Source organism: Anser anser (genome assembly GCF_964211835.1).
Source record: "Anser anser genome assembly, chromosome: 8".
In the NCBI taxonomy this organism is placed as follows: domain Eukaryota; kingdom Metazoa; phylum Chordata; class Aves; order Anseriformes; family Anatidae; genus Anser; species Anser anser.
The window spans coordinates 25,293,899-25,543,711 of record NC_139728.1 but is presented as its reverse complement, the minus strand read 5'-3'; the positions used below and the strand labels follow the sequence as shown (position 1 = coordinate 25,543,711).

At 40.5% G+C, this 249,813-nt stretch overlaps 4 protein-coding genes across 7 annotated transcripts in view; all 4 read left to right on the top strand.

Annotated features, from left to right (window-relative positions):
* The window catches only part of FAF1 (Fas associated factor 1), a 165,226-nt gene extending 91,093 nt beyond the window's left edge, over positions 1-74,133 (top strand). For all 3 annotated transcript variants that reach the window (XM_083845680.1, XM_083845679.1, XM_083845681.1), the window contains 11 exons: positions 14,470-14,565; positions 16,223-16,349; positions 17,293-17,356; positions 18,299-18,380; positions 28,108-28,262; positions 39,449-39,585; positions 42,115-42,203; positions 53,506-53,586; positions 54,240-54,317; positions 58,402-58,617; positions 71,632-74,133. In XM_083845680.1, the coding sequence (XP_083701806.1) occupies positions 14,470-14,565; positions 16,223-16,349; positions 17,293-17,356; positions 18,299-18,380; positions 28,108-28,262; positions 39,449-39,585; positions 42,115-42,203; positions 53,506-53,586; positions 54,240-54,317; positions 58,402-58,617; positions 71,632-71,715 (1,209 nt within the window). In that variant the 3' untranslated portion in view covers positions 71,716-74,133. The remainder of the gene's footprint in view (positions 1-14,469; positions 14,566-16,222; positions 16,350-17,292; positions 17,357-18,298; positions 18,381-28,107; positions 28,263-39,448; positions 39,586-42,114; positions 42,204-53,505; positions 53,587-54,239; positions 54,318-58,401; positions 58,618-71,631) is intronic.
* Positions 74,134-84,411: 10,278 nt separating this feature from the next.
* On the top strand, positions 84,412-87,245 carry LOC310903077 (uncharacterized protein). The gene is made up of 3 exons (XM_083845683.1): positions 84,412-84,961; positions 85,446-85,578; positions 85,706-87,245. The coding sequence occupies exons 1-3, from the start codon at positions 84,613-84,615 to the stop codon at positions 85,824-85,826; spliced, it is 603 nt and encodes a 200-aa protein (XP_083701809.1). The 5' UTR covers positions 84,412-84,612; the 3' UTR covers positions 85,827-87,245.
* A 1,195-nt stretch (positions 87,246-88,440) lies between these two features.
* Positions 88,441-91,001, top strand: DMRTA2 (DMRT like family A2). The gene is made up of 2 exons (XM_083845682.1): positions 88,441-89,078; positions 89,244-91,001. Exons 1-2 carry the CDS (start codon positions 88,586-88,588, stop codon positions 90,119-90,121), a joined length of 1,371 nt encoding a protein of 456 aa, XP_083701808.1. The 5' UTR covers positions 88,441-88,585; the 3' UTR covers positions 90,122-91,001.
* Positions 91,002-110,786: 19,785 nt separating this feature from the next.
* Positions 110,787-243,783, top strand: LOC310903026 (uncharacterized protein). Of its 2 annotated transcripts, XM_083845546.1 has the most exons (6): positions 110,787-111,146; positions 120,442-120,501; positions 134,884-135,019; positions 223,039-223,135; positions 224,277-224,370; positions 240,893-243,783. In XM_083845546.1, exons 3-6 carry the CDS (start codon positions 134,995-134,997, stop codon positions 241,001-241,003), a joined length of 327 nt encoding a protein of 108 aa, XP_083701672.1. In that variant the 5' UTR covers positions 110,787-111,146; positions 120,442-120,501; positions 134,884-134,994; the 3' UTR covers positions 241,004-243,783. The 2 variants fall into 2 exon arrangements, 1 of the variants encoding a protein (XP_083701672.1); XR_014587235.1 differs by lacking the exons at positions 223,039-223,135; positions 224,277-224,370; positions 240,893-243,783 and adding an exon at positions 189,070-189,502.
* Positions 243,784-249,813: the final 6,030 nt, after the last annotated feature.

The following is a 249,813-nucleotide window of genomic DNA, read 5'->3' as shown; positions in this document are numbered from 1 at the left end:
CATTTAATAGTAGCAGCTTCTCTTTTGTTCTGCACTCTCAGAGAGCAGAATAGGAAGTGATAATCTCCTTGGAATACAGCAGACACCTGTTTGATAAGTGGTAATTGCATTATTCCTGGAGGATTATCACAGTGGTGCTTATTTCTTTTGTAATGAAACTCCACTGTCTGAGCAGAGCCGAGCTTCGCTAGAAGATCTATGAAAATCCACTGCAATAGATCGAGGGTGTTTGGGACTCTGTAAGCAGAGTTTAAGTCAAATGGTGAGTGGGCTCAGCATATCATCATTTTTATCGTTTGGTATATAAGTGAGAATGTTATTGCTACAACTTGTTCTAGCTCTTTGCAGAGTCTGTTATAATAGCCTCAAACGTTTCCTTTAACAGAAATGATATTTAAATAATGTTAAATTATTACATAGATAACTTTTTAACGCATGAAATGGAGATAGCCTGGTCCTCTGTTGTGAATATATTTTTAAAGTCCAATAAATCATTGATAAAACTTGGAACCAAGAAGTGTTAGTTGGTAAACCTATTTTAAACAGAGGACTTTTCTACCAAGCAAGAGAAGAGCTGTTTCCAATGGCAGTTACAGGACTGAGTTCCTTTTCTAAACGTAGTTACTGCCCAATGGTCAAAGCATAGACCACAGAGAGATCTGTAGCTCTGCAGATTTCCTTACAACATTCAATAAACTGTTGTACTTGGGCAGCTCAAGTCTTCTCATTTCTAAGCGAAGGCCTGAGATTTAATGTTGGACTTTCATAAAAGTCAAAGAAAAGTAGAAAGCAGGCCTCAGCTGGATTTCGGTAGGAATTGGCCACTTTCATTTTGTTAGATGGCTAAGAAAATTAAATTTAAAATGTTGGGAATTATTCATGTTTGTTAAGTAAGTTCTAAGAGGTCTGTGAATAGAGATGCTTTATAAATGCTTAATTTAGTTATTTGTTCTTAATCTTTTGCTTGTCACACTTGAAACTATTAATACATCAACCAAGCACAATCACACAGTGAATGAATGAATTAAACTAATGCATTTTGCTTAGTTGCAACCACACCAACCCACAGACTTATCATTTATGAATACTACAATACTGTTTAAAATTAATACTACTTAATATGCTAGTATTGCTAGGTTTAAATCTTTTTTCTTTACTTGAGGAGGATATATACTTGGTGCTTTTGATTCTGCTGATTTAAGGAGTTAAATGCCTCATATATTCCAGGTAAAGGAAACAAAATAAGAAACAAACATCCTTTCAAAAGTTCATTTTTAGAAGTCAATAACACCATGTTTTCAAAAGGCTAACACTGCGAAAATCCAATTCCTTGAACAGTGATATCCAGGAAGAAGAGGTAGCATAAAAAGCTTGTCAGTGTTTGAACCATTGGTTGGAAGCAGTGTTGCTAGCACAACTGCTTCAGCTGTGCCAAGGAATTATATAGTGCTGGAAACATACCCAGGCACTCTTCTGTTTGCCATCCAAATCATTGTACAGTGCTGTGAAGTAAATGGCATCCCACCATAGACCAGAAACGTGCCAAGTATTTGGCTGATACCCTTGGTGAATGCAAAGCAGTTCCCAAGATGTATCCATGAGTATCTGTAGGCAAAATGTGATTTGGATGAATCAAATTGATTGTTTGTTTATACTGTTGCTTATTATTCCATTTTTACAATTTTTTTCTTACCTTAAAAATCTGTTTAGCGCTTTTGTATCTCTTTTGAATAGTAAAAAACAAAAAAAGCCATTTGTTATCAGTTAGGATGAACAGTACTGTTATTCTGTCTTCTATGGCAATTACCTAGCTACTTAAAGGAAATACCAGGAACCTAACAGGCACTTTGCTTCAACACAGAAGCAAATGAAGCAGGACAATGTTAGCACTTTGATTACTTTTCAGCCCCTACGATGTGAAGAACTTTGAGGAAAGGAAATACAAGAAGAGTGAGTTGGGGTTGTTCAGCCTCGAGAGGAGAAGGCTCTGGGGAGACCTTATAGAGGCCGTCCCGTACTTAAAGGAAAGATGGGGACAGACTCTTTTTGTCAGGATGTAGCGATAAGACAAGGGGTAACAGTTTTAAACTAAAAGAGGGTAGCTTTAGGTTAGATACAAGGAATAGATTCTTTACTCAGAGGGTGGTGAGGCACTGGATGAGGTTGCCCAGAGAAGCTGTGGATGCCCCATTCCTGGACGTGTTCAAGGCCAGGCTGGATGGGGCTTTGGGCAACCTGGGCTGGTGGGAGGTGTCCCTGCCCGTGGTGGTGGGGAACTGGATGATCTTTAAGGTCCCTTCCTACCCAAGCCATTCTATGAGTCTAAGGCAGGTTAACTCTGTTCAGTGTTTTGTTTTTTTTTGTTTTTGTTTTTTTTTGTTGTTGTTTTTTTTTCAGTTGTTTTCAGTCTACATCCATGTCAACTAAGTGTAGCTAAATTTTGCATGGTCAACATTAGGGTAGCAAAAGGAAGAGTAAGCAGTATCACTGAATACCATAACCAGAGTGCAGAGTATGTGATGGTCCTCAGAGAACTGATGGACCAGTGGATGCAGATGCTTTCCCACATTTTCAGTACTAGAGGGATTCTCATCCTTTTTCCTCAAAACTCCTCCTTTTGTATACTTTGATCCTCCTCTCATTTGGCTAGAGAGTCTCTCTCTAGCTTTGGAAAGATTTGAGAATCCCAATTTATCTATGAATAACACACTATTAGTTTTAATAGCTCTTGTTTTGGTGAAAGAATATTTAATTTTCGGTTCCCGAGGCATTTGGGGAATGTACAATGGGTTAGTTATGACTTGTTCCCGGGCGTGTGTTTTATACATCAATTCACACAGGTGTACTTATTAATAAACTCACTTAAGCAATTCATATGCATAAGTTTTAACCAGTGAGTAATTAGTGAAAGCATTGCCAAGAAACTGGAAATTTGGGAAATGTGTCATTATTTGCATATCAGTATAAAGCAATTACTAAATTAAAGAGTGCACGTTGTGACAAACATGAAGCTCCTTTACTGTTGCTTTGTCAGTGCACATTAACATCAACTTGATGTGAAAGCCTGGCTTTCTCTGCGTGAACTAAAAATCCTAAGGCAGAAGTACACAATGAATCACCCAGAGTTTGGAGGCTAGCACGCTGAATTGCCTTGGGGTTCAGAGTGAGGGAAGAAAAATCTGATGTAAAAGACCATTGAGAAAACGTATCAGTGGAAAGTAATTAACTCAAGATCCACAATTAGCCTCATGGTCCATACTTAACTGTGTTCCAGGTCTTTCAGCGTTTATTTAATTCTGTTACCCTGTGTTTCAAATAGCTGCAAATGGCTTGGCAGATTTTTCATCCTTTTTAATATTTACAGTTTTTGTCTAAGAAGAAGAATGAGCGCTGTAAGTGATCGTGGGTATTTATTTCAATCTCTCACGTATATCTCTTTCTTATTAGAATCTGTTGTTCAAGTAAATATTATTTCCCTTTTGTTTCCTTTAACCATATTTGTGGTTTGAACCAAAGTGAAGTACTACAGTATCTGTCCTTCTGCTTTAGTTCCTAACTTGCCTAACTAGGCTTAATGAAATGGGAAACAATCAAAACCAGGGATCGCTTTCTCATTCATTTGGCTGGCAAATGAGAGTGATAAACTTCACAGTAATTCAACTAATGATTAACCGTAGCAGAAATTGGCATGTGTGTTCAACCAGCATAACAGGGCTGGGTGTTCTCAGAGGACCAGACACAATTTTTTCTCAAGCTTGTACAGAAACTCTCAGTAGGGTTTTGTGAAGTTTGCTTTGTCCTGGTTGTTGCTGTGGATTCAGCATCCCTCATCTGGTGTCTCTCCTGAAAGACAAAACTGTCCCGTTCAGCGTGCCGTGGGTTCCTCGCCAGCCACGTCCGCACTCCCACCCCCGTGCTGTGTGTCCACAATTGATCCCAGAGCATCTTTACTGTGCTGCTGCCTTCAGCACATCTCACACGGATCACCCAGCATTGAGCCTACATGGTGTGGACTAAGGAATAAGAGATGTATTTTTAATATACAGCCCTTGGAATAAACTGCAGAATATGTTGGGAAAATTAATCATAGCAGTTTCTTAATACTCATCTAAGGAATTTGTTAAATCTTTTGAATTTATTACTTGGGACTCTGTTTTCAGTTCAGATCTTTTTTAACTTTTGGGCTCCGTGTTTTAACCCTACAGCATTCCTTTGTGATTTTAGTCTTCATTGGAGTTCAAATACACACCATGGGAATATCGCTGAAATCCTTGGAATGAGTTTCCTGCAACCTGTGTTGACAGGTTTAAATTACGTACTCTGACACTGTTCTTGTGGCTGGATTAGAAACTTTTTTTTAAAGTTAAACCTGCGATAAGTAATTGTCACAGCGCGCTGGTACAATGCTAATTTGAAGTGACATGTCCAAACTGGCCTCAGTAACATGAAGAAACCTAACAGGTGTGAGGGGTGGATCTTCCCATGGGCCCTGCTGAACTTCTAACAGGGGAAAAATAGTAGAAAAAGTGAAATGAACCTTGAATAAAGCTGTCAGCAGTAATTATCTCAACAACACTTTGTGAGGAGTTAAAATAAGCATTGCTGATTTATAACCTGAACACACTCCACCCTCGAGATTTTTTTCATCCAGTTAGTGTTTAAAATGAAACGTTGACTACCTGTCAAGAATTTTTTTTTTGTTGAAGATGCATAATGAAAATGAAGTTATTTTCCAGAGGAAGTTAATTTCAAGGGCTGTCAAATTTTTAAACACTTCATTTTAATATTTGTACAATAGTTTTGTAAAACAAACAAACCTAGAGCAAACTTGACTGTTTTTCCCAGCTAATGCTATTTGATGTCAAAAGATGAAGTGGCTAACCTAGGATTACACCCACTTCTTATTGTTGTTCAAGGAGGGATAAGGGTTTACCTGGTAGAAAGCTTTTGTTAGTTGATTTTTTTTTAATTATGTACTAAACCTGAATAGCAATGTCTTGGTGACCAGTATAGACCAGTCTGCTCTCTTCAGTTCTGTATCGTAAATCTCCAAGCCTTGTAATTAATCTCAAAGTACAAACGGGCCTTGTTTCTGCAGATTTCAAAAACAAAACTGAAAAAACACAATCACATTTGATAGACTTAATTGTAATGTGGCTTCATTTTAAATGAAGCATCGTTGGTGTGAGAACACTTGTTTTATGTATACAGTGTGTATTTCAGTTTGTACAAAAGTGATTTTACAGTCTGTTGTAACTAATGAAAGCATACTTACTTATAACTCTGAGAAAACTGCAAAGGAAAAGATAAACTTTAATTCATAGAAAACCTTTAATTCCTTGAAGTTTTAAATGTGGGTATGCATGAATTCTTAAATCGTATATCGATTCTGACTTTATGCACTGAAAACAGGATAGTTTATTTAATGTGTACTTAAGCAGTGCTAAGTGGTGGGTTGGGAAGTGTTGAGCACCTGTTTGTTCCCAAGGCATTTAGTGAGAGTTTGTTTGAGCATGGGCTGCCCACGCACTGGTAATAATGCTTGGAGAGCTAGATCCATGGCAAGAGCATGTGAAGGAGCTGTTGTGTCGTAGTGTCGTTTATCTTGAAATGATCAGATCCTGAGTATCCTTAGAAAAAGCACGAGTTGTTGTGAGTCTGCCACCTCCTTCCTGAACAGTATGGAACAGTTTTGAACAGCTTTGCCTCTGTATTTGGATCTCCAACAAGGGTTGGACCATGGAGCCGTCTAATGTTCCCTGGAGAAACCCAAGAAGTTGCCAAGGAGCTGCTACACTCCTATTTCCCCTGCCTTCAATATTCATATTCAGGGGCTGTGCTGGCTGTATTTAGAAACCATTATTTTCTTAAACTGTTTATGTAGTGGAAAAACTGCCAGCTCTTAGATTTCAAGCATCGAAGCACCACTTCCCCTGCCATCATTCACTTGTCTTTCCTCTGTTCCTTCTTCACTTTGATTTTCCAATATGCCACATTAAATACTATCTCCCTTTCACCACACAAATACTTCTTTCTTTAGGTATTGCTTGTACATCAAATTATTACTTTCTTTAATCTTAGAAAAGATAGGTTGCAAAAGAAAAATGAAAAATGGAAAAGCTAGTGAACTTGGAGCAGCAACCTCAACTGTAGAGCAGCCTGACCAGTCTTGCTCCAATGGTGAGCAAAAAGAAGAATAACTTATTTTCCAAGCATAGCAAATAGATTGTTTTGTAATTTGTTCCTGTGTCTTTCCAGGGAGTTAGGTCAGGTTGAAGATGTCTGCAATTCCCTGAGTCACTGTGAGATTCTGACTTAAAGACCTGAGGGCTGAGGCATAGGTCTCTGCCTTCATCTAGCCCTGCAGAGAAGGTATTTTCTTCTGATTTTCCTTTCTGCACAGTTAGTGTGGTAATCTTTTTGAACTGGGAACTTAATTTATCTGGTGAAGAGAGGTAGATGGCATCTTTTTTGGCTGGGAGGAATGAATTTGTTTGAATTCTTCTGAGATCTGCCAATCAAGACGAAGGGATTATCAATGATGAACATGCCTTGCAGACATCTAAACTGAAGTCTGTCTGTCTAGACCAAGAAGCAAGAGGATTTCTCACTTATTACAGTTTTACCTGCCCTGGCTGAAAGGACGGTGAATGAACTGAAACTGGAAGTGTGGGAAGGCTTCTTTATGGGAGCCATGCTATTCAGCCAAGAAAATCTAGCAAACTGATGAATTGTTTTGTCTTTTTTATCTAACTGCTCTTGGTATGCTTGGGCTATGAAAGTGATTGATCCTTACTGTGTTTAAGGTCCAAACCCAGCTAGTAGGACCATATGCATATAGTGTATAATAGAAAAACTAGCAGAGCTAGTTCCTCCTCAAGGTTTTTGTTCATATAGTTGTTTTCAGAAATGACCAGGCTTTTCCCTAGCTTTCAGAAAATGCGGAAGAAAATGTAGTGTCACTGACATTTATCATAGGGAATTAGCTTACACTATTAAAAAAAAAAAATCAGGTATAGTAAGCTTCATATGAGAACTGAATTGCTTGACAAAGATTCTTCCTCACCCCTCTATCCTTACCCCTTTACTTACCTGATTGGGGGGGCGGGGGGGAAGCATTATACTGATTATTCCAACAAGAAGAATCAAATTGTATGGTGGAAGTGAAATTTTCACAGTAGAGATTCCTGCCAGTCATTGAGAGTTGCTGTGGGCACCTGCTCTAGGTTATTTTGAGCGGCTGAGCATGGTGTGTTATGAAATGTACTTGTTCATATTTGTTTCTTTATACATTAGCTATGTATCAGTGAGTAAACCAGTAGATGAAAAAAAATAAGCAACTCACATTATAAGCACAGTGAAAGTGCTGTCACATGAAGTATTTGAATCAGGGTTAGGTTTCAGTTTACAGGCAACAGTGCATTCACTTCTGATTAAGAATTTCTTGTGTGATGTATATATTATACATCTCCACATGGGTACTACAGCCTGATATGCAGCTTCTAAAAAGAGCTCTTGTTCAGCTGATGACCTCTTGATTTATAAATATTCCTTTGGGATATCATTTCTGCATTTGTTTGTTTCTAACACAAAAACACAGCTAGCTATTACTGACAAGCTAGTTATGGCCAAAGCACTAAACAGTGGCCACAAATGTCTGTTAGGTTGCCAAGCTGGTATATAATTATCAAGGGTGATTAGAGGTTTGCAGCTGTCATAGAATTCCCCATGTTAAAACAGCTCTATTTCAAAGATCCTGACTGTTCAAGCTTAGCATGAGCTTCTTCTGTTCTTAATTAAAAAAATATAAAAATATATTGTAATGACTTCAGAATGCGTTTAATAATACTCTGACCGTTGCTGCATGCTGCTGCTGTTTTCAGAGCAAAAGAAATGCTTCTGGGTATCAAGATGTTTGTATAATATCTATCAAAATTTTCTTTCACAGAACGAATAACAATATTTTGGCATATTTTTCTGGAGATAATCTTTCACTTATTAAGCAATGTGCTGGTTGTACAATGGTAACAGTGAAGGCATACGATATTTTCCAATGGATACTTAGATAACAGCTCTACTGCATCCACTGACTTGTTGGTTATCCAGCAAGGGCTCCATAGTACAATGCATGCTAACAGATTTAGCTGCAGAACAAACAGATATTACGTGGGCCTGATTTTCCTCTTGCTCAACAAGGGGAAAACAGGCATTTCCAGTTTTCACTAGAATTAGTATCAGTACCAAGAACATTAGGTGAAATTCTGGAATCGAGTGGATGTGGTGCTCTGAAGGTATTGCCTTACAGGAAGGCAGATGGCTGGCTGGGGTGCCTCATCGTCCTGGGCTAATTATGAAAGTTACAGCAAACAGAAGTTAGAGATGCTAGACTGGAAGATTTGGGATTAGGTAATCTCAGTGTTCTTCAACTCCTTGAGGTTACCAAAAACAAAAGGTATAATTGTGTGCTTTGCATGCCAAAAAAAAAACAAACAAACACCCACGTTTCAATATAAGCAAGTTTTAATTCTACCTATTCCCATCATAGAGTTGGAAAGGATGCATTAGAAAGCATGCACCTTCTTGGCAGTCACGCATGGAGTGACACCTTTGGGAAGGTTTCTTTCTGTGGCTTCTTCCATCCAGCTGTGCTAGCGAGTGCAGCTGGAAAGCTGCAACTCTAATTTCACCAGGCCGTTTCAGGATGCTAGAACTGAATGGCAGTTTTTTAAGACTTTAATTCCTTTTGTCTAATATACTACAAGCTGACCTTAAGTAGGACTGAAAATTAGTCTTTTTATTTTCTGCAAGATTTATGAAGGAGAGTCAAGTATTGGAAAACATGCTTTTTTTGTACACCAGAATTTTGTTTGCTTTCCTTATCTCTGAGTATTAAAGGCCAAAAACATGGATTATTTTCCTTCACCTCAGGAGGAAACCATGCTTTCTTTGAAAATTCCCACATTTAGTTCTCTGTTGAAGCAGATCCTAGACAGGCAGAAATAATTCTGCATTTGAAGTATTGCTAGCTGAATAATTTGACTGATTCATAGCAGTCAAATAATACAGAAATAGCACTTCTTGTTATGACTTCTAAATTTATATTAAAATTCAGCAGAACTCAAAAAAATCAAAAAAAGCTCACTGTCACTGCTCTTGTAGCAATCAAATACTTAACAAAGAGCACAAAATAAATCAATGTTCCTACTTCCCTTAAACATTATCGCTTGCGCTTGCTTGTTTTCAGTGGTTCTTGCTAAAAGAACCTGCTAAAAATCCTGGACTCTTGGCAGAGATTTGGTTGGTCTTCATCCATGTTGTCCCTCTGGAGGTGATATTACAATGATAAGTACCAAGAGGACAATTATAGGCCTAATAGATACGTCTGTAAGCGCTGTGCTTCGGGGGCTTGTCTCTTTTCCTACCATAATTTATTTTTTTAAGTAAGTGCTGCTTTCATCCAGGCAGCAGACAAGAAGAGCCATTCTCAGGGCTTTATTCAGATTACTGGATTGCTAAAGAGACCTGTACGTGTATTCAAGTGGGAGAAAACAGGGTTTCCAAAATGACTGTAATAGCTGAGGATGAGGAAGAAGATCCAGTTCTTTACAGGTTGGTTTAAGCTGGCCACTTTGGATCTCTGCGTACGTTCTGCAAGGTATTAGAAAGCTCCTAGAGCTTGCCTTCTTCCTTTCTTCATTAGATACGGTTGCAATTAAAGCTTTTTTGAAGTGCCGTTTTTCTTGATCACTGTACGGCAGGGTTTGAGGAGGGTTTGAGGAGCAAATTTGTCAAATCCAATTACTACTTTCCTCATTCAGTAACAGAGCTTATAATTTTTGTGTCAGCAGTTCTCTGGTTTTTATTAGCTAAAAATCGTCAGCTTACTTTCAAGCTTAGCAGATTCAGTATGTGAGAACGTGGCGAAGATACCAAAGATTAACGAGTAGAAGCGGGTGCCTGGCAGCTGCAGTTCTCTGCTGGCGTCATTGCTTTGTGTTCGTGCTACTATTTATCTTTCTCAGACCTTAAATGTCTTTGTTAAATATCCCTGGAGTGGTACAAGGATCCGAGTTTGCTCCTTCCATTGTAATTTCAAAAATCTGCAAGAGTGGGAACTAAGTCATACCAGCAAGCTCTTTATAGAAGATTCCAAGCTTGTAAGATTATGGACTTGCAATTTTTCTCATTTTTTCTGAGCTTGTGAAGGCAGCACTCTGGATTTGCATGCTGTGAGTGATTTCTCTTCCTGATGCAGCTGCAGACATATTTGTATCATGAAATATTTGTTAAAAATGGTCTTTTGATTGTTTGAGAGCATATTTCTAGAATGAATTTTTTTCTACATAAAAATGATGCTTTCTAACAGGAGGAATAACCTGTTGTTTAAAGCACCCGGAGTTCAAACTCTCACTCTGGACTTGGCAAATACTCCTAGGTCTGGAAAGTTCTTGGCAAAGAATCCTCTGTGTCCAAATCAGAAAAGATGTCGTTTGACTTTATCCCCCAGTTATTGATGCTGGCAATTAAAATACAAATCACCTTACACTGAACGTTTACAAATAAATGTAATGTCTTAATGTTAGCATAAATTTTAAAATTTGGTAGCAGTCTTTCTTTTAATACTTAAAATATTGTTTCAGGTATCCTTGTGTGCCCGTTAGTCCAGGTTGTGCCATTACCTGTTTGTGTATCAGCAGCACACTGTTTAATATCTCTGCTGTCTTCCAAAAGGATTATCCTATTGCAAATGTCCCTGAAATGTTTTTGAGGCTCCAATCTTATTTCCTTCTCATTTAAAAACTACAGGAGGCCAAAAGGGAGACTTTTTAAACTTTCAGTGAGCATGAGCACTGTATACCCAGTGCCAGAGAAGAGATCTAGCTTTTCAGTGATCACCTGAGTGACTTCGTGCAAGTTGCTTTGCCACTCTGATTCTTTCTCCACCTCATGGACCTTTCAAATGGGAGATCTTTGGAGTAGGGCTTTGCGTATGTGTATATCTAGTGCCTAGAAAAATGGAACAACGGTATTTATTTCTGCTTTAATGTCTTATATATTCCATAATCTGTATCTACTAGTGCTAAGAGTCCTATATATGTATCTTCCAGTGTCTGTTCTTGTGCACACAAAAGCCATCCGGTTCAAGCTACCATGCTTGTATAAAGGTGGTTTTCATATGGAAAAAGAAAACACTCTGAAAAAAATGATCACTTTTAGAGTTTTATCACAAAACGGCTTCATGGGTTGAGAAGATTGGAGATCAGGTACTGAGACAACAAACCAGTATTTTCTGTTTTGAAATTGGTAGAAGATCATGTCCACCCTCCTGGGAAGACGAATGCGACACAGCAGTTCTTACATCTAACGTACTGCAACCTTGTCTGGGAGTAAGCAGATGCAGTATTTAGAAAGAAAAATCACTCCAAGAACAGCCTGATGCCTAAACATTTCTAGCCCCTGAGACACTTCAGCTGATGCTCCCAGGTGGCCTGCATTCAAATATTTGAGGTTTGCTATCTGTGGCACTGGACTGAGCTGCCTGAAAAGTAATCTTTTGCTTAATATTGATGTTTTTATAATTTCCAAAATAAAGATTAAACTTTCTGGTGCAAGAGTCTCTTGAGAGAGGACTGTCTCCTTTATCTTGGAATAAAGATAACTCAGTTCCGGAGAAATGTTCCTGCTGGTAGATTACTTTAGAAATGAAAGGCAGAGCTTCTCTTTTCCCTAGCCTTTGCTTTGCATAAACTTCTCAAAGTCAAAGGAGAGGGCAATTTCTCACACAAATGTTCACAAAAAAACAACAACAACATTCCAGCAACTGTCTGGGGAGTAGGATGAAATGTGCTCTGATGTTGAACCCCTTCTGCTGTTAGCTCATTTTTGAGAGACGCTTTGACACTATAATATAGGGTTGCAAATTAGAATTGCAACACCCTGCTATTGGGCCAAGTGATGAAGCAGCACAATAACTGCTTGCTTGATCTTACCACTCTTCCTTTAATGTGCATGTAAAAGATACCAGGAGCCTTTCCAGGCATCTGTCAGGCTGTTTGATGCTGTTAGGGAACTGCAGGCTGTGTGTGGTTAGTGTGCGTGCGTGTGTGTTTTACCAGGATTTCATACAGTGTGGGAACCGTAGGGCAAAGTTTCAAGTTTTATAACAGTCAGGTTTTGTTTATTATTTACGACTTATAAAAATGCTAATTAAACTGGGGGATTATTGCAGCGAATACAGTTCTTAGGCGCTTGTCACAGGAGTTTCGTAGGTAATTGGACTTGACCTGTATGTCATCTTCAATATTTCATTTGCTCCCGAGTATTATTACTCACTTCCTTTAAGATGATAGCTAGGCTTTTTATGCAGCTAAACTTCTGTTTAACCTTGCTATGAGAATGTGACAGTAGGCTAGTTCAGACAGGTTAACATTCATTTGGTAACCAGCCTGCTTAATCAGCCCGCTTCAACCTGCTGCAAATTAAATCTTTGTGAGTTCTAGCAGACAAGTGATAAAGTCGTTCTGAATTATGTATAAAAAATAAATGGGGTATCTTCAGTGCTCATGGCAGTAAATGAAATTTGAGGCTTATGATTTATTCTTGGGTTTTTGCTAAGGATGATTGAAATTTAATTTACCTTAAGGTTTTTACAGTCTAATTAGGAGGGTGCTGTAGTCCTGAGCCACTCTAAGTGGCTCATTCTGTCCCCCCTCAGTAGTAATCATTTTTGGACAATCTAGAGGATCTTTTCCTGTCCTCTAGGTGTTTCTTCTGAAGGACCCATAAGCTAGAAAAAATATTTTGAACACACAGCCCAAACTGTCTACAAGTCACTAACTGTACAGAATCGAATATTTTGTCGGGTTCAGATTCTGCAAATAATTGGATTTGTTGCCAAAATGAATGAGCTGTATTCATTTAAGAGCTATCAGTGCTGTAAATTTACCCCGCGTGCTATCAAGATAGGGCTTAGCAGCTTCTGAAGATTCGTTCTGGTCATCAGCTTCACTTGGAGAGAGGACGGATAGGCTTTCCAGGAGAGGGCAGCAGGCTGTGTACATGCGTGGGCTGCGTAAAGAGACGTGTGGAGGGTGCTCTAAATGACAAGAGTAGCACAGGCGGTTCTGTTGGTAGAAGAGTAGGCAATTCTTACTTGTAGTCATGTTAAGTACAGTTTTAAATGCAATGTACAGTTAGATCTTCCAACCTTATTGTGTGTTTGCAGGCATCTAATCATTTTGTCTTTCAAACGGTGCTAGCTTTTTTCTATTTGCTGTCTCCTTGATTTTAAAAAGTTTAGGTTTAGGCATACAGCAGTAGGTAAAAGTACTGTTTCTGTTGGCACTAATAAATGAACATTTATCGTGTCTGTGCTCACGGTAATTTTGCCAGTGTTCTTGGGTTTGTGGGTGCCCTTGTTTATATGACAAATATAATTATGATCAAGATGAAGTGTATTTTGAAGGAGCCATTGTGAGAGCCTCTTACAACTTCTGATAAAAATTGTTTATTTCCAGTTAATCTTTTATTTTTTTTTCAAGATGACTTAACTGTTTTTAATTAGTTGTGTCATTGCCTGTCATTTTTATGTTAACATTTGCTTATTGGTTAGGAAGGAAAAATGAACTACACATAGTTCCTCAAAGCATAATACTTTATTTTTTTATTTTATTTTTAGGCTAGGGGAGGAAGATTTAATAGAGTCTTAATATGAAAACAAAACAAGTAACTCTGATAATATAGCTAGTAATTATTACAAATTTAACAGCAATTTAGAAAGTTAGACTAAACAAAACAGAGTCAAATCAATACATCTTCTTATTCAACTTTGAAAGATACTGTTCTTGTCCATCTTAAAACAAGAGAAATTATTTGTAATGGTTCAGAGTTCAGTTCTGATTTAGGAAAAAATAACAGTTGAAGATGGTTTAGAGTTTGAAGTTTGTTTTGTTTTGAGTCTTTGTGCATACATACCTTTAAAACTATTCCGCTGTAAAATGTAAAAATATCTATAGTCATCTTTTTTTTTCTCTGAAAGCATCTTTATCTGCTGGTCATACAGCTGTTCCTGAAGATTGTATATAGCTAACATAAGAACAGCAACAAAATCCTCCAAATCCTAGAATTTGATATAGCAGCTTCACCTTCAGGTGAAAATAAGTCTTAGCACTCTGCACCTAACAGAAGATATTGTTATATATTTGCAGTCACTGTGCAATAATAGTTGTTGTTCCTTTGAATATTTTTACGTAAGGAATCATTTTAGTTTTCCAGGCTTCATACTTTATATTTGTATAATTAATTTGCACTTCTGCAATGAAGTTGTTAGTATGAATCTCAAAGCAACCTTAAAAAACAAAACAAACAAACAAACAAACCAAAAAAAAACATTTAAAAGAAATGAAGAAAAAAAAAAAAACTCTCAGTTGAGACTATGGCTTTAAAAAATGATCATTGCTTTTTTTGTAGATGACTCTAGCTGTATCGGGACTGACTTTTCCTTGCCATCGACTTACAGTCGGAAGAAGATCTTCACCTGTACAAACGAGGGAACAGTCAGAGGAGGTAAGAACATCTTCATTTAACAAGATATACTCTAGAAAGAAGCAAGGAAAGCTCATTTTGCCATGATTGCTGTTCTTTCTATTGTCAAATACATCAGTAGAATTGCACATTAATGAAAGAATCTGTTCACAATTCCTGTAACACATAATTGTGACAAAGTAAGGAACTGGGCTATCAAATCATTGAAGAAAAAGAGGAATAACAAAGTAAGCAAGCTACAGTAAGCACTGAAAAATACTCCAAATTAAACAGAAGGTTGAAACATTTTAAAATATTAACAGAAAGAGATGTTCGCAGACTGTAAATCACCTTTCGTTGTTTCTAACTATTAATTGTTTGCATTAAAATTTCCAGTGCCTTTGTCCTTCCTCAAAATTAATTCAATATAAAAGCAGTTTCTCACTTCCCACACACTTCTTACCATTTTATTTAGAGAACTGTAACACGTATGGTTTATCTTGCTGCACAAAAAGAACGTTTCAATTACTTAGATCGGTAGAGTTGGCAAGATGTAGCTGTGAGGTAAGGTCAGGGTGCAGGCGTGGATATATGCTGTTGGACAATTCTTTAAGGTTAGAGGATGGTCAGACAATGTAGTTCTAGCTACACCTAAACTATTTAGCAGGTTAAATAGGTAGTTATAGTTCTCTTCTGAGATCTGCCCCCATAGCTATTTAATTGTGCTTCTCTATTTTATTCTTTCAGAATGATATGATTGAGTTTGCCCACTTCATAGGATTTTGTTGTTGACTAGTTCATTCAGTAAATGTTCTTATTTGAAGCGTTTTGGTATGTGTAGCTATTGTAGGGAGAGATCCGCATGGCTTGAGCTCTTTGTTCCTGTCATGGTCATTTGGAGCCATGATACACTGTGTTGCACCTTCAGGGATTCGTGTATATTTTCTGTAGTGCACTGTCACCGTAAGTTGCAGGTCAAGTGGAGCTGGAAAAGTTGTTCTTGAAGACAAGTCAGTTTAAAGGCAAGTTAACACTGAATAGTTAAAAACAAGGCTTTCTGAGCTGTTACATATTTCAGAGGACATGCAGTCCAAAACACCCGAAAGTGGGAGTTTGGAGGCACAGATGGGACCTTAGTTTCTTGCGTAAAAATATTGATTTTTCTCCTTTATCGTATGCTAAAGAAATCAGCCTGTCATTCAACATGCAGTAGTCTGTTGTGCCAAGTTAGGACTATGTATTCTGAATTTGTATGGAAGGGATTGCAGTAAGATAGATAGGTAGCCTTCCAAGGACAGTTCCCCACTATAAAAGTATAGCTGAAGTAGATTGCATCTAGATATTGGAAATCAGTGGTAGATTTTGTGGCTTTTCTCACTCTTAATTCAGTTACACCACCTGTAGTACCCTTAGATGGAAAAGACTTTGCTCAACTCTGCGTATGCAGTTCCAAATCCTTAGTTATTTAAATAATGCTTTTTGTCACATAAGGCTCTGTCAGCAATAATTCTGGTAAAAATTAGATCTTATTTGTAAAAAGTAATCTGATGAAGCTGTATAAAATAGTAAAATAAAATGCAATATACCAAGTATTTTCATAAAAATGCACAAGTATTTTTCAGTATGTATTTTGTGTTTCACTGAAGATAATGGCTGTAATAGAGGCTTATGGTGGATTTTGTTTTTTGTTTCTAAATAGCAATGCACTGATGTTCATATGGTTAGTGACAGTGATGGAGATGATTTTGAAGATGCTACAGAGTTTGGAGTTGATGATGGAGAAATGTTTGGAGTAGCATCATCTGCCTTGAGGAAATCGCCAATGAGTAAGAGTTGAAAGCTAATTGACAATTAACTGGTAATAATAAAGCACTAGTGAATGCAGAGAGGTATGACGAGTTTGCACAGAAAAAAACAGGAAAGTATTTTTTGATAGGACCATTAGAATTGTTTGAGTCTCGTGTATGATGGGTGTGTTAAATAAAAGTACTGGAAACGTAATTGAGAATAATGAACACATCTTCCCATTGAGGAAGCTTCTTCTTAACCCCATGATTTTAGGTTATAGTTGAAGGAGGGTGATTTAATGCTGAGAAATGGTGATCTGTAACCAAACATACTTGTAGAAACCTAGATTTTCCTGTTTTGAAAATTCTACAGATTTTAGTTTTAGCATCTTGTGGTGACAAATATTTTTAAGTATATACATTTAACAGGTTTCTTAGTGATTATTTGTCCTTGAATTATGAAAAGAATCAAGCAGGAACAGTCAATTACTTCCTATGTGCTATTCTATATATAATCTATTTTTTTAGGCTTGCCTTGGTGTTATTATTACCTTAAAAGTTTTTGACAGCAAAGTTATGTCACCGTGATGGCATGTGAAACTTTTTAACATTATGTTTAGGAAGTTTAAAATAATAATAATAATAAAAAAGTTACTAGAAATATTGTGGGTCAAGCCTTTCAAGCCAGTCCTTTCATTTTAATATATTAATGTAAGTCCAGAGTGTTAACTCTGAACAAGTGATATATCACATTACACTGGACCTGAGGATTTTACTGTTTGGAAAGCCTGAATATATTCATGAGAGTGTCTGGAAATTCCATGTCTTTCCAAAGGTTCATAGTCTTTCATGAAATTTATATGGTCTCTTGGTAACCACTTCAGTAAGCTGTAAACATAAAAAATCCATGAAGCAAAGTGAATGCGCATATTAAAATCTGTTTCCATAAGGTTGTATTTAATCTATTATTTTTTTTTTTTAGTGCCAGAAAATGCTGAAAATGAAGGAGATGCCTTATTACAATTTACAGCAGAGTTTTCTTCAAGGTAAGCTTAGCCTTATAACTGTGTAATTCTTGTTAAAAACTAAGCTAAATTTAGTAAATAATTAAAATAAAAACAAACCAAATGTACATATTTTCTTTTATAAGGATACACATTTAGGCATCCATATCTAATTTATTTTAAGCTTAACTTTGTTGGATCTATTTCTGAAATAGCATATTTCTCAGTCCATTTTAGAGTGACAGATTCTTGCCTTATTTAATTTGCTACTAATTAATATCATTACCTAATTATGTAGGAGTCCAGAAGAATGATAAAGAATCTGATTATGTATACTAATTTTAATTTGATATGCAGGAACAAAAAGGCTGAAGTTGATTAATATTGAAGAATATATACAGAGTTGCAATAAGAGCTTTCACAAAAATGAAATGGTTGGATCAATCATTGCTTTTTAAAAATAAAATGCTGCTTTTTATTTAACTTCATTCACTGAAGCTTACACTGTTAAGTGCTTACCTCATTTAATCAGAAAGGTAGAAGCTGCATAATAATGTACTACAAACTAATGCAAAGTTTGTGCCTTCTGTTTTCACCCCTGTGTAAGGAAATCTTCTTTTTGTATATAAACGAAATGCATTCATGTGTAATACAAGAATACACTTCAGTTAACCTTTAAAAATATAGTAAAAGGAAGAAATAAGTTATTATTGAAAATATATATATATATATTTAGAAATTAAGGTGTCTATGTAAAAATTTTTTATGATAAAATTTGTAATGTAGCAATTAGTTACTTTAAGCTTTTGAATGCTAGGGGACAGATTTGCTTTAAAGGAGAGGGCAGAAATATTTAGAAATGTAGTACTTTATCTTTCTAAGTGTTTAGCCAATGTGTTTTATTCACAGCATACGTGAAGAGGTACAATATTGAAATTACTATTTTAATATTTTCTTATTAATTGAAAATTTTATCTCAAATAGATATGGTGACTGCCATCCTGTTTATTTTATTGGATCATTAGAGGCTGCTTTTCAAGAAGCCTTCTATGGGAAAGCTAGAGATGTAAGTGTGTATTAAAGTTACTTAATTTAATTTAGGGGAAAAATGGAAATCACTGCACATGTTTTATCACTGTTTTAAGAAGGTAAACTATATTTAGGAGTTGTCTCATTTATATTATTTGTGAATATCTGTATGGTTGGTTGACCAAAATACTTACTCCGATTGTTGTTGAAATTACAGTGAATAACTCATGCTTTCTAATTATTCAGGCTGTATTTTTACTGGAGTCCTGTAGTGATTGGTAACTATGGGGGCAGTTTTCTCTCTCTCTCTCTCTCTCTTTTTTTTTAAATTCTCCTCCCTTTTCTTCCTGAAATAATCATGTGTCCTAGCCCCACTTAACACTGGCTGGGAATCTTTTGGTTGACAAGTTCAACATTGCATGTTGGTAACTCTTTTGAAGGATGGCTAATGAAATTGTAAATTTATATTGAAAGGTGTCTGAAATACAGTCCTTTCTTTCTTCCTTTCTTTCTTTCGTTCTTTCTTTTTTTTCTTCATTTGTACAGCCTTTATCTGCCAAGTAAATTCCAGTACTAAAGTTTGGTTATTTAGGTTTTCTGTCCATCCAACCAGACATCTCAAGTTTCTGTTATTCCATGCACAGTTGTAAAATCAGTATTTTAATAAAATTAGAATGGGAATAGTTTATTTAAGTTCTGGTGACTTGAATTCACTAAGGAGAAACCCAAAGCCTTGCGTAATCAATCATAGACAAAGCTGAAACACAAACAAGAAAGTTATGCTGTTTAAATTTATTTTTTGTTGTCTTGATAGATATTTAATTTTAAAATGAAGAATTTTGTGGCTTCCTGTGGTTATTCATATTGGAAGAAATAGCTATGTTGTGCTAGAGGATGTTATGATCAGTATGTTATGAATCTACACTGTGTAGCTTAAGTGAATGCTAACTTGACATGTTGTGGACACAATTTTCTTACACTCTAAATTTAGTGAATATTTTCATGACTGTATATGGATTTCAGGGCATAAATGTACACAGAATAATTCACAGGCAAAGTGTAAATTTATAGCTCATTCAAGTGGAACAGTATATGTTTCAAAGAAATAAGATGATGAAGTCAACATGAAAAGTTTTTGAGTTAAAAAGTTCACTGTGTCATTTCATCAGAAATGGTTGACACCATCACCGTAATCATGGAAGAGAGCCCATTAGGAGCTTTCATAAATACTGTTTTATAACTCTAAGTCTGATATTAATGCAGTACAGTTGTTTAGTTTTTTTTTAATACTCCAGATACTTCGTATACTACTTGCATGGCACATCTGAAATCCACATGACCTTGCATTTCTAATATTTTTTGATGTATTTGGGCTAGATCCTCATCAGGATAAAGTAATACAATTAAGAAAGTGTTATTTTTGTGACTTCTTCCTTTAAATTTTTTTTGGAAAAATTGCCATAATTTTTAGAAGCCCTTGTGCCTCCCAGCTACCCTGAGAAATGTCATTGTTTTGATTATAACATTCGGATGTAAAGCAAAGGTATGATAAGGGCTAGAAGCCATTTATTTTTATTATGTTTTCCCTGTTACAAACAAGTTTTTTCAGAACCACCTCCTGGAATTCCTAAGTGAGGAAAGGGATATGTTATTTTATATTTTTATAACTGCATTTCATAAAATAATTGAATAAGAATATCAGTATAAGGAAAAAGCTTAAGAGAAAACTGCAACCTGTCTGTCTTCTAATTTATACTATGGAGGGCACTTAATTTTACCAGGGCAACAGATGAGCTTCAGGCACCAGCATTCTTCACTTGAAGTGAGAAATTGAGTTCCAAGAGTAAATAAAAACAAGATTGAAGGTTTAAATCCTCTGCTAGGCTTTTTGAACTTATATACTCATTAAATGTTTATTGGAGTGGTGGGATTACGAAGGATTTGGGTAGCTTCATCAACTGGTATATACTTAATCACTAAGTAAAACACTACATTTGATAGAGTGTTTCTCACGATGCCACACTCAATCCATCTTAATGAAAACCACTTCAAACTGATTTAATTTGAGAGCACTTGGCAGCAAGAGTGCTCAGAGATCTTAGCCTTTTCTTGACAAAATCTCAATGCCGTCCAGAGCAGAAGGTGCACTCTACAGTTCAGGTCCAGTTAGACAGCCATCAGCTGTGTTTTTAATCTGTGTAGTGGATACTTTCTCCCAAAATAGCCCATTATATATGAACTTGAAGCCTTTTTTCAGAAACACGTTAGTTTGGGTTATTTTAAGAAATTCAATTTATGTGAGAACATATATTTTAAACGCTGATTGTTATATCTCTTTTACAGAAAATAGATGTTCTTCTGTTAAATCTTATTTTTTTTTTTCATTCATTGGGAAGGATGTTAATTCGTAGCTGCGTAAGAACGTGTTATTTGAAAAAGAAACACCTTTTAGAAAGGTTAGATGTTTGTCTGTTTACCTGTATTTTGTTTAGGTTTTTATCATAGCTCTTCATTTTGAGTCATTAGAGCTAAGATCAACACAAGTGATGGGTGTCTTTTGCTTAAGAGCAAGTGCTACCATGACAATCTCAGGTCTAGGCAGAGAGATGGAGTGAAGACAAATATAGCTCTACTTTAAAACATGTATATACCTCTGACACAAAAATGCAGATATAGCCAAGCCAAGATACAGAGTTTCGCCTTTAACAACTGATGTCCTTGGTCCTTTGCATGAAGTCCCCAGTTACCTCTTGCAGCATGATGGTTCAGAGCATTCTGTGCTAATTTCTAAGGCTTACTGTGTATATGTAACACAAGAAAATATTTTCATTATTAATTTTTAATTGGGTCAGGAAGAGAAAGAGAGACAAAGATCTCTTAAAATAATTTATTTTGTGAAATTATTTCTCTACTTGTTGTGCCCATTTGAAAGAAACATTTCGCTGTCATACTAGTTTATGAAGAACAAGCTTACTCTTGCTCAAGTACCATTGTAAAAATAGCTAGAACAGATGCCAGAGATCTGAAATCTTATAATGCACATTTTTAAACAAAGTGTTTGCAGGAGGTTTCTTTCCAACTGAATGCAGTTTATGGGTGCCTTATGTTCTGAAACATCAGGGGGTTTATCCTAATTTAGGGTGGTATCGCTTAATCTCTATATTGAATTTCTCTATGTTATTTACTTGAATAATACTAGAGTATTTTCTTTTATTGGAGTTTGTTTACCTTTTTATCTTATAGGTGGTTGCTACTCTTTTATTACGAGAAATGATAAAGGAATCTGCTTTACCTTTTCAGTAGCTCTTATGTTTTTATACCTCTGTCAGATCACCTCCTGCTCCTCTCTCAACCTTTCTGTCCACTGACTTCTAATAAATATGTGAAACATCTCTCTTAGCACAGATTGGTATTGTCACCTCAATATATACTCCTGCATGCTGAAAATGAACCATGTTGTTCTTCTCTTTGAGTTCTGTCTTTTAGGTTCAATTTCCTGGCAGAACCATCACTTTCACGTATGGGTACTTAATTTCCTGAATACCTAGAAGAAAGTATGCTCTTTCCATGATTTAGCATGATCAAGAAAACCTTTTTTTTTTCTTTTCCTTTTTTTCTTTTCAGATGGTAGCTTTAGTATTCCTTCATACAGGGTTTTCTGTAGTATAATTTTTATCTGCATAATGCAGAAAACTGTCCCTCATTATTATTTCAGCTAATTCAGTTCATACTGACCTTTTGGGTCCTTGAAGTACCCTCTCCAGAGGTAGTCTATGCCAAGGATGCACCAGCCTGTAGGAAGATTGAACAATGCAATGGACTGTTAAAGACTACACTGAGAGCAGTGGCCGCAGGACAGCTTTTTGGTTTAGCCCCGTCATCTTTTTTGTTTCCTAGGTGAAAGATTCTCCCTGGCCAGTACACTGAAGTCATATACCCTCTTAGGCCCAATGAATGAGTTTCTGCAAAGTGTAGTAAGTTTGGCATATGGGTGAAGAAGGGACCTGTTCCAGAGCAATGGGTAATTACTGATTAGAGAAAAGTCTAGGCAGGTGGCCAGTGAGGGAAGGGAGTTCTGTCATGCAGGAGGTGGGATTGAATGTATTCTAGTGTATGTTCCCTAAATACTGTGGAGCAACATGGAGTACAGCTTCACCACCACCTTTTACTTTGACTCTGGGCACATTTCAAATCAAATCAAATCGCTCCTGCTACATTTTATGAGGGGCTTGAGTGTGTGGCATGTGGTAGGTGTGCTTTGAAAATGATTTTTCAGTTGAGCTGCCTGGAAGTCCTAGAGGTTAAGTGACTACTTAACAGATTATAATTTGGTGTCAATAACGTGAATGCCAGTCTACACAGTCTGGTTGTAGAGGACAGCTAGAGAAGTGTAAATCTAGGTACCCAGGAAGAGTAAGGCAGCTACAGTAACGTAGATGTCAGTACATAAATTCCAGTTAAGCCCCATGTTAGTCACCTACATTTACTTTCCAGTCTTGCCTGATGTATTTGTTAGCAGTTCTGTACTTTCATCCTTAAATTGATTTTGAAATAGATAATTACCATTTAGAAATTTTTGCTACAACGTATCAGCTTAGTAGTCTCATTGTGTCCCTACACACCCTTTATTCTGCTTCATCATTCATATGGGAAAGGTTAGTCTTGGGTATGGATGTATCTTCAACAGTCTCTGTACTTGATATTAAACACTGAAAGTTTATTGAAATTGTCTGCCACACTCAACATTTTCTCCTCTTTTGAAGCGTATGTTTTGTAGTTCTTATCTGAGTTTGGTTTTAATTACTGATTATTTGTTGCACTGTGTAAGATATCACTACAAGTTCAATTGATTGAAATAGAGATACAACAGTATAATAGGATCAAATAGTTGGAACATGAAAGTATTTTACATCAAACTTAAAGTAAAGCACACCTTCACATGGGAGAGTGGTTAACCATTTGAACAGCTTTTCCTGTTTCGTCTGGATTCTCTTTCACTGATGGTTTTACCAAAAGATGTAAAATAATTAAAGTTGGAACTAATTTAGAGATGTCCTATGCCATGTATAATACAAAAGACCAGATCAGGAGATTCATCTCCTGATGATCAGGGATCATCTCAGTCTCATTTAGGAACTTACAGGGTACAGTTTAATTCAGATCCTCTTCTACAGCACTAGAAGCTGGTTGCTGCCCCTTGTTTATGTCTTTGGTGTTTGTGTCTTTTCTTTTGACTGGTGCAAGGGGAATTCGATAATGCTTATCTTTAGCAGGTTCTGTTCTGTTATTTGTAATATACAGGGAAGGCTTCCTATGAATCTCTGTCTGCCCTATTCCTGCTTTGATCCTTTTTCAAAGTGTTATAAATTCTAATGCATATCACCTTGGTGTATTGCAGAGGGTTTACATTCTGCTTAGGAAAAAAGATTGCACATGGTGAAGTAGTTTTGCTCAAGAAAGCTGATCATATGATCTCCAGGATCACTTTAGATAGGTGGATCAGATTGTACACATCAAAAGCTTAAAGATGTGCAAAAGTGTCCCTCTGTTCCTTTAAATTAGATTTTACTACGTAAAACCTGGAGGAAGAATGAAGATCATTAGTCTACCAACTTGAAAGAACATTCAAGTCTCTAGCACATGTTACGTAGTGAACATTTTTGTCTCAATCATTACTTGAACTTGTAAATCTGAGATTCAGAAATAAACATTCAGGTCTGTGGTTTTGCTGACCCTTTAGACTTTATTGCTATTCATATTCATATTCTTCTGTGCTATCTGAAAGTTACTGGTGTTTTAGGAACTGGCTGAGAAACTTGGATATTGCATTACTCTATCAGTGATGATCCAATTAGTCTCTCAGTCTTATGAAGATACGTGTTTCATTCTGCCACAGGGACAACTTGGCCTTCATTTCAGTGTCCCTCTACAGCCTGTGTTTCTTTCCTGGGTGCCACATGCCAGGCATGTTCCATCAACAGATAAAAATCAGGCAGAAAGGGGCTGCAACACTTCACAGCAAATTACATGGTAGTGGGTGTGGGGCACATGAGCAGGGGCAAGGCCAACTGGGTCTTGTGCACAATCTGATTGCAACAGAAGTTGTAGAAAAAAATGCTTGAGATCTGGATTTTTTCTTTCTTTTAAAGTATTAAGATAAATAAGATGTAGAAAATGGTTAGTGTCTCTTCCTGATGTCCCTTTTTCCTTTAAATAAAATGGAACCCGGAGCTTAGAGCTAAAGCATTTAGGACCTTAAGTGTTGCTAACAATGAGGAGGCTTAGATTCATCGTGTTTGTAAATCCTGGCCCCTTCTGAAAATTCTAGTACATGACTGCGTGGTTTTCATCATCAACGTCCTCTGAAAAATACGTCTCTAGATGGCTTAAATTCTTAAAGCCCATCAGATAGATATTCAGTACTTAGAACCTTCTCAGTATGCCATACCTGGGGACTAACAAAAGTTCTTCCCCATTGGATTTTTTTCTTGGTTAAAATTTTGTGCTAAGTATATAACCCTGAAGTCATTATGTTTTTGAGACATCCAACACAGAACAGACTGGTGTTGCATTAATAGTCTTCTTTTATGAAAGTCAAGACCGTTCAAGAGTTTAGTAAGCCTATTTTATTTGTATTGACTAAAAAATTCCATGTATTAGTCATCCTAGAATCCTAGAATTTACTCTGATTTTTTTTCAAAAGTCTAGAAAAAAAAAAAAAGCTTCTTACAAATATATACTACCATAGGTTAATAATAATAATAATAATAAAACTCCCCTCACCCCCCAAAACAGCTTCAAGCCTTTTGCAATAACACATTTTTCCAAGTAAAAAATATTCTTGCCTTCTATAAAGATTTTTCAAAATGATGTTTCAGCACTTTGTCCTGTTACCACTTTTCATTGTTCTTGCAATACGCCTATGCCCAACCTTAATATTTTGGACAAATTGGCAGACACAAATATAGTCTGTATATATGGTGCTTAGTCTTTGCCTAGCAAGATTTGTTGATGCAACAAAAATTACATTCACTTGTAAAGTAGCTCAGTGTAAACATCTATTGTGTATGTGTCTGTTTTGTTTACTAAAATTTGTCTGTAAATCTTTAAGCCTAAAACTGTACATATTTTGAAACATTCAGTTGTATGGAATCTCATATTTAACAGTTTCATGGGGTTGTTTCTTTGGAACTAAAAGTGTTTCTCAAGAGCCTTTTTTTTCTACTCGCTCCCCGTGAAAAGAGGAGAGCAAAGCCATCCGCTTACCACAAAGCAGTGCCACCACAAAGGAAAGATTAAGGGTTTAGAGAGAGGTCAATGTGGGTTTTTCTCTAACTAAACACTTTCCTAAAGTTTCCTTGTGGAAAAAATAATGAAGTCATCTCAGAGTTTTTAAAGAATTTTTATTTCTTTTTCACCGTCTGCATTCGCTTGTCTTCTCAGCATGGATGTTTAATCTTTCTAGGCTTTGTGAATTGGTCCAAATGAATAAGTGGTGAGCTGTCTCTCTAGGAGCTAGAGGCTTATTCTAAGGCCCTAATCACTGAGTAAACACATCTTTGCCCTCCCTCTCTTACAAGTGCTATATAATAGTCGAGATTCTAGCACAGTAACCTGGATATTGCAGGGATCGACGCTTTGAAATGCAGAATGGCTGATCCTCAAAAACAGACAGTGCCTGATCTTCCCCTGCCTCTTTCTTCTTTTTAAATTAAATATCACCACAGAAATGCTGTTTTATTGCTTGATATTGTGCGTTAGTGCCCTGGATTTTCAAGTTTAGTTTCAGTCAACATTGTTGCCTGCACTTATATGGATCTCTGCATGTTGGGCTTATTAATGGCCCTTTCTGGCACATGTGTACTTGGTTCTGAAGAACATTTAAATTAAATTAGTCAAACATTAATGCAAATTACTAATCCCTTTCCCAAAGTCTAATGTTCAAATGTATTATTCTTTTTATAAAGAGTCATTAGGTTTTATCCAAAGCTAGTATTTGAGGTTATAGCCATACAGGTTTTTTAAAAAGCAAATTTGTCTCAAAATTGCATCCCATGTCTTGCTATATCAATGCACCTCAGTATCTAGCATTCAGTCTTACTTCTAATGAAGAGATTTTAAATGACTTTTACTTAAAAGTCTGAAAATACCACTTACTATATTGTCTAAGGAAACGCGTTCAAGTAAGATTTTAAAATGTAATGGTGGTGGTGAGTGGAACATTGTAAGTTTCTGAATGGTGTTTATAATTTCTTAAATATTTCATATAGGATCATGGTCCTTTAATAGCTTATAGTTTTCCTATGTTTTTCACAGTCTGCTCTCTTTGTGTACGTACAGACTCACTTTCCAGAATATGGTCTGAAACTGTCATGGGGACACACAGCAGAGCTGTATGCTGCTGACAGTGAACTTCAAATATCACTTGATAGGATTTCAGAAAAACACGGCAAAGATTATCTGGTTTCAAGAGACCATTAATACCATCTTCAGCATCTAGTCTTTGATAACAGGGCAGCTACAACGAAATGTATTAGAACTCACAAATGTAAAGTGGGATTCACAATTCACTCATTTGATCTGTTTACCATGTCTAGAGGGCAATATGTATGAGGAGCGGCTGAGGTCCCTTGGCTTGTTCAGCCCAGAGCAGAGCAGGCCGAGGGGAGGCCTCATGGCAGCCTGCAGCTCCCTCACGAGGGGAGCGGAGGGGCAGGCGCTGAGCTCTGCTCTCTGGGGACAGCGACAGGACCCAAGGGAACGGCATGGAGCTGGGACAGGGGAGGGTCAGGCTGGGTGCTAGGGAAAGGTTCTGCACCCAGAGAGTGGTCAGGAGCCTGTCAGAGCTCAAGAAGTGTTCGGACAACGCTCTCAGACAGATGGTTTTGGGGTGGTCCTGTGTGGAGCCAGGAGTTGGACTCCATGATCCTTGTGGGCCCAACTCCTTCCAATTTGGGATATTCTAATGATTCTGTGATTTCCATACCACATCCCTTGCACTTGTGTCTTACACATTTGCAGTGCTGGGACGGCCACCTTTCTTCTCAGCTCCACAAGAGATTCAGCCAGCTGGGCTGGCACATGGCCTTTTCATCAGCTGCACATTGACTTATGAAGTAGGTGAGAGGCTGATGTGCTGCGGGCCTCCCCACACCATACGACTGGATGGAGAGCTGCCAAAACATTCAGCGTGTAGCATCACAGGCTTTGGGACAGTGGGCAGCTGTACTCTTTCTTACTCAATTTTCTCTTTTGTTTGGCTACAGATGGGATGGTGATAATGCGCTGTCGTTTTTTAACGTTGCGTATAACTGTATTTGTTTGGAAATCTTAGACACTGTTGTATTAATTGGTGTGTTCCTTGCTCAGGGAATTGTTCTAAATGTTCGTTTCTAAACTTTGTTCTAAATTTTTGGGTTTTTTTTTGGCATGCTGCCCAATAAAGTTCACACATTTTTTTAAGCTAAATCTATTCATAAGGTTTTTGATTTTGCATTGAAATGTTACTATTTTCATGTTTTAAGGATATCATATCATATTTTGGTACCCAAAATAAAATTGCAAGGAAGAATTGAGATTTAGAGGGATAGACCCTTTGCCTTGAAGTCTATTGTTTTTTTTTTTCTGTGTGCACACTTTGAGGTAGTTGGCACCTTCGATAAACACCATTGGTGTACTAATGCACAAACCTGCAACCATAATTTAAAATTACTAAATAGACTGAGGAAATTTTCACTGGTCAATCTTTTTTCATGTCTTTTCAGAGAAAGCTTCTTGCTATCTACCTCCACCATGATGAAAGCGTACTAACCAACGTTTTCTGCTCACAAATGCTCTGTGCTGAATCTATTGTCTCATATCTGAGTCAGAACTTCATAACCTGGGCATGGGACATGACAAAAGAAGCAAACAGAGCAAGGTAAGACTCTTTGCACTGTGAGTGGAGCAGCTTTTCCTCCAAAGAAGAGCTTATCTCTGTGTATCAAATGTTTTGCTGCTTGATATTTATTTGAGTTAAAAACTTGGTTGTTCATAACTAATCAATGAAGCTGTGCTGGCAGATGCTCACTGGGAATGGAACCCTCCACATTTTCATTACAAATGGACTTCTTATTCCTGCATAGGAAAAACAGTTCAATAATTTAGTTCCTTTTTTCCTTTTAGAGTTTATTTTGCAAACATAGCTCTAGAACTACGTCTCCTCTTGATATTTCTTTACTGGAAGTGGACAAGAGAGAACAGAACAATCGCTTTGTCTAATAATACACTTTTAAAATGACACTTATGTTTCATAGGAATTCCTCACTCGACCTTCTGCATTTGTCATTGGATGAATCTGTGGTTGTGCATGTAATTCAAATTACTCTAGAGAACAGTTAAAGATTATGAAAAAAAGCAAAAGTGGGGGGGAGAGAGAAAGGAAAAAGAAACATCTAGGTTCTTTCATGGGACCAAATACATAGACGGGAAACTTGCTTAAGTCTTTTGGTATTGCCATTCATTGGCAGTAAGGAGCCTCCTCCTTTTCTTTTATCCCACAACTTGGTGTAGAAGGAAACACTATTTCTAAACCATCTGTAGTGGCTAAGTTCAGTTGACTACCTGCTGTTCTATTGTTTGGTTTTCTATTTAATTCTCTAGTTTCTTTTATTTTACAATGACAAAAAATTGCAGTGTAGTTTCTTTTGAAAAAGTGTGTTTGAGGGTTTTTTATGACTGACGATCAACAGCCATGTAATTGCTTTGTTGTGTTTTACTAAAGAAATCTATTAAGTAGCACAACTTTGATACACTAGTAATAAGAGTTTGCAGGTTACAGAGACACCTGTGGTGACCAAAGCGACAGAAGCTGCTTATTAGAAAGAGCCTGTACAGCTGTGTCCTATTAACTCCTTATGACACTTTTTAAAACACAAAATAAAGGGCTTGTTTAAGGCTTTATAGCTATTCTCAATGAACCTAGTCACTGATTGTGCAGTATGATAGGGTTTTTAAGCCTTCATTTTTTGCTTTCTATTAACAACAACAAAGAAACTGTCATATTAACAGTGAGGTCAAAAAATAGTAAGGGGTAAACAAGGCATGCTGGCTCAAATTAGAATAATTTCTCATTTGTCTTTAGTGTCACATCCTGCTCCTTAGACTGTGATTTCCTCAGAGGGGGCATGGTGCTTCCTTCCCTCTTTGGAAAGTGTCAATGCACTGTAGGCATTCCCATAAATAAATATGCAGTACCTCTGTTTAATTACTACACTTCTTTATATGACACAATGACAGTGGTCTTGGAGTATTCTGTTTTCCTACAAACGCAGTTGCGTGTAGCTTTTTGTTTGAATAGTGAGAACACAACAGAAGGAGCTGGTTTTTGCATTCTAGTGTGGCCCAAGAACAACTTATTTGCGCTGTTAGAGATGCATTAGTGAAAAAGGCGACATGGGAAGGTAGAACAATCCGGCACACTTTATTTACTTTAATCAATAGGGACACCTCAATTTCAGTAGTAAAAGACAGGTTTTCAGTACTGTAGATGACACGAGTAATTTAAAATAGATAGAAATACTTTGTCATATAAGCAAAAAAAGTAATAAATCTTGGATGTTCTGCTTTTTCTTACCCTTTGCTGTCCTCTTTTCTGAAATCTACGGGTGAAATGTATGTCTGTTGTGAAAGCAGTTTTATTGCTAGCTTCTGCTTTTCTCATTAACAAAATGGGGGTCTATCCTGAACACTGTAGAAACAGCTCCTAAATCTTTGTTTCCTCATTTCATGTCTGATACAAAATATGATTTCCTCATATCAGTGTCTGATAGTAGTGATGTTGACAGTTCTGGCCGTACCTTTTGGGCCAAGCGTACAGCTGGAGCAGCTCACCAGCTGTGTTGGGCCATTGCATGGGCTAAGCAGTTCCTCAAGTATCCAGAGAGATTCTGGGATAGGTAGGCAGGAGGGCCAGGCATGAACAGCTGTAGTTCTGGCATCTTTGTACTTCAAAAGTTGGCTTAATACCATTATTGTAATATAATGGTGTGTGTGTATATATATATGTACACAAGCACATGCATAGGTATTTTTATTAATTCATTAATATATATTAATGTAATTCATGTATTTACATCCAGGACGTATATAATGAATATACATAAATACATATATGCCTACACATGCACACGTACTCTTATGTTTGTACACACAGCATCTACAAACATAGATTACACGTAATATTAACAGATTTCCAAAGTACCTAATGTTTGCCAAGCAAAGCAATGCCAAAACCATAAAGCAGTGCCTCAGATGTCTGTAGCAGCTTTTCAGCTTTTGATATCTTTGCCCTTGGGTGCTGTATTTCAAGGTGTTGCCAACTTTTCTCAGCTATGATGACAGGTACTTGTTAGTTTTAATGTTCAAATGATAGTTTTTCATTTTGCTTAAGCTTAGGAAAGAGTTAATTGACCAAAGTGCTTCTCAGCAGCAGGTTGTCTTCACCTGCAATTTCCGTCACCAAGTAATTAGCCATATTCACAGTTGCTGACCCTTAATACTAACCTACTGAATGATGCATGCCTGGATGAAGACCAGTTGACCATATTACTCTAGCTCCCCAATCCTATTTGATCCTTCAGCAAATATATTGCAGGTGTGGGGCCTGTGAGTGCCGGACTTGGTGAGTTAATTTACCACTGCCTTCTAAGGAGTGACCATAGATTCTGTATATGTTGCTTGCAAAACTGCTGGACTTGTTCTTTGGGCATCAAATCCTTAGCAGGTTTCACAGAACAGTGTGAAAACCTTATCTATTGTATTTTGCAATATTTTGTTTAATTTACTTTAATAGCAATACAGTGCCAGTCCATAAAAACAGGTCAGAGGTCTAATTAATGTTTTAAAAATAAAGGCTCTCAAACACCAGGCGAGTTTGTCATTTTCTGTATGGTTTGTTTTGAGGAGGAAGAGGAAAGAAGGTGAGGAGGGAACCCTTCTGTTCCATGATTACATCCCACCCGCTCATTTTCTCCTTTTCTCCTTTGCTTTTGATTTTAGTGGCGGTCTTAACAGAATGTCAAGATCAATTTGCAGCATGGTTTAACTCAAGGTTTGCATTCTGCCAGCAGCAATTGTCCTAACGAACAATGCCGTGTGTTCTTGTAACTTCAGAAGCTTTTAGAAGGCTCATGGCAAGGGCAGCATCTAATGACTTTATTAGTGTAGGGTTTCAAAATGGGCTCAGTAATTGTTCACATCTCTTTGTCATCTAGTCATAATTACTGCATTGTATTGTTCAGGGTTGCACTTGTGAATAGTTTCCTAATAGCACTGAAATGAAGAAAAAAGGAAAAGGATAAAAGGTGATTGTCTCTTTAGACAGAGAACAAAACAGCCTGTATATAGATGATGGTTAAACTGTTTATTATACACCAACCAGAAAAGGTAAACTGTCCCTGTTTAAATATTTATATACTTCAAGGTAATGTTAGTAATCTAAAAATGTCCAAATTTGGAAATTAATCTGGAATAAAAACCAGTACAGAATGCATTTTAATTTGATTGTGTTTAATAAGATATGGATGTCTCTGTGATATTCAACTATAAATAGAAAGTAGTCTCTCTTGATCTGATGAAGGTTTTCAGTGTGTCATTTTATGTGCCTGTGAAAAAGCTTCAAGGTCGTCTGAAAAAAAAACTATTAAAACTTCAGGAATTAACTATGGATACGTTTGTAAGCATATATTTTAAGTTCCCGCTGTAAAAACAAATCCTAAAGCAAATTCTATTCCACTGTACTCACAGTACAGCATGGTTTATTATGCTTGTTGAACAGAAAACAGGAAGGAATAAAGCTCTGTAGTGTCCTGTGCAGAAGCGAAGGCAGAACAGGTAGTCCAGGCAGATTTGTTGGCCTGCTTTGAGGAAGGAGAAAGAAGTCATTCACAGGTCTGTTTAAATGGAGGAGTCCACAACTCTACCAGTGAGGTCTACTGCCAGGTAGAATTGAAGCTGGAGAGAAATTTAGCTGCACCTATGGGAGTGTTTAAAACAACCTTCAGAAGAAATCACTGAGCTGGCGGAGTCAGAATCGTTTGTACTAAAAATACAGCTGAAAGGCATGACTGAGTCTCCTTGGTACTGCAGGGTGCCCGATGGGGACAAAGCCTTTTGCAGAAGTGCAGGTGTCTGTCCTCTTTAGGGTAAGATGACTCTGCTTTGACCTTTCCACTCTCCTTTTTGTTACCATTCCGACTTTGGTCTTGGAGAGCTGCAGATTACAATGTTTAGTCCATATCTGGCTAGAAGGCTCAGCTCTACCTGCATCGTTCCTGGCTGATGGTTGTCAGATCTGACCTTTGGTGTGAGGGAGATTCTCAGCAACTCTCCATAACTAGTTCCAGTAGTTGGTTTTCACTGCCTTTAGGCCGTTCTCACTAATATTTAACTTAAGTTTCTCTTGCAGCAATCGATGACAATTACATCTTGATCTACCCAGTAGACAATAAGATATGCTCTTACTTTCTGCTGCTGTGTTCTTAGTACTTAAAAAGCCCCATTGTGTTTTTGTGCAATTTTCTTCTAACACTAGGCAATCCTGATTCCTTCAGCATTTCCTTGTATCTTGTCCTTTTTAGGTATTTGTTATTGCAAACAATATTTATATGGTCCTCTTGCAATAGGTCCATATCTTTACTGGAGTACTGTACCTAAAACTACCTTCTCAATACTAAGTACAGAAAGAGGATTACTTCATGTTGAGCAAACCGTGCTTCTGATTACTTACCCCAACATGTCATCGTCACGTCATGAATTTTCTTCTTCTCTTACTGCTTGATTCTTACCCTGCAGTTGTACAGTTGTTTCTTCTCCTCAGAGACTTTCACTGACTTTGTTTAATTGTCAGGTTGTTTCTCTGATTTGTGAAGATTATTCTGAATTCTTATACTGATTTCCAGTGTGCTTGTAGCTTCTTCCACTTTACTACCATCTGTAAACTACTTTAGTAGTTTATTAGTAAATCTAACTAGCAATTTTAGATATTCCTTAGCAAATCATGTTAGATGTCTGTCTTGTACGATAGACAATGATCAAAACTACCACCGAAAGGCAAGTGCATCTTTTGTTTTCCATTTTAAGCACAGTATTTGAGTAAGCGGTCCAGATATGTTTTATTTATACTTTTACCAGTAATTTTGTCTGGTGTCAGTGATATCTGAAAGGATGGATTAATGAGTTTCTAGATAGATGTATTTTAGACTGAATAGGGTTATAAAGTATTTACCTAATCTGTTTGAACCTGGAAGGATGAAATTAGATCTTCCATGTTTTATGAAGAGTTAGATAATCCACTCATCTAGGCTTTACTCTTGCATAAAGAACAAGTGGATAAAATCCTGTTTCTTACATCTGAATCCCTGGATATTTAGTGTGTAGATACTCAGGAAGATATCTACATCATTTGAGTCAAACTGCTTCATAGATTTTTAGACAATACCTTGTGTCTGTTGCTCATCATCCCTTGTATTTGAGTCGACAGATATGACCCTACTAATGTGGGTAATATATTAACTCTGTATTATGAAAACTATGGATAGCAAGCTTATTTAAATATACCATTTTGTGACCTCAACTTTACTTTTTTTTTAATGTAAATACCTAATATAAAAATGTTATTTTTACATTAACATTTTAATGAGCCTTATATTGACTTTGCACAGTATATAATTTTTATTAAAAATAATCGGGAACATTGCATGTTTAATATTCATCATTGTTTTCTTCATGCTCAAGAGAGAAGTCAAATTTTTCAAAGCCATTTCTGAAGTTTTGAAGCTTCTAAAAAGTAAGATTAACCTTGGGAAGTATCTGGCCATAAATAAATCACTCTTTTTCCACCCAGAGTCGTCCAGGTTGTGGACTGAACATCAGTTCAGACTGAAAGGGAATAAATATTTTAGAAGAGGTTATCAGATTTTGTCCTACTGCTTCTTTTTGAGCCAGACTTCAGGATGAGGTGATGGTAGCAAAAGACATCTCCAGGGCAATACTGTTAAAAAGCCCTTTGGAAGAAGCATAGTGGGTACCATGTGCCTAAGGGCCTCATTTTGGGAAGAACTTTTTCAAAGTTTTCCCAACAGTATGTTAAAATTAAAAGTAACTACAGGAATATTTGTGTGAGTAAGACTGTAACAAATAACCAGATTTCTGTTGGCACAAAAAATAAGGAAAATTGATCTAAATTCCTATGCAATTCTTTATATTTATTTGAATACTTTTAATGTATACAACTAAGATGAAAATTCTCTCTGTATGGAAGAGAATTTGACTTTTAATGCCCTAGGCAGATTTGCCAGTAGAATTACTAATTAACATTAGTTTAATTCTGCAAGTTTACACCCTGATAGTTTGAGAGCCAGCAAATGCCTCTCTCTTGTGCCCCGCTTAGGGACTGTGCACTGGGGATGTTCTTAGCCGTCTCAATTGTTTACACTGAAATATTAAGGAACATTTAAATTTTTCTATAGTATTTGTCATCATAGTTTTTTTGTTTGTATGTTCTTATTCATGGTTTGGTAAGGAGGGATCGTGTGTAATCGTGGATCCCAACTTGACTGCAGTAGATCCTGTCCATATGAATAACAGAGATGTGAAGGAATGTCATACATGAGCAGGATGTACATAAAGGAACAATGAGATAATACCAGTCATTTTAATGATTCCTATGAAACACTAAGCAATTTACACTACCAAAAAGCTCCATTATATTCATATGTTTTTATGTTTTCTAGATACGGACGTATTTTGTAGTGTAAATAGGTCTCATAGAGATCAAAAGCTTCCCAGAGACCAAAACATCTTGAGGTCTGAAATAACACTTTTCATGGTCAGCGCTTGGGCCAAAGGTGACCATTTCTATTGTTAAAAATTAAAAGCTGCATGTTCTTACAAAGAACATTATTGCTAAACACAAGCATTTGCAAAGTTCTGTACAACATATCCAAGACTGAGCTACTATAGACCATGGACTTCACATGTAGCAAGTATCCCCTTTGTTTTTGAGGCTCAATAATATTTTTATATTTTTTTCAGTAGATTTTTAAAGCAGTTATTTTTCCATAATTGTCACCTTAGAAGCTTTTTAAAAGAAATATTAAATAAATTGCATTTAATTATATAGTTACAAGAAAAAGCAGTGCCAGAAGTACATTTCAATATAATGTGTCGTATATTAGCTGTTAGGGTACGTTAGCATGATTTTCTTGTCTGGGAAAGTAGCTTGTGTAGAATGTGCAACAAACATGATAGCTCTTCTTACAGGTTATCATGGAGTGCACGTGGAGGGAAAACTGCTGTGCAGTTATCAGCAACCCCCAAAATGAACATCTTCATTTCACCAGAATAATTTTTCCTGTGTGTTGCTTTTAATTAAGGAGCAAGCTATATCTAAGAATTAATACCATGTTGATCTATGGTTAAAAAGTTAAGATAAGTTTGTAATATTTTTTAGGGTTTGCTTTTGTATTTGTATTTGTCAAGCCATGATCAGGGACTGTGTTTATTTTGTAGCTTTAATAACCGCGGATTTCATTGCTAGTGAGTCACGAAAGAAGTAAAGACATGATGCTGTCTGACAAAATTATTACTTCATGATGACTTACTCTGTAACTTTAAAAAAAAATCTAAGATTTTTTAAAATGGATTTTTCCTTTGTAAAATGCTTTTTGCCTTTCTCATACTTTTTTCTCCATGAATATTTTTATAATTTAAAAATAAAAGGACTAGTAGGGTGCCATTTGCCCTCCCTTTCTGGCAGTGTTCCTCTATTTCCACTTTTGGTTGGAGATCACAGTAATCCAGCGTGTTGTGGAAAACAGTTTTCCCCGGAGTGACATCTGGCTCTTTGATGAGCTCCACAGGCAGTTTTCTTGGCAGCTCTGGAGATGCCACTAAAGGATCTGGCACACTTTATTTAGATGGAAATAAGAAAATCCCTTGTAAGTGATGTACACATTTGGTTATGCCACCAAATTGTTTTGGTCCCATTCAGATACTTCTGGAGACAGTAAATACTAGCATGAAGATTTTTTTGTCAGATATGGAGGAAAGTAAAAAGGTCTGGAAATCCACAGTCGGGAAAGGCCCAAAAAGGAAGGAAAAAAAGGCAGAATTAGTTGCAAAATCTATTAAAAGGTATGAGGAAAAACTGAATGGGGATCATGAATGAAAATTCAATTCCTACCCATCTAGTAAAACGAAAGGAAGAGATGTTATGAGAAATTGCTAAGCACTCACATACCACTGCCCTGGCTAAGAGCACGTATGTGAGTGAGTGATTGCAGGTGAACAGGAGTTACGCGGTGCAGGTATTGGAGACTGCTGGCAGTATCTCTTTATTCAGTGTGACATCGTTGAACTACCTTCATATTTTTATTGGCTTTACTATAGTTCAACAGACACATGGGGTCTTACTCAATTGCAAAAGAACAGGATCTATTTTGATGAATCACGTTATTGAGGAGCTTTTTGAGGGCAATTGCTCATCTCTGAAGATGCACATTGTTGCCAGCTGATTATTCATCCCCCACGAACATCCTCACCGTGGCTGCCAGTGCTGTAATGTGGACATCCTTTATTCAAGGTTGGAAGAGCTGGGCGGGAACCAGCTCTTGTTCTTCCCCCCCACCCCCAAGACAGAGAAAGGCTGCCTGATGGCAGCGATGGCGAATCTGTGCCATTCAGATCAGGATTGGCTCCTGCTGCTCTTTTAACTGGTACAGGAGCGGGCTGGCCCTGTCCCTGCAAGCTGAGCAAATTGCAGCAGCAGTGGAGGAAGGGGGAGATTTGAACAAGCAGGGTGGATGGTGCCAGGGGCTTTGAGAAGCGGCCCCAAGAAAAAATCATGAGAGGAGTTCTTGGCATCTGGCATCTGTTCTGCTGTTACTCAACCCGGAAATGTGTGTATCCTTACAACAGTCTGGCACAAGATGTCATCTTCAGAAGCCAGTAAGTTGAAACCTATATGTTTCCCAGCCTTGATTTTTACAGGACCTCTAAGTATCGTAATTTGTTAGGTTAAGAGATTTTCCTAAGGCAGGAAGTTCCACATAAAAAAATAAAAATCATCTCCTGGGAAAAAAATATTTGGGAACCTTTTTAACATACTGAAATAACTGCTTCATTCAGAATTCTCTGCCTACTGAATCCATACCTATTAAAGCATATTTTGTGAATGAGCTGTGTCTTAATGAAATGCAGACAATTTAAAAACAAAAAAGACAAACACCTTTGACGAATACAACTATTATTGCTATTACATCTTAGTTTTGTTCCTTCTAGTACTCCTCTATAGTGTTTATTCACCTTCAGTTAGATATTTTGTTTTCCCATGAAACTTTAGTGCTTCTATACTGTGGCATGCCAAAGTCTCTTTGAACAGTTTTAACGTACACGTTTCAGGAATTCAGTTCTATTGACCATGCTCTTTTATTACTCCTAAGAGAAACCCTGGACTTACAGGAGTCAATTTGCCATTGAAGATCACCAATGACTTCTGTGAAGCTGAGACATCACTTATCTATTCCCATGTTGAAAACCAAAACTTGAAAGCATTATTTTTCTTAAAAGTTTGTATGTCCAGACTTTATGGACACTTCATTTTATCAGTTTGTCTTTACTTAGCTCTTTCTGATAGAGCAGTCCCTATTTGGCGTTTTGTCTTTCCATTTGACAGTTCTGAATTGCAAAAGATGGAGACACAAGGAGGCAAGGAAGGATGTTAGCCAGTGACATTTATGGCTCTGAAGTACTCACTAGCTATTCCTGCTTATTGCCTTCAATCCAACTACAGACATAATTAGGCTACAAAATGACTTTGAGTTGTAGGGTTTTCTTTCTATACTTCAGGTGCCCAATATTGTACTCATCAGGCTTTTCAGTTTTTAGTGATTTTATTAGATGTAATATATGCTGATTAAAAAAATCAAAACATTTTTGAATCTTTTCAGTATCTTTTGAGAAGAAATGACTTAGAGCGCTTGACATTTTAATGCAGTTTGTCTTTTCAAATAGATTTGGCTTCTAATGCATGTGACAACAGGACTTTGCTCTTCAGTTAGAGCATACATTTCAGAGTAGTTGTTACCTAAAATATTATCATAAGGCATAAGAAAACACACGATTTAAGTTGCCTTTCATGAACATAATTAAGAATTAATAAGCCTGTACCAGTGGCTAGTCCTCAGAATTTCCACTGTTTTGCCTTTTGTGACCCGTGTTATTAAAAGTCCATTATTTTTACAGACTTTATTAAATTGGATCTTATTAAAGCATTCTATATTTGCATTTGGTCTTTCATAATTCATTATTATTATGACATTTACTTTTTACCATCAGATCTGAAAACATATCATAAGCTACCCTTTTCTCTTGAAAGAAATGCTAATTTCAAACAGTCCTCTAATGGAAGAGAAAAGCTTTATCAGTTTTTTCATTTATTCAAGATCGTGTTAAGAATACTAATGCTAGACTTCTCTATGCTAATATCTGAGAGCTTTTTTTGGTCAAAAGCTTAGAATTATTGTTTTTAGACCACACTGCTAAGTATGTCACTGGCAGGGCACTAGTACAAAAGAAAAGACAATTCTGAAGTACCCTGTTTTAATTCTACGACTGATAAAAAGATTTGCTTGATATTTCATTATTAAATTATGCTTTCATATGAAACGATACTATTTTTATACTTCTCCATGTTTAGTAGGTAATGTCTTTACTTAGTTCCTTTAGAAGTTTTTAACAATCGATTTAGTGTGATTATTTGGGAGTGGGTGGGAACTGATTGTGAATTAAAGCTTCAATGTAACAAAAATGGGATTCTCCATCAAAATAAATGTTTTCTCTACCAGTTATTAATTGTCTCAGTGTAGACAATCTGGAGTCTATCATACTTGTAAATATTTTCATAATTTAATCATAAAAAGGGATAAAGAGCTCTAAAATTGAATGCAGAAGCCTAGATGTTAACCAGCAGATAGCAAGATAGCACTCAAACTGCGGAATTTTAATTTTTTAAATGCTATCTTCCAAAACAACTCCACTATGTTAACTGTTTTTTCCTCCACATAGGTTTCTGACGATGTGCACGAGGCACTTCGGGAGTGTTGTGGCCCAAACTATTCGAACTCAGAAGACGGATCAGTTTCCGCTTTTTCTTATTATTATGGGAAAACGATCATCTAATGAAGTATTGAATGTAATACAAGGTACGGTTCTTTAAAGTATTTCGTACGTGGCTTCTGAAATTGTTAGGAGACGTCCTTGCTAACTGTTTCTTTTTTAAGGTGTTCAGACTATGAATTTATTACACAGAAGAAACTTGTAATTGTCACGGTATAAATAGCTATTATTCATAAATGCGTTCTTTAGCATAGTGTTAGAGATTGAAGTTGCCATGACTGGAGTAGAATCCTAGTTTAGGTTTTTCAGCTTTTCTTTTTAAAAGTAGAAGCCGAATCTCCTGAAAAAGGAGTTGCATTTAGTTTTCCAAATTTATAACCAGATAAATCCCCAAAATTTCAAAATGTTTTCGCTGCATTTTTTTGTAGTGCCAGCATGCATTTAGTTCTCTGTGTAGCTCCTTGTTAATATGTGGACTCCTGTTGCACGTAGTGGGATAATATTTGAATATGAGTTGCTTTTTCAGGCCTGCCTGCGGTGTTGAGACCCCAAATTGAATCAGAATTTTAAGTAGCTAATATAATCTCATATAAATGAAGCTTTCTGTTGTACGTGAGCAGTTATTTCTAGCATAACCATCCATTCTTCTGATTCCACTGGCAGTAAGGTAACTCAGGTGTGGAATGCCCTTCAACCGCTGTTCTCAGTAACTCTTCAAATTAAAATGCATCACAGAATGGGTACCCCTCATTCTCCACAAGGTTGCCTTAATGACTTTGTTCTCATTTATTTATTGGTCATATCTGTCAGTTTTTATTCTAATATCCTTATTTTCCTGAGGAAATTAAGCCTCTGGAAATCCTGCCTTTTGCAGACAGTGTTACTATTTCTTTCTGCATAGGAGATTAATTATTTTCTTGAGGAATCTGCAATGCTTCTTCCTGTGGCCAAAACTGTTAATTTTGCATGGATTTTATCTCTTTAGTGTAAGGTACAGCACAACACTAATTCATGGTATGTCTATCGCTTATAAAACTTATTTCATACTAATAACCTCATAAATAGATTTTCTTGGTTTTATAACTCTACAGCATTATTAAGCATTTGTGTAACTTTTAGGCACCTATGTTATCCCACTGAAGTCAGTGGTGCTTACTGGCTCAGAGTCATCATGTAACACAGTTTTATACTATAAAATAATCCAAATGATTTAATTGAATTCACTGAGATTTAATTATGTATCAGGTTTTCTCCAAATAGTGTTTTGAACTAAAGTGATAATCTCTTGCAGTCTTACTTAAATATACCCTTGGATTCAAATTCTATCAAAACCCAAATGTGCTGTGCTTGTTATTTTCCCACGAATTGGGACATTGGTATCTTTTAACAATATATCCTCAAATGAATGGTAGTCTCTGAAGTCATGCATGTTGTAGCATGCGGGATAATATTTTCTGCTAAGGTAGCAAATGTTAGAAATGGGAACAATGAGGGCCTTTCAGGGCAGGGTGAGAAGGCAGTGTTTGCAGAAGAGATACAACAGTGTAGAAACTTAAGTCCTAAAGGCGTTTATTGAAATGCAGACTGTCTAAGTTTGCTTTTGCGTTTTATTTTTTGCTGGGGTTAGAAACTCTGGGTACATTTTTTGTTTTCTTTCTTGGTACTGTGGCTTATGGTTAGTTTATTCCTTTTAAAATTTTGACCAGCGTTACCAATATCAATCTAGCTCTTGATGTCATTGTTCTGTCAGTGTCCAAACATCATTTAGGTTGGCAGATGTTAACAGTTTATAGATTTAGCCTATTTCTCATGGAGAAATGGTCTTGCCTTTTAACTGCTATGAGTGGCTCTAACAGGTAATCTAGTCTTCAGTCTAAGAGAAACCAAAGACTGAGCATGTCTTGGTAGGAAATTAAACTCATCTTTCAGTCTTCCTGAAGGCTGGAGACACACTGCTAGAAAAATGAGGAATTATCTGTTTGATTATATACATGCTGTATTTCTTGAGATTTATGCACAGGTAATTTATTTTCCCCCTATTATTACCTTTACAAGTTTTATCAGAAGTAAATACACTGAAGAGAGCATATTATTACTATTTGAAATTTTACTACCCAAAATAGTTAAACCTGAATAAAAATGCATGTGCACACATGCATTTAATCGCTGTATTCCTTTAAAAAATAAAAAAAAAATAAAAATCTGTTTAGATGCTACTGGAAACCTCCTACCTTTTGTTACCTGACTAGCCAATTGCTTCAGTCTCCTTGATTATACCCAAGAATTCTAAACCTGTAAAAAAGAATTCATGTCAGGGAATCCCAGGTGTACTTTTCTCTAACATCAGTGTTTAAAAGAAAAATAGAATTATTACATGCAAGCACAAAAACAGTTTTTCAGATTTGAACTACCTAAAGTTTTAGCCTATGATCAACGTTTGCTTGCAGAAACAGTTTTGAATTTTCAATTAAAATCATTTTGCTAAGGTATTTGCATTTTCTACTCTGTCGCTTTTTTCTGAACTGCCTATTTTTTACAGGTTAATTCTAAGATGACTTTTTTTTTTTTTAATAACTTTAATGGTTTGAAGTTCAGCTATCTTCCTGTGTTGCTAGGTAACACAACAGTGGATGAGCTAATGATGAGGCTGATGGCTGCAATGGAGATCTTCAGTGCTCAGCAGCAGGAAGACATAAAGGATGAGGTGAGACTTGAAAGTTACTGCAGATACCTACTGTCTTCCACAAATCACTGGGGATGCAAAAATAACCAAATGTCTCTTTAGCCAATGAAGTTGGGTATGGCATGTTTTACCGTGCCTCTTCCATTATCTGTGATAAAAATATTAAGCCTTCTTTGTGTCTCCTATTGTTGGGTCTCTCAAAAAACGCCTTATTGGTTTACTGTCATTTTCAGAGTGTTTGTTTCCTTTTTCTAAATATTAGTCATGAGTAACCGTTTACATTTACAGTGGTATTATAGAGCTTAGTATACTCATACAAGGAAATGGCAACCAGATTTTTTCCCAATGACCAGCTCCAAGCTGTAGGTAGAAAGCAAAGATAGATTATGTGTCTGAAATGTATATGTTTAAAAGGAGTTTGAGAAGCAATCTTAAAGAACAGAACTATGCCAGTACAGAATCACCATTCAGAAGTGAGTAAGAGACGACACGACTTTACAAAAACAGTGTTTCAATTGCAAAGACGTAGACACAGTGAGGCATACAGCTGAGAGATGTTTATCTGTTACTCTATAAATTGAGAGTGACATTTGGAAGTAATGAAGTACTTACTCGGGAATTTATAATAATTGGTGTGTTGCCATTCAAGATTATTCTTATCCTGTTGCGTAGACATTGATTGACAATAATTCACTAAACATTCTTCACATTTAAATCTTGTATCTTATCTGTATGAGATTTACTGATTATGGTTATAATAATATGAAGGCATGCTATCTGCACAATATTTGTAGTTAATTTTTTTCTTTATGCTACCTGTAATTCATTGGTGAAGAAATTTGACTTTGATTTTGTTAATACTGAACACAACTTTTAATATGAGGATTACAACAAAAATCCAAGGCATGATATAATTGAATTTTTTATTGCATATTAACAGCAATATGTTGAGTATGGATTTTTTTTAATGCTTTAATAAGAAGTTAAAATTCACAATATGGATGAGTTCTGAAGAAGACAGTACTAGAAACTATAAAATCTGGCAGAAAGGAAGAAAACAGAAGGAAAGAAAGAAATATAAAGGCAGCAATATAAGAACAGATAAAGGGATAAGGAAAGGAACTAGAAGTAGGACTAAAGATGTGTAAGATGAAAAAAAAAAAGTAAAGAAAAAGTCGAAGAAAAGTAAAGAAACTGGAGTGGAGTATAGGGAGGAACAGGAGACCAGAACAGTTGTCCAGAGCGGGGGAGATCATTGTGGAGGAGAGATGGTGGAAGTCAGGTGAGACAGTGATAGACCTAGGAGGAGAAAACCAGGCAGGTTTGCAACTGAGAAGAATCTGGGCATGATGCTCAAAAGAAAAAGCTCAAAGCTCAAAGAAAGGGAAGGCATGGTAGCCTTGAGGCCATGATTGCAGAACCAGGAACTGGCTTCTGCATCCTGAGCTGCTGATGGTTCTTCACTGAATGCCCAAGAACAGTGACAGCCCTGTAATATATGTCCCCACTGTGATGATATAGATATCTCCAGGCTTTTTATTCTAAGTGCTCTACCTAGGTAGGGAGAATAGAAAATTAATTTTTATACATTTCTCTAAAATCTTTCATTGTCCAAGTCTTCTGCGTGTGTGTTTTTTTCACACTTCCTTTTGCTGTCCTGTCACCGAGAGCATCACTGACATTTCTTGCCCATTGGGAGCTTTTTTTCTAATACACTTTGACATTCAGAAAACTAATGGAAAATTTCATGAACTTAGGGGGCAGATTTTCAGACGCTATGGGTTCTATACACAAAGAGGGTATTTACTTATAACTTGGCTTCACTTGTTACAAGCACACAGGAAAGGTGATCTCAGACACTTTTGCCTTTGAAGCAGGAAGTATGAAAATGAAAAACAACCGTGCTTTATGAAATTGCTATTCCAGAGAGGGAGTATTTGGCAAGCAGACTGTACTCCATAGAAGGCTTTCACCTGAAAAAAAAATATTGTCTTTTTGTGGTTTGCTACATAACATGTAGCTTTCTTGTAAGTCTTGTACTTGACAACTTAGAGTGTTCAAATATCAACACCTTTTCTTTTTTAAGAACTTACTGCAGTGGGTGCATTTTTTTTTCCCAAATATCACAATAGCAAACAGGATACAGAGTCCGGTTTCTGTTACTGTTTTCTTAATAGCAACAGTAAGTCATCATAAAACCACAAGAAGATAAGCAGAAAATTCTTTTGTGCTTTAAAAAGACAAGTCATCTATATAGCCTTGCTGTGAGCAGAAGTGTGTGTGAGAGAGAGAAATGGAACTGGAAACACGTGTAAATAACAGCATGAAATCGTTAATGGGTCAGTTTATGCAGCTGAACTTCTCCACTTTGGATCTTTAACTTGCATGACCATGAAAGCTTCAAACACAGCTATTGCATAATTCTGTTTAGCACAGCATGTTTTGCAGTGCCCTCTGATGGTTATTTCAGTACAGGATGACTATTACCGCTGCCAGCTAATGGTACAGGTGTTCGCCGCGATGCTGGCTGTAGCTGTTGAGGCATCACCTTACAGTCAGTCCCCTGTCATGAATCATCGACTGATATTGCAGGCAGGATGCTCAGAACACCATCACCAATTTCTCTCTCCTGAGCAAAGTGAGTCATTTCATTAGCTGGTGGTAATAGTATAGTTAGCTAAATCCTGTGCTTTTGTATCCGGGTATTAGTAAAATTTACTGGTTTAGCCTCCTACAATTTTAATCAGACAAATTTGGGGCATATTTCTATAATGTCAATTACTAAAATACCATCATTTAGCCAGTGATTGGATTTAACTTAATTAAACACAATATATAAATCTTTAAGATTTTTCTTACTTAGCCTTCAAAGAAATACGTTAAAAAATACTGAGACGTGTATCTGTAGTCATGGTAATCCAGCATACCTGTCTTGAGGTACAAGTGGTGCCTAATTTAGGCATCCGTTCTCTCTCCCAAGCTTTCTTAAAAAGGGACAAATCTGGCTTCCCATTCTTCTTCCTTCTCTCTCCAAGGCTTCTGGGCCAGTCATGAACCCTTGGGCCTGTCCTTGCTGTGTGACAGCTGTGTTGACCAGGTGACATTTCAGAAACCTCGTCCTTCTTTTGGGCCACACTGTTGATGTGCCATTGTAGACACATGGCCTAGCTGTTACGCTGTCTCATTTTGTAAGTTTGGTACTCAAATTGCCTTTGTAGCAAGCCACAAAAAATAGCATATGGTCATCCAGGTGCTGATGTTGTACTCATGTGGCCCTTTTGGTAAGAACTGGCCAATGGTTAATTGAACGATGGTTCAATGGCCTCAACGGCAGCAAGGCTGGGTGGCCAGGATGCAGTCCCACACTTCTCAGCGTGGTCAGGTCTAGGGGCTGAGTCCAGCCTCAGGATGTGTATGCAGAATTATACATGCACCAGTAGAGACCACCATCTCCCGGGGGAATACTCAGTCCTGTGAGTTTCTTACCCTAGAAACAGCTTCAGGCTCCTTCTAATGGAATAAGAGGCTACAGTAATGATTTCATAGATCTAATGGACATGTTTTCCTTTTCTAACCATGTCTGCTCCTCTGGCCCACACTTCAGTTGTTTGTACCTCAACTACTGTTTGGGCAGTAGGGTTGGGGATTTTTGCAGAGAGGAAATAAATGCCACTAAAGAGTTTCTCCTGTAAGCAAAAGAGCAGTCATCTCAGAGCAGAGATGACTGGCCCCCCTGCCAGTGTTGATCAAGGTGTGAACTAAGATTTGTCAGGGATTGACTTTGAAAGGAGTGCGTGGTATCAGTTCCTCTTAAGTGTCAGTGCCTGCTGCTGGACTTTGACAAGAAAACAAATTATCATTGTAAAATAGTGTGTGCCCTGGAATGTCCATTTGCAAACGCTCTGTTAGTTTACTTGCTTTAATTTGATAGTTAAATAATCATCCCAGCATTGCATGATGGGCCCACACAGATCTGAGTTAGTTCCTTCGTGAGGCTGATGCGAAGAGATCCCTGATTAAATACTGGCATTACAGTGCAACACACCTGTTCTGGGCTGATCCTAAGCATTTTTCTCTGTTGCCTGAGGAGGAGGCTTCTCAAAGGATTACAGTAACACTTTTTGACAAGCTTATACAGGGTGGAGTTTCCATGTAATGACAGGGCTCATTTGATGATCTCTCAGTAATGCATTCTTTTTATTTTTGCTGTCAACATTTATTACTGTAAAAGCAATGACTGTTACACAGCTGGTCCAACTTGTCCACATTTAAGTAACAGTAGGTCTCTCGTCGTGTTTATTTTCGTAGTTATGCAACACTAGCACTCCTGCTCTCAGATGAGACTTCAAGGTGGAATTGAAATACTCACAATTTCTTGAAAAACTTTATTCCTACAAATCCAAATTAAAACCTTCAATTCACTTTAAACCATGCCTGCTGAAACACTATGTATAAGAGACATACTTAAGAATGTTTAAACTTGAAAAATTGTTGTAATCAGTCTCACTGAAGATAAGGTAGAAAAATGTAGACCTGCAAAGTCACCATCTTTGCTCTCTGATCTTAGATGACATCTCTTCTTCCTAGATGCAGCTACAGCATGAGAAAAAATTTTGTTTCCTAACTAATATCTGGATGGAGATTTTAAAAATATGTTTAAAAAAAGAAAAAGCCAAAAAAAAACCCACAACACTCCAAAACAGCAACATAAATTCACCTTCTTTTCACTGCCTCAGCTATTTGTAGAAATATGCTTGTATGTCTGTCCCAGAACTGTCTTGTACTAGGCAGAGATTTACTGGCCAAGTGTTATTTTTGTAACTTTGAAGTAAGGAAAATGTATTGCTGTGTCTTCCTCGTCTTCTGCCTCTCTGCTGTCAAATGTCAGGGATTTAGGGATTTCCTTTTTTTTTTTTTGCCATGATGATATAACAGTTCTAGCTTCCAACACCTTTTCTCTTTCCTCTTCCAAAGATGTACTTCACAGCCACAAAGGAAACTCGAGGAAGAGAACTCAGTCCTTGTGAATATTCTCCTAATCTGTGATGTTTGTCTTTTCCTCCTTCAGATCAGTTGCTTTTCTCCACTATTTACTTGCAGTTGTGCTTTCCAGTTAGAGGATGGCCTAAATATTTCTATCAGACGTGCAGTAGACCTCTGCGATTTCTGTTTAGGCACTGAATTAAAATCAGTAGAAGTTAGGCGTTTGAATACCTTTGATAATCTGCATTCCATGTAACACTGTCATGTGTATCATGGTATATAGAATTTGCACAACAGGAGGCTATGAGAATAAATACATGAAATTCATTAAATTCCAAAGCACAAAACATTACGGTGATGACAGCCATCTAACGGAGATTCTCATGTAACCTCTCAAAAATCCAATTAGCACGTTTACTAATTATTACTAGTTATAACTAATTAAACTACAGTAATCAAAATTTATTTGAATAAATTTTCCTATTTTGTATTTGTATTATGAGAGCACCCCAAAGCTTCGGTGATTGGTTTCCCATTGTGCACTTCACTGTACTAACACCCCAGCAAGTATGATTGCTGTCTTCAGGAGTTTACGGACTATTTTGAACTTAGACCAAACGTGAAGCAATGACAGTGCAAAGAAAGAAGATGAAATGAAAATATCTTCAGTTCAGATGGGTTTTCAGCCGTGTATGTTGATGGCTGCAGCCACTGACTATTAGCTTAGTTTCTCTTAAGAAACTTCAGCTTTCTCAGCGTGCAGCCCAGATTGGTAGAAGTTTTAGTAGGACTGTCTGGATGATTTTCCATGGCAAGTAACTGCAGAACTGCTTCTGGAAGGTTTTGGTTTTGCTTTCTTTCATATCATTTGAGGTAATTCCCAAAAATCAGTATCTGGAACTGGGCTTTGAGCCTTTGATATAAACTGGCAGGATTCTGCCCCTCTCCCCCTGTTCAGTCCTGCCTCCCCACCTCTGGTTCTGCTTCATATTCATCGTTCTTGTATGCCTAACACGTTTTGTGTACACTTTTTAATTCTACATATTCCTCATCATGTATGTTTAAGTTATACAATGTGCAAGTCTGTCATCTCTAGTGAATCAAATTAATGCTTTTATTGCACTGGTTTGTTTGGACAAAGGGGTGTTTCTCTTTAACGCTCCTATGAATAGCCTAAAGCACTTGCAGTTTTTAATTTCAGGAGTGGTTCGGTGAAATGAACCATCTTTCAGATAAGCATTCAGCAGTTGTAAATACACTTCTTTTTGTCTTTCTTGTAACAGCCATTTACTCATTGATGCTCTGAGAAATGTCTTCTGCTCATGATAATCTTATGTAGTTGTTTTATCTGGTTTTACTTCAGAGTAAAACTAATCCCAAAGAGCAATGGGGTGTAACACATCTCTCTGAGACAGATCAGGTACAAAACTGATACCTGGGGTTAAATCATTAAATCCTGTCTTCACAAGCAACAACAACAAAAAGCACAGAAGTTCCAAGGCTGACTTTTCCAGCTAAATATCCCATCCAAGAAGCCGACTTTTTGTGTCCTGTGTATTTTTTCCCCCCTATATAATCTGCAGGAAAAAAAGGAGATTGCTGTTCTAAGTGCAATCAGGAGTCCAACTTTTCCTTCATACCGATTCTGAAAATTCCTTCTATTTGGTGCTTCAAAGGTAGCTTTATGAAATTATGTAGGGAATAATTACTGGAGAGGGAACATACATACTTTTCGCTACATGCTGAGCTCTGATAGCATAGAGGAAGCATCCATGTAGGCTGACAAGACCCTTTTTCCTTTTAACTTTAAAGATTTAAATCCTTTCTGCTCCATCATGCACTTCAAGCTCTTTCCATTGTTTGCTTCCATTGTACCAACTCTCTTTACCTCACCTCTTTGCTCTTTGTTCCCCAATGTTCCTCTGCCATTGCACCCTTTCTCCCTTCCTTCCTGTTTCCTTCCACCTCACTTTCCTCATGGTACACTGTCAGAGGGATGGGCTTTTCTCTTCACCACTGATCTCTTGGCTTGCAGGGTGCATCCTTGCTATTTTTTTTGTCTTTGTCTGTTCAGATCTTACATTCATCAAGAAACAGTTGAGGCCTGCTGCCTTATTAGAATCAGATCGTATAATTTTATCCAAAGGTAGAATTTAGACATGCAAAAATACTTGTATGAGCAAAAAAAAATTTTAATTGTTGATTTCACTGGATTTGTTTGGTATCTAAATCATTCCCAATTGCCTGGATTTTCTTTTGTTGAACACCAAATAAAACTTTCATGGCTTGTGCAAGAGCAGCTAAAAGAATCTAGATCCAAATGAATGAAATTCATATCAAGGGTGAATTCTGTGTTTTATTCTATATTTTTTTATTATGTAAACTTGTTATATGTCTGCAGATTTCTCCTGCAGCAGACAAGTAGAATTTACTTTTACCATGATTCATTTTAACAAATAATACAGAGATGACACTGTTTGAACTAGAAGCCAAGCTCGTGTGACAAAGCCAAGTCTGATCTCTCATGCAATATTGCATTCATTTCAAAACAGATGTGACAAAAACACGAATTTGATCATGTTCCAATTCAGTACAAGTTCAAATATAAAGTTGTATTGTTCCTTTTCAGCCTTTGTTCTGGATTCATGTTATGTTTTTCATACTCTAGTAAGAAACAACCAGGTAGCTATTTCAACATTTAATTAATACATAAAATATTTTGTTCTATGGACATTTTCATTAAAATCTAAAATTAGTACTTAAAATTTCTTGAGGGAACTTTTTACCTTCAAGGAGCAAAACCCCTGTGATTCAGATGGTTTACGTTAACACCATCCTTTGGTCACTGCTGTGGATCTCAGAACTGCTGAGTGTAATTCCTCTTTCTGATGTAGGCTTTTTCAGTGAACTGGGGTAAGATGTCTGTTCACATCTTGGTTTCTTGAAAACGGAAGATGGCCATTTTGCATGCATTGCAAAAGTAACAGGGAGTTGCGTTTATAGATGCTCAGTAGATACAGCAATTTATGTAGGGTTTAAGAAGATAGTTGTCAGCTACCTCATGTTTTGTTAATGGACAACACATATGACGTTTTAAAATTAATTTTTAGTAGTATTGCTATTCTTTTTTTTCCTTCATGTCTTTGTTAGGTAGCAATGAAAGATTAATTGCAAAATATTTTGTTCTGCTTTTCCTATGAACATTGTCTCTTCTATTTTATTGCTTTCTAGTAGATTTGAGTCATCTTCATACTTTGTATGGTTCTCTAGAGGAAGTGAAGACTAAAATAATGAACTGCACTACAAAAAGAACTGCAGCATCTATTGTTAAAATTTGTCCAAGGCGTAACTCTGAACGAGAGAATATTATAAATTTGCCATAATCACCATAGATGTGGCTATTCCTATAGAGTGTGAGCAGTGTTAGCAAAACACAGAAATAGCACACACACAAAAAAAAAAAAAAAAAAAAACATATGATTGATTACATCTGCTTTTCAGCTGAAGAAATCTGGATTCCAGTGCTGTTTAGTTTAGCTACAGATTTTTTTTTTCTTAGATCTGTTTCACTAGGAACAGTATTATTTCTATGTGGTGTAAAGCTCGGTGGCATGGTCATTTACTTCTAGATGTGGCTTACATATTTCTTTGAAGACCAGGCAGTCATGCATAGCAATTCTTCGCATTCCTGACATCTTTTTCATAATCCAGTTGTAGGACGATGATAACTGTGATGAATGGGGAGGAAACAAATATATTTTTTTGAGATGCCCAGAATTCATATTTATATTCTTGTTGTAGAATCTATAGCGTCAGTATTTTTTGAAGGTGTCATCCAGATTATGTAATTTTAACCAATTTCAAAAATTGCTCAGTAAGGATCCTTGTAGGTAAATGAATCCTGCACTCATCACAAGTAACCTTTAATAACTTCCTTGAGTAGATCATTTGTATAATGTGAAGTAAAACTCAGTACTCAATTTCATACAAGTCTTGATTTAGTATATATTTTTGGAGTTATTTTTAACAATTTTTACATTTTTAATATTTAGTTTTATGTTTATTGCTAGCAATCTTTGGCAAAGGAAAGAGCCTGTAGTTGCATCTGATCTTTCAGTTGTCCCTCCAGCATCGATCCCACAGACTTGTGGGATCTTTGACATGAAGTTACGGTAATGTATGAAGCTGCAAAACATGAAAGCTAAACAGGTTCTCTCCAAAACAAGTCTTAATATTTTTTAAATGCTTGTCCTCTCACAGAATACCTGAAGTCATTGTCTTTCAAGAGGTTGGTTTGAGAAGTTAGTTTTGTTTCTTACCATTTTAAGATAAACTTACAGTATGGTTATGGAAAGTTTCAGTGTAGACAGTACAAAAGTTTTTTTTTTTTTTTTATGTTACATTCCATCTGTAAGAAGAGTTGGGAAAACTTCTGTGGGTTCAAGAAGCTTTCCTCACTTTTGGATATTGTAAAAATCAGAGCTGTTCGATTATTTCAACATCCCATCTTCCAGAAATTGAATATTGATGTAGGTAGTTTATGCTGGCGTGTTTAAGTTAATCCTTGAAGGCATTCCATGAACATAGCACATAAAGCTTATCAAAGTCCAGAGAAGCCAAAGGGGGATGGGTTATTGGTGGTTATTGTCCTTGTTACGTTTTGCAAGAATTACTTCTCATGTTTTAGCTCTGCTGAACAAAGTGATGGTTTCTCTATCTTCTGTGAATGAAATTTAGGAGACACTGATTGTAGAATAATCTTGGGTCCTGTTTCTATAAGGAAGAAGAGTTTCCTCTAAAAAGATCTTGTTACTTTCCAGCTGGAGGTTGTATACCTTTTCCTGCAATTTGTCCTTTCCTCTTGTGGTTGCATGCAACTTTAGAACTTTTTAACCACTAATATGCTAGAGTTTTGTTTGAGGAACATCTTGGCATGGTTGCATGACATGGCAGTAACAGTTAACATATGCTCCTTCCACTTACAATCGAGTTTTTGCCAAAGAGTGAGGTTTCTGGAATAAAATTGATCAGTTTGCAAAATGATTCCTTTAAGTGGAACAAGCCTTGCAGATCACTAGGAATATTATCATAATGCTTCAAAAAGCAGTAGGTAGTAGGTTTTCATTTCTATGAAACCCCAGCCTAAGCGCTGTGTTGCTGGTAACTCCGGGTGACAGCGCTGAGCCCACCAGCAGTCTCACAGCTAAATCTTATTGATTTTTGTAGGGACCACTGCAGCCTCTGCAGGGCTCTAGGAGGATTATAGGATGTGAGAAGAGTAAGCGCAGAGCAGCTGACGTTGTCTGTGGCTGCAGCAGCAGAGTATGGAGCTAAGGATTGTATACTTTGCTTTATCAGATAGTGCCCCGGTGCTTTTCAGCTTTCAGGGATATCCACTTCCTGATCCTCCACTGTACGGGTGACGCCTCACTTTGCCATTAGCATATTTTTCATAAACTCTTACTTTCTGTGCTGTGATCGTTAATAAGATACTTTGCTAGGTTTGCTGGCTTGAAGTTGGCATACTAACCTCATTTTTCTTGTTTGCCTGCATCTTTACATGTGAGACACTTCAGAGCAGGACTTGTTACTGTCCCATCCTCATAGAGTATTCAGTACGATATGAATTGAGACCTCTGGATGATGTTTAATAGTATTGGCCCTGGATGGGTCCTGCTGACTGTGTTTTTACCAGGGAAGGTCCTGGGAGCAGGCCTCCTCTCGCAGCATTACCTCCTGTCAGTTGAAGTAGATGATAAATTAAAATCCAGCCTTGTCCTCTAAACCGTGATCTGTCCTTCCACACTACAAGGCCATCCAAACGGTCAGCTGCAGGAGTGACGTCCCTGTGAGACGTCCCCTGTTCCCCGGTGCTGGGCCACACGTGCCACTCCAGTGTTCCCTGTCCTGCTCTGGCAGGTTGGATTCTCCGTGCGTGGCTGGTGCAGGAGAAGGCCTTCAGCTGCTCCCAGCCTCTGCCCAGGCCACGGTAAAGGTGGCAGGACAAAGAGCTTTGGTGCCAGGTCCAGCCCTTGGGCCGGGGCTTGGACACGCTGAACCATAGCATGGCAATTGAAATGTAGCCTTAGGTAAGTTGTAATTTTTTTTTCTTTTTTAAAGCTAAGGTTGCCCTTGAGGCATTTCTTCATTTTTTCTTGTAGCAATAGCTAGATAAGTAAGGCAGTCAAATATATTTTTTTATAGTTTTATTAAGTCATTGAGGGTAGAGAATGCTGGTGAACAGAGATGTAAGATATGCGTCATGATGGTCACCATGTACTGATAGTTTTCATTTTCTTTTCTCTTCCTTTCTTTTTTGTTTTTTCTTTTTTTTTTTTAGGATGAACGTGAAGCCAGAGAAAATGTGAAAAGAGAGCAGGATGAAGCATACCGCATATCACTTGAAGCTGACAGAGCGAAGGTGTGTGACTGGTGAATTGATTGCATGAATGTCAAGATGTGAATCTTTCTGTGACTGGTGAAATCTCCCTGGTGCATCACTTCAGTTCGGCTTTTTAAGATGAGACCATTGCAGAAGGAGCCATAAGTGGTTATCAAATGGCACTAGATACATTCACAAGATTTGACTACACCTTTTTGCTAAAGCAGTACTGACCCTACATAATAATAGAAACTGTCAATGGAATGATAGGAAAAGATCACTTAGTAAATATCTTATTTCTAATATTAGTTTCTAAGTCACAATTAGTGATCATTATCAGAAGTTTCTAGGCTGGGTGAACCGTGGGTCTAACCATATTTGGAATCTTTTACAAAATAGAAATTCAAGACATTTCAAAGTATATGTAACTAATTATGTTAATGTGGTAAATTCTTGAGGACAAAAGTTGAGTTCATATAAGTTTCCATTAACAAGCTTCATAAGAACTATGAAGGTTTTATTCACATGACTTTGTATTGTGCAAATTCGTCAGTCATCCATGAACCATTCCTGTTCCAACAGAAAAGTTGGGAAGTTAATTTGCTTTCATATAGCTTAATGCACACTATTAGACAGATCTGTGGAAAGTGAAGTGAGTACATGTGTATTTATTATTTGTTTCTGTTTATTAGAGAGAAGCACAAGAGAGAGAAATGGCAGAGCAGTTTCGCTTGGAACAGATTCGGAAAGAACAGGAGGAAGAACGTGAGGTGGGATGTTTTACCTTTTCTAACAACTTTTTGGATTCATGAGGCTTCTGCAGGTTGCAGCTTTCGTTCAACATACATTGTAACTTTAATTCAAAGTATACTTTTCATGTGAACACCAAATCAGTATTTTTATTAATTTATTACGATATATATATAACAATATAATGCATCTAAATAATTTTCATCTTCACTTAGTTTTTCTTTTCTATCATCTGGGTATGAATTACAGCCAGATATGAGATAGGCCTACCTACAAAATATCTGTGAAATAAGCTTCATAAATAGTGGAATCTTCGGGAGTCTCAAATCTTGTGTCTGAATGCACTGCTTTTGAAAATATAATGCCATGGAGCCCTTTCATTTTTCCAGGAAGTAGCACAAAGCCTAACTGCAATTCTGACCAAACAAGTTGTCAAGTCTTATTTGGGAGACAAAAGGCTTTTAAAAATTTTTTTGAAGAAATCAAAACAAACTAACAAAAAAAGTCTAGAAAATGGAATCAATGGTACATTTTAAAATGTCTAAACAATCTTCTACAGAATCTTCCTTAGATTGAAAATTGTGTTTAAACAAACTCTTGAGGTCTCTAGGCCTATATAAAAATATAGAAATCATATGCTGTTGAAGAGTGCTTGCTGTTCCTCAAACCCTGTTACTTTGTAGATTCTCTCATTTTTGTAGATTCTGCAGGCCCCAATGCCTGCCAGAGAGAGCTCCTGCAGCCTCTTGATGGATCTAGGCTGGCTCCTGTCCTAGCTGTGTATCACTGTAGGCGTAAATAATCATGTACATGAATTTACAGTGGCTTCCTGTTTTTCACCTCCTGACAAATACGTAATACGGTTTAAAAGAAAAGAAAAAAGGCTGTGTTACAGCCATGTTTCTTCCCCTGAAGCCCCACCACATTTCAAAGGATAGGTGAAACAGGCTAGTCATTAAAGTGTTTTCAGCTGTTCTGTGAAGTGATCTTGAAATAGATGTCCTTACAGAACTGCTATGAAACACACCTAGCTCATATTTGAAAGGGACTTTGAAACCCTTGAATAAAATGTTCAAAATAAGTGACGTACACATAAATGTATTGACTGAAATTAGAGTCGACTGAGTGTTGTCCTTTGACTTCTAGGCATATAAAATTTTGTGAGGAAGTTGCTAATGACTACAAACCTCCATTGACATCCCTATTGAATATGTATTTCCAGAGTATATTTCCAGTATTATCGCAAATGTAAATAAAATCTATTTTAAGTATTTATTCGTTTATATAAAATATCAGAGTTTCAATATTTTTAGTGGAGTTTATATAACTCTTTCGCTCTGACTCCCAGCGATGACGGAGATGTGAAATTTGGCGTTATATTCTCATTTAATTTTCCATTTAGTTAAAGTCCTTGGAACTCGTGGAATCCTGATAAATCACAGCCTTCCTCATCGCCCCCTGCCCCAGACTTAAATATATATTTGACATTTCAGTTTTGTGTACTTTGCTGATGTATGAAAAAATTGCATTACACAACTGCAAAAAGTTGGCTACCAATGCAGCTATTATTCCCAGAGATAAACCCAATAAACAAACTATATAAGCAATGCATTTGCATATATATTTTGACCAAGATAATTGCCTTAAAAAATCTGAACCATTTAAGCATTCAAGAACGTTTTAAACAGTGCTGTCTTGTAAATACTGCATTTCATCAGAGCAGTAGTATTCAATGATTTAGTAAAAATGCAGTCCAGTCTTCTGTATTGTTCTACAGTATCTGATGGCTTTCTTAGCTCCTGTTGTTACATATGCCAAGAACAGAGGATAAAAACACAACTGCATGAGCCATGCACAAAACTGGACTGTGAGCATTTTGTCAAGAGTAATTGAAAGATGACAATTCTGTAAGATCAATAGCAATTAAAAATAAATCAGTACTGTAGTAATAATAGACTATTGAGAAATCACTTATAATCAGATTCAAGTAATAAAAACATTTTTGTTATTTAAGTAATTTCGTATGCATAGAAACAATAATTCACTCTGCTTTAGTATACCTGCTCCTGAACCTTTTCTAACACCTTGGCCTTTTGAAAACTGTTTTCTTACACAAAGCCTGCAAAGCTAGTCCATGTTATCAAAATATATCTGGGCTTCCCTGTTTTACTGTAGACTGCAGTAATGAAAATAATAGGATCTGTTTGCTTAGTAGAACAAAAGGGATTTTAACAATAGTGTTTACTAACACTCCCATTTTCAAGTATACAGATTACTTATACTGAATTGTTCTGCAACAGTGTTTACTTACAGAAGTGCCTTTATGTTCAGTTCCTATATTTAAAATCGGGCTACTGAGCTATTCACATACTGAACATCTTTTTATCAACAAAACTGAAATTGCTTGTTCAGATCCAAGAGTTATTAATGTGATCCATCTCATCATTGTTTTCTGACTTGGTTTGCTGGGACAGAATATCCACTGTAAACTGCCGTTTTACACTGAAGCCTGGGAGACTAGTTACTTGAGGGAGCGACGCGTTCTTTGCACAAAGAAAAGAGCTCTAATGAGCTACTGTTGTTTATTTTTCTATAATATAATTGATTGGGTTCAGTAAATAATGTAGCATCTGTTGTTATACTGTGTGGGGAAATGTCAAAACAGAAAGACAGTAAGCAGGTGGTTGAGTATGGAGAGAGAGAAAATTAAAATAGAATCTATTTAAAATATAATCTCATAGTAGATGAGCAAAAATGAACTCAAGTTCTATGTATAAATATTTATACTGAGCTATAATTTGCTCGGAGGTTCGTGTGCAAGAAGTAGACTATTTAAAAGGCTTCATAATCTTGCTTCTGCCCATTCTTTTCTCTTTACTGCAATCATCCTCAATCAATATCTGTTACTAAATGACCTTGGGGAGATTTTCAAAGGCATAAATATCAACTGTGTATCGTGAAAGTTCCTTTAAATTCTAGGCAAAGCAGCGTGTGACTGCCCCTTCGTTTTGGAATACTGTCTTTTAGGTGTATTGTAGGGAAGGAATTGTTATTCTGCTTCTAGCACTCATTGAGATTCTCATTAACTGCTGCCTGAAGTAAGGTGATACGGTAACAAGGCTGCTTTCTAAACACGATCTAATTTTTAAAAGAAATCAGCCTCTGTCCAAGCATTCAATACCCTTGAAAATCAAGCCCACCTATGGCAGCAGTCTAATGTTAGGCTTTGTTGTTGTTGTTTGCTTGCTTTTAATTCTGATCAAAGTGTTAATGTTGTAGTTCCCGGAGGCAAAGGCCAGTGAACACAGACTTGGGTCCTGCTCTTAAAGTCTTAACGTCAGCAATATGCACAGTGTTAGCAGGAAGACAAGCGTATGCATTTCTAGCTGCATGGTGCAGCCTGGGCATTACAGTGCTGGCTGGCTGCATGCAAGTTGTTTCAGAAGATGTGCACACCTGTGCTTGGAGTAGTCTTACTGCAAGTAGTAATAATAATAATTGCTTTCTTTAAATCTTAAAGCTCCCATGTCTCTACTCCCAATCTCCTTCTTTGACTGTTCCCAATTTTGTACATACACTATATTTAATACACATTTGTGATATCTTTAATTATGTCTAACAGTGTTTTAGTTTATTTATAGTAGATCTCCTGCATATATTTCTTTTTATTCTGAACTGCCACTGAGGGTCTTGTCTTTGGTACAAATGGTCAATTACTCTGTATAAGAGGAAGGCAATTTGATAATAAGTGCATTTGAAGAAATACTTTTACTGCCTTCAATTTATACCCTTTAAGGAAGCAATTGGCCACTTGACAATTATTCTCTCTTTCAAATTTTTCAAGGCTTTCTGCCAAATGATTAAATTACTTATCCCCATCGTGCATTAACTGTAGACCTAATAATATGTGTTATAAAGAAGGATTTATTTTAATTAGTTGTCTGGTGAGCTGTTATTAAGGAGTGAATAAAAATGATTTTGTCGTTGAGATATAAAGCACAACTATGGTACATCTTGAAATTCTAGAAGACATGAACAGAAAAGCTCTTTCCTTTTCTTCTGTTGTTAGCATTGCAACCTAAATGGTTATTTTTCCATCCTCAGGCTATCAGGCTCTCTCTTGAGCAATCTTTGCCTCCAGAACCAAAAGAGGAGAGCACCGAGTCAGTCAGCAAACTGCGTATTCGGACACCCAGTGGAGAATTCTTTGAGCGACGTTTCCTGGCCAGCAGCAAGCTGCAGGTTGTCTTTGATTTTGTAGCTTCCAAGGGATATCCTTGGGAGGAATACAAGCTGCTGGGCACCTTTCCAAGGAGAGATGTGAGTAAATGCACCTTCCAGGAATAATATCACTACTTCTTAATTGTGTGTGTTTAGATGACCAGTATGTTATAGCATAGAAAATAAAAGCTGTGCCTGAATATGTTAGAGTGTGGCCCAAGCTCCGTGGCTATGAGCAAGCCAGGTGCTAGCCTAACAGTGCTATCATATGCTGCATACGAAATTGCACTGTGAAATCTGTTTCCAGTGACATTTTAAAAAATCCTTCATTTCTGATACAAACGAGTTGTGGATCATATTCAGTGAAAACTGTCCATGTGCTCTGACTGTGAGCCAGCATCGCTCGCGTCATGTTGCGAAGGAAAGAGCATCAATATTAGTATGCTGTTTAGGTCTGGTATAGACTGGTATTTCTCTGGTTGTTGTTTTTGCCATTTTATTCCAATTTTATGTTATGAGCAGGAAGGTTCAGTGTCAGATAATAAATGGTTACGAGCTAATCAGTTAACTGTAATGAATTATTCATCCACCTGTTACATCATACAACCAAGTAATCATTTATACCTTCTGCGTCCAAATTCTAATGATGTACTTGCTGTGACTGATTTTCAAAGTCATACCACTTACTGCTTACAAAAACAAATTCAGTTCTGTTGGTTTATCAACAGATATTTATGTGCTCGTTACCAGGTTTCCCTTAAGATATAACTGTGTGTTGTCTGCTCTATTGCAGTTTAACTTTCATTTTTTAACTAGTCATGGTTACAGCAAAGGTAAAAGTCAGTGGGTCCAACTGTGCAGCAATTATATGAGGGCACTGCGTAAAAGGGGAAGGTAATGGGGTGATGCAGAGGTGACAGTACAAACTGAGCCAAGCAGTGATGGGTGAAGTTCAGCAGTTTTTTGGCTGTGCTTCCTCCAGTACTGCAAATGAGTTGGGGCAGCTTTGGGCTGGAGCAGGGGTTTTGTTGTCCGGGGGAATCTCCAGGTGACTGGTTAAGCCATTTTTCGTCAAAGGAGCTCAGTATCTGGGTTGCTTTTCCATTTTCTTTCTTATCACTGCCTGTGGAGGAAGTTCACTAGGAGCAGAGCTCTGATTGGCGTGTTTACAGTACTGTTTTGTAACAGCAGCCTGTTGCTTTATCATCCTATTTGTAAGTTATGTTAAGTGACACAAGTACTCCAAAAGGGGAAGAAAATAATGTCTTTAACAAGCTATGACCTTGAGAGTGGATGTGATTTCTGAAGATTCTTGGCATAACTCTGTAAACAAGATTGTAGTGCTTACAGCTTTTCTTCCACCTTGTCTTATATTGAGAATCCTAATCAGTCAGACTGAAAAGAAGCATTTCAAGAATCTCATTAATCACTAATTAACTTTACTCCTTAAGCATGTGATACCATTTCCAGTGGAACCAAAGACTGGAAGTCATCTAAGTTTCCAGTATCATTCACTTTACTCAACAATCTTTCACAGTCTAAACAATGTTTTCATGTGTTTTAAATATTCTGCAAGTCATACCTTCCTGCCTGTAACGTATTTATGTCTTAGTACATAGTTATTACAAAAAAAAAAAATCAACCTATGAATATATTATTCTTTTTTTTTTCTACACTTTAAATTCTCTCTGTTTAGACTGGCTGTTTCTGTAAACAATCACATCGTCATCATCATTAATTTTAGTCCTCTGTAAACTCAAAAATTGATCAGATGGCTCAAATGAGAAGAAGCGAAAAAAGGAATGGAAAAGAAAAAAGACCATTAAATTAAAATGGGATGGTAGTGTCAGTAAATTTGTGAAACTTAAAGGCAGAAAATGCTGAGGCAAAGGAAGGCGAATTTTATGGCAGGATACAGAGCTGTTGGTCTGTTGCACTGGATGCAAGACCCTGTCATCCTTTTTCTATGATTCCAACCTAATAATGCCATGTATGAGGAGTCGCATAAATGATTCATGCTGATTTGACTCGGTGGCCGTGTATGAATCTGGTTGCCATTGTGACCACCAGAGCTACAACAGACAAAAAATAATCCCCAGGGGTTTGCTAACTATAAATGACATCTGCCATGTTCCACAGATTTGGAAAGATGGAATTGTGCAACTCCACAGAGAGAAGAGTTTTGTTTGTTCGTTTAAAAAAAAAGGAAAAAGAAAAAAAATCATACTGATGAATGCATTGGGAGTATGGTAAAAGTATATATTTGTTACCTTAGGCTTCATGCTATACAGCCTCTTAAAAATGCACTGTAAGTTGCATTCAAAACCCTTCTGCTATATGATATATATCACAGGCATCCAGTGAAATTTGTGAAAGAAGAACAAAATACTTGGAATGCTTGTGCTCCAGAAAAAATAGAATTTAAAAATGTCCTTTTGTATTTAACCTATAACACTTTTTGGGAAAAAAAATAGTTTTGAAAATGTCAGAATTTCTTTGCTGGAATTTTTGCTGCAGTAAGACGAAAACATTTCTTCTCAAGTTAATCATTTTTCTTCTATCCTAATCTATATTACAATAACATACACACCCCCAGAAGTGTTTGTCTTATCAAAACAAGGGGATTATCTTCAATCAAATGAGCATTTTCTTGTGGGAAACTTGTCAGAACATTTTTTACTTGCTTTTCAAAATCTGCTTTTCAAAGCCGTCAGTCCTGATACAATGTTGTTGAAGTATTTTTACTTCTTTGGTAAATAAAAATTCATTAGTTCTTGGTTCTATGTTCCAGTTGCTTACACAGATATCCTTAGCTAACTTGAAGTTGGTATCATAACCCTACTGTAAATACAAACTTCTACACATGAGTAAATACACAGATTAACCTTTTCTAGACACTACTTGTAGTTTTTAAAGCAGCAGTGACATTCCAAAGCATTTAAGCACATGCAGTGACTTGTTATTGGGTCTTTGTCACTGACTGTGTTCTTTCTACTAGCACGGAAATTAGATATTAACCACCTCCTTTCTCAGTACCTTAACCAAAGCAGAACTATGTACCGTACTGACAAGCATATTCCACACGAGTGAACCTGTGTCAGCAGGTAATTTCTGCCTCTAACTTTGGAAACATTTGGTAAGTACATCTTTCTGAGTAAAAAGCTGTATTACAAGTTCTTTGCCATATTCTTAAATGCACCTGCAAAGGCTTTATGGAAGCAAATGTATGTGCTGGTTAAATTTGTGTGCTGATTTTAGAATTGTAGTTCTTTTTCTTCTAACAGTCACCCTCATCTTCAAAATGCATTCAACTCTAACAAAAAAGAGCTTACACCAAGCATATTAGCATGCTCAGTCAACCTTCTCCCTTTCAAGTAAGTCCCTTTCTCCTAAAAACCTTCCCAAACACTAATTTCAGTAGTCCTCTCAATCTGCTTTCTGTAGGGTCTGTCTTCTCCCAGCACCCTGTAGACCTTCTGAATGATCAGTTCCTCGCTTCCTTCAGTGGAGGTCTGCAGAAGTCTTCCAAAAATTCTTTAACATCTTGTGGCCTAGGCATTTGACCACAAGTAGGAAAGAAGCCAAAGTGTACCATATCTAGTTGAAACTGTGGGAAGAATGTGCAGAACTAATTCACCCAAACTGGTGCTGCTAGGATTAATGATAGGTTTGTGGAAGTTTTATAGTACATGACAGAAAGTGAGGTGCTGGCATGCTCTCCTGAATCCATCTCATTTGAAAGTCTATTTTTGAAAGACTGAGCTTACTAATTTTGTCTGAAAATTCAGCTGCAGCCCACAATTTCTTCTGCTCATTTCTCCTTGAGGTGGAGCACTAGTTATGTATTTGAGATATGCCTTTTGCAGATGCTTTGTCAGAGACTTAAGCTTTTTATTTACTGTATCTGGAAGCCCTGGTAAGCCAAGACTTCTACAGTATTTCACATTTTATTTTTCTGAGCCACAGCTTAGGATCAGGTGGCAGTTAAGTCACTTAAGGTTATTTAAATGCATCTAAAATGTTGCTTAATAATTCAGAACCAGTTTGCTCTGTTTAGAGTATTAAGATTTTTTAAATCCTTTTAATTAACCAATTCCAACATCAGTTTAAATAAACAGAAACAAAATCTGTCTCCCTTGAAACCATAGAAAATGAATTTAACTCAACTTGCACATCAATTTAAATTAGGTACAATCAGGATTTCAGTAAATTCAATGCCAGACTATTCTTAATATTATACAGAAATACAGAGTAAGATATCCCTCCAAAACCAAATGTGATTGTTCATTTCCTGCGTTCTGGCAGGAGTAATCTTATTTTGACTCCCGCAGTGGTGGAAATAATGCCAGGGGATGGTGAGTTTAGCTGCAGTGCTCTGCACACATGATCATCCCAACAGGTGACTGTGCTCTGGTGTTGTAATGTTATGGTCGTGATCCCTGTACTGCTGAGTTAGGTAGGTTAGCAATTTTGTGCATCTCAGTCCATTCTAGCCTTTCTTTGTAAGGATTATTCTGCATTTCACCTAGTGCAAATAATGCATTCAGATAATCTACTTTTAAAGTCATAATGCGGCATTCAAACTCATTGAATAGGTTATGAAAGCAATACATGTTCAGGACCATGTCTGGTTCTTGACATTCTTTTCCCTAATCATCATCTTGATGGAAAGAAGGAAGAAAGATGTTCTCCTGAGAAAGGATTCACACAGTGTACCCAATAGCATTATTAGTAACTAGTCATTTACATAAATTGGGAAAGTAGCTTGAACAGCTGTCTGGTGGCCAAGGAGGATTTCAGAAAAATAAAGTATTTTTCTGATAAGTTCAGAAATTTGTATAATGTTTTTATAAGTTCAGGGAAAGTTTAACATAATTCACCAAATTTATCCAGTAATCTCAAATTACTGGTATTTGTATTTCCTACTCCACAAAATAGTATCCATCTGTTTAATTTCACAATCCTTTAGAATTATTCAAGGCAATAAGTCTGATGGTGTCCTGTAATTATCAACTATGATCTAGTTTACAGAAGGTCACAGCACAAAGGTAGGCATCCCTCTTCTTGTTGGCTGAAGCTGTCATTAAGTCAATACTACCCACCCTTGCCTTTCCTCCCTTTCAGGACATGTTATTTTATTTATTCCAGCATTTATGTTTAGTTTAGTTAAGACACGGAGAATTTGTCTAAGTAAATTGGCCATACCAGACTAGCATATTCCCGTGCCTCTTCTAGGAGCATGATTTCTGATCGTTCTTCTGTTGACTGGTAACAGTAGAACAATTAATTGGACTGGTTAATTTTGAATTCCAGAGGACTAGAGCACATATAATTGCAAGCAGAACACTGAAGAGTGTGCAACCCTTAGGTTTTGTTGCTTTTGACAAGTTTGTTGCTCACACAAAGTAGTGTCATGCTCTTTTGGTCAGCACCTACAAAGGGAGTAGTTGATACTCATTGAAGTTGATGGCAGTACTTGTGTGACATCAGAAAGTATATTTTCAACCTTGAAATGTAATGTCCATTTTTGTGCAAATACAATTTCTGTATATGTAGTAAAAAAAAAAAAAAAAAAAAAAGTATTGCAGAAAGATTTTTTCATAATATTTTCTTCCAAGAAAGAAAGACTTGATCTGCCTCTTCAGACCTGGTGTTTGCTTAACTGATATACAAAGAGAAAGATTAAATTCCTTCTTGTATAAAGTCACTGAAAGGATATGGAAGGGAATGAATGCCTTCCTCACCCCATGGATGTAAGTTTCCTCTAAAAAGATTTACATTCTATACCTGAACATAGTTTCTGATCTTGTATGACAACTCTGCTTGAATACAGGGAATGTTTAATTTCAGCAAATAGGTGTGTGTTTCGGATGAGCTGCCTTCCTTAAGACTCACTAAAGTTAGCATTCAACAGAGCACTGAATACTCAATGCTGTTTGTGAGCTCTTAGTTGAGTCATCCTCATTAGTTAACCCAGTGACTAATGCCAACCACGTGATTAATATATTCCACCCAAGCACATCCCTCTGACCAAAAGTGTTCTTTTATTCAGCACTGCACCATTTTACAAACATTTATTTCAGGGAAGGCATGTTACTATTCACAGGAAGATGCCTTAGTTAAGCAGCAGAGCGTTGCTGTTGGATATGGCATCATCCAGCATAAACTAGCCCTAAGACATTTTGTACTTTTTTTCCCAGAATTCATGCTTTATGTCAATTTTGTGTTTTTTTTTTCCCCTTGTAGGAAGAAAATGTAATGATAAAATACCAATAAAGAGCCTTTGTAGTAGTATGATACTAAGAAAGCTGTGTCTGGTTACCAGAAAATTTAATGATCTCCTGCTGTTTTGGTAATTGCATAAGTAATACATCAGACTCAATCACCAAAGCAGTCTTAGGCGCGCTTTTCATTCTATTTACCTATCTACCAATCACAATGTTATACTGTAGTTATCATTGTGGTATCTGAACATCTTAAGCCTTTGAACTTGATAAAAATCCTTTTGGATCGGTTTTCCATGCAGTTATAATTACGTGCACATGAATGCAATCATGGATCGCTCTCCGGTGAGTGGCTGTGTTCCTACCCATTCCCTTTGGGACCTACATATGCAAAGCAAAGTTCTTGCAGTACATTTGAGGCACTAAATGTATTTATATGTTTTCAGCCTTCCAGGAGGTGTGGCTGTCTTGCTTTCATTCAGCACATCATCAATATCCACAGTGAAAGCTACAGTGTTTCTGGGGCCAGGATCTGTCATCTCTGGAGCTAGCACGTTTTTAAAATAATTAAATGCATGAATTGTTTGATAAAAGCACATTGGCAGCAGTGCCCACAAATAACAGACTGTTTTGCTCCTTGGCACAGCAGAAGGGACGGTTAACATACAAATGCTCTGATCTGTAAATGCCAGTATTTAAATCTTTCCTCTGCTCAGCAAGAAAACTGAAAGTAAATAGTGTGAAGGTGATGGAGCTCCTCTGCCTGTGGGTCCTTTGTCAGAGAGAGAGGTGTGCCAGGGGGTTCCATCAGCTTCTCTTTTTTCTGAGAAAAAAAAGAAACAGAAAAAATTACTAAACAGATCATTGATTTCAAACTAAACAGAAGGAAGGGAGGAAAACAGAAAATCTGAGGAGAGCTTTACAGCATCTTCCTCTTCCCTCAAAGTCTGGAGCCCTGCGGTGCTGGTCTCGATGTTGTTGGGGCTGGCGACAGCAGCACGGGCTGTGCCCTGCTGGCAGCTCGCCTGACTCGGGCACTGACCCTACCACTACCTTCTTCCTCCACGCAGAAGGCAACTTTGGTGATATTTTCATGCCGCTAACACTACATCAGCAAAAGCCGTATTATTCAAAGAGAGTGTAATTAATTAAAATACCTGGATGTTTTCACTTCTCCTGCCAAGAAGAAAAAGCCCTGTATGTGTGTTTGTTACTTTGTCACTGAAAGTATGGCTAAAGGAAGATGCAGTCTTCTAGTTAGTGATTTTTTATAGACATTAGTTCTTAGAAATAAATACAGACAGACATTCAGTCAAGTTAGTACTCGGATGTATTCTGGACATAACAGGCTAGGCCAAAAAGGGGAAGGACTGAACACGAAGCAAGATTTCAGATTTTAGGACTAAGGAGAAGCACAGACACCACAGCTACCCAGGTGGGGTTGCTGTAGACAGCATTTCCTAGTGGCTTTTATTGGAAGGTAGATAATCTGTAATTACAGATCTCTTACACTCTCAACTGTTAAAAAGCAATAAGATTTTTGTAAAAAAAAATGATATTTTTTAAACATAATTAGCATCCAGGATTTTATTTGGTGTAATAATGATTTGTAGTTTGTGTTCTTATAAACTTTGCTCTACAAACAAAATAAAAATTAGTTTTCCCAATTAAAACAATCAAATTTTACACAGAATCATGAATTCATAATGTTGAACTTTTAAAAGCACCAAATAGTCCAGGCCTCGCTACAGAAATACAGCAACATCAGGCTTATTATTCACAATGCCCTGTCATTATGCTTGTTACTTTTTAAAACTAAGGAGAACACAGTTGCTATTTTTTCTTAATTTACTCTCTAGAAAGACAAGTAATGCAAGTCAGATTTATCATATAAGCCTTTACTGCTTAGAATCTACACAGCAAATTCTTTCCTTATATAAATTATGTTAAGTCACTGACAGTTTATGCTATGTAAAGATAGATGGTATCTCTGTACGGCTTTTCTAAGAGTGGAAAGCACGCTCAGAGTACAGGATACAAGATCACAGTTCTCTGTTTTATCAGTATCCGTTACTTTGCTTAGTAAATATACTTTTTAAATATGCTCAATCTGAAATACTGTTTTTCTCTTCAGTGAAATAGGATCAAGAGTGTGGTATATCTGGCTTAAAGCTTTGTACTTAGAATGAGACTCGAAGTCTTTTACTATGACATATTTTTCCTTATTTGTGACGGCTTTCTTCAATTCAGATGTAAATTATCTTGAAGTTTATTCAACTAAACCAGATCTAATTGCATATATTTCTGTGAAGTAACCCTACTTTTGTTTGTGGCACCAGTTGGGCATATTATCCCTATAACCCGTAGATATTTCAGTATGTGACAAGGGTTCACTGTATTTGTTTGTGTCATTCTGAAAATATAGTTTTTTAAACAGATCTGGTGCTTTACCAGGTGTGCCTTTAAGTAATTTCTATTGCATTTATACTTTAGGAGGATTAGGAAACAGAGTAAAAGAACTCTTTGTCCGTTAGATTCATTAAATGTATTCATGCGTGTGTAAGTGGTATAGAGGCTGTGCTACTCAGGAATCAGATCCTTGTCCTAGGGTGGAGAGAAAGGTGAAGGGTGTGATATTTACTGCTTGTGTAAGTGTCATAATAATTGTGTATTTGATTCTTTATTTTTAAATGACCTTCCTGGGCATTAAGCCATTTTTTTTGTCTTTATCTTCTCCCTGCAGAGTTGGGAAGGTAAAGGAAACACACCTTTGAAATGGTAAAAGTACAGCTGTGCGGGATGTGAGCATGTAGTAGAACAGATAGGTCAGCAAAGGTGAAGATAGAAATAATACAAAAATTATTCTGGAAGGAACAAGATGTTGCTACAAAGATGTATTAAAATGTTGTTTAAACTAGTAATGATTTTCACCATGTTTAAACTAGTAATAATTTTCACTATTGGGTCCTTAAAAAAAAGGGGGAATTTGTTGAAAAATAAAGTGTAAGTAGCTACCACATTCTTACAAGAGAAATACAAGAGGTAACATTGCTATCTTTTGATTCTGTGCAGCCGTAAATCATGCAAACTTCAAAGTGCTGCAGGAGTACTTTAAACCGACTGGCTAGTGCTTAGTTGTAATAATGATCACATAAGTCATTTAAACAAATACCTGTTACAGTAATACATTTACTGTGCACCAATCCAGCATAGGTTATGTAATGAAGCTCTTCAAATGAAAAGATTAAATTTTAGCTGCAAAAAAAGCAAGAGGCCCTGTAAAACTGTATATACGGTTGGTAGAAAAGTACCATTTTACCAACTGAAACATATTTCAATTAAACTGATTGCTCAATGGCAAGATAGAACGCCGACAGAAATAAGGGCCTGTTACCACTCACTGGTCACCTTGATAGAAAGTCTCTTTCCCTGAAGAGAGTGCCAAAGTTTGTGTAGAAAGTCATTTGCCCGGAGATACTATTAGCTTTGGCTTCGGGACAATCCTAAATGTGTTATTCTACAGAATCCTGTGAGCTTGAATATTTAGCAATTTTGTTGTCACTGAAATCATACTCTCTCAGCATCTGAACATTGTGTCTTTCCTCCCCCACGCTCCTCACTGTGTAAATTTGGAACAACTTAGAGTCCCTTTTGAAGGGCTAGTATTTTATATTTCATTATAATGCAAATATAATACAAGGTATTCACATTTACAAAACCACAAAATATATTTTTAAAATACATTCACCTCACCAGCTGTTATCACCATGGGATTTGTGAGCAGGCTCTGAGAATGTGTGTGTGACTGGTAAGAAGAGAGACATTGTAGGACTGGAAGACACAGAGCACCATTAGGCTTTCGGCTTTTGATTAACAAATGCTGAATGCCTAACTTGGTGAATTTTGCAGCCTTAATCAAGAAAGCGTGTAGCTGAGCACCACGGGTGAGTTCAGTAGGATCAAACCCGATTCAATACATAAACACATGCTTAAATGATTTCCTGCATAAGTGCCAATAATATGAAAAAAAATCTATAAATAATAAAGGTGTGGGGGTTTGGGGCAATGTAACATATAACATGCAGGGCTCTTTAGAAAAGACCCCCATGCAGTGACATCAGAGCAAGGCATCGTCAGCACCAAAATGGATTCCAGAATTTGTCCTAACGCTAGTGAAATGAAATAGACAAAATGTAAAGATACTTTAATACTTTGCTTTGTGAAACAACCCACACCAATTTACTGAGGTGAATACAGTCCATTAAAACACTACACTGGGCACACCTTTGTGGGTTACGGCTCTTCCCTGGTCCTTTGATCTCTATTATGTATCATTCTTAGGTTTCTACGTCTGTTCAAAAATACTGTAGATTACAAAGCATCTTAGGTCTTATATTTCGTACAAATACAAGAGAAACCATTTCTTTTGGTAGGAGGTGGATTCGCTAATAAGGCTGCAATTCTTTGTAGTAAACATCATATTTACAAACCACAAATAACAAAGTAGAAGCTGCAGAAGGGTTATGGTGTGATAATTAAGTACAATGGCGACCCATATGAACAGAAAATGCCAAGGAGCTAAAACAAAGCAACAACAGCTTTGTTTGTTGACAGATGCAGGAGCCATATTGTTAGTTAATTGGGTAATGGTGTAAACATTTGCAAACTCTGCTGTCCCTCAGTGAATTAAGCAGCACACTGAAATTATGGTGAAAAGCTGCACAGTCGTTTTGCTGCAGGTACTCCACAATGCTTTTAACTACCCTTCTAAGCTTAAAGACTTTGAGGAAAGGACAACATGCATTGTTATTAAAGTACTTGAAGTTTGTGAAGCTTAGAGTTCAGACTAGGATATGCATCTTGAATTACACTTAAGTGAGTAGTAGGTTTCCATATGGTTACAGTCTGGAAGTTTGTATTCGTTGCCTACATTTGTTTTTCACTTGTGTGTGTGTGTGTCAAATGTGGAGAAGACTTATTCTGGTTCTCTCTTGCCTTCCTTTTATTGTAAAAAGAGGTTGCAGGATTTTAAAGTACAGAGGTGTAATTAGATAATAGCTTTAACTGAAAAGAGGATGAGAATTGCTTCTCTCAGGTGCACAGTACCTCATGTGCTGTGAACTGCAGAGACCCCTGTTCACTTCCCTCCCAGTGCTGAAGTGCAATAGACTGTAGCAGAATACTAAAACATAAAAAAAATGCAACAAGATACTTAATTAGCATACTTCTGTAATCACAAACTTAAATGCACTACTTTGGCTGTTTTCTACATAACAGATTTGCTTTCTAAGATAATAACCTTTCAATAATTTAAGAAGCATCTGTGCAGGAATGCATAATTGGACTGTAGATAATAGGAATCTAAAATTGAGCCTGGCGTTTTTACAAATTATTTTTCTCTTCAGCCACCTAGCAATAGCTCACCATGGTACATGAAGTATAAGAAAATATGTTTCTGCTTTGGGAATCAAAGTAATGCATCTATTATTACTATTTAATTCTTTTGCAGAGGGGTGAAACTACTTTGATTTCAATGGCCTTAGGAAGCAATAAGCTCTTTATATTTGTTTAAATATTAAGTTATCTTGAATTATCCAATAAAACAATGGAAATAGAAATATGTTTTAAATTTGCCTGATTTAACTGGGGAGAAGAGAAAGGGATGCAGTACTTTTTTTGGTAATTGGTGACAGGATTAGTAAGTTATGCTTTTAAGAAAAAAATACATTTAACATTTTGTAATTCATAATGTTTGGTTTTCTTGACACATTTTTTTTCTAAAAAATAATTTTAGAAATCAGTGGCATTATATGATCATAGGTATAAACAAATTTAACTTCAGAAAAAATGTTTATCAGTACGGATTTGTGTTTTTTATACCCATAGTATGAGACTAATAATCTATTACTGACAAACAAGCTCCTGATAATTAGTGTGCTCACACAGTAAGGGAAATTAAACCAGAGTTACTAAGGAAAATAAGTTTAACAATGAAAGTGAAGTATTTCAGAAAATGGTAAGATTGAAAGAAACAACGTTCAGCTTTCTATGTGAAGCACTGTGGTAATCTTCTGAAAGGTGTCACAGTGCTGACGTGGAAACGTGAATGTCTGACGGACCCAAAGAAGACACTTGTCTTCATTATTTTGTATGTATAATCATATTGTGTGATATTTATTTTATTTTTTTCGTAGAAGAGACTTTTCCTATAGGCAGCAATCCAATTTCTAAATAGAATCCTCAACACAAATTTTTCTAACTATAAACTGGGAATTGCTTGTGTGCCTGAAATGAACGTCAGTAATAGTTAAGGACGACGAGCAGCTTGTTGGATTGGGTGCTAAGATCCAAATGCTGAGGAATTCTGGCTCTATTGGTGCAGATAGTGCCTGTATTAGTATTTTCCAAATTGTACAACACTTAACTCTCACTGGAATTCTGCTGTGTGCCCACCGGCACAATGATTGCCTGCATACCTTTACAAATCTGCCAAGGAGTCAAGACTCTAGTGAACAATGGAAATTTTAAGATAGTTATCTGGAACTACGGTTTGATTTTTCAGCTTAGTTTGTGATCCAGTTAACCTTCCAAATTAACTTTGACAAAAACAGATGTATTCACATGTTGGTTTGTGGGAGAAAACCAACTCTTCTTGGAATTAACATGATGGATTCTGCAAATATGCAATATGTAAAATAATATTAATAACATTAACATAGAAATACAAAATATAACACATTTCTTCACCACATTCTGGGAATTCGTGCTGACAATTCCCACGATCGCTGACGGGAGGGACTCACAATTCTCTCAGTGAAAACCCACGCTGTGAAGATAAGCAGCTCATAAAAGTCTACTTACACCTATCTTTTCATTCTTGTCTTTACAGGTGACCCAGCTGGATCCAAATAAATCATTACTGGAGGTAAAACTGTATCCTCAAGAAACCCTTTTCCTAGAGGCAAAAGAATAGATCAAACAAGATTGTAGGACTAATCATCCTTTGACAAGCCAGAGGCACAGCATTGAGAGGAACACATCTATCAACGCCATCTTGTACTATCATCCAACTCAACTCAATGTCACAACTTGGCCTCTCGCAAGAATCCTGAAAAAATTGAAAAAAACATAGCTACTTAAAGTTTCACATACATGAGTATATGTTTCCAACCTCGTTTAAATAAGCAGAGGATAAAATTCTGCTATGAACACTGAACGTTATGACTATGTTGCTCACTTATCATCCAGCTTTTGTTATAATTAATGCACTGTTAAAATGTGAGTGATTGTTAAGTAGAATTTTTACTCCTCAAATGCCCCTTTTTCACCAAGAAATCTTGGACATTTCTGCCTGTACTTTTGACACTAGAATGCTGTATATTTGATATCTCGCCGAGCCAGTGCTCTCATATATATGCATTTTATTTCTGTGTTTGAATTTCTACTTTGTCACCTAATTTAAAAAGGCAGAAAAAATTAACGGGACATTCTCAGCCATGGAAATTTAACAGTATTATAGTAGAAAGCATATAATTTTTGTTAGTACTTTCTGACTTCTTTGATAAGATGTAAGGTTTTGTTTGAAGAATATAGTTTGACATATATGCAAGGTATTTATTTACTGGTTCTGCTTTGGGTCTCAGTTCTGATTCAGTTTAGGAAGTATTTTCCATTACATTGCAGTGTGTGAAACTGCTTATTGCATGATGTGAATATTTAAATAACATTAGAAATGGCCAGTACCAGAAACCTGGTATCTCGCCAACACTTCAGGAATCAGCTGATATTGAATATCAGCTGTTAAAAACCTTTCAAATACCAGATACAAAAGTTCTTTATTTCTCATTGTGAAAGAAATGGCAGTTCCCATTTTAGCGGTTTTCCTTCATTCTGGCTCTTGTTTGTATCCTATTACTCTGCTGTTTTAAAGCACCTTGTTTGTTTCATCAAACAATGAGTATCTTAAAAGATGGTGTAATAAGAAATCTGCCTTATTATTGCACACTTCGGACATTTTAACAATAGATTACTGATCCCGTCTCAAATTAAAGAAATCCTAGTTCTGTTGTCTGAAATGTATGCACCAACTACCTACTATCTGATGTGGAAAAATCTGGTACTTTAAATATCGCAACCATAGAAAAGCATACTGAGGCTAAGATCTAAAATACACTTCATGCCAAACCTGCATCAAAAGTGGTAGGGTTTTTTGCCTCTCCCCCCCCCCCCCTTTTGTTAAACCTGGGCTTACAGGATAGTGCACAATAGCACTACAGAATCATCATCTGCTAATCAAACTTTCTTTTGTAGCGCCTGGCATATTGTTTTCCACATGTTTATATGTTGTAATTCACAGTGCTTATCGTAACAAAATGAGTTCTGATTTGAAAATTTTCTACTAAGCAAAAAGCAACTGCACACATCTTTTAGTCTTTATTTTTTTCTTTGTAAGGATGGTGATATAAAATTCAATGTATGCCTATTATTAGGGTGTTAGTGAAGCTGATATATTGTTACCTTTACCAAAAATGCAAATTTCTGAGCAGGGGAAAGCCTTATTCTACCTTTTGTAATTCTGTAATTAGTGAGTGCTACATCAGACACTTTTAGAAGTGAAGTATCTATGACAAACAAAAGGCTTGGAAGTGTAAGCAAATCCTAATCATTTGCAGCTCACAAATAAAAGAATTCATAGCCAATAGAACGATAAATGTATGCGTAATGGAAACCTGAATGCAGGTGCTTCATTCTCAACTTTTGTTTTCTTATTAAAAAGATCTACTATGTTTATTAAATACGAAATTAACATAGGTTGCAAATTGGGGTGACTCTGTTTCTACAAACAATCACAGTAACACATACAGCAGGATTTGAAAGTGATGCATATCTTTTTTTCAGATTAGCTCTTCCTTCTAAGCTGGCTGTAGAGGAAAGGAGTTGCTGAAACATTGCTACACAAGCAGAGCAACCTTTCAGTGAACTTGTTATATTAACTTGTTCTGTTTAACTTTTGTTTGGTCTCATCAGGCTGTTTTCTCTCGCTCGACTTTATTTCTGTATTTTGACTATATATTCTTTACTTTGATACTAGTTTCATAAAGTTATTAAATGTGGCTTGAATATTTGTTGAACTTGTTGAAGTCAGTGCTCCCAGGGTTTGTTTGGCCTTTTTGTTCTAAATTCTGGTTTAGGGCTCTTTTCCCCCGTTTTGTTCATATTGCAAAATACACTGTCTTTATCAAAATGTTCTGGTGAGAATTAAGTGGAAGTGTTTAAAGGGGTGGCATTACTGCCCCCTGATACAAAGATACCAAGATCTCTATATAAGGATCATTCTGCCACAAGTGTATCACTCAATTTAAATAAAGCTTTTATGGTTTTGGTCCTTAAATACTTTGGGCCTGATTTCAAGAAGCAACCATCTAGTCACCTTTCCAAATTACACCCACAGTGCAAACCAGTCCCTGTGTAGAAACGTTAATGTTCTGTGCCATCGTTTTCTGCTCTCCTAAACCGTGGTATTCACTTCGTGTGCTCTGCTGACATGGTTAATCCTCTCGTCATTCTACAGACTCATTTTGTAATTCATTATTACCCCAAAACTGTAACACTTACTACAGAGCATAGCATATCCCTGATTCTGCTTTTTTTTTTTTTTTTTTTTATCTCCAGGTTCCTCACATTAATGGATTATCATTAATGTGATTAACGCATTAGTTTTAAGTCTTAGGAATTACTGTTAATGAACGGAAGGAATCCTGTACGATGTGTTGGCTTTGGTATTGGCCTTCAGAGCATGGTGGTGAAGGTGGGGCTCTCTGGCTTTGGAAGAAACGTCCTGCCTGTAGGCATTGCTGTTCTAAGTCTTTATTGGAGAATGCGCAGAGCACTGGCGTTTGCTCTGTGTTCTCTGCATACGCGCTCTTAAACTTAGTGAGGGGGGTTTCTAATGGAGCTGTGTTGGGGGGTTGTTTATTCTTTTTAATGTAGCAGAAAAGGACTTTGGCTTTCATAAACTGTACGTACTCAGTGACATTAGAAATTTAAAATAAATTTTCAATTACAGTAATATTTCTACTAAAAAGTGATATGATTTCACTCTTCCATATGTGGGGAAAAACGAAACCACCGTGACCCAGGTTCACAGAAGGGCTGAAGCACTTCATTATCTGAGCCTCATGGTCAGACTCCTTAAACAATTCACAGGAAGATTTAGGTGTCTTAGAGTGGGATCCACAACAAACAAAAATTAAATAGGTTTCCAAACAAATCAAAGCGGCCCCCCCACAGAATACATGTGATGAGTCCCTGCCAGGCAGAACCAGGAACTGGTTACACTGGCAGATAGGAAGGCTCAGGATGGTGATGGCTTGTGGGCACCGTTCCTCCCTGGAGCTGAGGCTTCGGGCTCTGTGCTAGCCCAGGGGGCCTCCCACCACTCAGGCTCCACAGCACGGTGGTCTTGTGTCAAGGTAAGCACCATGTCCTTTCTTCCAGCGTCTGACAAGGCACACGATACATCTTTATTTCAAATCAGCGATGATGGTCTTTTCCTGGGTCTCCCCTGGGGAATTGAACTGAATTATACTTCACACGGAAGGTTTCCCACATGGTGGCTGGCATGGGCCTGAGGAGAAACAAGCCTGAGTCTCCAACATTTCAGAAGGCTTCTTCAAGACCCCCCTGTAGCACAGGCTGCTTTAAGTGTGTGCTCACTCCCTGCCGGCAGCGCTGTTTGACTGCCAAAGGATGGAATTATTTAAGCTTGTTCAGAGGGAACGTGCGAGCAGGGGCATGAATTTTCAGACAAGTGGTAGGGTGCTTGCCTGGGATGAGCTCTCCAGTCCCTTTCCAGGGACTGTTCAATGCAGTTGTTGGAATAGTGAATAGTCACTTGTTCACTCCCTCAACACCATCCATGGTTTTGAAGACGTCTGTCATACCCTCGTAATTGTCTCCTCTCCAAATATGAGGAGCTCTGGGCTAGAGGATATCTTCTTTAAATGAGTCCATTTTGTATATTTGAATGTTTTTTGCCTCCCCTTTTACCCTTTCCATTTCTAATATGCTCTATGTCAAGTGAACAGACTTCATGCCATCTTCCAGGAGAGAGAGGACTCATCAGGGGCTTGCACACTGTCCTTGTGACATCTTTTTCCTCTCAATTTCTTCTCCAGTAATTCCTTCTTCTATTGGCCCCTGATTACTACTGAGCCTCCTCACAGAAATATCCATGAAAACTGCAAGATCTCTTCCTCAGGTGGTAACAGCTGGTTTAGGAGAGCGGCCCACCTGTGGAGTCAAGGTTAGTTAGACTGGTTCCCAGACACACAGCATTTACGCAAGCGTGTTACATGATTACTGCACCTCAAAATATTTTTTGGATGCCTTGTTTTTACCTTTAAATTTAACATTTGCTTTTGAATTTTAAGCAAATTAGACAAGTTGCATAAAGGTTTTGCCACCTGAAGTTTCGGTAAGTTTTGTGAAGGTAGGCAGCCCCGCTGCTGAGAAGTAGGAAGCCAGACAGGAGATGCTGAGTGTCTCCAGCGAGGGCAAGGCTCACTGGATCTAACGCTTAGCAGTCATCGCAGACCTGAGAGAGCAGCCTGAGTGCCCTACCTGCAGAAAAAAGCTTCAGTGGCATTTGATGCCTCATTAGATACCAGAGAATTCGAACCTTAGCCAGGGTTTTTCTCTGTGGATTCTTTTATGTGTAATATAAAGATGGAAGTCACACTGCAGCCTTAATATAATTTAATTAAGATGTCATTCAACTGCTGGTTATAAAAGTAGGCTTCATTAGTTCCTGTGCTCAGAAAAAACTACTGGTTAACGCAATCATTATTTTGTACTTACTACCAATGAGTTGATTTACTTTTTTTCCAACTTTGTGTTGTGAGTTTTCCACAGTTTATTGCCATTCACTTTTGATCCAGCCATCTGAGTGAGCAACCCTCCATCAATAGCAGCACCTCACTGCTGGGAGCGTTTCCCGGGTATTGGATGAGCACCCCGAACAGCACAGGTTCCCACAGAAATCCACGGGGACATCACTGATAACCTTTCTCGCTATGAAATCTGTTGCCTACAGCTTCCAGCTATCCGTCTCTGAGTAATATTTCCTCTTCTCGCAAGAGAAGATGTTTCCACTGCAGTAAAACATTGCTGCAAATGACTGGCTTAGCTCGCCTGCAATTGCCCTACTTTCGTTAAGTACTCCTTTTACACCCTGAAAATATGTGAGCCCAATTATCTTTCTGGCAGGCTTCCTGTTTCTGATATTTTTTAATTATCTTTTACACCTTTGGCAATTGTTCCTCAAGGTGTGTGGGTTGTTTAGTTTTGCTTTTACATCTTCCAAAAGTTGACGGTCATGTTCTGTTCTCCTCATATCAGTCTGTCTTTCAGTGCATCCTTCAATGTGCTGGCTGACGTGGCTCGGGTACTTCTCGTGGGCCTTCTGGAGTATTTTTTAAAATAAGATATATGTGTACGCTGAGGATCTAAGCCAGTATCTTCATACAGGTTTGATGATGAGCTTATTCTTTCAATTGTGATTTAATTTCCCTTTGGTATCTTCTTCTTCACAGAGTTTTCTTCTACTGAAAAATTAAATGTGGTGATTTTTTAAAGTAAAATACTGTATGTTTTTCATTTACCATAAAATGTGTTTGCTATCATTTTGTTTGCCTCTGTGATTTATTTAAGCTATCGTCACAGTCTCTGAGCATGACTTACATGAGCATGATTCATAGGCATTTTATAACTTGTAACTACAACATCCTATTCATGATCTTGCCTTTCCAAAATTTACTGAGAGTGCAAATATATTGCTGTTTGAAGCCTCCCATTCTATTTAAGCCATTTTAAGACTTTTAAAATTGTTCTAACGTGTACATAGAAACACTTCGCATTTTGTCAGGTCTTTTCATACACCCTGATTAATTAGGACTTTCGCTTGTGTAAGGAAAAGCAAGCATTTCCAAAAAGAGATGGTTGCTGAGAAGGGATTTTTGCACCACAATTATAAACTCACACCTATGGAAGAAATTAAGTAAATTGTTTAGTGGATCTATTTCCAAAAATCTAGGGTTTGTTGAAAGTTGTTTTGTTTGTTTGTTTGCGTTTCATTTTGTTGTGGTTTTTTTTTCCTTTGTTACGTTTTAGAATTTAAGAAGTATAATCTGAGAGTTGCAGAGAGCATTTAGTTACTGAAAAATACTTCTAGATTTTTGTGGTTTAAACTAAAGTGAATACTAAGGCATTGTGTGGCTGTTGCAGTATCCTGTCAAGTAGTGGGGAAAAAATGAACTGAAAGTTTCAAGATTCCTGTTCCTTGTAAATTTTGTCCAATCCGTTTTGACTTTTAGTTTACCAGTATTCACTAGTCACCTGCAAAAAAAAATTTATGAATATGAACTGAAAGCATTCAAATACTCTCAACTGGAAAGTCTGAGTAGATACGAGGCATTCCTTTCACTGTACGAGCAATTTCAAGGCAAACATGCAGTTTACTCCTTTAGCAGTTGTACTTTGGTAGGCACAGAATTCCTTCCACATTCCTTGTGTTTTAGATGTTTTCAAGTGTATTTTTTTTTCCTTCAGCTAAAGCTTATTATCATATTTGCCTTCTTTTCATTCAGTAATCACTATGCGGTAGCAATATTTCTTATCAAGCAAAAAGCACCAGATTCAGTAGAACATACATTATACTAACCTGTTGAAAATTCCTAATTTTGCTTCAAAAACACCTTCCTGGTTTTATTAACATTTATCTAGCTCCCATTGTAGTCTACTTCTAGTATCAAACCAATTCCTTCTGCACAATTACCACAGCTTTTCAAAATTAATCAAAATCCAATAATGCTGTGTTTTATTGAAACAAAAAAGCTACTGGTAACAGAAATACCTGCTAAGCAAAGAGAAGATATGTTACCACCAATGGATTCCATAATCTAGTGGCCATTTGATGCCTGTCGCACTGAGAACATACCAAAAAATACACCAGGAGGTTCTCAGCTGCTCTAGAAATGGCATGGCAGCGCTGAGTGCCCTGCACTCAAGTCATGCTCTCTGTGCTGGAAAAGGTGATAGCACTAAGAGTTGCCTTTACACCATCCTGTAGTAAACTGATTTCCCATAAGCAGCCCCCTCTCCTTGGGAGACCAATTAAAATAACTTTATGGCAGCCACGCACTACTGGGTTGGTGAGAAGGGGCTGGTCACAGCAGGGTAAGAATCAAGCTCGTAAATGAAGAGCAGCCAAAGCAGAGTAGTACGGGAGAAGCACAATGGAAATTATACTGTCAAAAAAGCTGCTAAAGTGTTGTTACAGAAATATTGTTTGATCTTTCCCTTTAAAGTCTTCTGATGGGTTTCTTCTTTCACTGATTAAAAATGGTTAAAAACATAATAAAATTAAGATATCTTATAATTACTTGCTTACAAGAATCTTATCGTGAGGAATTTATCTTCCAAGAGAAAGTGGAATTGGTTGCCCTCAAAGAGTATGTGGATTTAAAAAAAAATGTTTCAGTTATCATAATCACGGATATTTTTAATTACAGCCAATTCACTTATTTCAAACAGAAAAATGGATTTTCAGCTTATTTATACGCCACTAAGAAAAATGACCAACACTTATTAATAAAGTTGGTAGGATTCATATGATTTTAAGCACAGAATAAGCTTGAAGACTTTACACACTATGACGTATTGCATCACTGCTTAAGCACTCTCAACTAAAGAGGGAATAAACGATTTTACATAGGAGAAATCGTTATTAATAATGAAAAAGAGGTCCCGTTCTTACAAATCAGACCTGGAATGGCATGAGACAGCTACATTTAAGGATAGACCTACTGTAACGTTATTTTCAACGAGGATGACAAATTCTTAGCCTGTTTCCTAAGGGGAATAACGTCGCTACTCAGCTCTAGTCCCACACACCCCAAAAAGCAAGCTCCCCGCCTGTGGATGGGGGCTTCTCGGCGGGCAGTTTGCCCCACCTCAACTGACAGAAATCTCCAGAGCCATGAGAAATAAGTTTTACACTTCTTCACCCAAAGGAAAATAACGAAAAAAACGGTTTGCAAGACTTCTTCAAGTTCACCGGACTTGGTTTGGTTTGTTTGGGTTTTCTGTGGTGATAGTATTGTTCAGAACCCCATAAATTCACCTTTGTTGAGCACCCCTGAGGTCGTATGGTGTGGGTGTGCTTAAGGGGAGTGCGCAGCTTGGCTGTGGCCGTTTCCTCTCTTTTCGTCTCACGGGTCCACGGCAAATGTCGCCCTGCCGTGTCTCCCAGCCTGCAGGAGCCAGCTCCAGTTCTTCCTCCTCTTAATTAATTAGTTAAGCTCCCCCTCGGCGGAGCCCCGCACACCCCGAGCCATCGCTGCCGCCTCCACTTCCACACCCCCAGAGCCTCCAGACCCAGCCGGGACCGTCCCAGGCTCCCTGAGGAGCGGGCGGGCAGGGGGCAGCCGCTGTGGGGGCAGCCCCCGGCGGTGTCTGGGCTCTGAAGGGGGCAGAGCGAGCAGGGAGCGGTTCTCAGCTGCCTTCCCCGTCGCTTGTTTGTCCGCCCCGGCCCCCTCAAGGCGGGCGGAGCCGCCATCGAGGCCTTCCCGCCCTCAGCCGGCGCGAGGCCCGGCTCCCGTGTGAGGAACTCGACGGCGGCGGGCACCGGGAAGGGGAAAACAGCCCGGGGAGCCCGCAGCGGGACGGGACGGGGTCGGCACCCGTGTGAGGGGGCACCGGGGTGGCCGCCGGCTCTCTGCCGGGAGCTCCCCGCGGGGGAAACGCCCGGGCGCTGAGCTGAGGAAATGGCGGCGGCGCCTCAGCCGGGCCCCTCGCCTCAGGAGCCCCGCGGGCGGCGGGCGCGGGACGGAGCCGGAGGGCGACACCGCGCTTCGCACCTCGCTGCCTCGTGACATGGCGGCGGGCAGGGAAACGGGACCCCGGGACCCCCGGGCAGGACCCAGCTGCCTCCCTGGAGCCCTCCCTGGGCCGGGAGGAGACCGGGGGAGCCTCGGGGGACGGCGGAGAGGCCGTGGGTGACTTCTGAGGGGGAGCCTGCGTGTGCATAGGGCCCCGTTAAACAGCGCGCGTTCACCGAAAAAAAAAAAGATTTTTTTTTGTCTTTTTCCCTAAGCGCCCGTGGTTGTTGATGTTAAAGCAGCCCTCTCCTCCCGCCCCTCCGCCGCCGCGCTCGATATGTCTCTTTAACGACATAGGTTGTATTTATCCATCGCATTCCGGCAGGGCTGTTAAGCTCCTGAGCTCCTAGGGCAACAAACATGGGGCGGGGGTGGGGGGGGAGATCCTCCGGCAAATCCGACCGGAGCTGTCATCGTCATGAATAAAAATAAAAGGCTTAATCTTCTGCTTTCGGCTAATGGAACGATTTAGGCTCCCAAACGTGGGCGCGCTGCGAGGCGCGGGCAGGGCCGGGCCGGCAGCACCCCGGGGTGCCCGCGCCCCCCTCACGCCCTGCCCCAGCAGGCAGGAGGGCTCCGGGGCTTTTAATTACACTCCTTCCCTTTGCTCCCTTCATTTTTTCGGCACCCTTTGCAGCGAGACACACTTGGAATCAGAGCGGTTGTGACATTTTGGTGGCAGCTTATTGTGCGGAACACTTAAAGTTTAAAAAACAAGCCCCATAGAAGTTGAGGGGCTTAAAGCAGCCCCCTTTGTGGGGCAAGACATAGAGTTTTGATTCTGGACAATGGTGTTTCTCAAATTTCTTCCAAAAACCTGCACCCCATCTGTGATCTCAATGAAATCGCTTTTCTCTCTCCCTTCAATTCATTTGGCAAAGGCGAAGCAGATGCATGGGACGGGGTCTGAATTTTAATTATTAGGTTTTACCTGAAACAAAACGGCAAATCCTTTTTACCATGTGTTTGAAGTTAGGGGACGGGTAGGGGAATATAAAATATAATTAAAAAGCTCTCGGATCGTTAGGGAGCTGACAAGGGCCGTTTTAATGAACCTCTCGGAGTGCCCTGCAGTAAATTAGCGGAGCGGGGGCTTCCCCGACTCGTTCGGGCTCCGAGCTGCCGGCTCCTCTTCACCTGCGGGTGCGTGTGCATGGCCGTGCGTGTGTGTGTGTGTGTGTGTGTGTGTGTGTGTGTGCGTGTGTGCGTGTGCATGGCCGTGTGCGTGTGCACTTCCACGCCGCCGGCCCACGGCGAGGAAGCAGCAGGCGGGGGCTCCCCGCGGCAGGAACCCCACCTCGCGGGTCGTGGGGGGACGCGGGGGGCCGGGGCCGCCATCTCGGGGTCCCTCTCTTTCCCCTCGCCCCCGATCCGGTGCCTGGGGAGCCCCCCCCCCCCCTTCCCCGCCCTCCAGCATCCCCGAGTGCATTTAGCCATCAATAAGGTGCGAAGGGAAAATTGTCTGCCGCTGTAATCCATGCCCGAGGGGCTGGGGAATAAAAAGGGAGAGAGAGAAGGAGGGAGGGAGAGAGAGAGAGAGAAAAGGAACGCTCTTAAAGAGGCTAAAATCCATACAATAGCTGTGGGAATGCCGGAGCGCAGGCTCCGCTCCCGGCCGCCCCTCGACGAGCAAGGAGAGCCCTGGACGGGGCAGCGCAAGGGGAGAGCAGCCTCCGCGCTGGCTGCGGCCCTGGACCCCCGGGATCCCCCCCGGGATCCCTCCCGGGATCCCCCCTTTTCGGGTCGGAGCGAGGCTCCCGCCGGGGTTCCCCTCGGCGGTGAATCCCTTAGGGCGCCTGGGGAGAATTGGGGCGGCCCCGGCCCCTCAGCATCCCAAACAGGTCTGCCCCCCCCCCCCCCCCCCCAAAGCTCACGGTCCCTTTCCGCCCCTTTGGGGACCCCCGGCCCGAAGGGGGGGCACCAGGCAGCGCCAGAGGCCCGGGGATTTCGGGTTTCAGCACCAGCAAACGGGGTGCGGGGGGGACGGGGGGTGGTGTGTGTGTGCTTTTCTTCTGCTTTCCGTGCGTCTGTGCGTGTGTGCGGACGGGCACAAGCTCTCAGAGAAAAGAAATTTTAGAGTAACAAGTAAAGGCTTTCTTGTGCAGTTATTTTAAGGGCTTTGTTCGGTGCCTGAAGGGGGATGCGCCCATTTGTTCGGGAGGGGATTCATCACATGCCCCTTTCATGTGAACCAGAGGTTAACAACCTAATGAGCACTTGGTGAAGAGATGAAGCGTGTAAAGAGCCCGATTTTCCCAAATCCTGGGCTGCTGTCTTGGGGATGTGCTACTCTAACCTCTGCCGGGCTAATAGTCTCCGCACTTCCAGCGGGGAGGCCCCGGGAGGCAGCCGGGGCCCGGCAGCGCTCCGGCAGGGCAGCAGCAGCCGGGCAGCCCCTTCCCAAAGCCCCGCCGGGGAGCCGGGGGGGGCCCGGCCCCGCCGCTACATATGTTGGGTCAGGTCCCCCCATTGTGAGCGTGTAAAAAGGTGTAAAAACTCAATCATCTGTAGCTTTTTTTAAAGGGAGGGCTTACCCTGGATTTGTTGCATAATGGATTGTTAAAAAAGTAGAGGGTTGAATTAAAACTGTTCCCTAGTCACTTTTAATTAGACCGCTCTATTTAATTAGCAAAGTTGAAACATGCAATTAAAATTAGCTCAGTTTAGCACATATTAAAGGAAATGGGGGCCGCGGCTCCGGCTCGCACCAAGAGCGAGAGGCAGGAAGGGGACGTGGCCGAGGAGTTGGGGTCGCAGCGAGGTGACCCGGGGGGGGGGTGGCATCTGTCCGGCCACTCGCCCCCTCCCCAAATTCGGACCCCGCTCCTCAGCCCGCTCCTCCGCTCCGCCGGTGCCGTGGGACGGGGAAAATCCTCGGAGGGGCTGCCCTGGGCTCAGCACCCGGGCGCTGGGGGCTTTCCAGCAGCCCCCTGGGGGTGCCCTGCACCGGCCCCGGCCGCAGCCCCGAGCCCCGTTTTTCCCGTGCTTCGGCCTCAAACCTCTCTCCTCTTCTCTCTTTCCTCCCCCACTGGGAGCGGGGAAATGGAGTTAATCACGTCGCAGCTACTCGAGGAGCCCGGGCCGGGGGGATCCCCTGCAGCCGCTCCCCGCGCCGGGCTGCGGGAGCTCGGCCGGGCTCGGCGGAGTGTGCCGCCTGCCTGGGGGGAGGTGGGGCTCGGGCTTGTAATATTGGTTTGGGGATAATTACTTTTAATGTCAAAAAGATTTAGTTTAATATCATCTCTATTAGGCTGCTGGGCGGATAATTAAAAGTGAAGATGATAGCAGCAGGGAAACAGATGGCATTTGCTTACTTTGATTCAGTAGGTAAATAATGAAAAAGTCAATGGCAAACCCCCTAGAACAATTGAAACCTTAAAGAGCACTAACATTAGCAGGTACTTACAAACTGTCTTCCGCTAAGAACGAGATGAAAATACACTAATCAAGAACTATATTTCTCGGGGATGCTTCCGGGCGCTGCGCTGCCTCCGGGCGTGCGTGTCTGCCTTCCCCCGCATGGCAGCCAATAGACGGGCTCTTTTTAATTAAGATTTTACTACTGTAATTGGGGGAAGATGCAGCGGCACCGTCGCATGCAGCCCTCTCAAAGTTTTGCACGGGTGCAGCGATGCACAGGGAGGCTTTTAGGGAGATCAGGGGGGAGCGAGGAAGGAGATAAACACGGGGGAGATTGGGTCTTTCTGGGAAAAAGAAAAGGAAAGAAAGAAAGAAAGAAAGAAAGAAAATGAAGGAAAAAAAAAGAAAGAAAGAAGCAGCGTTTCGGGTTGTATCGCGCAAGGCGCCGAGGCTCTCCCGCCCCGCAGCCCAGCGCCCACGCGCGGGTTGTGCGTGGGGCCCCAAATCTGCCCAGCCTCGGCACCCCACGCCGGGACAAAGCGGGACAAAGTCCCAAACCCCCACCCCACTAAATGCGGGGCTGCTGGCCCGGGCTGAGCCGCAGCCCGGCTGGGTTTTGCTCGGGTGAAATGTACGAAAGGTGCGCAGCGCCTGTCCCGCTTCCCAGGGCTCGGGGACAGGCAGAGCCTCCGAAGCGCACCAAGGACGGGGTCGCTGCTAAAATACGCGGACAGGCGAGCCTCGGGGGGCCGGGCTGTGCTGGCCGGAGGCACTTTGTGAAGAAAACGGCAGGAGTCGTTGGAAGCCGCTCGGAAGTGGCCGCTCCGGCGGCCGGAGCTGGGCAGCGGCTGGAGCCGAGGAGCGGGGGGGGCCCGGAGCCGGCAGCAGCCAAACGTCCTCAGCACTTGCCGAACGCCGGGGGTGCGTCGTGTGCTCTTGCAATAAACATTTTATTTATTTTATTTCTTTTACGGGGTGGGGGAAGAACCCCGGAGTGTTTCCCTGTTGTCTGCGTGCTGGGCGTGATGCTCGAAAATACAGCATGGGGGAAAGGGGGCCGGGGCCAGGGGCTGAGCTGGGACACACGGAGAAGGGCGCTGGGTGCTGGGGTGCGCAGCGCCGGGACGCGGTGCCCGAGCCCGCTCCGAGCAGGGCGGTGCGGGACCCGTGCGGGACCCGTGCGGGACGCGGCGGGGTCGGGGTGCTGCCCGCTGAGCGCTCCGAGTGCTCCAAACTTCCACCCCGTCCTTTGGGGTATCGCTAACGGGACGAGGCTCTGCGCAGGAATCACGGCGTTTCACTGGCTGATCAGCTGCTCGATGACTTTCCTTTATTTTTTTTGTATTTTGTATTTATTTGTTTTGGAATTGGCTGTTTGCAAAATTTTTTTTGTTGTTTTAAAAAGGCCGTGAAAGGAAAGGAGGACCCAGCCCTTTCATTGAAATCGAAGCTGAAAGAAAAAGGAAGCGGGGAAATCGGCGGAACCCGTGTCCCGTGTCGGTGGTGATGGCAGGCTGCCTCGGGGCGGAAAGGAGAAGGTATTTGCAGGGGAAAAAAAAAAAAAAAGAAACAACGCAAAACCAAACAAAACTGCCAGGAAGAAGGGAGAACCTTTCCTCCGTGCTAAGCCCACACAAAGCAATACTTTAATTGTTTCTCTTTCAGTCTGATCGAGTTCTACGAATTCCCAGTTAAACCAGATGATCTGAGTAATTCTCCCCGGAGAGTAAAATTAGTGCTTGCAAATAAAATTAAATCGGATATTTTGACTTCTCGACTGTATTAAATAAAGGTGTCATAACACCTTCATCACGAGGAGCGGGTGGCAGCTGCACACACAGAAAGTCGGGTGGGGAAACGTTCATTCCGTAACAAAATAAAAATTAAAAATAAATATATAAGAAAGGGGAAGAACGACGTAAGTGCAACGGCAAGAAATATCAGAAGTTTGCGGGATCCGCCAAATGTACTTTTCCTAAGCACAGGAGGGTGACAGAGGGGAAGGGGCAGCGGCCGCCGCGTGTCCTGCAGCGGGGAGCGGCCGGGCGGCCCTGCGCGGAAAGGGCACGGGTGGGAGCGCCCCGGGGGGAGCCGCGTCCCGAGCAAAGCAGGGCAGGGCGGGGAGAAACGAAGCAAAGCAAGGCAAGGTAAAGCAAGGCAAAGCAAAACGAAGCAAAGCAAGGCAAGGTAAAGCAAGGCAAAGCAAAACGAAGGAAAGCAAAGCAAGGTGAAGCAAAGCAAAGCAAGGTAAAGCAAAGCAAAGCAATGCAAGGCAAAGCAAAGCAAGGCAAAGCAAGGCAAAGCAAAGCAAGGCAAAGCAAGGCAAAGCAAGGCAAGGCAAAGCGAAGCGAGGCGAAGCAAGGCGATGCAAAGCGCTCTGCTTCTCCCCGCGGGTCCTTAGCGGCGAGCCCAGGGGTGCCGTTATCGGGAGGGAACCCCCGGAGCTCGTCCCGGGGGCTCTGCCGAGTGCCGCCGAGTCCGGAGGCGTCCCGTGGGAAGGCAGCAGAGGTGAGAGCCCTCGGGGAAGCAGACGCCGTTATTTGCCCCCAAAGCTCCCAGCCCGTTACCTCCTCCCCAGGCGGGCCGGTTCCCCGCGAAGGTGACGTCAAGGCGGGGTGGTTAAGGCTAAAACAAAAGCTTTTGGGTTCACGCACGGTGTCCGGCCCGAGCCGCCCCCCTCGCTGTCGCTGTCCCCGCGCAGCGCCGGGCCCGGTGGCGGCAGTGGCACCGGCGGGGGCGGCCGGGAGCGGGCTGCGGAGCGAGCACGGAGCGGAGCGGAGCGGGTCTGCACTCACCTCGGCTGGGGCCTGGGGCGGCCGGGAGAGAGGGTCTGGGGAGAGGGGAGAAGGGAAAGGGGAAGGAAAGAGTGGGAGAGGGGGAGAGGGAGGGGGAGACAGGGGGAGGGAGAGAGAAACAGGGAAAGAAGAAAAGAAAGAAAGAAGGAAAGAGAGAAGAAAGAAGGCAAGAAGCTAGGAAAGACAGAAATAAAGAAAAGAGAAAGAGGAAGAGAGAGAGAGAGAGAGAAAGGGAGAAAGGGAAGGAAGGGAAAGGAAAGGGAAGGAAGGGAGAGGAAAGGAAAGGAAAGGAAAGGAAAGGAAAGGAAAGGAAAGGAAAGGAAAGGAAAGGAAAGGAAAGGAAAGGAAAGGAAAGGAAAGGAAAGGAAAGGAAAGGAAAGGAAAGGAAAGGAAAGGAAAGGAAAGGAAAGGAAAGGAAAGGAAAGGAAAGGAAAGGCATCGTTAGGTTCTGTTAAAACACCAAATCGCCAAGGGGAGGGGGAGACCATCAACTGAACGGTCACCTTGCACACTGCATTTCCCCGCCACCCTTTGGACAAGTGACACCCTGAGAAAAAAAAAAAAGAAAAAGAAAAATAAACCCGAGCAACTGGCAAAGCGACTGCTGCTTCAAGTGGGATACGGGGGAGGGGGGAAAGGAAAAAAAAAGAAAAAGAAAAACATAAAAAAAAAAAAAGAAAAGAAAAGCCAAACTCTCAGGTAGCGAGAAATCGGACACATTCTTACACACTCGCACAAGGACTGCGAGTGGCACAGTGACACACTCCCGGTGACACACTCACACACACACACACACACACACACTCGCACACGCCCGGCCCCGCCGGCCGCGCTCTCCCCGCTCCCCCCGGGCGCCGCCGACTCCCCGCGCTCCGGCAGCCGCCGGGCGGACGCGGCGGGCCCGCGGGCGGCCAATCAGAGCGGCGCTTCCCGCCCCTGGCCAATAGCAGGCGCCACATTGTTGTCAAATGTTGCCTAATGGCAACGCGGGGCGCAACAATAGCGCGAGTGGCGGCGGGCGGCGCGGCGGCCACCGCGCTCTCCGGGCAGCTCCGGCCGCGCGGGGCGCGTCCCGAGCCCAGCCGAACCTTTCCGAATCCTTCCGAACCTCGCCGAGCCCCAGCCGAACCCTTCCGAACCGGCCCGAACGGCCCCGGCCGCGGGTCCCGGCGCCGCCGTCGGCTCGCCCCGCTGCGGGAGCCCGGTCCCGGTGCGGCCGCTCGGGGCGGTTTCTTTTTTTTCCCCCCTCCTGGATCGTTGCCCTCGTGGCGAGGGACCGTGCCGCCGGAGGAGCCGGATTGCTCCGTGGAGGGACGCTGCTGATCGGTGATAACAGCGGAAGGGGGGAGAGGGGAGCCGAGCCCGGCGGCACCGGGGTTCGCCGGCCCCGGCGGGCGGCACAGCTCGGCGGCGAGCCCGGCGCCATGGACTCGGCGCTGCCCCGCCAGGTGCGCCCGGGCAGCGGGGCGGCGGGGGCGGCCTGAGCGGCGCGCCGAGATCCGCGTCCCGGGGGCGCGGCGGGGAGCGAGGAAGCAAGGAAGAAAGGAAGGAAGGGGGGCGGGCGGGAGGGCGCGAAGGGGCTCCGGGAGCCGCCCCGGGGCCGCGGCGAGAGGCGGGGGGGGCTCGCATGCCGCCCCCCGGGACCCCGCCCGCGCCCCGTCCCCGCGCCTAGAGCCCCGGCGGCGCTCCGCGGGTGCCCCGGCCCCTTGGGGGCCGCCGTCGGGCTCGGCCCTTCCCTCCGGCCGGCGGCATGGAGCTGCGCTCGGAGCTGCCCAGCGTGCCCGCCGCGGCCCCTCCGGTGCCCCCCAGCTCGGTGGCTGCGGCGGCGGCTGCGGCGGCGGCGACGCTGCCGGTGAGCGTGGCCGGGAGCCTGCTGCGGGCTCCGCCGCTGCTGCTGCGGGCGGCCGAGAAGTACCCGCGGACGCCCAAGTGCGCCCGGTGCCGCAACCACGGCGTGGTGTCGGCGCTGAAGGGCCACAAGCGGTACTGCCGCTGGAAGGACTGCATGTGCGCCAAGTGCACCCTGATCGCCGAGCGGCAGCGCGTCATGGCCGCCCAGGTGGCGCTGCGCCGCCAGCAGGCGCAGGAGGAGAACGAGGCCCGCGAGCTGCAGCTGCTCTACGGCACCGCCGAGGGGCTGGCCCTGGCGGCCGCCAACGGCATCATCCCGCCCCGGCCCGCGTACGAGGTCTTCGGCTCCGTCTGCGCCGGGGCCGGCGGCGAGGGAGGCGCCGGCGCCTCAGGTGAGGCCGCGAGGGGACGGGGCTGAGGGCGGGGGTGTGGGACGGACGGACGGGCGGACGGACGGGCGGACGGGGCCGGGGGGTGCGTGGCGGTGTGCGTGTGTGTGTGCGGGGCTGGCGGCCGCGCTGACGGCTCTCTCCCTTCTCCCCCCCCGCGCCCCGCAGACGCCAAGGTGCAGAAGTTCGAGCTGTTCCCCAAGACGCTGCTGCCGAGCCGCGCCGTGACCCCGCAGCAGGCGGCCGGGAAGCCCCTGTCCCCCGACGGCGAGTCCGCGCCCGGCACCTCCTCCCCGGAGGCTCGCCACGGCTCGGGCTCGGAGAACGGGGACGGCGAGTCCTTCCTCAGCTCGCCCGTCTCCAAGGGCCCGAAGGAGGGCGAGGAGAGCCCGGGCTCCATCAGCCCGCTGGGCTCGGACTCGGGCTCGGAGGCGGACAAGGACGAGCAGGACCCGTCGCCCTCGGCCGGCGGCCGGCAGCGGACTCCCATCGACATCCTGACGCGCGTCTTCCCGGCGCACAAGCGCAGCGTGCTGGAGCTGGTGCTGCAGGGCTGCGGCGGCGACGTGGTGCAGGCCATCGAGCAGATCCTCAACAACCGCGGCCCGGACAAGGGCCCCGAGGAGGGCTGGGCTCGGGACGGCGCCCTGCAGGGCCTCCCGCCAGCCCCGGCCGCCGCCGCCCACCACCACCGGCCCTTGATAGCCGGAGCCATGGCCCCCGCCATCGGCACGCTGGGCAGCCGCTCGGCCTTCTCCCCACTGCAGCCCAACGCCACGCACTTCGGGGCCGAGGCCAGCGCCTACCCGCTGGGCACCCACCTGGGACTCAACCCGCTGCGCCTCGCCTACTCGGCGCACAGCCGGGGACTGGCCTTCATGACCCCCTACTCGACGGCCGGGCTCATGCCCACGCTCGGCTTTCGGCCGCCCGTGGACTACGCCTTCAGCGACCTCATGCGAGACCGCTCCGCCGTGCACAAGGAGCAGGTCTACTCCGGCGGCCTCTACGGGCCCATGGTCAACAACACCCCCGAGAAGCAATAGCGCGGCCTCGGCGGCGGGGTGGGGGGTGCCAGGATGGCCAGGGGGCCTGGGTGAGGTTGCTGCCACCGCCCTTGGTGGCACTTGGGGGTGGGCAGGGAGCTGGGCAGAGCAGGGTGCCTTCGGAGGGCCAGAAGGTGCGCTTGGGTTGGGGAGACATGAGTCGCTCTTTGTTGCTTATGGCCATAAGCATGGATGTACCCTGGGTGCGCTGCGGGGTGGGTATGTGCACACGCACCGCACGCACACACACACACACACACTCCCCCCATACATTTATATATATGTATACTAGCAAGTGTATAATGTTATAAAATGGAAATCTAAGTTATTAATGTAACTCGTAGGTGAACTTGGTATTAACGTTAAGCTAAAGGTTAGACAGCTCATTGTAATACTTACCAGGCATATAGATGAAATATATCGTCAAATTGAAAGCCCTTCTTCCTCCCACCCCCAGAAATGTTACGACCTGTATATAACATTGGAAAGTAGATATATTTGTAACTGTCCGTAGGACCCAGGCGCCAATGGTGTATGACGATTTAATAAGCCTCCTTCATTTGTGATCTGCAAGAAAATTGCTTTCTCGTTCCAATGTAGCAAACTTCTTGCTGTTTCTAACAGGTAATTCTGTGTTTCCATTTCATAGAAATAAATGTTATTTTCTATTAAAAAAAAAAACCGACAGTGGTATAAGTGGCAAGTGGTATTTGATCAGGCGGTGAGAGTGTGTTTTGGGAGATTGGTTTGGCAAGCACGGTCAGTATCTGAAGGAGTTTACAAAACTAGTACAAATATGTTTATTACATTTTTATCATCGTTAAACCAGATAGTCTCCGGAAAATTTGCAAATAAAAACGAAGCCTACAAATGGGACCAATTTCTGTATCAACTGAAATTGTTAAAGAAGTTTATTTCCAGTTCCGGTCTTTATCTTATTCACGCCAGAAAAAAATTAATAAAAACCGGAGATGCAAGTTGAAGCGGGAACTTTTCCTTACAAACCTTGCCGTTTTTTTTTTCTTTTTTCTTTTTCCTGTCACTTTCAGAAGATCTGCCCTTGGCGTGCCGGCACTGAACGGCGCGGGGGCTTCCTGCTCCCCGGGGCCGTACGGGGCGCGGGGGCGCGCCCGGCTGCTGCTCCGGGAGCACCCCTCCGCTTTGCTTTCGGGGTCTGGGGGGCTCCTGGGTGCCGCGGGGCTGGCGCTGCCGCGGCCCCATCCCGCTTCGTGCCTGCCCGGGGGATGCTCACGCACCCGGAGCGGGCGCGGTGCGGGGCTGAACGAAACCCGTGAAGGCTCCTCAAGTTGGTTGGTATGGAAACCTAATCCCCCCGAAGCGCTCGGTGGCACAGCTGGACTGTTTGCTCTCGCACTGCAAACAGACGCGGGTAAACACGGGCTGCCAGCTGCCGGGGGCGCCCCGCAGCCGGGGACAGCTCCGTGTCGCCGGGGGCTGGCGGCCAGCCCCGGCCCCAAAAGCTGGAGGCAGCGAAACGCCCCTCCGCGCTCCCCGGCGCGATTGATCAAGCTGGATACAATTTTCAGATTTTCTTCGGGGAGTAAATATTACAGATTACACCTAGGTAAATACTTTTGACCCCGATCCACCCCGGGAGCAGCCAAATCAATATCACAAGGGAAACTTTTTAGAGTCTCGTGTTCCAAGAGCGGGTGAAACTTAATATTACTACAATAAAACGGTTTAATAAAGAAGGGCTTTAATAGTGAGCTAATTTGATTGAGTTTCCTAATTCCACTTTAATTGGAAAAGGAGTTGTCTGTTTGGTTATAAAGTGCCAGGGTTATGTTAGACTGGAAAGAAAAAAAAAAGATGGACTTTGAGCATCTGAATAAACTTTTTTTTTCCTTTTTTTTTTCGGTTGGCAGCTGACTTTGCGCAGGATGGGTTTCCATATCTAGCATTATGAATGGGCTACAAAGAGCTGCTACTTAAAGAAATCAGGTCGCCACATTTCTCCCATTCTAGCCCTGTTGAGAAGGGCTTAGGAGGTGTTGATTTAACTCGGCTCCCCTTTTAATTATAAAAGCCATTCTTGTGTAGTTGGCCGGGCAGGACGATTTACCCGAATTGTTGCCACGTCCTGGAGATTGGCTTGAGCTTGGATTTATACAGCCGACCGTGGGGATCACGACGATTAACTTTCATATGGATAGTTTAGGATGTTAAACTGGGGGGAGCAGCAGGAGGGGGGAAGAGAACCTGATACATTGTCCCTATTGATGTAATTCCCCTAGATTAAAAAAAAAATAAATAAATCCCCTGGGTTCGAAGCTGCCTGGGAGAGGTTCGTGTACAGAAGCCCCTGGCAGGCCATAAAATATTCAGGTCCCTTTTAGAGTAAAATAAAATGCTGTCACTTGAATAAAAATCCGCGGGACCGAGTATAAATTATTTGTAAAGCGGCGAGGCTGCAGGCGAGCGCTACCAAGCTCCCCTGCTAATTAAACCCTAATCCATTGGTCGCGGGCAGCGGCGGGGCTGTACCGGAGCCCGCCGCACGCAGCCGGCCGCGTTCCGCAGCGATGTTAACGGCGCCGCTGTTTGATGGGAATCAGCCCTAATCCGCGCCGTAATAAAGATCAAATTAGACTAACCGTTTAGTAGCGAAACGACATTCCTTCACCTAGCGTGAACCCCTCCGCGCCCCGCTCGCTGCCAGGCGGCCTCCGAGGCCGAGGCCCAGGCCGGCGGGGGAGGCTCCGGCATCCCCCAGCCGCCTCCCCTCGCCCCGCGGGCCTCGCCGGCCTGCCGGTAAAGGAGGCCCCGGGGGATAAAGGAGCCCCCGGGCGAGGTCGCTTCCCTCCGGCTCCGGCCCTGCCTTTTGCTCCCGGCTCTCCCCCGCCTGCCGGTGCCCCGCTGCCGGCCTGGGGGAGCGCCCGCAGCACGGCGCTGCCTCCGCGGGGAGGGAAGGAGGCAAGGAAGGAAGGAGGCAAGGAGGGAAGGAGGCGAGGAGGCAAGCAGGGAAGGGAGAGCGGGCGCTGGGCGAGCAGAGCCGCTTGCCGTGCCCGCCTCGGCACCGCCGGGATGGAAGCGGCCCCCTCCCCGCCCCGCCGGCCTCCCCGCGCCCCGCTCTCCCTCCGGGACACCCCGTCCTCCCGACGGCCAGCCCGGGTCTCGCCCTGTCCCGACATGGGTCCAGCGGGGCGCCGGGCGAGGCGTTCCCAAGGCGCCCCCCAAACTTTTCCCCTGCCTCCCCTCCCCGAGCGGGCATCCCCCCGCGCTGTCATAGCATCCCCATGGCGACTGCGGCAAGCCCTCCCGTGCCGGGACGACACCGGGGAAGTCTTTACTATATCGAGACGTGAGCCAGCAGGTGGAAAACCCGAGGAGGAGCGGCTCCGCAGGGCGAGGAGGCTGCAGCCGCTGCCTCCGGGAGCCCCGCACCGGGGAGCGGCGGCGGAGCCCGGAGCCGGAGCGCGGGGACCCGGCGGGGCCGGGCGGTGCCGCTCCGGGGACAACGGGGGAGCCTCGGGGTTCGTTCCCGTCTCGGTCTCCCCGATTCAGTCGGGTTTCGGCAGAAATGCTCTGCTGCAAAAACGATTCCTGCTCCGTTGCTGTTCCTTTGCAGACCCCCCCCCCCCCCTTTTATTTCCCCTCGTCTTTTTATTGGAAAAATTAAGAAAACGCGATGTTGGTTTTGAGGTGGAAAAGAGACAAGAAACACGAAATAAACTAAAGTTACACAACGCTTTTCCCTTTTTATTTTTAAAACGAGCTTTTCGTTTTCAGGAAAAAGAAAGGAACTTTAACGCACATTTTCATCTAAAACCGATCCCTTTTCAGCAAGATCCCCTCATTTCTGTAAAATCCAACCATAAATGGAAGAAACGCTCCGGAGCCGAGCCGCCCCGTGCATCACCAGCCCCTGTGTACAGCACCAGCCGAGCATCAGCACCAGCCGAACATCCTGCCCGGGCCTTGCCTTCGGGATTTGGGGGACCCATCGAGGGGAACGAGGGTGCAGGGAGAGGGAGGTATTGCTGGGGGGGGATGGCCGGGAAGATGCTGGCTGACCCCAGGCAGGTGTGAGGCCCTACCCGGAGTGGGGTGATGCTGGGGGTGGAAGGAGCAGGGAGCAGAGGGCAAGCAGGGCCTTCACACAGCTTGCAGGGTCCGGGGGTGAATTCCAGCACACCAGAGGGGGCTGGAAGGGCCTTGGGCTCATGAGAGCTCACAGGGAGCTCGGTGCAGGAGTGAGGGCTGTGATAGTGCTCGGGAGTCCCTGGAATAAGGTCTCGGTGCCCGTATTATGAGAGCATGATGAAAATGCCGTGTCAGTCACTGGGCTGAAGAGCAGCCATCGCCATGGGACGTGCCAGGCAGCTCCTCGGGCTGCCTTCAAAGCCTGTTACAAAGTGCCTTTCCAGAGGCAGCCTTTGCACTGCAAAGGCTAAACAAGACTAAGAAGGTACTGCATGGCAGGATTCAAGTTTTCAGGGAAACTATGAGAAGCTCTTAATTTCAGATATAGTGATAAGAGATCAGGAGATTCAATTACATGCGTCCTCACAACGCAGGCTGAGCAACTGGCCATCGGCGTAGAATGGGGATGGGTGTTTTTACAGTGACTCATTGATTGTTCATGTGGAAGCGAGTAAGTCAAGAGAGATGGAAATGCTTAAAGACAGGAAGACTTACTAGCAGTCCAAACTGCAACAGGCTGATTGCTAACCGCATCTAACCCTAACAGAGGCTGAGGCTGGCTCTGTCGAAATAGGATAGAAAGCTCCTGTTCGGCTCTACCCCAGGTGTGAATTTGGCAGACACGTGGACAAGGGCATGATGAGACACACGCCTGGGGGATAATTCTGCCTGGAATGTTGTTTTGTGCAGTGTTGGATTTATCTGCACGTGGGAGCTAAAGTCTTAGATTTTATCTTAACTCCTTGCAAACTTTAAACTAGAGGGAAAAACAGTGCTTCCTGACAGACCTGTGTTGATGGAACAGCAAAATCTTGTCACCCACGATCTGTGGGTACATTTTCTGTAAGAAATGGTGATGTGTGGGATGCACTCTGGTCCCTGACTTCACACAGAACATTTCCTAAATGAACTCCGCAATGCAGATCTGTGTGTGTGGGTAAGGATGAATCCTTTCACATGACCTCAATGTCTGTATACTTTCAGGGAGTCAGGATTTGGATTATTTTTTTTCCCTGCCTTACATTTCCTCGTTTCTTTTATAACTGTGGTTTTGGATCTTAGTAGCGTACTGTAAAACTTGTAAGAGTAATGATAAGGGTTATTTCTTCGTGGTGATGATGATGATTTTTTTTTTCCAATTACAGGAAAGAATGAAAAATGACTGGAGGGAAAACCTAGATGAATTTAAGAATTTCAGAAAACAATGTAGAAATTCATTGAAAACATTTGCCCAAAGTCCCACTGCCCATCAGTAATTACAAATCTGCTATGCATATTTTCAGAAAGTAGTTGACCATTTAAGTTGGTATATATAAGAGACGAGCAGGATCTGTGCAAGTCTGTGTAGGTTTGTGACAGCAGGGCAGACTCCTTGGGGGGAGAGGAAAATGGAAAGGAAACCAGAAACAGAGTGAATCTTTTCGTGTGGTCTGACAGGCAGATGGAAAGCATGAATTACAAAGGCTTTTAAAAAGATCTGTTTGGGGTTTATGTTTACAGAGAGACTTAACAAGACTGGTTGGCCTTAAAATGCTGAGGTCTTTGCTAAAATCAGATGTTTGGAACTGGAATGGGTTACTAGCCCTGACCCAGAATATAGAAGAGGTTCACAGAGATTCAACAAGACAGGAGCAGGGGCAGTACACCCATAAACCATTCAGCAGATTGAGAAAAGGGTTTAGAGGTCAGCAGGACGTGGAGTCGGGGAAGGGAGGAGGGCATGGCCCTTGCTAAATGGAGCTGGATCCAGAGACCATGAGCTTCTGACTGAGGGCAGCCACGGCACCAGGAGAAGACACTGACAGAACGAGCTTGGATTTGTGCAGCAGGGACTGACTTACTGATGAAACAGATTTATAGGGAACAAAGGTATCAAAATATTACCTCACTTTCTTGTAAGTGGGATACGGGATATTGATTTCTTCTCATGGCCTGGGGAAGCCTGTGATCTACTTGGGTAGAACCTATGGATTTCCCCAGTTTCCTAAATCTCCTACTTGAAAGGTTAGCCCTAGATATTTACAGCCAAATGAATGGAGCTAATAGTGGAGATTATAATTTAAAGAGCTTTTGCTTTGCAAGGGAAGACTCGGATATCTCACGCTGGTTATGAGAATTTAATTAAAGACCTGTTCAATAGGAGTAAATGGCACATGTTCATGCACACAGAAGATGAAATAAAACTGCAGTGCTCAGACTAGTGCACTAGAATGAAGTTACAAGATGCCCGGCTTTTTCATGCTTGGAGGGATGAATTATGGTTAATTTCTCTAATAATTCTTTTTGTCCACATGATGAAGCTTTGCTTTGACACAGAAAAGATAATCCTAATGCAATGGGGCCAAGAGTCAGAAAATGGTCTCGTAGATCTGGCAGGCAAACAGGGCTGGCCCCTCACTAAAATCCATACCCTTCTTTCTTTTTTTCAGATCCATCAGAACATAATTTTGAACATGCAGAAAATAGTATAAGGCTCGTAGATTTGGGGATTCATTCATCAGGTAGCTTACAAACTTCATCTCCTTCACAGCAGACTAATGAGTTAACCCAACTCTAAACTACTCAGAGTGTAATGGTATCAAAGTATCCAGGATCTACCCCACAGCTCTGGCAGACACTGGAGACGCTGGAAAAGGCATTATGATGTGTTTCACTATTATTATGTTGTTCTTTAATAGTTACATTAAAATGGCTAAGGATTCTGATGTCAGGCTGAAATGTACGTTAACTACCCCGGTAGGAATCTGTGAATCTTTAATTTTGGCTTCCTAATTCTCTCCTGGGAGAGCACTCTTTTTTTTTTTTTTTTTGGGTGTCTTGTACCTTGGTCACCAAAAGAAGAACTTGCTTTATCTCAGCATGAAAAGATACGTACATCTTTGATTTGCAAAGAGTTCAAAACCTGTGCAAGATGTGTTCATCAGCATGCTTGGCTAGCAGAGTTGTTTCGAACTGTAGAGCAGAGCTGGAAAAATTGTGTACTCAGCTATCAGGTGGGAGATGGCTCTGTTAAGCTGGAAGTCTGTGGTGATGGGGGCAATGAACAATAGTGTGTTTTTAAAATCAGGGATGACCTGGGAGCCTTACCTCCTGCGTTATTTTATTAGTCATCACTGAAATGTCAAAGCAAAGTTAGTCCTGATTAGATGTGCTGAACTGAACAGGAGCAAATGATGTTTCATAAACTGTAAAAAGCTGAGGCTGATCTGGTGAAGTCATTGGTAAAAATCTCTGTTTTTCTTGGATGCCTCAGCAGGGTAGATGCTGCAGCTGATGGATGTCAATGATATTGGGCAGCGGCTCTCTCATTAAGAAATTGCCTGCTGGAACTCCCTCCAGCCATCTGGCATCCAAAATGCAACAGCAAAAGGGATCCTGTTGGTGATTTTCAGTAAATGTTTTGCACAGAGCCATCTTTGTTGACTGTGTCTATTGTTTTGCAGATGTTTATGGTATCATTAATCTTTTTTTTTTTTTAACCTTAATTGAAACTCGTGCCTCACCAGTCCAATGATTAATTTCATCATAACAAAAATAAATTTTGCATGATTTTTTATCCCAAAGTGCACATTTTTAGATGGCTCCTCAAATGTTTGATTTTAAACATTTACATTTTTTAATCCCCTAACTACTGTTGTGCCTTTTTTTTTTTAAATTTTCAAAAATTATGTATACATAAGATAACCTTTTAATGTTTTGTTCTCTGTTTTTTTTTTTGAGCTTTTTTTTTTTTTAATAATAGGCTGTAGTTATTTTTCTTAAGGCTTCTGAAGGCTTTATGAGCAACAACAATGAAAATAGTGGTGTACTTTACCCTGTCTGGCTGTAATCGGGTTTTATTTTGCCACAAATGACAATGACTTAGTCTCTTTCCCCTCAGTTTAAATTTTGGTGCAATTGGGGGTCTCAAAAGTTACATTTATAGATTCTGGTCTCACCTGGGCAAGTCTTCTTTGTTTCTTCACAAAACCAAGCACAGAGTGTTGTCTTGAAGCAGGATGCACAGCACAGAAGTGCTTCCTGTGGTAGCAACATGCTGCTGGTGCTCAGTGGGTGTGGGCCCCCGATCTGCTCAGAGATTAATCTGAAAATGAAGTGATTCGTGAAATAGGTAAAATTGACACTTCAGCTGAGTGTGGTACATTTATAGTAATGCATACTTATTTCATATATCAAGTCTTTTGAAAGGTACAATTATCCCTTACCTTTAGAGGTTGGTTTGTTTAACTTTCAATGGATTATTCTCATGGAATAAGAATGAGACATTGCTGTTGCAGAGGAGCACTGGGACCTTGTAAATGAAGGAAGCTGTGAGGTTTTGTAGTGAAAACTGCACATGGGTCTCAGAAGACTTGGTTTGTGTACTAAATTCTGCTGCTGATTTATCAACACTGTGTGACCTTGAGCTACTGAAAACAATTTTTAATTTTTAAAAGTCACTACTAAAACTGACAGTCTCCTGTTTTAGGAAGAGATGCATAGGGCTTGAATTGCAGACTTTTGTACTACTTGAGTATTTATTTTTAATAAGGGTCCTAATTAAGCGTGCAATCTCTGTTGCAGGAAAGCTCTCCTGGACTCTGTCTTCATTCATTAAAATGTGTCAAATTCCTCGGAGTTTAGAGCAGAGCTCTAACAATGGCAAAAGAGACCCTATGTCCTGACTATATACTAACATGTGCCAAAGAATAAGCTTGTTAATAAGTACTTGTTCAGTGATAAAGTATAGCAACAAGGGGTTATATATTTCCTCACTTCCCACTACACGAGCAGAGCCCCTGAGTTTGCTCAGGAAGCTATACTGTTGTGAGACATGGAAAAGTAAAATACGCTCTGCTTTATAATAAGTCATTCCAGCTCTGTCTAATTAACACTTCCTAGTGTTAATTGTAACCCCCTGTTCTGTGTTTTTCAGGGACAATATTTCCCAAGTATTGCTGATGAAATGTCAGGCAGAGGTAATAATTTTGTTTTCCTTGCTATTATAACATTGTGCCATAGATATAGTTATATACAGAGATACATGCCAATCAACCAACAGAGCAAACAAGATGAAGGAGTACAAACCTTCTCCTTAGAGAGCTCCTTAGGCAGACAATGAATTATGAGTTCTTCTCTGCCTAGAAAACTTGCATTGAAAATGGCTATTCCTACTGGTATACCTCACTGTGATTAAAAATGATGAATAATTGTAGGTGGCTTGTTTTATTAAGTCAATAGACTTAACAGGATGGAGCATGGAGTACAAAAATAAAAAAAAATATATTTTTTTACATTCCCACAGGTTTCTAACATTAATAATACATAAATACCATCGCTCAGTTTCTGCAGAAAGGCATTTAATGAACAATAAAGACATTCATGTTGTTGGAAGGGGGAAAATCCTGTTGGTGCTCCAGCAAACCTATCTGTCTTGGTTTTGTAGTCTGAAGGAAATAAGAGAGTACTCAAAGAAAGTGGGAACATGAGATACACTGTTAAAACATCACTCCAGTGCTGACAACACCTCAGAACTATTGCGAAAGACAAGTAAGAAAATAAGGATATGGGGCCATTGTGTGCCACTGATGGCTAAGTAGGATTTTTCTTACAGAACGTGACTTAAAAATTGAAGGTGGAGTTTGGTCTGCTTAAACAGAATGTAGAAAAATCACTGCCTCATCCCAATAATCCCGTGTGTGATGGCTGGTGACAAAATGGACACTAGCTATTAGACTGTAACTACAGTAAACATTGAAAACACTGTTTAATTTCTCCATGCCACCTAATGTAACAGTTGAAATTCCAGGTTTAATGGCCCAGTGAAATGGGCCAGTCTGGAATCACTCTGAAATGTTACTCTTGGAAGACCACCAGTGTTTCTACCCTTATGGCTATTTTGTAGAGTTTTATGATGTATTCCTGGGCATTAGGGAGAAAGGAGGGAAAAAGGTGAAATTCTCTTTCCCTAATATAGCTACTAGGCTGATGCAACTAATGGGAAATTAGACTGATATAGATCGATATAACTAATGGGAAAAATTCACCGCAACTTTTCCTACCTACACTTAAATACACTGTTACCTGTGAAATACAGAGTAGTTTTGAGGATGAGAAAAAACCCTACAGCATTCATTTTTGAGTAGCCCAGGTGACTGTTGCTTTATCATGAGAGACATTTTCTTTAGAGAAATTTATGTTTTGTTTCCTCTTTTGGCCCACCATCCTCAGTTTCTGTGGTTATTCTACGGTCATGTTATGATGAGGTGAAATAACTCATCAAAAAGAATACCTACAGATCAGGAACAGCAAGAGTGGTTTGAAAAAGGAAAGCAGTACTAAATGCTCAAGTGTTACAGAAGTAGAATTGAGAGTTCAATTGCTTCTGTGCTTCTAATAGTATTAATAATCTCAGGTCTAGATAGTTCATTATGATCACTAGTTTTTTTGCTTTCCATTTTTTTTTTTTGGGTGGTGGTGGTGATTTTGTGGGTCATTTTATCATCTTGTTGGAGCCAAAGCAACCATTTAGCTTTTGTGAGGCACAAATGCATGGAGGCCGCAGCATGAAGCTGAGGTACGGCAGCAGCTTGCCTAACCCCAGGCTCCTGCTTCAGGAGGGGAAGGCCCCTCAGCAACACCCCACTTGACTGCACCTGACCAGAGTCCCCTGTGGATGAGGGTGGCTGTGGGTCTCCCAGCATTACCCCAGTGCCTCCTGCTTGATCCAGCAACTCAGCCCCTGGTCCAAGGCTACCTCCACACACCCTGCTCAGGCTCTCAGAGGAGCGGCTGCCATGGCCAAGGCATTGGGTTCATTTAGAACCCGCTGTCTTGAGTGAAACAAAATGGCGGCGAGGAGGCCCTGGGCCTTGGTTCCCTCAGCGCCTCTTGCCTCAGAGGGAAACTTCCACCTGGATCACACCAGCCTTTGCAGCCCAAAGGACCCACTCCTCCCCTTGTGAGTATTTGGTTAGTTTTCATTTCTAGCTTCTGTTAAGCAATTTTGGTTAAACACGGGTGTGATTTCTTCACAGCGTTGTAGAGATGCACCAGGGACATTCGGCTGCAGTGGGCATTGCCTGGGTTGGACATAGAGGAGCTGGTGAAAGCAAGATGTGTGGATCTTTTTATTTGATATTTTGGGATACCATTGGCACACTGTTGACTTAAAAAATATCTTAGAGCATCAGCAAGAACACCTATTGTATCTGAGATAAGACAAGCCTCGTAAGAGACATTGACTCTTGAGAGACATTGAAATTGCATTGAAATTACATTGTTAATTTCTGTTTTCATTTTCATTTTCTCTTGTGAAAACCACTGAAGTCAGTGTGGGTTTTTGCCCCTGTCTTTACGCAGTACATTTCTGAGAGACTTTGTAACCAAACAGTAAGTTCTACGGATCCTTGCAACCTCATGTGGATTGTCCTGGCTGGATTCAGTGACAGCAGCTAGCACCCCTTGAGGATATTGTCATTTTTTTTTTTTTTTTAAATATATTGCTGCCAGTAACATGAAATGTAGTATATGTGTGCCCATGTGCTGCTGATATAAAGTTGAGTATAGCAAGGGTCTAGGTTATAGCAAATGTATTCTCAGGAGATCAGTGAGAAGTAGATGTTTTGTGAAAATTTGTTTTGTGTAGATTAGGAATGTAACAATACATACGAGAAATTAGAATGTGACAATAGGACCAAAATCTATACCTGAACTAGATCAATGAGATCCACACTGCAAAGGCAAGATACAAAATTAGGTAGTAGACCACATGCCCCTGTACCTGATAGCCAGTTTTAAACTTGAAATACCAAAGGCAGTGTGTCAGACATGAGCTTGTGAACCACTATCTGTGTTATTTTTTTGCATGTGAATGGTCTCAGTGACTTTCATACTGATGTATTTCCTCTGTCTTTAAAGAATTCACAGTCTAGACAATCAGGACTGCTTTTTCTGTGTGTCTTGGACAGCTCCAAGTGTTCACCAAAATACAGTAACAAGTTAGAAATCACTTTGTTTAAAATGCTGACTTGGAAAAGCAGGTTGGATACTAGCCTTGTAAATATGCTGCTTGAACATGGAAATACATGTTATAGTTACCATTACAGCAGAATTTCTAGTGAAGAGGAAAATAATTTATAAGAAAAAGATTATTATAATTTTTTAAAGCTCTCTTGGGACAGATCATGTTAGTTTACTGACAGTGAAGAACTGAGAACCATGCCAGAAAAGTCACTAGTCTCATTTTTCTTGCATCATTCATCCAGATCTTTCTTGATGACCAATCAGGTTTATATGAATATAACCCAATGGGTTTCTTATCCTTCCAGAAATGTACCCCTGTATATAAACAAGGAATTGCAAAAGGGATGCACAATATACATACTGAGTTTCATCTTATTAACTGGAGCTCAGTCAAAATGAAATCTGACTTATTTAGGAGAAAAAATTCCTCACTAAGGAAAAAAGAACAGTTTTGGCAGGCCTCGTAATACATGTCTCAGGATTATCTACTAACAACTAGAAAAAGTCATGTGGCTATAAACAGTATAAAATTAAGTTATAAGCGTAATTTCTGGCAATGGTCCCTATAAATGATCTACCCTGGAGTAAGCCAAAGTTATCTTAAATCATATGTTTGTCTCTGTCTTTCCATTACACCTCTGTTGTTTAAAAAGTACATTTCTGTATTGTTTTTACAAATATTTTTCTCCCCCTGCCCCCTTTATTGCAAAATCAGGAAACTGCATTCCTAGAAAAATACCATCTAAAAAGAAGGGGGAGAAATCAAAGAAAAAAATTTCCTTCAAATACATCTCAGTTCAACAGGAGGCTCAAGAGATCCAAAACCCCAAGCCTTTTGAAAAGTTTGGATATAAGCACTGTTGTTTAGCCCTTTCTTAACTTCAGATTATTACTATTACTACTATTATTATTATTATTATTTTGAATAATATTGCCATGAATTACCCTAGCCAGAAAACTCCATGTCATGTTTTAGACAGAAATTTTTTAACAAACAGCTCATAATCTGACCAAAAGAAGGGATTTCTTTCTCCTTCTGTAGCAATACTATTTTCTCTTCCACATGGTTTGTACTTTAATTGGCACATCTGTCTTTAACAGAATCTCTTCCAAAACAGTATCCCTTGCTCTGCCCCTTAAAACTTCAGCCCTTCTCTCTAGGTTAGGTAGCAGATTCCTGTGATTGCATGTGATACAGTTTTCAAAGTGTCTTCTACCTAACTGCCATTAAAATCCTTTTGAAAATCTCACTAGCCACTGTGCTTCTTCAGCATGTTTTTCCTGAGATTTAGTCACCAAGTAGTGCTGCAGGATGCTTGAAAGGGCTCAGGAAGCAGCCTCTATCCTGGGAAAGGCTAAAAGGGTGATTAGGAGAATGCAGGAGATTGGGTTTGTAATAGTGGTAGTTTATCCTAAGCCTCTTTGTTTTAACAATCATGTCTAAAACCTTAAAGGTGCCGGCTACGCATGCTGAGCTCTTGTTCAAATGTCGGTAGTGGAAGTGCAGAGGTTAAGAGGTGCCTCTCTTGCAAGTAAATTCAGAAGATGCTGCTGTGGTCTGGGCATCTGGCGGCAACTCAGAAGGCTTTGGTTAAACTTCCTGTTCGATCAAAGAGTTACCAAATGCTCAAGGGGGGTCACTTGGGGCTCAGGTGAAACACCGTGTTCTCAGCCCAAACTTCTGTCATGTACAGTAGCTAGTTAGAGTATTGAAGGAGAGAAACAAGAACAAACACTGCATCTGACAAACAAGAACTGTGAGTATTAGCCAAGGTTAGTGACTTACTGAGTATCTTGTAGCATTGGTAGGATTTTTCTAAGATCTGGCGCTTGGAGTCCTGGTGTTCCTTGAGAGCCTCGGAGTTTTTAAGTAAGCTTTGAGCCATCTGGGTGAGGAGGAAAAATGAAGTCACCAACCATAGGGGCTTGACAAAATGAAAGGAATTACACTGCTGGTCAAACGTTATGTGTAAAGCAGCCCAAGACCATATCTGGTGTGTTGGTTAGTGTTGGTTAGGCCTCCAGGCTGGCAGCACCAGAAGACAGGCTTTTGCCAGCTATCGGAAACTGAAAGCAGCCAGTGTCTCACACTGACTTCCAGGATCCATAGTCTTAAATTTAAATAATTGATGTGGTTAATGAATAATAAATTTAATAGTAATGATTAAGGCAGATGACTCCCTGTTCAGTTAAATGGTCACAGCCAACTGAAAATGTGTGTGGTGCATACATGCTGCTCTGCTCCTCTGAAGTTTGCACGCGGTTATTCCCCAACAACCTCGTTTAATGCCGTGGATGATTCGCTTTGCCCTTAGACGGTGCTTCACCACTTCCAGCCTCCCACCTGGCTGCAGCGGCGTGCTTGGTTTAGAGGAGAACAGCTAATTAATGTACAGTGTTTTGCCCTTTTGTGCAGGGAAGCTCCAAAAGCCACGATTTTCCTTCCTAAGAGCTGTGGAAGCTGGCACGCCATTCCCTGCTCTCTCGGGCGACGTTGCCTGCCCTGTGGCAGTTTTCTAGGAGAAGCACAGTGTCCTAGACACTCTCTCCTTGTCCCTCCAATCTGTTGGCCCCGAAGTTTGTCCTGGTGGGAGCTGGAGCAGCTCAGCAGGGAAGTGCAGAGATGGGCAGCGCTGGCTTTGGAGCAGGGTCCCTGCAGGGCTCTGGAACAAGAGGGAAAATTCCCCCTCTCTTGTCTCGCCCTCCCCTCCCACCCCGGCCTTTCAGCCCACTTCCTCAAAGAGGCTTTGTGGAGTCCGCAGACCGCAGAGCTTTTTTCTTCCTCCCCACCCTACTCCGCCATTCCATCTGGTGTTTGTTTTGCTGTGCCGCCTCTTGTTGGCTCCATCTGAATACTGTAGGAGTCTCTCGCTGGATGTTTTGACAAGTGGATGCTGTGGAGCGCGGGCCGTGCAGCCTGGGGAGGGGGCCTGCAGTCTCTGAGCTACGTTCACTTCTGCTGGTATACGACGGCTGGGATGCGCTGCTGTCATGGGTTAAGATCTTTGCACGAAGGGACTCTGGGCTGTCCCGGGACGTTGCTCTGTTGTAGAAAAGTGTCTGCCTGGTGGTAGGGAGGAGGCCCTGTGCTGTCGTTTTCTGATGACAGCCAGGAGTGGGCCAGGGCTGACCTTGCACCTTTGCAACTCCAGGTTTGTTGTTGTCCCATCAGCTGTGGGTGGCACAAATAGACACTGAGATGGTTGTTTCCGAATTACTCATGCAAGTGGGATCAGGCCCTCTGCTTGTGCTTCTTGTCATTGCTTATTTATTAATTCTGCCCTTAAGGAAGGTCAGATTTTACTGTCATCCACTCAGCAGAACACCCTTTAAGCCACAAGAGCCCCGTGCAATTAACTGGCCTGGAGCCTTTTGCTCCAGAACATTTCCTGAAGGCATCCAGCATGATGCTGATGGGATTTGCCTCCACTTCCATATACAGTAGTTTGTGAAGGGAGTGAGGAACCAAGTTTTATTTTCTTCACCCTTTCTCTGGAGCTCTTAGGATGCAAGCAGTGGCTGAGCTTGTTCTTTGGCACAGCTTTCAGTCAGGCCCAAAACAGACACGGGGTCGTTACAGCAAATGAGTTATCCCCAGGTCACACATTGCAAGCTGGAAACAAAGAATTTGGAGTTTAAACATTGGGAAATTCTCTGCAACTATCCGTGAGGCATCACCTCTACCGTGGTTTTGCAGGGCTATTTCCATTTTTCCCAAATAAGAGCTAGTGAACGTTTGCTACTGTGGCACTAACAGTGGATCGTATTTGTATAAGGACTTGTTTGAGCAGTGTCTTGATTCTGCTGCCACTGTGTGGTCAAAACCGGTCTGGTGCTTCAGGTATTCTTGTTTCTTACCAAGATTTGCATGAAGCCAGCAGAGTCCTGCATCCTACTTGTGGTTCTCCTCCATACCACTGAAGATGAGAGTAAGTACAGAAATTAATGCCCTCTTTATTTGTGTTACTGGAGCAGCCAGATGCACCTGCAGCAATAAGGGGCCATTGAGCTGTGGAGGTATTAGGGCAGGGAAAAACAACAAACAGTCCCTTACTCAGCTCATAATTTGATACTATGACCATATGTAACAAGTAAATAAAACTGACGTGGCAAGGATAAACCTGCTCATAGACATGTGCCTGAACTCAGGGCCTTGATGAATAGCTGCTTTTGACTGAGTTGTTTGAAATATAAGCAGAAAGGAAGGACTGTTTGTAGGATTTCAGTAATACCACAACTCCCCCTCACCCCAAGATGATGGCTTCTGCTTGTGTTTTTAGGGCTGAAAAGTTATAGATTTCTCACAGCCTTGCACATTGTAGAGGCTTCAGCAAAGCATGCTACAGAACCTTTCCCACTGAGCAGCAAAGCTCTGTAACAAATAATCAAACACAGGTATACTTAAAAAGAAAAAAAAAAGAAAAAAAACCCTTATATTAGCTTTCCTTCAGAAAATAATATAGTAATCATTTAAGTTTTGCCAGTTCAGTAATATCCAGGAGGTTTCTCAGTCATTAATTCACTTGAGTGAATTAGAAATGTTTTATTGTAGTAATAAACAGTGATATGTCTTCAGGGACTTTCAAAGCAAGTAAAGTACAAAACGTAAATTATTCTGCGGTTTGGTTCTGCATTCCTTGTTCATTCAGGATTTTTGCTGGCTTCAAGGAATGAAGGAGCAAAGCCCAAATATTTGTAAGGAAATCAGGTTGAAAAAATTTGCCCTGAGCCCAAAGATTAAAAAGAGTAAAATGTCAGCACTAGAAATTGACAGAGAGAGAGAATTCCAGCTATTAAGGGAACAGCGGCTGAGAATGTCATGTGGTACTTTTATTAACGCAGTACAAAAGGCAATTTAAATAAATAAAAAGTCCTATTTCTGCAGTTTTGGAAAGTCCTTCTTTAATTTAGGTGAAAACAAACACATGTTAAACTGACCCACAGTCATGCGATGACCTCAGGTCTGGACTTGGCTTTACACTTAACAGCAAGGCATGTATGTATTCTCTCTCCCATCTCTTACTTTCTGTGCTATTAAATCCACCATGCTTTTGGGAAGGCACCGTTTCTGGGGGGCTGTGTGATGTCTAGGCTAACACAGACCTGGGCTGGGGTGGGATTTTCCCACTGTTGGGATGCTACAGGCAATACCTGGCCCTCTGCCGCCTTCTGTCATACCCCATTTCTTTCTTGTGCTGACCCATTTGCTCTCTCTCCCCACTGGCTTTGAGATAAAGTGTGTTCATTGCTCTGTGTTTGCAGCATAATGGCATCCTGGCACAAATTGGTAAGTTTGAGTCTTACTGGTTTAGTATTTTTATTTATTTGGCATCTACATGGGCTGTACACTTAAGCATGCTGTGAACTGCAGATCCTGGCTGGAAATTGTGTGACTGCCCTTTGGTATCGTACAGAAAGAGAAAAGGAAGAGTTAGCACCAAAGCTCCAGCCTTAGGTGTAGGTTTGAGGTTGGTTGGAAGCTTTGCAGTCAGAGGGGGCACTTGCAGGGACTCTCTCTTCTGTCAGCCTGCCTATATTAACCAAGTCCCTGGGAACTTCCATTATTTATGAGACTTCGTCTGCAGCTGGCTGTTTAGGCAGAGTAGTGATAGTAGTGAGGGTGAGAGGCATGCAACATTTGCACATAGGATGATTGCATAAGCCACATTTCCTTTGGAAATTGAGCTAAAAATAGAAACACTTTCCAGTGCCAGACTTGTCTGTCGTAACTAGTAAAGGCTTTTTGTCCATTCATGAGTGTGCTGAGCTCCTCATGCCTCTTCTGGGCTAATGTATTTACTTGGCACCCTGGCTATACTTTCATGGGATTTTGTGAAATACTTTTAATTTACCATGATGAGGCATATTGGTGGGCGAGTGAATGGAAAGGTGAATTTATCACATGAACCACTTTCTAGCTCTTTTGAAAAAAATTACTATTTTTTGTTGTTGTTTTAGGTGAGCTCTGGTCTCATCTTGTGCAATATTTCTCATTTCACGGATTGAAATGTTGTATTAAAGCGTAAATGGGTTAAAAAGTGTTGTGTTATCCACTGAAGGAGATGCACACTTAAGGCATGCTGCAGTCAGGGTGTGACAGTATGCACAACAACAAATAAATATTGCGGCGACCTTGCACAAATTCTTGCGTGGAATCTCTTTGCCTTTTCCCCCCGATCCTAGTCTAGGAATGGAAGCCAAAGGGTGAGGAAGAATGAGCCTGTGCTTTGGGACACTGAAAACCACCCACTAGGTCTGAAAATCTACACACTTCTAAGTAAATAATAGTTAATAACGTAAGTTCCTAATTGAGGCTGAAATGCTACCGGAATAACAGTTTCTCCTCTGCACCAGCCCGGGCTGCTGAGCTCCGTGCCTGCTGGAGACGCCACGAGAGGGCAGCAGAGACTGTGCTAAAGGCACCGCCGATCCTCCCCTGTCTTAAATGACTTTGAAACTAGGACAGCATCTGACAGTTGAAAGTTAGATGGCAAAGACATGCTGTCTCTTTTCTAAAAGACCCATTTTTCCCGTTTTTTTTTGCTTAAGGCTCAGCTTTACGTGCGGTCAGGTTTCTCTGACAGTGTTTTGCCTCTGATGTACACACCAGCCCCATGCAGTCCAGCAGAGCATGTACCTTTCTTGGCTAGGTTTTAACTGCAAATAACAAGTTAGGTAAGGTGCTCATCTAAATATGCTTTGGGGCATTCGTGGTGCAGAACCCAAACTGTGTTTCTTAAATTTTTCCCATTACTAGAGATGTTTTGTGTGGTGGCTAGTGTATTCTTACTGTGAGTCAGCCTGCAGTGACACCTCAGGGATTTTTATCCCTTCTGTTGAGTGTGTTCTCAACAAAAAGACAAAGAAAGAGCCTGAAAGCAAGAGTGTCTGTACTTCTAAAACACCATTGCTGCAATTGCAGGGGCTGTCAGGGTCTTTGGCACTAACTAAAGAGACAGCAGGTGAGTGCAACAAGCAGAGAATGGGAAACAGTCCCGTGTCTGGCATGGCGTGGGCTCTGGATGGGCAAGTGGCATTAATTCCTGGCCCCAGCCTTGCAGAGGTCACTTCAGACTTCGTCCCAAGGGGCAATCTGAGGTGCTCTTTTATCTTATTCCTCAGTGTGCAGAGAGTGGGTGAAAAAGTGTCAGCAGGGCACATTTGGGTTTGGCATGCAGAGATTCTGCCCCATTGAATGATGGAAATGAGCGAGCAAAATGTAATACTTTGCTAACTAGCTAAGCTGGGCCCCTTTCTTGATACAGACACCAGTTAATTTCTTAAATGGCTCATTATGGATTGTGTGGAAGAACCAGATACTTCTTAAACGGGTTTTGATGTGGCAAGAGAGATTAGAGTGGGTGAACTGATCAAATCTTGTCCAGTATTTAACTGATTAAAGTAAGCACAGTTATAATTAGAGAGAAGTTATCGAGCATTTTGGATGACAAATCACGGTGCTTACTCCCCCAGACAGCACATTGCTGCACCACCACCCCTGTACGCAGGATTAGCGAAGCACTTTTAATGCAGGAGATGTCACAGACCTTGTAACCTGCCGCGGGTGATGCCACCACAATATATGTGTGTGGGTCTGATAAACTAAGAATTGATTTAAAACTTCTGTTGATTAGGTGGGAGTAGGAGTCTGGATGCTTTTGAAAATCCCTGTGAGATTTTTGCACTTTTAGGTACTTCAAAACCTTTGAAAGTCCACTCTGTAATATACTATAACTTCAGATATTTGTTTCAGTTTTGAAGAAAACCAGCTCCAAAGTCTGCAGAAGGTAACCGTGGCAGCATTATTATTGGTGGCATTTATTCTGTATGAGCAGCTGCAGATTACATTATTTAATATCTGTTTTATCTGTGTTTCAGAACTGATTTTAGTGTTACAACAAAGGCAGGCTTGTCTTATGAGAATCAAAATTATGCTTAATTGAATTCTGCTTTGGGAGTTTCTGTCAATCACACAACTGTGTGAATTGGAAAAGACACATGATTGCAACTATGATTAACTTCTCCAGAGTCGCTCTGAGTACTGTATATCACATTTCATAAAGAGATGTAGTATCTCCAGAATAATTGCATTGTTCTGAAGGGTATCTTTTGAATGTCAAACATAACTCCATTTTCTTTGAGGGGACATAACAGGGATAAGAGGAAGAGACATTCTTAAACTGAAGGTTGAGAAGATTTCTAAAATAGGGTCAGCTGAAACAGGGAGTTATTTAACACATGTAAACAATTAAGGAAGAATTAAAGAAGGGTGTGTGTGACAGCAGGAAGGAGCTCAGGGCCATGTGGTGCAAATTTTCAGAGAGATGAGTGTTTTGCTTGAGGGCAGGAATGGATTGTTGTAGGGATTGACTGTGACACCTGCATCAAATGAGAGTGAAGATAGCATAGTGAGTTTCATGGGCATTCATAATGCTCTGCAGATTACTTGATTTAAGTTCTGGAAAGTCAAGTTGAGTGGCTTTCGCCCGCCCCCCCCCCCCCGTTGCATTACATGGATTCAGCAACAGAAGTTCTGCATTTGAGTCTTAGCTGATTGGAACAGCAGGGGAGACAGTGAAATTAGTAACAGGCAAAGAGATGCTCCACGTTGGTCTTCATCATCATTTAAAAAATTGCCTTTTGAGTGGAAGGGGAAGACGTGTTTTAAAAAGAACTTAACTTGTGTAAGCAAATCCAGGGCTGCCACTTGAGAGTGCAGTTCTGCAGAGAAGCACCTAAAGGAGAAGCTTCATCTGAAGTGGCCTTGACCACCTTCCTCCCTGGGTGCTTCCTACCACCACATTAACAGCGATGTAAGCCAACAGAGGGTTGCCTCCCTGAGAACAGCCTGCACGTGAGTTACCTTCACAGCATCCAGAGGTGGGCAGGTGGTAAATTAGCAGGAGGTACAAACTGTCAGTGAGTAATTAAGAGTGAATGTTCATGGTACTGGAGTGTCTGGGGACTTCCATGCACTGGAAGTACATGTTAGTGCCATGAATTTTCCTGTGTTCCTGCAGTCAGGTAAAGGAAACCTGTGATGTTAAGAACTGCAAACAAGGTTAGTCCAAAAGTCACTGCACTGGAGATCTCTAAATTTGGAGGGCAGGCAATAGGATTTTGCACTCCTGTAGCTAGTTACCCAATGCTAATATTCACTTTGCTCTTATCTCTAAATTGCATCAACTGTCTCCAGTGACATTTAACTTACATATGTGAAGGGATTGGCATTTTTAGATTGTCAGAGTGTTATTGGATGAAAAACCTGATTTTGTCACGGGACATCTGTTTTATTGTTAATTAGATGAAATAGGAAAGACATCAGAAGAGTACACACAGAAACTATTTCATAGTTCCTGCTTAAAATCTTGCTCTAATCCCTTGAAATTAATGATGCTTTGCAGATTTTCACATTTTGATGTGAATTTCATTTAGGAAGTTTCAGGAACAAATGACAGAGAGTTGTTATCCATCTGTGCCTCTGTCTTTACAATTCAATTGCTCCCTGCCATTGTACAGTCTCTCCTTTCAAAACTATCAGGAGAGAGAAGACAACCAAGGAGTTCATTTATCATTAAAAAACAACCAAAGCAGCAACTTATATCATTATCACAGATCATGTTTTGTGCTTATCAAAGTAAGAAGTGCTACTTACATTGTCCCGTCAAGCTGAGTTGATCTTTTTGATAGTTGTGAGTCTGTGGGTGTTGAGATCCTGTTTTCTGATGATTACCTGGCTTCTTGTCCCTTCCTGCTATTTATTTATTTATTTTTGGGCAAGGTATAGCGTAAAGACTCAATCTCTTTCTCTGTTTTCAATTGTTAAAGGTCTGTTGTGTTGATGAGCTGCAGAAGAGGAAGCAGGTATAAAATATGCTCCCCAGGAGAGACAGAGAAATTGTCATTTGTGATAGCTGGTGATGATATGTCATATTATTTCAGGATGAAAGCTGATGAGGTTTCTCAGGGGAATAAGGGAGAATAAGGAATTACGAGCAGCAAACGGGACTGCTGTAATGATGTGGAAGGTAAGCTGGAGATGGGGAGAGACACCATGTAAGGCTGAGGTGGTCACATCTTGCTCACTTACAATAACACATCTGCCACTCTGGCACTGAGTGCTGGGCGGGTATGGAAGACGAGGAAGGTGTGTCGTCCTGCAGGAAGAAGCAAAGGATGCACGCTGCCTTCAGCAGGTCCCTGCTGAGTAACCTCTAGAGCTAGAAAGGAGAAAAAGCTCTTCTGTGGTTCCTGCCCTTCAGAACTGTAAGGAAAGGAACATACAGAGACTGCAGAGTGAGTCGTGGGCTGCACGCTTGGCGTTAGACTCTCAGTGCTTGCTTGGTGCTGGTGCAGGGAGGAGATAAAAGCAGAAGCTAGGAAAGTAGAATTTGATCAAGGGGGGAGTGGATTTTAAGTCCCTAAAGTGATGTTAGCAGAAAAGCGAAGTGACTTTAAAAATGTCATCCTCAGCTGTGCGCACACGGCTCATATTAAATTAGGATTACAGGATGGAATTAGACATTATCACTTTATTATTTAACTTTTTTTTTTTTAATGTAGCATCTGGCCATAAGATGTGCAGTGTATTAAAATGAGGATGTTAGACCATGCTCTTGGAAATGTCCTGAGCTGAACAAAACTAGGCTGAATTTTCCCATTTGCCTGATTAACTAATAAATTAAATTAAAAATGGATCTTTGGGAAGATAAGAAAATATGTGAAAATTGGAAAATACCTCACATGAAAGAAAAAGGGACACGAGAGGAGAAATTTCAATAATGTCAAAACAAAATATTCTGATAAATATAAATGAAACTTTTTTAGAAATGTCAAAATTTTTTTATTGTGGCATTTTAGCAATTTCTAAAATAATTCTGTAACCTTATTTTGGAAGGGTACTTTTAAAAATTGAACTGTTTTTTTGTTCCCCAATTTTGAAAAACAGCAGAATTTAATGAAACCTATCAGTAAAGCCAAAATAAAGGATTTTTTTCCCCTCTTAAAAACATGGATTGAAGAAATTGTTTCAGCTGAATTCAAACAGATTCCTTGTAGTAGACGTGTAAGACATGTGGACAAACATTATTTGGCTGCTTGTGCATTGCATCTATTAAGTTCTGTGCAGCAGGGGAGAAGAGGCAGGGGTGAGGAGACCCATTCCAGGGCTCTCAGGTATGTGAGCACCTGCTGAGGGACAAGGAAGGAGACAGGGTCAGAGTCGCAGGTGGAAACCCTGACACAGAAGATGGGACAAGGTAACGCAGTCCATGGATCTGTGACCTGTGATAACACCAGGACCTGCCAATGCTGTTCACTTGCTCTGTTGTCTTTTCCATCTCGCCCATCATCCTGTCATTCCATCCCATAGTTTCTTCATTAATATTTATGCCTCCCAACTCCTAATACCAGGTGTACACACACATCTTTGGCACTCCAGCTCTGCTATGTGATGTAGATTTCACTGGCCTCTGTAATGAGAAACACTCTAGCTGATTCCCAGGTGCTGTTGGTACCCCAGGAGCTTAACACCAAGTATTTGTTTTCATTTTATTTTACTCCTTTTTTGAAGATTAAAATATGCGTTGTGTTTGATAACCTTGCTATTTACTCAGTAAATCACCCCCCTGAAATTATCAAACTAGAATATAACCACAAAAAAAGCAGAGCTTCTTGCTTTTCTGCATGTAGGTCTTTTGCAGTGAGAGTCCTGCCCATCCTTGGAAACAAACCCCTCGTCTCGTGAAGCAGTTCATAGAGGCTCTATTCCTCCTTGTGTGCAGGGAGCGTGTGTGGTTATTAGAGGGAGGTGCAGTTCTGGAGTTGCTGCACAAGAACAGAGAACCATCCTGTTAGGCATTTATTTTGTGATAAATGTCAGTAGTGGTTACTTTGGTGGAATGCGAGAGAAATTCTGAAGAAGGATGTCTGAGCTAGCTATGTGCTGTTCTCCTGGCTTTGAATGTATAAAACCCTTTTAATTATGGATCAAAATTCCTATCCCAAGACTCTCATAGAATAGTCAGGTAAAAGTTGACTTCTACACTAACCTCATGAAAACATTGCAGAGCCTGCAGAGCCATTATGTATGCCACTTAGAGGGAGGGTCCTGGTCCTCTTTTTCAAGTACAAAGTGCTCATTATTATCCTATTCCTAGCCCCGAGAAGGTTCTTAGTTCTTCTAATATGTAGTATCCATTAACTAAAAATATAGCTCCATTATTCTCGATGCTGTACCCCATCCTTCCTCACTTTTTGGTCTGGGACTCATGCTAGGGATAAACTTGGCAAAATACTTTCATTAGTGTGACTAAGAGAAGCTTACAACATGTTTCATTTAAAAGGGAGCAAGATTGATACCCTTTATTAGTGAGCTGGAGCAATCTCTGCCTTTTCTTCTAAAACAGCTCCATATCTGTTTGGCTCTGGAGTGCACAATCTTGATGAATTGTGAGTTAACTTAATGGAGAGGAAAATGTGTGTAGTGCTGTGTGAGGGCAAAAGGGAGAAATACAGAATAAGAATCGATGGAAGAGAAAAGAGACTTGATGGAAAATGAAATGGCCTCTTCCCAAAAAAGTTGATGAAGAGAAAATAAACAGACTGGCAAGCAGGCTCAGAGAGGGAATAAGAGAAACAAGACAGTCATTAAGGTGAGAGATGGATCACAGGCACAATGTATAGATTTTGATTTTGAAGAGCAGAAAGTGTGGGAATACTTGGATCGCAGGCTTTGGTTCTGGCCCATCTTTGCTCAAATTAAATAAGAAAAGTTCAGAACAGGAAAAACAGTGAAAAAAATCCCCTCCTCCCCTGAAGTATAGGATCTGAAATAAACAACACCGGAAATTTAAAGTCTATTGGCAAAATGTCAGAATATTTTTGAACGTTAGTGTCTTTTCCTGTTGTTCCTGATTCAAAAGCAATTGCTTATGAATGCCAGTTTCTTTATTTTTTTTACCCTATAGATGTCTACTACCTGGGTATATTCAGAGCTGCATTCTGTTACTTAGCTGGCTAAATCTGCCAGGACTGCCGTGACAGTCCAGACTGTCCTGATGGCTTATTAACTAACCTCTGATTTCACAAAATCTACTGCTACTAATAACACAAGGCAGAAAAGACCTTGCTTGGCTTTCAGAGCTGGGCAATTGCCATGAGTGCCTGTTGGGGCTGAGAGGGGAAACACGTGAAAATTGAACTGACTTGATGAGGAAATTGCTGAGAGATGGAGCAAAAAAGCAGGGCTCTAAATATCAACATGCTCTCCTGGCTGTTCCAGGAAATTTTGCTTATAGGGTAATGAGTAGAATATAAAGATCCATCCCAAACTTATAGATGCAATAAATCAAACTCAAATTCCTTTTACTAACTGATATGCATGAGGCTGTTGCATCAGTAGAAAAATGTATATAGTGGTGTTCCATAGAACCTGAATATTTGGCTGTTCACATGGAAAGTAAGGACCATGGAGGACAAACGTGTGTTAGGGAAATCCTAAAACATTTTACCTTTTTTGTCATTTTTATATATGTGTACTATAATTTTATATATAGTCTTTGAAATTTAGAGGTTGTTACAGGAGACTAAACCAAAAACTAACAGCTACATGATGTTCAAATATGTGTACATGTAATGGGCATTAACAGTTATCTCCATGTTACACATGGAAGTTCTGCACCTCAGTGGGATACATTTGTTTATATAGGGATAAATATCTGTCATTAAGTTGTGTTGCGGCAGATGTTGGTGTAAAACAGTGGCAGCTGTGTTCCTGAATCAGGGTGTTGGATATTTGAGCCCACAACGAAGGTTGTGTTTGTGTCCAGTGCTGGCCGGTATGCTTACATTTAGAAAATGTTAGGAGCCATGCCATGATTTTTGAGGTTGAAATTAAATCCCACAGAAATCACTTCTATTTCTTTTCCTCTTTCTTTTCATTTAAAAAAAAAATCTGGATGTTTTTAAGTCCCTTTCCTTTGCAGCCCTGGGAACTAGAAATTGAAGGCGGTGAGATTCCCATGCAAAACCTGGAAATTTAGGAAAAATACCAAATACTTCAAGGTCATGATAAAATCAGTCTGGCAACAGAAATGTTGTTGATCATCTAGTATTTGTGCTCAGGAAGTAGGAGCTGCTCCTTGAGCAGCAGCATGGCCAAAGGCAGGGGCAGTGGGGAGGAGGGCACGCTGTATTTCTGTATCGAGCTGCAGCATCTGTGATGTAAGGAGAGAGCCTGCTCTCCTTTGTAGGCTTATTCTTGATTTAAGTTGCTGAGACTGGAAGAACAGCAGGGATGGCTGGTGGGGAAGAGCGCGGGGCAGGGACTGCGGGGGAGCTGTGGGTGCAGCTGCCTCTGGAGATTGCCCCGACCAGGGCTGCAGCGCAGAGCAGGGCTGGCTACAGCCAATTGCTTGGGGCCTCGAGCAGAAGGGAAGACAGCCCTGAGCCTGCTGTGCTGAGAAGAAAATCGCCCCACCATCACAGAAGCGGTCTGTGCGTGTCGATTGTCACAAATGTGGGTTTCTCAGTAATGGGAAATGGATGCATGTGTTTGAAAGCCCTTTCTTCAGAGGACTAGCAGCTATCATTCAGTAACTCTGTGGGTGTATGCGTATAGACTTGTATATAGCGCAGCAACATTTAACAAGCTCTCTAAGAAACATGGTAGGAAAGAAACAGAACTCAAAATAACTAACAGAAGGTGGAAAGGTTTAAAAAAGGGAAAAAGGAAAAAAAAAAAAGAAAAACCTACAACCCCCCACCCCTCTTCCAACCACCCCCAAAGCAGATGAAGAGAAACTAAATCTTTAAAGATAGTCTTAGATAAAAGACTAAAATATTTATATCACCTTTTTAACCTGAATTTTATAGCAATGAAGTTTAACATATATCTTCTATTACCTTTGTCAAGTTTATGACTAGCTCTCATTTATGGATCCCTTAAATATGTATAAGACAGTTTTAGTTGTCTTGTTTACACGGGTTTTCTCTTCGGGCATTTGTCTCCATCACCGGGTAGCATGTTTATGGTAATTTACTGTAATACATGTATATCAGAGGCAGTTTAAATGACACTTAGCCTTGAATATATTTAAGATTTTTTTTTCCTTTTAGCCACTAGGAAGTCAAAAGATATATGAAAAGCTATTAATTTTCAAATGATAGTAACATAAACAATATTAAAACTTGTATTTGCTCTTTGAACAGTGTGAGGCAGAAATATATAACAAATGGGGCATCACACAGTCAGTTATTAAAGAAGTAAATTAGAAGTAAATTCAATCTTTTCTTTTCACATGTCAAGGATAATCTGGACAGTAGCTTGGTGATTAGAGAACAAAATGTGTCTGATTATTTGGGTTAGCTTTAATCAGTGAAAAAAGCTTTGACTCCTCAGTAAATGTTTGTTTCCAGCCCCGTGGGAGCAGGCTCCCCTGTGTTGTCCAGAGGCATCCAGCTGTGCCCGCAGCAGGTCCTTGCATCGTTGCCGCTGTGCCAAAGAGATCTGAACGGATTGCCTCCGTGCTAGGGGCTGATGATGCGCATGGTATGTGCTATGCCCATGTAGCAAGGAAGAGTTGTGTTGCAAAGGTATTTCTGTGAGTAGACATGGGAAGAAAAACCCCTGCGTGGTTGGGAGCCTGTGCACAGAGTCCCAGCACTGTTTTCCCAGAGCTGTCTTGCCTGGGGTGGCTGAGCTGGAGCAGAGCACAGGCACCGCATGGGCCTGGAATGTGCTTTACCAGTAGTCTGCAGTGCTTTTGGCTATGTGGAAGGGTATGATTTTGCCTGAGGTTCAGCATTTTGGGGCGAATGAACTGTACAGCTGCTGGTTTTAGACTAGACTAGTTCATTCCTGCCTGTAAATAACATTTATGTATCTTTATGAAATATAAAACAATGTCTGGGCACAATGGAAACTGGATTCCCTGATGCATTGAAAAGTGCCTCTAGATGATTATCTGCTCTTCTTGGTGCTGGAAAACCTTTAAAAACCTGCTCACTAATCTTAATCATTTAAAAAATATTGCCATTAGAGAGAGACTATTGAAAGCTAACAACTTGTCCAGCAATCAAGCTCTGTGGCCTTTGGTGGAGTGATTGAGAAAGGCTTGCTGGCACTAGGGAATATCAGAAAGCCCAGCTGTTAATGATAATGGAGGTAGGAATCCTTCAGTACTGCAGAAACTTCACAAAAACCAGTACTACTCCTCTACCCCAGCCCAGGCACTTGTGCACGCCATGATGCTGACAAGAGAAAAGCTTACTATTAGAAATCATTTCCCTGGGATGTGTGTTTAGAGCAAAGTATGATGCCTTTGAACTAATAAAACTCATTTCTGTTGTTTGAACGTAAAGGTGGATACAGCATCCCTGCCGCATGTATGCAAATGTGTAATTGTGGATCATTGAAATGCGCTATATTGCAAGTGCAGAAAGAGCCATCGTGTTGCTTCAGAGGAGGAAGCAAAGAATGAAATTCTTTTTATGAATAAACCCCAAATGAATGTTTGTGCATATGCATTTGTATTTGCTTTCTCTTTGTTCTTTGTTCTTCCTTTAGCGATGCATTTACATACAGACTGCTAGTGATCAGAATGCAGAGCTCCTGTACGGCGGAGCTGTGTGCTGGCATTGATCTAGTGGTCTGTGCCAGCTCAGTGGTGCAAGATTTACTTTAATTTCCTCTTCCCTTTTTTTCTTTTGCCTCTGTGCTTTAAATAAAGACTGTTATTCTGGAAATCTTGAGCAGTCGTAGCTATTTTGTATCTAAATAACCATGACACATTTCTCCCTGATCAGTAACTGCAGATCTCCCAATTTGGTGAGTGCCATTCTTATACATGTTTGAACTTCTCAAAGCTGTTAGCTTGGGGGAAGTTTGAGGTTTGGTTTTCAGTTAGACTAAATGGAGAGTGAGCATTTTGAAGCTATCAGGGTGTGCAGCTGGAGACTGTGTGCTTCTGGGAAGAAACCTCTGATACGGTTTTGATGGAAGGTCCCAAAATGTGGTAAGGAAAGACCAGGAATGTTTGCTCTTCATTTAAATACCAGAGTTGATCAGGACCATGGAGGAAGTTCATGGGAAGGCTCTAGGGAATAATGTAGCACATGTGGCTTGGCCATCCTCTTTTTGTATTGTTAATAACATAGGGCAGGCAAATAATACACAGCAAAAACTATCTTTAGGCGTCTCCTTTACACAGCAGGAAATAGAATAGAGGTTGCCTTTTACTTACTCATTTTCCATGGCAGGAGCAACACAAATTCTTTTATAAAGGAGGAAGATTTCATAAGTGCTGCAGTAGTTGGAGTGTATTTGGTATGTGCTTTTCGTTCTATACTGTAATTGCATAACTGTGCAGTGGTGCAATGGGTATTTACACGGATTGATACAGGGTCAGGGGTTTCAGCCCCTTTGCCTGCTCTCGGTGTGCCTTTCTCCAGTGAATTTATTAGGAAAATGTTCTGTTAAAGAATCAGTAGAACTCATTCGTTTCTATTCTTTAACTGCTTTACGAAACGCACACGTGTTTTCTGCAGGAGAAGCATATGAAGGTTGCAATTATTTTCCAACTACATTTCATAGTGATTATTTTCAGCGCTGCCTTTAATAAAATCTCATACAGGAAAAATGTGGAGAATGTTCTTGGGTTGTGGTTATTTTCTTTTTTTTTTTCTCCCCAAATTTATTTGTAAACCTTAGTTTTCTTTGTGCTCCTTTCCTTTTATCATATCCCCACTTTCCTTTATGTTGAGATGCTGACAAGCTATTTTAATATCCTTGCATAGAGCCCTTCTCGTTGCTCCACAGGTGTGCAGCAGCTCAGCGAGCAAGGCCATGCAGAAATCCTCCCTCCAGCTTTCTGTATTTTAGAAGGAGGCTATGTCAAAGGCTGGTGGCCTCGCCTCGTGCTTGGAGCTTTCTGACCCCCTCCTTTGCAGTTGGGATCCTTGGGCTGTCAGCTGGTTCATGGAGGGGAAGCAGATTCCCCTTCCGAGCTGGCAAATGCGCAAACCAGCATCTCCCCACACAGCAATACCCTCATGGCAGCATGGCACCAGGCTTCCAGCACACAGCAGCATTACAGCCCTGTGCCGAGCTGCATTACCTGGCTAAGCTGTGGTTGTTCCCCTTGTTGCAGGATCCAATGGCGACGTGATGGACCGTGACCGGAGTGGTGCGTCTTGGTGCTGTGATGCAGGTGAGCACAGCAAGGAAGGTTGTCTGCTAGGCAGTCTGCAGCGAGGGGGAAGGAATGCTGCTTTTAATGAAGAAAGTGAGCGGAATTACAAGCAGCAGATTAATTACTTTCCTCAAAAGGAAAATGTGCTTAGTTTCAAACTGGTTGTTCCAGTGAGCCTTGTATTGTATAACACTCACCTGAGACAGAGGCTGACAGGCTGTCCCAACCTTTAATTGACTAATTAATAGTTATTAATTAGTATTCCCTGCAGTTGTAGTCTCAACCATGAGTTAATTGATTCTGATGGGGAATTAAATGTCCCATGTCAGAGATGAGTGCCCATAACAGCATCTGAGGCAGTTATTTCGTGTAATAGACTAAAACAAACCTGTTTTATATGTGTGTGTACACTGATACCAAATTGCACAAACCCTTGGTTTTGTTTATTTAAACCTATTGCTCTTTGCCTGTTGGATAATGTGGTTTGTAAACACTTAATGAAGACACTTAATTCTTATGTAATGGGGAGAAGCAGGGGGAAATGCTATTTTCAAACCCTGTGCTCTGGTACGGGATCTATTTCTCTCCAAAAACCATTGTAAAACCATCTGCTTTTCCAATTCACTTCTGTCATGAGCTAAAATCCTCTGGAGATGAGAGCTAACTGGTAGATTTGGTAGTCAAGTATTCCAGCACTGACAGGCTGCAGTATTTCACAGGAGCATAAATATCATCGTGTCTATTAAGTTTATTAGGTTAAGAGATTTTGGAAAATAACCTCTAATGGGCATCATGACTTGACAGGCAGGTGCAGCTGACAGAACAAACATTAGTTTTCCCGTTCAATTTACACTGTTTTCGATGGTTGAGCCCTCTGCCAGGCAGCAGCAGTGGGATGGCACTGGCTTTGGTTTGCTGTTGTTGTACTGTCTGAATCTTCTTGTGGAGCAGTAAAACTTCTGAAGCCAAAGGAAGCCTTACTAAAGGCTTTTCAGCTGAGTTATCTGTAAGCTTCTCATTAAATTCAAGCTGTCTGCTCTTATTTATATAAATAAGTAAAGCTGATATTTATATTTATCAGCTTTATGGTGTTGTAAGATCTCCTAGCACATCTTTTAGAGTGTAAACATGGCAAATATACATTCATATATTAATAGGAACTATTCAAACTCTGGAGCAGTGTGGGTCACTGTCATATTCTAGTCAATGTGCAAAGCATACAGGATAAAATCCTGACCCTGTCAAAGCTGATGGGTGTTTGCCAAGTAGTGGAACCAAGATTTCATTTTCATGCAAAGAATATCTGATAACCTGGTGTGCCGGAGGTGGTACTTGCTGGGATGTGGAGCCTCGTGACTGCTGCCGTTATACAAGAGGAGAGTGGATTCGTGGTTTTCTCATGACGGCTGTGAATGGTAGACCCAGAAGCGAAATTGTGCAGTCCATCCTCAAAAACACCAACAAAACCTTTCTGTCACCTAGGCACAGAGTATTTTATATTGCTTCATATCCTTGGTTATTGATTAGAGCTCTTGATGGAGGAGAACCAAGGACAGTTTGATCTTCTCTAAAATGATGATTGAGAGATGAATGGGGGGTTGAGAGAAACTGATAAATGGTTCTGAATTTAACACTTTAGGCTAAGCCACTGAACGCCTGATTTCCATTTAAAAGGAAGAGGTGCCCTGCAGGTGAGAAAACAGGGTTCTAAATTATTTTGAAAAATTCAGGTGTCAGGCAATGATGGGGAAGATTTACATGTTAATGGGATCCTCAGCGGGGGGATCCTCAGCACCTTAGAGTGGTGATGGCAGAAAAATAGATGCACCCATCTGCATCTTCAGATGTTATCCCATAAGTTCAAATAGTCCCATACATTTCTGAGACAAAAATAAAAATGAGTAAAGATTTGTGGTTGGACAGATGGCCCACGAAAGAGCCTCATGTTACTTTCAAAACCTTTCCCTAGGGCAGGGTGTCCCACCTGGCCTGACGTTGCAGCAGTTCAAGCCATGACCTCTTCCTGCTGCAGTGTGGGAGCAGGTTTGGGAGGTTTGGGTGCCCATCGCTAAGGCTTGAACTCTGGGGAGGGTGCTGGCTTCTGTGAGTTTGAAAGGAAGTGACAGAGACCAGGAGCGTTTCTGACGGGACGTGACACACGCAGCTGAGCCCAGCTCAGCCTGCCTCTGAGTGAATACTTGCTGCAGTCGCTGTAATTGAACTGCAGGAGAATACTGATCTGGTGAGACTTTATTTTTGGCCATAAACCATATAAGTATGATCTATATGGTTTATATATATGTGTGTGCATGTGTATGGCTTATGTAAATGTATCAAAAAATAGAATACGTATATTTCTGTTTATTATTTCACATGGTTTTCTTTCTTATTTTCTTACATTTTTTTTTCCAATTGGAAATCTTTAGAGTGAGCCAGGTTTTACAGTGAAACAATGCAGGCTGCCTGTGTCTGTTCTTGAGATGTACCTTGTCCTGAAGCATCCCATCAAGGGAATGTATAAAATAGTTGCATATTATGAGTTTATTACATTTCTGACTCCAGCTTACTTTAATAAACTTTGAATTAAACTCAGGCTGGTGACAGAAGCAAATAGCAATAAAGCATTCTGCTGTCATCTTTGTCCTGAAAAATATTTTACATGAAGGATCCAATAGCCATGGCAATAGTTTTTTTCCCTTCTATGTTAATATGCAGGGCCTAATAAGCTTGCTAAACATTTCTGCAGAATTATCTGCTATAGCTAATTCAGCCTAGGCAAGGCATTTGGGCCTGTGGAGCAGCTCTTAGAGATGTCAAGCATTTTATAAATCAGATAATTTTCTTGGTCAGTAAAAGCCGTGGAGATCCAGTGCCTGGGCAGATTGCACTCTTCAATTGAGACGTTAAACTTTGTTTCCTTTCAGAAGCTGTGTGAGTCAGCTCCAGGCAAATCTAAGCATTACGGCGGAACTAAAACAAACATAAAGTGGAACCAATCCTAAATATATTTGCATCTAGATTTTGGCAGACGTTGTTATGGCTTTCTGTATTTTATGTGCCTCTTTAATTTCCCTGTGAAATATTTTTTGGTAAACTTATAAGTTTTTCAAACCACTTTAAGTTGTTGACTCTTCCACTTATGGAAATGATGTCTCTTGCTCCATGACTTTAATTTTAAAGAGAGAGAATGGCTTACAGCTTTGCCTCTACATTAACCTAGGCATCTGCTAGCAAGAATTTTGTGGTCTTGTGAATGCAAAGCGAAATAGATTTTTTTTTCTTAACATGTGAGGATGTGTAATACCAGAGAGAGATTTACAGAGTGACCCAGCACTTCTGAGACTGAAGTCTGGCATTTAACTTCACTGCAAGTGGGACAGGAGCTTGGCTGAAAATAGGAGCCTATTCCAGTTGCGTGCACCTTTTCACTATAGCAAAGTTTTTAGTTGATACAGTTTATATACGTAAGAATAAAGACATTCCTTCCAAAGTGAGTTAAAATAGCTTAAGGACTGCTCTGAGCTTGTCTTCCTCCTTGCTTAGCGATCCCACAGCAGCAAACTCAGCTCATGGAAGGGAGTTGAAATTAGTTTGAACTGACACTAAACTGAGCCTAACCTTTGAGCAGGCCTGGAGTTCATAGGTTGAGCTCCATTATGTCTGTACTCATGAGACTAAATGTCTTGGGCTATTAAATAAATAAATCAAAAGACCTGGGTAGTTATCCAGTTTGTTAGAATGACTTTGGTGAAAGTGCAGCACAGCAATGTGCACTATTGTTAGCATATCTTCTCAGGTCACACCCTTTTCTTTTAAACTGTGGTATCTACAAGATGGCATACAGCTAATGCAAAGAAAATGGCTAAAACATCTCCCTCTCCCCATATCTTTTAAAATAAAGATGCATCAGGCTTTTGGCTTATGTGAGCACTTGATAGTGATAGGAATATTTTTCAATTATTATGAAGAATGCATAAAGAACACTTTGATCTGGTCATCTGAGTAGGTACATAAAATACCAAACCCACTTCTTGTGATGATGAAGTGGTTTCAAAAACTCTTGGTGATGTATTTTTCTTACAGCTTTCAAGGGCAAGGCTCATTAAGAGTGCCACGTACTTCAGGTACTCTCAGTGAGAGATTTGTTTTATTGTTGCTTCACTTTTTGGAAATATGTTGCTGCCCATAATTTGCACACAGTTATAGAAGTGTCTAATTAATATACCATTCTTTCCTTGGGGGGGGAGGCAGTGTATATAATAGCTGAATGATTTGTCATTGACTATATGCGTTGTCTTTGAAGAGGGCAGAAATGCAGGTTATTTTCAGTTAATACGTTAGAAGAGAGCTTCAAGCATTAGGTGCACAATCTATATATATTTGATGAGTGGCCTTGTTTGACTTTTAGCACTGCTTGTATGAGTAAAGTTACTTGTGCTTGCCTGCTTGCAGGGTAAGAAAAACACAGGATAGAAGTGTTGCATATTTATAACAAGCTCGTTGTAGAGACTCTTGGTTAATATGTAAAGACAATATTTCTCTAATAGAGCAATAAGAAGCAAGGATACTTTCCAGTTTTAGATGATCAATGACAAAGTTTTAAGCAAATATTATAATACAATCCTGTCACTAGAAATAGCCATACTAATAACCGGTGATTTTTAAAGGAAAAAATAAATAAATAAATACGAACCACAGCCTCAAAGTTTTGCTTAGTTAAACCAAGCCTTTGCAAAAAGTACTTAGAAGATAGTTACCTGAATACCTTAGTTTTCTGTCAGAGAGGCTCCAGAAAACTGGGCTTTTACTGCACTGTTCCCAAGATTTCTGTATTTTTATGGTTAGAGCTGGGAATATGGATCCCATATTATTTGCCATTGAGTATCTTCTAGGAGGTAGTAGTTGTCATGTATACCATGACAAAATTTCAGAGGTGCTTGAGCTACCTATAAAGGAATATTGAAATATCTTTGCTGTGACTCTCTAATACAGATCATGTGCAGGTTCTGGCCATTAATAAAGTGCACCCCTGGACAAAACTATGGTAAACGTACAATTCTTACTGCAAGGCCTCTTTATGCCACTCCTGCAATATCAGCAGGCAAGGCTCAACATAGGTTACTTGTAAACGCTATAGATTCCTTCATGCTGCTAGGAATGTGCAAAGGAGCTGATATAAATGATAATACAAGTCTAGTGTATTTGGTTCTGTTATACCTAGGAAGCTTTTTGTGCAATAGGAAAAGTTCTTTATGGACATGAAAGCTTTATTATTAAAGATCGCTCTATTTTGGTACTAATTTATTACTTTTTGACATCTTAATTATATTCTGCCCTATAAAGATGTGGTTGGTAGTGCCAAGATTCCTAATCTGTGTCCATAAAATACGTTTTCCTGTTTTTTTCCTCATTTTCATTTCTGTGTAAAACTCATTCATGCAGTCAGACATCAAATTGCAGACAGGAGGGCCTCATCCAGCCTTCCTTGTGCAGGAGGTGCAGAGCAGAGGAATACAGTGGAAACCTTACAAAACGACTCAGCCCCCAAAAGAGTTAAGGGGAACAGACCAAAGCAGTGCCCTGTCCTCTTTTCAGTGATGTGAGGGATAAGAGGTAGTGTACAAAGTCATAAGAAATTTTGTATGAGAGTTAGTGTTATTAGGTGCTACTTCAACCGTGTCTGCTGTTCTGCTTTATGCCCCAGTGAAAAGTCCTTTACATCCCTGAGAATGCTTTTTGGAACAAGGGGAGAACAATAAAAATGAGCCTATTAGTTTCTAAAAGGCCTTATTCCCACGCAAAGAAAGATTTTTAAAGAATTTGGCTTGTTCCTATGAAAAACTGCTCTACTGAAGTTTCACAGATCAAATGTACCGGTCTACAGCTGTACAAATTCTCTTTCACAGAGTATGAATGCTGCAATTTGCTAATGTACATTTTGCTTTTCATAATATTCACAAAACCAGTTTACGGTTCAGAACATTCACAAAGCTGCCATTTTTAAACTTTGCTTCTGAACACATGGCATGGTTTTCCCACTTTTTAAAGCATTTTTTTTTTTGCAGGTGTCTTTTTTACATAAACAGAACACTCTTGGGCCTCAAATGAAGCAAAAGTTTGAAAGGATGATCCAAATATCCAATTGCCTGAACTCCTTGGCCAGAACACCACACTTTTCTATTTTTATTTTCAGTATTTCTGCATGCCCCTGAGAGCATGTTTACTGTGACTTTATATCCTCTGGGTTAGTGAGTGTTTTAATGCAGTTAACAGGGCGAATGAGGGATGTCGCAGTTAATATCCTAGCACTAAGCAAGCATTTCTAATATCTTCCTTAGGTTACTCTGGCCATTGGATAAAATAATGAGTGTGGTGGTCTTTGTGCAGATCAAGAAGAGTTAAGTCCTGTTTGGCTTTCTTTTAGTTGATTATGATTTACCAGCACTGAATTCCAAGTGTAGGTAACCTTGTAGCTTGCTGTGAAAATAGCTGCAGTGGAGAAAAACTTCTCCTGTGAAAACATAGATGAGTATTTTCCATAAATCTATACTTGTCACAGGAGAAGATGAGCAGTACCTCTCTACTAATGCCTAGCAAAAGACAGTGGAGTGTTTTGTCCTTACTGTTGCTTCTAACAGCAATAAATGGCTATTGCACCCTCTCACAGTTCATCCCCGTAAGTGCTTAGAGGCGAATGTCTAAGAGGAACATGAGCAAGGCAGAGGAAATAGTCCAAAGCGAAGTACTGCAAGAGCAGCTGCTTGGATGCCCCATTGCAGGAATTAGTGTATTGTTTTAATGATTCCAGGGTTTGGATGCATTTCTTTGAAGCGCACGCTTGAACTGTTGTTTACTAAACTGTTGCCAAGGCGTTATGCATTGGGGATATTGTTATGGAGGGAAAAAACACATTGCCACAGATGCAGTGTAGTTTATTTTATTTTATTTTGTCTGTCTGTATTGACTCAGCACCATGGCAGCTGTTCTCTTTTCAAATAGCTTTGTTTTCCTGAGGCATAGTCTATACTTATTGCAGGAAGTTGTAGGGGAAGGAGAGCAAGTAAAGGACTCCAAATGAATTTCTGAACACAACCATTCTCACACTATTTCGGAGTAGATTTTACATCTATGCATGCTTTGCAGATGGCCTGGAAAGAAGGGGAAACTTGAAAGTTTTAAGACAGAGCAGTATTCTGAAAGGATGGAGTTACCAGCACCTTTACCTGTGTGTGTCACTCAGGCCTTGAAGTACTGCATGCATAGAGGAAGTGAGCCCGTTTCACAGGTGGGGAGCAGAGGGGTTGCATTTGAGTGGTTTGCCCAGCATTTCAGAAAGTCTGTGACAAAGCTAAAAATGGGATAAACTCAGCCTTGACATTAGCAGCCAATTGTGGGGAGTGCTTTTGGGGTGAGATTTGCATTACTCCTTTTCTAAGCCTGATGCCATCTGAGGAAGGTTTGTTAGGTCTGCTGCAGTGATTTGTGCTCTCACTTGGCTATCTGCTCCGGTCTTCCAAAAATGTAGTACTTTCTCACTGAGGCAAAGCAATACAGACCTTGTTGAAAACTAGTAGGGAAAGCTCTTAATATTGGAAGGATACCTCCTTGTCGGTATAGTACATGCTCCAGAAAGAACATTTAGTATCTGATTAAGGATTACTTTTTTATAGTTATTTTTCTTCTTTTTGATGTATTTTTTTGCTGTTTAGGGCTTTTCCTCACACACATTTTTCACATGGATACAGAATTCCCAAGAAGTTGCTGTTCTTCCTCAGAGAATATTCTATATCTTGGGGTGGGCAGTGAATGTCTACTGGGCACTACTTTAGAGGTGTCACCAACAGACACCCAGTTGGTTAAATACTTGTCGCAGTTAAGCGTCTTAGTGAATCAGAGATGTGTCAGGCAAATTTGAAGATGCTAGTGCTGAGCTTTTTGTTTGAAAACAGGGAGGAATGCTAGGTAGCCTCTCTTTAGGTAATTTGTATTCAGTGAATTCTCTCTCGGTGTCCTGTTATATTCAGCCTGAGACACTTGTCACAAGTCAGCCAACGGATTAAGAGAGAAAACTTTGAGTTGCTCAGAATTTTCTAACCATATGCTTGGCCTTAAAGGATGTGTTAAGTATCAGGTGATTCAAATTGAAAAGCTCAGCAGCTTTATAATGTCTTGGTCTCTAAAGTCACTCCAACTACTGATGCCAGAAGCAGAAGCTCCAAGACTGGCTCATTGCTGTGAGCATTCAGTACATCTCACCACTGCTGCTTTAGGAGCAAAGATCCAAAAAGGAAAGCTCTCAGCCATTTCTTTCCTGTCATAGAGTAAGTACCTGAAAATAATTATACCCCCTTACTGGAAACATTTGGCATCAGTGCTGTGGCTCCACCATTAACATTTTCTGCAGTTTCTTTCCAGACTGCCAGTTCTTTTTTATTACTGCCTTGTTAGCATGATGAAATGATGACAATCTTCTATCCTTGCTGTGGATGCAGCCAAATGGCATAAGAACATTTGTCTACAAAAGTAACTGAATAAAAGACTGAAATGGCCAATTAATAACAGCATCTGCCTTATATTATTTGTAGAGACTGGCCATGCATTCACCACAATCTCAAGATTTTGTACACTGAATCTAAGGAGATATGCTTCTGTTTTAACTAAATCCAAGTACAGTTCTCCAAAATATGATTTATTCTTTAAGCCCTCCAACTTCATCCCTTTCCAGAATTTCTAGTGGTTTTGCTGTTTGGATATCAAGTCTTTGGCAAATCTGTCTGTGTTTAATGGGCCTCCGAATGGAGGACAATCTATGTAACTGAGGGCTGATCTTAAGCCATATTCTCTTATCACCATCAGAGAAAAATACAGCAAATACCCTGGAACGTTGAATGGGATTAAATCAAAGTCATGGACAATGCAGGTCTGGATCTTACCTTTTACAGCTGGTCTTTAATCTGTATACCACTTTTACAGATAACTTTTAAATTATTCTTGACTTTGGAGAAGCTCGTGTCTACTTCATCTTGGACTCTGTTTTATTTGAGCTAAGCACAAATAACTGAACATCTACTTTGCATGGCTGTATGTCTCTACATTAGCTGACTCCATAGGTAAACAAACCCAATGCTATTGAATCACTGTCAGGAAATAAAAAGTCATTTTACCATCTAAAATGACTGCGTGTGTACCTTTACCCTTTTGTGGCTTATTCACTTTTCTGATCAAAAGCACGTTGAGTTTTAGTGTGAAGTCAGGCATCTGAGGTGTCCCTTTTTGCTTCTATTAGCTCAGTGTTGTCTAGTTCTTTATCCTTGTTCTACCACAGATACTGATATTAAAAAACAAAACCCGACAAAAGGTGTATGACTTGCTTTATACTACCCAGCTTTTGTCTCTCCTCTGTTTTTCTTTATCTACTCTCATGTTCTAGATTTGTCCAATTTAAACTGCGTGCCCTTAGGGCAGGGCACGTCTTAGTGTGCATTAATTAATGTTTGAACCTTTCTATTCACTGCAGCACGTCAAGCACATCTTCTACTGGCTGGCTGAGACCTGATGAGCACTAGGAATGTTATAAAGCACTGTTTGAAATGGGTCTCTGTGTAGTCATTAAAGTGCATTGTCTGTCTATCTGCCTATCTCTTTTCTTACTGTTTTTTCCTTCAGTTCTCCTTGACCCAAAATTACACTCTCATTTTCCATCAATTTTCACTTCTCTTCGCCTGGCCAACTTCCTAATTTAATTCTGCAACAAAATATTCAGTGGAAGACTGAAACATTTACCCTCCCCTCTTGAATCGAGTCTAGTTCTCTAAAGGCCTCGTGCTGGCCCTACCACTATCTGCTTGCAGATGTAGGGGAGAAAAAGAGGGATTTTTGTGCTAGATTTTCTTATTTGTAGCAATTTTCTGTAGTGAATGCTTCTATCCTGCAGATTCTCTCTTGAAGGATTTTTTTCTGGAAAAACTGTTTTCTTGGGACTGCTGGACATACACTTTTACATCCCTGTTGTTGGTAGAGGTTCTGCAGAAGCAGGCTTGGGATGACACCTTCCTGCACCTCTGCTGGCTGTGAGCAGCATCTGGTCTGCCGATGCTTTCTTCCTCCTCTCTGGCATTTATTTTCACATCTTTCTCTGGGTGTGGTTTTGGTTATTCAGTTTGTGTTCTTCAGTCATCCCAGGCGCAGCTGCATTCCTACAGTTGTCAGGCACTTTCCGGCTTTCCTACAGTAACGTACTATTTGAAGAGTTTGTTCAAAGTGTTGAAAACTACAGCAGTGAAAAATATTTTTCTGTCTTTCATTCATTTTTGAAAGACTCCACAGAAGTAAGAATCCTGTAAAGCTGAAACAATCATTATGCAGAGTAGATGTGTGTTTTGATTTGCGAAGAGGAAGGGACCACAGAAAGAGAAGGCCAATTTAGCTGCCTGATGCTTTTTGTTAACTAGGTCTGCTGCAGTATTTTGATGTAAGCCTAGTTAAATGTTATCACTGAAGCCTGTGTGCTTTCGATAATGTTTCTTGGACCAGAGTGATATTTTAATTGCCCTCCTGCTTGTCTGATGCTTTGGCCAGGTATTGGCAACGAGAGTCAAAGGTACTGATTTGCCAGTAGTGATGCAGCTGACAACAGAACAATCCTGCTTGTGTGAAGAAGTAAAAATTGGGTTTCCTGCCCTTAGGAGCATGGAAGAAAAAAAAGGCTTGTTTTGAGATAGAACCTTAGGACCTGGTGTAGGAAGATGTCTCATACTTGGCTTCACTGCATGCTAAATAGACTGCTCTTGACCTGTGTCCCCAAACACCCTCACTTAACTGTCTGCCTATGTAAGTGTTACAGTCAGTCCTCCGTTTAAGGAACATTTTTAAAGCAGAGTTTTTCCCCAGCCTTACGGGTGCCTACTTTTCCCCAGGCTGGCATTCCCATAGCTGCTTGTGTGGTAATGCCATTCTACAAGCTACCTGCTGCTCCTGTTTGAGCCCCAGCGCCCTAGCCCAGGTTTCTGAAATGCAACAGGAAAATGCCTGTCTTGGGAACAGGTGCAATTTCCATTCTCTGCATTCAGAAATATAAAGGCGAAGGGCTGAGTGAAAGGACAGTGGTGTGGCTGCTTTGAGAAGGCAAGTATAAATACAGCAAGGAGAAGAGGGGTATTGTGTATTCCCGGACGTGGTCACCTGAAGCAGCTGACTTGGCCTGAGCATTGAATTGTGAAATAATGGATGCTTGGTGAATGATTCCAGGCCAAGGACAAGGGGAGCGGATCTATTTATGGCCCCTCGGTCTGAAATATCAAATCACCTACTGAAGCACTTCAGCCCCACTCCTCTCCTCCCCACCCTCCCTGACTCCCCAGCATGATGTGCATTTTGCGGGGAGCCTGCGTGCCCAAGCTGGCACTGAAGCTTCTGGGCAGCAGCCTCAAGGCTCACAAGTACAATGCTGAGTGGGAGCTGGGTCTCTTCTGAGAAAATGGTGAGGATGAGGATGCTGATTGTGCTCCTCATCAGATCTGCAAAATCCTTTCAGTATCTGCAGCATAAAACATGCAGTTGTGCTGTGCTGTGCTGGGTGGAGCAGCCTCATGTGGCAGTCAGGCGCTGATGTGTTTTCCACATTCGACAATTTGTTGGTGCCTAGGAGATGCACTTCCTGACTTCTCCACTTTACATTTTCTTGCAGACATAAATGAACTGCTAAATGGCAGAGAATGGGTTTATTTCTGTTAATTTCAACAGAATTCCCTCTTCTGCCATCATCTGAGAAAGAAATCACAGCCACTAGATTTTATCTGAGAATAACTGTAAATTGAGTCCTTTAAAATTCGAGCCAGTAGATGTCAGCAGTTCCTTTTCAAATGCCTCTGGAAATGCAGCAGTAAAAAAACTGACTTGTTCGTAATCAAACTTCTCTGTGGTATAAAATATTTGCACCCAAAATGAGGAACTGTATAAAATATAACCAATGGATGAGGATGAAGTGTCGTCCTACTTATTTGTGAAGGTGGCTTGAAGAAATGTGGAGAAATTTGGACTTAATATCAATAAAATATTAAACAGGGTCTATTTCAAAGATTTTTTTTGAAGACAATCTTTGATTGGGCCATTGCATGATATACTTGTGTGAATGTGAAAACTCTGGCATATTCTTCAAATTGTGACAGCTGTGATTTTACACTTATTTTTTAGTGTAGGGCGGTACAGTAATCCAGATGTGTGTTACAGCTGATGAAAGAGATGGTAGGTGTCTGCCTGCAGTTGGGTATATATTGTGTTCATACAAAAATTGAAAGACAACATCCCATATTCTTGTAGTGATAACATTTTTTATTGTTTGGTATTTCTATTTTTTGGGAGCATGAAGTTTGTATGAAATGATTTTATTCTGATACTCTGTAAATCAAGAGTAGTTTCACTGAAATCAGAATTGGTAGCCGCTGTAAAAGCACCCTAGTGGAATAAAAAAAAAGCAAATAACATCCTCGTTGCAAGCTTGTGGCCTGTGTTGTTAACTGTGCTTAAATTAACATACATACACTGGTCCACTCCTTTGACCTTGAGCCAGTATCAAAAGGCTTTGCGAAGAAAGCCTTCTGAAAAGGATTCTTTATTTTAGCTTCTGAGTCAGCAGGGGGAGCTCGCACCCATTTGGTTCAATTTGTCAAATATTGGTTATTAAAGACATTTTAAACTAGGCCATTTTATTTACACACGCACACCCACCCACACACCCACTCGTATGTGTGTATATATGGCATTCACAGAGCTTGTACGCTGTACCTCAGCAGACTGTTTAAAAAGTCTCGTTCTCAGAGCTTCATCACAGACAGTACATCTCAAAAAGAGGGGTCAAATGAAAGGATGTTTAAAACAGTCCTGTAAAATGATTCCCTCTTACTTATTATCTCGAGGCAGAGGGAGGGCAAGAAGGTTTTCCTCCATCCTGTGGTCAGGAGTTGATGCTCAGTTGAAGAAGTGCCATGAGCCTGGATTTCTAAGGCAGCTGGAGGCTTTGGCAGCAGGCATTGAGAAGGAAGTTAAAACCAGGCTGTTGACAATATTTTAACATGAGAATAATAAAATCAACTTTTTTTCCCCCCTTACATTTCTTTTATTTATTCTGATTCATCTGACTGCATTTATGCTAAGCTGCTTCCTTTCTGTTTTGTGTGAATAAAAATTAGACTTTTACTATAGGTCCACAGCATTTTCTAGAATATCAATTGGATGAGTTGGTGCAAGCCAGAGAGAGTCTCTGGGAGATCTTTTCTACTACAGCCTTGTGCTAAATGGTGTTTTATTACCTTATGCATATATTCCTAATGTTTAGAGGATTCTTAACTAGGTTAGAATTACTGTAAGTAAGAGAAATGCAATTCCTACATGCAGATTGTAAACCACATAAGCTAAAGAAAAAATTTTAATTCCTGATGGCGGGGGGCAGTTATGTGACGTGCCCAAGGTCATGGAGCAGCTAGCTGGCAGCGCTGGGAACAGCCACCCTACCTCCTCCGCTTCCTGCGTCCTGCTCATCTATACTGCCATGTCTTTGCCTTGGGCAAGCAAAGAGATTTTCTATTTCCTGATGGCCTTTAAGTTTTCAGATGTTTGTTAACGTATCATGTATTATTTCCCCAGATACTTTTTCATTGTAACTGAGGATGTTTTAACCTGTTGATTGTATTGATTTTTGATGTGGAAATAGCAGGCTGCTCCATTTCAAACTAAATTTCAAGGGCATGAAGATTGTTAGAATGGAAAAGCCACTTAGCTCAACAAACTTGTTCCTTTTATTTTTATCTCACACAGGCATAGAAAGAGCTGGAGAGGTCCTAGCCCTATTTTCTCTATCCTGGATGGAATCCTGATTACTTTAGATGCTGGTAGAATTGGGAGAGAAAAGTAAACCTAATCTGTGGCATAAGCAGCCACGTAGTTGGCTGTGCTCGTGCTAGTGTTGTCTGAGAATATTGCACGCACGTTCAGCTGCCCTACCTTTGCATTATCCTGGCTGGGTGCTGCTGCTCCACTTTGAGGGCAGTTGCTGTGAGAAGTTCCTCTCCGAGTCAGTGACAAATGGTGACTGTCCCTTTGAGGGTCCTGCTGGTACCTTGTAAAGCAACAACATCTTCACGTTGTATATTCTGCTCAACGCTGAAGGCATTTCTGTATCCTTTGTCTCCCACCAGCTATTTTAATTTGTTACTATTTCAATATTTTATCTTTAATTATGTCTCTAAGCTAGGATTATAGGTTTTAGGAATAGTCCTTAAGTCCTTTCCTTTGGCCGAATGCTGCATAATTTTTCCATTTAATATGGTTTTCTTGTTTTGGTCAATTGCTCCTAGTTCTATTACTTCATAGCCATCTACATTTGATATATATTTCTCCTTACAGGCCCAGTCATCTCCCTCAGAAAGTCATTCCCTGTGCATGGCTGGCCTGAGCCAACTTACTCCGTGGCAACGTGCCCATTGTTTGCTGTGAATTTAGAACCTGAAGCTAAGGATGAAAGCCCTTGTCAGCTGTGCAGGTTAGTGAACAGCTTTCGTGCAGACCTTGGGTTCCTTCACGGAGAAGGAAAGAACACTTGGTCCTGTCACCTTGGTGCATTTCTGTATCACTGCTCATTATCTGCTGAAGAAGCTGCAATGATTTTTTTCTCTCACCAGAGGCTTTTGCAGTAGTTTTCCATACACCCCTTTCCTGAAGCCACAGGAAGAACCACTGGTGTAAACACATAGCTCTGCTCTGCGTAGCAGAGCTATTGCACATTTGCTGTGCCTCTAGAGCTCTTGGCCTGCTGAGGGCAGGGTTTTTCAGCTACAAAGGTGTTCAAGATAGAGATGTAGGAGAGTGTTATGAGTTGGTAACTGGCTCTAGTTCCTGTTGATCTCCAGCTGCTTTTGGTGAGCTTGGTTCTCTCCCTGAGGATGGAGAAGCTTTATTTTATGATTGTAAAGCAATCAGAAGGAAAGCATATGTCAGGTGAAGGACCAACTGTGGCTATTCTGGGCATATCTTCTGATCTTTCTTCAATGTGTGTAGCATTGCCTTAACATTTAAAATACAGACCAAAAAAAAAAAAAAAGGGTGGTAGGTTGTGATGGTGGGTAACGTACCATTTACAACCCCCCTCAACCCCAGTCCCCATCAGCAAGTTCTTAAGCCACTGAGCTGCTGGCAGCTGTGGTGTGAGAAAATGATACTGTTCTGGGTAGCTCTCTTTGGCACAGGCTGGGATGGTATTGGGGAGACATGAAATTAAAAAGAGCTCGTTTAAAATTGACTGCTGATTACTCACTTCCATAAATACATTGGAGCACAAGAAATTTATTGCATTTGGACATATTTGCAAGCTGCTTTTTGGAAATGGACACAAATACACTCTGAATAATATACTTTTGCTGCTTGATTGGCAGGCAATCTCTCTGTGGTTCTACTGAAAAGCAACTTAGGCTAGTTTTTTCAGTAGGATGGATGTCAGAGCTTCATTTTCATTCCTCCTGTGATGTTTAAGAAATTTTGGAAAGTAGAAGAGAACAAAAGAGAGTGATTCTACTGTAAAATGCAAAATCATAGTATTTTTCATCAAATTAGGAGCATAGAAGGTGTTGGTCTGGATGTTAAATCACAGAACAGACTGAATTTTCATATGCAGTATGACGAGTGAAAAAGACATAGTAAAACAGATTAAAATGTTTTACATAAAAACTCCTTCTTGACTGTAGAACTATTAAATCAAAGAAGTAGATATCTGTAAAATAAAGACATAGTATTTCAAATCCCATTATAGAAAGCTGTGGGTGGGAGGGTCCAGAGTCCTGAACAAAGATACCAAGATCTTGGTAACCACAGGGTAAGAAGTCTGTAGTTTTATTCCGTCCGCCTCCACCCCCCCCCCCCCCCCCCAAAAAAAAAGTGATACTGTTGTTCATGAATGTTCCAACTGAAATTTGACAACAAGCAGGAAATTAAACAAGTTATCTCTGAATTGTGTGCAAAATACTCTAAAATAAAGGAAGAAAACAAAAACCTAATTACAGAGTGACATCGAGCCTTCTGATATCACACAAGACATCATTTAAAAACAAAACCTAACACGGGTCTATGATGGACCACACTGTAGTCTGAAAATTCTTCTTTAATTGCCTCCAGAGCATGAAGAAAGTCTAAAACTTACCCTTTACCACTGCCATATTCTTAACCACTTTGTCTTCGCATGGAATGCTAAAATCCCTTGTTTTCTGTTTTTAAATAATGCACTGAATTTCTTTTGTACTCATATAAAATTGTATACAATTTATCAAGACATGATAATTCATAGTATGTCTGGAAATTGGGTATAATCTCTATAGGTTTTCTGTACATAGCTAACACAGATCTGTAAATGAGGGCAAAGAAGACTGAACATAAAGGACAAAGTCACATAACTTGTGCAGGCAGTGACAGAACTGGGAACAGAACAAGTGGAGCTGCGTGCTCAGTCCCTTCGCGCTTGGAACAAACTGTTCCACTTAAAGGCAGGGGAGGAGTCTGCTACTGAAGTGGCTTACTAGAAGTATTACAGGCACTTAGTGCAACCCTGATAACACCAAAAAATTTGGTGTTTTACCTTTTCCATGACCAAAGAGGTTTTATTTAGGTAGCACTCTCTGATTTCATCCATTTCACTTCTATGAAGGGAAGTAAAGGTGGGAATGATATGTCCAGTAGCTGCCATGGCCATTACATAGGATTCATTTGTTAAGCGGAGCAAATACCTTTTTGAAAGCTCTGTTAAAGTACAAGAGTAGAGAAGATACATTTCTACCAGATATCAGGGATGTCAGCTGATATTTATTAATGACTTAAAAATCTGCATGATTTAAAGTGTTTATGCAATTGAAGTTTTAAAATTTGTTTTAAATCTTCTGCAAATTATGGCTCCATCAGCGTATTTGTTTTCTGTTTGACCTGTAATGTCAGGTATCATTGCACTGAGTCATGCACTGCATCCGAGCAAGAAAGCAAATTCTGGCTCCTTATTTTTCATTGACATTGTTTAAATGTAATAATTTTCACCACCCTGGTTCTGCTGTTTGTTATACTGAATGATATTTGAAAGATAACTCAGCTCAGCATCTCACATCCTGTTAGATCCCACGTGAATTAAACGGTTTCACACAGCAGTCAAAAGAAATGTAGAACTAACGTGATGTACTATACAAAAATCCAAGAGAAAACATCAGTTCTCAGTCCTGTGGTGAAAATGCCAATGCATATGCATGGTATAGATATCCACATTTTACAGGCTGGGAAACCTAAGCATGTCGTGATTATTTGCTGAAGATCACAATGAGATAGACCCAAAGGCCAGAAAAGAATCCGTATCTCCTAGTGTTTCCTCCGACCCACTGATACCTGTAGCTCTTTGTAATGGTTTGGACAGGCACATGACCATTTCTATCTAGCCTTGGTATAAGCATTGATCTTAGAGAACAGGATTCAATTTTTTATTCCTCACCGCACCTTTGGCAGGTTGTGTGTCACATGGCAGAGCACTTCAGTTCTGGAGAAGTCATTTTTTTCTGTTATAAACTGCAGTTAATAATGGTTACCCGGAGTCATGACATGTTTAAATTACATGGAAAAAATCAGAAACAAATGCCAGGTGGTATTACTAATTGTTAGGCTTTTATTTTAACTATTGCTCGGATATTAGTAGGAAGTACTTCAAGCTAAGTGAAAAAAACCACCTCTGTTAACAGAAAAAGCAAATGGGAAAAGGTTCATTACAATTTGACAGATTAAAAGGTGCATCACTAAAACTGTGTGGTTAGCCTACTTGAAGGTAGCGTACTACTACCACAGAGATGTCTAAGTATATAAATGACAACGTTCCAGAAACCTTCAATTTCACATACCCTACATATGATCTTCCATTCAAATGAAAATGAGACTAAGGCAGGAAAAAGTACAGATTTCCTGGGTTTCATTATATCTACGAGAAAACTGAGCCAATGGCAAGAGCTACAAAACCTGTTGTATAGTATCAGTTATATCATATAATATTGAAGAGATTAGAGAGCAGAGAAAAATGATTCGTTGCTGAAGGGTAAATACTCTTTTGATGTGCCAGGAGAGTGCTTGAGCAGCTTTCTAGCATTAGGAAAGGACCCCTAATAGGTGAAATAATTTATTATTATTTTTTAAAACCCATTCCCACATGATTGACTGTGCCTTGTTTATGGTCTGTTGTAGTAGTGATTAAACTGATCAGCATACTAACACATCTGGAAGAAGTAGGAGGTTTGGACATGGGAATAAAACTGGGATATTCAAGTCAGCTCAGTAGCGTGCTAGGAGCTACACAGTGAGAATCAGAGTGCTATTTATACGTACCTAACTTTTCTGGGACAGGTAGTGATTTCATAGCTTTCATTGAAGGAAAAAGCATGTGCACAGGTTAGTTAACTCAGGAAAATTTGCATCCTAAAATCTCCTTTGATGTGGATGTAGATCATTGGCATAGAGATCTACTCTTGGTCTTCTAAAGGTGCTGCATAAATCAAGTAAATGACACACTCTTTCTATAGTACTTTGAAAAGCTGAATTTATATTCACTCATGCTCAGGAACCAATTTGTTCCAACAAAGAGATAAATTGTAGTGATATTCGGCCTGAGTAGTTTCTGGGGTGGAAATATATTTTTCCCAGCTTTCTAGAGAAATCTGCCTTTTTCTTCATTGCTTGCTTGTGCTGCTTGTACCAAAGGAGAGGATGCTGAGGCCTCTGGTGGAAGCTTCACTAGAGCAAATTGTTCAGAATCAGAGAGCAGACTGCCAGTGGACTTATTTGCTTTCTTCAGTGAGCATAAACAGAAGCAAACCCTTGACATTAATTTGAGAGTGATGGTTAATGTCTCCGACGAACGTACCAATGCTGTAATTGTGTGACTCTGACTTGTTTCTGGATTATTTTCTAAATGTTGTTAAAAGATAACTGGGGCATCTTGCTGTGTCTGTGTTCTGCTGGAAGCTTCTGTTAGATGCTTTCTTGGTGAAAGTCTGAAGTTTCTTAACTACTTTGCCATTGTCTAGAGTGCTGACTGTCTTCATCTGGGATACAGCAGATAAGTGTAAAGTCTCAGAAAAGAGGAGGACCCAGTGCTTCAGTGAGAATAGCATTTCTTAGCAAGGAAAATGAGGGAAAGATAGTCAAAAAGAGAAGTAGAAAAGGGAGAGCAGGCAAAATAGTCAAATAGGAGACCTTTCAGTAGAAAGGTCTCGGTCTCAGCTTTGAAGACAATCGAAGAAGAGGCTTTGCTGAACACATGGTTTTTCAGACAGGGACTTGAACTGATAAGACCCTGCTCACAGCTTTAACTTACCCAGTCTTAATTTCCTTTGAGACAGCTAACAAGATAGAAATGTATCTGAAGAGATGACAGCAGTGACCTGTGTCTGGTGTTTGGTGCCTGGGCCCCAGCACTAGCAAGGTCAATGTCTGCGTGAGTTAGTTATACATCCCATAAGTTCAAACTTTCTGGAGGCAGCTTTAACTTGTGTGTCATATATATATACACACAAATACCTATATTCATATACATATATACGCACACCTATATTCATATATATATATACATATATACACACATGCCTATATTCATATATATATATTTACTAAAATATGCATACATACATATGGTTATTCATTCTTAACATTTCTTTCTGGACATTGTGCTTTCCTTGTTGATGTGTCTGTTTTTTCCCCACCTCTTTGTACCATTTCCTGCAGCAGGTGCCTCTGGGGCTGTGTTCACCTTGCTCTCTGCATGGTGAAAAACTTTTCATGGTGCTGTTCCTTGTGCATGGAGGGAAGTCCAGTGGACAAGCTTAACTGGACCTAGAGACAGTCTCCTATGATGCCTGGTGTGTGCTCTGAATGACATATTGTTGCTCTGGCTTAAGCAAATCTGTGATAAAAATATAGCAGTTAGGGAAAACCAGGTAAAATGGCCCAAAATTTTCATCCCCAAATGACCCCCTCTCCCCCCATTTAAATTGCTTTTGATGTGGGTGATTGTGTAATGTTTCAAAGGCAGTAGCTGGTAGCAAATGGGAAGAAAAGCAGCAGTGAATTAAAGAGGATTTGAAGAGATAAAAATGGTAATTTATAGGTGAGAAAGTCCGATTAGAGATGTTACTTTTTAGTTAATGAAATGACCTATCTAGTCAAATTGGATAATTCTCATAGTGAGATATTTTTTCTTTATTGTCAGTTTAGCAGAATCTCTCTCTTTCCTCAGTGTAAATGAAATGGCAATTTTAGCATTCTTAATTGGTTTGGTTCTTTTCCACAGTAACAAGTGAACTGAAAAAATACTGGTTATGAACTTAAGTCTAAAACCCATGCGCAGTCTGCATCAAATAAAAAAGTAGCTAATGAAACAGTGTTCAGTTTCTAATTTCACAGAGAACTGATGTTGCTTTAAGGTGTAGTTCCTGTGTGGAATGCATGCAGTGAAAGAATATTAGTAATGAGAAGCGGAGGTAATTTGTGGTTGAATGGTGTGTCTGTACTCAGTGACAGAATGCATAGCCAAAACTATATATTATACCAAGTTCCATTGAAAGCAATAGTAGAAGTGTAGGAAAATGTTAAAATGGCTTCTTTTAAATAATCTTTTTGTTCCCAGATAAATCTGAAGGTGAACTAGAGGTAATGTGTAGCATGCTTGCAGTGATTCATAAGAAAGCTAGGCACTAGGAAGAATAGGAAATATTAACAGTAAATTTTTAATACAGTAACTTAACACATGCAAGGAGAGGTCAATTAAGCAAATTAAGCTACAGGTGCCAAGTGGGTATTATTTAAGAACAGCTAAGTTTGTCTAAGATAAAAATAAAACCCAGAAAGACAAGATTTTTGCTGTCTAGCTGTTCCTCCTGGTGACATGTGCAGGTGTCACTTGTTAGACTTCTGTGAGCTTCTTTCTGGCTGTGGAGTCATGTATCTCATTCATTTCTCTGATGTATTCCAAAATTCAGGCAGAAATGATCTCCTCCGTCATCTGGAATACTTTGTTCCTCATGGATTTTTTTCTCTTTGTACTCGATACTAAAGCTGACCCCTTACTTCTCCTGTTACCCCTGTTAGCTTTGCTTCTCTCTATTATGACATTTTAAAAATTCACATGAAAGCCCTATAGTTTTGTTCCATTTTCCCCTTTTTTTTCCAAGCCTACACTTCCTTTATCACATTTCTTTCAATGAATTCATCTCATCCAGAAATATGAGATTTCTAGCAGTCAAGTTCTGCTTATAGTTCCATTTCTTAGAGTCTTACAAATGTAAACAAATGATTAAAATTACACTCAAATACACAAAGTAACTATGGGAACTCTGGAGCACAGCTTATTTTTTGATGCCTTTGTGTCAGACAATGCTCTGTGTCAAGACTTTTTTTCCTTGGAAAGAGGGTGTTTGAAATTGGATGCTTTTGTTACATAATGTCTCCTTCCAATGGTATGTCCTCAAAACTACTCAATTCACTGCAGTGTGACAGTTCTCCACTAGCTCAGGTTGTAGGGAGCTATATTGGTGGTTCTGAAAAATGAATTCAATTTCTGTCAACAGAAAGAATAAATGTGCGTCTGTGCAGGTAGTCATGGATTACTGTATTGTCATAAGCCATTATGGGAATGTGGATATGGTAAACTTGAGAGAGAGCGCTGTCATCATGAACTGGAGAAGATCAGGTAGAGAGTAAATAGTCGCATAACCATCTATTGTCTGCAACGCTCTGACAGGCTGGCACATTTTGTTTGTGGAAGGAAACTGTGCTTTTCTAACCCTCACTGCACCTATCTAACCTCAAAATCCTGGTAGGAAATGCTGGTAGGCCAGCTAAAGAGGTAGGTTGTTTCTTTTCTATCCGCAGTGTCAGCACACATTCCTGATTCTCCTAGTTGCTGACGATAAGACTCAGCTTTGTTAGTTTTTATCCTCTTTTGTATAAGAGGAATGGATGGATACTACTACTTATTCTGAAATGTGTTCCTTGCAGTATTAAAGGATATTAATTCTATTTTCTTGTTGCCTAAAATATCCATATAGCCATGGGAAGTGAAAAGAAAATACCATTTGTATCAATCCAGTGTTTTTGTAAATGGATTTGTTTTTCTTGCTATGATTTGGCGGGGGTGTTGTCAAGTTACCTGATTTATGGATTTTAGTAACCTAGAGAGAACTCATCGCTTTCCTAATTTAACCAGCTGAGAAAAAGTTGACCTGTCTGCTACAGTGGTTTTTTTTTTTTTTTTTGGCATGAATTCCAGAAAGCACTGCAGCTTTTCGAGGGACTGGGTGATAAAGTGTTCTGCACGGTATAGTAATAGCACAGGAGAAAAGAAATGCACGCATCCTTTAAAATACAATTGTTCTTAGCTTTCATTCTGAACTTCTCTTGGTCATATGTACGAGTGAGGCTGGCCCAGGTCCTTTCCTGTAAAGCTGATTTAACTGATTGATGTAAAAATAACGCTTTTGTAGATACTGGTGCTGTAATTCCTACATTTTTTTTTTTTTTTTTTTACCATGAGGAAGCACTTTAAATCAATGAATACGCAGTGAAAGTGTCTTTTTTTTGTTGTCTGATGCTCCATCAACACCCACTTCAGAAACAGAGTTGTGCTTGGGCTGCTACAAATTGTACAAGTCAAAACAGACTTGGAGTGCAAAGTGTTCTCTGATCTTGTTCAGTGTAACTCCTGACCTCAGTTATCACTGTGGATCCTAGTAAATAATCCTGATATTTTTGCACTGCATAACTTCCCAGAAATTTAAAAGTATATGACAAATATTTTAAAAGATTCCTCTGTGTTTGGCCATATCTGAGAGCTTCAGTTTTTACAAGTCTTAAGGAAATCATGCATATCTCTCTAATAAGAGTAAAAAGTCCCTCTATCTCAGGGCCAAATTGAGACCCACATAATAAATGACTTTCAGAGTTGTGCTGTGACTGGCAGATGGGGGTTTTGGAAAGCCTTGAGTACTACTCAGTTGTTTTTTATGAAAAAGCACTACTAGGTGGAGTTAAACATAGTAGGAAGAACTGAGCACTCTGGGTTCTGATTAACAATATTTGCCCAGTATCTTTGTATTCACTTTTGTGTGCAACAGTCTGGCATGCCTCATTCCCTCTGCTTGTCTTCTTGTCCTTTTTAGTTTACCTGTTCTTTTGGGAATTGCTTTTTCTACCTGTGCTTGAATGTCAGCTAGCAAAAATGGAGTCAGAGTCCCGAACGCGGTGTTTGTGGATTTGGCTAGCACAAAAGCTGACAAAGAGGATAACAAAGGTTGAGAGATTTGTACTACGATAGCTGGTCTACATTCTCACAGTTTTCCCTGTAATTTTGATTTATCGAGCCAAACTATCACCTCATGTCTACATTTTGGGTGGGTTTGAGGATACAGCAGTGAGACCAGACAGGCAGCGATCGTGCTGGTCTCCCAGTGCAGTACCTGGTAAGAGCTGAGGCCGTCAGCGCTGTCAGTGGGCACCATTTGCCTGCGCTAAATTTGCTGCTGAAAGAATGAACCCACTATTGATCCGTATGGATCTGTGCTGCAACTGGAGAGCTATACGTTCAACATATGAACTTTCCTTTCAGTTTCCTCACTTTGGTAATGATTAGTGATGAGGGGCAAAAAAAGAACAGCATGAAGGATGCCCGTGTCTCTGAAGAATCTAACCGAATCAACATTAGTTTTCCTCCTGTTGTCTTGCCTGACCTGCAGGCCTATTATGGTAGTGACTGATGCCTGTGAGCTTGGATTTTTAGCTAAGTCATGGTGTCTGTTAAGTGTGAAGGATTAAATCATGACCTTACCAGGTAGAATGGCCTCTACTTTACAGTGCTTTTCTAACCCTGGGGGTGTGGTGCGGAAATGTCTGATGTTAGGCGTCTCAGTCAAGCACGGCCCACTTCAAAACACATTAAATCAGCTTTAAAACATTTGTTGCGAATAGCAATAAATAAAAGGGTTGGTTTCTTACAGTACTTTTGAAAAAAAAAAAAGACAAAAACTCAGCAACCCACAAGAATTGGTGGAGAAAAGTAGTGACTAAAACTGCACAGGGAGAAAAGTCAAGCCCTCACATTGTTGCCTTTGACATTCTCATGTCACATAGAGAATCAGTGCGCACTGTGTGAGCTATGCAGAGGCAATGATTATCCTGACTTAAATAAGCATGGATGCTACTGTGAGAAGATTTGGTCAGTCACGCTCCAATCTTTTGAATGTTTTTATATTTGCAGCTTTACACTTAAATATTTTTTTTTTCTGGCTTGGGTGGGAAGAGGGTTGCTATGAATATTTATAACAAATCACTCCTACCAGAGGACACATTAAGTCTTGCAGCATAACAAAACTGAATTACCATGAAATAAACTTTCTTAATTAAACCAATTAAATTCCTTCCCAGTATGTAATTTAGAAACTCTGATAAACCCTGGTTGAAAAGGTTTGTTCTAGCCTTAAGCTGGCCTAAGAAAGAGTGAACATCTGGCCTGTATATGAAAGGCCTATTTAGGCCTTAGGCAGTGTGCAAAACATTAGCTGCTGTCCACGGCATTGAATACTTTGTGTGGCCCCAGGGCTTTGCTAAAGGACGGTGGTATCATTAGGACACAATCATGTTTATGGAATATGCTGTAACTAAGATAAGTCAGTCCTCAGACTTGTACTGCAGTGCTTATAGCTGAATGAGAGATATTTCTGCTTTTTCACATTGTAGCTGTAATTCTACCAGAAGAGATGCATTAAAAAAATTATCTTACGCTTTCTAAATGTTGATATTGGCAAGCAGCATGAGGTTTTATGAAATAGTCTTTAACATTTCTTTTCCATTTCACATTTCAATATTTTTGCAGGTACTGGTACCCATAGGGTGTATTCCTAGAACTCTTAAAAGATCATTTTTAAGGCTACCATATAGAAACAATGCCTACAGATCACTGCATGACTTCTGTAACAGGAACTGTCTGTAATGGGGATGGTAATCAATAGGAAAGAAACACCTGAAGTGTTTAATGTGGCTGGAGGAAAAATAATGAAAACATAATGTGGCAAAACTATGAAAACTACTCTCCAGAATATTTTGGTTGGCCAAGGTCAATGCACTAATTTTGGGGAGCTACCAGATTTATCCAAATTTGAAGAAAGACATGAACTGCCAGCACTGAGGATGTTTGTAACTATGTTTCTCATGAGTCTGTCCCCCAAATGGGACACTTTGGGAAATGATATCGAGGAGGTCCTTCCCTTTTCTGGTGTGTCAGCAGGTGTGGGTCGGACGTACAGATACCCAGCTTCCTGCTGATAACCAGCTTGGGTTGGGAGGGACCTTAAAGATCTCCTATTCCAACCTGCTGCTGTGGGCAGGGATGCCACCCACCACATCAGCTGGGTGGCATAAGAGGTGTTTTGTTTTAGAAACACATAGTGTGCTATTATACATCTGAAAGTGTAATAATTTCTGGCTTACATCTGGATACAGCTGTATTATGTCTTATCACCCAGGCTGTTGTTTAAGGATCTTGTTGCCTCTCTTCTTCTTCCTTCTGTAACTGCAAAGATCAACCAGCTGGTCAGTGAGGTGAAGCCATCACGAATCAAGGAGGATTTTGTTATTTGAGGGTTTCTGCTTTGAAGTCATGTTCTTGGTCTCTTTGCCAGAGTCTTAAATCCATCTTGTTTAAGGGCACAATAAGAAGTGCCTTCTATTCAGTTTGTCCTCTATCCCTTTTCTTTCGGATTTTCTGTTTAAACATAAAGATCAGTAGTGTTAGAGCACTGTTCCTCTATTAAATAAACAGAGAAGCATGAAGAAAAACAAGCAGGGAGAAGGAGTCCCCTCAATAAAGATATGAAGGAGAGCACATAGCAGCAGCCGGGGGGCCAGCTCAGCCCTCCTCAGCCTCCCACCCCGTCCCCCCCTCAACAAAACAAAACCAACAAAAAAGAGACTGAGAGAGGAGGAGAAAGCAAAGATCTGTTAAGGGCTTTTGAAAGAAACTGCCATTCCTTAGCTGACATTTTCATGCTTGTTTAGGAACAACTTTGTCAAGAGAGAGGAAACTTTAAGGTAAATGCAGGGACACTTGAAAATATGCTGTCATCTGAGATTGAAACATAATGTGACAACCAGTAGCCTGCTGCCTTAGGAGGAAGCTGAATGCTTCCACCGAGGAGATGCAGTGCCTCAAAATCCAGTACTTAAACACAGAAAATGCAGTGTTCACAATTTATTCTCAGAAGAGCCACATATACGTGCACAAAACCCTGCCTGGTAAGAGAGAAACAGCTCTTACAGAAGGCTGGAGTCTTGCTCATTAGGATGCAATAGTGCTGGAAAAAAAATCTGTCAGCGTGCCAGAAATATTTCAGAGGAGAACTGCTACAGTGGTCTGTTCTTCGCTAATCAGGAGATAGAAGGGATGAATATCCTTCTCTCAATAAATCTGTGATACATTTGATGAGGAATTAGTCTAGTTTCTACAAACTTAACTTATGCTGGTCTTATAACCATGGAGGTACTGAAATGCATAATGCTTGGCGCTGCCAAAGCTGATAAATGATTTACAAGTATCTTTCATTAATTTCTATCTCGCAGATTGAATCGAAAAATACTGTTTTTTTCACTGTTCCTCAGGATGGGAAAATCATCCTGTTGCTCACAAAAAAATCCCCACATTTTGAACGAAATCATAAATAAATCTTAACAACTCTACTGTTGTCTATTTCAGCTTGTTAAGCTCAGCAAATGCCTGAGACAGAATACAGTTGCATAGTCCAAAAGTATGCCTGATATAACTTGACATATCTTAATATAAAAAGAATTTGTATTTCACCAGCCTATATTTTCCACACCAAATCTTGTCAATGATTTCCCTCAGCAAAACCAAGGTCAGTTTTTTGTTGTGTTTTATTTATTTACTTATTTATTTTTTAAAGAAAGGCTGGTCCTGCTCTGAGGCAGGCAGAAGCGAATACATCACAAACCGTTCTATGGTTTACATTTTGGATTCTTGCAGAGCTGTCTTTGAAAGTCTTGTATTCATTTATTACTGTTGTGCCGTAATGCTATTTAAACATTATGAAAGAATTGCTTTCTCATGGAAAGAAATCATCTAACATGCATTTTGTTTCACTGACCAAATGATTACAAGCAACCTCATGGATCATAAAATAATTGGATGCTGTCTAATTAAGTAAGCGTTATTGGTTACAGTGGCTTTTGATTCCCACTTCTGATCCCTCTTTTTTGCCTTAAGACTCTGCTGTGAAACACCTTTGATAAATGAGTTAAAGATGGCACGCAGACATCTTAAAATAAGGGCAGACACCGAAATGACAGTAATAATATTTTTTATGGAAGATATCTTAAAGAGAACAGGAAATGTACATAAAAAAGGGTGGGGGGGATGATAAAAGGGTGATTCATAGATAATCCAAACAGATGCACAGTAACATGGCTTGTTTAAGCCAGCAACACCTCTTGTCTGTGATAGAGGCTCCTGGCAAATTTCTCTAGCCCTACTGCCCACTGCCTTGGGCTTGCCTTCCCTTTTCCCGATTTCTGGCTGCTGCTGACTTCTTTCCTCACTGTCAAGAAATGCATCCTTGACTGTTCTCTTTCTTGAACCACTTTCACAGATTTTATGTCTTTGTATGGCTCCATTACTGACTGTCTCCCATCCTAATTTGTACAGAATTACCATGTGGGGCAGAGTTATTTCAGTCATGTAACTGGGGAGTTTCAGGCAGAGAGCAGACGACTCCTCAGATATACCAATAACCTAACTCCCACTAAGGTATTTTTGAGAAGGCCATGGGAGGGGCAGGAACTCTTGTTCCGAATTTCTCTTGTGCAGTTACATCCTGGCTAAGGACTGAGTTCTGGTGGACTTTTTCCAAGATCTCAAGCAACCAGTTCTTGGCCAGCCTTCCATATACAGCCCTCCTGATTTTTCTGTGTAGTTCTTAAGTCTTCTTAACATCACGGCTTCCCTTGGCACTTAATGTTCATTTTTCCTGACCCCACTCAGCAACTATTTTATTCTTTATTTCTCTTTTTCTGTGTTTCCTTTTGAATTATTTTACCACTTCTTTATTTTGTCTGCTTTCTCTCTGGATGATCTTGTCCAGTCATATAATTTCACCTGTTCTCGTTACATAGCTGAGATGCAGCTCTATTCCTCTGCTTCTCACTGGTCTCCATCCAATCCCATCTGCTTGTTTCTCTCTCTCTGACAATTGCTCCTGGGTATCATGCCATCAGCTTAAACTTAATTGTATGCCTTTCTTTCTCCATCTTCTCCTTGCATGTCATTGTCGACAATGACAATATTGACACCATCATTGTGACTTGCAACCTGAGGCAGGTTTTTTTTTCTGAGATTCTGTTTTCTTCTGTTGCAACAGACAAGCCCTGTATAGAAACAATTACAACTAATAAACAAACACAGAAAACTATATAAAACCGGGAGCACGCTGACATGATGTAGAAGAGAACAGTGCTGTCGTACCGCTTAAATTTCAGGAGATTATGCCTGTGGCAACCGCGGTCAAAGAGAGAATTGTAAATGTGTTAAGTATGAGGACTTCAGATGCTTTCATTATTTAATTTAAGACTTTGGGAAGGCTAAGTCAAGTGGTTTGATGTTGTGCACAGTGTTATTCTAAATTAAGCAACATGTAATAAAGGAAGAGCAGGTACAAATTTGATTCCAGTAGTTCTTGTCCTTGCTAATTAATTCTGAGCATTGCATTAAAAGGGTTAGGGGGTTGCTTTGTTTTGTTTGTTTTGTTTTAGACTTGTTTCTTCATTTTATGAACACAAACTATTTTCAGATTATTTGCCTTCTAAACCGTACTCTTAAATGTACAACTTCAGCCTCGCCAAGCTGGGGTGTGTTTTGATAATAAGAACTGAATTTGTCTTGACATCTTGTTTGGAATATTTCTAATCAAATATTAACATTAGCACTGCCACATGTCTCTGTTATTTCCTTTATCTTTTCACTCAGCCCCACAAGCCTTCTCTAGATAAGAATAACACTAATGCATTACTTAAGAGTTCTTTTTATTCTTTTACTGGAAAGCCTAAATAATATAGAGCCCAGAATGAGTAGCAGCTATGGATTTCTGCAGAAGAAGCATGTTTAAAATTCTCCCAAAAGAGACAGACTCTGTGGAGACTGACTTCATTCTTTGGCTTACGTATCTGTGTGTCAGTAATGATGCGGGAAGGGCTCAGCAGTGACAAATAACTTTAGCAGATATGGCAAAATCACTGTTTTATTGGGATTATGTGACAAAATTGAAAGTAAAACAGAATGTTTGATGTTGTTATAAATCTTTAATGAATGTGCCATGTTTTTGTGATGTGTCAAAGACAGGCAAATGCAAGCCTTTGCTTACGCTAATAGGGAAGCAGAGATGGATTTTGCATTTTAAATGTGGTCAAAAAGGAGAAAAATAAGGGTTAAGTGGTACTGCAAATTTGCCTTGCATGCACAGAGACAGTCTTGACATGGCTACAGTATGGATGGAGGGAGGTGAGGATGGCTAGGCTGTACAGCTAGCTGGGAGCCTCTCCTTGTCGCTGGTGCCCAAGACATGTATGATGCCCAGCACCAAGAGAACGGGGAGGCTGTGTGCTTCTCCCTTTGTTATTCCCCTTGCCTCCACCAAGGAGTCTGTGCGTGAGATATGTGAGTTAAACATCTTTCGTGTCCTTAAGTTCTCCCTTCATCCGTGCTTGAATCAATGTGTTATACTTAATTATTTACCATTTGAATGCCTGTGTTTGAAGTGCACAGCCCTGAGCCTGCTTTTTGTAAGAGACTGCTGAAACCACACCGGATCCCATTTTCTCTCTTCCGCAGTACCAGTGGTCAGATGGTCTGTCGCATCTTGTAGGCTTAACAGTTTTGCTGATAAATCTAACTCGATGCTAATGGATGTGCTGTAATACAATATGGAACAGAAGCTAGGACCCCGTGGCCTGTCATGGACCATGTAATTTATGACTGAAGCATCTCAGATATTTATGCTGACAAGAGAAACACTTGATGTTTCCTGCTAATGTGCTAGCCCACTCTTCTGATTCTAGATTTTTTTTTGGCCTATTTTATTTCGTCTCTCTCCTTTACCATTCCTGCCATCTACTCTGTCACTCAGAGCTGCCAGTGCTCTTTTGCTTCTGCTGCCCCATTTAACAGTGAGAGCAACTGGAGGACTGCAATGGTTTGCCTGGAAATAAAATAGATTCTCTCATCAGTTAAAGCCAACATTGGTATCCTTCTAAAAGTAGTGATATGTTCCAACTTCACATGACTGGGCACAATTTAGAAATCAGAGTGAAATTCTCTGGCCAACATAATGTAGGAAACTGGACTGGAGAACAGACAGTCCCTGGAGCCCCCAAAATCTATGAAAACATGTCAGTCTTTTCTTTAGATGTAGTCACTTTTGCTCTCTGAATCTGGCATTAGAACTTGCATTTCTCCAATTTGCATTAATCCTAAGCAGCCTCTGTGAAAATATTGATTTGCAATTTCTTTTCCATATAGACTGTAAATACTTTTTTTTTCTCTCCTCCCTCATTTCTGATGCCCTCTTGTGTAGTTCCAGCAACATATAGATGGAGTGGCTTGGATTGGTAAAGCAGCAGTTTTCACTTGATTTCCATTTTATTATTCTAAAGAGTAGCCAATAATTTGGCACTTCTAAAAAAAAAAAAGAAAATATTACATGAATTTCACCTTTTTAACACATTGTTCTAAGAATGAAAGAAACCAGGCTATGTCACAATAGGTATAGGCAAGCATTGCACAAATATTTGATAGTCTTTTCTGTGTTAAATTCTGCTTTTCTTTTAAAATAAGACAAGGACCACACTGTGTTAAAGCATGGTTGTGCAGGCACGTTAATCTTCTTTTCTTTTAAATTGTGTGTTACTAATGTCTCCCAAATTTTTGCTTGCTTTTTGCTTGTATTCATCAATGTTTTAATGGTTTCATAAAGTACAAATCCTCACTGCATTTTAACCATCAGTCATGTGTACAAAAATCCTTTAATTTTACCCTGCATAGACACTGAAATAAAGAGGAAATTACATATTTAAAAATAAAATAGGACAACAGAACTCAAAATTGCATCAGCCTCAATTTGTTTATATGAGCATGAAAGGGAAGAGGGGGAGACTTATCCGTTGGGACTGTAAATGGCACCTCCTGCTGCGGTATTAAATTCACCATTTGCAACCTCCTGTGCTTCTCTGAGTGTAGAGGGTGGCGCCTGACTTCTTGGCGCCAGAGAGTCAGCAAAGGTGTCTAATAGATGCAGACACAGAGATGAGGGCTGCTTACTTAACCTTGCCCTAGCTCAGCCCCACTGGGGACAGCCAGCTGATCCCCCCAGCCTCACCCAGGAGAGCAAGGAGGCTCCAGAAGCAGTTTATGGCTTTAATAATTTACATATCCTCCGTTAATCTCTCTTACAAGCAAGCAATTAGTTGGGGAATATTCATACTGCCTTGATATATATTTTTTATATACTGATCAATTAGTGGGAAAGTAATGATGTCATAGACTAGCAGGTGTGACTATTAATCTTTGCTCTTGAGAAAAATACTTTTGTATTTCTTGGCAAAAAGAAACAACAGATTATTTATTTATTTATTTTTGTGTTTTCCGATACTGTTTAGCATTTCCTAAAAACACTTTAAGCCAGGTACCTGATACTGAGTTTGATCATCAAGACTCTCACCACACAAGCATGTGTTTAAGAGGCTTGAAGCAGGGTTGCTCATGTGAGTAAATTTATTCACACACATAAATCTTTGCAGGACCGGGTTCCTTAGTGATTTAGGATGAAGTACTGTTGGAAAAAAAAAAATGTTTATTCTGTTGCACCTGCATGATGCAGCAGATATTGTGAGAGCACCATTAGCTACTTAACGTACCAACTAATGACTGGCAGGCTTAAACGAGTGTAGCTGAATAGCGGGCAGCCTGGTCCAGGAGGGTTAATGACACCAAATGGCTTAGTCAGTACGAATGCTGGAGACAGCTTTGCAGTCACGCAGAGCTTCAGTAGCACCATGTCATAGGACCAGAGACATGGGAATGACATGATGAGAATTGTTGACTTACCTTGGAATAGATATTAATACAAGGGGAAAGAAAAAAACATTGTCTAGCATATGAAGTTTTTTTTTTCTTTAAGCAGATAACCACAGTGAATCTGCATGTGTTTTGGTGGGTTAATAGTGATATATTTCTACTGTCCATCTAACCCTCCTTTGCATAATTATATTCCCCCTCTCCCAAATGAGGAGAGAAAACCTACGAAATCTATCACGATGTCACCTACTAGTATGAAACAGAAATCTAGATAAGAGTGGCTGGAAGGAACTGCAGCTGTGGCAGATTTGTCTTTTGGGTACAACCACACTAAAATAGGGCGAGAGAAGAAAAGCAAAGGAAAAGAAAACAAAAATGATCTTGGAATACATCAAAGATACAGCAGAGAAACACAGAATAGAAAGAAATACTTAAAAAAAATTAAGATCAAATGCCAAGCCTAGTTTTTACCACAAAGCACCAAGCTGATTTTTCATAAAATAAAAGAAGTCCCTGAATTGAGAAATATGTGTGTCTCTTAGATTGGATTGTGCAGTGAACAGTATCAAGAACTAAGCAATAATAAATCATCAGGCTGTATGTCAGAGCGAGCGCTACAAGATAAACCCCTGTTGGAATTGTCATGAAGGTGACCTTATGAACAGCTACAGAAATACTAAAAAATAAAATAAAAAAATGTTTCGATGTTCTCTTTAAAACTCCAAGGTAAATCTATTCATGCTTTGTCTTTCACTATATTTGCTATTTTAATTTGCTGTTTATTAAATGAAATATTGCTCTATCTGGGGAACGCTGCATGATAAAATTATTGAAGATGCTGCTGGTGCAAAGCTATTTGTAGCAAATGAAATCCTGCTGTGTGCAATTCAGAACATCATATTGAACAGTCCAGATAGGAGCATCTGTGGATAGCTCTTAAGACTTGAGACTTGCCTTAGTTAGCTTGTTTGTTTTTATCCTGTGTTATTGATCTGGACTTCATCATATGTGTGGGGAATGGCTTTTCAGATGCTGGAAACATATTTGGAGGCAGGTCAAGTGGATTGAATAGAGGCGTAAAATCTGCTGATTCCTAGAAGATGTCAACACATGACAGAAAGAGTCTGGAGAGTGGGAGACCTCTTAAACTGGTATTGACATTGCCCAGAAATTTGCAGCATAAAAGGGGGAAGAGTGTTCTGTCTCTTAAACAAAGCTTGCACTATCAGCAATGCCTTTGTGAGCTTTGACAAATAACATGCTATCCTTGCATGTGCTCTGAAAGGTGCAGTCAGTGTTAGTTTTTGAACACTGCAGTTAAGGCTAGAGGATAAATAATGCTACAAGTACAGAATGTTTTACTCATTGCATATGTCAAAACTGTTAAAAAAAAATAACTCCCCATGCTGCTAGGATAAAACATCATCCAGATTGATTCAATACCCTCTGGACTATGCTGAAAAAGAAATGTTAAAAAAAAGGAGTATTTCGGCTACTGAGATGAACCAGGGATACTGAACAATACCCTATTCTCTGCTACAGGCCGTGGGCGTGACCTTGGGCAAATCATTTATCTCCCTGTACCTCAGTCACTCATCTATGATAAAATAGAAGTAGTAGTTACTGCTCCGGTAGGGGTTTGGATGCATACAATAAATGGACAAACCTGGATGGTAGAGTTACCATGGGACACACTGAAGAGGATGTTTTGGATGCCAAAGTGGTTCCCATTCACTTAGGAGAGCCTGGTTCTGTGCAGACCAAATTTGGGTATTTCTGCACTTGTGCCACGCCTTGTCTATAAATTGGATAAGCTGTGTATGGTTTAATTGATCATTGACTGCAGTATTTTAGCATCTCCAGGGCTGCTTAGAGGCTTGATTAATATTTAAAAAGCTCTTTGAGATCCTGGGATGGAAAGCTTTTATTGAAATAGAAAGAACTTATTGCTACCACTGCTTGAAGATATTGTTTTCCAGGTTTGTTTTGATATAGTCTGCAACTAGAATGTCTTATCAGTAGTCTTGCGTTATTGTAGGAGAGACTACAGTCTAAACCCTTGTACTGTGATTTTTTTCATCCTTATGTTCAATAAAAAATGGTTACATGTCAAAAATATAACCAGAACAACGCGAACTTTGTAGTTGTAATATAGATGCTGCTAAGAATGCTCTTGCACAAATGGGTATTTAGTATATACAGGTGGGATCTTGAGTGAAGTCTATGCGACTGCAATCCATAGTGTGCCACGTCTGAGGTAACATCATTGCATTGTCAAAGACTGTTGATTCAACACCTCCCATGGATTCCTCTGTTCACCTATCCAAAATGCCTTATTAAATAGCTATCACAAAGTAGGTTGCATGAATCCTACTGTACGCATTTTCAGGGGATTCAAAAGATAAGTCAGGTGTTTGGCAGGAATTCTAACTATTTGTCACATCCTATGTGTTTCTTCTAAGAATGAAGTATTCTTGTAGCATTTGAATATATGACTTAAACTGTGGATTTGTTGGTATAAATCAATGCAACTGAGACTTAGCAGACTTTGCAAATATACTTAATATATTATGAGATTTTCCATTTGAACAGTAAATGACTGACAATTCTCTGCAAGTGAAACGCTCTTTTCTTCAGCCTAGTTTCAGAGTAGACAGGACTTCTGCAGGACTTCTCCCCCAATAATGCTACTGGTCTCACTGCTAATAAATAATGTCAGGGATTTTTTTTTTTTCCAGTCTCCTAAACCACAAAAGAAGAGTGTGTATATTTGAGCTCAGTAAGGTGAGTTCTCCTCAGGAGCAACTCACTTTGCACTAGACCCACAGAAAATGATTAGAGCAGCACAGTTATCCATTGAGCCAGCTGTCTGTTACTCTTTTCTTCTTTTTTTTTTCTTACTTTTTTTTTTTTTTCCCTGTAGTGGTAACTAAATGGAATCAAACTACTAATTGATTTAGATTATTGCAGCTAATTGCTGAGACCTTGGGTGCAGAGACTACCTAAGTGACGTGCTAAGAAGCTTCCTGCAACATAAGGGTACACAAGAAAACAGTTCTGAAAAGGTACACACAAAACCAGTTCCAGAGTCTTCGGCAAAAATACCATGTCTCCCTGGCTTGTACACCCATATTCCTTCCCCATAGGCTATGATGTGTGTAAAGTGAAGGAACAGTGTTCCCCATCTGGTTTGTATCCTGTTCTGGAGTCAGGAGGTGAATGAAGCATTGAGTTGGACTGAGGAGCTGTGAAGTACTCCCAGGTCCTGCAATGATATCACAGGCAGATATCTACAAGTGATAATGCAATCCATTTTTTTAGGATAGTTGAGCTGGAATTATTCCTTAACTCAGAAGTTCCGAAGTGAAAACACATTTTCCAAATTAAGGAAGGCAGAAATTTGCAAAAGTCCCTTTGAGGCAAGGAAAGACCATAAATGTATTTCATAAAAAATCTGCATAGTCAATTTTCCATTGCTGGGAGGTGTTATTGTAAATAAATCTTCTGTGTGCAGCGGGAATCTTGTATGTTTGTCCATTTCTCTTGGCTGCAATCCCCCCCTGGCTGACTAGGAGCAACTGTGCTTCCCCAGCAGCACGAACTGCAGGGACCTGCGGTGGCTTCAGTCCACCTCCCAGCCCCATCCTGTCTTTTCTGGCAGGTTTTTGTTGATCTCTATTGGAGAGGTCTGTTAAAGACCTCTACTGAGGGAAACTCACAGCCTGCCCTAAGCAATGCTGCCCTATTTTAATGCTGCACTGCCTGTACAGCTGGTGTGCTTTTCTAGGTCTAACTTGACTATCTCTTGCTGCATTAGCTGAGTATATTTTGTTTTATTGTCAAGGACATGAGACATATATTATTCCTTTCCTTTTTGAACCGTGTTTTTACACAGGAATGTCTTTTAAGTACTTTCAACCCCTCTCAGGTATCTCTTCTTTAGTATCAAAACACCAGAATTTCTTTTTTAACCAGTCACATTTTGGAGTTTGCTCTTTGACCAAGTGAGCTCTGCTATGGCTTCCTGCTTGCCTGTTTGCCTGCATCTTTCTGAAGCAAACGGCAACAGCATACCTGCTGGGAGACTGGAAGGGTTTTAGGATCGTCTTTTCAGGCCTGACTTTATAAGTTCTTGTACAATGACAGCCTTTTCTGGAGCAGCATGGTAATGCTAATTCATCTGCAGCTCAAAAGTAATTTTAACTTCCAAGTATTTTTTGGAATAGCACTTAGCTTCTCTTAACTAACTGGTAGTAGGTCATTCTGAACTGTTTCTGTTTTCCAATAAACTAGTGGTCCTTCCAAACTTCCTGTCATCTGGGGGTGAAAGCAATATACCCTGTGATTATGCCATTAAAGAAAGTATGGAACATAGCAACATTCAAGACGAATCCTTCGCAGAATCCAAGCAGTGATTTGCCTAAGTATGGAAAATTACAGAGATAATTTCTCTTTCAGCATGATGATCCAAAAGGTTTTGTACCTAACCTATGGTTAGGTACTCTTTGGTGCAGTTCCATTCATGCCATATTTTCCTCACACTCTAATAGATTGTCATATAAGATCATATGGAAAACCTTATTACGTTCAAGATACAATGCTAACTGTTCCTCCCTTATCTAAAAAGCCTATTACCTGATTAACAAATAAACAATATTTTCTTAGCAAGACTACTTCCTGACAGAAACATTGTTGGGTGTAACCCATTTCCTTATTATCTTGCAGGCAGTTATGTTTGAATATTTAGTTCCAGATTTTTTTTTTTCCCCAGGAAGTGAAGCTGACTACCGAATAATATTCCAAATCCTTTACAAAGAATGGAAAGCATAATAAAAATCTAGTCCTTTATTCTACTGCAAGTCTATCAATTAATATCCAAAGCTAACCAATAATGTCTGTGAGATCACTTCTAACAGAGGTTTAAGCTTCCTAGGATACTCTTAACTTCCTAAGTATTCCAGAGAAGAAACAAATTCAGTGGTAGATTGGATTCTCATGTGGCTATCCACTGTTTTTTTTTTTTTTTCTTTTATTTGTATTTATAAAGGCTTGGGTACAACTGTTGGTCAGTCCATCTGGATGAGCTTTGATCAGACTAGTAAGTCTTTCTAAATCTCTTCCACTTCCTATTTATAAAGGTGCTCAAGTTTATTCTTATGTTTCTTCTAAGGCAGGAGCTAGTGACTACTGTTGATGTACTAACATGTTAGACTAAGCCAAGAAGTTACTGTCTGGTAATATTCTAAAGGTAGTATACAGATCAAAAATCTCTTTGCTGCTGTCAGGGAAATGATGGGAGTTGACCCAATAGTAGATTTTTCAGCCTTCCCAAATTGGTCTTTTCCCTACCACAGACAGGCAGGAAAGGCATTGTGCTGGACAGCGATTTTTCTGGAAAATACATTACTATGGCTCAGCCAGAACCAGACTTTGAGTTTTAGGAACTGAGTACAGCCGGCTTGCTATTGTAACTCATGCCTGACTCTACCGCTATCAGACATTCCCCTCCTCACAACTTACTTTTCTCTTCTGATTTTTTCAGTGAATTTTATCTTCAGAAAAACAATGCAGGGATCTGCCTGGCACTGGATGCTACTAACAGTACCTTCTCTGTATTTTAATAACTTTCTTCTGCTATCTCTCTGCCAATAGCTGAGCATCTCCTGATCTATTTCTATTCACTTGGTATAAACATAGTAATGATGCCCATGTATCTTCTTAGTCAAGAGCATTATATACCTTTTACATATATAGAAAACAAATTTTACAGAAAGGCAGTGATAAGGGTCGTTTTGTGCTGTATGCTATTTAATCTTCCCAGTGTCAGCTCTGACCCTTGCCGAGGAATTGAAAAGATGTAAAACAGCAAAAAGTAATTTACCTTCCATTGTTTAGTCCATTCAGCTTTCAGAATCAGATTTAAATGGTTTGCATTAATTACTGTGAAACCTCATGAGACTTGGAGATCTATCTTTATGGGGTTGGAAAAGATAGAGGCTGTCTCAGCAGAATAAGGGTAGTTTTTTTTTTTATTGGTCTTTTGGTTAAAAATCTTTTCTGTTAAAAATTATAAATAAGTAAAACTTTTTTTTTTTTTTTCCAGTCAGCAAAAAATTGTGTTAACTTGCACTGAAAAAAAAAAGAAAAACACAATAGAAGTTTTAGCCTAGGTCTTTTGAGCTTGGAAAGGACTAGTAGTTAAAATACAGAATTTCTATGTGTGTGTCTGCATAGACCAGTTTTTATTGCCAGAGCAGAAGTCATAGACAGAATATTGATTTTTGTTTCTAAGCAATACTCAATATGTTTTCATGTAGCTCCATATTTTGGGAAAGTTTTCTGAGGACTAATGAAACTGGCAAGCATTTAGGCATTGGCAAAGTGATTACATTTTAAATGAAATGGACTTTCAGTGACGTACTACTGAAAGTTAGTGGAGACAACTGGCAAATTGAGGGTGGGAGAAGATCAATACACAGAATCTACGGGACTTTGGATCTGTTATCCGAATTATTGATTGAGTGGAGAATTAAAGCAGAGATGCAGTGAGTTTAATTCTGCTGTGTGACAGGTGGAAAATGGGTACATTAATTAGGGAGCCCCAGCAGGAACGTTCTCAGCAGGACTTGTGGTTGCTCCAGGGAATCCTTTAGTAATTGTGCCTCGTTTTGTAGTGGGTTTGATGATGTCATTCTTAAGTCTCAATTTTCCGTGCACTGTATTTTTTAATCTTTAAACATTCTGTCTTGTAGAGCCAGACAATAATTCTGTATAGTGAACATAAGCAGTGAATGCAAGCAGAAGACTTTCAGATATTATAGGGTGGTTCTGTCAGACTTCATTGTTCAAAAATACTGTATTTTGATAAAAGCAACCTGTTACCATTTGCTGTGCTTAACAAGCATCAGGCAATCTCCTCTGTAAGTCCATTATATTGCATTTCAGAGTTGTCTGGCTGTCCCTCTCATGTGGCACTCGAGTGGTCACTTACAAAACCTTTGGTCCTCTCTTTATTTATTGTTTTCTTAAACTGAAATAAATATAACTTGCCTTAAAATAGCCTGTTGCATTTGGGTGAGGCAAAATATAGCAGCCTACATGAATGACGAGAGGTTACATGAAAGGGAAGTGGCAGAGCAAGTGCACCCCACTACCCAGAGGTACCTCACACAGTCACACATCTGTGATCGCTCTCTTCCCTGATACAGATTCTGTAGGGCTTTTGCCATGAAGTGTGCCATCGGGGTCTGTATCAAGTGCTGTGCTCTAAGTTGTGCCTTTTCATGGTAGAAGGAAGCATCCTGTCCACTACCAACTGCCGATGGTTTCCAACAGATCAGAGGCAAGCTGCCAATGAGGCTATGGCTTAGAGAGAATTTGGTCCTAACTGTGACAAGAAATGCAAACAAAAAACGAAATTAACACCTAAAGCTGTCATGTAATACAAGACTGTCAAAACCAATTCTAAACCCATCAACCTCTACATTCATTTGGACTATTTCGAGCACTTTGTGGATATTTTTCCCTTGACTACATTCCTGGTTTCAGTCAGCAAGATTGGTGTCCCAGTTAGGAGACAGGGAGAGGTAAACATAGAGACCTTTGAAGTAAATTACTCCCCTGATTTATTTCTGTCTCGCCTCTACAGGAGGTAATGTTGCTGCTATTTTTCATCATGATGTTTGAAACATTAAAGTCTTGAAGTAGGCATTTAGTTCCCTATTTTCAGAATGTTTACTCACAGAGGACTAGGGGTTCATGTTTGCTACCTGAACAAGCTAGTCTTCTTTCATCAGGTTCAGAAAATGAGGGGGACAAGATTCCCCATCATTCTCAGTGCAATGCTCAGGTGAGGTGTCCCACCAGCCATACCTAATGCAAGTACTTTATTTTTGATATAGAAAGAGTGGGCTGCCCAGGGCCAGAGGTGCTTTCAGGATCTGTAGCTCCAGACTTGCTGCTCTGAAGCTGTGAAAGCCATGGCAGTTGCAGCTCAGACCAGGTCTCTTGAGGTTCGTGGACTCTCCTGTGCGAAGCAGGCATTCAAAGCCTACAAGTCTGACTTGTCCTAGAGCCTGGTACTCTTGAAATATTACGCTACAGCTTTTCAAATTGACCTGAACAGTCTCCATTGGGATTGATGTCCCCACACAGTACAGCTCCTGCAACGTCACACCTGCTAGCAGTGCCGGGGCTTGTGTCTCCAACACAGCCAGCCTGCAGGGCTGCCAGGCTTCCTTCTGCAACATGAGGCACGTGAAAGGCCTGGGGGACCTCTGCTTAACCCCCAGCCTAGCCCCAGAGCAGAGAGTATGAGTGCTGTGCTTAAGAAGGCAAACTACTGCAGATATGACCTGCAACTGGGGGCCTGGAGTCCTCTGAAGTGCTTCCAGTCTGCAGTTACAGGGCTGCGTTTTCATATAGTTCATTTCACCTTGCGCTTTAGACTTTGGTGCCAAGCAAAGAAGATGGCTCAGAGCTCTCTAGGAGCCCAGGCAAACTGTCCCAAAGCAGAAGGCTATGAAAGCACTGAGCAGACAGATACTGAACAGGAAGAAAGGGCGTTCTTGTCCCTTTCATGCTGAGTACCTGAGGATGATTCCCAGCTAAGCTGGGAAATGTCACGTTTCAGTCCTTTCAAAATGCACTTTTTTTTGGGAATGTTTCAAATCTTCATTTCAACCTTATTTGGAACAAAATCTTAAAAGACATATTTTTTGCCAGTTGTGCTTTCTTTACTTTGGCCAGCTCTATTAATTGTAGCAAATGATCCGTAGCACTGCAGTATAACCAGGTAGCTACCATATGCTGTCTCAATGGAAACCACCCTGGTGTGTCTCTGCTATTTCAAGTACATAAACAGCGTGTTCTTACAGACTTAGGTGCAGGTGATCTTTAAGAAAAGCTTTGTGAGTGTGGTTATAAATATAAAATGCTGAGTGGAGATAATAACTGTTTCAAACCTTTGAAAGACAGGCACAAACAAACTTAGTATAAGCAATGTTTCTAAGCAAAATATCTACAGAAGTGGCCGTGCAAGTAAGGAGAGAATGGTTAGAGCTAAAGCCCGTTATCAATATTAGTCCTGTTCATCCAGCATAATATATTCCTTGCAGTGTCTGCTGTCTACTACAACATAGGTTGATATTTATTGCATTAAAATGGTGAATATACTTTAATTGATCACAAATGAGCAAAACGAGCATGAATGATCATCTGAGTTCACATATGGCTAAGTTATTTGGTTAATGGGCCAAAGTATAGCAAAAGTCAGCAACAAATTCTGTTTCTGTAACTTCCAAGGATTTTCATATGTGTCAATGAAAATGGGCCAACTATGTACTTTCACTACAAGCAATTAACTGTTTTAAAAAGGCTTACTGCATCCACAGTTGTCCCCAGAGTGATACAGTCATGATAAAGTGATATGATCTTGTCCTACAAAATCTCAACTTTTCTGTGTCCAATTAGGTAATGTGGCATTGCTGTATGATTAGTGGCGCTAGCCATCTTGGTTTAAATAGTTTGGCTGAGAAGTTACTGCCACTTTGGAACAGGGTTTGTTCCTCCATGCTTTATATTTTCACGTAATGTGGTTTTGTGTATGAATCTTATTAGAGCAGAGAGTAACACCGAATTGTATTATATGTGACCCAAGTGCAAAGGTTCAAATCAGATTTCTCTTAAACATTGCATTTGTGATTATGTTCATGATTATACAGTCTTTTAATAAAATGAAATGATTGGGATATGTCATATTCAAAGCAAAGGTCAGATAATTAATTCATACATCAGTCTGCTTTCTCTCACAGCTTTCTAGAATTTCTCTGAGTTTGGTATATTTCTCTTTAATTCAAGGTAATCTGTACATTTGTGAAATGGTATTCATGATGTCTGAATTCTTGAATCCTGTAATACAGATTATTTTCCAGACTGTATGCACTCTACAGTACATAATTTAGCAATAGGTCTATGGCTAAATTTATAGTCTTTATAGTCTATGGACTGACTCTTCTTTGTGGTATACATGTTGTAATGAATGAACCTCAGGACATGTGGTAACTATTAAAACTTTGCATATAAATTATCCAGTCTTTGTTAAAGTTTCGATTATGCAGTCAGCTGAAAATCCCTGTCCTAGGGATCAGTAAAGAACAAGTAGAAAATTGACATGATTAAATTCGAAAAGTCCGTGGCTGATAAATGAAGATAAGGAGTCAAAGAACAATGGATCCAACAGTTAGCTCTCTGCTACAGTACAAAGCATCTATTTGAGGCCCCTTATTTAAACAGAAGGGCAATTTAATCTTTAGGTAACCAACAAACTACAGCAATAAATCCAAGTCCAAACAGAAGTGTGCTTGTCACAGTAGATGATTAGGGCCATCATGAACAGGGCCCCAAAGCACTGTGGTATTAGGCATGATATATAAATAATAATGTAATATATTGTAGCCAGGGCTATTAGATAAGTTTTTATTAGGAGAAAAAATGACTTCCTTTAAGCAATGTGACTGTAAGAAGTAGAGAGATCATGTGGTCTTCAGTGATCTGTTCTGCTCTGAGTATTGTCAATATAAGGAAATAATTTTATAGAGATTTGTGGATCCATATAGTATTGAGGATCCTTCTTAAAGCTGGTTGCCTGTGTAATTCACTGTTCATTAACAGTTCAAATAGCAAAAATAAAACATACAAAAACAAACAAACAACAAACAAAACCACAAAAAAACAAACCAACCTTAACCTAAAAGAATGCAAAGAATTCACTGCCTTTTGACCATCTTGCTTCTCTAGATGAATACTCTCAATTGTCACTTGAAAAACCTCCAGTGTAGCCTGCTCTATGATTACAAACACATTCTGCTGTCAGGGAACTAGCAGCTTTCAGCATCGAAGCAAGGGCTTGTATCAACAGAGCAAGTGCACATTCTCATGTTATTTTGATGGTATTTTTATTTCTTCTGTGTTGGGTATTATATCACTCTCTTTCCTCCTACTCTTCCTAATAGCATCCTGGTAGTGTCTGTACATTTCTGCAATTGCCTATCCATGCTTACTGCCTTTATGATGGTTAAAATCCTTACAGAGGCTTATTCATAATAACCCACTTGAGCTGTTCTTGATAGGTGCATCAAGGTCTTCTGTTCTCCTACTGCATTTTTGCATTTTTTTAAATTACCTTAGATGAGATGCATATAAAATTTCAAAGGCATTTCTTTGCCTTGTATTAAAACTCAGTGAAAATATTCCCTTCTGGTCCATTGCCTGTGTTAGTATGAGTGGACACAATTCCACCAATGAAAATCGAAACCTTTGTCTCTCTAATGCTTCAGCATTAAACTTTCTCTATCTGGAAAGGTGTTGTCTTCAGCTAAGTGTTCACCAACCATTAGTTTTTCTAATACATTAGGCATAGTTTGGGAAAGGCCTGGATTACTTCCCTTTCATGTTCTGTTGCTGCATATTCATTTGGTAATTTTCTCTGCAGAAATCATGACCTAAAGGGACTTCACTTAAAACCTAGCTTACTGGGAACCTATGTATCAGTAGAATTGTTGTCCAGTACCATAAATGTATCTTCTCCTCCTTCCTTTCCCCCACCCATTTATTTGTTTGATTTTGCTGCCTTTCCACTGTGTGTAATTTTCAGGAGAGATCTTTTATTTGTAAGTGCAAAAATAACACTTCCAGTATTTTGCAGGAGCTGAGGATGAAAAGAAACTTTCTCATAAGACTTTTTTTTTTTTTATTGCCTGGCTTGTTCTGAAATTTCACAGCCTGAGATGAAGTAAATCTATAAGCAATAACATTTGGTAAAACACAAGGGTATGATGCCAAACCCTTCCTTGCTTGCAGCTGCTTAAATCCAATGCAAAGGAAGATATTTTAGTTCAGGAGTACCAGTTCTAAACTAACCTATGTTTTTAATGTATGTTTTTTGTTATGGTACTTGATCAGTGTAACGTTTGTGTTATTACCAAAATAACCTGCCAGTTTGGTGTTATGTGAAAAGAAGTTAATGATCTTAGCATCCAAACAAAATTGAAACCAAAGAAGCAATTGTGATCTTAGTGTGCTGTAAGGCTCCCCTTGGCTCTGAAATGAGAAGTATGAGAGACATGCCGCCTCTTGTCTCTCTTCCTTGCTAGTGCATTTGAGTTCTCAGAGGAACGCTTATGTAACTGATAACTAAAATCAAGTGAACAGGACGACAACTAGGAACAGAGTGAGTGGAGGCAAAGCAGAAATTTCTGCTTTTTCTTGCAGACACTGAAGCAACAAGCCTGAGATGGGGTCATGTTTTTTAACAAAGGAAGCTACAGCTAGCAAACCAGTAGGCATCTTCTCAAGAGAGGGCAGCAAGCCTTGCTGACAAAACAGACAGGTATTATCCCACACTAAAATGATTGCTATGTGCATGATTATGTTTACCATTGTAGTTATTCACAGCCATGTTTATTTTAGGTGGAATAGTGCCTATTTGAATGTGTTTAGAATGATTTTAGTTTTGATTTCTACAACCGTGTAAAATTTATCTTACCTGCAGTTAGTAACGTGACTCATAGGATCTGACCTGGTGGAGAATTCTCTAAGAAAATTGATAATCATTGTTTCCATCTAGCAAAGATGCCTTCTCCAACCCATATTTTGTAAGATTTAAACTAAAGTGGAAAGGTTTGCTGGTATAGCTATAGAGGCAGGCCCTCCTGGTGGACACATAACCCATAATACAGTTAGCAAGATCTCAATTGTGCCAGTGTAAGCCAGAGCTATATTAGAGCTTTAACTTACTCAAAAATGTAAAAAATTTTTTTTTTTTTTTTTTAAATGTTATGTGATACAGCACGGGTACAAGTATCTATCCTGGACCTGGTCTTAGGGAAGATGCAGGCTGCATCACTGGCTGGAGGTAAATTGCAATGGAAATAGAAATTCCTCTTTGTTTTTCTCAGAAAACTGACCCCGGTGCTCCCTGGCACTTCTTGTGCTGTCCATACCAGGTCAGCTCTTCATTACCTCTGCTTCTTACTCTTTGCCTCCTTCATTTTCTCTCAAATGTATGCCAAGTGAAGTGTCCAGTAGGGGGAATAAAGGTGTCAGAAGTTGGTCTGAAAAATTCCCCAATCATATCATGATTCCACTCCTCTCAGTCCACTACTGCAAATCCTAATCATCTTTGCTGATGCTGAGGAAGAACAGAATCTGACCCTACTTCTTAATCCTTTCCTTATCAGCATTTCCCTCCTTCTTGGTCATGTAGAGAACTCAGCTGGATATCTCTGCATCACTTATTTTTTCTTAAATTTATGGTGATATCAGTGGTTTGTTTCTTCACTTCTTTGTCATGTATATCCTATCAAATCTGGGCTGAGAGTCTGAAATATCTATCTTCCCAGCCTCCTTTCCAGCTTTAGAAGGCCAACAGTGGGTAGATTTCCAGGGATTAAGAAAGTAACTTAGAGACCCGTTGTCATTCAGCCTCTGTTCTGCTGCATGCTCCATGATCATGGGCAAATAACTTGGACACTTATTGGCATTTCTCATCTCCAAGGGGTACAGATGTGTTAACAAGACTCTGAGACTGCAGGATGGTGAAAATATAAGGTGCAGTGAAGATATGAGGTTCAAGGGGTATTATGAAAAAAATATCAGAGATTTGCAATGCATCTGCAGTCAGCAAGAAACAGTTAATATATTTCCTGAATCCTGACATGATGAACTTTAGAGTGTTATCTTTGGACAGTGACATATCCAGCTTTTTTTTTTTTTCCCTAACACTTTAGCTTTATAATACAGCCTGGGTGAAAAATCAAGAAACTTCAGAGTTTATGAGGAGAAGTAAACAATGCTTGGTAATTACTTGGATTAATGTTGCTCTTACAGGCATGACTTTTCTTGTGTACAGGATTTTTAAAAAAAGCAGAAGTCACAACATGTACTGATCATCCATGCAATTAAAGAGTATTCTGTGCCATGAGATAGACTTTCCTTTGTGATATTTTTATATAGCTGGAGTTAATGCTGAATATAATCTACATCCAATCAATGGTATTGTGCATCATCAGATGAAAAACATATTCAACATAACTGCTGTTAGTTCCTGTTTAAAGCCCTAATCAGAGTCTATGCCAACATGTAATCACATTGCAGAATAAATTGTTGTAATATAAAGTATGTGGAATAGATACTAAGACATGCTAAAAGACTGCTTTCCATCTCCAGAAATAATTGCTGAGAGGTTTCCTTGGAAATGCCTGAAACCACATGACCAAGTAACTGTAACAGTTATTGCAGAGAGTGTGCAGGGTAAGAATCTGTCCAGCATAGGAGCCAATAAATGTGGGGAGGGAGAAGGTGGTCATGAGTTTGGTATCGTGTAATTCCCTTCTGTGCATGGCCCACACCAAGCTCCAGGTACCACTGATATCACTATAAATTTAAGAAAGACTAAGTGACGCAGAGATTTCCAGCTGCGTTCTCTACAAGTATATAAATGGCATGACTGTAAGAGCGTTTTCCGTGCAGTTAATGATGCCTTTTAGCACTGCCTTGAGCACGAATAGTTTATCCCGGAAACCTACTTGGGCAGAGATACCCCTTTGATGCACAGTCCTTTCCTTGCATCCCTCTTGTTCTGCACAGATATTTGCTGTTGATGTTGCCAGTTTTGTGTTAGGCAGCTACCCTTGGCTCAGCACACTGCTCCACGTGCTTCCTCAGTGCCCTGTCCCATAAGCGGGAGCTAAACAGCGGAGCAGCCTTTTTATGACTTTTTTTTTCCTTCCAGTCCAGCTTCTGGATTGCCCAGACAGGTGTACAAGAATCTCCCTGTCTTCACATTCCCTTCTGGTTGAAGGTTTGCCAGTCTCAAAGCTTTCTCCTTACCGTGCAGCCCTGCATGCCTCAGATGGGGTGGATAGTACATCTTTGCTAGTAGCTCCTATGGCACTGCTGGGGAAAGAGAGGAGTTTTGTTCTAGTGCACAGCTTTGTGAGCTGCAGTGACAGCTGCAGGACAAGGGCGTGATTTACAAAAGCACTGAGTTAATTTTGTGTTCCTAATGCGTTCCCTTTCTCTTATGTCTCTCCTAAATCTCTGTTGTTCCAAAAGCTCATTCTGGTGGGACCTTTGTAACAACCCAGAGGGCATTAAGCCTTGGAGGGAGCTGAGACAATGAGTGCCACATACTGTTTCTTAAGACCTGGCAGTTCATATATGCAAACATCTGCGTCCAGCATTTGAAGTGTTTGTGAATGATGCTGCTAAGTAGAACTATTATGTGGTATTTCTTTGGCAATTTTCTTCTTACAGTTGTTGGTACGTAATGGCCAGGGCTTCAGCACTCAGCAAGCACTGGGGTGGGTCTCTGCTGGGCAGCCCTGCTACAAACCTGTGTCTCCCAGAGCCAGGGAGCTGGATCAAGTATGTGATTCCTCCATGAATACCTGGCCTCTGCTCAGTCCAAGGGGCTGCCAGGCCTGAAGGCTGGCTCTGCTGGGGGCCTGGCATTGCTTACCAGGTCTTAGGACAGTTGCCACCCATGGTGCAGTCTGCAGAGGATCTTTTACTCACCTGCTTCTAGTCCTTTCTTATCACGTTCTGGTTGGCTCGGCTCTCCAAAATTGGAGATGTATGGATCTGTCTTGCTTTTCCCAGAAAGTCTCTGCACTGCTTTAGAGAGAGCTATCAAGCATGTCCAGTGACTGTCACTCTTCCTTGTCTCCTGGAGCCTCTGGACCCATCTAATTAAGATGCTGTGTTTTGCTCTTGGCGTGTGCACACAGAGCACTCAACACAAAAAAAAATCTGTCTCCTCTTCACAGCTTCTCTTCTGTTTGGACAAAATGAAAATCAAATGATGCAGTATAAACACGAGGGTTACGAAAGTCTTTGAATGTTGTGCCTATGGAATATATAGGCCAGCAACAGAATTATGATTTAAGCATTCTCCCCACCATGAATCTGCTATTGCACAGTTTTTAATAAAATAATTTGCAGCCGCTCCCAATCAGTTGTGTCAGCAGATTTAGTTCATCTTTGAGGCCCAGCAGGGATGACAGTCTATTTGTTATTAGAGTAATAAATAAACAAGGAACTTGTCAGAGGCAAAACTGGTATGTGTGCCTTTGTAAGATAAATGCTGCCTTTGAATAGACAAATATTTACGGTCTTACAGACCGAAATTGTCATCCTAGCTAAAGGCCTTGTATTTTGAAATTAAAGGAAAAAATTGTGATTTCTGGATCTTTCCAGTGAAGGCAAAGATAGCTGTACCTAATGAAAATGTATCAAGAGATTTTATGATAACAGGCAGGCCATTTTAGTGAAGCTATAGCCCTGAAACCCTTTGTCTTTGCAAAGAGAAATTTATGTTGGGTATTTATGTCAGCATGCTGTGGGTATAGCAAATATTAAAAAATTTTAACATCACCTCCAACTTCATGTCCCTGAGTGCACTACATATATGCTCTGAGGCTTGTGGCAAGAGGTTTTCTGAAATGCTTTAGAGGAATTAGGGGAAAGGATGTACAGAAAATCAATGCCGTTCCTGATGTGAGTGCTGGGGAGTCTCTGAAAATCTTCAGAGGAAAATGCAGGTGGTTGGTTTGTTTATTCCAGCCTACCCAGTATAATGTTTTATGTTTTGGGAATAACTGTATTCTATACAGAACTGGAAAGATATGCTAAATTTTAAAGTTTATTATATGGCAAGCAGTCTCTTATACAGCTATTCTTCTGTTGTTGTAAGCCAGTCGCTGCATCAACTGACAGAAGGAAGTATAGAGTTGAGGGGTCAAAACAAGACTGACAAGGCTCTTAAGAATGAAAAGATGCGAAGCGTGAAAGCAAAAGGATGCCAGCTGTTATCAACTTTTAGGAGTTAAAGTTCCTGCATTTCATTAAAAATTGGGGAGGAAATAAAAGATTCATTGAAGTAAAGTGAAAATTCTCCTGTTCCTGAAAAGATTCCCAGGAGCCCTCAGAAACTCCCAAGAGGAATTAATGCCTCCCAGCTTAGGAGGTATTGTACACTTAATTCAGTCTTATACTGAACACAAGTTATGTGCAGAGTGCTCCATGTGGTCTTCAGACCCATCAAATCACCGTGTTTATTTGCTTGAGTAAAATGTAACAACCATGGATGGAAACAAAGAATTTTGGACAGTTCCGATATTAAGTGTAGCCACAGCTCCCAGTTCCTTGATACAGGCACTGCTTTTAATGGGAAGCGGGAGTCTAAATGGTAAATAGCATCAGTAGCCATGAATGGTACTGCTTTTTGGCATGAGTTATATCAGACAGGAGATGCTGAGGGATGAAGTGATACCAGGACTGCCTCTCCTCATATTTTGACATAAGGAATCTGTAGCTCTAGCCAGCAAGTTTCTTTAGAAAATTCTAATATGATTCTCTTAACTCATGCCACCTCTTATGATCTTCATGCTATAATTATATATTCAAAAAATGTTCAGAGGGAAATCACAGCTGGGGACTGACTTTAAGTTACTTTGTGAGCTGAATCAAATCTCATTTAGAAGCAGATAAGACTTATTGGGTACTATCTCAGTGTTTCTCTTCAGGCAAAATTTTGATTTGTGTCCTGTGTTGTTACGGTGTGATGACAGCCTGTGTCTAAGTCCAATTCTGATCTCTCTTGCCTTAATTTGTCAGTCTTCTGTGACTATCGAATTTACCTTGTTTATACCTATGTAAGTGAAATGAGAATCATTTTGCATTTCACAGGAACTACAATGCAGAACTTACTGCTCTTACTTTAGTGGTATTTTTATAAGCTGGATCCATCTTTTGGTGCTGTCGTTATCATAGAGTTTATTATGATCTAGAAGCTAAATAGTCTAAGCAGCAATAAGAAGCAAATTAAAAACCCCAGAGCAGTATGATTTCATTCTTCTTCACTGTGCTCTAACTGTAATGTAAAACTTGCCTTTTATTTTTTCAAAGGAAAATAAAATTTGCTCTTCCGTCACCTTGTTTCTCTTTTAAGAGACTACCTCATAGCCCAATTCACCAAAAATAATTTCCTAAGCCCATTCCCTGTGCTGTTTCCTGGTGTACACTCAATTTGCTGAGATCATTTTTTCTGACTGTCATTCAGTGAGCCACACTACAACTGTGCTTGCGCCCCACATGGGACACAGAGAAGCAAGATTAACCACCATCTAATTTCTACTTTTGTCATAAATGTTGCCCATAACACATGGCAGACAAAGTGTGCTCTCTGAGGAGTTTGACACAGCCACTGTCTGGCAGTCTGGGTGGTAGAGAATATATTATTTATCATACTCAATGGGATGAGGCGGGCACTGAAGCTACTTATTGGAGCAGCTGTGAACCCCCAATCTCCTTAATTTTCAAAACAGGTAATTAACTGGAAAGTCATTTATAATAACTACTGACATCTCCAGAAATCACGGAATGGATTGTTAACTTTGCAGCTTTATTGTACTGATATTTTTGTTGACAGTTCAGTACTGAAGTCTGTCAGAGAATTGCATATTCTTTGTACTGAAGGAGAAATATATTTTAACATTTCTGACATGTCGATATTAGCCTTGAACAACAGAAGAAGTGATTGGAAGCTGGATGATTCGGAGGACAGAGCAGTAGGACATTCTTGTCTGTGCTTGTTTTTAACCACTGTGTGAAAAGAAGTGACCCAAAATCTGAACAACGAGCATTTTATGTAGCAAGAGTTTTGCCACTTACTGTGCTTGGATGCTGGATTGAATCCTAAAATAACAATATGCATCGATGTAAAGGCTGACGCATCAGTGAGGGCAGTGTACCAGTGGGTGTGAGACTGCTGCAAACAAAAATCTGCTTTGTTTCACCCTAGCTTAAGCAAAGGGCCAAGGGTTCAGGCAACTGGGAAGAATGAATAGGTTCTAACAGGGCTGTCAGCCCGGATAAGCAATCAGATATTTAAAGCGGTAATGTTATGAGTACATGTATCAAAACTGACTAGTAAATGGAGTCACTTGTGGCATCTAGGTGCAGTGATAACGGTCTGGCAAATGCACTAGACAGATTAGATGCATCAGATAGGTGTCCTTACTTTACACTCTATTTGCCTGTGATAAAACCTTCCATCTTCAAATGACTGTCAGGGAGTCTTAGGCTGAAATTTCTGCTCCTTTCAAGCAGGTTCTTTAGGGTGAAAGACAGCTGATTTTAGCAAATGTTTCTGTTGAACATTTCTGAGCTGTGAGTTGTCTTTATTATAGTTTGATTCTTGTGAACAGAAAGCAGAATTCAGCGGAAACCTGTTCCTTGCTAACTGAGTATCATTTGTCAAAACATGAGTGATACTAATGAACTAACCCCTGAATATGTGGTAGTAAGCAGCATCATAGACTATCTATCAGGAGACGTTTTTCTTAAATACTTGGCAATATTGTACTGGAGTTTGGCTTCACCTTAGAAAATTACTGTCAGTGGTTGTTAGACAACATGGGAAAGTTTTTGTAACCTCACAAATCAAGGATCTAAGACCCTCATATAGTAACAGCACCTTGTTGGAAAGAGTGGTAACAAAGTATGAGGCAGGGTTTGCCAGGATTTTCAAAAGCACTGGGCAATGAACAATTCTGTATCCACTGACATGTAATTTCTTTTTTAGAGGGAACAGAGATAGACAAAGTGGGGGTGTCTTGAAAAATCCATCCCAATGCATAGGGCATAGGTACGAAGCACACGCTTTGAGATGATGTCCTTTGAGCAGTATTCCCCAAAATGCTATTTTTTTGTCTTAATTCAAAAACTTTAAAGATTAAAAAAGAAGGATGGAAATAGTCAGTCAGGGAAAAGGAAATGCATAAATTGCATGAAAAGTTTATCCAAAAACTTGAATCTCTGAGGCAGATTCTACCGTTGACTACCCCCATTCTTCATACTGACAAAATACTGTTCCCTGGAATCGCCAGCTCATTTTTGAGGGCTATGAACATGGAACGGACAGCAGAATTCAACTCTGAGATTCTATTTACTAAATTAAATTTTGTTTCTGTGTTTTTACGTTTGCCTAATTTAATTGGATTTTGTCTGTTGTAGTGGGAAGCACATCTTCCTTCTTTGCTGAACATAAAATTAGCTTTCATTGGTGATTTGGGTTTGTTTGGATCTATATAAGCTTTTCCTCTAAATGAGTTTGTTCTTTCTAAAGCAAATATCACTCTCATATTTTGGAGGTGCAGAAAATTTGTAATCTTGTTTCTTCGTTTTCCTTATTATGTTGTGTTAATTTATGTATACATTAACATGTATTTGCATGATTTATTCATTTAAAGCTGTACATGTTTATTTGAAAAGAAGCTCAAAGAGCTTTATCACAAAAATGCTAAATTCAACACCATTGACAGAGCGTGTGTTTTTGGACTTTAGCCACAAGAATAAAAAATAGGTCTATCATTTCATTTGATTAAAAAAAACTTTTTGAAGCAAGATTTTCTGTTGTTTTAGTGACTGAGGGTGAACTTCTGCAAAACTGTGATGACTGGGAGATACTCTTTATTTCAAAGGCCCTGCTGTGTATAACATTGTTTGGAGTATTTTCTTCCAATCCTTGTGTAAGTCCATGTAGAGTAGGCAACAGTAGATCAGGGTGGAGCTAATGATTGTAAAGTATAAGCAGCCACTAACTGTTGTAAAAAGAAATTCACCAAATCCATCTGCAGCAAAGGAAGAAAATACATTTTTCCTCTAAAAGTTGATAAAAAATTAAGATGACTTAATTTTCACCAGCAGAATGAAAACTCAACATGCTCATATTCAAAAATACCAGGAATCCCCTTCCGTTAACTACAACAATGAAATCCATTTTATTGAGAAAAAGAAAGTAGACATTCAGATAATTTTCAGACAGAGATGATTCTTTTTCAGCCTTGAGCAAGTTAGGCAAGAGCTAAGTCAAAGCAAAGCATTAACTCTTCCTGGAATCACTCCTGGGATCCAGTTTTCACTGCACTGCCGAGCTCTGACCTTGATCTCGCAATCAAGCAATCTTTGAGGTGTAGCATTCAGTGCCATCAAGAGAAAGCAGTCCTGGGGTCTCATATCACCACCTCGTCACAGGAAGAGTACAATGCAATAGGCTTGTATTTGTAGCATAAAGAAGAAGCCATATGTCCACTTCTGCACAATACAACATTGTCTTGGATTTTCTATTATGGATATTGTAATTCCTTAAGTTTAAATCAAAATTAGAGAGACAGTGGTACATCCTTCTTATTCTTTTGTTTATATAGTTCCTGCTGCTCTAATAGTTGGATATTTTCAATTCCTTTTGCCAAAAAAGATGAAATCACCACTTCAGCCTCTTGTTTTGGATAGTTGAAAATGATGAAATTAAGCTAAAAAAATAAAAAATACATAGAGAAGCTGAGTGGAAAATTGAAAAATCTATAGCAGTGCATGGTTCTGTGTAAAATAATTGCCATTAATTGTTGTTTGGAGCAGGAAATAAGTGATTTTCAGTTGATGTTACGTAGAAAATGACAATTGCTATTAAATGGGTACAATTGTACAAAAGTAGTCAATGAAAAGTATGGGGCATGGAAAATTTTTCTATTAAGGGAAATTTTTCATTAAGTGCCTTGATATTCAGCATATGGACCATTTATCCACAGCCATCTCACATTCTCTGATAGGTCATCTCAACCTGATTAAAGAGCACCATTAAGGCACTCCAGCACTTTACAAGTGTATTAACGTGCTCTTACTGAGGAAGAGTCCCTCAGGCTCTCAGTTAATTGTAGTCCATGCCCACTTTCAAGTCCCACTCAGCATCCACACTGTAAATCTTCATGCTTGTGCTAAAGAGGCTGCCGTAGCTCTAGGACTCACTGGAGGAGAGGTGGGGAAGAACCTGAGCTTGTTTTTCTCTGGCAACACAGGACTAAGTTCTTCACCACATCACCAGAGTGGCTTGAAGACAGCTCAGCTTCAGGGCTGGACTGAAACTGCCATTCTTGTGGCACAGGTTCTCCTGCTCCTTCCATAGCGTGTCAGTTCCTGACTTGCTGTTTTGCCTACAGTGCGGATAGGAGAAGTTCAGAGTTTTCACCTTCTGCCAGTGGGCATTACAAGCTGTGCTTCACCTCTCAATAGAGATGAAGCCCAGCTAGCCTGGTCAGGACTTCTAAACCAAAAATACCTTCTCATTTCAGTTTGCTTGTAAGTGTTCTCCGAGATAACATCTCTTCATGTGAGGCTAATATAGGCCTTTGCTGAGAAGGAAGAGCATTTAAAATCTTCACAGATTTCCCTTTCAAGCCACAGTGCATCTCTGACCACCCATTTTTCCAGGTAAGCATTATATGAGAGGCTTTTAAATCCTCAGGCTTGCAGAAACCAGCAGAACTAGACCAGATGAGATGAATGGAGCTGTCTACTTTGGAGATGTTTCCCTGATAGATAGCTCACGGTGTTTTCTGCAGAGCTGTGCTCCAGTACAGTCCTCACCACATTTGGTGATGCAGAGAGTGGGCAAGAAATTCAGTAAGGTGGTAACCAGACTGACTGTGGAGAGTGCACACACAATGGATACCCCAGCAGCTCTAGGGTTGCATTGCAGAACAATATTTCCGGTGCCCTTTGACTTGGGAAAGGAGAACTTGCTCCTACAACTGCCTGAAGATCCCCTCCTCTACAAATCCAGTCTTCTCTGCTTTACCTTGAGGTCAGGATTCAGTCCTGAATAATTTCAAACAGGAAGAGAGCGTTTTTTGCTCAAGCAATCCAATTTTAAGCTGCTCAGTCTGCAGTTCTTTTCACACATACCCACTCTTCACATGCTCTTGATGATCTGCAAATAAACAAACAAAAAAATCAACAGCCACCAGTTGTGAGTTGGCCAGCCCACTCTGTTGGATTGCACTGGAATTGTGTAGGCACAGGGATATTAAAAGAACTGTCTTGAAAAGGTTTTGTGTATAAGGCTGAACCTAGTACAGAAAACGTATGTGATTGTTGTCGTGCAGAACTGGATTACACAGCTAGCTTAGACAGGAATAACAGAGCCTTTTAAAAATTCACTTCAGTCTCATTTACTTTATTCTGTGAATCAGAGATCCAAGGCCGAATAATCAAAATGGGAAGGAATTCCCCTAGTCCTGTGATGAGCATGAGACAGCTCAAATACCCATCACTACACAGAACTCCTTAAAGACCCGGAAGCAAAACACAGATGTGTAATCTGAGCGTTTAAAATACAAGGCACTAATTAGAGGTCAGATTTCAATTTCTTATGCAATCTTGGCTTACGCTTGTTGCTTTTGGAAATCTTGGCTTTGACTTGCAGCATTGTGATAGGAGGTTCAGCAAAAGCTCCAGCACAGATGTTAATGTGTGGAGGTGAATTCAGCTTGCACTTGGACTGGGATCAGAATTCAAGCTTCTTGAAGCTAAGGATCCAGCACTGTGGGTTTTTAGCATTCTTTGCTCATGAAACTAATATTGTTGGAATGTGACTTCTCCGGATAAGCATCCAAATCAATATGTATACATATGTTGTAGAAAACATGAAAGGTAGGTTATTGAAAGTGCTCCAAAGGCACATTTTGCAAGGTGATAATATATCAGTTGAATTTCAGAATTGCCTACTCACCCTCTTCTGATTGATTTCCAGTGAGCTTTATGAATTTCATTAATCATTAGCTTACTTGTTAAAGTTCCTAAAAACTTTAAAAACCAGACCCTACTCGAGTTGGGAGTATCACCCCTCTGCATTGGACCTAAATTTGTAAGTCAGATCTTTCTGATCAGACTGTAAGTCAGATATATCTGTAGAGTGTTAGTAACAATTCTGGAGCTGGTGACAGTGCAAGTGAGGGTGAAACTGAAAATAGAGCTTAGCGAGTGGGCTCTGCTGCACAGGTTGCATGCTTGGTCCTGGCTTGGGTCAAGGCCAGGGTTGGGATCTCAGGTACAAATTCTGATCAAGAGCAGCGTGTGTGTGTGTGTGTGTGTGTCTCTGTGAGTGGGATCAGAATTACAGTCTGACAGAAAGTCACTCAAGAAGGCTGGGGCTTGCTACCTTTTGAGCAGGGCAGAAATTCTGAGAAATAATCTTGTGGTATTTCTGCTTTCCAACTGCTCCTTTCATGTATGCAGTAGAAGACCAGGCAGCTTCTGATTTTATTGGAGGCCATTCACCCATCCCTAGGAGTTGTTGCCTATTAATTTGAGTGTAGCTAAGATAACTAGCAGACTAAAAACTGTGCTTTCTTTTCTATTTAATTTTCTCTGCATTTTCCTGTGGTGCAGTATCACTGTAATTCACATATGAATGTTGGTTTGAATGGTGTTATTGTTGCAAAAAAGTTTAATAGGAGCCCGAGGGTGTATAATATTATTGAAATGAAAGTTTTTTTGAAACTCATATTTCAGAGCTCATTAACTTACACAGTTCTGTGGGGGGTAAGGATCAGTAAATGAACAGCAATTATCTATAATCTGCTGTACATGTGCTGGTGTCTTCCTTAGCCTCATATCTAGGTCTGTATCTAGATAGATAACCCTTTATATATTCATACAGATGGTACAGATGGAGAATTTATCTTTCCAACCCACTGTTTAACACTACCAAAAGACAAGGTCAAAAGATTACTGCACATGCAATCTTTGACTTGAACTCAAAGTCAAGCCAGAACCAAGAGTCTCAAAGCTCGAGAGCAGGGCTGCACGGGTAACCTTAACTCTGCCCTGCAGTGAACCTGCCAGGGCGGCCAGCATGCTCTGCTGAATTGCAAACTCCATGTCTGCTGACCTTCAGCCAGGAGTTAGTCAGTTTAAGCCCACAACGATGTTTAACAGTGGCAGTGCAGACCTTAGCAAGGCTTGTGAAACCCATCCCAGGAGTCAAGCGGGTTGTTGGGCTGTACTGAACCACGTGCTGCCGAGGTTTCACTGTCAGCAGTATTCAAGTCAGATAATGTAGAACTATTTCAGGACTATAGCATATGTCACTCTTCAGCTGCTGTCCTAAGTTTGCCAGTTGTGGTAAAATGGATTCTTCCTTAGCAGCTGGTTTGAAAGTTACTAAAGAGTCAGACAAAGCATGTTTTGTAGTATGTTAGGCCTCTAACTTGGTCAAATCAAAGCCAGTGTTGGCTTCAATTCTTAATGACACTTTTCCTTAGAAAAAGCTATTTTTCAGTTCATATTTCGTCTTTCTTTGTTGATCAGTTTGATTCCAAATCTGTTTAATTTCTTTTTCTTCTAAATCCGTATATACATTTTGCTTTGCCTTTTCTTAGGAGTTGAATCATTTCTGCTGAAATTTCCATAAACAGTAACCTTTAAGTAAAGACAAACCTTGGAAAAAAACAGCCCCAAAGAGGAAAATTTGAGAAAACGTTGGCTGAAAATAGGGGGTGAGATGAGAACTTTTTCTGCTCTGATCCAAGAATAGCAGCTCAGTTCAGTTCTGACTTGTGATGGCCTAGATATCAGTGACGGGTGCAGTACAAGAACCTGGTGAATATTGCAAATAGACACTGGAAGCCACATGGACACAACAGACTGTGCCTGTCAAACCCAAAAGTGAACTACCCTCAAGTAGTTTGCTTTATTACTGTAGCTCTGGGATATGGGGAAGCCTGTCTCTGAGATTCTTCCTGACTGTAGGTTCCATGTTATAATTTAGTATATAAAACCGTCCCTCAGATTCACTGCCTTTATATTTTTCTTTTCCTGGACCTTTTATTGCAATTTTGTTTTTAGGATTTCAAGGGCTATCTACAGCTTTGGCCCTACAGCTCTGCCACTCTGTGCATTTCCTCTGCTATGGCTCACCTCTCTTGCTATTCTGTTCTCCCATAAGACTTTCCCCTCCACTGCAGTTCTGCTTCCTTAACCAAAATCTCTTCCTCTGATGTTTTGCTTTTCTTGCTCCCTTGGAATTCATCATCTTCGTGTCCTACAGGACCTCTGCTCCCGTTGTTTTACCCTGGAGGTTTTCTTGCCCCCTCTCCAACTCCTGGAAGGATTAGGAAGCACTGTCTGCAAGAATGCCTTCCATCTGCAAGTTTCAGCAGTGTATGCCCAAGGCAACTTGGAAGGGAATGGTTTATATTTTAAAACACTTTTTGGGAGTAATAAAAATTCCCGATTAAGTTTTTCAAATAAAAAAATAAGACTTGTTAAAGGGATAACCCTGGGGTTTCACTATTTCTCTTTCTTTAACATACAGTATTTCACAGTGAAGATGTTATTCCTGTTCAAATGTCACGTCCCCAGAACAGGTAATTCCATCCACTCCTACGGGCACCTGCAGTGCACAGCGCACACCACTTGCACTGCTCTGCCTCGTACGAACCACCGTGAGGGGTGGGAAAGGAAAAAGCAAGCCTGATTTCTGAGATCAGGCTGGAATTTCTTCCTTTAGTTGGCATCCTGGTGGTAATGTTCATAAAGGGTCTCTGCGGTTTTCTGATGGCATTGGAACTGGGACAATCTGTTTATGCCCTTGGAGGGTACAAGGGCTGCCAGAATTTGCTCACTTCAGTATACTGCTGTGTGCAGTATTGCTGTATAAAGTGGTACTCAACACACTGGTAGCTGTGTGTCCTATATCAACAACAAACTGAACTAGTCCCTCTCTTTTTCTTCTTTACTCTTTGCCCATTTCAGATTTTCTCTCTCTCTCTCTCTTTTTTTTTCCCCTTCCCTTTTTCTCATTTTCAACCTGCCACTGTTGGAAATTTAACAAGAAAATTTCCTTTCTCCAGACTTGTAGCCAACTGTAGCTCCTTCAGTTGCTTTTACTCAAGGCTATGACAGCTCTTCACTTTGAATTTTTATTAAAAAACCTTAAAGTGGGATGGGGAGTTTATACTCCTGATCTAACTTTTTAAAAATAAAACTGTTATAGTTCAAAGGCAGGACAGCTGCTGGTAACTGCCGTTGAGAGTGCTGGCTGTCAGTCTGATTTTTACAATGACTGCTTCCCTCTTCCCCACCCACTGCAATAACTCCACGTTCAACACTGAACCTCAAAGCTGTGATGTCACCCGGGGGCTGTATGTATAGCAAGTGCCGACTTAAACATTACTAGGCTTTTGAAACCAAATAATTGAAAAATCAGTTCCTTCTTACTTTTTTGTTAGTAAGACAGCAACATCAATGCTGAAAAAGATCTGCCTGTTGTCAAATCAGTGCCAAGGACATGAAATTATGTCCTTCTGTTGTTTTGTTGGTGTTGGTGGTGTTTTCTTCTTTTTCTTTTCTTTCTTTCTTTTTTTTTTTTTTCTTTTTCTTTTTCATTTTGCTATAGTTTCTGGTCTGCTTGAAACCAGTTTAAAGAATTCAGATCCAATCTGAGTCAAGTGTTGGAGCTGGTGTCAGCTCACCAATTTCTGTAGGATGGGCACTGAGCTCTGGAACTAGGAAGAAAAAAACTTTTCTAGCTTATATATGTGCTATTTGCATACTTATGCACACATATATCAGGTGCCAAAAACTGCCAAATGTTACAAATTCCAGGCTTGCTCTCTTACTGGTGAGCTTTACAGTGTTCATAGTAGTTTGAATAATCAGCATGGTGTGCAGCTTGCTTTGTAGCTATGGCTAGGAATACAGTCCTCAGATCAGACTCAAACTTCCCCAGTAATGGTGATGGGGGGCAGGCAATGATTAAAGATGATACTGGAAGCTTGGGCTATGTTATCTGTAATGCTTATGGTCTTGGGCAGCCCTGAGCAGTACATAGAACCACTCTTGTAAACTTCCATCTCCATGGGGTCAGCCTACAGGTGATGTGATCACCCTACCTGTAGATGAAGCCATAAACAAAGAGCAGTCAGTTACTTAACCAACCCAAGTACTTGAAGGGAAAAGGGAGTTGTCTTCCTCTGAGATACCAAAAGGGTTAATTTTTTGTTGTTGTTTTGTGAGTGTCTTGGGTAGCTTCTGCTGCAATTATAACACCAAATTGTCTTCTTTTAGAGAACTATTAGCATTGGCAATGACATCAAGCACCAATTCATCAGAAGCCACAGTGTCAACTTCAGTTAGGTAGTGCAAAACAAACAGAGAGCTGAGATACTGTTCTTGAGAGAGGAAAACTGCTCTGGGGAAGGCATTACATTATGGGCACCTTTTTCTTTTAACAATAACATTTAATAGCCTTTTAAAGAGCATTTTCCCCATTCCCCCAAGTAATTTCTTGGCAGGCAGTTAAGAGAAAGGAAGAAGTTTTTTTTTTTTTCTAAGGGCTTTTATATGATACTAAATAAATCTAGCAGCCTTCTCAACAATAAACCCCTCCCCTGCTCCTGCCTGTTGTGCTGCCCAGACTGTCTCTTACCGTGGGCCCTAGGGTGGCCTGATGGTGTCTGTCTGGGAAGTGCTGAGAGCATTACCAAACCACACCGAGGGCCAAGCTCTCCAGCAGATGCCAGACGGAACCGGCATCAAGTTATTATTATTATTTATTAATTATGCACCTGACTAATGTGCAGAGCAATTTGCAGCTGTTAAAATGCACATTATAAATGGAAAAAGCAAGAGGCATTTTCTTGAAGAATGTATCTGTTCTCCAGGGATGGACACCTTCTAAATGGAGAAGTTTTGCCTAAGATGAGGCAGAAGGTGAAGGACCTGGGCACCTCAGCAGTGTGCCTCTCCTGGCCTCCTCTTTGCACAGTGATCTGACAAACCCTGCTGCCACATACAGAACGTGGTGGAGGATTGGAGACTGCTGAGTTTGCCCTGCTCTTTTACAAAGCATGTCCCACATGTACAGGGGACCCCACTGGCTGTTCGTCCTGGATTCCCTTGGTGCCCACAGAGGAGCAGGTAGAATTTATCCCTGAATATGGAATCAGGCTCTGCAGCTGAAAGGAGGTGGTAGATGCTGGAGCTTCAGACCGTAATCGTGCATATAAACCTGGTTTTTAGGAGCATTCCCAATGAAAGGGAAGAAATCTGAGCAGCTGTTCACAGAGTGGCTGAGAGGTGGCACAGAAAGAGGAAAGGCCTTTTCCAGCAACCAGACGTATCGTTAAACTTGTAGGGGTCAAGGGCTAAGATGTGGGTCATTTTTCCTTCCACTATCATGTTTTGGCTTGTGTAGCCATACAGTTTGGGATCTTTCATGGTGTGGGCCTTAATATTGTTTGTCTCAGTCAGTTTTCCCTGCAAGCTGGGAGTACTCATGTGAGCAAGGAGTAAGTAATGGTTACAGGGAGAGCTAGGATGAGGGACAAGACATGCTGGGAGTCAGAAGAAATAAGATCAGAGAAACAAGCAAGCGCAAAAATGTGGAGCCTCTCCTCACCCCTTCGCCGCATTCTTTTCCTGAAATTTTCTGCTCTGTCGTTTACTTTTTTGCCCTGAAAACTCATGTGGCTTGGAGTGCATTTGCTGAGGGATTTGAAAGGTTCTAGGAGGGTCTGGTTTGTGGTGGAAAAGCCCATGCAGAAATTTGTGAAGCTGTTAGCAGCAGCTTTGGGAAACATAAGTAAAGGGGTCGGAAAGAAAGATGTGAATCTATTTGTCTGCTCACCATCAGTCGTGGTGAGACAGATGCCTTTATACTGGAGCCAGGACTCCTTGGCCCTGCCAGAACAGATTCAGGTTTGGGTCCTGAAGGTAGTGGGTATTTTTTCATATTTTGACCTTAGCTGTAAGCTTGCTTGAGGGACATTTTTGATATAAAAAATAAAACCAAAAACTCCAAAACAACAGTACTTAATACTATATCCAGCCTGTGAACTGGACTAAATATTGTGCTGACGATCCAGTTCTTGACATTTGCATGCCGTGGAGCTATGTAGTGCAACGTGATATATATTATTCATGCTTTCATGTACCTCATTTTCACTCTGTGTGACAGCACTTCCAGGATCAAGGTTCAGCACACTTCAGTGGACCTGGAGGCTTTATGGTTCTGATGCCTGGCAGCAAAACAGAAGAGAAGCAGTCGGGATGCAAGGTGTCTTGCCCGATGAATTTGCCTGGGATCATGCTGGTTAACCAGGTCTTTGGTCAGCACGCAAATAGGCAATATCTTTGGCTCAAGCATGCACCTTAATTAAAATGATTCAATTAAAGTAGATTAATTTAAGATTCAATTTAAAAACAGCTTAGTTAAAGGAATGAGGATAGCTGTGTAGACACTTTGATCTTTCTAAACTAGACTTTTTTAACTGAGTTTAAAACATTTAGGCCAACGTGAAACAAGGTGCTTGCCAATTAGTAACAGGGGCTTAGCTCATCCTGGATAAACTGCTTTAAGTAAATCAGAGTAAGCTTGTGGGCAGATAAAGACTAAATAGGTCAGAGACAACTGGTGTTGACTTAATAGATTTGCATTTCCTCTGGGTTAGTTTAGAGCTGATGCCCTCACACTGTAGGGTGCCTTTGCTGATGGTGCTGTTTTTCAGAGGAGCTATAAAGCTGAGTTCCTGACCAACTCTAAAACCCCACTTAATACTGTTTCCTCTTTATGTTGGCCTGCTTCTATTTTGAATAAAAATTGTGTTTGGAATGTCTAAAATTTTAATCAAAAGAATCTGCTTTGTGCATGTGGCCCTGATCTTGGTGGTGATCAACAAGTGCAACCACAAATCAAGAGGAAGTTGAAAGGATGGCCTTAAGCCACTTTTGTGGTGCTCTGCCCCACTCTAGGGACAGCAGTGTGTTGACTCCTATGTAACAGTCATCCCAATGGCTCGAAGTGATATGTACTGCCAACAGCCCTTTGCAGCTGGAGAAGATGAACCTCGTCATCCTCTTCAGCAGGCTGAGTCTGCTCTAGAAGAGGAGGACGAGTAAAAGTGCTGTGCTAATTCCACGCCTGATTCCGTGCTACGACCCTCCTGTAGCAGACAATTCCTCTTTATGCTGGCGGTGGGTCTGTCCAGACCACTGCTGTAACTGCAGATCCCTCCCAGGAAAGTCCCGTACTGCTGGTCACCAGCAGCATCGCATGGGTGTAATGTACTGTTGCCAGTGAGCTGGGGATACTTTGGTGGGATAAAGCAACACCAGATGACAGAGTCGGACCCCATATTTTTCCTTCTCTTTTTGTATCAAGTAACTGCTTTGCTGTTCTACGTTAAGCACACTCCCGAATGGCTCTTTCAGTGACGACAAATACATGCTCAGCAGTTATTTAGTACCTTGTTTTTTAGATGTGCATGTCAAAGACAACCAGCGGCTGCACCCTCCCCTCCTGCCCCAGACAATCTCTTAAGGAGACTAACCATGATGCCACATTGCTGCCCAAATATCAGCTAATCATTGATGAGGCTCCTGGAAAAGCTATGGTATATCATTATTCTCATTATATACATGAGAAAATTGAGACAGGCAGAAGCTAGGTCATTTGCCTAAGTCTGTACATTAAGCAAGTGTCAGACAGGGGTGTGAGCTCAGAGCTGCTGGGAATAGGAACCCATGACCTGTCTGTTAGACCATTTTGCTTCTGCTAAAAAGGTTATTTGAAGTCTGCTTTCAGTTTGCAAAATGCTTTGGTTCCTGACAGATTTAAAGTAATATGTAAAGCATCAGGCTGAAACATAAACAATAGAAATGAAACCCCTAAACCCAGGCCCCAGATGGGCTGATATGGATGGCCCAAATCACACACTGCACGCAATGGAAATGAGCTCTTGGTCTTTGGAGACACTGATTTGTGCTGTGTATCTAAGAGAAGAGCACCAGGGGCTGCAGGAAGCCGGACATTCAGAGATCTGAGCTTATTCCTCTCACTGTGATCCCCAGGGAGATGGAGGTGCCCACGCCATGGTTCTGTGTGGACTGCTGTGACGATGGAAAGCTACACCCAGTGACCATTTTTAATTAAGAATAGTTGCTATTATTTAGCATAATGACATGGGCAATGTATCAAGAGAATTCTAACTTTGTAAGATAGACACAATTGATGACAAAAGTCTTTCTTGAAAGCTAATTGTTTCAAGGATAGCCAAAACCGTGCTTGCTTTGTCTGCGCTATTAGTCAGAGGGTGGAAGCCAGTCAAGTGGGAAATAGCAGGTACAGCAGGCACCTGCGTTGGTTCTGCTGAAGTTTTGGGGTGGGATAGAAACAGAGCCCGAGATCCCACGCTGTTCAGAGGCAAGTGCCACCAGTGTCACAGACAGGGTCCTGAGACCTCTGCCAGGCCCCCTCCTTTCTGACCCAGACTTGTGGTCCGAGCGTCCTTGGTGTACGCCACAGGGCACTCGAATGGGGATGCCCTCCTGGCACTTGGATGGTGGGGTGCTCTGTGCAGCATTTCTGTTGGTCACCTCATACTGATGGAGATTTATTATTATTTTTTTTTGTGTGTGTGTGAGGGAGATCTCTGGCATCTTTAATCTCGTTAATAGTTGCTATGAGTTGGGTCCTACCTAAGCATGTGGTGGGGCTGTCAGGCGTTCATTGTTTAACCCCGATGAACCATTTGGCTCTCCCAGTGAGGTGCTGTGGTGTGCTGGTCCTCATGCTCCTGCTGGCTGTGCTTCCCCGCTCTGCCACATCGCAGCGTGTCAGGATGAGGCCTTGGTGCTCTCTGTTCTGTTGCATATGGTCAGCTTTGCAGGCTGTGGTGTGTGCCACTGAAATACCCATGGTAGTTTTGTGCCTGTAAGTACTCAGGATACTTTCTATGTGATTGTGTGACTAAATTTGTCCCTCAAAGTTACCATCTACGAGCAAAAATTCAGCTACCATTTCCAGGCTGAATCTTCTCCTGTGTTCCTAATGTCGTCCCTTTCCATCCACCCAATAAAGTGCCAGAAACCATTCCCAGCAGGGAGACTGGTGCTGTGCTAAAACATTTTTGGTCTTGTGAGCCAACACATTTCCATCTTTTGTTTATATCTTTTACAAATATATATATATATTTTGTATGTAAATGTTAGGTTCTCAGTAATGGTTCTGTGTTTCTACCATGCTTAGGAAGAAGTGATCCACATTTTTGAATAGAGGTTGTAGGTTTTAAAATACTAGTAATAAAAAAATCAGTCTTGTAAGGATTTGGACCATGCTGCTACATGTCCTAGGATGCAATCGAGATCATCTCTCTCTCTCTCTCTCTCTCTCTGTCTCTTCTTTTCATTGTCATGAGTAATGCTGTAGTATTTCTAGGAATAAAGAAAAAAAGCACGTCAATGAGGGGTTAAAAATATTGACTTTTGGTACTCATAATAGGAAGACTTTTCTTAGTTCTCCAGGCAGGCTCGTATCAACTTTGAATTCAATTTAGGGATTGAATTTAACATGCATAACCCACTGGGTTTGAAACTATAAAGGGACTTAAAAATGTACAACAGATAGGACCTTAGAAGTCTAAAGGATCCTTCACAAGATGAAAAGTATTTTATGTTGTTTGAGATACAGTAGTCTCTGAATTACACTTCAAAAAGCTTAACACATCCTTAAAATACATTTACAAGGGAAGATAATAATGTACAGTTTTAAATTTAGGCAGTGCATGTTCACCAATAAAGTTTCATCATCTTGAATAATTTAAGCCAGTGTGGATATTATCATTGAACTTAAAGAGAAAACTGAAAAATGTGGAGACCCCTGCTTAGTGCTGATGACTATGTAATGCTGTGAATGGTTGTAAATCCTTTGGGGAATCCACTGATGCATTCTTCTTGTATATTTATAAGAAAACTGTGGTATTAAAGTTTCATTTTCTTCTGTTTTAAACCTAAGCAAAAACAGGAGTATAAAAGCCATCGAGGAATGCAGAAGTATTACTAATGTTTCAGAAAATGGAATTATTAACCATAACACAATAATGCTCAGGGCCTGCTAGATGTTGCCTACTGATCAGCCCGCCTTGAAATTATGTTTATTTGCTTAAGTGAGTTTTTGGTTTATATTCTGTGAAAACAATCTTTTTTTTTTTTTCTTTCCTTTTTCTGTGCGTGAACCCAAAATTGCTTAGTCTGTGTCCTTTTCCCTCGGATGCGATACCATAGCAGCAGCACCAGAAGCACACGCAGTTGCTAGCTAGGTAGCTTATTATTATGGTCACACTCCAGCACACAGCATACTTGTTGGAAGTTTCCAGAAATATTGCACTGCAGTCATTTTCCTTGCCGTTATGCTAATGGAATCAGGAAAATCAATTGTCCTTAAGGAACAGGGGAATGAGATGTGCTGTAAATGCCACAGGATGAGTGATTGGTTGATTGCAGGGATGGTGATTCAAACGCGCCTCATCTCTACATTATCCTGATGAATTTTTATGGCCCTGCCTTTTTTTCTTCTATAGCTGTGGAGGAAGGTTTATGGCTTGCAGCTTTTTAGTTGATTGAATGCAGCTGGCATTGTTGCAGTGCAGAACAAATAGGTACTTTTTCTTTACAGCCTTAAAAGTAGATTGAAGAAATTGCACACCAACATTTTTGCAACAAAAGCATTCTTAAAAATGCAGATATTTTATGAAATTACTTTGCTCTCCTTCTCTACTGTCAGTAATCTTTCTATCAGAATAAAGGGCAAAAATTGCTTGAGATTCTAGAGGAACATAGCTCCAATTTTTTATTCTTATCACAAAGAAAGCTAACTAAGGAGTTTCATTAGTATTCATTTTAGCCCAATGTAATTTTCTCCTTCCTAGTAACAAAAAAAGAAAAAAACGTATGCCTGTAACACTACTGAACCAAAGAAGGTCATCCTAAGTATATCAGCATTTTCTGTAACTCTTTCAGATTGTATTCACAAGGTAGTAAAGATAACTGCCTCAGCTCAAATTATAATAGTCCTAGTTACAGAATATAGAACACTGTATAATATAAAGGGTCTTATTTGATTGACTAAAACAACACCCATGATCAGCTCAGAGTGCTGAGCTGCTGACAGCTAAAACCAAACACATAAGAGCTTTCTATTTCTGTCCAATTAATTTGCTGATAATTTATTCTCCCACCATACAGTTTCCACATTATAGACCATACTCATGTAACACAGGGAACCTTTTTATGCGGTGTCTTCTTCAGGGCTGGGAACCGCCTGTTTTCTTTCCTTTGAATTAGCAGTCTTTAAGAGGCATTAAAACTTGGGGTTACAGCGTTTCCTTTCCGAGTTATAGATACACCGTCATGACTCAGGACTTTTGGAATATTTTTTCATTATGTTTTGTATGCATTCAATATTTTAAAGAATAAGAGCTCTATAGTAGCTGTGCACTGGCATCTTTCTGACACAGCCATGTCTGCGCATTTCTAGCCTGATTTATATCAACTTTATTATTCTTGGGTTCCTAAACAGTGCCTTCCAACCACATGATTACTTGCTAATAGTTATAGGAATCTGTGAATTTAAGATGAACTCGACACTTTTTCTTTTTTCCATTTGTGCCTAAATCCAGTGATGATACTGTAAGTGAAGGAGTGTGCTATTATTTTAAATACAGAAGCGCTGATTCACCACTGTGTTTAATCTCATATAATAAATTGCATCTGTGCCAAGTGGGTGCAAAATGCCACTGCTGATGTGATTGGGGAATTCTGGTTTGATCGCATTTTACACCAAGTTTGCACAGGTGTTAATATCAGCGTGAGTGTAAGGACATGGGGAATGTTTCCTAAAATTAAAAGAAACCCCCCTGTATGGAAAATTAAGCTCAAATTTATGATACTGTAATGTTTCACTTTCACATGAGCATCGCTGAAATCATAAGACACCTCTAAGATTTGAATTGAAACCAAGTTTAACAAGAAACCTATATTCCAAAGGATCATGCATGTGTAACAGATGATAGTACACACACTGGGTAAATGTAGGTTTAAGTAGGACATAAGTAACACGCAGCGCTTGTCCTGTGAATTTCACCTTCTGACAGCATTATAACGAGAAACAGAGGTGCCAGATCTTAGGGCTTACCTTAACAGAGCAAATGCAATATGATTTTTTTAGCATTGTGATGACTCTGTTCGCAGATGTCATGGATATTGATGACACTGTGTTTTAGTTTTTGCCGCCAGGTTACTGGAAGCAATTTTATTTTTATTCTTTTATTCATCCTGTTACCTCTGTTATCAACACTTCCCTGCAAAATCTGCTCTTCTGTTTTCTTCTTGTTTCAGATACATACCCAGACAAAATTATTGTGAATTGCAAATGCCCATTATTGGAAATATATACTCTCTGGGTTTATTGTCTGTCAGATAGATTTGCTTGAATTTAATTTTATATACATAATATTGTTCTTTCCAGTGTCCTGGTTTCACAATGAAGCAATTTCCTCCAAATTGGTAATTCATTAATGTGAAGTGGTAATGACCTTCTTAGCTTATTTGTTAGTGATGATTTTTTTTTTTTAATCTGAAGCACATAAATGTACTTTCATTAACACATTTTATTGTCGGAACTGCTGAAGTTTTTTTGTCTTCTGTGTGGTCGGGATCTGTGTCAGCCACAGCGAAACAGAAGAGCAGGAGCTGCATCATGAGGGTTCGCCAGCACGGATTCGTGTCTTGTGACGCGCGCGTGGACTCCAAGGCGACTTACATTGATAAGGCTTTAAGAATGGCTTATTATCATAGTTACACAGGCAGTGAGCCAGAGTCAGCTCGCTCTGACTAATACGGGTGGTCTTTCTTGTTAACGTTTTGGTCAACTATCTAAGGGGATGCAAGGAAGTAGAAAGAAACCATTTTGAATATTAATGAACGAGGGAAAATCACCGCTCATCAGATTACAAAGCCCGCACTCATTCTGGTGAGCAGCAGCAAGAAGACGTTCCTACGTCTGCTTAGGCAGCAGAGGGATATTCCCCATGGAAGTACGGGGGGCTCTAACAGTCCTGTCTCCTGTGGACGTTTGCGTTTTCAGTGCATTTATTTACATTAGGGTTGTTTGTGCTGTATTATGCCTGATTGAACCAAAGTCTCTTGGAGAGCAAAGCGCTTTTATTTTGACATTTTCACATGGAAGTCAGCCATCACCCCTATAAGGAGAGTAAGCAAGATTTATGATGGGAATATTGATTTCCTTTATACTCTGTTATAAAATACATCCAAGCACAAAGGATAAGCTAGACCTCTTTGTTTGCTTCTTCGTGCCATCTGATGTCAGGACTTGCTGGAAGTGCCGTGATATTTTAAATCATAATGCAGCGAGGAAGGCAATCTGGGATTGTCTATACATCTTTATGTCTGTATTTAAAAACCTTAGAGGGTGAGAGCTATAGCAAGACTGAACACAACGCGCAGCCTACAGGAAGGGGGAGATGCCTTCTGAGCGGCCCTGCGGTCCCGTGCCTACCGCCCGCAGCCATAGGGGGCCGTCTCCATCACTCATTTCCACCCGCGCTTCAGCTGCCTGTAACACCTTGTCTAGGCCAGGGCAGCCGAGTGTCTCCTGTGAAGGGAAGCATGTCTGTGCTCCGCTGCTCCCATGCTGGCAGACTTCCCAGTTTTCGGGACACGTTTATGCCTCTCTACTTCTCTGTCTGCCATGGGGAAGCTGGAGCAAGGATGAAGTTCTCGGCTGTTGTTACCAGCCCTGTGTTCCACCTAGGCGTAGCTCATCTGAATGCAACACTTGGGCCAGTTTCCCAAATGCTTTATATACGTGCGTGAAGTGTTAGGAGTGGTCACGCTGAATCTGTGAGCTGTGCCGGCTCCTGTTAACATGACTGACAAATCTCTTTGCAGTGAGAACATGATCAGCCCAACAGCCAAAGCGAAGTATGTGTTTAAATCTTTCCAGGATCTGAGTCCTGGTAATTCTGTTTCCACCTCTTATTTCAATTATGGGTCTGATTTTTTATTCCAGTGTAAGTTCTTTGAGTTAGAACCAACATGGACAATAAGCCAAATGATGTTAATAATACTGTGACTTTTTGCCATTTGCCAATTTACAAAAACTTACCGAACACTCCTAAGATAGCTAGTGTTAATGCACAAAACCACATTTTCTCCTCCTGTCTTTGGATCTCTCCTTATTACACATATGGCCTGACCTTAAAAAAAAAAAAAAAAAAAAGAATGAGCAATTTTTTCTTGGAAAGGAAAATCTTTCTGCTTTGGGTTTAAACTGAAAATAGAACCAGGCTCAAAAAACCAGAAACTGAAATTCCTGATTGTTTCAAACGGGTGTGTATCGCAGAGTGCTACATGCCCCAGTAGTCCTTATTAGAAACCACCAATAAAAAAGAGAAATGTCAGTTAACCTTGAAGTAAATTAATTTGGGAACACAAACACATCCTTTTGTGACTCCGCTTAGTTAACGTGTGTACTATGAATAGAAAATGAACAAAATCAGGAGAATCTGATTACTATAAAGTAATCCCACTAGAGGGTGCAACAGAGTAAATTATTTCTCGCATGGCAATGTGTTAAATTTGCTGAGAATCAGAATGATTCCTTGTGACTGAGCCAGCTCCAGGAGTGACTGAAGCTCCAAATGTGAAGTACCGTCTGCCTGCTACTCCTCGGTCATCAAGGCTAAGGCAGCAAGGCAATTCTTCTAGTAACCAGGCACTACCTGAAGCAGAGAGCTTTATTCTGAATTGTTCACTTAAAGCCTTCCTAGAGCAGTCTCTTCCCATGCAAAAAAAAAAAAAAAAAAGAAACACAGGATTATCCACCTTTGCTTTGGGATTTGATATGAATACAATTTTAATATGGAAATCTGATACGTGTTTTTCTCTGAAACAGACACAGCTCTTTCAGGCTTTTTTTTTTTTTTTTTAATTTGGGGATGCAGTGAGTGGCAGACGTACCAAGTAAAAGCCATTTGATGTTTCAGTTTCTTCCTGTTCTGTTTTTACCATGCTTAATTTACATGCAATGCTTTGATACTATGCACCCATTTTTTCAGCTGTAAGCGCAGATTTCACATATTGTGTGTATTCCGACAGAGAAAGATTTACTGGTATCCCATGCAAAAAAAATATAAAAAATCCAAATATAATTATGCAGTGGCATTCTATTTTAATGAAAGTTACAGATGGATACAGCTTCTGCTATCCAATAACAGCTGATGTGCAGCCAAGGTGTGTATTGTACATATATGTTAACAGTGCTGAACCATTTCTGTAAGAATTAGGATGTTTCCTGCAGTAGTTATCTGAAAAATAAATCTCTCTGTTTTTCCTTTTGTTATTATTCTGTGTTTGGAGAAAGCCAGTCTCACAAGTACATCAGGGTTCATATACTGTTCTGCCAATATTTTCTGTACATTTGTTGAGCCGAGCTATTTGGAAAACTGTGCATTAAAAATGTAAAAAAAAAATCCTTCAAAAAGCCATTTGTGAGCAAAGTGACTTGCAATTGCTTGCTGGATTTACAAGATTATTGACTCTTCCTATGGGTGCAGCATCAGCCCCATCCAGGTGCCTTGCCCGCGTGTTTGCTGCCAGGATTCCTTGGTCACGGCTGCAAAGGGGTGCTGCGTGGGAAGGAGCTGTTCTGTAATCTTGCTGAAAACAGATAATGAGAGATTGTGCAGATAATTTTGCAATGCAGTAATTCATGGATGTGTGCATGTGCTCGTCTGGCTGTGTGTCCAAAGAGCAGTGTCAGAACCCCTAGTTTTGTGTGCTGTCAGAGAAAAGATGAGTTGGAATAACATAAGGGTCTGGCATAAATTGAAGAAATGTGGGAAATTCAGTTAAAGGCTGAAATGCCATGTTCAATTCACCCCTGCTGTACTTAGTTATTGCAGCACACGTGGTACAGGAGGTCAACCACTGCTCAGAGCTTTGGCTAAGAGAAGGCACAAGTATCTGTGGGGTGCAGGGACAAGGGCCTGAGTGAACGATGGCATTTTGACCCAACTTTGGAGTTTTCCTGGCTTTGCTCAATTTAAATGAGTCTTTTAATGTTTTTTTTTGGCATGTTTGTCCTTCAACTGAGTCTCCCTGTCGGATTTTTTTTTTTAAATAGACATTAGTTTACAAACTTTCCATTTTTTTAGTGTTTATTATATCTGTGTATTTATGAGCCTGAGTTATCAGGGTCACAGTGACGAGCAGCCCTAAGTGCTACAGAGGAGCTGTTCTTCCCCTGAAGTACTTTAATGAAGATACGGAATAATTATGGGCTGATGTTAAACATGCAGCTGGGGCTTCATCGTCATTTGAGCAGGTATTTAATAATTTTTAGAAGGATTCTTTAAACGCCCTGGGCTCGATCCATGCAACGTTAGCTTCTCTGGCGTTTGTCTCCATGGAGTCCACTCCGTTCAGCAGCAATAAAGCCAAGCGTGACGTAGTGCAGAGGGAGATCTTCTTTCATGCACAACTGCATCACGTCTTGTTGGGCCGAGGCTCTCTGGCAGCATTTTTTAAGAGTGTAGTTAATCAGTTAATGTTCTTGGAGGTCCTGGTTCCACCCCGCATCTTAACATGGGGACGTACAAATGCCTTCCTGGTTGTTTCAGAGGAGACTTTAAAGAACCTTTGTCCAACGATTCTGGAGGCTCTGTGTGATGGGCAGTTCTGCTTTAAAGGCCAGATGGGGGTGGCTGACCCTGTTGCCCTTAATCGATGAGAAAGGAAAGGCCAGTGGCTGGGATAAATGTCCTGCCCTTGCTCACAGCAGAAATCTGCAGAGCCAGGAGCAGCAGCAGAGAACCCAGCAGAAGCGCTTCATACATGCATACAGAACATCCGTGCTCAACACTGGGACTGTTAAATGATGTCTGCTTTATCATGTATCGATTTCACACAGGATAATTAGTTTATCTTTTCACTTCTGCTTTAAGAAAGGCCGGCCTCCCACCTTCCTGGCTGCCTTTGTTCGCTCCTGCCCTTCCCTGCCCTCTCCCCCATTACCGTCCTTCAGTCAGAGCGAGGTCAGGAGGCAGGTTTGGTGTGCCACATAACTGAGTAGCTAGCAGGCTGTAAGATCGGGAGTGGAATGGGAAGGCCCTAAAATAGATCTGCTGCCAATGAAACACAACCTTTTTTTCCTTACTCTGAATTTTCTTATTCTTTAAGCCTTGCTAGTTCAGCTGCATGTGGGCTGTGCAGAACAGGGACAGAAGCAAAAGAAACCCAAACAAATAATAAAATTAGCATTTTTCCATACTGGTCACAGGTTATGCTTACAACACAAAATTAACACCTCTGCTCTGTATTACAAATAGAGATCCAGTAGGCTTATTATTTCTTCATGTTGAGGTCGAGCCAAAGAGTGATTTCAGGGGAAGTCATAGAAATTTATGGTCTTGATTACTTGGTATTCTGGGTTTTCAGGCAACTAACTTCAGATGGCATATTGCTGTGCAACTATCATGGTCTGGGCTAAAAAAACAACACAAAACAGTTTGAAAGCGCGTCCAGCTTTTGGCACCTAAATCCTTTGGCATGTGGATTAATTTAGAATAAATTGACAGTCAGATCAGCAGACCCAATATGTGCTTCATTAAGTGTATGACAAAGACATCTCGGGCAGCAATCAGTGCATGAGACTATTGATGCTTTCTTAGTAGTGGTACAGTGTGGTACACAGTAGAGTGTTAGCTGGGCATCCCAAAATCTGACCCCAGAATATCCTGCTGTAAGTATTGGGGAGGCGGCTGCATTATCTCGGATGTGGCTGTGTGGTACCCAAAGGCATAAGCTTGCTTTTTAGCAGAGATCTTTGAAACAGCCTGGTGTGGCCTGGAGCCAGCACGTCGGATTTTCGCAGAACCATGTTCCTGTTATAATAGTGGTGCTCTGTGGTTAGGTAGAAGGTGAAAACTGAAGTATTGTGGTGCATATATCAAGTTACTTGGCATGACCATGACAGATTTTTTTCTTATCCAAATCGTGTTGAGGTCATCGGGAGCTTGTACGCATGCGGTCTGATTACACGCACCCTTGAGATTAGACCTTTCTACATCGATTGCTAGTGAAATGTGGGCACGTCCAGAGAGTATGGCAACCTCTCCTGGAACAGCTCGCTTCACAGTGGACATGCAGAAGGATTCTTTTAGTGGTAAGCAAATCCCTCCCTAGCCAGAGACATAAAGGTTATACTCCTTTGCCAGTAAAGAGTAGTTTCCAAATGCATTATGAAAATAATGTCTAGACAAGTACTTTTTCAGTAATTTTTTATGAAATAAAAAGATGGGATGAGACTGAATTTTGACGGTATGTGAGCTATAGGGGCTACATCATAGGTCTGCTGGAACACCATCCCTACACTATGTAGCAATGACCTCAGCTTTGGGGGACTCGTCCGTGACACTCAGACAGCGTCTCCACCTTGTACGAAAGGAAGTGGTGTTTAGTGAAGTTGTCTGTAAACACTCCAAACACATCTCAGTAAAGGGGGTGCATTGATTGCCCCTGCCTAGACATTGTCCTCTCTGCTCCATTTCTGTTCTGGAGCTGCACATGGCATCACTGAAGGACAGGGAAGGGATATTTACTAGACTTTCAGCCTCTAAACAGGAAAGCGTCGTGGTTTTGAGGTTCAGTGCCTCATACTGCCTATGATTTGTAGGACAAAGCCAAAGCACAGATGGAAGATAGAGTTGTAGAAAAATTTTGAGGATGGAGAAGCCAGCTTTGTCGTGAATAAACTATGTGAAATGCTGCTTCCTTTAAGATAAAGTCAGGGACTGAACAGCTATTTTGCACTTCTGAGAGCTCCGACATTGCAAAATTCTGCTATTTATTATCATTATTGTCATTATTAGATTTTTTTTTTTTAAAGAATCCTAGAAGACTTTTGTAGGTAAATATCTCAGCTGTAGTAATTGGCAGTGGAAGCTCTTAATTAATTAGCAGATTTTTTTTTTTTTTAATTCTTGTGTTCCTTAGTATCAATTTTCAGGGAACACATGGCAATCACTTGTATGTTGACATTTCCTAGAAAAATAATGTGGATATAGCGTAAAAGGAACATTATCTAATATACAGAAAATTATTTATGATTCTCTAAAATTTTAGCTCATTTTTCTACTGGCCAGTCTTTCATTCTGTCTTTTTTTTTTTTTTTTTCCCTTAAAGAAACACTATTCAAACTACCGTTACAGTGCAGTGCTTATGGGGTCTGTGGCAGCATACAATACAAATCCGTATTTCATTCAATACATTTTTTACAGTTCTTCCTAGGACAGTTACAGGTGATGTGTTTTTCCCCACTGTGCAAAGGTTTGGGATCAGGCAAGTGGCTGAGGTTCCTGACACGTGTAAGAAGTGAAGAGAATCTCCTGGCACACCTGTGTGCAAACAGTCGTGTGAAGAGATGCTCAATAGTGTCTAAATATCAGTTTGGTTTGCCAGAAGTGCAGCATGAATTGGCAGGTTGAGATAAGGAGAGAATGATTACATATCTGGATGGGAATGCACTGACTGGCTTAGGAAAGCTGGCTTGGCTCAGGGAAATAATTGGCAGGTGTTTTTTGCCCTGTTTGCTGACTTGAGTGGTGGAAGAAACGTTGCGATCTTGTGGGATACCTGTAGGAAATCTGTATGTCACAGAGTGCATGTCTGGTGCTTGGTTCAAAGAGAAATAAGAAAATGGCTTAGAAGAGCCTGCACAAGTTAAGGAGAGAAGTAGTTCACAATGGGAGGAAGAAACCGAAGAAGAAAACGCCAGGCTGTGCTCGAGTATACAAAGATAAAATCGGATGAGACACCACATGTGAACATTTGCAGGGTGACTGAAGGAAGCCCCGGCAGTCAGCAGTGGCAAGGAGGCTTTGTCGATGCCAAGCTCACTTCCTGAAAATTCATGCTGCGGGGAAATGAATATGAAGAGGTGAGGAGATGTTTTGGCTTCGTGGTGCCAAAACGCACATTGTAATTATTTGACAAATCCCCTGTAAATGAAGAATGGTGAAAGGGATAACGGCTCAGTTTCAGAAGTGATCTACCTCTGAAAATTAGGCCTTCGCACCCAGAAATAGAAATCTGAGGCAGGGCCCTCGGAAGCCAGTCACAGGCTGGCAGCCCTTCGCTCCATTTGGAACATGTTTGGGAAGTGGAGAATGGCGGTAGGGAAGCACTAAAGAGCTTGGTTATCTGCTGCCTCTCGCTTTGTCTTGTTGCCCACACAGATGCAGGGTGCCAGATCGGAGCTCTGCTGTTCCCATGGTGGTGGCTCGTGTGGGTGCACCCACTGCTCCCCTGCGCTCAGCACACCGTGGGGCAGGGGAGAATCAGGCCCATGGCTGCTTTTGGGGTGTGCTGTGCACAGAGGATGTCGCGTAGCAAAGAGGGATGTGTGTCAGCACCAGGCAGTGTCTGGCACTCTGTAGAGCTGGGCGTTGTAGCAGAGAAGACCTCGTCAAAGCAAGGATTTTGTTAAGCGAGAATGTTAAGTGAGCCAAAAGCTACAAGAACGTTGCTGTGGGCCCCATCTGGGAAAATGCCACAGATGAGATATTGTGGGAGTATGTAACAGGATAAGTGGTAGGAAAAATGATATCTCAACATATATAAATCCTCAAAAATACATGAGGGTATAAAGTCTTAATATTAATTTCAGCGATATTCAGAGAAATTTTTTAAAGTGGTACCTCTAGGGGCTGAAGTAAATAGTCCCCCTTAGAATAAACGTTTGATTGAATTCCCAGTGTGCCAAAGTCATTGGGTATCACTAGTAGTCTGGAGTTACACGAACTGAAATAATGATTAGTGTAATCGAATCCAACCCAGTGCTGCAAGGCACAAGCTGATCATTTGCGGAGATCAGGAAGGGAATCTTCCAACCCTGTGCAGGGTTGCCTAATGGGTGAGGTACCTCAGGGAACGGGGTTTGTTTTGTTTTTCCTTCCTTTCATAGATCACTCAGGCATGAGTACCATGCCATGGACTCATCTGTTGAGGGGAGTTATTACAAACCATCCTCAGGAGAACTTACTAACTAAAAATTAGTAGAAGAAGGTGAGGAAGATCCCACCTGCGTTAGTTCCCTTCAGACTATGCAGGGTACCTCGTAGCTCAGCCTGTAGGCTAGTCGAGGGAATAGGGATGCGCTAGAACCTCTCTTACACCTCTGCATGAAATAGCTGTACACCGAGACCTGAGCATTATAGGAACGTTCAGACCAACATAGAAGGCCATAAGCCTTGGAGGACTCGAGGCAACCTTGGCTGAAACTTCTCAGTTTGTGCTGTTGGAATGCAACCAGGGGCTTAACATGGGTATAGGCCAGCAATAAAGGGATATCCAGGGGAAAACAGGGAACTCTGAGGCACTGCATTTTGGCAGCAATTTTCAATTAATTCAGCACCCCTTGGTACACACCAGCGAGTGGTGAATCTGTGGTCCAACACTCGCTCTGTAGTAAATCTTGCTGCTCACGAAAGGCAGCTCACTGGTACCACTTGTGCACTCCTAGCAGCCACGCAGGGAAGCAGTACGCTGTGGGCCGCTAATGCACATTCACATCGTGCCTCCCTTCCTACTGATTTTCTCAGAGGGCAAAACCTTGGAAGCTAGTCTTGAAAACGCTGCAGACAGCTCAAAATGCTGACCCAGTGTGAGAGGTATTTCCTCAGGGTATCATAAAGCAAAAAATGAAACCCTCTCTGAAAGCCCTAGCAAAGAGAGGGAGAAGAGAAATGTATTTTGCATGGAGCCCCTAATCTTAATGCTGGAGTGCCATGTACGTAACCAGAAAGGACATCTCTTCTATCCAAAAGGGCTTCACATTGCTTGTTTTTAAAAGTCACATTCTTAGGTGGGTCATTTACATAACGTGTAGTCACAATAATATCAGTCATGGAAGCACACGATGTAAACATTGTTATGATTACTGATAAATGCCATAGCTACTTCCAGTAAGGAGATGTGTAAGTTAAGAGAAACAAAGTACATTGAACCACAAAACCCTTAAATCTGAAGCATTTTCCCCCACTTTTTTAAAACCAGAGGCACAGAATTCCTCAGGCACAGGTCTTCACTGGGAATTTTCCAGCCTAAGCCTCATTATATGGACCATTACTGCATTACTGTAAAACCTATTGATTTCAGCCATGGTGATATGCTGGGAAGAATACCCCCTTCAAGGTCTAAATCGCAGCTGCAGCCTCCAAGCCGACCAGAAAGGGACACAGAGCCAGTGAAGGAGAAGAACGCAGACCGTTCACCTAAAGAGATGCCACCAGTGCACCGGACCAGGCAGGTCTCTTGGTCTCCATCCCGGAGCGCCCCGAGGCAGGAGAGGGGGGCTTGTGGTGTGTGCTCCTGAGCCAGCTGGTGAGCCGCGTTCCAGGGACCTGCAGTTTGCTCATGCAGGAGGATTGCTGTTCTGGCTGGTCTGAAATGAGTGTCAGAAAGTGTGTGAGTGCTGTGGATACATTTTAAAAAGCGACTTGTGCTCTTTCCTGAGCCTGTAATGAGAGCAATCAGAAAAGCAAGACGACTTGTCAGAAAATATGAACGGCTAGATGCTGAAGGAACAAATCTAAGTCTTGCATTTATTAATCTCAGTTACATGAGATATAGACTAATATACTAAATGCATTTTTCACTGACTTTGAAGATGATGGGAAGCTTTCCAAACCTCCTTTGTTTAAATGCACATTTAAACCAAAAATAACGTTTCAGAGAGTATGGAGTGACGGGCTGCGGACAGATGTGTCTTGGCGTATCATTTCTGAATATGCAGATGCTGAAGAATTTGTCAGCAGAGAAACCTATGGGATGGAGTGTAGAAAAGAGTACCCTCACCACTGGAACACACAGAGCGGAGAGGGATGGTGCCTCTGACTGGCTATGGACTCAGCTCTCAGCAAGTGCTTTTCTCAAGGAGTTTTGGTGCCTGGTTCACAGATTGCAGCTGTCATGGAGCACACATCACAAGGCCATGCATTATGAATGTGTCTGTCTTTTAACTCGAGGCACAGGAGAAGTACAAAGATAAATTAGGCCCTCCCTAAATGAAGGAATGGACGACTTTCTAAACTCATACAAGTCAAATCTTGGGCACGCAAAACACTGGCACAGCCTCTGGTGAAAGGCATGTGGCCATGCTCTCTGCACTGGCTCATCTGGACAACCTTGGAGTTGTATTGCAGCCCTTTCTGCAGTTCTGGCTGTGAAGATGATATATGGGGAAGAAGTGAGGATCTTGTAACACATTTGAGAAAGTTACATTGTCCCCCATTCCTGTGTTTCAAAAAATGTGAGAATAAAATGTAAGGTGTTTCCGATATCTATAGATAAAACACCCGGAGTGTGTGGATGCTCCCAAATGTGTCCAGAATCCAAGCCCCAGCTGCAAGCTGCCTTCTTCTAATGCAGCCGTATCATGAGTGCATGGATGATTGAAACTACCAGCCTGAGCAGATCCGGGAGCAAAGGTGTGAGGAGTACTAATATATTTGCAGAAAACAACACTTAATTAGCTGACTGTGGTTTTTGCAATTTCTGGTTGTTCTTAACCCGTAGCAGCCTTATGAGCCTTTGTCTTATTAAGGGGTGACAAGGCCACTGCCCTGGTAGGTATTTAGTTGCCTTGATTTCTGTGGCAGTTAGGTGGCTCAACACTTTTGAGGCTCTGAGTCATAGTTCAGTTAATGGATTTCAGCTGCAGAACTTCTAGTTGTGAATCAGGTGCTTGTGCTGGTATTGCTTTTAAATGAAACACCTCATCTGGGTCAAAATCAATGGTTTTCTTTGTGTGTAGTGTCTCTAAAGTCTACCTGTAGCTCGTTGCAGTCTTTTTATCTCTTCTGTACAGCAGGGCTTGTCACATGGAGAAACATCCCTGCCTCTATTAGTGGTGATGAGGAGTAATTAAGTATGTAGCACGGTGACACCATTTTCGTGGGATTTTCTCCTCAGCCTAGGAAAACAGTGAAATACTACCTCTGTTTTAGGCTCAGAACAGGATCTGGAAATTGGGTCCACACTCAAAATCACTTACCTTTGCTTAAATTCTAGATGTGATATCACTTTTAATAAGGTTCATACAGACCTAAAATGAAAGTAACATTACTGTGATTGCTGGCTTTTGTTTAAATCTCTATGGAATCACTCAAACGCTGAAACATTCCCTTAGTAAAGGACATGTCAGACATCATTTTGGTTTGGGAAAACCCGAAAGACTGGAACCCACATATTAACAAAGGTGAACCTGTCTAATCAGCTCCATTTTGAAGCCAGAGGACAAACAAAAAGAAGACACCTACTACATTAATATTTTATTTTTAACATCAGCATACTCTTTGTGACTGATCTGATGTAAAAATAAATGCATCACTTTGAACTGGAAATCCTCTTTGCTTTTCTGTGGCGGGTTCAGTATTTGTAGAACGGAGAGACTGTAAATTCTGAAATGGTTTTTGTTCTGTGCTTGTATGGCAAAAATACAGAGGAATGTTAGTCCATGATTAAAGCTGTTATGTATAATGATTGTATAAATAACAACATTCATATATTCCTCTTAGAGGAAAGTACACACAATGCAGTGGGTACCCCTACATGCTCTATCATGTTATTAAAAGTCAGAAAAAAATTTTTCATTCTCCAATTTTAGTGAAGCAGTCTTTAGAGCAGAAGTATACGCAGATGTAAGGTTTTCCTGGTAACCACAGGTTTTATTTATGCACCAGGAAACTTGTTGACGTTTAATATTTGTTCAAAAGCTTTCAGTGGTAATTTCTACCAGCCAAAACAACGCAATTGACAAGGAGCAAAACTGAACTCAGCCAACAGGCGATTTCTGACTTCATTCTGTGTTTCTGCTTTCTATGGGAAACAGTAAATGTCAGCGTGGGCACCTTCAGGAAACCCATCGCTTGACTCCAGAAAGAAGGGTGACTTGCCCCTTAATGGAAATCCTCTCTTTGCTGTGGAGAAGTGGTTCAAGAAGTCACAAGACTTCACTTTGGCATTTCCAACACATTTACTTTTGTTCAAACTGTTGGGAAGGAGAGGGGGGGCAATAGCTTTAAGTCCCCACAGCATGCCTTATCTCACTTGTTTGAAGGGAGTCGTGAAGTTTATTTCTGTGAGTAAGAATAAAATTCCCGTGGCAGCAGAGGAGATGAGGCTGGAGAGCCTTACGAACAGCTTGCCAGGGCACAAGGTAGGACCAAAATAAAGTGTCTTCAGGGGCTCTGCTTCAAGTGGCTTCAGGTGCAGACGTTGCTCTCCTAAAGTGAGACTGCCACTGATCGCTCCTGCTGCTTGCTGATGCTGCTTGGCCCCAGGCAAATAGTATATTCATAAAAGCATGTAAATCGGATCTCTCAGTATATGCAAGTGTTTAACTCACAGCCTGGATCGGTCAAAGTCCCAGGCTTCGGCAAGGACTGTTGGGGACCACTGCTCGAAAACACTTTCATGGAAAAACACCATAATAAGAGATTGCTCTTGCTGAGAACTGGAGTCTTGGCTACTTTTTTGGCTGACGTGGATCGATTCAGTGTCAGGAGTGGCCTTGCGCAGTGTCCCAGGGGCAAGGGATCCAGGCTGGAGTTAAGTTTTAAGCGAACTAGATAGTGTTCTTTGTGAAGAGAAGTTGTTTAAAGCTGTTTTAAGGCATTACAGGGAGTTCAAGGAAGGGTTAAGCTCTTTCCTGTCTCTAGCTATGTGTATGCAAAATGTACTCCTTGAATGACTGGTTTGATCAGCAAAGCTTTGCTCTTGTGCTCTTTTGCTTGGCTTTTCAGTGAACAGAACAAAATGCTTTATAAACATTTGCTTAATATTTCTTACAACATTTTGAGCTTAGCCTTCTTTTTGTATTTAAACTTAAAAACTTAGTGCACTGAATTACCATTTGGTTATAAACTTCACTGTATCACTTCCCTACTATGAGAAAATACTCCCCGCACATGAATACCAATTAGTCCACAGTTGTTTATAAAGTGCATAATGGCTGGAGTAGGTTAATACATTTAACAAACAAATGAACCACAAGGCAACCTGGCAAATATAGGATAAAGAAAATATGACAGCTTAAATTCTTTATATATAGGCATAAACCCCAACTCCCACCAAGATAATCATAAATAATAAACTTCTCATTTTAATAAAAATGTGTTTTTGGAGAGATAAGAAAAATATATGATTTTATGTAAATACTGCCTGTAGCAGACGTCACTGCGAAGATTAAGAAAGTGTAGCTTATATTTTAATCACAGTTGTAATTTATATTCACAACATATTTTTTTCTGTATGGTCAATTAGAAGGGCAAAGATTTTACTTTATTTTTTCTAAATAAATAGCTGAAATGAAATGTGTTTGTAAATTGCTCTGCTGTTGATCTTCCTCTAGGAAGTTTTACCATTTTCAGGTAATTTGCAGATTCTTGTCTGGAATGGTTATTTAGACACTGACATTTCTCCTGTGTCTGGCCATGCCTGCCTTGATATCAGGGGAATATTTTAGATTATGACTATCCAGGTGCTGTGCTGCAAGGCAGTGCCTCTCACTCAAACCTCTCCTTCTAAAAGAACATTGCTGCTTCATGAAGGGAGGGAGGGAGATGGTGAAAACCTCATAAAACCTGGTCTCCGAATCTTCACTGCATCCGCACAGAAATTTTTCTTGGCAGGCAGTTTCTTGGCATTGACTGGCTGTCAGCAGGAGCAGCATATCTCCTGAAAATGTGAGAGTCCAGTTTCTCACACTGAGTGGAGGAGGCTGCACCGAGACTTCTTGCATGACATTTTCTACAAATAGTTATGAATTCATTCTAAACCTGTTTTTAGTCAAAACATGCTTAGCATTGTAATGGGATGAACACAAAGTTCCAATCCAACCAAGTATGGAGCAGTTGTAAATTCATTTAGTCCTTGCTGGTCAAATACTTGATGCTTGCAAGTAAGTCTTAGTGAAGTTGGTTACTGGTCCTCCCCTCAGAAGATGGGAGCCTGTGCTCTCTTTAGTTTCCTGCTTATGATTCTAGAATCTTATTTTTATTTTTACTTAAAAAAGATAACTACCAATCTACTGTTTTCTGTATACCATATCTTTGTTTGTTTGTTTGTTTTTTTGCTTGCTTTATCTTCTCCTGCAATGTTTCTGACCCACTAAAACACACTAACTAGCCAAGAAATACAAAATGTTAAACTGCAAACAGGAATATGTCTGCTAAATTTTTGGGTTGTAAAGTTCACGCCATTTAAGCATGTGCTTAAGTTAGGCATGTGCTTAACTTTGCTCAATTCTGACTTAATTACTACATGATTCAATATTTTAAATCATTCTTATAAACAGATACTTTAATCCCTATACTGTAGGACAATTCCCTGCCCAGGCCAAAAAATGGATCATTATTTGGCCTTGTTCTATTTAAATGTCCCCTCAATTGGTGCGTAGGTTATTAAGAGGTAGGAGATATGGTTATCTAGTTGCTCTTTTAAAGAAAAGAGGAGTCTTCTTTCTGGATTTTTAATGAAAAAAATTGAATTTATAAGGCTACTCTGACAATTCCTTCTATAGGCCTTGGTGTCCCCTGGTGAACCAGGCAGAGGCGTGCGTCTTTGGAAACAGCAGTATGTCTGGGGTAGGTAGGAAAGAGATTGTTCTTAGGGTTTCGAGAAACAGATTTAGTTGTTGAGGACAATAACTTGCTGAAATAGATCCCAAAAAGGGACTAAGGTTCTTGATGCTTGGTGTTGCATTCTTAGCTCTAGGAATAGAGCTCACAAGCCAAAGGTGGGTGCTTGAGTTTTCTGTATGTTAACTAAAGAAAATTAAAACCACAATCATAGTGATGGGAGGGAACTTAAAGTGGACAATGTGCAGTGCCAGTGGAAGCATCCAAACCTCTGTCTTTTGTATTTAAGGGGTTCTTTGAGGCCTTGCAGTCAGCGATCTCTATGAACAGCAATACAAAGATCATAATCCCTCCTGCATTTAAAATGTACAAGGGGCAAGGGAGGGAACAGGACAAAGCAGCAAAATGCTTGTGATGAGAATGTTCTTCTCAGAAAGAAGGAATTTAGGTTAAATTTTGCTCCAGCTGAGGAGATTCAAACACTCACCTCCAACCTTCAATAAAAATATTCTTCCAATCAGCAAATTGGCTATTTTACAGTGGTAGCAAGGGATACCTTCTATATCTCCAATTGAAACTGGGCCAATGTACAACCAATTATGCAAGAGTCATGGGGACAGAGATAGAGCAAGCAAGAGGAAGTCTATAATTTAATGGTTAGAACTGAAAAACAGGGGTGTAAGGATAACATTAGCATTTGAAAGGGGGGCCACAGACACACACCTCGTTTGCTACTTGTCACGCAGATGCCTAAAGCTTTGCATTGATATAGTCAAATAAAATTGAAAAGTATCAAGGTATGAGGATGCAATAAATGAAGTCATCCAGGCATAGTAGAGTTATATTATTATAGTGATTAGTTTTCTGGACATCAGAAGAGACAGCAGTGGAGCACAACCAAGGGGACTTTATTAACACAAATCTGCAAACATCTCCATAGGAGGACTATGCTCCAGAGTTCTCAACAACCCTGAATATGTATCAGGTAAGTCAAACCTACGCTTTCTGTGTGCCAGGGGAAGTCCAAAAGTTCCTGACCTCATTGCTGGAAGCAAGAACAAATAGGCACTGATTAGACTCAAGTTAAGTATATTTCACCTGAGGGCTCATTAACTATAAGAGAAAGGGAATTGGGATGCCTTTTGAATGTAATAAAACACAGTGCTTGTACTGTAAAAAAATACTGCCTTGATGGCAAAAAATATATATAATGAGTTTTCTGCTAAAATTATAAAGATACAGCTTAAGAAACAATTTTCCAACAAATAACAAGTAATAACTGCAAGAGTGAATGCTAAGAAAGTTTACAGTTACTAATATGAATATCAGAAAATACAGTACAGAGCAAAAAAGGTAGCATAGTCCCAGTGTACGGTTTAAAGTTATGCTATAATTGGGTATGATGCTGAATATAACCACAAGAAGGCTGATAAGGAAATTTGGAAATGTTAAAAAAAAAAAAAGGAAACAATAAGGATAAGGGGGAGATACTCCTAAATGAAGATAACGCTTAGTATTGATATTATGTATAGGGGGAACAATAGTAAAAAAGGCATATCAGATTTTAACTATAGAGCAAAAGCAAGCTAATAAAATATATGTTTTATTGAAAAAAAAACACACTACCAACAAAACAATAAAAAAAAGAAGTGTGGCTAGTAATTCATCAGGAAATTTGTCTAAAGGAAAAAAAAATTAATGACATCAAAAGGCCATTGGGAACTCTCTACAGGAGGAGTGCTCTGCTCCTATTAAAAATTATGTGTTTATTAATGTCTGCACAAGTACTGCAGGACTGTAAAAGGATCAAAACAGATCCAGAAGGAAGATGACTTTGTCAGAGATGTTTATTCATTTAAAATTACTACTGAAATGAGGAGGACCTCATCATTTTTAGTGTTTGGTTAGTGGTTGCAACAGCTCTGGATTCACAGATAATAGTGGCCTCATCAGCCCAATTTAGGGTACATAAACAAGTAGCACAGAAGCTTTACTGTTAAAGCTTAAAGGTTGGAATCAGTTTATAAAACAAAGAGGTGATGAACATTTGAAGATTCCTACCTACTTTATAGGGAATACACTTTATTTATTTCTCTGAATCTCTCAAAACACGTATCCCAGATGGTTTAACTTAGATTTAGTTGAAATCCTCAATGTTAGAATTAGAGCAACAGTGTCTCTGCCTATGTACTGGTCTTCATAAAAATAAAGTCCATGTCAGAAGAAAAGGTGGAGATTAAGTAGCACTAAATAATAGACTTTGTGAGTAAAACTGAAAATCACATAATAATTACATGATGGGCAATGCCTTATTGAATTTATCTAGAGAATGCTGGGAGAGAGACCTTTAAAAAATTATAAAGGGACATATATTAGTTTGTATGGTGGTTTTAGGAAAAAAATGATGTAAGCATGAGTATGTAGACTTGGAACAACAAGCTTGCACTGTTTAGGAGAAATATAATGAGATGGAATTCCATCTATCTAGATAAGGATATTATCTTATAAGGATATAATCCTATAAGGATAAGATAGTATCCTTATAGGATATATATAGGATCCTTATTCTATAAGGATATTATCTAGGGAGGATAAATGTGAAAAGTCCCTTCTCGGCTAGAACTGCTACTGACAAAAACAAGAGCCCAAAACCAAAACTGGGTTTGCAAACCCAAATTTGTATTTGCAAACAAGTGACCTTTGCAATTTTTTTCTTTCCAATGGGAAAGAAATTAGGCACATTAGCAGTCAGACATTTTTAAAAGATTATCTGAGATAGCCATGAGATAGTGGACGCTCCTCTGAAAGGTGTGGAACCCAAGTGTCTTTAGGAGGGCTCAATTTCTTAACAGTCATCTTTCCGTAGTTAAATATTTTTGAAACTCAGTCCAAATAAGGATGTACCAAATCAACCTCCCTCTTGAGTTAATAGAAAGCAATATTTTCTGCTAAGTCCTGGCAGAGCTACCGACAAGAAAGCTTAAACTGATGCAAACCAAACTGTGTTTTAGAAAAATAAGTTCCTTAGGTTAAGTACAAGAATATTCCTCTGTGACATTTAGTACATCACAGAGTCTAAAAAGAGGCTTATTCTCAGTGTGGGGGCACAGAGAAAGTGTTTTCCTTGGTAAAATTTCTGTGCTTTTCTGTGGAGAAATATGAAAAATGCTATCAGAACTGAGTCAGCATGGGAAACTTCTTTCCTCTTGCATTGGGTTCAAGTGCTTCAAAAACAAGGAACAAGACAAGTCTGTTCATTACAATTTGTTTAATTATTGAACTATAAGTGCCAAAGATTAGGGACACTGAAGAAGTTTAGTAAACAAATGTACTGGGAATAGACATTATATGCTGATTACTTCATGCTAGCTATACAAAATTTCAATTTAATGAAATGGAAGCTTTCATTTGGGAACCAGTTTACAGACAATGCCTAAGTTTCAAAAGAGGATAACTGCCTACTGAAAGCAATGTCAAAAGGGTTAGATATGTGGGTATAAATACCAGAATAAAATAGCTGTATACTTTATCATATTAGGTTTATGTTATAAAATTATCATTAGTGACATAAACAGATGGATGTTACCATCGACAGAATCTATGCGTTCTGCCTGAAGACCTGCATCCTTTTTCAGGGATTTCTTTTATAATCCTCCAGCTTTATTCTCCCCAGAAAATTAAGATGTTAATAAATATTTTATTCTGTGGTCAGCATGAAAAACAATAGGGACAGCAGAATTGCATAGATCGTTCCTTTGTGAAGTGACAGATCAGTCTGGAGCTAGAATATATTCTTACTGGAGAGAATCTATTATGGACTAAAGCAGAGACAGGCATGTATGTCATGACTGAATGATGTATCAGACCATATTTCAAAATTATGGTCCCAAGAAAGTGCATTTATTAATTAGGCCTTAGTGAGGTATAAAGAAAAGAAATTCCTGGGATGAAAAAAGAACATTTATACTACTAAAATAAATACAAAGATCTCTTCTGGGATGCATGACACTGAAAAGAAGGTATACTACATTAAAATGCATACACAATAAGTTAATACAGATTACTTGCTTTATTGAAACACTTCTGGAAGAAAATAGCAACTGTAACTGCATAAAAGCATTTCAGAAATAGGATAGCATTTTGGTAATTAAGATTATGTCTAGACCATCTAGTTATGACTGTTTTTTCAGAGGTAAACTACATTAAGCTATTTAGTTATGAAGTGCAAATTGTAAATATGAAACATCAGGGAAAGAATGAAATATAAAGAATGAAATGAGCAGAAGTAGGTGATAAATATTGGCTTTGCTACTAATCAGGTAGTGTTAGTTCTGTGCTGCCTGGTTCACAGAATATTTTTCTCTCTGTATAATAAAGTACATTTTGTTGTGTTGGATGTCTGTCTAAAATGCCAAACAAACTGTCTTTCAGAAAAATTATATGGCACTGTTACATTTCAATGTGTACTGGAAATCTGACAGGAATAAAAAAAACAACCTCAGACAGGGAACTCAGCTAGGTCTTAAAGGTATGCAGTGGGAATTGGTGTGCTAACAAGATTTCAGTTGCCCTTTGTCTATAACCTCTTCTAAGCCTGAACCTGTGCCCTTTATTAATATTTTTTTTACAAACCACATAGAATATATAGTAGAATATCTAAGAAGAGAGACTTCCTATAGTTAGGGTATTAAAAAGAAGAGTAAAGGTAGTAATATACCTCGCCTAGGAAAAAAGGCATCAACAAAACATGAAATGAAGCAGATGCTGTTGTCTAATACTTAGATGAAAAAGTAGTAGAACAAAATGCACTTGTAAAGGAAGATCACATAAATGTTCTTCCTCAAGTGTCCATAGTTGTCCTGTCCCAAATGTCCTGCTCTCTGCCTTGCTGAAAGTGCTCAGCTTCTCCTTGAAATCTAAATTTTTATGTTAAAGATGAAAGATTAACTGTAAAATTAAGCTGTATTTTTTAATTTATAAAAAAGTTAGGGGTTTTCTCTGACAGTGTAAGATCAATATATATTTTTCTGTAGAAGTCCCAGTCATAGGAGGCTACACAATAGTTTCTGCCAAAGAGACAATGTGGGGACACTTCATATAAACTTGCCAATGTAGGGAAAGGATCAACATTGACAGCACAGGGTAAAAAAAACTTCCATGCAAACAAGTGTTCATCCAGACCACGTGCATACTAATTCTGGAGAGGTCAAAATTTGACTTCTGCCTACCTTGGCAGTATTGTTTTAATAGCCAGCTGCGAGTGTCTTTTCGGCACTAAAATTATTTTTAATGTAATGTTTCCTATCCTGGATGAAAATACTTTTTATAATCTAAAGTGGGAGTTGAGCCCAGTATCCCAATATATAAAGCCATTACATTAACCAGCTGAGATGCTCCGTCATAAAAAGATAACTACCTTTACATAAATAACTCCTGACAATGCAAGCAGAGCTTGTCTTTGAAGGTGAGAGAGAACACTGTAGTTTATTGTATTATGTGAATGATAAAAAATGATATTTATAGACCAGACTAAAATGACCCTAGTGATGAGCACTGAGAGATTTATACTTTAAGGGGAAAAAAACTTTTTAAGAACTGACATCATCATCAAACAATTTGTGTTTCTCAGTGAATCTACAAGCTAAGCCTGGTGTTTTAATGACTAGAAATCATGAATATTAAACTAGAGAAAAGTTGACAGTATTTAAATGAGCATCATTAAGAGACACATAAATTAACAGGATTTTTAGTTCTTGTGGAACCGCCGTTTCAATGTTAATTAAACAACTGGAGTGCTCTTGTGCATTCCCAGCAAACTGTCCCTAATGTGTTCTGCTGAATATCATTATGGGTGGCTGCCTTGCTGTTTAATTATTTTCAAGCTGATTTTTTTTTTCCCGTTGCTGCAGTGGTTTTGTGCTTGTCTTGCATTCAGAAGGTGATAGGGCTTAATCCCAAAGGAGTCTGTCAGTTTGATCTACATGTGGTGCCTATACTGAAATACCCATTTTTGTAACTAATAAAACATGCACATATAGTGTTGCTGCCTAACCCTGCTGAAAAAGCCCCACTATTGACTGCATTATCTTTGTACGTAACAGCCATTTGATGACTTACTGGGATTTTAGCGGTAGTTCTCTATCACAGTGGTAATCATTATTTATTCCATTCTGCACACGCAGGTGGTAGAGAATATGAATTTAGATATAGAGAAGGGAAGCAAAATAAGCATGAGCTCTAGTTATTTTATAAATGTGAAGAGCAATCCTGCACAAAGCTCTGTTTGCTCTATCTGTTTAGCAAATTCACTGTTCCTTTACTTCTACCTGCACTAGGTATGTGTAAATCAGGAATTAAAAGTGTTTCTTTTCAATCACAGACATTCACCTCAGTACCATGCTGGTAGGGAGCACAGATTTTTTTTTGATTTTCCTTTAACAGACCTTGCCTTACCAATCTCCTGTGGGTGGCTCTGCATCCTTCCCTTCCCATGGCAGCAGGCACTCCGCCTGCCTCACAGGGGTCCCCACACCATGTTGGAAAGAGACATGCCCTCAGACTTTCACATTTGAAGGCCAGGTTGGATGGGGCTTTGGGCAACTTGGGCTGGTGGGAGGTGTCCCTGCCCATGGCAGGGGAGACGGAAATGGATGATCTCTAAGGTCCTTTCCAACCCAAACCATTCTGTGGTTCTGTGATTTATCCAGACTCCATGTTAGACTGCCTGCTCACCCAGAGGCCTGCCACGAGGCTCTGTGGACTCTTGGAACTGAAGACCGCCTCTGCTTTTTAGGTTTTCACCAATGTTACCTCCTCTCTTGCCAGGTGGTTGCTCATACTATCTGCCTTGAACCTCATGTCTGACCATCAGGAAGCACTGCCTGGACGTGGGTCTGGGCAACCTGCTCTAGGTGGTCTTGCTTGGGCAATAGGGTTGGACCAGATGGTTGGTCCCTTCCAACCTCAGCCATTCTGTGCTTCTGTTCCCTCCTGAAGCCAAGGAAGATTTCCAGATCAAGCACATAGAGGTGAACATCCTAGCTAAGCTACCCATAGGCAGGTGTTGCACTCTACAAGTGATGCAAACGCAGTGCCAAGCACCTGCATAGGCTCCACATAGAGGGGCCACTGGGGCCTGGGCCAGCTCTAGCTTATGCAAAGAAGAGGATGTGGCTATTTTCTGCCCCTTCTGCACTGCCTAAGCACAACAGAGAAAAGGCTCTAAATACTGAGTTAATATCCATTAAGTCATATGCAATTGCCCTGCTTCCTTCCCTGCTGCCCTGCAGCGTCATTAGGAGCAGAGAACGCTGCCTCCAAATTATGGCTGCATATTACTGAAACCCATCAGATCTAAATCTTTAGGGCTTTGAACACATTCCTAATCCGTTTAACCTCAACTGACCGACAGCCTGGCCTTCAGAATAAAAACGTGGGTGGCAACATGACAAATTGCTGGCTGGCCTGAGTTTGAGAAAAGGTCTTTTTAAATTTGTGAGGCAAGAAAAAAATATTCTTGTTTTCTGCCCAGGAGAAGGCAGACTTGGATGTGTCAGCTGGTGATGTTTCCCTACTCTGTACTATTACTCTGTATCTAAGTAAAGCCAGAGTGCAGGTGTTAAAAAAGCTCTACCATCCTACACATTTGTAATGCCGATAACTGCATAAATACACTAGGAGCAGCAATGGCTTCTCCGTGGAGTACAGCAATCTGTAGAGATAATATACTTAGTGGTGCTGTGCTGAAGTTTTGAGGAAAAAAGTAGATGGAAATTAGAAGTCTGATAAAATCCTCAGTTTTAGGATTTATGTTTCTTTTTTTTTCTTTCCTTTTTTTTTTTTTTTTTTGCCAATTTGGTGAGAAACATGACTGAACATTTGTTGATGGGGGAAAAGTATTTTGCATCCAGACCTCAATTTAATTAACTAAAAGTTGTTTCTGAATGTTTTTCTTCCTACCTACCTACTCACAGTTGCCTGTATTAATAGAAACAGTTGATAGATGTCTTCAGGGGAACTTCCTATCTAATTAGTAGATTTTTTCATACTGCATCTTGCCAATAAAAACAAAATTAAAATAACCAAACAAAGCTAATTATGTGGTGCTTTGAAATACCTGTCACATAGTTGAATATACATTTCCTCCTCCCCTTATTGTACGTTACATCAGTTAATAGGTATTTATACATGACACATTTCACTTTCTGACGGAATGCCGTGGTGACATGTTTGTTGAGGATGTGATACCCAGGTCCTTTCTGAATGGTTCCTGACTGGAGCAGCAAGAAATGAGGTAGCTGGATTTAACACAGTAAGCAGTCGCATCAGGCAAACAAGTTCTTGATTTTATTTGTTTAGCCTCATATCCTTGGAGATCCTCCCACCCCTCTTCCCCACCAAATCTCTAAGTAGTTGGTGATAGAAGATGTGGATATTGAATGTAGAGCTGGAGCAGCACAGCATTCGGAGTGTCTGGATGTGAGACCTAACCTGGGTTAGATTTGGTGCCTGATTTAGCCTTGGTTTGGTTTGAGACAGTGCAAAAGGATGCTGTTCACCTGCCATCTCTTAGAAGGTGTAAATAGTCCTTGGCTTAGTACTCCAGTACTGATTCAATAAAATTTATTCCATATATTCTCTCCAGATTTATTTTAGACTTAATCATAATATAAGGAAGCATGATATTGTCTCAGTTTGGCTCAAGTGAAAAATGGAGTTTACTTGGAGGTAGACCAGCTCTTCTCTGAGTCATCAATTTGCCGAATTTTTACCAACTTTGACCATTCACTCAGGGTTTCCTGACCTCAGGGAGGGGGTGAGAGGCAGAAGTATGTGCAGTTAGATTCTCTGTTGCGTAGGGTAATGTTCAACTCACTGAATGCACACTGGATATTGCTTCCAGAGCTGGCAATTTCATGTAAGTCGTCTGCATGGTTTCAGATTGCATGCTACAAGCAGCTGGCAGAGTTGTAGACAGCTCTGTTTTATTACATATAAAAGACCTGTCTTAGGAGGCGTGTGTGTCAGTTCCTATGGATATTTAGACCAGTAGGAAGTTGTAAATGCCAGCAGCAAAAGCAGGTTGCATGGTGCTGCTAGTGCAGAGGCAAACAGAACTGTATTGGATAAAAATCTTGGCTACAGGTTTCAGGAGGGAGAACCACAAACCTAACCCAGAGTAAAACTCCCATCAGGTTAGCCAGCCAGCAACACCCACGGTAATTCAGCAATCAAGGTAGGAGGCAGGCTTTCCGTTGCACTGAAATTTGCTGGAGGAAAAATTTAAGGTCCATAAGCTGAAAACAGTGCTTCAATGGTCATGCCAAATGCATACTCCTAGCACTGCTGAAGGCTGCATCTTCCTTATGTTGAAGGGCAACGATCTTCCTCATTTACATTTATTACAGTGGCCACGCTGATATGATTCTGATTCATTAGACCAACTTTTACCTTTCACTCATCTGAATTTCTTGGAAATATCTAGTACAGTCTATAAATTCTTGTATTTCTTTTGTAAGGAAGAGGAAGTATGAACCTCCAAAAATGCAATTTATAATGAAGACAACTGTGCCATCTTATTACTTATTCCTCCTCACCAACTCCCTTGTGTTTAACTTCCACAGTAAGTGCCACAGAGCACAAACTGTTATTCCTGAACACAGGGCTGTATTCAAAACAGTTATTTAATTTTGCTGGGCCTGTAGCGTAGGATCAAGCGCTGTTGTTTAGGTGCTAAGTGTTTTATAGTGATTTTCAGAGTGTTTCTGTGTCATTTAAGTATTGCAAATTGCAACCAGTGTCTTGTCAATAAGGCATTATACAGGTGAATGTCTTTGTGAAAATAATCAGAGTAATGAAAACATTTACATGCCCACGACTCCCTGTTTTGGATTTTCTTCTTTGCTGGCTTTGAAGCTTTAATTTATCTGAAGGTTGTTCTGAAGTTGCCTGCAGGTTTTCCAATAGAATCCCATATCCTAATTCGTGCCTCTTCAAAGCTAAGCCCACGTGTGTTTTTGCTCCTTTCCCTTCAGTCGATGATATCATTGCCATCTGTAATCTTTAGGTATTAAAAGGTATGGATAGATTTTAAATATATCTTCATGTAGATAGATACTTCCATTACTTATCTCTCTGGCTCTATGACTAAAATAGAGATGTAATGAATCCTCTGGTCAACATCCTTAGGCCTATTGCATGCAGGGACCTGGGGATTTGTTTAGCACGTGAATCCTTCTCCGCCCAGCTCTGAACACTGGTCTGCCTGCTCGAACCAGCTGCTGACACAGGTTTTGGTTACCGAACAGGAATAAAGTCAGGGCTAGATTGCCAGCCCTGAAGTGTGTGTTTTTATTTATACCTATACAAATTCTGATTCTGTGTCCTATTTGACACTCTGCACAGGTGTCAGTGATGTAACAAGGTGTTGGCAACCTGGCCTAAACTCACCATCTCTCTCTCTTTCTTCCTTCCCCAGCAGACTTTAACAAGCTAATGAAATTGGGCTTTGGCACCCTTGTTCTGAAGGGGTCTGGGGTAGTGCACGAGAGGTGAACTGGTTCCTGGACATCAGCAGTTGCTGCTCTGCGCAGGTTATGATGCCAAGGTGCAAGCTATGCATGCTCGCTGTCTCTGCCGTGCGTGGCAAGCTGGGTCAAGTTTTCCTCAGTGTGTAGGAGGAAAGGAGAAAGTTGCAATTTCATTATTTCAAAAGTTGTTACAAGCCTATAGTGCAGTGAGATGGGAAGCAGGGAATGCATGAAAGAGAAAAACCAGCAAACAATAAAAGGGTTTGAAGACAGCCTAAGGACTAGCGAGTGTTCGAGGGGCAGGAAACCAGAGACACCAGCAAGAGCTGAACACTTGCTGTAGCACCTGGTTTTGCTGGTTTTACTTTTCTCTGGACACAGAAACACTGGAAATAAATGGAAGCTGTTAACGTGCCCAGATCGAGCCAGTCTGAGGCCTTTTCCTCTGATGTCTCACCTCTGATCCTGCACTGACACGCCAAGCACCCACTCGTGGGGCTGTGCAAGGCAGGGGCGCTCCTGCCCGGAGCTCCACAACCCAGCCTGCAGTCCGCAGGGTTGTGCTGGGTACCCGCACCCCTGCGAGCTCTGGTTGTTTGCAGGAGGTTTGTAATTACAGTGTTTTGAGACAAAAGGTTCTGAGCAGGAGTGTTTAGCTGGCTCTCTATCAATTGAAATGCAGGTTTTCAAGCAGCAGTAATCTGATACTCTTTGCTTCTGCGATTCCGAGCTGCTCCTGCGTGCACATCAGAGCTGTACACACAAAATCAGATATAAAACAGCTTTTCAGAAATCTTTCTTTGTTCTGGGCTTTTAATGTTTATTTTTCTTGTACACAATGATGATTCTAGTTAAAATAACATTGCATCATTTGGCTCAGGTTACTAGATAATTGGGGAGTCTTTAAAGCGGATTTTCAAGTTGAGAGTAGTAGAGACAATTTATAGTAGAACAGATGGTTGGCCTTCATTTGCCTGTTGACAGGTAGCGTGTTGTCAGCACTTCAGGTTGTTATCATACAGAGAACAGCAGTTCAGAATCTTAATTGGGACCCAAAAGGATATACTCTACAGCATTTCCTGGGCATTTACAGGCACGGGAAGATGTACAAAACAGAATGGGGGGAGGAAAGAAAGCCGAGGTATAAATATGATTCAAATGCAAAAATGTTGGGTTTGTGCGTGATGATTTCAGTGTACAAATCTCTTAATGAGAAGAATACAAGAACTGAGAAGATGAAAGAACAGGTCAAAAGAGCGCTTCAGCCCATGCATGGGGTGCAGCTGGGGTCTTCGCGTCCTCACACAAGAGCATCCTGTTGTAGCAACAACAAACAGTTTGCTCCAGCAGCAGAATAAACTGTGCAAGCAGCCATGCAGGGAACCTGGAAGACCGTTAGGAAAATTGAGGGATTTCTAATTGATTTTTTTTTCTCCACTGCGATTCATACACTCACTATATCACGTAGGAGGCAGCTGAAATCATTCTCTGAGGCAGCAACGTTGTCATTACCTGTAATGTACCTGTCCGAGCAGGAAGAATGTAACATAAAAATCTGGAACACTTTTTAAATAGGAAGGTTTGCACTAAGTATTACAAATCAATTGCTAGCTTTGTTACCCTTGTAGTTTATTTTACTATATTTAATTACTTTATTTGGTGTGCTAACTCCTCCGGGGAGGCTGTGTTTTCAGAAAGTCAATGGTTCCAAAGGGTCTGAAGAAGAAATGCGTGTTTGGATAACTGCTGGGAAACTAAAGTATGTGCTAGCAGCAAGAAAGCTGGCGGTGTGGTCCACGGGGGACAAATTCCTCTCTCATACTTGCTGCTTAGAGAGAATCCCCTGAAATAATGCCATTACCCCCAAGTATATTGTCAACCTTTGCTCTTCAAATATTCTTTACCTCACACATCCAGTTATGAACTCCTTTCACAACTCATTATTATTATTGAGGGCTAACAGTGCGCTTGGCCCAAGTCAGTAGCACATAATTCCTGCCTACAGGGCTAACAAGCTACGGTGGGCTGCACTCTTTCAGAAATGAAATCAGAATCTAGAAGCAGGTCACATCCCAGCTGTGATATTTTCCCAAGGAAAGCAGCTCGGTTAAGCATACAGCTAAAGCATGATCTCCATCTGAGAGGCACATGACGCTGTATTATTTAGGATTGGATTATTTGAAAAAAAACAAAATCAATCTCAAGCAAGCTGCCTTTTCAAGCCTTGCAACGAAAAGGAAAGGAAGCAAACACCTCTAGCACAACTTTGTTTTAAACAGTAATGAGACATCAGCAGAGACCATTATAAAATTCTTTGGGACTCCATACAGCAATACAACAGACACCTATTGCCACTGAAATTTCAGGAACACGTGGAAAATGCACACAAGCTGGATTAGAAACAGAATGTCCTCTAGCAAGCTTCATTTTTTTTTCCAGCAAGCCACAAATGCTACTTTCATGCTCAAAAACAAAAGGGGGAGAGAATTTTACATTGGCTGAGGAGTGTGAGAAATTCACACCGCTGTGCCTTGCCTTGCGGATAAAAAGCTGACCTCTTCTTTCAGCAAGCCCTGCTTCCTCAGCTGGCCAAAATGATTGGACCTTATTCATTTTAGAGCAAGGTTTGGATGTTCACTGTTTCACCCCTGTGAAAGATTATTTTGGCCAAATCATGATTAAAAGGATATTTTTAACTGGCTTCCACAGACAAAATGTCAGAGGATTTCTTTCTGAGTCAGAGATTTAACTTCCGTTTAGGGAGCATTTCTGGAGCACTTCTGAGTTCCTGCAGTACTCCAGTGCAGTGTGCTGAGTTTATTGTTCTGTGCAAAATCGAGTGGGTGCTAACTATTGGACTGAGAGCCATAGTGGCCGTACATGGGATCATCGATGCTCGGCTTTAGATGGATGAGATGTACCATGAAATTAGTGGGCTTACTCATGCTGAAAGCCATGCATGCTTTGCTGCTTTGTGAGACTGGAACCAAAGTTGTCTTTTGATGCATGGTACAGGTGTAATACCGGTAACAACATTAACAGCTGGTCTGCTCCTCCCCGCTGCTGCATCCTTGTGTGCACCTGAAAAGTCATGAATAGCATAAAAGCCCTGTTTATTTACTGTCTTTGCTCATTTAGATCTTGGAGACTCTGCTGAACCTGAGCTAGCAAAATTAGCTGAGCTCAGGTGAAACACACATGTTCTTGCCAGTAAGCAAACGAAGGCCTCCTGCCCATGTCTGTGAAAAACTGCGTAGGGATGAATTTCAAAAGTGCTGTTGAATATAGGGGCATTATCAGCCAGTGTGCCATCACTGCTCTCGTTGGGTCTGCCTGATAGTATTTACCTCCTACACAGTGCTCCCCGTCTGACAGAAAACTGCCTACCTGGCAATCTTTGCCAAAAACTTGTTCAATCTTAGGCATCTCTGACAACTACATGCACAATACGATGAGATGAACAGCTGTAGAAGTGAGATGTAAGGAAAAAAGATTAATTTATCTCTTATGGCCAAGAATGGGATTAAGAATCCATGCTAATTGTAGGCAGTTATACTAAACCTCTGTCTGTTTTGGCTATTCTTAAGCATTTCCTCTCTATCTGGTGTTTTATCTGTTAAATTAACCTGCCACAGCTGCAGAGGTATGAGCAGATGTTGGAAGACTACCTTGCTGAGCGGGATCCAAGCACGGAGATGGTGACATTTGACAGATATTTCACAGTTAGCTGGGCAAGAGCGTACCATTTTCATTTGCTGCCAACCCCTAGGGAGAACATGGAACTCACCGGTGTGCCAGGACCACTCGTTTTGTCTGGGCTAGGAGCGTAGCCCCCTGTCTGCAACCTGCCAGCCCCTCGCAGACAGCGCACCAGGGCCCTGGCTCCTGGCTTCCCTGGGGAGCAGCATGCAGCATCTGCTGGGGCTTTGTGGGGTCAGAGAGCCCAGGGCAATGCTCTGTATGCCCTTGGTTCCTGTCCTGTGCTCCAGGCGAGCCAGGCACATTCGGTCCCTAATTATCCCCAATTAATAATTAAGTGGGTTTGTTTGTTTCTTTGTTTTTAAAGGCTTCTCTTTCCCTTCCATTTTCTTTCCTTACTGTAACATTTTCTTGTGATACTGGAAAGCATTTCTTCATTGTTTGGACTAATTTCCAAACAGATTAAAAACTGTTGTAGCAGTCAAGCTTCAGTTCCTTCGTTTATTAGATTCAGAAGACAGCAAATTCCTTAAAACACAGATATAAACAATTATGGTAATGCATTCTGATTTTATAATTAGTTTTCATCGCATGAAACATATATAAGTTTGAGCATCGGGTTTTTTTTCCTGCCCTCCTCTTCTCCCAGCTCCGAGTTTGGAGTTCATGCATTTCCATTCCCAGACGTGCTCACAGTCCTCGGTGGGCTACATAGTAAGGGATGCAGACTTACTCCTCAGAGACACCAAAATATGAGAGAGAAGGCCACAAATGCTAGAATGGGGAATATCTTACTGTAAAATAGATTAACTGTGGCATATCTTGTCATTTTTTTTTTTTTCATTATGAAAAAGATAAGGAAATTGCATAAGCCTTGGGATGCCTTCTGAAAATTTTCATTCCCATCTTACAGTGAGATCAGGAACCCGGGAACTCAAAAGCATTCAGCATCCAGGTGAAATAAGGCACAAATGGTGCTAATCTCTGGAGTAGGGCAAAGTGGCTCTTTTCACAGTGAGTGCTAGAGGGGAGTTTTTTGCCTACGGATATAAATACAAAGCTCTCAAGTACTTCATGGCGAGCCTGACCTCGCCCTGCTACACTCAGTGAGATATTTTCCAGTGACTTTTTTGGGCACAGAATCAAGCTGTTGGGACTTTGCTGAGAGCTGAATTTGGGCCCTTGTTGTTATTACGTCCAAGAGCTTCTTAATTTTTGTTTTAATTACTTTTGTCTTACACATCCAGAAGGATAGGAAATGAGTTCTATTAATACATTGAGAATGCAGTGATCATTAAAGAATAAAGAAAGGATTATAGTAGTCTGGTGCAGTCCTCCCACATGGAACCCCGAAACCTAATTGTAGCCCTTGAGGGTTTGAGCATTGCCCTGCTTAATGATAATTTGTGTCACTGCTCCAAAAAGGAAGTGGCTGTTAGGGCAGGAAAAAAGCTCTGATGAACAGCAGGAGAGATTAAATTAACATGAATGGGAAGAAGCCCCATATGTGATCCCGGGATCCATTAAGAGAGGTATTTCCAGGAGAAAGAGGGAAGTATTAATACCATTGTACAAAACGCTGATGAGTTTTGAACAATCTCATCTGTATAATTCTCATCACTTACCTTCAAGGAAAACAAAGTCAAGCTGAAGCAGGTGCTGGAAAGGACAGCAGGGTGATGGGGGCGGACGACTGGAGAGCCTGCCTGACAAGTGGGGACATCTCTATTCTGTGTATTGAAGTACGGCAAAGAAAGCCTTGAGCTAGCACCTGCCCAAGCTAGTACATCCAGATGGTGCACTCAAATGTGGAAATAGCAGCATCAGTGTGGCCCTGAACCTCAACTGAAGTACCCTGCAATGCAGCAGTGCTTGTTTGCTCAGGTGAAATGCTGTGCTGAAGCACCTTTACAGCTTTCTTCAACTCAGGCTGGCTTCTGTGGAGGCCAGCTTGTACAGCTTTTTTCCTTGGGTTGTGGCACATCCTAAAAGATCTTGCTGAACCTACTCGAGTCAAGACTGAATGGATATAATTTCTCTCTTTCTGAGGAAAGAAGCGCATACTGAACTGTGTGCACACAGGTTATGGGAAGGGTAAGTGAAGGAGGGAGAGTGGGAAGGAGCTAGTTAAATCTGGGGCAAGGATAAATGTACTTTAAGTGGTCGTGAACACAGAAGGAGCCCTAACTGGCAAACGAGCAGTTCTGCAGCGGCTTTATATTAAAAGTATCGAACCTGGTTCTTAGCTGATGTTTGTTACCTGTCACATTTCCTGGGTAAGTCCATGTCCCCTGTAAGTGCCAGAGTGCTCAGTAAATCTCCTGAGGCCAAGAATTCACAGAGTCTTCTGGGCTGGATAGTGAGGTCTAACTCACATCCATTCATTTTGTCACCTAAACACAAATATCATTTAACTCTTTTTTAAACATGTTTTATAAGTAGACCTCAATGCAGCCTAGAAAGAATATTGGAATCTATATTAGATATTATTTATATATTATTTATTAATTATATATTTATTATAAATAAGGGAAATATTTTCACCAGGAGGCATGGAGAAGTGAAATGACAGAGCTGTGGTTGCACAGTAGACTGGGGACAAAAAGAATCCAAATTTCTCATGTTTCAGTTACAAGGGGTCAATTGAAACCAGTGACTGATTTACACTGACTGGCATCTGAGAGGGTGAATAAGGCCCCCCCCTTGGGTTCCTTTTAAAGACGTCTTTACCCAGTACAGATGTGCAGCCACTTCTGGGTGAGAACTCAGAGGTGACAACTAACTTACAACCTCCTGCAAAGCCTAGACATTGGAAGTAAAGATTTGGCTAGAATGACAGGATGTTTTGTAGACCAAGATCCAATCACCAGATTGTGTTTCTTTGATAGGAAGTTTGCTCTGGTGTTTCTGGAAAAAAGTCCTGTGTGAAATTCCTTAAGCTTCACTGACTGTACCAATACTTGATGTTGCCTTGGCTGATGTCTGCTGATGCGCTGAGATCTGTGCTGGAGCACTGGTTCGGTATGAACTAAATATCTCCTCTTTGAGTAGGAACTGGACTCCTGTCTCCCAAGTTCTCACTAGTTCTGCATCTGATCTTAATTCATTTGTCATGGGTCTCAACAAGAGCACTACACGTATGGAATATGGTAGCTCCTTAGCTGTGGCAGGAGCTACCCCTGCACAAAGGGCCTTTAGTACAACGTGGCAAAGAACTGAAGCTCAACTACAAAGATCTTTGTATGTATGTGTAGGGCAAGGCCCACAAGGTGAGCCAGCCACTGTTGTGCTGATGTGCACAGGGCAATGATCAGTCTTTGGGGGGCAGGACCCTTCTGAGGTCGGTGTGAAGGTACGCTGAATTTATGCACTGTATGCTTAAGCACGATGCCAAAGGCAGCCTCTGTGCATCTGTTTGTTTCACTCTTCAAGGCAATTTATACGGACTAGAAGAGACAGAGACACTGGAGGTTAAATATTCAGGATGGGGATTTAGCTGCGTGGATCCTTTCAAGGTTAATGGAAGTTGTACCACTAAGTCCCTTCATGTCACTCTGAATAGTCAGTAACCCTTGTACTGTATGCCTTGACAGGAATTTTGTCATAAACAGGAGCAGCACCAGAAATAAAAATTGTCTGATGAGCCAAATGAACTGGTCATTTGAAGGACAGCAAGTTCTGTTGAAGTTGCTATTATGTTCAGAAACTGAGACATACAAAGAGTTAAGGAAGAGATTCGGATTTTGTAAGAAGTGACTTCTGTTTTCCTATTTGAAATCCTTTTGAGCCTTATGATGCATCGGTTTTCAGTATCATCCCCATGAAGACGTCATCAAATTCTCATCCTGTTATGTTCCAAATATCTCCTGAGAAATTTGAGCCACCTTATCTACACTGAGAGCTAAGCACGTTGAGCACTTGGCACAAACTGGGCTGTAGAGAAAAGGAAGCCAAGCTATGGCTTTAACCCAGAGGTAGTACTCTGAGGTCCTGGACATGAGATGTCTCTGTAATATCTGGGTGTAAACTATTCTGAAACAAGTAATGTTGCACACTGGGCTGTTAGGTTTCTTTCTGGTGTACCACAGCAGAAAACTGCAGGCAGGGAAAACCCGCCTTTCATGCAATACCTAGTATCTCACAGGGATGCGGTGAAGTTGCAGAGACCCTCTCCTGGGCAGACGTGAATCCTCCAACAGCAGAGCAGCTATAACCTCCAGGAAATGCTTCACATCATAAAACTCTCACCACTTCAAAAGTGGCGTTTGAAGTCACTTTTTCTAGCAAGTCCGGTCATCTGTGACAAGATAAGGGTTAAAAAGCCTTTCTACCACTAGGAGAAAACAGTAGATTATCAGCCTTTATCCTTCTCAGAAACACCCAGGACACAGGTCAGCTGAACCTTTATGTGAGTCAGGACTCATTTTCTCTAATATAATCATATGTTAGGTGATGGATTCAAAGAAAATTGCCCAGTACTTGCAGGGTTAAATCACTAATAATGATGTTAGTAGTGATCCGGCTGGTGAAGTATAATTCCCCTGAGATCACTTTCTCCAAGAAAGGCAGCTGTGTGCTGTGGTGCTTTTTGTGAGGAAGGCATTATACCCCGGTTTCATGTGGATTAGGTGATCACTTTCACATCTAACCCTTTTTCGACACTTAAAGTTCATATCAGTGAGGTGATAGGAGAGTGACATTCACTGATGTGTGGCCATCTTTTGTCTTTATTTGTCTTCATTACCAGGTTTTGGTAACCTTGGAGAAACAAGTTACAGCAACCATCAGCCCAGGCGACAAATTTGCAAGCAGGCCAGGGTGCAGGCGGGAGGATCTGATCTGAGGTGAGTCCCTGTTCCTCCCGAGTAATGCACCTTCACAGACTTCACTCTTCAGGATGATTTGGTGTAGCAAAAAGGTGTGAAACAGGGAAATCCAGACCCAGGTAATTCAGCTCACGTTTAAAAGGAGGTTTTGCTTGTTGATTAGGTAATCCTTCTCTAGGAAATGCACGGCACCAACTGCTTTTCATGCTAGATTAGTGCTCCTGTGGTCAATTTGCTTTTACTAATGTCAGGGCCCCACGGAGCAGGTTCATCTGTCGCATAGCAACTGCTTCAGCAGCAGTGGAGGTAGCCATGCATAAAAGATTACACATGATGGCAGGGCACAAGTGTGAAGATTTTCAAAATTAGATACAATCTCAGCATGAATATGAACTGCAGAATTGACATGGAAGGATTTTTTTCAAGTCATCAAGTTTCCATATTTATCAGAAAAAGTGGTTTAACTGCAGTGCATGTAAAACCAAGGAAATGCAGAGGGCAGTAATTTAGAGAAAGCAGCAAACAAGCCAGCGTCTGTATACAAATAAATGTAAACAGAAAGCCCCACACAGCTTCTGCCAACTGTGAGGCCGCCTTTAGTTTCATGCTACAGATGCCCTCAGGAGCGGAGACTATCTACAGTATTTTATGTACATTTCAAAAGGTCACCCTCTAAAATGTCCCACAGTCACTGGTAAGAGTGGGTGAGATAACTCGCGTGGCTTCATTTACAGCGGACTTCAGAGCGACCCGTAAAGCTCCCACACCCTGCTCCACCCACGCTGGGACTCTGCCTCCCTTCCTGCCTTGTTCAGAGGAGCACGGACATTTCCAGCTTTTTTCTGTCTGCTTTAGGTCTGGCTTCTGCTTTGTCTCACAGTCCAGCTTTCTTGGACACTTCTTTTCAAACTACATGCAATCTTTTCTCTTAATAGATGGACATAGAGAGAGAGAGAGAGATTGATCGATTAGTTATTTTAGAAGCGGTATGTCAAGGACTGTGTTTTGTTGCTAACAGAGGTTTTTCTTCTGTCTCTAAAGTAGAGCAAAAGTGAGAATTTGAAGATCTTTGTATTTGAAGTGCCCTGCTAATTTGACAGACCACTTTTGCAGGGAAGGTTTGTTTTTGTTTTGTACTCTTCTGTATTCCCTCTTACAGAGAGGACAAAAGACTCGGCTCACGCTGCAGAGCGCTGTGGCTGATCCTTTTGTATGCAAGACCAGCAGACTTGCCTGAAACAGGAACCTTGGAGGTAAATCAGGCTAATGAAGCAGCTCAGAGAGGCAATGTGCATTATTTTGTATCCCACAATGATTTTAAAGTCAACACACATGCAGTACAGAGTATTTTGAAGCCTAAGATACCTGTAGGAGATCCAAGAGAAGGCGGTTCATCTAGTCTCCTCAGTGCTTTCATTTAACTGATAGCAATTAGCTCTCTTTTCATAGTGAGAAATACAGGAACCATTTCACTCTCTGGATAAATTTTATCTAGGCAAGAAATTATGTTATGACAGTTGCTATCCGTGATGCTAAAATGCTTTTATTAGGACAATTACAGCTCTTTTTACTCTAGGCTGAAAGAGAAAGTGAAAAGCTAGCTTTGCTAGAGAGAAGGCACTTTGTTAGGAATGGCCTTTTGCTGCAAAAAGATCAGAGTTTTCTGGATTAATCTTTGGATTATATAGATTTTCCAAGGATAAGACAGCTAAGTCATCCTCCGTCTCTAAGGAAGACAGCATTGTAGCTGCTTTGGCTAATCTAAGACAACAGCTTTTCCCTTGGAGGGTGTCAGTAATCCAAAAGATTGGTAGATAAAATAATTGAAGTTCTCAGGGGTTAAGTTTAGAGACTGCAGCCATTTTTGCAAGAGCAGCAGCTTATTAAACTGACAAAGCCACACTTCAGTACCCACTGGCCCTCGCTTAGCTGCCATCACAGTGTTATCTCCTCAGCTTGTGTTTGGGGCATTTTGAGGGGAAGGGAAGAGAGGAGGAAAAAAAATTAGGGCATCATATCAGCCAAAATTCTTCCTTGCCATGAGTAAGGCTCATAATACTGTACAGTTCTGCTGTATTTACCAACCTGAGATGTCAAAGCACACTCTAGGCTGTAATGGTGATGGTTATCCTGCTCTACACAACGGGAATGCTTTACTAACCCTCTTTGTAAGCAGGAAACTGAGGCACAGAGTGTTTAGCTGATGTTTCTCATCATGCTATATATTTGTGGCACAGGAAAGAGTAGAGTCCCAAAACCTCATTTCCCATTTTATACTTTAATGAGCAACCTCATGTTCTCTTGGGCCCAATGCAGGACCTCAGAGTCCAGTAGTTGGTACCATGCCTTAGCTTGTGCCTGAAGCCTGGCACACCACATAAAGCACACACAGCCCACAGAGCCAAGGGCTCTCCATCCCTCCCTGCATCAGAGGCTTTCTGAGTGAACATGCTCAGCCTTGTGAGCCACAGCAACGTCTCACGTTATGTCTCCAGTTCTGAAAACTCCCCTTGTGTGCTTCTCCAGAAGGCATGGAGCAATTGGGCTGGGGAATAGAAAACTGTTATTAAATCAATGCTTTATTCACGTTTGGTCCTGTGAAAGATGAAAGAGGGAGGCTCTCCCAGGGGCCTCCCAACCAAGAGTCTTTTTGTGTTTGAAGAGCCCCATCATTAGCCTCCACTGTTTGCAGATATCTGACATATTCAGGCAACGTTTCTGATAAAACACATAGAATAATTTTCAGCCTCTCCTTACATGATATTGCCAAGGGCTCATTTTCTATCTTGCACTTAGCCTGCCAGCTTTATAAGACCAGCCCTAGCTTTACTCAGAGCACGTTTGGCAACTCCTATTTTTCAAGCAGTCAAGTTCATCCCTGTCAGAGTGTGAGCAGAAACATGCTGCCATTTTTCTGGAGCTATTAATAGGAGACAAATCATCTTCCTTCTCTCATAGGAAAGCTAAAGTAAGGATAGCAGTCATGTCTTTCTGTCTAGATGTATTGAAGGTCATAATAATTATGTTTCCACCATAAAAAACAATTGCTTATCAAATGTTTATGCATTTTACAAACCCCCACATATGTACAAGTTTAGTACTTATAGTATGGATGGATTCTTTTGTTCCTTTTTAAACTGTCCTTTATTATTTTTTAAAAAACACACACAAAGAAGAAAAATAAGAACAGTTTGACTAATACATGGATTTATGCTGTCCAGCCCTGCCTCTAACAACAATCAATGCCGGTTCCTGCGGGAGAAGGTGCAGTTCTAGAGCTGTGGCATAGTGGTGCCAGTCATACTTTCTTAATAGACTTGGTAGGAGAAGCTTGGTGCAGGTTCTGAAGAAAGGTATTTCAAAACGTTTTTTTTTTTTAAATTAAAAAATATATATTTACTGCTATCACCTTGCATATGCTATCTACTGCAGTACATTTTCAGAGCCTTTTGTCCTTAATGGAGCACAAGCATATTCACAAAGAGCTGAGTAGGACTAAGCTGCTTTTTACATTTTCTTTTTTCATAAACACTTCTTTTTTTTAATGTAAACAGTCCTGATATCTGCAATTTCTTTACCCCTTCAACTTATGTTTCCACTCAGGAAAACCAAACCATTTTATGTTAAATTAAATAAAAATAAAAAATCAATAGATTGGGTATGGCATAGAGAATAATGTTAATGTTTTTTCCAGTATTTGTGGCTACTCCTGAATATCAGTGATTTTATACTTCAGCAAAACTGTATGCAACTACTAGATTCTTTAGCTGAAATCTGGATGGCTCCAATGGAGTTAATTTTGATTTTAATATCCTCATCTGTTCTTAAATATCTACTGGTATACCATAATCTCTTTTCTGTCTAATACATATTTTTATATTTTTACATTTTGTTCTACATTTTTTAAAAGTCTGACTCTAGTAAGAGCAATACATGAAGCTACAGCCTTTTCCTTACAAATATTTCAGATCTGATAATATGATCACTGAATTCAAATTGTGCAGCAAATTGTGCTTTACTGATCATCCTGGTTCATTTTTTTGAAACAAAGTCCGTGAGAATTATGACCCTGTTGATTCATTCATACAGGTAGTAAGTATATAAAGCCACTAGGTTCTGAAAGAGACCGAACTAATTAGAAAGTACATTTTCACTATTGATCTTTTCCCCAATTAATGCTAAAGTAATGCTAAAGGTATAAAACTTGGTCATTCTATTTGATACATCTATTGTCTGGATATGTATTTACATGTTTATCTTCTGCTCTGGACATCTAATTATACACCTAAGTCTCTTTCTTGTTCTTTCCTCCACTGTTCTCCTTCCCCTTTTCCATCCTATTTACATCACTGCTGTGGAATCCATCACTTTTTTTCCAGCTTTTTTTGCTATATAGCTGAATTTCAATGATTTACACAAGTCTATATTATTTTGGAAAATAAATATCATTCTTTTTTAGGTTTCTTAATGCAAAAAATATAATTCAGACTTACACTGTATAAAATTTATGTCAGTACAGAGAAAAATAGTCTCCACATTATTTTTTAATTGATAATAACGTTTTATTGCTGGAAGGAACAATCAGCCTTTCCATTTTCTCTTACTTTGTTTTCCTCATTATACCTTTGCAGATTAATAGTATTTTGCTATCACATACTTTCACCTGAGATTTGATGCTCCCATTCCACTGTATATCCAGTCCGACAATTAGCATTTGCTAATTAAAAACATCATATTTCACTGTTAATAGCCACTGTATCCTCTTCCTTTCTTTGTGCAGGTACAGTTTATTTTTCTTAGTCTGCATTGTTTAAGTACCATGTCAGGACTGTCTCAATGCAGATTCACAGCCTTCATCCATCAGTGACAACCTGAACTGTTTGTTCATCGAAAATTTTTGCTTAACTCCCAGATTCCTGAATGACTATAAGTGAGCTTGAACTCTTTACCTTTCCTCATCATCTCTCTCACTTCACCCTGGGGACTTAAATCTTGTCTTCAATGTCATCTACCTTGTCTAAAGACTGGCCCCCTCTCCTCTGTAGTTTGTGTTCCTTCTCTGTGTTCATGAAATCCAGTATTCATTTTATAATTGAGAAGCATCGTGGTAATGGTTGCCAAAAAGCTACCTAGCACTGGGATTCAAGCCTAGTTAGATGTGAGGCTGCCAGTAGAGACAATGGAAAGAGAAATGCATCTCTAGAGAGCAATTAATTTTACCTGTCTCAGGCACATGACTTAGCATAGGCACAAACCGCTGCTTTGGCAGTATCTTTTCCTCTCTCTGGTGACTGCAGTGGGAGCTGAAGTGACTACCTTAAAGTCAGTGCCCTGCCTTACCTTGGCCAGCTAAAGCTAAGTGAGATGAATCCCACCCTCAGGTTCAGGACAAGGCATCCAAAGATGATGCTGAACATGTTACCTCATAAATTGGCAAGAAACTAGGTGCTCCATTTGGGAACCAGATATTTAGCCATTATGTAGGTACAACAAGATGCAGGCAGCCCCATTTCTGAGTGGAGATGATCTGGACAGAGCAATTTCTACTCATCCAGAAGATTTTTGCTAGTGAGGGAGTTTGCTGCTGATGCTGTAGATAGTCAAGCCTTCAGCTCCCACCAGTTACATCAGGTTATTCAAAGTCTGTACCTACGTGTTGGCTCACACATCTGTACTCCAGTTTCCACATGCTGGCAACTCCTGCAGCTACCTTGTGTACCACAGTGACCTGTGAGAATAGTGTATGGAATCTTGCATCCCCTATTTCTGGTCTGTCAGGAAACTTCAAATTGATCTTCAAGCTTAATTTTATAATAACCCATAGGTAGTTTAAATATTTCAGTCAGTTCACCTCCTAATCACCTTTCCTTGAGGCTAAATAATTCCCATTTCATCATTCTCTCAGCTACTACGTTAGCTTCTCCAGTACATTAATCATTTTGGTTGCCCTCTGCTGTGCTTTCTCCATTTTATCTACATCTGTCTTCCACTCTTATGACCAAAATTGGACATTATATTCCAAATTTGGTCTATCACCACAGGGTCTTATAAAGCAAAAATGTAATTTTATTGGCTCTGTTACAGATATACCTCTTTCTTAATGTATACTAGCATATTACAAACCTTCACTACTGCTGCCTGTCGAAGTGAGAGTGGTTGAGTTGGATCAGTCAATTACACCCAGGGCATTTTCATCTCTCATGTTAACTACCTCATTACCAACTTACTTATTTTAGTCTTAGTGCATCTCTGTTAATATCAGCATTATTTACTATGTGGATACTAGTATTGTGTGAACAGGAGAGAACAGGAAGACATTACAAAATGAAGTGAGGATACCAGCACTAATCGGTGAAATTTTTCTTGAAAACTTGGATGGTTACATTGGGAGTTGTATTTTCTCTTCTGCTTATTATATTACATTTCCTTTATACCCGTCATCTATCTATTAGTGCCAGCAAAGCTATTCTATAAACAGCTATATCCTTCAGAGTTCCAATGATCAGCCCTACTTTAGTGTCATTTGTATTATTTGTAAATACAGAGAAAAACCCTAAAAGGGACAGTCTGAGGATTGCACAATACAGTGAATGCTGCAAAAACTGACTAAATTGCTGTGATACTCTGATTTTCTCAGAGACACAGCCTCATCTTTTTCCTAAAAAAAACAAAACAAAACAAAAAACACACAAAAAAACAACAAACCAAACCAAAAATAACGAAAGCAAAATACTCCCAAAACAAACAAGCAAAACCAACAACCACCTTCCCTCTCCTCCCCCCCCAAATCAAGGAATAATCCAAAATTAAATAATAAAATTCTGTTCAGGAAAAAAATATGTATGATCCTATTTTCTGGGCAAAGCTAGGATTTTTTTTTCTCCAATAATTTGTCCTATAATCTTCCTAGGATTTCATGCAACCTTATATTTAGAAAGATTTAGAATTATGAGCCTTATCATAAATCAAGAAAAAGCCTCCTTTGGATCAGTGTCTTGTGCATTTTTAGTAACAGAATAAAGCAAGAGAATCATGCTATAATAATATAGAGGAGGATGGGTATAGCATACCATTTTCTTTTAAATTTTTTATTATTTCAGTGACAGATGGTTCCAGTAGTTAGAGTATCAGTTTGGGACATAGGAAATTTGAGTTCAATTTCAGTTCGATTGAGGTCAGTCTCAGGGCAAGTCATGTAATTTGTCTTTGCCTCAGTTTCTCACTGATGAGCAATTCTCTGTAAATGCTGGATGCACTGGATACTGTGGTCATAGAGACTATATATAAAGGTCTCAAGAGAAGCAGCAAAACATCTTAACCCCATTTTACTGGAAGCAAAGACAATGCCTTTATGCAGCACCTAGACTTAGAGAAAAGGTAGAGGACTTGGTCATTAGCCCTGGTGGGTTTCTGATTGGTTTTGAATGTGCTGGGGGGAAGTACAGAGGTGTGGAACAGCCACACATTGGTCAATTAGTTTGCCTTCTGCAGTTAATGTTAAGGAAAATGTGACATCCAGATTTCTCAGGAATCTTTGGAAACAATTATGGCCAGAATATATAGCCCAGATTTAAAAGGGCTAAAAATGTGGGCCAGAATTCACAGAATATCTGAAGAAATATCCCCTGTGCACTGAGAACAAAACTACTACTAAGATTACTGGAAAAAATATGGCTTTCATCTTGAAATGTTGCAGGTTGTTTGGATAATTTGGTTACTTAAAGAAGTTGGGAAAATTCATGAGAAAAAATATCCTGGAACATTTAAGATTTTGTACTGTCCATCCAAGGCCTTCTTCTGCCCCCTTATGCTGTTCAAACTGCAAATACTACTTTTATTTTGAAACAGGTACCAACATGGTGTCACTATGAACTGTTTTTAATGCATGGTATTAAAGTTATGGACCAATTGATGCAATATGGTGCTTAACCACATTCACTTTAGAAGATACCTGATGATTCCTGAAATTCTTTCTGACCAGAATATTAGCTAATATTTCAATAGATGTGAACTCAAAAAATGGATGCAACTGATTAGACCTCTGAACAAGAAATGGCCATTTACTCCAGATGATGACTAGACTCCAGTGTGTAGACTGAATACCTATGTTGGTATATATTTTTTTGACCAGAAGGCAATCAGAGGTAGGATTTTCAAACAGAACTTGTACTGGCATAATCTATTTAGCTGGGATTTAAGGATTAAAAAAAAAGAGTAAGAGAATGACTTGGATGACTATGATGTAAATAAGATTAGATAATGAATCATTTCCTAATGCGTTGAGAAAATAAGATTAGTCTGTTCCTGGTCATGTGAACAGCTTTTCATTGATGACCAAATCCCAGCCACTGAAAATAAGCCTTTGCCTGTCCTCATCTCTTACATTGTATCAGGAATATGTCCTTAGAGATGATAATTTTAGGCATCAAGGGTGAATACTGTAGTTTTGTGTGATTGCAGGATATAAGATGACAAAGAACTGGTGATCCACAGCTTACTGCAATTTCTGTTGCTCAATATGTTTCATTAAGGTTAGTTTATGAAGGTTAGAAGCAAGCTGAGACCATAAAAATAATGGAGTTCTGCTACCAGTTTCAATGCAGCCAGAATTTACTTGGGAGATTTCATGTTGTGTCTGTCCACCATAAGAGGAGCTGGACATGAACTATTTGTTATGTGATAACAAATAATGGTCCTGGAAAACAGCACTGATGTTAGTCATCAACTAAACCTGGAGAGCAGAAACAGCAAATGCTTTATTCATTGAACCTCCATTTTTTATCCTTTTCCGGTTTCAGCTGTCATTAAACCTTTTCTACCAAAGTAGTTTTAAATTACCACATTAATTTCAAAATCAAGCTAAGTTCCTTAGTAAGTGAACCATTTTCATCAGTATCTGAAAGAATTCATTATTAAGTTGATTCACTAAGAGCTCTCAACTTACTACATCAAAAGAACAGCACACTTTTCACAATTCAATATGTTCTTAGTGAGGAGGTTCAAAATAGTTGTTGAGCTGCTATTGAGGATTCATGTAAAACATTGTAAAAGCATTGCTTTTTTTTTTTTTTTCCCGGTAGTAATTTTTCTTCCCAAATATAGATATGGGACTAATATGCCATGGGAGATGCATCTCCAACTGCCGTAAACCAGTATAGCTCCATTGACCTCATCCAAGCTACTCTAAGTCATAGAGATCTGACCTATTAAAAATCTTTATTTCTGCTTCTGCATTTTTATATCCTAGTCAATCTTCAGTGATGGGAAAGGCTGAGATGAAGGAGTGGATCAATGTGAGAACAACTGTTAAAATTTTAACTGTTTTCATTGGTAGAAATAATGTGTAAATGCAAGGTGTATAAAACATAACACAGTGGGGTCTGTTTACAAGATGAGCTTTTATGTACTACCATGACAAAAATAATACACTCACTTTTCCCATCTAGCAGCAACAGGGAATAAAGATGTAAAAATAATTGTCCAGGGGAGAAAGAAAAGAGAAAGAGTTCAGGCAATCGTTCACCCAAATCCCTGAAGGCTAAGGTGACATGTTTGCATCAACCATCTTTTGTTGATTACTTTATTACTTTTATTTGTAATGGAGTTTTGGTTGTACTTTGAATAAACTGTATTTGGCAAAACCAAAAGTATATTCTACTGTGAAAACAGGCAAACCTTAATGTTGTCTTGTTGGGTAAGTGAAATGAAGCAATTCCTTCCAAGGTGGTTGGTGTTACCCACAGCTTTATTCATTGACTGTCTTGTTTACTTTAACCAAAAGATAGAAAATTGTGCTCAGATTTAGTTTTCAGGGAGATGTGATTTTATGTTTGACATGGCAAAGTGATTTCACCAAAATAAAATCATCGTCCTGCCTGCCTCACCTGTACTCTAATAGAGCTTTACTATTTGCACATGGGAATAGTGGTCCTGGAGATATCCTAGAGGCTAAGGGCTGTAAAAATATTGGTTTAGACCTTCGTATATCCTTTTTCATACTGTTTTTAGTGAGGAACTACTGCTTGTTCCAGTCTTTATTGGTACCATGTTCCATATGAATCATTCCTTTGCTTCTGAAAAATACAGCTTAGGGGAAGTTCGTAAGAGAAGAGTTTTGGAGTTTTTCACTCCTACAGAAATTCCTCTCCTGAACATTTTCATGGAAAGCGATGTTTGGGTTCAGCAACTCCAAAAGCAGATCAATATCTACAAAAGCAATAAAACACCTCAACAGAAGAACAGCAAGTGCAAAAGTGCAATTCAAGAGTGATTTGCCCCTGACAGGAGAGCCTAGAGCAATAGAAATCTTGCTGAGGCACAGTGAATCACAATGGCACAATATCGCACACCCGACACTGACAGAGCACAAAGGACCAGAGAATCGTAGATAAGAATCATGGAATTGCTGAATTGGAAGGGACTCACAAGGATCGAGTCCAAATCGTGGCTCCACACAGGACCACCCCAAAACCAACCCATCTGTCTGAGAGCAGTGTCCAAACGCTTCTTGAGCTCTGACAGGCTCAGTGCTGTGACCACTCCCTGGGGAGCCTGTCCCAGTGCCGGACCATCCTCTGGGTGAAGAACCTTTTCCTAACACCCAGCCTGACCCTCCCCTGTCCCAGCTCCATGCCGTTCCCTCGGGTCCTGTCGCTGTCCCCAGAGAGCAGAGCTCAGCGCCTGCCCTCTGCTCCCCCTGTGAGGGAGCTGCAGGCCGCCATGAGGCCTCCCCTCATGAGGGAGCTGCGGGCCACCATGAGGCCTCCCCTCAGCCTGCTCTGCTCAGGGCTGAACAAACCAAGAGACCTCAGCCACTCCTGGTACGTCTTGCCCTTCACCATCTTTGTAGCCCTCATTGGGACACCGTCTAATAGTTTTATGCCCTTTTTTATACTGTGGTGCCCAAAACTGCACAGACCACTTGAAGTGAGGCCGTACCAGTGCAGAGCAGAGTGGGACAATCATTTCCCTTGACCAGCTAGCAGTGCTGTGCCTCATGCACCCCAGGATATGTTTGGTCCTTTTGGCTTCCAGGGCACACTGTTGACTCATATTCAGCCTGATGTCTACTAAAACCTCCAAATCTCTTTCTACAGGGCTGTTCTTCAGCCTCTAGTCCCCCAGTCTGTCCCCAGAGAATAGGGTACAGAGTATGATAAAAGGCCTGATTTGCAAAGAGGAGCCAGTTCTAGAGCTATAAATACCTTGCCAAAAGAAGTGTTAAGATCAAATGAATCACATACATTGTATGTTTTCTTTAGGGTAATCATTACTCACATTCACCAGAGCAGCATTGCACACTGACAAAAGGGAGGCAGTGAAGGCAAGTGTCATGGAAAGAGATGATACTTCACCTAGCTGACCCCTGGATCACCAGCATAACTAAGAATGTATTTTACTTTCTAGAAGAACAAATTGTTGTAACTGTCCTAATTGTCTTCAACGTTATACAACAAAAACTTCTAGCTGGTATCTAGTTCTCCCTGACATCAGCAGTACACAGGAGTCTCAATGTTGAAAACTTTTCCAGTGACATAATAATTCACTTTCAGATAGGATATCTATATGCAAGCAGTGTATCAATGTGTTAATACTCTGTGGAAGAGAACACTCTGGGGAATATGTTTAACTACTTGATGCCTCTGGGTGCATCACATATCATTTGGGTGTCTTGTGTGTTCTGGCAGTGGGATATAAACTTATAAAACATTTCATCTGCGAAAGCACTTTGCTACTTAGCCTCCGTGATTCACTGAAGGGAAATGTGCTAAGGATGCTACAAGCAGTGGTGTCTGAGTCCCCTTGTAAAGAAGCTACCAAAGAACTTGGGTTGTTCAGGCTGTAAAGGTGAGTTGTTCTTCACAGCACTTCCTTGGGGAGAAGTCACATTGTGCAGCAGGTACACAGATATTGCTACAATATATATTTGTGATTATCCAGAGTTAGATTGGTGTGGCTGATTTAGGGATTCATCAAAATGAGCTTGTACCTTCCATAAAGGTTAACTTTGACTTGTACAAAGTGCATTAAAGATGAACAGTGTTCAGTATTATGCTCTTCAGAATTTTACAGTGAATGAGCTACATGTCATTGATTATTTACAGAGCACTCTACACCATAATAATTCCAGAGTAATATCAAGATATATGTATTCTGAAGCTTGTTGGAATGGAAAAAATGTTGCCAGTGATATTTTGTAAAATAAGTATAGTATAAAGGTCATTGTGAGGAGGTGTACAATTACAGGATATCTTGGCCATGAAATTCAGTTGAAATAAGTTCAGAAATTATTAATCTGTCCTTAGAGTGAAATGATGCATTGGCAAATCTGCTGTGAACTGATTTTCACTTAGGTTTTTGTTTTAAGTGGAAAACTGAAGGGAAGAGAAACCCCAGCTGCACAAAGATTTTCGATTTCACCATGTTCCCACAGAAGAACTGCAGTTTTGACAGGGCTTCAGCTTCAACTGGCAGCACGTCCCATAAGAGATTTTTTCCTCTCCTTTCTTATACAAAGACAGTGTTTAGTATTGTATCTCTGTGTGTTTGCCTGGAGCAATCTAAGGTACTATGGCTTTTCTAATAGCAATTCACATTTGATTTTCATATTATGGCTGTTCAAGGTTTCCAGTAGTGTTTTAGTTTTAATTTGACAGAAATTAATAAGTATAAGGAGAAAGATATCATACATCAGCACGGTACAGCATATTGTCACACTTCCTAATTCGTTAGACAATAAGAATAATCTACCACTTCCAATTTAGACTCAGTAAAATAAACACATGTATATTAATGATTTAAAAATATTTCTGTTCAGTCAAGCATGTCTTCTTTATGCAGAATAGCATCAGATCAATAATTAGTTTCCATGCATTTTAATAACAAGAGTTTTTGCTTAAGATTGTTTTTCATAATTTTGCATTTATGTTTGACAAGTTCAGGAACTTGTCTTATTTGAAAGAGAAAATATTAATGCAGAAATTACGTCTCATTGTATTATTGCTTGCCAAATCTAATATGTAAATACCCAGTAGAACTCATGCTTATGTTAATGGGGAGAGGATCATAGAAATCTTGTAGACAGAGTCTATTTGTCCCACTTTGTTCCACACATTAGTATTCTCTATGGTACTTAATTATTCAGCGTTTTAATTTTAAATTAAAAATAAATACTGTACATGAATGATAATTTGAGTGAAATGATAGGAAAACATTGTCACAATGAAATATAAGTTCCTTTATGGTCTGTTTCTAGTCAAAAAAAGTTTCACAAAGAACTACTCCTTCTATTTCCTAAATTTGTGCTATCATTACAGATCTAAAGAATACGTATCAGTGACTGGTTATAATGTGGAAAAGAAAGCCAGCTGAAATTGTTGTATAGCCAAAGGCATAGTGAACTTATTATTTAATGCTGGATTTATTACTTCTGTGCACCTTTAGTGGAGTATGAGGATTGTCACCTTTAGTTAGAAAATTCATGCCTGGCATAAGAAATAGTTTTTATATATGGATTTTCTTTTGTCCTAGTGGATTCTCAAAATAATTCATTAATAACAATTGTATAGATGACAATTTTGCTAAGATTTGGCTCACTGACTGCTTTGACTGTACTTGTTGGGCATTGTGGAGTACTGTAATACCACTCTGAAATGAGAGGAAGCTTGTATCTCCCACACAGAAATGCAGAAACGGCTGCAGAAGTGACCTTCCTCTCTCTCTCTATATATTTTTTTCCATTTTCACTAAACACAGTAGTTGACAACAGAAATAATTTTCTATAAAAAACAAAATGTTGTTGATATGTGGAAGACCTAAAAGAGTGGCTCCTTTAATTTGGTAGCAGGATGGAGAAGCTTGTGCATGTGAATAAGGAGCCAGAAGCAGCTTCCTTCTAATGTACTTCTGACGTGTTGGCTTGATCCAGTGGGAACTGATGCTGCTCACTACCATAAGGTTGTTGCACCAATACAACCCTCCTAATTATCCCATTTTTGCAATTTCATTGACTGAAATACAACATGATCTCAGTCACAAACTCCTTCTCATTTTCCATACCTATACAACGAGAGAAGCAGAGCCTTTTCCATCTCTGTTTAAAAGAATCTCATTGTAGAAATAAGCCTAGAACTGGGAGGGACTTTCTGGGTCACTGTCATTATTTCAAAAAGTTCAGCTGTAACTTTAGAAGATAAACACAGGTGCTGGTTCATTTTCAGAGTTATTACATGCTTATTCTAGAAAGCCACACTCATGCTTAGGTGACAGTAGTTACATAGCCACCACACAGAGCTACAAGTAATGATCTGTAGATTAAGCCTCTTGTTTCTTTCCTTCCTCAGACTGCTAACCTAGACTCATTTGTAAGGACTAATAGCAAGCCCTATTTCACAGCTCCGTTATTTCCCTTTCTCACTCCCAGGTACCTGATGTCACTAGCAGGCTCCACCTGCTAGTGCTTCATGACCAAGGACTTCTGTCTTTCTCAGCCCAGTACTGTGGTAGTTATGCTGAAAAGCTCTCTGCCTTCCTTTTGATTATGTGTGAAGATAGTTTTCTTTGCTCTCTTTAAATTAGGAGCCATCTCTTCCTCTCCATGAGAGCATTTTACTTTGCAGTAGTTGGTGCTTCTTGCTTTCCCCCCAAGCTTGGACCTGCCGTAACTTGGACCTCGACTGAGCTGTTGTTGAGTTGCTTTCCACCTCATTCCGCTTAACATGTTTCACTTTTACCACATTTTAAAACTCACCAGCTTGTTAGCAGCTTTTGTGTTCATTGCACTTATTTTGTGGAGTTTGGAAGAGGCCTTCAGCTCTAGCAATACATAAACCATGTAAAATTACACATTGTTATTGATAACAGAGTTCAAGTAAAAGTCTGATTGTTGCTTTGTTAATTCACAATGGAAACAGGCAGGAAGTTCAATCCCCTGTTGTTACTGGTGCTCAAATCATATAATCCTGTACATTTATATTAAGCTCCATTTTACAAGCAGTTGGATTTTATTTCCCCACTACTCTTACTGGAAGGTTGTTCTGGAACGTCTCTGCTCTTCTGATTAGAAACCTTCTAATATCTAGCCTAAATTTATCCCATTTATACTTTTTGCTTTAGTGGCAACATTGACCTGCAGCACAGAATTTTGTTCTTTCTAAGGTGTTTCTAATGTTAAACTGTTCATTGCCTGCAGTCAGTTCCCCTCTCTTCCTCGATTTCCCCCCTCATCCCTCCTGTCCCTGTAGTTCTTTGCACCTGTTTGAGTTTTTCATTCTTGAATCAGAGGAGCAGAATTATTCATAATATTTGTGAGGAGGTGATCTGAGTTCCTTGTGCCATGGTGTTAGTTCTTTGCATTTGGAAATACCTTCCTGGATATATCCCGAAGCTGCAATTGTCTTGTTGACAAGTGCATTGCAATGACACCTCACAGTATCCACAGTCATGGGGGAGCATGGGCTGGTAAATTCAGCAGCTACTCTGAGTAAGCTGGGCAGATGCTGGTTACGTGTGAAGGGTAGGGATGTGAATATTTTTTGTAATAAATCAACACTTATCTTTTCACTTTGAAAAAGTATCTGTCAGTTCTAATTGGTAAATTTTAATAGTTTGTAGGCTATAATTTAATAATGAAGGGCTGGGAATTCTAAATGAAACAGAAGATGAGAATCAAAGCAAAATCCATGACAGAAGAAAAAAGTTATTGCTGAAACTTGCATTATCCAAGCAGTATTTTGTAGTTTAAAAACATTCTGTTCATTATACATGGCCTTCTGGTTATCTGAATAAAGGTTCCACTTTCTGAGCCAATGAACAAAACAAACAGGTTTATTTGAAATGTCGAGGCAGGGGATAATGTATTATTTTTTGCCATCTTGCTAATAGAAACAAGATATTTATCAGTATAGGAAAGCCACATTTCTTCACCTAGAGAATACTTCAATAAAGAAAGGGATAAGTCACTTACCTTAGTAACATATTCCTGTTAACTGGAGCAGCAAATCAATACCACAGGACCAGGGATACAGGACATTAATAATCTTTTCTACGTGTTAAGACAGGAATAGCCTTTTAGTGGTACCAAAGCAGGGATATTGCTGTGTACTACTTGTAAGATACTTAAAATTATGATTGGAGCTTTATTTAATATGTTAATTAATATCTACTGTGCAGATAATCTACAATCTAAATTTCCAAGGGGGTAGGACTTCGGTTAAAGTTTTTAAATGAGTTAAATACATCATATTGACATCAGTTGACCACACGCATGAGGCTGGAAGGGTGAACTTGGTTTTGACTTGGCAGCTATATCTTGATTACATCATGAAATAAATCTTTTATCCCATAAGTTTGAATTCCTGTATAAGAAACATGGGTATGATGCTTATCTTCCAATAGGTACTAACAGTTATAGTCAGACATCATCTGTGTGTATGAAATTGAATTACACAGGTATTCCAGTATACGATATAAATATGAAAATGCTACACCAAGATAATATAGCTAAAGGTGACTTTATTGTGACACCAATACTCATATAGAAACTAGTGGAGGAGATAATTGTGAATAGCTGTTCCATATAGTCTGTGACACTACAGAGCACAACAGCCACAGTCCTACTTTTTACATAGAATTTGGAGTTTAGACCCTGATTTGTCACAGCATTTAATCCTCAATTTAACATGTGAGTTCAGTGGTGGATTTGCATTTAAGTAGAAGCTTAAGTCAAGTGCTTTTCCCTCTAGTACAGGTGCAATAGGATGCTTTTTTCATATATAGTCCAGAAAAGTGAGTGGCAAATGATATGTTACCTCAGAGCATATCTAATATATACCCAATATCAGGAATAGAATGAATTAGTCTTATGAATAGCTATATTGGAAATACATTAGTTTTCATATGAAACGAGATCTGTACTGCAATTAAGACCACTTGAAAGTTTTTAGGTCTAGCCTTTTTTGCGATACAAATAAACTGGGAATTCATGGGATCTGAAAACCTGTAAAGCTCCAGAACTTTGCACCTTTCTGAGGATGACTGGAAAAAGGGCTTTGCAAATGCGCAGCCTCATGGTTTAACTTGAATCTTTGACAAGTGGATATTTTAAAGTGTTGTTTTTCCTTCAGTCAACCCCATAATATACTTTTATGTTCAAAGCCTTACAAAATCAAAATTGCTATGGAGAAGGGGATGGATTGCCATATCCCTTCTGCAGTTTCAATTAAAAGGCCTGATCATCAAATGAACTCACTCTTCGGGCTTTGCAGCAGGTCCTGAATTGTCATTCACTTGCTAATTATACAGTCTGTGGTGCTGGTGATTAGGGAGAAGAAAATAAAGGCTGAGTTTGACTGCAGATCTGAAAGTGAGCTTTCAAAGGTGACAATTAGAGAAACCCTCTTTTGACTTGCAAAGTTGATACAGAGTCAGAGAAAGATTAAATCTGGATCCAGTAGCTTTGTTTTGATTGAGGGACATTTCCAGCTGCAGCTACACTTTGCACGGTTACATTTTTGCCCAATCAATATGCATAGCGGGTGGGCCATGCAGAATCCGCGATATCAACTGCTTACAGGGTTAGAAGTTAGCTTTCCAATCAGACATGCATGTTAGGCTTCAGTAAATCTACTGTACTGAATCTGTGAAGCAACACTTTCAAATATAAGGCACTATTGAAGTCAGTAAGTATAAAGAAATTGCGTTATACCGTATAATGGGTAATAACAAATTTTGGCAATGCTTTAGAATAAATATTCTTCTGATATTGCTCCATTGCAGGTATTTCTACTGAAAGAAAATTCTGAAATTTCAAAATGGCAGAGTCTTCAAGAAGTGGAAATACATTGGTCGAGAGGAAGCGTAAGATCCCAAACTGCAGAGGTAAAATGAGAATCGATGCCAGCTTAGAACTTGCAAAAGAAGTTGAAGCAAACAGTAGGGTTTTTTAGACATCAGAACTAGATGAGAGCGAGGAAAGTCACTGTGTCATTGGCTAGAGGGAGGATGAGTTTAAGGATAGCATAAATGCTTTCAAAAAATTAGATGATTTTGTGCCTCAGTGTTCAGTTTGGACAATGACTGAACTTGGATGGGAGAAAATTGGCTTTATGGAAGTGAATTTGGAAGGATGGAAATGATGCCTTTAGAGGTAGAAGTAAAAATCAAAATCAAGGAGTGCTGTTTCAGGGGATCTGCGTCACTGTAGTCTGAAGGAATTGGCATTTGAAACTGCATTTCTACTTGAAGGATATTTAGGAATATGTTAAAGTGGGAGTGGTATGCGAAATTTCAGACATGATTCCTATATTTAAGATAGGAGAAAACTGTCATCTAGTTAAGCATAGGCATATTAGCGTGACATCAGTAGCATGCAAGGCATTGCAGTGATTTTGGAAAGAAGAGCAATAGAAAACACAGCAAATGGAAGACGTGGGATAACACACAGTATCGGTTTACCGAAAGCAGATTTACTGGATTATCTTGATAATCTTTCTTTAGATTATCCTGATCTTTTTAGACAAATAAAATGGCAATAGATGTGATGTATATACACTGCGAGAGAAGCATCTGACACAGAGCTACACGGAGAATCATTTGACTGGAAAAGATGAAGATTAGGCCTAGAATTGTAAAATGGGTTGGAACTGGCTAAAGCAGATAACAGATGATGCTGAAAGAAGAAATACCAAGTTAGAGGGAGATAAAAATGGAGTTTCTGAAGGCACAGTCTGGGGACCTATATCCGTTAATATTTTCATTAATCAACTAGGCACAAAAAGAATAAAAACCTGCTAGAGAAATGTGCTGATGGCTGAAGTTGGGAGGGATTGTCAATAGCAAGGAGGCTCAGAGCATACAGAAAAATAGAATATCCTAAAGGACTGGGGAAATATAAATGGGATTACATTCAATGGTTCAAGTAGCAAGGTCACGTAGCTTGGGACTAATGACAATTTCTAATATAAGGTAAGGCTTGTCAGTTGGAACAATACAGGAGAATTGGGCATATATTTTGGCACTATTTCAAAAGAAGGATTTCTAGTTGAGATAGGGAAGAATTAATGACCTGAAGAAAGCTTTGGTAAGACTTCTGCAGGAATATGGTGACTAACTGTGACCACCTGTGTTTGAAAGAAATTCATCCTAGAAAGGTGAATAGTTTGATTTGTTCATGGATTGTGCCTTAGCGTCCTGAAGGCCTCAAAGAAACATCCATAAACATCACAGGAGTGAAGAGGAACATTTTAAGCTTTGACAATATTGTTACATAAACAAATAAGTGCAAACTGCTCGTTAGTAATTTACCCTGTATTTTAGAAGGGTTACTAATGAAAGATATGAGTTTCTGGAAGAGCCTTCAACAGGAGCAGTGGCGAGAACCCCTCTGACTAATTCAGTGGTGGAAATGGGTTTGTCCGAGGGATTCAGCAGCATGTCTGCATGCGGTAGCTGCAGACTGGGCTTCGTGGCTCAGTGGGCTGTTCCCGTTCATTCTGATTCCACATTAATACAAAACCATTTCATTTTTTAACCCCATACAAACCTCTGATCGAGAGCAGGATTATGACGCTTCTGCAGCTTTAGCAAGCAGACTGGGGTGGCAAGGAGATCCTCCAGCCCTAGCAAATTTGGGATCTGGGGGGGGGGGGGGAATGTTTTACCTATTCCCTTAGCACTGAGAAGCAAAGGGAAGCAATCAACTGTACTCCATAATGAGCTGAAATGGAGCTGCTCATAAATAAGAAGTGGGTTTCCCCAGGTGTTCGGTTGACTAGTCGTTATTTTAATCCAAAATGTTTAGCTGAAAATATTGGCTTCTCATTGACAAATTGAATGCCTTCCCTTCCCCCAGCCATTATGTTTTCTGTGTTTCTGCTCATATTTCTTCCATTTCCCTTATTCAATTTGTCTAGCAGAATGAAATAAAAACATGCTGACATTTTCAAGGAAATCAGATACTTCCCATGAAAGTTTTGATGGAAAATTTTCAGAGAGCCCTGAGGCTCAGGGGCTGGTTGCATCGGGGTGTGGCCAGCTAAATCTGCTGCCTGAATCAGTGGGGGCAATGCCTTAGCATCCCTTAGACCTTTCAGGTGATTTACTTCTGAGAGGGAAACATCTTTCTTGGGGAGCCCCGTGCTGTGGGTGGCACCAACTGCTCTCGCAGCAGCTCTGGCTGACCTTGCTGCGAGTGGTGCAGAAGGCTGAGCCCTGGCTGCCTCCACCCTCCCCTCCCTCCCCCTCGCACTGCGGAGGCACATGAGAACTGACCACAGCGTAGCCCTAAATGTTTTATTTTTAACTTTTGCCAGACAACACGTGTATCCAAGGCCAAACAAAAAAAGCCGGAGAATGGGGTATAAGTGCTTGTCAATGTCAGACCTGATCATTGTCAAACAGGGGCTGGATTCTGCAGCTACGCTGCATGCAGCGCTCCTGTTTCCTTCAGTGGTGCTCCCAAGCCACAGCGATGAATGCCTAGAGAGATGGATAAAGGCAGGCAGACATAGATACAGACTGACAGAATCAACCCCCAGATGGAGGTTGCTTGAATTTACCAGAAATTAAGATGCTGTACTGCTTAAGAAAGAGTTCCATGATCTCATTAAGTCTCTTTTGTGTCTCTCTTTTCATTTTGTCCTCCACTTTTCTACAAAAAAAGAAAAAGAAAAAAACCCACATACACACACACAAAAAATCCCAACAACTTTGTGTCATTTTCAGATTGAATTAGAGGAAAATTGCCTATGGACTAAATAAAATGTTTGTGTACTTTTCTACTAGCAAAGTCCTACACTGACGGCTTGTGTTTTTTAAAGGAGACGAAAATGCAGCATGTCACAGTAATGGCATATAGTCTAACTTGCTCTTGCAAATCAGGACTTCTTAATATTTTCCTTTTAAATAAAAATGCCATTTATCATTATCAAATGAAGTGTTAATGGAATCAGCTCATACACAAACTCATGCATATATATCTATAAATAAATATAATATATACATAAAAAATCCTTACAGCAGAGAATGATCAAGCACCTTGTCAGCAATCCATATTATATTCGTTAATTTGATTCCTGCCAAAAAATCACTTAAGTGAGACCTTCTGATTTCTTTCTTTAACGCTTGAGGCTCCTTTCATCCAGGCAGTGTTTATTAACCTATTTCTGGAAATCAGCATAAGCACAAGCTATATTTAATCTGTTCTTTTCATGTTTTTTTTTTCCTTTTCTTTTTCTTCTTTTTATTTTTATTTCTCTTTTGTGTGCGTGTTTGCGTTTGTTTTGTTTTTAATTCCAGTGTAAGAATTAGATACTGAGCATTGGCCACTATTAAAAAACCACAACTTCGAATAGTGAGAACTGAAATAATAAATACTAAGGTTCATTGTGCGTGTTTATATTTTTCGGGGGGGTTCTGATTCCAGTTTAGTTCCTGGACTAACGGTAATGGCAGCGGGAAAAGTATACTCACCTGAAGAGTAATACTGGGACCTGATGGCTGAGCTTTGGGGTACAGCTTCAAAGCTCTGCACTCTTCTCCCAGTTTTACTGGTAGCCCAGTTATTTTCAATGGCAGGTCTCTCACCTGTATGCCTCTGGGCATCCCCCATCTGAAAAGTGGGTGTAAAATATTAAACTCCTTACTGAATTTGAAGTCTGGGATGACTTGTTGAATGTTAGAGACTGACTCAACCCTGAATTCTTTGACAGAACCCAAAACAAATATGGTTTGCTCGAGCCACTCGGTTCAAGCACATTCCTGAAAGATGTTGTACCTCACAAGAATCACTTGGATTTGTGTATGTTGGTAAATAGAGTGGGTAATAAATCTTTGTAGAATTTATTGCTCTGCCAATATGCGTCTTGGCAATATTAAAAGATATGCATGTATGCTTATGAATTTTATTTCTCTTCAAAGGAGCTAGCTCCTTGCACTAACAATCACAGCTATGACTTGATAGACTCCTCTTTACCTGTCATGCCTGTAGAAATCTCCAGAGAATTAGAATTCTCATTAAGTGCTCTGGAAAGCAGAATTTAATCAAATGTATGCCAAAGCTCACAGTTAAAAAATATGCAACTATAAATTGCATTTCTGTAAAGTTGTTGCAGTCCTACAGTGACCACTGAAGTCTTTTTTATTTATCGTACCATGAATACAGAATAGATAAAATTAAATCCTCCATAATCAATGGCTCCAATTTACATGCTTTACTTGTCAAAGTGACTTTCTCCAGTCCCCACAAAATGCTATATAATGTGACATCTCACAAGTCTTCAGGAACACCCTAAGATGAATCTGAAAGATAAATATTGCAGTTGTGAGTCTTTCTGTCATGACTCAAATAATTTTAAAATTGCTAAGATGTATTCCTCTAACAATGTTAAAATTGTTCTAATGCAGGATAAAATGGTAGTTTTAGTCTCTGTAATTTTTATAGCAGCTTGTAATTTCCTTGCACTCGTTACATTTCTCAGCTCAGGAAAGATTACAGGAGAAAACATTTTCACTGGAAAGTCTGACTCTGTTGCTCATCTTCCCTGTGAAGAATATACCCAATATTTAGAATCTAAGAAGGCTTTTACAAGTTGTTTGGTGCTGTAAGTGTCAAAGTTAGACCATTTGATTTGGAATAGTGTCATTTCTGGAGTCCGTTAAAGGGATAAATACGAGCCCACCTCCTGGTTTCTCCCCAAAACAGCCTTTTATGAACACTGATGCACTCATTTGGCTCTATTCTGTTTGGGGCCACTCACCAGCAGGCTGGGAGATTTTTGAGAAGTGTGAAATATCAGAGTGAAATATTCGTGTTCTGGGTTTCTGCTTTGAATCAGTTTTAAGTCCCCAAATTAGAAGAGCTATGATTGCCGCAGAAGGGTTTTTTAGGAGAAGTGCTTGAACAGTAAAAACCCTCAAAATGCAGGTACCTTATGTGTACTGAGATCTGACAGAGTGCTGTTGACATATGTCACTATCGTTAAATACATGGCACTGAAACTTGATCTTATTTGTAGCTGTGTAACACAGTTATCCTTTCAGGCTGTCTTTGGGTTAGGGTGCTGTTTTGACTGTAGCTGTGGTGACATGACAGAGGGGAAGAACAGATATTTTCTAGATAAGCTGATAAAGGAGGAGAAGTAGAGTCGTCCTTCAGGCTCATGGAGAGATTGGAAGAGGAGGAGGACGAAGTGGTGTTCAGAGAGACAAGGATGGAATTGTTGCACCAAGTCACACTGAGTCTGGGTCACAAAAAAGCGTCTACAGATGATGATGCTCTGTCAGGCTGCACACCTACAGCCGCTGTACCAACACTGCGTTTTTCCTGTGGTTGAGCTGGTGAGGATGCATTTCAGAGATGGGTACCTGCATGGGTTTAGGTGTGTCATTCTGGCAGGCACAAAGGACTGTGCACAACTGTATTGCTCCAGGGTGAATCCATGGAAGACTGCGCAGACCGTGAAGGAGGAGGCTCTATGGAGACCTGCCAATATGCAGGGGAACATTTTGGCTTTATATCCAAGGGGACAAACAGGCAAAGTCTCTGATTTCATGGGACCTGATTTCATGGGGCCTGCTGACTGCCCCGTGCCTCTCACTGTCCCTTTGGGAACCACCTGGTTTTCCTGGACAGTGAAGGATCAGTTATTCTTCATGTCAGCGGTTGGTGGAGAATTCCCTGCACCCCTCTCCCATCTTATCTATCCCCAAAACATTCAGGACAATAACCTGTGCAGTCACTGACCTTTTCTCATTCTCTGGCTGCCAGGACTGGCTCTGAGACACAGGGCCTAAATCACAAACGTAGAGAAGAACAAATCTGGCCTAAAGCTGCCTGTTCCTTTGTACCCTCAGCTTTCTTGGAGGTAGAGCCCAGACACACACCTTTGTTTTTCAAAGGCATATTGCTGGTGCACCAGTTCTGCAGTACCCTAGAGGCCAGCCGGACGGAGAGCTCAGAGCTAAAGTCAGCCTCTTTGTTTGAAACCATGTCTTTTTAGCTCATATTCCCCATTCTTAGTGTCTGAAATTCTATAATTAAAAATTAAGACAAGTGGATAACACAAACTTTTCAGCTAGAAACTGAGAGCTAGGCCTCCCTCCCTGCCCACTTAAAAATGCCGTATGTATTTTGTTCTTGTAAAGAGCTGTGGGATACAGCATCACCTCAATTGTAACGAAACAGCAAAGAAATTCCACATTGGGAAAGGTTTTCTGAGGGTATATTCTCAGTTACTGCTGAAGATTAAAAATAACCTTCTCAAGCAATAAATTGGTTGAGACAGTAACAGGACCAAAATCATAGTGAAATCTAGTAATGAAATATTAATGCTACCATGTTAAGCTGGGAAAATCATAAAAATTCATTTTGCAGAGCTGCGTAGATCCTATTTCTGGTGTCCTGAGCTGGCTGGATTTTAGCGTGCAGCGCTTTCTACTTGTGTCTCGTTCCTCTACAAAGTTCCTATTAGCAGAAAAGATGACCAAACTCTTAAGCCATGTAACTGCTTCAAGAAAGCAAAGAAACCCTGTTGGAGAACATGCCAGCAGCTCTCTAGAATTGGAAGGCATGTTGTGAGTGACACAAAGAGAGCTGTCACGTACCTGGCGCTTTGCTTTACCGTGCCACTAAATGGCCATTGTAGAGCCGTGGCAGACGTATGAGGGGATTTCATTTCTAGGGCAACACTGTTTTGCGTGAAACTGAAATTAGATAAAAACTAGGTGTAAAGGTATGTTTGAATTTCAGTTCGTGCTTGATCTTTGTGTGCCGAAAGGACCTCCCTCGGATACTCAGTCTAGCTGCAGGCTTTCTTTCAGGCCCTGGAACCTGCAGCTTTCAGAAGTCAGGCCAATTTAAATTGTGTAGATTTTGTTGCTTTACATAACCTGTTTGAATTCTGTAGGTTTAAAAACCTGCAAGGTAAATAGCTGCATTCTGCATATGCCTGTCCTACTGACTCGGGCCGGAGCTTTCATGTCACACAGTTAAACAGGGTGGAGGGAGGAAGACTTGCAAGGTGCAGCCACGTGCCACTGACCGTGCGTGGGGCTTTCCAGAGCAGGGGTGGCTCATTCACTTTGCAACCAAGGTAACTGCTTTATTGGTGTCCTTTGTCCTCCAGCTTGTGTCAGCTACTGTCCCTTTCTGAGACACTGCCGAGCAGCCATGCATTATTAGCAGTGGCCATAGCTCAGCTAGAGGTGGCTGCTTTGAGCTCATAGATGTGAGGGGGACTGCATACTTATTTTGTAACACTGGCTGGAGAGAGGGGTATGAACCTTGCAGTCAGACTGGCATCATGTGCCCAAGAAAAATCATGCCTAGAGTCACACTTGGGCATGCTGAGGCACCAAATGGAGGAGCCCAGGCAGCTTCCCTTGGAGAGAGAGGTGCACCCTCGGGAGTCTGGATCTGAGCAAGACAAGCTGGAGAAGCAGACCTCACCAGAGCATCCACACCTGATGCATCTGGTGGAGAGACAGAGGCGTGGTACCTCCAGAAAACCAAACCTGGATGAAGCTGAACCTGAGATGGAGTCTTCAAAGGGGTACCCAAACCCACAGGGCTGGCCTCGTGCCCAGGACAGACATGGAGGCCTGGAACCGAGCTGCTCTAAAGGGACGGGCTGCATACACCAGCAGCTTGTTCCAGTGACCAACATCCCCCTTCCACCCCTCGCCCCAGGCCTGGACCTTTCCTGGTGCCTGACAGCCACTGAGTTTCAAGGCCGAATTACCTCCAGGACATCAATATGGTGTGTTTATTTTTTATTTTATTTTATTTTTCTCTACTGAATCCAAGGGTTTGCTCCCCTTGAAGTCTCAGAGGAGGACTCATTCAAATCAAATACAGAGCTGCTTTGCTGCCTGCGTGCCAAGGATAAGAAAGCTAAAAAAATAAAAATCCCAGCAGCGTCCAGAACTATGCCCGTGAGCATCACCTCGTAGCCCTGGTCCCTGGGCGCACGCAGACCTCGCTGGCCTGGATTTTGCCATTTGCTGCAGGCGCGAGCCTTGCGGAGCTGCCGAGGGGACACTGCAGGGGGGCTTTGCTGGGCGCGTGTGCCCCAGGGCAGTGCCTCAGCATGCCGATACTCTCATGTGAGTACTGAAAGGCAGCAGAGAGCATAATCTGTTTTAATGGCTCCTTCTGCTGCTGCCGAATAGCTCCCTAGTTTGGATTACTTCTGCTGCAGGCACGATTAGTCAGCAGTTGACAGGGCAGGGGGTCTCAGTGGGGAGTCCATCGCTGGCTAAGAATAGGAGCCAGATAAACATTATTTTCTGGCTTATTGGGAGAAAAGCTTGCAGAGAGCAGAAAGTTTGTCCCTCGCTGTTTTCCTGGGTAGGGGTGCAGTCTTGAAGGCGATGAGACAAACACTTGAGGATGGCTGATAGCACTGGAGTGCAGAATAAACAAGGAAATGATACTGGATCCCAAGGCATGGGAAAAAAAAAAAAAAAAAAAAAAAAAAAGGCCTGCTAAAGAGAGCTCAATATCAGATACATTTTGGAAGAAAAGCTTCCTGAAAATATGCGAAGTCACTAAAACAAGGTCTGAAAGGATGCACAAATGGTTCTCACCTCCTTCCACCGGAAAGAACCGGGCATGTTGAGGGAATGCTTGTTCGGTGTTTGCCTTTGAATAATGAAACAAAATATAATGGTCAGTGAAGTTAAGCCATTACGGGAAAATC

Bases quoted from the DNA above. Each gene is read 5' to 3' on its own strand.
- LOC310903077 (XM_083845683.1), top strand. From the start codon at position 84,613: ATGCGGGGCTGCTGGCCCGGGCTGAGCCGCAGCCCGGCTGGGTTTTGC. The intron at 84,962-85,445 runs GTGCGTCGTGTG...TGTTTTAAAAAG, and splicing joins GCACTTGCCGAACGCCGGGG to GCCGTGAAAGGAAAGGAGGA. The intron at 85,579-85,705 runs GTATTTGCAGGG...TTTCTCTTTCAG, and splicing joins CTCGGGGCGGAAAGGAGAAG to TCTGATCGAGTTCTACGAAT.
- DMRTA2 (XM_083845682.1), top strand. From the start codon at position 88,586: ATGGAGCTGCGCTCGGAGCTGCCCAGCGTGCCCGCCGCGGCCCCTCCG. The intron at 89,079-89,243 runs GTGAGGCCGCGA...CGCGCCCCGCAG, and splicing joins GGGAGGCGCCGGCGCCTCAG to ACGCCAAGGTGCAGAAGTTC.
- LOC310903026 (XM_083845546.1), top strand. From the start codon at position 134,995: ATGAAAGCCCTTGTCAGCTGTGCAG. The intron at 135,020-223,038 runs GTTAGTGAACAG...CTTCATTACCAG, and splicing joins AGCCCTTGTCAGCTGTGCAG to GTTTTGGTAACCTTGGAGAA. The intron at 223,136-224,276 runs GTGAGTCCCTGT...TCCCTCTTACAG, and splicing joins GCGGGAGGATCTGATCTGAG to AGAGGACAAAAGACTCGGCT.